The 242,500-nt window shown below is 43.5% G+C and overlaps 6 protein-coding genes across 9 annotated transcripts in view; 1 reads left to right on the top strand and 5 right to left on the bottom strand.

Annotated features, from left to right (window-relative positions):
* The window catches only part of LOC106588439 (solute carrier family 2, facilitated glucose transporter member 1), a 21,393-nt gene extending 4,910 nt beyond the window's left edge, over positions 1-16,483 (bottom strand). The window contains exons 1-7 of the mRNA XM_014177444.3: positions 16,005-16,483; positions 15,374-15,560; positions 6,379-6,480; positions 5,916-6,076; positions 4,887-5,127; positions 3,949-4,111; positions 1-116 (exon numbers count right to left, since the gene is read on the bottom strand). The exon at positions 1-116 is cut by the window's left edge and continues 72 nt beyond it. Of these exons, the coding sequence (XP_014032919.1) occupies positions 1-116; positions 3,949-4,111; positions 4,887-5,127; positions 5,916-6,076; positions 6,379-6,480; positions 15,374-15,388 (798 nt within the window). The 5' untranslated portion in view covers positions 15,389-15,560; positions 16,005-16,483. The remainder of the gene's footprint in view (positions 117-3,948; positions 4,112-4,886; positions 5,128-5,915; positions 6,077-6,378; positions 6,481-15,373; positions 15,561-16,004) is intronic.
* A 10,296-nt stretch (positions 16,484-26,779) lies between these two features.
* LOC106588286 (C-type lectin domain family 1 member A) lies at positions 26,780-30,123 on the bottom strand. Its single transcript, XM_082970286.1, has 5 exons — positions 29,983-30,123; positions 29,714-29,806; positions 29,320-29,484; positions 28,083-28,804; positions 26,780-27,629 (listed from the first exon to the last, which is right to left on the bottom strand). The coding sequence occupies exons 1-4, from the start codon at positions 30,065-30,067 to the stop codon at positions 28,647-28,649; spliced, it is 501 nt and encodes a 166-aa protein (XP_082826412.1). The 5' UTR covers positions 30,068-30,123; the 3' UTR covers positions 26,780-27,629; positions 28,083-28,646.
* Positions 30,124-67,471: 37,348 nt separating this feature from the next.
* On the top strand, positions 67,472-78,839 carry LOC106588442 (voltage-dependent calcium channel gamma-6 subunit-like). 2 transcript variants are annotated; one of them, XM_014177447.3, is made up of 5 exons: positions 67,472-67,559; positions 69,596-70,068; positions 70,717-70,791; positions 71,459-71,596; positions 72,400-78,839. In XM_014177447.3, exons 2-5 carry the CDS (start codon positions 69,645-69,647, stop codon positions 72,621-72,623), a joined length of 861 nt encoding a protein of 286 aa, XP_014032922.1. In that variant the 5' UTR covers positions 67,472-67,559; positions 69,596-69,644; the 3' UTR covers positions 72,624-78,839. The 2 variants fall into 2 exon arrangements, with proteins under 2 accessions (XP_014032922.1, XP_014032924.1); XM_014177449.3 differs by having other exon boundaries at positions 67,478-67,559; positions 69,640-70,068.
* Positions 78,840-80,962: 2,123 nt separating this feature from the next.
* Positions 80,963-95,209, bottom strand: LOC106588443 (voltage-dependent calcium channel gamma-4 subunit). Of its 3 annotated transcripts, none has more exons than XM_014177451.3 (6): positions 95,123-95,209; positions 90,020-90,308; positions 89,298-89,525; positions 86,628-86,711; positions 84,704-84,844; positions 80,963-83,149 (listed from the first exon to the last, which is right to left on the bottom strand). In XM_014177451.3, the coding sequence occupies exons 2-6, from the start codon at positions 90,048-90,050 to the stop codon at positions 82,332-82,334; spliced, it is 1,302 nt and encodes a 433-aa protein (XP_014032926.1). In that variant the 5' UTR covers positions 90,051-90,308; positions 95,123-95,209; the 3' UTR covers positions 80,963-82,331. The 3 variants fall into 3 exon arrangements, with proteins under 3 accessions (XP_014032926.1, XP_014032925.1, XP_014032927.1); XM_014177450.3 differs by lacking the exon at positions 95,123-95,209 and adding an exon at positions 90,457-90,565; XM_014177452.3 differs by lacking the exon at positions 95,123-95,209 and adding an exon at positions 90,440-90,525.
* Positions 95,210-104,888: 9,679 nt separating this feature from the next.
* On the bottom strand, positions 104,889-149,884 carry LOC106588444 (voltage-dependent calcium channel gamma-7 subunit). The gene is made up of 6 exons (XM_014177453.3): positions 149,382-149,884; positions 144,486-144,681; positions 116,561-116,650; positions 112,985-113,125; positions 110,367-110,512; positions 104,889-109,042 (listed from the first exon to the last, which is right to left on the bottom strand). Exons 2-6 carry the CDS (start codon positions 144,679-144,681, stop codon positions 108,551-108,553), a joined length of 1,065 nt encoding a protein of 354 aa, XP_014032928.3. The 5' UTR covers positions 149,382-149,884; the 3' UTR covers positions 104,889-108,550.
* A 17,153-nt stretch (positions 149,885-167,037) lies between these two features.
* grin2da (glutamate receptor, ionotropic, N-methyl D-aspartate 2D, a) lies at positions 167,038-231,776 on the bottom strand. The gene is made up of 14 exons (XM_014177454.3): positions 231,439-231,776; positions 218,006-218,616; positions 212,950-213,216; positions 204,189-204,520; positions 195,248-195,362; positions 193,163-193,371; positions 189,606-189,774; positions 188,948-189,101; positions 184,994-185,119; positions 184,496-184,725; positions 176,983-177,143; positions 176,241-176,428; positions 173,585-173,817; positions 167,038-172,772 (listed from the first exon to the last, which is right to left on the bottom strand). The coding sequence occupies exons 2-14, from the start codon at positions 218,549-218,551 to the stop codon at positions 169,734-169,736; spliced, it is 5,769 nt and encodes a 1,922-aa protein (XP_014032929.3). The 5' UTR covers positions 218,552-218,616; positions 231,439-231,776; the 3' UTR covers positions 167,038-169,733.
* Positions 231,777-242,500: the final 10,724 nt, after the last annotated feature.

Raw genomic sequence — 242,500 nt, 5'->3', positions numbered from 1 at the left:
GGTGCGGAACAGCTCAGGGATGGTCACTTTCTTCTCCATGGCCATCTTGGAACTCTCCTCCTTCATCTCCTGCATGTCTTTACTCACGTCCTCTGTGCCACGCAGACGCACCAGAGCTGGGGGGAGAAAATGGCAGAGTGAGAGAGCCCGATAGGTTACACTTTAATGTGAAGGACATACAAGTTGTAAAAGGAGAGGATGTATTTGTAAAATCGTTAGGTGTTAAAGAAAATGTTAAAGAAAATATTGAAATACTTTAGGTGCATAAAACCTTCTTTGTTTTGTACAAGATATCCTACAGATATCCTTTTCTTTGAGGACTGAAGTAAGAAATGTAGCGCAAAGCATCTTTAAAGGGCCAGCGTGATCAAAAATGTGATTTCCTGTGTTTTATTTATATTTCCACACTATGAGGTTGGATTAATACTGTGAAATTATGAAAATTATTCATATTTATGTTTATAACCCCCTTGTTCCTCCCAACTGGTAGTCACGGTCTTGTCTCATCACTGCAACTCGCCAACGGGCTTGGGAGAGGTGAAGGTCGAGTCGAGCTTAACCCGGAAACAAGTCGCACCAATGTGTCGGAGGAAACAACGTTCAACTGACAACTGAGGTCAGCTTGCAGGCACTCGGCCCACCACAAGGAGTCACTAGAGCGCAATGGTTCAAGGAAATCCCCCCGCCAAACCGTCTAATTGTGGCCCGCTCGATGGGGCTCCCGGTCACGGAAGGCTGTGACACAGCCTGGGATCGCACCCGAGGCTGTAGTGTCGCCTCAGGACTGCAAAGCAGTGCCTTAGTCAGCAGCACCACTCAGGAGGCCCCTAAATTGTGAAAATTATGATAATGCCCTTTTAGCATAAGAGCTGTTTGAAAAGACCGCCTGAAATTTCAGCCTGTTTTGGTGGGATGGAGTTTTGGCCTGTCTGGTGACATCACCAGGAGGTAAATGAGTTAATAGACCAATAAGAGAGTTTCAAACCTCTATGCCAATAACAGCTCGTTTTAAATTTTTCCTTCTCCACTCAGACCACTCCAAGACAGTCCTTGCAAAATTATTGCTTGAAAAATTGCTCTTTGCCAAGAGGCTATTTTGTTTCTTTTTGACCATTTTAATTTAAAACAATCACAGTAAGATACTTAATTGTCAGACAAAAATGATTTGATAATGAGATAAAAACTGCATTGGACCTTTAAAAACACTAGTTGAGTACATTTTCTAGCAGAACAGACAGCAGCACCAACACTAAAACCGGCCAGCGTTGTAGTTGTTTGTTCAGTAGCTGTCCATGGTCCTGCCAGTTCTTTCATTACGGTACCCATCACATAAAAGACTGACCAAAACAAATGTTCCCTTTTTTATTATCTTATTCACCAAAGCAGTGTGTTTGAAACAAAACAGTGTAAAGGAGATTAGGACATGCACTCAGGTGACCCCCACAGTGTGAAATACTGCAGGGACCGATTTCAAAACCTGCTGTTGGCCTATGCCGTGCGTCAGTCAAGGACTCTTTTCTTGGCTCAACAAGCTTCTGTCTCGCCTGGCCTGTCTAAGCCTGTCACTGTATGCGTTAAATTCATGCCCAGTCAGAGGAAGGGCAATAATGCCACAGGCCTATGTTTGGCATGCACAATTCACATTCAAGGGTATTTAACAGACACTATATGACTAAAAGTATGTGGACACCTGCTCGTCAAACATCTTATTCCAAAATGATGGGCATTAATATGGAGTTGGTCCCCCCTTTACTGTTATAACAGCCTCCACTCTTCTGGGAAGGCTTTCCACTAGATATTGGAACATTGCTGCGGGGACTTGCTTCCATTCAGCCTCAAGAGCATTGGTGAGGTCGGGCACTGATGTTGGGCGATTAGGCCTGGCTCGCAGGTGGCGTTCTAATTCACCCCAAAGGTGTTCGATGGGGTTGACGTCATGTCTCTGTGCAGGCCAGTCATGTTCTTCCACACCGATCTCAACAAACCATTTCGTTATGGACCTCGCTTTGTGCATGGGGGCATTGTCATGCTGAAACAGGAAAGGGCCTTCCCCAAACTGTTGCCACAAAGTTGGGAGCGCAGAAAGGTCTAGAATGTCATTATATGCTGTAGCGTTAAGATTTCCCTTCACTGGAACTAAGGGGCCTAGCCCGAACAATGAAAAAGAACCACTTACCATTATTCCTCCACCAAACTTTACAGTTGGCACTATGCATTCGGGCAGGTAGCGTTCTCCTGGCATCCGCCAAACCCAGATTTGTCCGTCGGACTGCCAGATGATGAAGTGTGATTCATCACTCCAGAGAACGCATTTCCACTGCTCCAGAGTCCAATGGTGGCGAGTTTTACACCACTCCAGCCAACGCTTGGCATTGTGCATGGTGATCTTAGGCTTGTGTGCGGATTCTCGGCCATGAAAACCCATTTCATGAAGCTCCCGACGAAGCTCTGTTGATTTTGCTTCCAGAGTAAGTTTGGAACTCGGTCGTGAGTGTTGCAACGGAGTACAGACGATTTTTATGCACTACGAGCTTCAGCCCTCGGCGGTCCCGTTCTGTGAGCTTGTGTGGCCTACCACTTCACGTCTGAGCCGTTGTTGCTCCTAGACGTTTCTACTTCGCAATAACAACACTTACAGCTGACCAGGGCAGCTCTAGCAGAGAAGAAATTTGACAAACTAACTTGTTGGAAAGGTGGCATCGTATGATGGTGCGACGTTGAAAGTCGCTGAGCTCTTCAGTAAGGCCATTCTACTGCCAAATATGTGTCTATGGAGATGGCTGTCTGCTCGATTTTATACACCTGTCAGCAACGGCTGTGGCTGAAATAGCCGAATCCACTCATTTGAAGGGGTGTCCACATACTTTTGTATATATAGTGTCCAATGAAGGCTTATTAGGTACACCCATATAGTACTTTGCTTCCAAAACAGCCTGAATTCTTCAGGACATGGAAACATTGCTCAATTGTTATCAAGGGACGTAAAGTGTGCCAGGAAAACATTCCCCAAATCAGTATACCACCTCCACTAGCCTGTACCGTTCACACCAGGCAGGATGGGGCCATGGACTCATGCTGCTTACTCCAAATCCTGACTCAACAGGAACCGGGATTCGTCGGACCAGGCAATGGTTTTCCATTCCTCAATTGTCCAGTATTGGTGATCGCAGGCCAACTGTTTTTAGCTGATGAGTGGAACCCGGTGTGGATGTCTGCTGCAATACCCCATCCGTGACAAGGACCAGCGAGTTGTGCATTCCGAGATGAAGCTCTGAACACCGCTGTTGTACTGTGCCGTTATTTGCCTGTCTGTTAGCTTGCACGTTTCTTGCCATTCTCCTCCGACCTTTCATCAACAAGCTGTTATCGCCCACAAGCCGGATGTTTTTTGTTTGTCGCACCAATTCTTGGTAAACCCTGGACACTGTCGTGTCCAAAAAGCATAAAGACCGTTTCTGAGTTACTGAAACCGGCCTGCATGGCACCGACAATCATACCACACTCAAAGCTCCTTAGGTCATTTGTTTTTCCCATTCTAACGTTCAGTGGAATAGTAACTGAATGCTTCCATGCCTGTCTGCCTGCTTTATATAGCAAGCCACTGTCACGTGACTCACTGTCTGTAGGAGCAAACCATTTTCATGAACAGGGTGGTGTACCTAATAGACTGACCACTGAGTGTATGTTTTATTGTGACATACGTATGTTGGTATTGGCGTCTATGTACCACTTGCCAAATTACTACATTTTACTACATTATTTCTCCTCAAATAGATACAATACCAGGTATCAAGCTAAAATAGGAGTATTAAATGAAGCATTTCCATTTATCTTCCTGACCATCCAGAGTAAATGATTGCGTTTGGAGTGTAGCTATAGAATTACTGGAATGTGCAAAGCCCCTCAAACCTCAACAATTTGATGGTTTCTATGGTGTGGAGCACCCACCTTTGCGGGCCTGCTCCTCCTTGTTCTGGTTGATGAGGAGGAAGCGAGGGCTCTCGGGACAAAAGGGCAGCAGGATACACTGCAGCGCGGCCGGGACGACCGTCAGAGCCAGCAGCAGAGGCCACAACTTGTCCGACCCCAGCAGAGACTCCAAGCCAAAGATCTACAACACAGAGAGGTTTAGATAGGATTAACTTTACTACCAGGAATGTTTCATTCCCAGCACCACAGCTTACATGCAAACATCAATGGGATATACTGTACGTTGATGGGATGGGAAGCACTGATGGGATATACACTATGGTTGATAGTATAAACAATACACTAATCCATTGGTGGTATGGAATGGATGAGGCAGTTCTATAAAGGGATTCAAATGGAGAAGGTTTCATGACAGTGTGTGGGAGAAAATGAAGGGGAGGAATATTACTAATTGTATTCTTAGAGCAAGATGTATTCGCCTATTAAAATATAATTTAATCCTCATTAAATAATTACAGTAATTAGCATATAATTAGACAAAGACATTACTCCAATGTTAAGAGGCAAGGGTGCGTGATCAGACGTCAGAATGTCTGCCGGTTACAACTTAATCATATAAGCAGTGGTGTAGTGGAGAGTAAACGCAAGTAAACGTCGTTTACGCACCTTTTTTTATTCAGCATGAGCATTTACCCACCTTTCGCGGGAAAATGCATTGAAAGTATAGGGGCCATAACTTTATTATCGCTAATGGCGATCAGCGTTTACCCAGCAAATTTTTTACCACTACATCACTGCATATAAGAATACTCCCAATACGCACATAAAACATAGTATTCTTATATGGGGACTTTTTTCCCAGCATCACAAGTAGACATATTGTATGGTAATGTAGATGTTAAGACTATTCCTAAGTTAATGGGCAGAAATCAAGATGGCAGCCATCGAGGACTGACCTGAGCCACGAGGATGCCAATCACCACGCCCAGCTGGTGCAAGGTGCCGAAAGCGCCCCGTAGAGGGGTGGGGGACAGCTCCCCCACGTACATGGGTGTAAGGCCGGTGAAGAGGCCGCAGAAGAGGCCGATGACGAGGCGTCCGGCGATGACCATCTCGTAGGAGGAGCAGAGGGTGGAGAAACCCATGAGGAGGCCTCCAATCACAGCCAGGATGTTGACCAGGAACATGGACAATTTCCTTTATCCCAATACCCCGAGACACACACACACACACACACACACACACACACACACACACACACACACACACACACACACACACACACACACACACACACACACACACACACACTCACACACTCACACACACACTCACACACACACACACACACACACACACACACACACACACACACACACACACACACACACACACACAGAGATTGGAGGGTTAAGAGACAACATGTAGAGTAAGAGATAGACAGAGAGAGAGGTTAAGAGGGAGGGAGAGTGAGATGTAGAGGGAAGTAGTGGGAGAAGGAAACAGAGGAATAGTTTAATAGTTTGCAGCGATTCCAATCACACTCCGCTGACTCCTTGGAGACTCATTGGTTCTGACAGCTTAGCAGAGGTAGAAACAGAAATAGACGAAGGAAAGGACCAGAACTGGAGAGTGACTAAATTCACTCCTGAGGAAAACATTCCCAATACTTTTAATAAACCTTATTCACAGCTGATTGTTGTACCATCGACAACGTGTGGATAGCTGATAAATGGTTGTGTCTTTTAAAATCAGTGCAGATGACTGACAATTCACTAGCAATGTTATTCTAAGTATCCTGACTCAAATAATATTATATTGTGTGAAGGTGCACTGGTTTTTAATCTACATGTCAACGTTTTTGGTTTTTGCATTGAGAACTGCACTTGCTACCCTGTTCGGAAATGTTAACGTTAGAAAACAAACAATAGTCAGTGAAAAATGGCACCGGGGTGAAATGGGTGAATACTGGGTGACCCCCTCACCTCCCAAATCTGTCTGCCATCACTCCGACGCTGAAGGAGCCCACCATGCCGCCCACACTAAAGACGGCCACCGAAAAGCTCCACACAATGGTGCACGTTCCTGGTTTGATGGGCTCGCCATACCTCTCCACCCACGTGTTGTTGAAGAACGCCCGCAGTTTCTAAACAGGCGAGGGGGAGAAAGAGAGAGAGGGAGAGAGAGGGAGAGAAAAGAAGAGGGAGAGAGAGAGAGCGAGCGAGTGAGAGAGAGAGAGAATGATTAGAGAGATAAAGCGTTATCAAGATACTATCTCTTGATTTAACGCTTGATGAAGCGCAGTGTAATAGTACAATATCCACAGGCAACGATGGAAAGTGATTAAACATAACGTAAACATAACGTAAACATAACGTACAGTTGAACAAAACCAAAGCCCACACATGCTTTCACTGCTATAAGAAAACACAAGATAAACCTACAAACCTGCTCCGGTGCATTAATGACCCCTGTGTTGTAGCCAAACTGCAGCGAGCCAATGACTGCAGTGGCCAGGGAGAAAAGGAGGTACCCTGTCACCTGCTTTTTCTGTTAGAGACAGAGTGGGGAGAGTGTATGTTATCAGGGGATTATGCACAGTACATTCGGATCAAGGAGCCCCTACAGTGTAAAACTAAAACTCTGTCAGAGGCATTAATGCTGTTGTACATGCACTGTCTGGGAATGACATCATACAGTTAAAGGTTAAGCTATTCTAAATGTCTCTGGCCCGGGGTGTCAAACCCAAGTCATCTGCAGCCTACGTGACTTCATACAGCATTAGCTCGCTGAGGTAAAGCCTAAACTTCCTGAAGTCTCAGACAAGTTTACACATGTTTACTGAACCACCTTTATTCTTCTCTTGACCTGTACCACCACTGAATATTTCATTATTTATTCAATATTTTGCAGGATGAAATCTCTTGTGTCCAAATGAAAAAAATATTTAAAACAAATTATACTTAGTAGCAAGAGTAATATGTCAACTATTGTCTAATAATAATAACCATGAGATAACAACAATAAAAACATATATTGACAACATCAACAAGTTGTTGTACAACTACTAATAGGCTTACAACTAATACAAACTACTGCTAAAACTACTAATACAACTAAGTACCTATAATATATACATACAGACAGGTATATATTTACAAATATATTCACATGGTGATGTTTTTATTAGTTAAAAACACAAACAGTTTGTTCTTAACATTTGAAAAATAACTTTCTTAAATTCACTGTGGGATTTTAATGCCCTGATTTCTATAGGTAAAGTATTTCAGTCAGTTGGGCCTTTGTATCTGAAAGATCTTACTCCAATCTCAGGATGTACCCTTGGCCCTGGCCATAGAGAGGGGTTTTTGTTCTTTATTTTGGTTAGGCCAGGGTGTTACATTGGGTGGGCGTTCTATGTTCATTTTTCTGTTTTTGTATTTCTTTGTTTTGGGCCCTGTGTGGCTCCCAATCAGGCACAGCTGTAGTTCGTTGTTGCTGATTGGGAGTCACACATAAGTAGCCTGTTTTTCCTTTGGATTTTGTGGGTGATTGTTTTCTGTTTCTGTCTAGTGCTTTCTGTTGAGAGTTTTTCCTGACAGGACTGTTTTGCTGTCTTTGGTTTATTTTTGTAAAGTGTTCTCCTTTTTTCATTAAATATCAAGATGAACACACATCCTCCGCTGCACCTTGGTTTTATTACGACAACAGCCCTTACAGAATCACCCACCAAGAAACGGACCAAGCAGCGGAGGAAGGAGAGGCACCAGGAGAGGAGCTATTGGGAGTTGTGGAATTGGGAGAAATTGCTGGACGGTAAAGGACCATGGGCTCAAGCTGGGGAGTATCGCCGCCCGCAGTGGGAGATCGAGGCGGCGATAGCTGAGAGGCGCTGGTATGAAGCGAGGGAGCGCAGCAGACACGAGAGGCAGCCCCCCCAAAACATTTTTTGGGGGGCACACGGGGAGATTGGCGGAGTCAGGCAGCAGACCTGAGCCAACTCCCCGTGCTTACCGGAAGCAGCGTGGTACTGGTAAGGCACCGTGTTATGCTGTGAAGCACACGGTGTCTCCAGTGCGCGTTCATAGCCTGGTGCGCTATAGGCCAGCCCCCCGCAAGTGCCATGGCATCGAGGCATCGAGCCAGGACGGATTGTGCCAGCTCAGCACGTCTGGTCTCCAGTGCGCCTTTTCGGTCCAGGTTATCCTGCACCGGCTCTGCGCACTGTGTCTCCAGGGCGCTGGGAGGGCCCAGTTCGCCCAATGCCTGCGCTCTGCCCGTGCCGGGCCAAAGTGGGCATTCAGCCTGGAGTGTGGGTAAAGAGCCTACATACCAGAACTCCAGTGCTCCCCCACAGCCCGGTTTATCCTGTGCCTCCTCCTCGGACCAGGCCTCCAGGGGGTCTCCCCATCCTGGTCAGTCCTGTTCCTCCTCCACGGACCAGGCCTCCAGGGGGTCTCCCCATCCTGGTCAGTCCTGTACCTACTCCACGGACAAGGCCTCCAGTGGGTCTCCCCATCCTGGTCAGTCCTGTGCCTCCTCCACGGACCAGGCCTCCAGTGGGTCTCCCCAGCCTGGTGAGTCCAGTGCCTGCGCCCAGAGCCAGGCCTCCTTCATGTCTCCCGCCAGAGCCACCCGCCAGTCCGGAGCCACCAGAGCCGCCCGCCAGTCCGGAGCCGCCAGAGCCGCCCGCCAGTCCGGATCTGCCAGAGCCGCCCGCCAGTCCGGAGCCACCAGAGCCGCCAGAGCCGCCCGCCAGTCCGGAGCCGCCAGAGCCGCCCGCCAGTCCGGAGCCGCCAGAGCCCCCCGCCAGTCCAGAGCCGCCAGAGCCGCCCGCCAGTCTCGGGCCGCCAGAGCCGCCAGAGCCGCCAGAGCCGCCAGAGCCGCCAGAGCCGCCCGCCTGTCCTGGGCCGCCAGAGCCGCCCGCCTGTCCGGAGCCGCCAGAGCAACCCGCCTGTCCGGAGCCGCCAGAGCCGCCCGCCTGTCCGGAGCCGCCAGAGCCGCCCGCCTGTCCTGGGCCGCCAGAGCCGCCCGCCAGTCCGGAGCCACCAGAGCCGCCAGAGCCGCCCGCCAGTCCGGAGCCGCCAGAGCCGCCCGCCTGTCCGGAGCCGCCAGAGCAGCCCCCCAGCCTGGTGAGTCCTGTGCCTGTGCCCAGGGCCAGGCCTCCTTCATGTCTCCCCAGCCTGGTGAATCCTGGGTCAGTGCCGCCGGGCACAGCCAGGGTCGCCCGTCAGCCGGGCGCAACCAGAATCGCCCGCCAGCCGGGCGCAGCCAGGGTCGCCCGCCAACCGGGCGCAGCCACGGTCGAGCGCCAGCCGGGCACAGCCAGGGTCGCCCGCCTGCCGGGCGCAACCAGAATCGCCAGCCGGGCGCAGTCAGGGTCGCCCACCAGTCCTCCGGCGCGGCCAGGGGCGCCACCTAAGTGGGCGACGCCGAGGGTGGAGCGGAGGCCACGTCCCGCACCTGAGCCGCCGCGTAAGAAGGTCCACCCGGACCCTCCCCTTCAGAGTCAGGTTTTGCGGCCGGAGTCCGCACCTTTGGGGGGGGGGTACTGTAACGCCCTGGCCATAGAGAGGGGTTTTTGTTCTTTATTTTGGTTAGGCCAGGGTGTTACATTGGGTGGGCGTTCTATATTCATTTTTCTATGTTTTTGTATTTCTTCGTTTTGGGCCGTGTGTGGCTCCTTTGGGTTTTTGTGGGGGATTGTTTTCTGTTTCTGTCTAGTGCTTTCTGTTGAGAGTTTTTCCTGACAGGACTGTTTTGCTGTCTTTGGTTAATTTTTGTATAGTGTTCTCCTTTTTTCATTAAATATCAAGATGAACACACATCCTCCGCTGCACCTTGGTTTTATTACGACGACAGCCCTTACAATTGCTGCTGTTGTCGAAAGGAGCAGTGCGAGTCTTGTGAAGTTAGGTGTTCCTATACAGGGACATTTAAGTTGATACATCTAAAAATAAAGTGGTACCAATGCAGTTGTCTTCTGTTTGTGAGTGGCAGACCATTTATTGTAATGATGTCTTAAAATGGCATCCAAGAATGAATCTGCAAAGATGGTTATAAATGACATCTAATTCACAAAGTAAGGTCTTGGGGGTGTTTTGATAGATAATGTCACCAGAGTCTAGGATAGGAAGCAGCAGTTGGGCTAACTAAAGTCTTTCTAATGGATACAGTAAATCACGCTTATTGTTAACTGTTTTTCCAATATAATCAATATGCTTTCAAAATGATAATTCAGATATTTCAACACTTTCAAGCATTGTTCCATGAATTTTGAAATTGTCAGCTGTGGAGTTTATTCTTTGCTGTGTACCAAACAGCATGATATAGGACTTTGTTTGATTTAAAACCAAATTATTTGCAAGAAACCATTTTTGTAAAGTGGTAAAATCATTTTGGAGAGTCGCTTTTATCTGCAAAATTTTTGAACCTGATGTATAGAGCACTGTATCATCAGCGAATCAGTGAACATGTGTATTCTGAAAAATTTGAATGAATATAGAGAAAATAAGGGGGGGGGGGGTCAATACTGAGCCTTGAGGTACACCTATACTGAGTACAAGAAGTTGTGATTTGTGTCCTATGAAAACACATTATTTTACACTGCTCAAAAAAATAAAGGGAACACTAAAATAACACATCCTAGATCTGAATGAATGAAATAATCTTCTTAAATACTTTTTTCTTTACATAGTTGAATGTGCTGATAACAAAAACACACAAAAATAATCAATGGAAATCCAATTTATCAACCCATGGAGGTTTGGATTTGGAGTCACACTCAAATTAAAGTGGAAAACCACACTACAGGCTGATCCAACTTTGATGTAATGTCCTTAAAACAAGTCAAAATGAGGCTCAGTAGTGTGTGTGGCCTCCACGTGCCTGTATGACCTCCCTACAACGCCTGGGCATGCTCCTGATGAGGTGGCGGATGGTCTCCTGAGGGATCTCCTTCCAGACCTGGACTAAAGCATCCGCCAACTCCTGGACAGTCTGTGGTGCAACGTGGCGTTGCTGGATGGAGCGAGACATGATGTCCCAGATGTGCTCAATTGGATTCAGGTCTGGGGAACGGGCGGGCCAGTCCATAGCATCAATGCCTTCCTCTTGCAGGAAGTGCTGATACACTCCAGCCACATGAGGTCTAGCATTGTCTTGCATTAGGAGGAACCCAGGGCCAACCGCACCAGCATATGGTCTCACAAGGGGTCTGAGGATCTCATCTCGGTATTTAATGGCAGTCAGGCTACCTCTGGCGAGCACATGGAGGGCTGTGCGGCCCCCCAAGGAAATGCCACCCCACACCATAACTGACCCACCGCCAAACCGGTCATGCTGGAGGATGTTGCAGGCAGCAGAACGTTCTCCACGGCGTCTCCAGACTCTGTCACGTCTGTCACATGTGCTCAGTGTGAACCTGCTTCCATCTGTGAAGAGCACAGGGCGCCAGTGGCGAATTTTCCAATCTTGGTGTTCTCTGGCAAATGCCAAACGTCCTGCACGGTGTTGGGCTGTAAGCACAACCCCCACCTGTGGACGTCGGGCCCTCATACCACCCTCATGGAGTCTGTTTCTGACCGTTTGAGCAGACACATGCACATTTGTGGCCTGCTGGAGGTCATTTTCAGGGCTCTGGCAGTGCTCCTCCTGCTCCTCCTTGCACAAAGGCGGAGGTAGCGGTCCTGCTGCTGGGTTGTTGCCCTCCTACGGCCTCCTCCACGTCTCCTGATGTACTGGCCTGTCTCCTGGTAGCGCCTCCATGCTCTGGACACTACGCTGACAGACACAACAAACCTTCTTGCCACAGCTCGCATTGATGTGCCATCCTGGATGAGCTGCACTACCTGAGCCACTTGTGTGGGTTGTAGACTCCGTCTCATGCTACCACTAGAGTGAAAGCACCGCCAGCATTCAAAAGTGACCAAAACATCAGCCAGGAAGCATAGGAACTGAGAAGTGGTCTGTGGTCCCCACCTGCTGAACCACTCCTTTATTGGGGGTGTCTTGCTAATTGCCTATAATTTCCACCTGTTGTCTATTCCATTTGCACAACAGCATGTGAAATGTATTGTCAATCAGTGTTGCTTCCTAAGTGGACAGTTTGATTTCACAGAAGTGTGATTGACTTGGAGTTACATTGTGTTGTTTAAGTGTTCCCTTTATTTTTTTGAGCAGTATATATTGCTAAGATACAGTTTAGTGATCTGTTAGTGAAACCGATGTTTAAAGTTTTCCTGGTGAAATAGAATGATTGACTGAATCAAATGCTTTTGTAAAATCAGCAAAGATGGCAACAGTTCGTTTGCCTTGGTCAGATGAAGAATTGATATCATTAGTAAGTTTCACTAATTCTGTAGTAGCAGAATGGTTGGGTCTAAAGCCAGATTGGAAGGGTGAAATTGGGAATATATTAATTTCTCAAAGATTTTTGCTATTGAACAGATATTACTGATATAGGTCTATAGTTATTTGGGTCTAAGGAGTTTCCACCTTTATGAAGAGGGCTCACTCGGGGACATTTCTATACAAAAGGTATTTCACCAGTCTTTCACCACACTTTTTCTCCATCCCTAGCAAACACAGCTGATTAATCAAATTGCATTCTAAACTGAAGATCTTGATTAGGTGATTATTGGAGTCAGGTATGTTCACTGGGGCTGGGTCAAAACTGTGACACCAATCAGGCCCTCGAGGACTGGAGTTGCCCACCCCTGTTAGAGTATACATTATAACATCAGCAGACCACTTTATAGCCTTATGCAGATACATAAGGGTACATGCAGGATACCAAAATGTTCTGGAAGGCGTTCTGCACCCTCATTGGGTCGTCGGCCAGGCTGTCCTTTGCGTTCAATGGGCAGTTGGAGCGAGCCAACCAGGCCCTTGAGACAACTCTACGCTGCCTGATCTCCGCCAACCCCACCACCTGGAGCCAGCAGCTTGTGTGGGTGGAATACGCATGCAACACCCTTCCCTGTTCTGCCACGGGCCATTCGCCCTGGTGTTCCCTGGTGTATCAGCCCCCGCTCTTCTCCGAGCAGGAGGAAGAGGTCGGCGTACCTTCTGCCCAGATGTTTGTACGCCGCTGTCGTCGTACCTGGAGGACAAGCGGATCGCCATCGGACCCTGGCTCCTTGGTATCGTCTCTGACAGAAGGTATGGCTATCCACCCGGGATCTGCACCTCCGGGTGGAATCCCGCAAACTCTATCCCCCGTTAATTGGCCCGTTTTCCATCTCTAAACTGATTAGTCCCTCTGCTGTTCATCTTCTGCTGCCTGGTACCCTTCGTATACACCCCAGCTTTCATGTGTCCCGAGTTAAACCTATTTCTCACAGCCCTTTGTCTTCCCTTCATACCTGATAAAAATGTTCTTGGCATCAGTATAATTTATTTGATCTTTACATCACCTTACATCTAACTATAGTTGAATGATGCAATTCTGGTCCATTATAAACACTGCCTTTCCATCTCTTCTCCTACTCATTACCATTTGTCATATTTCCAAAATGGTGGTATATATTTGCTGTGTTTGTACCTCTCTGTTTTGACGGGAAGGTCTCCCAAAGTGATGGTGGCTCCATTAAATAGTGGAACTGTTTTCACAAAAGCCATACAAATCACTAACAGACATCCCAAGGAAAAACAGGAACTGAAGTAGGCAGGGATGCATCACAAGGCAAAGTGTGTGTCCGCAAAACGTACACTGTGACAGTCTGTGGTATTTTAACACACTCTAAACAAAGAGGAGCAATACACCATAGCTCCCACCATACCCGCTCCCCCCTCTCTCTCTCTCTCTCTCTTCCCTCCCCCTATCACTCTGTTTATATACTGAAGTGCACCTTCTACCACTCCCCATCTCCCTTCTTCTCTTACCCTAACCCCCCTCGCTGCCTGTCAAGTCCCAATTACTCAGTAGAAACAAGCAGCCATGAAATGCATTCAAAACAGTGAACTAATCTGTAAAATTCTCTTGATTAGTACAATAATTTGATCAATATTGAATGTGTCATTTTAAAAGAACACCCAAGTCATGAAATAAGATTAGAGTTGAGAGAGTTTTAAAATAAGACTGTGGTAAAAGAGCTCTTCAAATGCTGGGTGTTCATTCCACGATTACGCACCGTCATACTGTAACGCCCTGGCCATAGAGAGGGGTTTTTGTTCTTTATTTTGGTTAGGCCAGGGTGTTACATTGGGTGGGCGTTCTATGTTCGTTTTCTAGGTTTTTTGTATTTCTTTGTTTTGGGCCGTGTGTGGCTCCCAATCAGGCACAGCTGAAGTTCGTTGTTGCTGATTGGGAGTCACACATAAGGAGCATGTTTTTCCTTTGGGTTTTGTGGGTAATTGTTTCTGTTAGTGTTTTGCACCTGACAGGACTGTTTGGCTGTCAGTTTTCTCGTTTTGTTTTGTATAGTGTTCTTTCTGCTATTAAATATTCAATGATGAACACTAACTCCGCTGCACCTTGGTCAACTCTCTCTCCCGACAGCCATTACACATACCTCAGTTATGTTTACAATGCAACTCCGTGCTATTAGCCTAGAAATAGGGTTGTTTGCAAAGTGAGCAAACGCTCAGTTAAAAAATAAGCATGCTACAGGGCTGTAGTCCTTTTCAGAGTCACAGAAGTGGAACTTATCCATCTGATCTGAGTGAGCTGTACACTCTGATTCTGTCTCAGGGCTTCATCTCTCTGTCCCTCTTTTTGTTCCCCTCCCTTTCTTTCTAATGATATAATACACTACTTCTTCCACAGCCCCCTCCCAGACTGCATCTCTTTCACCCTCCCTGTTTCTAAGGATGCACACATGGCTTCTTCCATAGCCCCCTTCATCCAAGAGAATCTGTCTCTTCCTCGTTGTCATAACAACTGCCTGGAGGTGATGGTTAAATTGGCACTTGCTAAAATAGACCAAAAACACACAGCGATAAAACATGGCATTGCTGGTCCTTGCACCAATGCATTGTTGAAGGGGAAATACCTCTCTCTCTCTCTCTCTCTCTCTCTCTCTCAACTAAATTAAATGACATCCATTTTGCATTATAGAAAAGGCATAACAAAACAACAACAAAAAGCTATTTCTGGACCCTATAATTCATAGAACAGTAAACTGTCCAATTCTATCACTGGTTCGCTCATGGAAACTCAGCATAGAACATGAGGATGACTCACTGATATACAGCATCAGACAGTACAACACCCACCACTATGAAGTGGGTTTTGAACAGTCACATGACATTCTGACTGCATGCAACAGAATTGGAAATAATTTGGTGGATTGTACTCATAAAAAGGTTAAGGGACCTTTTGAGGGGCCACACATTGTATGGTCAAAGTATAGTATAGCTGACTAGTGCTTGGTCGGCATATAGTAACAGCAGCAAAGGCTACTATTATGTCCACCTTATTATATTAGGGAGCAGCACCTACCTCCTCCTCCACCATGTTCAGTGCGATATTCAATAACAAAAAGCAGCTCTTGATGAGAAGTTGACAAACAGGACAGGAGGACAAGAGAAAAGATCTTCAGGTGGAAAAGGCTTGCGGAACCGCCCAGTCTTCCAAGCTGCAGCTTCAGAAATAAGGAACTGATACGTCGCTGTCCTTGGTGCTGAAACTGATCACAAGTAGAACAACAACGTTGCCCTGCTGCTTGTACGAATTCATCTCAAGTAGCCCTAAAATAACATTGTTTTATCATTTCATGTCTGACTAGCTTACTTCATAACATCTTCATAGATAGCAATGTTTTCAATCGTTTACGATTCCATTCAATTTGTTTATTTTATGTCCAGTTGTTAGGCTACATTGTTACAATGCATAAAAGACAATAATGAATCCGATAGCAGCAAACAATATACCTCGCTTAAAAATCACTATAAAATGCAAAAAAGACACTTGGCGGTCAAACGGAGCCATTACCACACGATGCCGGGTGCCTTCTTAACGGGCAAACAAGCACTACACTTGACCTACTATCAATCCTTCATACGGACGATTTGTCAACAATGCCCTACATATGTTATACAATAGTATAAATCAAGCAATTTGCGCAATTCACCTGTCGTGACCAGACGTGCTATTCCTCTCTCACCCTTAACGATTCCACTGGCACCAATGCGGCACTTTAAAAACAGCCTCTTGAAAATGTCTACGTTATTCGTTTCCTATAGCTCAGGTTCGTGGAGTGGATGCGCGACAATCCGCACGTTCCCCTTTGACAATAGCCCAGCTTCCATCAACCTAGGAAAAACGAGGTGCTCTCTGCGTAACCAACCTCCTTTCTGATTTATCGGTGACTCGCTATTTTGCATCACATCTCGTGACAGCTATGCCTTCACGGGCAAAGGCGTGATTCTCCAATTATGGTGGTGATGGTGAACCAGCGTTGTTTTAGTTGTTGGGGATGTAGCGGTCCCCGGGTAGAACCAGTGGATTCAGTGTCCTCCCCATGATGCTCTGCGAAGTCGACCTTGAGAGTGATCAGCTGATGTATGCTGCTGCAGCTACCCGTGTACCAAAGCAACGCATCACGCGCCTGTCACCGAACGCTATACGGATAGTAAATCCATCCATTTGGATGCGCTTTCGTGCGACCTATTCCTCCTTCTAATATTTGTTTAAATGGATTAAGTTGTAACATAGGCCAGTTCGACAATAAGGTTTATAGACATATGCTGAATAAATTGACTCCCGTATCTTGTTCTCAAGCATAATTTGTAAGAGCTAGTGGGTCTGAAACGAAATAACTGTATTGGGTTTTACATCACATGGCTGTCAGTAATCTGTGACCCAGTGTGAGGAAAATAACAGAGTAGCCCATGCCTCAGGGTTATTCAGTCAACATGTACAAGCAGAATGAAACAAATATTGTTCATAAGTGTTTACATTGTTAACTTGTAGGCTTTGTTCCCAAATAAAGAGCAAACCTCTTAGTAATTATGCAGACCATAGGCCAAAATAAATGCGCCCTTACACAGTGCCCCATTATTCTCAATATAAAAGAAGGCCTACAATATTATGGCCAATACAGGCCAAAAAGACTTTTGACATGTGTGTTGGAGTAACATGGCACAAACAGTTGATGTTGCAGCATCAATGTCAATTGAATTTGATGGTACTGGCCCAGGTTGTGTCCTTTCATCATCCTGGTCATTTAATAAAGGTTGAGCCCAGTGGCGGTTCAAGATTGTGTGGCTCCCTGGTCGAACCCCTCCCCCTTCAGCGACCCCAACAAACAAAAGAAAAGCCCCATTCTGCACTGTCATTTATATTCAGACATTTGGAACAACACAAATAAATAATCTTAACATTTAAAACGATATAAATATACAAATATATACAAAAATAAGACTCATAAATATCAAAAAGAAGTAACAAAGACAAATAGAAACGAATTTGTGCTGATTTGGCACTCCAGCATCAATACATTACCCATCACCCCACACTGTCAACCACGAGTCAAGACTAAACCAATTCACCTTGGTGGTGTGCAGACTGGTTTTATATTATTCTTAACGATTTCGCACAAACCAGAAGAAAATGCAACAATATGTCTGTGAAACTATATATTCACAGTATTATGAATGAATTGTGGTTTATTTGGTAGCATTTGATCGTGTGACTGATTTTACTAATTGCATTAGTATTGTACAAAGTTAGATGTGCGCTATTTGATAGATTCCCCCGCTCCCCCTACCTCAGGCTTCCAGTGGGGAGACCTGAAGTCAACCTACCCCCGCTCCCCTCCCCATCTCGTACTTCTGAGTGGAAGACCTTCCCAGGCAGTAGCCTGCCTAGCTCACAAACTAGAATCAGGGCGCCCACTCCGACAAGGTTAATTGACCCACAGTCCCACATGGTGACATGATATCATTGACGTGACGTGCAAATGAGCAATAGAAAACCGATCGCGCAAATGTCACGGTTCCACATTTTTTTGGTGTGGGCGCCCCGTGCCGCCCCCGGCAAGATGCCGCCCCTGGCGGCTGCCCATGTCGCCTATACCTAAAACCACCGCTGGTTGTGCTTGTATTTAGTCTCTGACCACTTTTCTTTTGTAATTGACCCTTTCCTCATTGCAATTCCTTTCCTACAACCCTCATGGTCAGTTGCATCATTTAGGGATTTTATTTAATTTTATTGTTCTAACAACTTCATTTTGTAGTTTCTGTTGAACACATATTTTTTAGCAATGCACATGCCAATCAATGTTCAACCATAGGCCCACATAGGCCTGAATACACTGTTTTCAACCCATGCTATGATGGGTTAGTGGAAGAAAATAGTGGTATCCTTTAGAATGTCTTTAACAGGTTGGGACAGATGCTGGTGGGAGGAGCTATAGGATTATGGGCTGATTATACTGTCTAGAATGGAATAAATGGAAAATAGTCAAACGTGTGGTTTCCATATGTTTGATGTGTTCACCGGGTTGTGGATAGCAGTGGAGGCTCCTCAGAGGAGGAAGGGGAGGACCATCCTCCTCAGTGATTTTCAGAATATAAAAATTGGTAAACATTAAAAAAGTTATCCATTTTAGATAAAACTATACTAAATATTATCACGTCACCAAATAACTGATTAAAACACACTATTTTGCATTGAAGGTCTACAGTAGCCTCAACAGCACTCTGTGGGTAGCACCTCAAATTTTTCGCTCAACCTTTGTGCCCCTATGTTGTGAACTTTTGTGAAGGAAATTTTACTGTGTGAAGAAACAGTCTTGAAAATGTTCATCTTGTCTTTGATTTCATAAACAATCCTTGGTTCCTGCCTTTGCCAGGTGAAGGTATGGGGGGGGGGGCGTCATGACCTCCTCCCAAGGACCATCTGGCAGAACGCCCAGAATATGTTCTTTAAGTTAAGATAGGAGATGGTGCCAGACATATGTAGGAAGCAACTCTATGAACTATGCCTATGTAACGTGTCTGTAACCAAGGGAACTAACAGGACTGCCCCGGTGGAGCTCCTGATCGACATGTGTACTTGGTGCAATGAGTTGGTTGGAACCTCTCCAGAGCGTTGACAAATATTCATTTAAGATTGACTTCGAGTGTCCCTGTATAAGAATTTCAACGACAATTTAATTCGTAGGCTAGGTTGTAGCAACCTCATGATGGGTATAGGGAAAATTAGAGTATCATGTAGTAGCCTAAACCTATCCATGTTACATTAAACTGGGTGTTACATTACATTAATGTTACATTAAACAGGACTACTCAGGGATGAAGTGGCTGAGGCTTATTCATTCTTCTTACGTAGTATAGTACATCCAGGACTACTCAGGGATGAAGAGAGAATGTGAACAACCCACATAGTACAATGACACCTGGTGACCAACCATGTGAGAGTACGTAGACTAGAAATCAATTGGCAAAAATGATGCTATAGATGTTGGTCCCAGAAGTAGAGTATGTATATCTATATTCATGACATTCTTCAATGAGAACTATCTTCTGTTACCAGTCTTAGCTCTTTTGTGAATGTCAGCAATTCTTTTATTCTCTTGTACCTTTTTAATACACAGACCTATCCTGTCTAGTGGATTGATTTAATGGAACTGTCCAACACTAAACCACCAAAGTCAACATGACCAAATATCATCATAACATTAAATATTTATTCGTCATTTTTACAGAAACATCCAAATGCTTGACAGAGACATTAAGATGTGCATAAGGGAAGTCGGGGGAATGGGCGCGAGATCAGTGGAAGAGGTCATGGAATGTGTCCATTTAGATTTTTCCGGGGAAACTTCCAGCTTCAATCTGATCATCCCATTTTGCCAAATGGAGAGAGAGAAACTCAGTAAATGTCCCGTGGTAGACAACACAATGACAGATAAAATATGACAATTGAGAAGGGAAGAGGGGGAGTTCATCTTGAAATTTGTGACCAGCCACAGCACCTTTAACTTTCCATTAACAAGCAAGTTTTTTTAGAACTGATGACTGGCACCACTGATTTGAATAGAAGTCTCTTCAGCGGGTACATGATTGAAAGCGAATATACACTAGAGTGTTCAAAGCTAACTGTAAGGCAGTATGGTGCAGAGAGAACATGTGAACGAGGGAGACGGACTCAGCTCAACGGGCACAGGCTCTTGTAGACTCTCTGGTACCACTCACAGGGTGCAACATCCTGGCCTTGGTCTGACAGAGCCTTGTTAGATCTGTGGAAGTCTGGACGGAGGAAGGGACATATTGCGGAATAACAAAATGTATATGAACAGATGTAGGGGATATTTTCATTAATTTAGCCTTTACAGTGCCAGTATTTTGCAGATTATATGCAAGGATACTTCAAGTATTCAAGTTAGTAGGGAACAACAGTAGTCAATAGCATTTTGAGTAGATGAGTGCTCTTTATGGTCAGTGACAGTTGAAAATGTCTGTTGACAATTAAAGTGTTCACATTGTACTAGGCTACATAATACAGAGGGAAGGTGAGGCCTTATACTGTGCACACTGCAAATTATGTTGTGAATGGCCCAAATAAATCCAAAATGCGAATCACAAAGGATAAAAAAATACTCAAAAGCAGGAGCCCATTAAGCATTTGGGTTAGGCCTAGAGTTAGGCTAATCCTAACAAAGCATTCCCACAGTTACCCGTATCAACATTTACATTTACATTTTAGTCATTTAGCAGACGCTCTTATCCAGAGCGACTTACAATGCATACATTTCATACATTTTTTTTTTTTCGTGAAATAACAGGGGAAGTGGGGTTACACGTGTGAATGTGTGAAAACGCTTGACTGACTATGCTATTCTTCACTGAATGACTGATAACATGAAAGTCTCTAAAACATTCATGTCATTTGTTTGAAGTCAACGACCACAGTGTTGGTTCTGTCAATTGCTGCTACCTTAGGACAAAAAATAACTGAGGTCTGATATGATGGTGTTAAAGAACTTGAGTGCTGAAGTCTCACAAATCATAGAACCCATTTAACAACCTGTGTTCATACCGCAGCAATATCCCCCACCACCAAGCAGAGAACAGGATAACACGACAACGCATTATAAAGCACAAGGCCCCACGCAGCAGCACTGGCCAGCTCGTGGTCTAGGACGGATGAGAGAAACCGTCCAGTTACATCAACAGCGATATGAACCACAGGTAAAGTATCCCAGCCGAGATACAAACCAAGGGTGAGAGAAACAGCACAGTTCCAGCAGAGATATGCACCACAGCGATACTATGCAACCCCAAACCGTGTCCGTATGAGAAGGTGCTTCCACTGTCATCAGAGCAGATCAGAGGAGTACTGCCAGCACTGCTACAGATGTGGGAGCAGCGACCACTTCCTGGCAGGTTGTCGGTTTAGAAAAACAAGGCCAACCAAAGAGGTTCCTATCAACTCGTATGAACTGTATGAACTGTCACCTATTGACATGAACCTACCTCTAGCTTTACCTGCTTTGGTTAAAGCTCAAGTTGAATTCAGCAAGTGCAATGGCAACCACCCAGAGTGGGCCTGACACAAGAAAACATGGAGACTATTATCATTGTAACTATTGACTGAATTTAATGATAGCTATGTCATGGTGTTTTGATGATAATCGACGCTACAGACCTTCCTCGCAGCGTGTCCATGATGATTGGAAATCTAGGATAGTGGGATGGGAAGCGCGAGTGTCTATAGAAGTCTATGGAAAACAAAACTTGGCTGAACTTTCCTCACGTTCAACCGAACAGATCATTAACAAATCGACCAACCCTAGCCGAAGTTGATTCATTCTTCAAAAACCCTTATTTAAGCATACATTGGTTTAGCATAGAAAATAACTTTGCCTGTGAACGTATGAGATGCCCGTGAGATGTATACAAGTCTTTGAATATCCAGTTTGAATAAGGTCTATCGTTTGAAAGGAGAACAGCACCGGAGCCATATAGGCCTAGCCTAAGCAACTCTGTGTACAGCGCTGAATGGCAAACAAAGGTAGAAAGTGTGGTGGTTATTACCCAGGTAGTTCTGGAAGCAGTTTTGGGTCTGGTTAGTGATGGGGAATCGGGCATCAAAAGGAGCTGTTCTGTAGTTCTTGATTTACTCTTTGATTACGTCAGACATTTTGACTGATTTCAATCTGCAAAACATTCATACTAATCAAAACAATGATTTACACAAATCTCAACGAATTTCCATAATCACTCCATCGTATCAACCCTTACCCTAACCTTAAACCTTTAAGCTAACCTTAACCTTAACCCTTTTAGTTAACCCTTGTAATTCATAACATATCATATGAAATGGGTGATGGACATCCACAAATTAATACATACCATATGAAACCTAACATGCCATACTAAATAGAATGTCTCAGATTTACATACATAATCATACGAAATCCTCTGAGACCAGGTTGCAATCACTTCGCTCGAGCTACGGCTAGAAGTGACTTTTCTTTCCGTTGCAGGATAGGAGAGCAGTTTTCCTAACCCTTTTCCTAACCTTAACCTAATTCTCCTAACCTGCTTCGTTAATTCTCCTAACCTGCTGCCTAAGTTCTCCTAACCTGCTATGAGAAAGTCCCTTCAGGTCGTAGCTGTATCGAAGGGGCATGTTTTTATGGAATCTCAAACCAAGCTAATGCCAGAAACTTTTATTGTTTCCTCAGTCAGAGAAATAATAGAAGTATATTTTGTATCTGAAAAGCTGATGATAATAGCTGCTTTGTTTTAGGATTGTTTGAGCAGATTTGGGCTTTCTGGTTTAAGAAGTTAAAGGGGCAATCTGCATTTTAAACAATAACAAAGGCTTGACCCCTCCACTGTTTTTGTAAATGGATAAAGGACGGGGCTGGAGAAATGTTAGCCCTTTCAAATTGATAGACAGAGCTATGGATGCAAGGACTGACCATCCATTATTCAAGGACTGACCATCCATTATGCATGTACAATTAAGTATATGTCGTTTTCTAGAGCTTGTAAAAATGAGGTTATTGATTTAAGCTTATGTACTTTGGAGGATGCCCACATTGATTGTGTTGTTGCTTACAAATATCTGGGCATGTGGATAGACCATGAGTAGTCTTTTAAAAAGCATATTGATAAGTTAGCTAAAATAACTGTCTAGTGAAAATTGCACTTTTAACCCAGACCCAAATAAAATTGATGGCCCCACCTCAAACTTTTATCTCAAATAGACGCTTTAAAAATGCTTGCTATCTCCTTATAGAGGATGATGTCAATGGCTAATCAGCAGTCAACTCGCATGAATATTTTTAATAAATGTTATATGTCCACACCATTCTGTTGTTGGTGTATGCCCACACAAATTCCGACATAGAAAAGCTGATTTTTAACACATTTAATGACCATTTTTTTTGTAATAAACTATTTCACTCGTATTGTAATTAATAATAAGTCATATTTCATAGAAATCTCGAAACACTGGACAGTTACTTTAAGAAACTGAGGATAAAAATGCCCTTCTATAGAAATAGGTAATGACTATCACTAAATAGTAGAATGCAATAAACATTTCTTCCTGTTGTAGACTATGGTGACATCATTTACATGAAGGCAGTGTTTCCATAGTGCACTTTGATTTATCACGGGTGACAGGTTTTGCACTCACCACTACTTGCTCTATCGGTAAGTCGTTAGAGTCTCTTTGACATTGCGTCGGAAACTCCCACAATACCTGACATCTTTACGCACCCATAGAGGTACAGTTGAAGTCGGAAGTTTACATACACCTCAGCCAAATACATTTAAACTCCGTTTTTCACAATTCCTGACATTTAATCCATATACAAATTCCCTGTCTTAGGTCAGTTAGGATCACCACTTTATTTGAAGAATGTGAAATGTCAGAATAATAGTAGAGAGAATGATTTATTTCAGCTTTTATTTCTTTCATCACATTCCCAGTGGGTCAGAAGTTTACATACACTCAATTAGTATTTGGTAGCATTGCCTTTAAATTGTTTAACTTTGGTCAAACATTTCGGGTAGCCTTCCAAAAGCTTCCCACAGTAAGTTAGGTGAATTTTGGCCCATTCCTCCTGACAGAGGTGGTGTAACTGAGTCAGGTTTCTAGGCCTCCTTGCTCACACATGCTTTTTCAGTTCTGCCCACAAATTTTCTATAGGATTGAGGTCAGGGCTTTGTGATGGCCACTCCAAAACCTTGACTTTGTTGTCCTTAAGCCATTTTGCCACAACTTTGGAAGTATGCTTAGGGTCATTGTCCATTTGGAAGACCCATTTGCGACCAAGCTTTAACTTCCTGACTGATGTCTTGAGATGTTGCTTCAATATATCCACGTAATTTTCCCGCCCCATGATGCCATCTATTTTGTGAAGTGCACCAGTCCCTCCTGCAGCAATGCACCCCACAACATGATGCTGCCATCCCCGTGCTTCACGGTTGGGATGGTGTTCTTCGGCATGCAAGCCTCCCCCTTTTTCCTCCAAACAAAACGATGGTCATTATGGCCAAACAGTTCTATTTTTGTTTCATCAGACCAGAGGACATTTCTCCAAAAAGTACGATCTTTGTCCCCATGTGCAGATGCAAACCATAGTCTGGCTTTTTTTATGGCTGTTTTGGAGCAGTGGCTTCTTCCTTGCCAAGCGACCTTTCAGGTTATGTCGATATAAGACTCGTTTTACTGTGGATATAGATACTTTTGTACCTGTTTCCTCCAGCATCTTCACAAGGTCCTTTGCTGTTGTTCTGGGATTGATTTGCACTTTTCGCACCAAAGTACGTTCATCTCTAGGAGACAGAACGCGTCTCCTTCCTGAGCGGTATGACGGCTGTGTGGTCCCATGGTGTTTATACTTGTATACTATTGTTTGTACAGATGAACGCGGTACCTTCAGACGTTTGGAAATTGCTCCCAAGGATGAACCAGACTTGTGGAGTTCTACAATTTCTTTCTGAGGTCTTGGCTGATTTCTTTTGATTTTCCCATTGATGTCAAGCAAAGAGGCACTACGTTTGAAGGTAGGCCTTGAAATACATGCACAGGTACACCTCCAATTGACTCAAATGATGTCAATTAGCCTATCAGAAGCTTCTAAAGCCATGACATCATTTTCTGGAATTTTCCAAGCTGTTTAAAGGCACAGTCAACTTAGTGTATGTAAACTTCTGACCCACTGGAATTGTGATACAGTGAATTATAAGTGAAATAATCTGTCTGTAAACAATTGTTGGAAAAATGACTTGTGTCATGCACAGAGTAGATGTTCTAACCGACTTGCCAAAACTTTAGTTTGTTCACAAGAAATTTGTGGAGTGGTTGAAAAATGAGTTTTAATGACTCCAAGCTAAGTGTGTGTAAACTTCCAACTTCAACTGTACATGTTACCATTCCCGATCACAGGGATGCTGCCTCTGGAAATTCAGTGTGTTGCTAGAGCCTTTAGTTTCTATGCACCCCATTTATGGAACGATCTTCAGAGTTCCCTTAAGCTAGACACGTTGGTGCCTCTCAGGCAGTTCAAAATGTTGATCGAAGACTTTGTTGAAGAAGGTGATTGTTTTTCTTGAGTGTGTCTGTAGTTTAGTATTTCTGTAGTCTCAGGTATTTTATATTGATATCTTGTCAAATGTGTGAAATTGTAAAATACAGAGCTCCGTTGTGAAAGATACCTTGGTCTCAATGGGACTCCCTGTTGAAAGGTTAAATAAAATAAAAGGTTAAAGGTTAAATAAAATAATATCAAAATTGTAGTTTTCAACTTTTAGCTATGTTTTGAGGCTATAGGCCTACAGTGTTTGTTTGTAATTTGTTTCTAAGTAAAAAACAAACTTATATTTTGGCTTCTGATGGGGTAGTTGAGCTCATGAGGCATTCATAAGTTACAATGGCTCCAGAAAGTATTCATAGCCCTTGTCTTATTCAAAACGATGTTGTGTTACAGCATGAATTCAAAATGGATTCAATAGATTTGTTTTCTCACCCAATACCCCATAATGACAAAGTGATTATATTTTTTGGAAATGTTTGCAAATGTATTGAAAATGAAATACAGAAATAAACATTCACATGAGTAGTGACACCCCTGAGTCAATACATGTTAGAATCACATTTGGCAGCAATTACAGCTTTGAGTCTTTCTGGGCAAGTCTCTACCTGGATTGTACAATATGTGCACATTATTCTTAAAAAAAATATTCAAGCTCTGTCAAATTGGTTTCTGATCATTACTAGACAACAGATTTAAGTCAAATCTGTAACAACTCTTTTCTTGGTAAGCAACTCCAGTGTAGATTTGGCCTTGTGTTTTAGGTTATTGTCCTGCTGAAAGGTGAATTAATCTCCCAGTGTCTGGTGGAAAGCAGACTGAACCAGGTTTTCCTCTAGGATGCTTAGCTCCATTACGTTTATTTATCCTGAAAAACACCCTAGTCCTTAACAATTACACGCATACCCATAACATGATGCAGCCACCACTATCCTTGAAAATAAAGATTTGCCCCAAACATAACACTTTGTATTCAGGACAAAAAGTTAATTGCTTTGCCACATTTCTTGCAGTATTACTTTAGTGCCTTGCTGCAAACAGGATGCATGTTTAGTTATATTTTTTATTCTGCACAGGCTTCATTCTTTTCACTCTTGTCAATAAGGTTAGTATTGTGGAGTAACTACAATGTTGTTGAGCCATCCTCAGTTTTCTCCCATCACAGCCATTACACTCTGTAACTGTTTTAAAGTCACCATTGGCCTCATAGTGAAATCCCTGAGCGGTTTCCTTCCTCTCTGGCAACTGAGTTAGGAAGGACGCCTGTATCTCTGTAGTGACTGGGTGTATTGATACAAAGTGTAATTAATAACTTCACCATGCTCAAAGGGATATTCAGTCTGCTTTTATTATTTTTTTGCAAGGCTTTCGAAAACCTCCCTGGTCTTTGTGGTTGACTCTGTGTTTGAAATTCACTGCTCGATTGAGGGACAGAGTGCGGGGTACAGAGATGAGATACTTTAGTCCTTCAAAAGAAATCATGTTAAACAGTATTATTGCACACAGAGTGAGTTCATGCAACTTATTATGTGACTTGTTAAGCACTTTTATATCCCTGAAGTTATTTAGGCATGTCATAACAAAAGGGTTGAATATTTATTGACTGAAGACATTTCCGCTTTCCATTTTTAAATAATTTGTAAAATTATTGTGTATATTCCAGTGCCAAAAACAGCTACGCTTCAATCCATTTGAATTTTGGGCTGTAAACACAACAAAATTTGGAAAAAGTCAAGGGGTGCGAATACTTAGAGAATCAATGGGTTTATATTCTTAAATTAAAAGTCCAAAAATGGATGTAGGTTAGCAATTTTACAGCGACTTGATTTTCAATGTGCAAACCCCCACATCCACCAGCAAGAGAAAATGACAAATCATAGGTATTTCGTTATGTATTTCAGTTGTACATACATTGCATAATTACCAATACCATACATCAAAAGACAGTTAAAAGATATTTAATGCAACCAAACTGCACTGACTCTGACTACCCTCTCCCTTCCCCTTTTTCTCCTCTTCTGAGATAGTGTCTGTCACTGCAGGGTGCCGTGGGTCCTCTCACAGATGCTCTTCAGGCTGTTCTTGCACATGGTGGCGTACCAACCGGCCCTGTGGCTGTCTCCTGGCGACAGCCGGGCACACAGTTCCCTGGTGTCTCCCTTCTCTGGCTCGTGATCCCAAAATATGTCCCAAAACCTGTAGAGGTAACACAGACACCATCAGTTTGTGCTTTAAAAAAAAAGACCATGTACTGTAGATACATTTGGTTACTTTGTCAAATAACCATCAATGCAGAGTAATACATCAGTAATACATCAGTAATACATCAGTAATACATCAGTAATGCATCATACATGGAATTTCATCAAATGAAATGGACATATGGCAATAAATATGCTGTCTTCATGAGCTTAACTAGGCCAATATCTCTTCAACGAGACCTCATACAGTAAGTATCCTCATATGGTATTTTACATGACCTCATTTGAGGTAATCTCGATTCAGGACTCCGCGCCAAACTATAGAATTGAGATCCAAACTCAGGTCATTTCTGGACAATATCCATTTACGGGACCTTTTTTTTTTTTTAGCTCAAGACTATCCTCAGAGGCAAGTCTTCTGTAACTTTAAGTTAAGATTCTAAGTTACCCCTTCTCCACCGGGGATCCGTCCACCCAGTGCCAGGCCCCGCCCGGGTTACCGTTCCTCAGGCCGATCCAGTAGGAGTCTCCCTGGCTCAGCTCCTTGGCTCTCTTCCACAGAAAAATCTGAGAGAAATGCAACACTCAGATGGAGGCCTCAAATAGACACGCTTTCGTATAACTCCTAAATCTATTCTTAACTTTAACCGAGGGGGTCAAATGTACTGAATTGCACAGTGAATGTCTAAACATGAACGACTGACCTTAGATTATGTTTGTGTCTGTATTAGGCCTACTGAATAAAGGAATACCCCCAGCTTTGAGTGACGGAGCAGCCTATTTATTGGCAATAGTTCCAGGTAATTCACAGTCAATCTCAGTTCTCCATTTACTGCCAAAGCACAGGATTTCTGTGAGGATTTTGATTTATCATGATGTAGGTCCTAAATAATCTCTTGATTCAAATGAGATCCACATTTGATATTACAGAATTGAGAAATAGGCTACAATACATTCCTCCAAAGAAACCTTAATATGTATCGATATCACTGGGTGATGGGGTTCATGGCTGTCATACTTGCTCCTCCTCACTCTTCACCATGGCAAGGTTGCCCCCTACAGATAGGCAGTGGTACTGACTGGAAATCCAGTCCAGTCTGTCATGGGTGTAGAGGTAGCATCTCTCCCCAAAAGACTCCCATCCCTGTGGGCACGGCCTGCACTCACGTTCTGCGAAACAGGTGGAAGGTTACGCCAGAGGTTAGTCAATGCTATAGGGGTAAAAGTGAACAGGGGTGAAACAGGTCCCCTATGTAACAGGTTTTTACATGTCTATAGCGTCACCTGTATAAATCAAATATTTCCCAAATACGTCAATAGAAATACTCTTAAAACAATCAACTGGTGATTATATACTGTGTTACAATATGATCTGATAATAGCTAAAGCAATGCTGTTATTAGGATGCCAGGCCAAGAGCCTAGGCCTAGTGTGATAGTGTCCAATTTGCACTTCTCTTGTCATTATTGGCCATTTTGGAATTTTAGGTCGATCCTGGTGATCCTTCATCATCTCTTTTGTCTGCCTGTCCATATATTAAACAGGCCGTTGGATGAGAGTATTTCCAGGAGGCCATCCTCCATGTCCCAGCTGAAAGCTCAGAACTATCCAAACTCATGCAAAACTCTTCGTAATTAATGGCTTCACGGCAAGAGTTTGATCAACCATGAACATGTGTTGCTCACCATTGGTGCTGCCGTTGGTGATGGGACAGTACTGGTTGAGTGCTGGGTACTTGTGGAAGAGGAGGAGGTAGGAGTGGTTCAGGGTGTTCAGCTTCTGAGTCAGATCTTTGAGTCTGACCTCCTGCAAGGTGGACTGGGATTGGAAGACCAAGGTGATCTGCACCACTGCATCATTCCCTCCCCCCCCCACCCCCCCGCGACCCCATTGCGATGGATACAAAACAGTGAAAGGGCAATGTGAGGATGAGGTAGCATCGAGAGACAATTATAATTAAATGGTCAAGTTAGGGTTAAAACCTGAAGTCTTGACCTTCAATAACAATGTAAACCAGTGGACTCCTATTTCTGATCCTTGAACCTGTTCAATTCAAAATGATGACCAAATAAAACTCACAGTAAAAGGTCTGTAGGAGTGTGGCCATGGTCAGTAGAAAACAGAGCAGGGCCAGGTAATGTGATAACTGTCTGTACTGTGTGTACCACCAATCTGAGAGGGGGAATAGTTCAGCCACAGACATTAATGTCACTATAGACATATTTCACACAAAAAAGTACAGCATTATGTCTTTTAGACATCAAACAGGCAATAATACAGACTTGAATTTGAGCTGAGCTTTTGTCTATGGATAAAAATGTGCTATCACTTAATGATAATGGCATCACCTCTCTCTGTTGACCCCTCCGTCTTTTTAGGATGTAGCAAGCCTGGTCCAGATGTCCCATTCTCCCCTGGTCTTGTGACTCCCATTCCCCCAAAGCAGTAGGACACTGCTGGAGACTGAAAATAGATCCAGCTCTGCTGAGTTCCACCTCCCAAATGAGCATTGAGACGGTATGTCACCCTTAGCGTCATGCAAAGTACATTTGATAGCAAACCTGTTAGGCAGGTAAAGTTTTGACTATGGTCAAACACCGTTATTCTATTGTGATGTTTGTGGACAACTTGTAAAAACGTTATATTGTGACGTTTCTGTTAACAATATCTGTGGTTCTCCAGGGCCCGTTTCTCCAAAACACCTTAAGGATCCTATGGATATAAGCTGAATTTAGCCTTAAGATGCTTTTGGGAAACCTGGCCCTGGTCTCTAGGTGTTGTCTTGGTCAATTCAACATGGTGCCCAAAATAAAGACGTCAGCAATCAGTATGTAGGCCATAACAGAATGCAATGTCCAGCCCCAAGACTTCTATTCCAATGCCCTCCGTGCTTAGATAACAACTGCTATTGTTTTAAAATACAGAGCTTATCTATACTTTGACACCTACAGTGTTGCATTTAAAAAATAATAATCTTATCCCCTTATCCTCAATAATCCATAATCATATCTGCTTCAACCGATGCAAATTAGGTGCTATGTTATGCTTTTAAGCGGACCAATTTGTAGGCTGTTTTGCCAACTGATAATCACCAGCCAGTTAAAACCGGCAGCCACAGGATTTGAATTCTTCCAACAGCACGCACCCTCTGCACGCTTATCAGCTCTGATCTCAACACAGGCAAATATCAAGGCATACGACATCCCTGGGGGTTTGAAAGTGCTATACGAAGAAAGAAAAACATACTGTACAGACCTGAGGCTACAGTTAACACTGTGAGTTAAAATAGGCTACAGTTAGTTCCTTAAAAAGATGAGGACCTGTAGCATTGTTATTGCTGGCGGATATTCCAAACCTAGCCTATACTGTGCCCAAGCCTTGCCAAAAGTAAATGCATTTCGTATGCTTTGTTCTTCTAATCTTGTTGATTATATATGATATAGGATCTTTGTTGTTGTGCTGATTGCCTCTTTAAAGCATACAAAACAAAGCTGCAGCATTCTAACTTTGACTTTTATTGGTCTTTAAGCCTTCATGATGATATAGGCCACTGAACATACAGAACACCTTCCAAAGGCAACTCACACCCTCTTGTGGCCAACAAGGTGGACTCCGATTGATCATGAGTCATGCCTCTGCTTCCTTTGTATGTAGGCCTCCCATCCTTTACCCTGTTTGGTGTTCACAGATCTGTATAGGGACTGGATATGTGTAAGCGATAAAGCAGTAGCTGCCCTTCCCAGAATGCTCTGTGTTTGGAAATCTTACCTTGACAGGGCTGGTGTGGGTGCCAGCTTTTGCTCCCTCAAAGCAGTAACACATCTGATTCTACTAATCACAGTTAACAAATATTAACAGTCTTTATTCAATGCTTTAATTAGAAGTGTTACTGCTTGACTGGAGCAAAAGCTTGGACCAGCACCAGCCTTTGCAGGGTAAGACTGGCCAGCAATGAAAGAAATTACATGAAATATCCATTCATGAGATATGCAATAATTTTATTCAAAATCTTGATTGTATTTAAACATATTTAACAGAGTTAATGCATGTATTCCTCATTTAAGTTTTACAATTCATTTGACATTTTTGGCTTACACACAAAGGAAAGGGACTTTTGACCAAACACACAAGAATGAATAAATAAAAGGTTGTTCAATATTTACAGACAAGAAGGAAAAAAAATCTATTGAGTGTGTCTTTATGTACAGATTAAAATGTATACCAAAGGCGAGATTAAGCAAACTTTATGGAAGCAACATAGATCCTGGTTATACAACTGCGTTCAATGCTATGTTTAACCTGAATTATATCTAGTTGTATTAGCATTCATTAATCAATAGTATTTATTATTTGTAACAAATGAGAAACATAATTTATTTTTATTTTTTTACCTCACATACATTTGGCCCACTAAAAGGAAAATGGGAGCATGGGTTTTTAATGCTCAACTTGGCATTATAAACTCATATAAAACAATCCAGACCACTATGTCCTCTCACAAAGGTGCATTAACAAATATCTACAAATGTAACCCACTGTAATTGTTGTAATGACTATTAGTGGTCAGGGGGCATGTCCAGCCAAGTTCTATACTATCACCATGGCAACCGCAGATGACCCTTTTACGATCAGTGTTCATGTAATTCAATGAGACATAGCCAATCTGAGCTTAATAGCCTACAGTGAAATGGGGGTGAGTAAGCAAATACAATTGAATAAATTCCTAATTTGAATGCTTTACAGACAGAAAAGGGATGACCATAGTGAAAGGATAGACAAAGGAAAGGATGTTTTGTTGTGTAAAATGCCTTATATTTACAAAAAAAGAAATGGTTGGTATTTGTTTAAGTAATTTGACAGTTGATATTCAAGACAGGCTATATTTTTATCTATTTTTATAAGCATTTTACATGCATAAAAAAAACATAGGACCCAATGAATAAAAACCAACATTCGATGAGGTTGACTTTGATATAAGTATTTTAGAGCATTACAGAATTTTCTTTCTTCCCCAAGCTGTTTTGAGTGCATGTGCATTCGTGTGTGAATGTATTTAAGAGGATGTGTACGCTATGACAACGCGGAAATAGTCTGGAGCTCGATCAGAGCTCTACCTGTCAGGTAAATCTTACTGTAAACCACAAGATACAATGGAGATGTCAGCATTACCGTAGACCTCTTGACAGGCAGTTAACCTGTATTTATGCGGGCTCATGTCCACAACTTCAACTCAGGTGTTTCATAAAAACCTGGCAGCCATTTCAGACACACTGATAAGAAATACAATCCAGTTGAATGTTGATCAGTTGATATTTGTAGAGCTAAATTCATCAGAAAAATAAAATGGAATGTTTACCAGTTGCACGTGTGTACAACACAGTAGTAAAAAAATAGTCCTCTAACATTTGTGTGTGAAAGGTGGAGTTGGGACAGGCTAAAATCCCCCCCCCCCCCCCCCCCCCCCACCCCCCCAACAAAACTAAAACCATAGATAAGATCCTCCATCATCATGTACAAAAAATACAATGTAGTACCTCACATTCATCACATTCAATCATCAAACCATTATCAATGTCTTTTATCTCATACACTTGCCATCTGTGTGGCTGTTTAGAGCGCCTTTAGTTTGTTCATTCCATATGGTCCACAGTTGGTTTATGAGCATTCTGCCTCAGTGCGTTCCTTTTAGTCACTGGCATCGTCCTGCTCGCCAGCCAAAAACAGAAAGACGAACCGGCATAATATGTCCCAGTAAAATGCTATGATTCTTTGAACACCTGACTGATGAAGGGCTTTACTAAGGCCGAGGCATACATGGGTGGACTCATTTAAAGACAGGGAATCCCATTACCGGTATTGGATCCAGGGAGCAGCAGCGGTCATGGCCATTCAGTTAAATCCAGCCTTTGCTCTTTTAAAGTCTTCCCAGTTCCTCGGCCCAGCGAGGGGGAAGGCAGAACAGAGAGGAAAGGGATGGCAAAATTGCAGAATGGCTAAGGACCAGCCTGGTTTGTTGCTAAGGGTCTGTCATGTGTCTGCAGCGTAGTGCACAGAGCCCTGCTGCCACACCAGACAGCTCGTTAAATAACATCAGGGGCCATTTTTATGAGGCAGAGTGTGGTAGTCCTTAGTGGCAGGGGTCGAAGGGGTATTTGGTGACCCCACCGTGAAGCTCGACCACTGCCTCTGTCCAGGAGATGAGGTCACCCGCCAGGTGACCTCCGCAGGAAGCCTGGCTATAGATTTCGTTGGGTGTGAGAACGCGGGACCACAACTGGAGGTCTGACATCTCGCCCACGAAGGACTGGGTGGCGTCAAATCGGCCACCTAGGGTATCCTGTTAGGAAAGCACAGGGTAATTGTTAAGGCTAAAGGCCCACAAAATATGTAAAAGTACTAGATGTACCACAATGAAAGATCAATACACAAGTATTTAAACAGAATTGTCTCGTCTGAGTTTTCCACCTTTATCCCCTTCAAAGCAAGGTTGGTTAACCGCCAACAACGTTCTAAAACTAGGCTGTTCAGATCAATCAACCTCCGTACTTCAACCATTTCATGGCCTAGTCTTATGGTAACTTTTTATTTGTGGCCTAAATCATCAGTCACTTCCTGGAACTCGCTAGACATGACATTTGAGCCCTGGTCAGAGTGGATCTCCCAAGGAAGACCAAACTGAGTGATGAATTTGAAGCATTAGCAACAGTTTAAGCTGTAATATGATTCAGAGGGATCAGTCATTTTACATTTAACAGATGCTCCAACCTGGACTCAGGGGTAGACGTAACATAGTAAATGTAAATCTGGGACACTCCAATTAGTTTGACATGTTACATTTCGTATAGTATGAATTCATTTGTAGATGTCCATCATCCATTTCATATGATATGTTATGAATTTCAATTCATATGATATGTTGTGGCTAAAGTTAGCTAGGTGGCTAAAGCTAACATCAGCTAGGTGGCTATCATTAGCTAGGCTATGGGTTAGGGTTAGGGGAAGGGTTAGCTAACATGCTAGTAGTTGCAAAGTAGCGAAAAACTAGTAAGTTGTTGCTTATTAGCTAAAACGCTAAAGTTGATTTCCAAGCTTAGTTTTTGGCAATAGCCTGTGTCTTCTCAGGACACAACTAAATGATAATCATCTTTAACATGATTGTATTAACAGCTTTTTGTCTTCTGCAAAGCCTAAAAATCACCTAACAGGCAATTGTGACAGGCAATTCCCTGCTGGTAACATTTGGAGGCACCAGTGGGATCCAATACTGCTGTTTGAAATTTCAGTTCCTATCCCAGTGTTTATGTGTTCTTCAGAACCTTGAGAATGCAAATTCATAGAGAGAAAATGTATAGTTGTACCTGTTCTTGGCCCAGAATAAAGACTCCACCAGGCTTGATGGGATGCCATGCAGATAGGTTCTCTCCAGACCCCCTTTTAACACCATCCTGGAAGGCCTCCCAATGCCCATCGTGTGTTGACCATGTCATGCACAGGTGGTGCCACTTCCCATCCGTCATTGCCATGGGCAATGTCACTGCCTGTGCAGAGAAATAGAGTCACTGGCTTGATTAACTAATTGCATGATTGGCTGATTGATTGATTGATTGGCTCAATCCAAAGTGTCTAAACAAAATATTTCCATGAGAGAAAAGGGCAAAGTTCTGTTCGGAGAAAGAGATTATTACTAGGTTAATTGATTGGTTTATTGGCTGACTGTAGTCTCATTGTCTTGGACATTTTGAAAAAATTCAACACAAATATTGTTTTTTAGGGAGATATTTTATGAAAGATTTGTCCGGTTTTGTGAATAGGTACTTATAGCCATCACATTTCAAGTAATGTAATTTCTTTCCTTTTGTGTCAGCTCATAACAACATAGCATTCAGGTGCCATAGCTAGGCATCTCTCAGGTTGAACCACCAAATCTCCTCTTGTCTAGGAGAAACCCTGACTCATGCACAGGTATAGTATGGGCCCGGACCATGTGTCTATCCCCGCATCCACCCTGTCATGGGATGCCTCTCCACATGACTGTGCTAGGTAAGCTGCTTGCCCTTTGCCCTGAGGTCTTATTCCATTAGGGAGGATGATAGATGAGGACAGGGCCACTGTCTCTAAGGGGGAAAGACAGGGTGAGCGCAGGATCCAGGTGAACTGTAACTGTCACAATTGCCTCCTGCCTCGTTCCTTGAGGACAGGAGATAAATCTGGTGCCTGATTGGGTGAGAATGGAGTCACCTGCCACTGAAGTGTAAGCTTGCTTGCCTTGAGGTGATTGATTTTCCACTTGTGCTGCCAATGGGACAACTGACTGATAACATCAGCTTACTTAAAATGTTGATAAAAATGTTCAAACACTCCTTGCCAGAACCTGTTTTTGCTTTGTTATTATGGGGTATTGTGTGTAGATTGATGAGGGGGGGAAAAAATGATTTAATCAATTTTAGAATAAGGCTGTAACATAACAAAATGTGGAAAAAAATCAAGGGGTCTAAACACTTTCCGAATGCACTCTATGTGTGTAAGAAGTGAGAATATACAGTATATTTTCACAAATTGGTCACTAGGGGAACAATGTGAAAATATGCAAAATATGCAATCCTGCTCTTACATTGTCGTTGACCAGTAGTTCCATGGGGTTGTTGCCCCATTCGATCAGAACCAGTTCGTTGGCCTGTCCCGGGACAGAGTAGGAGAAGGGCGTGCCGAGGCCAGGCCCTGATCCCCCTTTTATCCAGAGGCAGACAGTGAGGGCGAAGATTTCAATGAGTAGGGTCTTCTTTATCCTTCCATACATGTAGTTAGTGCGCATAGGGAAGCCAATCTGGAAAGCATCCGGACTCTTTGGCTTTTTCCGGGTACCTGTTGGAATACAAAACAGGAAAATATGAGCAACGAACAGCTGAGGTGTGAAATGAAAGTAATTTGCCAGTGTCTGTATTCTTCGAAGGCCAGCATCCCGGAGTCGCCTCTTCACTGTTGACGTTGAGACTGGTGTTTTGCGGGTACTATTTAATGAAGCTGCCAGATGAGGACTTGTGAGGGGTCTGTTTCTTAAACTAGACACTCTAATGTACTTGTCCTCTGGCTCAGTTGTGCACCGGGGCCTCCCACTCCTCTTTCTATTCTGGTTAGAGCCAGTTTGCGCTGTTCTGTGAAGGGAGTAGTACACAGCATTGTACGAGATCTTCAGTTTCTTGGCAATTTCTCGCATGGAATAGCCTTCATTTCTCAGAACAAGAATAGACTGAGTTTCAGAAGAAAGTTCTTTGTTTCTGGACATTTTGAGCCTGTAATCGAACCCACAAATGCTGATGCTCCAGATAATCAACTAGTCTAAATAATGCCAGTTTTATCGCTTCTTTAATCAGCACAACAATTTTCGGCTGTACTAACATAATTGCAAAAGGGTTTTCCAATGATCAATTAGCCTTTTAAAATGATAAACTTGGATTAGCTAACACAAGGTGTCATTGGAACACAGGAGTGATGGTTGCTGATAATAGGCCTCTGTACGCCTACGTAGATATTCCATAAAAAATCTGCCGTTTCCAGCTACAATAGTCATTTACAACATGAACAATGTCTACACTGTATTTCTGATCAATTTTATGTTATTTTAATGGACAAAAAATGTACTTTTCTTTAAAAAACAAGGACATTTCTAAGTGACCCCAAACTTTTGAATGGTAGTGTATATGTTTTTTTAAAACCTTTATTTAACTAGGCAAGTCAGTTAAGAACAAATTCTTATTTACAATGACGGCCTACCCCGGCCAAACCCAGACGATGCTTGGCCGGTTGTGCACCGCCCTATGGGACTCCCAATCATGGCCGAATGTGATACAGACTGGATTCAAACCAGGGACTGTAGTGGCGCCTCTTGCACTGACTATATCTGTACCTGCAGCTACAACTTAGAATACATGATATCAATCGGAAAAGAGTATAGAATGGCAAAGTGGGTTATTATCAGAGAGTTTCAATACCAGGGTTAGAGTTCCTGTGGTTAAGGTGGCTCAGCACAGTTTCCAGCTTGTTGTGTCCACGGCCAAGAGGTAATGGAGCTGGTGGCTTGCTGTTATAGGCTGGACGAGGACGATGGGCATGGTCGTCATTGCCATGGTGATCATCACCGTTTTCACGGTGGTCATCGTGAAGATCATCGTGGTGTTCGTCGTGATGATCATCGGGATGGTCGTCATGGTGATCGCCATGGTGGTCATTATGGTGGGTGTCATGGCGGCCGTGGCTACGATCATAATGGCGGTCATAGTGTCGGTCATAGTGATGGTCATCATGGTGACTGTTTTGACGGTTGTTGTGGCGGTTGTTGTAGCGGGTTGGGGTGGGGGTGGGGGTGTGGGCGTCGTGATAGTCATCGTGGTGATCGTCGTGGTGACCGGGCCCATGGTGGTCATCGTGATGATCGTCATGGTGGTCATCGTGGTGACCAGGTTCATGGTGGTCGTCGTGGTGGTCATCGTGGTGGTCGTCATGGCGACCATAATCATGATGCCCACCGTAGTGATTGTTGAGCTGCTTCTCAAGTGCATTGATTTTACGTTGCAGGAGGTCTCTCAGTGAGCTTGAATAGGAGCTGGAGGAATTCCTGGCCTGGAGAAAGAGAGAGAATTAATAATAGTTATAATAGGAAATGTTTGCATACCTTATTATTAGTCCATGTGCTTGGTTATTAACACTTTCTGGGGCATATCCATGGTAATTTATTTCCATAATAGGACTTTTAAAGAGCTGTTTTTTTTGTTTGATTTTTAGACACCTCTTCTACTTCAGCCCATTCTGGGTTGCTTACTTCGGCCATATTGTGCTGCCCCTAATCTCTCCAAGTGGGCAGATAAATGAAAAAATAATAAAGCCAGCTCCTCCCTCCCTGGAAAACCTCCTTCCTTCCCTCCCTCCCTCTACTTCTGTCAGTGTCTCTGATCAAATCCGGCTTTACTCAGTGCCAGAGCACACCAAGATTATTAGCTCATCACCATGGATGATGCTAATTGGCATTGAAGGTGTCTAGAACCCTGCAACACTTGGAAACCGGTTCGTGGCATAGATATCCTGTTATGTGACGGAACTCCAATCTCAGCTGTACTGTCGTTGTCTAACACCCTCAAGGCGAAGGTTTCTGTGTCACCCTTTCTATGAACCACCAGTGTTATGTGTTATTAATGAGTGCATAGGCTATAAGTCTATCTGATGTCTTATAGCAAGAATATTTGATAACAGTTTATTTTTAGAGCCTGACAAATATATCGTTTCATCTATATTATTGGCCAATGTTGGCCTTTTACCGACATATCAGTATAGGCCATAAACAACATTCAATAAATGGGGTGAAGAAAGTGAATCTCAATGTTATCTGAACACTTACGGCCATTCTCATGGTCATTATTGTCACAATGTAAGCAATCAACATTTGAAGCAAATTTTTTGGACAACTGCTCTTTTGGTTGGCAATTTAAGAGAACTCAGTGTGAAAAATGTTAACTTTTAATTCTCCCTGCTGTAAAACACTATATCGGTCAGCATCTACTTTCTATGAACCCCCTGTATGAATAAGTGTTATTAATGCCTACACTCTTAGAAAAAAATGGTTCCAAAAGGGCTCTTCGTCTGTCCCCATAGGAGACCCCTTTTTGGTTATGTAGAACCCTCTGTGTAAAGGGTTCTACATGGAACTCAAAAGGGTTCTACCTGGAACCAAAAATAGTTCTTCAAAGGGTTCTCTTATGGGGACAGCGGAAGAACCCTTTGAAGTTCTAGATAGCACCTTTTTGTCTAAGACTGTATATCAAGTCTTATAGCAAGTCTTACAATTCATTATGGAGTGCTAGAATCACTTTAAGCGAATTGATACCACAGCTGGTTCATAATGAGAAACAGAATTCATTAGAATAAAAAAATAATCTTTCATAATCCCCAAAAAATAGTGGTCAATTAAGTTGGATTTTTGTATCTACAAAGGAACTTCATTAATGCATGGGAAAATTAAGAGTAAAAACAAAAACTGTATTTAGTTGGTTGTTAGTGTCAATGGTCATATGTCATACAATCACTCAACAGGACCCTCTCCCAGGCTTCATGAATTCCCATTGCATTAGTGCAAGACTGCTCTATGGTGAGAGTCAGGATAATTAACTGATCAATTTAGGTCTTCATACGCACACACATGGATGGAACTTGGGCTGTAGGCCACTTATATCCTCACGGCGTGGGAGAAAGCCGGAACGCCCTTTGTCGTGCTTAATTTCAGGTCAGTGGCAAGACAAACAGTGGCCCCGTAGTGATGCATAAAATGACCTCTATTCACACAAAGGGCAAATAAGCTTCCTATCCCTTTTCCTACCCATCCTTTGATCCTGTTCCCACTCACCTGCAAGTTCTCCAGCCTCTCCTTGAGTGTCTGTAGCGTTTTCCTAGTCTGCTCAGGGGAGAAGGCCCCATGCTTGCTCCCAGAGTTATCCTTCCCTCGGTGGTGTGGGTCTGATCGGTGCCCATTGTTCAGTGGGTAGTGTGGGTCCCCGTGGTGGTCAGTGTCATGGTAGGAGTGATGCGAGCTCGGGTGATGGGAGTTGTGACGCGCGGGTCCATGGTGGTCGTCGTGATGGTCATCGTGATGACCCACCCCCCGGCCAAAGCCCTCACAGAGGGTCAGCTTGGCAGTCAGTTCCCTGATCGTCTCCCGCTGGTCTAAGATGGTCTCCTTTTGCCGCACCAGGCTCTCACGAAGGTGCAAGATGGTGGATTTGGCCTCGTCTGATATTCCTATCCCCATTCCCATTCCCATCGGCCTCCTGCCGTTACCATTGGGCGCCCCTGCAGCAGGTCCATGATGCCCATTACTGCTGGGTCTGTCGTGGACAGGTCCATGTGCTGCCCCACCTGATGTGAAGCAGTTGGGGTCTGTGTCCGCTGGAATTGGGGTGCAAACAAACTTGGGCTGGGCTCCATAGTCATAGTCTAATCCCGGCAAACTAACAACAGCCATTGAGGAAGATATGAGAGTATAGAGGAGTAGGGAAAAAAGAGGGAAAGAGGGTAGGATGAAACCTGGAAGTACTCCACCCCAACGCATTTGCCCTGTAGACAAAAGCATCAGGGGTGGGATGGCGTGGTCGGCCATCTTTCGTCGACGTCTCGCTTCTCTCCTGTCAAGGGAGACTGTCATTTGGGGCGGCTGGCAAGTTGATTTGACACATGGCAAAAACAATCCCCAAATCCCCTGTCCAACAGGGTCAATTCCTTCGAGAAGTATTCCAGCACGCAGGGCCTTGTCTCTCTGCTAAAGCTGTTAGTGCTTCATCACCGTGTCGATGTATCAAACAATGCACGTTGGCTCCATAACGGGATTAATGGCTGTTGAAGTGTCCGCCTCCAGGTGATCCCTCTTGGCACAGTGTGCCTCTTGTGTTCGGCAGCCAAACGAATCCGTTTAAAGCCGTCTTCTATCCATCCATCTCATCTGGAAGGAAAAGACAAGGGCGTTAAAAGTCATTCATTGGAAATACTAAGGCTTGGGAAATATGAATTATTTCAAACCTTATGCTATCACTTCAGTGAATAGACAACAACAGCAACATACGAGGGCATGATCAGAAGTACATTGATTTACTGAACAGTACAGAGCAATGGGATGGCGATGACAGGACGCGAGCAGAGCAGCGGTGGGGAGTAATGGAGCTAGGATCATAAGCAATTCAACTCCAATTATTTAGCCAATCAGTCACCGCTATTGGTTTTCAACGAGCCAGCAATGGCTTGGAGTGAATGACGCCAACAGCTGAGAACCCCCCTGGGCAGTGTAATTCCATTACAAGGCAGCCAGCAGGATGCAGTTAATGAATGATGGTTTTCATTTTCATGTGGACAGACAGGCAGTTTACTATGCAGAGTTTGGAGGTTATTCATACTGGAACAACGGGAACAGTTGTCTGAGACACGGGGATACCACTAAATAAAACATATTGAAAGAGACACAAATAGTCCTCGTGTTATTGAGGAGGTGTGTACAGACTAGGATAGCACAGTAGCCCTGAGTTACAATGTACAGTAATGGGAAAGAACTGCTCTTGATCAGGGATATAGTAGAATGCTGCTGATGCCCCTTTTTATCTGGGGAACAGCATTTAACAATTAGCATTGTTAGCGTTAATATTTATGTCTTTTGTAACGTGTAGTCAGAGATTGACGTCCATCAAACCACCCGACTGCAAACAATTCTAAGAGTAGGTATAAAGCCTCAACTAATCCAACAGTTCCTGAATAGAGGGTCAGTGAGGAAAAACCAGGAGAAGGTAACAGATTTCTCAAGGACACTGCCTAATAAGCCTCTTACCCATCCCCATGGCGATCATCAATTCACCACACCTACCGATAGGCCTAGGCCTGCATCTTAAAATATAATCCCCAGTCCTATATTTTCATCAGATTATTGAGAGTCGATTGATTTGTCACATTAGTCATTCTTAATCCGATGTATTTAAAGGTAGTCTCAGCGAAATGACGTTGCCACAAGCAGCACCACAGCTATTGAGATGGGCGAGAGGCGGCACTTCGCTCTCACACAGTAGCCACGGGACCAAAAGAGCAGAGAAGTTGAGCCTCGCGCTTCAACGCTCTTTGTTGTTGCGGAAATTGACCCACTATGCTGTTTACTTTCTGCATCTACATCACATCACGGAGTATACCTTTAATCGGATACAGTATATTCTGAATAATACATAAAACACACTTTTATCAAGTTGGCAATTCTTGATATGTCTGCATGCTGTATTTCAACTTCTACAGTGGATTAAAAAAATAAAAAATGTGGTAGAATAAACGGAGTAGTTTTCCCCAGCCATGTTTTAATGAGGAATTCGACACTACTGGATGTGTGCAACAGATGTAGCGCATGGATGACACATTCATCTGCAAATGAACTCTCCACCATCTGTTTTCACTCCCTTTAACACACTAGCGTAATCAGACATGGCCTTTGAAGCGTTCGTGCGTCACACATGATTCGTGCGTCATCATATTAACAACCACAGGGTTTTTTTTGGTTTCTGAGGTAATATCACTGTTTGGATTACGATGCAGGGTAACACTTTACGTTAACTTGCTCTAAACTTGTATAGTAAGTAATGCTGCAGTTACCCTAGTAACAATATTGTATTAACATGTTCTGATAGTCATTTGGTAATTGCTTTGTAATTACACATTCTGACACCTGTTGTTAAAGCAGTTTTTATTGTCAGACAGGTGGAAATAGGAAGATGTGAAATATCCAAAAACTCCCTTACTAGGTAATTACTAAGCACTTATTAAAGGGATAGACAGTAAAACTTTTCCCTGTAAATGTATCGCATTATACTGGCACAAGAGTTGCCAGATGAATACTGTAATTTTGCTTTACAGCCGTGATGCTGTGATATTTGACGGTACTATTTTCCTTACCGTAAAACATATTACAGCATCCCTTCTGTAAGGGGATGATGTAATGTTTTACAGTTAGGAAAATAGTACTGTCAAATATATGACATCAAAATTACAGTATTAAGCTGGCAACTCTGGTGCCAGTATAATGCTGTAAATGTACAGTGAAATTCTCCCTGAAAGCTACAAAAAAATGTAAGAAAAACAATACATTTGTGCATAAAATATATTTATTCAAATTGGTAATAACATTAGCAGAATATACAACAGAAGTAAGAACAGTTAACACATATTTAAACAAGTAAGAGCATAATTAAAACACTAATTTAAAAACTATATTTTGTGTGGGGTGTGGGGGAAAGAGAGACAAAGAGAGAGAGGGAGGTGGAGTTAAAACTGGGATTGGGTACAATCCTAGATCTATGGTAATCAGCAGTGAAACACAACAGGACAGTTTGGGCAGGAGAGCATCCAGGAGAGAGAAGTCAGCGCAGCATCGTGTGTTCCTCATGGGGCGCCGTAACAATCCTCAGTTTTGATTTGTCAGCTCTTCTCACCCCTAAGACAAGCATAGAAAAAGAAAGAATAGAATGAGAGACAGGGCTGGTAGTCTGTGGGTAAAAAGATAGGTGAACAAGGGACATATCAAGCAGGTGTTCTGTGTGTGTGTGTGTGTGTGTGTGTGTGTGTGTGTGTGTGTGTGTGTGTGTGTGTGTGTGTGTGTGTACTTACCTTGAGAACAGCTGTCTTCCTCTGGGCCACCTTGTCATGTCATTTGTCCCATCTTCAGGGTTCATCATCTTGGGTGGATCCGAACCAAAACAGCCATATATCCAATATAGCTTATGAAATCAATTGAGGCATTGAACAAATACAAATAAGACAGCTACATATACAGTTGAAGTCGGAAGTTCACATACACTTAGGTTGGAGTCATTAAAACTCATTTTTCAACCACTCCACAAATTTCTTGTGAACAAACTGTAGTTTTGGCAAGTCGGTTAGGACATCTAGTTTGTGCATGACACAAGTAATTGTTCCAACAATTGTTTACAGACAGATTATTTCCCTTATAATTCACTGTATCACAATTCCAATGGATCAGAAGTTTACATACATTAAGTTGACTGTGCCTTTAAACAGCTTGGAAAATTCCAGAAAATAATGTCATGGCTTTAGGAGCTTCTGATAGGCTAATTGACATCATTTAAGTCAATTGGAGGTGTACCTGTGGATGTATTTCAAGGCCTATCTTCAAACTTAGTGCCTCTTTGCTTGACATCATGGGAAAATCAAAAGAAATCAGTCAAGACCTCAGAAAAAAAATTGTAGACCTCCACAAGTCTGGTTCATCCTTGGGAGCAATTTCAAATGCCTGAAGGTACCACGTTCATCTGTACAAACAATAGTATACAAGTATAAACACCATGGGACCACACAGCCATCATACCGCTCAGGAAGGAGACGCGTTCTGTCTCCTAGAGATGAACGTACTTTGGTGCGAAAAGTGCAAATCAATCCCAGAACAACAGCAAAGGACCTTGTGAAGATGCTGGAGGAAACAGGTACAAAAGTATCTATATCCACAGTAAAACGAGTCCTATATAAACATAACCTGAAAGGCCGCTCTGCAAGGAAGAAGCCACTGCTCCAAAACCGCCATAAAAAAGACAGACTATGGTTTACAACTGCACATGGGGACAAAGATTGTACTTTTTGGAGAAATGTCCTCTGGTCTGATGAAACAAAAATAGAACTGTTTGGCCATAATGACCATCGTTATATTTGGAGGAAAAAGGGGGAAGCTTGCAAGCCGAAGAACACCACCCGAACCGTGAAGCACAGGGGTGGCAGCATCATGTTGTGGGGGTGCTTTGCTGCAGGAGGGACTGGTGCACTTCACAAAATAGATGGCATCATGAGGAAGTAAAATTATGTGGATATATTGAAGCAACATCTCAAGACATCAGTCAGGAAGTTAAAGCTTGGTCGCAAATGGGTCTTCCAAATGGACAATGACCCTAAGCATACTTACAAAGTTGTGCATACTTACAAAATGGCTTAAGGACAACAAAGTCAAGGTATTGGAGCAGCCATCACAAAGCCCTGACCTCAATCCCGTAGAAAATTTGTGGGCAGAACTGAAAAAGCATGTGCGAGCAAGGAGGCCTACAAACCTGACTCAGTTACACCAGCTATGTCAGGAGGAATGGGCCAAAATTCACTCAATTTATTGTGGGAAGCTTGCGGAAGGCTACCAAAAATGTTTGACCCAAGTTAAACAATTTAAAGGCAATACTACCAAATACTAATTGAGTGTATGTAAACTTCTGACCCACTGGGAATGTGATGAAAGAAATAAAAGCTGAAATAAATCATTCTCTCTACTATTATTCTGACATATCACATTCTTAATAAAGTGGTGATCCTAACTGGCCTAAAACAGGACATTTGTATTAGGATTAAATGTCAGGAATTGTAAAAAACTGAGTTTAAATTATTTGGCTAAGGTGTATGTAAACTTCTGACTTCAACTGTATGTCACACAGGGTTGTGACAGCTAAGGAGAACACTGTCCCGGTGTTGTTACCATTCATGCTCTCCTCATTGAGTAGACTGTATCACAGTGACATCAAGATGGCTACCAATATTAGTTCTTTTTTGTGTAGGCTGCTATCCTACTTGAAATATAATCCTGGGAGGAAAATAAATTGTCTATGCAACTAGCTACCTCCGGTGACACTGTGATAGAGCTGCCCAGTGGTTGGCAGGCATCTTGACACAACACTATGGGTCTCATCCAATGGTCATGTCTTTTGAATTGCTAACAACAAGCAATTTCTCTGTAGTAATAGTGAAAACATAATGGGTCCCGCATCTGTGCTCAGTTTATTCTCTATTGCACTGAGGCTGCAGTACAGCAAAGCCTATCATCACAACAATAATTATCTGGCAGATTTTTTCTAGGTCGCACACAGCAAGATATTTACGAGCAATTTAGAGCAGATCGAAAGGGCTTGTGTCAACATTAGCCAGCTAACTAGCTAGCTAGCTAGGTTAGCTAAGAAAACATGCAGCGATTCAATGTTGGTTAGCAATAAAGATACTTACAGTGTATTCAGACCTCTTGACTTCCTCCACATTTTGTTACGTTACAGCCTTGTTCTAAAATGGATTAAATAAAATATTCAGCAATCTACACACAATACCACATAACGACAAAGCGAAAAAAAAGGTTTTACATGTTTTTTAAAACAGAAATACCTTATTTACAAAGGTATTCAGAACCTTTGATATGAGACTCGAAATTGAGCTCAGGTGCATCCTGTTTCCATTGATCATCCTTAAGATGTTTCTACAACTTGATTGGAGTCCACCTGTGGTAAATTCAATTGATTGGACATGATTTGAAAAGGCAGACACCTGTCTATATAAGGTCCCGGAGTTGACAGTGCATGTCAATTCAAAAACCAATCCATGAGGTTGAAGGATTTGTCCATAGGGCTCTGAGACAGGATTGTATTGAGGCACAGATCTGGGGAAGGGTACCATTTTTTTTCTCCCAACAACACAGTGGCCTCCATCATCCTATGAAGAGTCCAACACAGTGGACTCTTCATAGAGCTGGCCGTCTGGCCAAACAGAGCAATCGGAAGAGAAGGGTCTTGGTCAGGGAGGTGACCAAGAACCCGATGGTCACTCTGACAGAGCTCTAGAGTTCCTCTGTGGAGATGGGAGAACCTTGCTGCACTCCACCAATCAGGCCTTTATGGTAGAGTGGCCAGACAGAACCCACTCCTCAGTAAAACACACATGACAGCCCGCTTGGAGTTTGCCAAAAGTCACCTAAAGACTCTCAGACCATGAGAAACAAGATTATCTGGTCTGATGAATGCCAAGTGTCACTTCTGGAGGGAACCTGGCACCATCCCTACAGTGAAGCTTGGTGGTGGCAGCATCATGCTGTGAGATAATCTTTCAGCGGCAGGGACTGGGAGACTAGTCAGGATCAAGGGAAAGATGAACAGAGCAAAAACAGAGAGATCCTTGATGAAAACTTGCTCCAGAGCGCTCAGGACCTCAGACTGGGGCAAAGGTTCACCTTCCAACAGGACAACAACCCTAAGCACACAGCCAAGACAACACAGGAGTGGCTTGGGGACAAATCTCTGATTGTCCTTTGGTGGCCCAGCCAGAGCCTGGACTTGAACCCGATCGCACATCTGGAGAGACCTGAAAATAGCTATACAGCGACGCTACCAATCCAACCTGACAGAGCTTGAAAGGATCTGCAGAGAAGAATGGGAGAAACTCCCCAAACACAGGTGTGCCAAGCTTGTAGCGTAATACCCAAGGAGACTCGAGGCTGTAATCGCTGCCAAAGGTGCCTCAACAAAGTACTGAGTAAAGGATCTGAATTCTTATGTAAATATGAAATTTTCGTTTTTATTTTTTTCTACATTTGCAAAAATTTCTAAAAACTGTTTTTGCTTTGTCATTATGGGGTATTGTGTGTAGATCGATGAGGGGAAAAAATGTAATCAATTTTATAATAAGGCTGTAACGTAACAAAATGTGGAAAAAGTCAAGGGGTCTGAATACTTTCCGAAGGCAGTGTATAAACAAGTCAAGGTACCTACCCAGCAGCTGCTGAAAATGTTCTTCCACTTCACAGCAGCTTCAAGAAGATATTTAATAAAATAGTCTGATATTCATGTCTCACCAGACAGCATGAGGTTGGTGCCTGAAACTGATCATTTGAATCTACAGTAGGCCTAAGCTATTACCATAAAGAAGAACAGTAATTTTCTATAACAGTACTTTTTAAGCATTTTACTCATAATTCAGTGCAAGCTACAGCATTGATTCTGTGTAACAGATTTACAGTGTTTTACTGTTGAAATTACAGAAAACTCTGACAGTGCAATGAGAGATTCTGGCAATTAAGCAGTTTTTCTACTTACCCAGAGTTAGATGAACTTGTGGATACCATTTTTATGTCTCTGCCTGCAGTATGAAGGAAGGCAGCATTGGCTCGGGAAACTACCACTAACTTCCTATATTACTGCACTCAGGTGCGAAGCCGTATCTTAGCGTACCTGTAGACTTCCAGTCATTGCGCTAATGCTAGTTAGCGTTGGTTCGCGAAAGTACCTCTTACTTCCTACATACTGCACGCAGAGACATAAAACTTGTATCAACGAGATCATCTAACTCTGGGTAATCCAACGCACTCTGGATCATCTAACGCACTACCCCTTTACATTATTGTGTAACAACATGCTATTACAATGTTGTTGCTAGAACAAAAAGGGTACATGCCTTAGTAATTTACTTAACCAAGGAATTATATCATTGGTCATTTTACTATAAGTAAGATTTTGGTTGTCACCAGATAATACAATTTACTTAATACAATTGAATATGCCATTATTTGTTACAAAACAGCCATAATCTATAATGTTAGTAATTAAGACTGATGTTTATAGTTTATGAGCAATATTATACTTTGAATTCATGTTGGACATAACTTCTCACTCTAGATCAAATGCACTATCGACATTAACATCAAGTACTTCTAAAATATATATTCAGAGCCATCATAAAGCAGGTCGTTTTTTGATGACCCTTATCAAGTCTTGCTCAAATCCTCATTATGGCATGTTTTTCTGCTTCTTTATTCCTTTCTGCTCCACTGCTCCTTCACAGAGCAATTACAGTAACACTGACACTTCCTATAAGTAATCTATTCGCTGCCTTTAATTAATAAGTCAATGGAATGACTAAATGTGGGGTAAGTCATTGTTTTGGACGACCAGCTATGCACAAAGAATCCTCCCGAGCCTTGGCAAGTCCAAGTCTTCTGACCAGGAGGGACGTTCCTCCTCCCAAGGTTGACACACTAATAGGATTCCCAGGATTAATACCTGAGGGTGGAGCGGAGGATTGGACCTGGCCTGCTCACCTCAGAAAGTCAAGGCATTGTTTCCATATGTGTAGAATATATAGGATATTTACAGTATTTCACGTTGACTTTCCACAAGGTATGGCTTCCACAACACATTCTCATAAAATAAAATTGTTCAGTATAGGTGCTAAGAATGGTACACAATTTCCTTTAACCTGATTCTAAATTAAAGTTTTAAAACAGTATCACATATCACATCATGGGTATGTATCATATATAATATCAAGGGTATATATTTTGCACGCAAGCTGTGTAGAAAAATAAATACTACTATGAAAATCTGACACTGTATCAAGGCAATGACATGTTCCAATTTAGTTGTACCTTTTTTTCGTCTTTCGCTCTCAACACTTAAAGGACAATTCCGCCATTTTTCAACCTCATATTCTTCATCTCCAGCCCCAAACCAGTGTCTACATATGTGAAAACAGCGCGTTTCTATGATCTGTGGTTAAAAAGATGAGAAGAAAGGTCTTTTAAAAAATGCTTCTCTGTGGCATCACATGTTAGGATTAAAAGTAAAAAAACTGTTCTTTTCAAAACCTGCAATGAGTTTTTAGTCCAAGGGAGGGTATTTTGTTGCTTCCAGTGTCACTGCGAATCTCATAGTGTTTGAAAATCACTGTTTTCAAACTATGTAGGACATTTACAGTGTACCACCGCAGACCTGTCCATCCAAGCAATTAGTAAGATACAGTCTACTATAAGTGGGACCCATGCTGTTTCCAACAAGTGTTTTGTTAACTCGAGTTAAAAAAATTATGTAACAGCAACATGTGTTCAACAGACCGTTCATTTTTGGCGTCAATAAGCACGCTTGCCGATAACGCTTCATAACAATAGGCTGAGCTATGTTAACTTCACTGCAGGGGTTGACGTAAAAGTCTAAAGGTCGTGCCACTGACTCAACCTCAACTGTGACACGATGTGACCGTTTACCTCTGAGCAGCTATCGGGATCCTGTGGGACAGGTCTCTCCGGACTGTACAGTTGTTTACCATGCCTTCAAAAGCTCATTATTAAGTGTGTTAACAATAAAACACAGACACTTAATCTGACCATAGATTAGTTGAAGCTGCAGAAAAGCCCATGTTTCCTTGTAATCCATAGTGGAAAGGAAATGATCTAAAAACAATAACTGCGTTGTTGTCACGTCCTGACCAGTATAAGGGGTTATTGGTTATTGTAGTTTGGTCAGGACGTGGCAGGGGGTATTTGTTTTATGTGGTTCGGGGTGTGTGTTTATGTAGAGGGGTGTTTGGTTAGTGTTTTCCGGGGGTTTTGGGCTATGTTCTATGTTAGTATATTTCTATGTTCTAGTCTAGTCTTTTTAGTTCTATGTTTAGTTTATTGATTTGGCCTTCAATTGGAGGCAGCTGTTCCTCGTTGCCTCTGATTGAAGTTCCTATATAGAGGGGTGTGTTTTGTTTGGGTTTTGTGGGAAGTTGTGATTGCATAGCTGTGTTTAGCCTGTAATCCTGTTCGTTCGTACGTTTTCTTTTCTTAAGTGTTCAAAATAAATATATAATGAGCACTCAACCCGCTGCGCTTTGGTCCACTTACTACAACGGCCGTTACAGTTGCATTACATACTTTCATTCTAAAACACCTTGTGAAATGCAGTACTCTTATGACCAATAGGAAATATCAGCAACAAAGCAATAATTGGTTATGTATCGCCTCGACTATGTAGAGATGTCAAATATTTGAAGGTGCCAAACATATGAGCCTGGGTCAAAGGTCATGTCATGACCTTGACACGAGCATGTGGCCACAAGCCCATCCATAGAAGGCCTTGGACTGGGAAATATGCTTATGTGTCACAGCTGTCGTGGAAGATAGAATGGGACCAAGGCGCAGCGGGTTGCGTGCTCAACATATTTATTATAAAAATGAGAACACCACGAAAAAACAATCAACAAACTAACGACAGGAACAGAGTAGCAGGCTCAACAAAAAGCAGTGCTAACAAATAACTACCCACAAGTGACAAACAAAACACACACCTACTTATAGGACTCCCAATCAGAGGCAACTAGAAACACCTGCCTCCAATTGAGAGTCCAGCACCCAACCTACACATAGAAAAACTAACCTAGAACATACCCATAGAAATACAAACATAAACCAGTGACCAACAAACCCCGTAATACATAAATCAACTACCTTCTGCCACGTCCTGACCAAACTACAATAACAAAATATCCTCTATACTGGTCAGGACGTGACATTATGCTGGTGAATTATCCAGTTAACACAACCAAGGTGATGGTCTGACTTCACACTAAGTTCCCATGGACTCCGTGTACAGTAAAACACTGGTAACTGTCCATGACCACTACAATTGCATTTTATACAGTTGGAGCAGTGGTGGAAAAAGTACTTAATTGCCATACTTGACATACTTTAAAGATACCTTAACAGAAAATGACTCAAGTTAAAGTGAAAGTCACCCAGCAAAATACAATGTGAGTAAAAGTCTAAAAGCACTTAATTTTAAATATACTTCAGTATCAAAAGAAAATGTCATAAAAAAATATATACTTATGTATCAAAAGTAAAAGTACAAATAATTTCAAATTCATTTTACATTTACATTTTAGTCATTTAGCAGACGCTCTTATCCAGAGCGACTTACAAATTGGTGCATTCACCTATAATATCCAGTGGAACAACCACTTTACAATAGTGCATCTAAATCTTTTAAGGGGGGGGTTAGAAGGATTACTTTATCCTATCCCAGGTATTCCTTGAAGAGGTGGGGTTTCAGGTGTCTCCGGAAGGTGGTGATTGACTCCGCTGTCCTGGCGTCGTGAGGGAGCTTGTTCCACCATTGGGGTGCCAGAGCAGCGAACAGTTTTGACTGGGCTGAGCGGGAACTGTGCTTCCTCAGAGGTAGGGAGGCGAGCAGGCCAGAGGTGGATGAACGGAGTGCCCTTGTTTGGGTGTAGGGCCTGATCAGAGCCTGAAGGTATGGAGGTGCCGTTCCCCTCACAGCTCCGTAGGCAAGCACCATGGTCTTGTAGCGGATGCGAGCTTCGACTGGAAGCCAGTGGAGAGAGCGGAGGAGCGGGGTGACGTGAGAGAACTTGGGAAGGTTGAACACCAGACGGGCTGCGGCGTTCTGGATGAGTTGTAGGGGTTTAATGGCACAGGCAGGGAGCCCAGCCAACAGCGAGTTGCAATAATCCAGACGGGATGGCAAACCAGACGGCACGGTTTTCCTGTTTTTAATTTACGGATAGTTGGGGACACTCATAATTTACTAATTAAGCATTTGTGTTTAGTGTGTCCGCCAAATCAGAGGCAGTAGGGAGGAGCAGGGATGTTCTCTTGATAAGTGGGTGAATTGGACCATATTCCTGTCCTTGTCACACCCTGATCTGTTTCACCTGTCTTGTGATTGTCTCCACCCCCTCCATGTGTCGCTTATTATCCCTGGTGTATACAGTTGAAGTCGGAAGTTTACATACACCTTAGCCAAATACATTTAAACTCCGTTTTTTACAATTCCTGACATATAATCATAGTAAAACTTCCCTGAATGATATATTTCAGCTTTTATTTCTTTCATCACATTCCCAGTGGGTCAGAAATGTACATACACTCAATTAGTATTTGGTAGCATTGCCTTTAAATTCGTTTAACTTGGGTCAAACGTTTCGGGTAGCCTTCCACAAGCTGCCTACAGTCCAGCACCGAGTGAGTCTGCCTACAGTCCGGAACCGAGTGAGTCTGCCTACAGTCCGGAACCGAGTGAGTCTGCCTACAGTCCGGAACCGAGTGAGTCTGCCTACAGTCCGGAACCGAGTGAGTCTGCCTACAGTCCGGAACCGAGTGAGTCTGCCTACAGTCCAGCACCGAGTGAGTCTGCCTACAGTCCGGAACCGAGTGAGTCTGCCTACAGTCCGGAACCGAGTGAGTCTGCCTACAGTCCGGAACCGAGTGAGTCTGCCTACAGTCCGGAACCGAGTGAGTCTGCCTACAGTCCAGCACCGAGTGAGTCTGCCTACAGTCCGGAACCGAGTGAGTCTGCCTACAGTCCGGAACCGAGTGAGTCTGCCTACAGTCCAGCACCGAGTGAGTCTGCCTACAGTCCGGAACTGAGTGAGTCTGCCTACAGTCCGGAACCGAGTGAGTCTGCCTACAGTCCGGAACTGAGTGAGTCTGCCTACAGTCCGGAACCGAGTGAGTCTGCCTACAGTCCAGCACCGAGTGAGTCTGCCTACAGTCCGGAACCGAGTGAGTCTGCCTACAGTCCAGAGCTCCTAGAGTCGCCCTACACTCCAGAGTTCCCAGAGCCCAGTCCAGGGTCTTCAGTGACTGGCCTCAGGCAGAGGTATGCAGTGGGGGTGGTTTGGTCCGGTAGGGGATTAAGGCCTGAGCCTAAGCCACCTCCATTGTAGGAGGTTTGGGGAGGGGGGTGTTAGCACAGGAGCCGGCCTATTTGTTATTGTAGTTTGGTCAGGACGTGGCCGAGGGTATTTGTTGTACATGTTTTTGGTTATATGTTTATATAGAGGGTTATTTTGTGTAGAGTGTTTCTGGGTTTAGTGGTGTATCTATGTAGAAAGGGTATTTGATTTAAGTGGTTCGGGGTTTATTAGATATGTATTTATGTAAGATGGGGTGTTTGATTTAGGTGTTCCAGGTTGTTGGGTATGTTGTATTGTATTTCTAGGGGGCTGGTCTAGTGTTGGATTTCTGTGTTGGCCTGGTGTGGCTCTCAATCAGGAACAGCTGTACATCGTTGTTGCTGATTGAGAGTCATACTTAGGTCGCCTGTTTTCACCTGTTAGTTTGTGGGAGATTGTTCTTGTTTAGCTGTTTACCTGACAAGACTGTCAAGTTCGTTTGTGTTTTTTGGATACGTGTTGTGTTTTTCCTTCTTCACCAATAAAAAGAAGATGCGTGTACATTTCCCCACTGCGTCTTGGTCTTCTACACCCTACGACACCCGTGACACCGTGTTTCACGGTTGGAATGGTGTTTTTCGGCTTGCAAGCCTCCCCCTTTTTCCTCCAAACATAACGATTGTCATTATGGCCAAACAGTTCTATTTTTGTTTCATAAGACCAGAGGAAATTTCTCCAAAAAGTATGATCTTTGTCCCCATGTGCAGTTGCAAACCGTAGTTTGGCTTTTTATGGCGGTTTTGGAGCAGTGGCTTCTTCCTTGCTGAGCGGCCTTTCAAGTTATGTTGACATAGGACTCGTTTTACTGTGGAAATAGATACTTTTTTACCTGTTTCCTCCAGCATCTTCAAAGGGGCCTTTGCTGTTGTTCTGGGATTGATTTGCACTTTTCGCACCAAAGTACGTTCATCTCTAGGAGACAGAATGCGTCTCCTTCCTGAGCGGTATGACGGCTGTGTGGTCCCATGGTGTTTATACTTGCGTACTATTGTTTGTACAGATGAACGTGGTACCTTCAGGCGTTTGGAAATTGCTCCCAACGATGAACCAGACTTGTGGAGTTCTACAATTTCTTTCTTTTTTTCGGAGGTCTTGGCTGATTTATTTTGATTTTCCCATGATGTCAAGCAAAGAGGCTGAGTTTGAAGGTAGGGCTTGAAATACATCCACAGGTACACCTCCAATTGACTCAAACTGTCAATTAGCCTATCAGAAGCTTCTAAAGCCATGACATCATTTTCTGGAATTTTCCAAGCTGTTTAAAGGCACAGTCAACTTAGTCAACTTAGTGTATGTAAACCTCTGAACCTCTAAACAATTGTTGGAAAAATAACATGCATCATTCACAAACTAGATGTCCAAACCGACTTGCCAAAACTATAGTTTGTTAACAAGAAATTTGTGAGTGGTTGATAAATGAGTTTTAATGACTCCAACCTAAGTGTATGTAAACTTCTGATTTCAACTGAATATCCCTGTGTTTCCCATCTCTCTGTGCCAGTTCGTCTTGTATGTTTTTCAAGTCAACCAGCGGTTTTCCCGTACTCCTGCCTTTTCTATTCTCTTTTGCTAATCCTCCCGGTTTTGACCCTTGCCTATTTTTTGGACTCCGTACCCGTCTGCCTTACCATTCTGCCTGCCCTGACCTCGAGCCTGCCTGCCGCTCTGTACCTCTTGCACTCTGAACTGGTTTTGACCTTTTGCCTGTCCACGACCATTGTCTTGCCTACCCCTTTTGGAATGTTTAATAAATATCAAGACTCAAACCATCTGCCTCCTGTGTCTGCATCTGGGCCTCGCCTTGTGCCCTTATAGTCCTGTTAAGCATTCAAAATGTAACGAGTACTTTTGGGTGTCAGGGAAAATGAATGGAGTAAAAAGTACATGATTTTCTTTAGGAATGGAGTGGAGTAAAAGTAAAGGGTGTCAAAAATATAAATAGTGAAGTACAGATACCCCCAAAAAACTATTTAAGTAGTAGTTTAAAGTATTTTTTATTTAAGTCCTTTACACAACTGAGTAGGAGCTTTGTAAACTAGCACTATGCAAACCTGACTTGGCACAGTGGAAGATCCCTTTCAAGTGTTTATGTACTGGGGAAATACCTTGTTGTCCAATATATATTTGCTCAGTATTTCAGACAAATCCCCTATTCAGTATCCTAGTCAAGCAATCATCATGATATGATTTTGCATTACAGTCTTAGAAAAAAGGGTTCCAAAAGGGTTCTTCGGCTAGGTTCCAAAAGGGTTCTTCGGCTGTCCCATAAGAGAACCCTTTTGGGATCTATGTACAACCCTTGAGGGAACCCTATTTGAGTCAACGAATATTCATATATGTAAAATATACAAACCGTGCAGAGAGCCTATCCAACTGATAATCTCTTAATAAATGTATATAAACTACTGGAACCAAGACAAAAAAAATAACTGATATTGGCTCAAGGTGAAGGGAATGTTAGAACATAACGAACAAAATTATTGTTAACAAAAATATACGCTTAATCCAGTTTATACAACAGGTGGGTCTAATCCTGGATGCTGATTGGTTATAACCACATTCCAGACGGTGTCTATTCCACAAGTTACCACCGGATAAATCTATGACATTGAAATGATTAATTACTCTGTTCCATCTGACTGTGCAATCCACTGTCTCATCAGCCCAGCCAGGCAATTTATATACTAGATCTACATTGTAAAAAACATCTAGACGTTATCTCCCATTTCTTTAAGAGTAGCATTTGTTTTTCAACAGCAGAGATTTTCTATAACCTTGCTGTCCGTCTCTCTGACATTTGCAACATTGTTTCAATATTGAAATTTGATCTCCTATGGTAATGAACAAGTCGGGAGTCGGAACGAGACAGATAGGCTGGCAGATTTTCTCAGCCAGTCAAAATCATGAATCAGCATAATTTTAATGGATGTATACAAAAGAATGTCAATAGGAAAACACAAAATGTGGCTAGTTTTCTGTCATTCCATATTCAGTTTGAAGTGACTGTGTTAGCTGTGCAGTTGGCTACTGTATCTCTTCTGAACAGTGGCCTGAGAGAGCAAATGTTCTATGCCAGGTGAAATCGCACATTAGCTCAATGTTATGTCTTTTAAAAAAAATAAAAACAATGAAAATTGCTTAAAACAAACGCAAATGCAGCTACTTTTATGTTATTCTGACTGCACTGTTTGACGTGACTGTGTTAGCCAAAGTTGGCTAGCTAGCAAGCAAAGGATAACAATGTTGCCAGCCATCATGGCAACGGAAACATTTAGAACGAACAACTGGGTTGCGTCCATAGATTTAGAACAAAAGACTTAACAACTGGGTTGCGTCTCTGGCAACCAAACCGATAGAACGAACAACCAGTTAGCTTGGGTAGCAACCCTAGATTTGTGTTGGGACTATGTCTTGTGGAAAGATGAAATAGTATGAATAAATTCATCAAAATAATGTTTTTAATAAAAACATGTCAATCATTATTTGAATATGTTGGTAACCCGTTGTATAAAAGTGATAATTCCCTCGAAGCCGGTGTTTGGAGGATATATTGACACAAAGCAAAACCCGTGCCAATAACATCCTCAAAACACCGGCTTCTCGGGCATTATCACTTAAATAAACTAATGTATAGAATTTATTACACAAGACAAAATTCACATTCTATAGCACAACAGCAAAGTCATGTCTTAAGTTAAAAACTAACAATGACTCAATAATCTATGCCTTCTGGGAATGTTATAAAGTCCAGGAGTTGTGGACGGAGCTGGAAAGTTGGCTGTCAGAATTACAATGTAAATGTACTTTTAATTTGTGTCTGCATATTTCGAGACATGGCATATGAGGGTGCAGTGAGATACCAAATGGGTTGGACGATACTTTTCTTGTCAATCATTTTTTTTTTTTTACGAATACTTAAAAAGTGGAAATCAATCAACCCTCCATCGTTAATACAATGGTAAGGCTTTATTATTTAAATGTTGAAAGTGCATGGGCGATGAAGAGAAACAAAATGGTGCAGTTTAGGGGAGAGTGATCAAGCAGCTGACGATAGGGGTGTGAGCAGGTGGGTCTAGTCAGGGGTGATGTTATGGATGTTGGTGTGCGTCTGTATGTTGTTAATGTTGGGTCTGTTTTGTATTGTAAAAAAAAATGAATCATACCATTTTTTTAAAATGAGGGTTCTTACCTGTAACCAAAAGAGTTCTACCTGGAACCAACAATGGTTCTCTCAAAGGGTTCTCCTATGGGGACAGCCGAATAACCCTTTTAGGTTCTAGATAGTATCAGATGAAGTATGTACAGATGAATGACATTTCAATCTACTTCTCTATTCTATAGCTAGTGAAGCATAATCACAATACCAAAGTACAAACTTGAGAAAAAAATGCAGACAAACAATATTCCAGAAATAACCATACAAATTACCAATAGTAAAGACATAATACAGAATTAAAATCCCAATGCAGCTTGCAAACAAACGTGCACAATTGCAGAAATACAATTGGCTACTCCAAAATAATGAAATAATTCCTAAAGAAGCAGTCACAATTAGTCTATTTGTAATACTTTGTCACGTCAAACTGTTTCAGATCATGCTTCTATATACTGTAGTTAAAATATCACGTATGATCCTATGGAAAATCTCACTATTGTATAATTAATTTACATGGAAAAACCTTTATCCTGTACTTTTCACAAGTTACATATTATAGACATTTGTAGAATTCCAGGTAAGGTGTCTTGACAATTACGTAAAAATTACTAACACTCTAACACACTAATAATACATTGAGTGAGATCAATAAAAGCTATGCCTACAAATTTGAGCATATTGTTTTATACTACCTTTTTCTGACTTCACCAGAAAATAAGAACAGCACCCTACAATTTTGGAGTCATTTACTTTCAATCTGAATGGTTTCTAAAATAGAGTTTTAGCCAGGCTCGATCAACCATTTGGACAGAGCAAAGCAGATTATCCTGAAGGTTAGATTTGTATATTTTAAAACATTTGCAACCATCCCAAGGAGTAATAAATATTTTGGGGGGAGAATAAGTTTCCTTACCTGGTCACAAGCTACAGAGTCCCAAGCTGGTTAGTCCATCCCAAACACTGATCAGATTGAAAAGGATTTGTTCGAGGAGGATAATTTTAACTCTCTCTTCCTCTCTCTCCCTCCCTCTCTCACTCCTTTGTCTTTGTTTTGTATATCCCTCCAGTCATCCTGGTTCTCACGGTCAACAATTTTATTGATTCTTCTTGACTTTCAAGACATCAACAAGTACCCTTTCTCAGGTTCAGATTATTTCCCTACAGAGCTTTGGACACTCTTTTGCCCATGAACACCCAAGCATTAAAATTGAACTGGTAAAAAAAATCTGAGTGTAATAAAGGTGTTTATGAGCCTATATTGACAATATATAATACATATAAGTTGATTAATTAAGTCCTATCAACTGATACACTTTGACGACACTATATTCTACTTCTATGTACCAGAACAAACTAGGGAACCATTTATATACAGTGAAGACCATTGGGGAAATGAAACAAACAAAATGCTAGATGGTTAAATGATACAGAACATACACTTCACATAATATTGATATGACAAATACACTGCAGAAGCATAAGTTATCACATTAGTTAAAGGAAAAGGTAAAAGGTAAATTGACCTCTTGACAAATGTATTATATAATATTGTTAAAGATGTAGAATAGTTTGTAAATACCTTAATAAAGAAGATGAAACTGCCTTTTCACTTTTCACATACCCATAATAATTTCCAAATCAGAAATATATTTTCTAATGCTAATTGCGGAGAGTTCAGACAGTTTGGAGAGAAAATGGCGGATGAGAGAGAAACAGATTCCTAGAGGAAGAGCAGAGGATGGACAAGAGACGAATGGACAGGAGGAGGGAGGACAGGAGGAAGAACAATGATAGCGAGGAGGGAATGTGAGAGAGAGGTGAGATGGACATTAGAACGCCAAGTAGTCCTACCCAGTGAGAAGTCCTGGCCAGTGATTCTTCAGTCCAAACAGTGTGCCCTCTTATCTGCTGGGATCAACAAGAGTGGCATGGTCAGTGCACAACACCTATCGGCATGATAGTAGCACACGGCTATTGTTGTTCTACAGTATATTGCTGAATTTGAGAGCCACGGTCACTCTCAGGTGATCTACTGTACATTTGGAGTCGAGAGTGAGCAAAATCGCAAGTGTTACATCAACTCTAATAGTGTTAAATGTAACACTCAAAACTGTTCACTTTTTTTTTTAACACTCACAGAGTTTCTGTAACTCTGCAAATAGTTGCAATTGGCCAACACTGGTTATTGTTCCATTAACTTTATAATGGTGCCATTCCCCAGAAATCGTGAAATCCTATTTTTCTTTTGTCATGTACACATTTTGCACTGTGCGTGCTTGCAACAGCTCGTAAACAAACACAGGAAGGACAAAAGCCCCATTGATGGAGGAGGGTAAAATGATTGGCATTGGCAACAGTCACGCAGTCCCATCCAACCTATAAGATCAAGGCCTGGCTTTTCCACAACTACTGTAATCGCATTTCATAACCCCAATCTGGGCTCTCCACAATTCGTAGCTCGATGGTGCTTGACATAGGCCTTTCCTTCTAGCCCGACCCTAATCATCCTTGTTATGGCACCCCAATAATAGACCTACCAGCTTTGGGGTCTTTTTGGGACAACGCCCCTATGTCTTCTATGTTCTGATTGGAATTATAAAATGACTGTGGGTCCAAGGTACCCTAATGACGACTGACTTCTCAACTTCCTCCAAACACGTTTATTTACCATAGGCATTTATACCATATAGATAGGTTAGAGGATAGTTCAATTTACCATTTTAATGGAGTCAAGGACTGCATCATTTAAATTAAATTGTAACATCTTTATTCATTAAGATGGAAAAAGGCTCAAGTTAAATATTTTTTTTAGGTCATTTTAAGTTTCAAATGGAATTGCCTGCGTGCATGCTGGTAACAAAAAAAAAGATGTTCTGTTGCCAGATTGCTGTTGTGTAACGCTGCCGCTTTAAGATTGTGGGGAGCGCGGAACATCACTTTGTCTAAACATGAGTGGCAACCTCTGATCATGTACTGTAAGTGTTATGCTGCCAACTGATCATTTCTCTGGGGGCACCAGTTGAGAGGGAGCTAGGTTCTGCCTCTGTCTGTCTATATGACTCATCCTCTATCTACCGTCGCCAGCTACGAAGCTGTCTCTTATAACCAGGAGTGGAGCGAAGAGCAGTTATGAGAACAGGAACATGATCTAGGGATTAAGGAGAAGGGCAATGAATGTTCTGCCTGCCTCCGTTCTGATCTAGGTCGTTTCCCTTTACCACACCTTCTAATGGTTTCATTTCAATTGTTTTCATGTTACACCCAAAGAATGATTAAATTGTTCATGAACTGTATAACACATCATTTTACATACTATTTTTTTATGATTTGGAGTTGCACTATACTGTGGCTCAGTTTGCATTTTTCTGTATTTCAATCAAGTTAAAAAGATGTCACTGAAAACAAGTAGCAGAGCCTACCAGCAGGGTCAAGCAGTGGCACTATGAATACATTTGTATACATTTGGCCGCAGGACGAATTAGGGACCTGGGTCTCAGCCGGTTGCATCATATCCTCTTTCATCAATCTGTTGAGTGACAGGTTCCCACCTGTGATGGGGCAATCCAGGGTCATCCTAATTTAGCCTCAGTGTACAACGGCTGGAGCCATTCAATCCGGTGAGGTGTCCTGTCATGTCTTGAGGCTGTCAGGCATTCAGTTGGTGTCCATTCCTGTTGCACAATCCCATTATGGTGGTGTTCTTGAACTGGTCAGTCCAACACCTGGCCAGCTAACTGATCCTTTGGGGAAATAAAAGGCTTTATTGGGTAGCTGGGCGGCCATTTTGTGTCTCCTGCAATGGTTGGTTACTCATTGATATGCTGCTTAAACTGAGTGCACCTCAGTACTAGGTATAACTCCAGTAATGGTCATTTCTCTTTTACACAGTCAGTCTCTTCATAATGATAATTTTGTCTAGAGATATGGGAGAGGAAATTTGTTTATAGAAAATTGAGAAGGGGAAATATTATGAGAGAGAGAGGAGAGAGTGTGTCAAATGTAATTGTTGATAGAGAAAGGGTCTGAGACTATAGGGTGTGTGTGCGTGTGCGTAGGTATACCGTTCAATTTAATTTGTATGTCACCAAGCGAGTGATAGAAGGATTGAGAGAGAGACAAGGAGGTTGATGAGTAATCGTTTTTCTTCGCAGTGCACATAACTGGCAGGTGCTCCTCCTGTGGCAATCCCCTTATCTCTCTCTGCATCAGCCAGGACCTTAATGTAATCAGAGAGAGAAGGAATCACAGCATTACCACTGGCTATAATGCAGCTCACAGTCAGGGAGGAGTGGAGATGCACTGCCATACAGACAACACACAACACAGAGTGCCACAATGGAATATACACTGCTAAACCTTTATACCACGCCATATTCTATCATTCGAGCTATAGCTGTAGATATACGCTGAGCGTACAAAACAGTAGGAACACCTGCACTTTCCATGATATAGACTGACCAGGTGAATCCAGCTGAAAGCTATGATCCTTTATTGATTTTAACTGTTAAATCCACTTCGATCAGTTTAGATGAAGGGGAGGAGACAGGTTAAAGAAGGATTTTTAAGCCTTGAGACAATTGAGACATGGATTGTGTATGTGTGCCATTCAGAGGGTGAGTGAGCAAGACAAATGATTTAAGTGCCTTTGAATGGGTGTCGTAGTAGGTGCCAGACGCACCGATTTGTGTCAAGAACTGCAACGCTGCTGGGTTTTACACGCTCAACAGTTTAGTGTGTGTATCAAGAATGGTCCACCACCCATAGGACATCCAGCCAACTTCACACAACTATGGTAAGTGTTGGAGTCAACAAGGTCCAGCATCCCTGTGGAACACTTTCGACACCTTGTAGAATCCATTCCCGCGACAAATTGAGGCTGTTCTAAGGGCAAAAGGGTGTGCAACTCAATATTACGAAGGTGTTCCTAATGTTTTGTACACTCAGTGTAACAAACTCTTGAGTCTTTCCTGGTTAGGTCCCCATGTCAGAAAGAATTCCTGGCCCAACACTGTGCCATGCCTACATGCCAAATAAGACATTAAAGGAAAGGTTCACCCATTTTGAATGTAATATTGTTTTTGTGCGTCTCCGAGGGATGTTCTATCGATTCCCTGGATCATTTCATGTTTTCATGTGCATCTGAGTTATTGGCGTTCAAGCAGACAGAAATCCGTCCGGTATGACGTAACACTGTGATAAAGTCGTTCTCGCTACACTGGATGTTCATTTGAATATGACTTCTAGATCGCGAAAACGTAGATCCAGATGTCAGATTTCAATACTACACTCGAATATTTTTGCGATATTCCTACCTCAAGAAATGTGTAATTTAACCTGTAGGGGGCAGTATTTGCACGGCCGGAACGTACCCGATTTAATCTGGTTATTACTACTGCCCAGAAACTTGAATATGCATATAATTATTGGCTTTGGATAGAAAACACCCTAAAGTTTCTAAAACTGTTTGAATGGTGTTTGTGAGTATAACAGAACTCATATGGCAGGCAAAAACCTGAGAAGATTCCTTACAGGAAGTGACCTGTCTGACAAGTTCTTGTTCTTCTTGGCTCTGTTTATTGAAAACTGAGGATCTTTGCTGTAACGTGACACTTCCTCCCATAGGCTCTCAGAAGGCGGGAAAAAGCTGAATGATGTAATTCCAGCCACTGGCTAAAAAACATTAGCGCTTTTGGTAAGTGCTCTATCAGAGGACAATGGGACGAAGGCGCTTGCACGAGTCGACCCCATGTTTTTATTTTCTCTCTCTTTGAACCTAAACACGCTTTCCCGGTCGGAATATTATCGCTTTTTTACGAGAAAAATGGCATAAAAAAATGATTTTAAACAGCGGTTGACATGCTTCGAAGTACGGTAATGGAATATTTAGAGTTTTTTTGTCACGAAATGCGTCGTGCGCGTCACCCTTCTTTACCATTCGGATAGTGTCTTGAACGCACGAACAAAACAGAGGATATTTGAACATAACTATGGATTATTTTGAACCAAACCAACATTTGTTATTGAAGTAGAAGTCCTGGGAGTGCATTCTGACGAAGAACAGCAAAGGTAATAACATTTTTCTTATAGTAAATCTGACTTTGGTCAGGGCTAAACTTGGTGGGTGTCTAAATAGCTAGCCCTGTGATGCCGGGCTATCTACTTAGAATATTGCAAAATGTGCTTTCACCAAAAAGCTATTTTAAAATCGGACATAGCGAGTGCATAGAGGAGTTCTGTATCTATAATTCTTAAAATAATTGTTATGTTTTTTGTGAACGTTTATCGTGAGTAATTTAGTAAATTCACCGGAAGTATGCTAGTTCTGAACGTCACATGCTAATGTAAAAAGCGGGTTTTTGATATAAATATGAACTTGATTGAACAAAACATGCATGTATTGTATAGCATAATGTCCTAGGGTTGTCATCTGATGAAGATCATCAAAGGTTAGTGCTGCATTTAGCTGTGGTTTGGGTTTATGTGACATATGCTAGCTTGAAAAATGGGTGTCTGATTATTTCTGGCTGGGTACTCTGCTGACATAATCTAATGTTTTGCTTTCGTTGTAAAGCCTTTTTGAAATCGGACAGTGTGGTTAGATTAACGAGAGTCTTGTCTTTAAAATGGTGTAAAATAGTCATATGTTTGAGAAATTGAAGTAATAGCATTTCTAAGGTATTTGAATAACGCACCACAGGATTCCACTGGCTGTTACGTTGGTGGGACGATTTCGTCCCGCCGACCCTAGAGAGGTTAACGGCGGGCCTAGCACATTTTACCTATTTGTCTGCCTCTATGGTCCAGGGTGCATTGCATGGTGCCGTTGCCAGAGAGACTATAGAAAGGAGATAGGAATCCAATGAACAAAGGCACGTATAACGCCCTACCCATGCAGACTGTCCACCAATCACGATCACATGCGGCGTCACGCGGTTGCTAAGCTAATCGTTACGCAATCCCTTCTCAAAGTCAGTGTATATGTCGAGAAATGTGCCTATTTTCCTGAAAGGAAGGAATATCAGGATTCCAAAGCTATATGATACTACAGATAGCAAGTTCATTATCTCACATCTCATAAAAGATTTGTAATGTTGTACTTATTGTTGACGAAATTTGTGCTAATGTTGGGTTTTTGAGCTAGCGCCCAATAGACTCCCATTCACTCCTTGAAGCAGAGCGCTCCTTGTCCCAGAATCGCCCAGAATGGACTGCGTGGCCCATTGACGTAGCATGGGCAACGTGTCCCATCTCCTCAAAAGTATATCTGCTGTTGCGAATGTTAGACTCCACTCTGTGAGGCACATAAATCTGCAGGACTGAACATGGTGAGATAGACTCCTAAATTGATAGTGCAGTTTGTTTAGGAAATTTTTCAGCTAACTAGCTGCGTTACATGCTGATATTGTCTTTGGTATTATTGTGTGAGCTAGGTTTGCTAGCAAGCTAGCCAGCAAGCCCATAGAGAGAGCATTGCATTGTGGATTTTGTAGTCGACTTGAGCTGCAACAGATTTCCACAACGATTTTCCATATTGCTACCAACCTTATTATAACGGCAAAATGAAACATTTCTTCACAACAAATATTGTTCTCACGTATTAGTGTCATTTAACACTAAATTAAAGGAATGAGTGGTTTTGGGTGGATATTAGTACCACTCCAATGCAACACAACCCCAACTTTGTCCCTGACGGATCACCTCGCACTGGTCTAATCCTATCACACATTAGAGTCAAACCTCGCCATGCATGCCTTTTAAATCCGAGTGGCTCATTTTGTCAGCACCGCCACCCCACAAAGCTCTGACTGGTAGTGCCATCTTATGGAGATCATTCACAACTACATTATCTTAGTAACTCGCAGTCCAGGGCCCTTTTCTAGTACTTCAGAAATGCATCCTTCCTTCCTTTCTTGAAATAATCAGAGATCTGAATTAGTTGGACTGGTGATAACATTGCTTACACCTATCCGATCACTTCTAAATCTGTGCTTACCTAAAGGACACAAGAAAGGATGGAAGCATTTCAAAGATATTCGAGGAAACAAGGAAGGAAGTATGCATTTCTGAAATATTCAAACAGGGTCCCCAGTCTCTCTCATTACTTATCACAATGCTGAGCACATCTGACTGCAGCATTCTGTCACTGCCAGGAGAATAATTCCCTGTGCGAATGAATGTTTCCAGTCGCATAATTACCAACCCTGTTGAAGCACTGTTTAGACCAGAGAGGTCACACCTACCCCTGCGTTGCATTCTCCTAGTCTAATATGTTATTATGTGGGCCCAAATGTACATACCAGCCGTGTATTATATACATGTATTTTTGTTACAAAAAATTATTTGTGCATACAGTATGTATATATTTTTTAAATGCAAAACTAGTGCAATCAATACATCAAACAAGTCAAGAAATAAATTCAGGATCACTATTTATATTGTCTAGAGCTGATTACCCTCCTCCTGTCTGTTAGTGTAGCAAGGTTTGGAGACAGTCATCCCTGGAGTCCCTCTATGACCTCACTACATACATCTTTCCCCGATAGGGAGTTGTGGTGTGGTGTTGAGGTCCTTATGCCTATGTTGTGTACTGTATGTGCTTCTGGACATAGGATCTGTATGGTATGTGCTCGACATACAGTAGTGGCAAATAACAGCCATCCCCATGCACTCACTGTATAAGGTTGTGCTTTGGGCAGCAGAGGTATAAAATATTTACAGGTATGCTCAAATCTTTTATTGAACTTTCCAACACAAGAGAAAGGGGCGTTTACGTTTGACTCAGCTTGAATTAGAGTTTTTATCAATCATTTATTAAGTCTCCCCAGAAACAATTGTAATAATGTTGCCTTTAGAATGGAAGACATCAAGTACATTTATAAATGTCTCCATTTCATATTTTTTCCTGCCAAGAGGACGCCTTTATCTAGGGCAATGTACATAGCTCACACTCACTTTTGCATCGCGTCTTTATATAGCAGCTTTAAAATAGGCTTCCAGTTCACTCAAGCAATACAGGTTTAAAGACCTTGGATCTTGCTCAAGGGTACGTTACTATTAACTGTTATAGACCCTGTGAATAGATCCTAAAATTCCAGTTGCTTAGCTGTAATCAGATAATACTGTCTCCTACACAAACCCAGATTGACCATAGATAAAACTCTGGGTTTGAAGGTGTCAGCAAAAGGCAGAGTATCCGGTTTGCCCCTTGCCATTACTCGATCTCCCTCAGCCTACATCACACCAAGGCTATATGCAAAGTTCCTGATTTGAAGTGTTGCAGCCACAATTCTTTAATCTACAAAATGCTAGCAGAAGCCCCAGGAATCTACCTTCACCCCGTTTCCTGACATAAACTCATCAGCAGGCCTGTGTCTCTAGTAAAAAAATAAATAATGTCATTAACAGGTGGTTGTCAAAAATAGAATGAAGAAACACACACACTAAATTATTTTGGGTGCGCGCTCTGTCTCTCTCTCACACACCCAAAAACACACAACACAACACACACACACACAAACATGCACACACACGCACACACTATCAGGTGCACGCTCACACACACATACATTCACACACACACACACATACATACGCACGCACACACAGACACTGATATAGTGATATAGAGTGATACACACAGTGATATAGAGTGATATAGAGACCACACACTCTTGACGCATATTCTCGCACATACATATTACAGGGGCCAGCAAAGACAGATAGATCCAGCACAACCGTACGTGCATGTCTAAATAAACATATACACAGGCTTAGGCGTGTGGCCACATAGCTACTAAACACACCCACTCACACCAGACTACTTTGGCCTCCACCCTCTTTCCCCTCCCCATACCTCCTTTCCTCTCTTCCTCCGCGACCCCTCTCTCGCGCACTCCCTCTCTTCGCCTCGCCCTATTTCATTCCGAACTGAACCACACGCACACCAAACAGGTCAGCAATTTCTTCATATCATTGTTATGATTCATAATGTGTCCATGACTGAGTGTATAGTCAAGCAAAATGAGTAGAAATAAATGAATTTTGGTCCGTTGTAGAGGGATATTGAATTATACAATTGAAAAATAAATGGAATTGCTTATGCTTATGATGGCCTTTAAAGTTGCTCTGGGGTGTCGGCATTTGTTGCTGGTCGAGTTTGTGTTTTTTGCGTATTTAATGGTGTTACTGATCACAATGTTATATATTTCAATGGGTATTGTAATGGAATAAGTTGAATTTAATGGAATATTGCGAGGCACTTTAATAACTTCTTCAGGATTGGTGGATCCCCTGCGGGAAGGTTGAGCTAACGTAGGCTAATGCAATTAGCATGAGGTTGTAAGTAACAAGAACATTTCCCAGGACATAGACATATCTGATATTGGCAGAAAGCTTAAATTCTTGTTAATCTAACTGCACTGTCCAATTTACAGTAGCTATTACAGTGAAACAATACCATGCTATTGTTTGAGGAGAGTGCACAGTTCTGAACATGAAAAGTTATTAATAAACAAATTAGGCACATTTGGGCAGTCTTGATATAACATTTTGAACAGAAATGCAATGGCTCATTGGATCAGTCTGAAACTTTGCACGTACACTGCTGCCATCTAAATCTATATTGCACCTTGGCTGGAATAATACATTATGGCCTTTCACTTGCTTTTCAAAGATGATGATATAAAAAAAATTGAAACAAATAGTTATTTTTCTTGTATTATCTTTTACCAGATCTAATGTGTTATATTCTCCTACATTCCTTTCACATTTCTACAAACTTCAAAGTGTTTCCTTTCCAATGGTACAAAGAATATGCATATCCTTGCTTCAGGGCCTGAGCTACAGGCAGTTAGATTTGGGTATGTCATTTTAGGCGAAAATTTAGGCGAAAGGGGCCAATCCAAAAGAGGTATTCAAGACTGAATCATAGAAGACTATTTTGCATCTGTAATTTGAATCTTATTTTTCAGAACTTCCTCTTCCGGTCAATTTTTATATCCCGTTAGGGTAACGGTAATGAGGTGCAAATATTATTGCTGAAGCCTTTTCATTGCCTTATTTTGAGTTAGCATACTAGTTGCTCAGACTTCTTTGTAAGATAGAGTAGCAATGTGTTGTCCATCTTTCAGTCGACATCTAAATATAGATATAGTTATTTAAGATGTATAAAACCATGTAAAAAAGTGACTTTAACACAACTCTGACTTGATGATAGTAACTGATGTAATATGTGCACACAATATTTGCTTTGAAAGGTGAGAAAGTGTCAAAGTAGCAACCACGCAGTTGGAAAATATTATGTGCAGCATTAAATTGTCCATCATATAGCCGTCAAGATGAAAATGATATTCGCCACGTTGGATTTTATCAGCCACTATAAGGGGGATACGGCAGCTTTAACATTTAGTTTATACTAACATTGTGATTGTTTAAAGTCAGTAGATTGTTTTCTACTGATGTTAAAACTCTTTTTTTTTTCTTAATTTAGAATAAGCTGCTTTCGCCTTCTTGGCTTCTCCTCCATAACTCTGTTTCCCAACTTCTACCCAGAAGCTACCTCTCTTTTTGATCTTTTTTTCAAATCTATTCTAATTTATGACCCATTTTCATTATGACCTGCTCATCATTGCATCCTTCTTCCAAACCACCTTTTACATCAAGCTTTCAATGTCTGGTGTTACTAACTTACAATTAATGATTTGTGCCGACACCCAAAAAAACTAAAAAATGTATATTTTCTGCACTGATAATCCTAAACATGATTTATCCTTTTTTATCATGGGTTTAGCATGTTTGCTTCATAAACTGAGTCAGTAGTGCTGCTAATTCCCATTTACCTTATTTTCCTGTCCTCCCACATCTTCCTGTTTCCCTCCCTCCATCCCGCTTGCCAAAACAACCCCTGTCTATCATCATTTCTATTGCTCCACTGCCACTTCACCATAAAAACCCATTCCCTGTCTCCTGCACTCTCTACCTGTCTTTAGCCATTATTCATATTCATTTCTTTCAATCGTGAACATCTGCAAAGCTGCTATGTGGTCCACCTTCTTTCTGCACGAAGAGGATGGCAGGCCGATTCCACCAGGGGTGGGCGTAGGACCAGGAGCAGGTCCACTGGGACTGACCGGTGTCATGGGTGGCAGAGGGGCTTGGGCTGGTGCTATGGGAGTTAAGCGCCGGGCAAAAGCGTTGACATCGAGACACCCAGGGGGCATGAGCGAGGTCCAGAAGGGCAAGATCAAGCTGGCGTTCTTCGTGGCCATCATGGGCGTGGTATTGACAGTCTTGGGCTTGGGCACAGAGTATTGGGTGGAGCTGTCCCCGCCCAAGAACTTCTACAACAACCAGACATGTCTGGCGGCTCACTACGGGCTGTGGAAAGGATGCTCCCGGACTCTGTGGGTGGCGGACATAGACCCTGAGCGAGAGAGCTGTGGGCCGGCTGAACTGCCAGGAGGTGACTGCTCTGGGGCTGCATGAATAGGCCTACATGATTTTTTGTAAACCAAACAGCATTCACTCAAACTCATTCATTCCAAACTATACAAAACGCTCTCTTGAGAAAACCTATGGACCCTTCCATGACAGATTTGAAAGGGGTAGTTCAGCCAAATCTCATGATTTCAAGGCCAGAAGTGACAATTATGATTTCATTACATAGCTATGGCCCCCACCATTAGATAAGGCTAGATATCAGGTGTTAGCATTGTGTCCACAATCCAATCACTGGATGCAGGTGTAGACTGGGTCACAGATGGACTGCAACATACATTTACATTCTGTAGAGATAGATGCTTACCTTGAACTAACACACATATTACTCTCAAATACTGTACTAAAATAGAATACCAGTGAAGGCAGTGCTTTAGTATATTTGTATGGTAGTCTATATGTAGGATCAACTGCATGTATTAGATTACAAGATGCCATGACACTATTTGTATAGAAGAGATAACAGCCTTGGTATTGTCATCGATGTGCATGAATGTACGATAACTAGTGTGCTGCAAGCCGTACGAATCTCAATAAGATTATGGTGATGGGCAAGTGGATAAGGTCTCCATCTGTTTCAAATAAGTTCCTCGTCTCTCCTCATCTCCTTCAGAATCTCACTGCAACTACTTCAAGTTCTACACCACTGGAGAGAATGCCGTCATCTTCCAGAAGACAACAGAAAAGAGTGAGTCAGCTTGTCCCCTGCCCTCTTTCAACCTATGTCCCACCTTGCCCGCCCACTCTCTTTCTTTCTTCCTAGAGTCTGTCGTCTATGCTTCACTGGGTCAGCCATTGACTGCAGAGCGAGTGTCTATAATGTATTCCTCCTACTCCTTTTCTGTTATGGCATTGAAGTCAGCAAGGCAGCGTTTCTTCGTGGGTCTATGGGGACCAATTGTGAAATCCTGTTTTTTTTTCTCGAGCTCTAAACCAGAAGTGTTGTGCACCATATTGGCACAGATGGCCAAATTCAATATCTTTGGATTTATTATGCGCAAAAGGAACAATATCTTCTGTGTTTTGTATTCGTTTCAATGGGAATGATGCCCGATATGTCAGGACTGTGACATTTAACGCTTCCATTATCCTCTAGGCAAGTCAGAGGTGAAGTACCAATATCTGTTAGAATTTTAAGTGGATGCCATGACCTTTACCTTTTTGCAGATTGCCATTTTTGAACAATGTTTCCCTTATGTGGTTGTTTTACTTACCTTAGTTCAATGCCCTCATTGCAAGTCGCTCTGGATAAGAGAGTCTGCTAAATGACTAAAATGTAATTGTACCTGGTGCCAATGTACTATGAATAAGGGAATGCACCTGTATCAAGACAATAACCGTTTCTCTCTTCCCAGGTCTGAATGTGGCGGCAGCCATGATGGCCCTCTTCGGTCTCTTCCTGATGGTCATGGGGGCCATATGCATCACCACAGCCCTCAGCAAAGGAGAATTGTTCTTCCTCAAGCCTGCTTCGGTTTGCTTCATTCTGTCAGGTGAGCGAGTAGACATATGACAGCCAAGGTATTATACACTGTGTTGACATAACATTAAGAATACCCGCTCCTTCCATGTCATAGACTGATCAGGTGAATCCAGGTGAAAAGCGATGATCCTTATTTATCCCTTGTGGGACGCATTGGAGTCAACATGGGCAAGCATCCCGACGAGTTCTGAGGGCAACAGGGGTGGGGGGGTTCAACTGTTAAAAATGTTTTGTACACTCTGTATAACTACAATGGTTAAATGTCACATATCTAATGAGACCATGGGAAGATCTCATTCTCAATTGCATACTCCTCGTGTCCTCTCTCCTCGTCTCCTTCTCAAAACCCATTGGAGGAGAAGGTCAGAGGGGAGGGACCTCTGGCTTTGCCATCCAATGGGTTTTGTGAAGGAGATAGGACATAGGATGCGAGGAGAACACAATTCAGACCTTCCCCGTGTTGCAGAGAGTTAGGAGTCAGTTAGGACTAAACCTGTGCATGCAGCAGAAACAAAACAAATGCTACTGGTACTCAACACAAAATTGTAAAAACGAAAAACATAGAGCCATTATTCAAGTGTATCAAGGGAGCTCACTAATTAGATACACAGGGCATTAGTCATGGCACCTGTCCAGTCCTGATATACTCTTGAGGCTCTGAGAAGTGGATGTGGAAAAGGTCACAGATATCAATACCACCTCCACCATCCCATCAGTAAGATGTATTTACCATCTCCACACACACCAAGCCCCTAATATCTCTCTCTTTTGTTCTTTCATCCCTCTCTATCTCTCCATCCTTCTCTCTCTTAGGCCTCCTGATGCTCCTATCTCTTACTGTTTTCAACCAATCGGTCCTCTCCTTCCTAGCCAGTGACCACTCGGTGCCTTTGCATCACGAGCTGTCTTGGTCAGTGTCCTGTATTGGGTGTGCAGGGGCCATGCTTATTTTGGGCGGAATCTTCTTTCTCTTGCTTGCACTACCATTCAGTCCCTGGCAAAGGTGTTTTCCCCCAAAAAATGAAAGTGACAGCTAGTGGCGAGAAGGAAGTATTGCACTTTATCTGTATGTCTTATAACTGTTGTTGAGAAATGGTGTCTCTTGCAGTCTTACATTTTACGAAGATGTTCCTCGTCTTAAATGTTTTTTCTCTCCTTATTTTGCATAAATCAGTAGAGCTCATTAAAGGGACGTTATACTGCTCTTGACCTATGAAAGCTGAATAATTAACACTTACGATAACCAGGTTTCCATCCAACATTTTTATGCGAGTAAAATGCGTGTTGAATAACAAAATGTATTGACAGGCGTGATGGAAACATATTTTGGGCGGGGTAAACTTTCCAAATGTCAACAAAACAAAATACGCTAGACAAGGTGGGATCTTTCTTTGTCGGTAAAATGAATTATGCGAGAAATGTCGGTGGAAACGATTTTAACCATCATATGGAGTAAACTTTGAGTCACGTAATGACATGTTGTGTGGTCCTCCCCACTACGAAAGCATGGGAAAGCATGCAGTCTATTAGGCTACAGATTAAATCATTTATGACGAACTTCACAGGCTGGTGAAAGTGCAAGGTGATGAGCTTGATGCTCCTTTCCAATAAATATTGAGGGTCTTATTCTGGTGAACTGATAATCGATGCTTGGCTGCCGTTTGACAAATAAAAAGAATGTTGCTCTTTTGTCCATAGTAATGGTAGGCTATAGGTGTGCTCTAGCCAACAGCGAAATGCGCGTTATTGGCTTCAAGCTCAAGTGACAATACCAGTGTAGGCGCACACGTTATATAACACAACCTTTTTTTGTGTGTGAGAAAACCATCAGTAGAGTTGAAAATGCGATGAAAACCCATTTAATTTGTATTTTTTATTGGGTACGTGGGAATGTAAAAGCAAAAGGTATTTTATGTGCACGACTTCATCACGCACAGCCTTTTATCTTCAATAAGTACATTTGATGGAAACATGTCTGGAGGGAAAATGCACATATTTGTTTTTATGCGGATTTTAGAATACTCACGTGAACATCTGTCACCAATTGGATGGAAACCTAGCTACTGACACGTTTCTTGGCAGAATCAAAGGTGTTAGTTGCATGTGCAAAATGTCATGTGCTGGTATGTTCAAACATCACCCCAAGTTTTTCAAAGTAATATTAAATTCATGTAACAACAACAACTGTTAACAGTTGTTTTTTGAATTTGTAAACATCACTTCTTAAGTATTTTTGCCAAAACTTTGATGATATTGTGATCGACAGTCTTATTAGAGAGTATTAAGGCTAGGCGTCCCGCTAGCGGGACAACTTCCTGTGAAACTGGAGGGCGCGCAATTCAAATAAATAATCATAAAAAGATTAATATTAAACATGTAGGTACATACAAGTGTCTTATATCGGTTGAAAGCTTACATTCTTGTTAATCTAACTGCACTGTCCGATTTACAGTATCCATTACAGCGAAAGCATGCCATGCGATTGTTTGAGGACGGCGCCCCACATCAAAATATTTTTCCACCACCACAGGTTTCATAAATTCACAAATAGCAATTAAATATTCACTTACTTTTGAAAATCTTCCTCTGATTTGTCATCCAAAGGGTCCCAGCTATAACATGTAGTGTCGTTTTGTTAGATAAAATCCTTCGTTATATCCCAAAAAGTCTGTTTAGTTGGCGCCATCGATTTGAGTAATCCACTCGTTCAACATGCAGAGAAAGGAATCCAAAAATCTACCACATAACTTTGTTAAAACAAGTCAAAATATGTTTCTATTGACTCCTCAGAAACCCTAAAATGTAATCAAACTATAATATTTCATACGGAAAGAAGTAAGTTCAATAGGAAAACGATATTAGCAGGTGCGTTTCGTCTTCATCGCACATACACGCATACACGAATTTCCAAGATTGTGTCCCTGTAGAAAAACTCATTATTCTTACTCGTTTTGGAAGAAACAAGCCTGAAACCTTAAACATTGAGTGCTGACACCCAGTGGAAGCCATAGGAGTTGCATACTGGGAGGTAGATTTAATTATTTCCCTATACCTTCCATTGTAAGAGCATGAACTCTCAAAAAAAAAAAGAATCCGGTTGGTTTTTCTCCTACCATATCTATTGTGTTATAGTCTCCTACATTATTTTAACATTTCTACAAACTTCAGAGTGTTTTATTTCCAATGGTACCAATTATATGCATATCCTGACTTCAGGGCCTGAGCAACAGGCAGTTTACTTTGGGCACGTCAGTCAGGCGGAAATTGAGAAAAAAGGACCCTAGCCTGAAGAAGTTTTAAAGATAGTAATTGGAATTCAGAAGTATTACACAGAAAGAAAGTACAGTACAAAAATTCTAGAGTTTCTATTAAATAAACACACACAATCCCATGAAATTGTCATGTTTTTACAACTGCCTTTAATATACAGATACAGTGCATTCGGAAAGTATTCAGACTATGACTTTTTACACATTTTGTTACGTTACAGCCTTATTCTGAAATGTATTACATCGTTTTTTCCCCCCCTCATCAATCTATAAACAATACCCCATAATGACGAAGCGAAAACAGTTTTTTTCTACATTTATTAAAACAAAAAAAACCGGAAATATCACATTTACGAAGTATTCAGACTCTTTACATTTACATCATTTAGCAGACGCTCTTATCCAGAGCGACTAACAGTAGTTAATGCATACATTTCATACAATTTCATACATTTCATACATTTTTCTTTTTTTTTCTGTGCTGGCCCCCCGTGGGAATCGAACCCACAACCCTGGTGTTGCAAACACCATGCTCTACCAACTGAGCTACAGGGAAGGCTATTTACTCAGTATTTTGTTGAAGCACCTTTGTAGCGATTACAGCTTTGAATTTTTTGGGGTATGACGCTAGCTTGGCACACTTGTATTTGGGGAGTTTCTCCCATTCTTTTCTGCAGATCCTCTCAAGCTCTGTCAGGTAGGATGGGGAGCGTCGCTGCACAGCTATTTTCTTAAGAGATGTTCGATCAGGTTCAAGTCTGGGCTCTGTCTGGGCCTCTCAAGGACTTTCAGAGACTTGTCCCGAAGCCACTCCTGCATTGTCTTGGCTGTGTGCTTAGGTTCATTGTCTTGTTGGAAGGTGAACCTTCGCCCCAGTCAGAGGTTCGGAGCGCTCTGGAGCAGGTTTTCATCAAGGATCTCTCTGTACTTTGCTCCGTTCATCTTTCCCTTGATCCTGACTAGTCCCCCAGTCCCTGCAGCTGAAAAACATTCTCACAGCATGATGCTGCCACCACCATGCTTCACCGTAGGGATGGTGCCAGGTTTCCTCCAGACGTGAAGCTTGGCATTGAGGCCAAAGAGTTCAATCTTGGTTTCATCAGACCAGAGAATCTTGTTGCTCATGGTGTGAGAGTCCTTTAGGTACCCTTTGGCAAACTCCAAGCGGGCTGTCATGTGCCTTTTATTGAGGAGTGGCTTCCGTCAGGCCACTATACCATAAAGGCCTGATTGGTGGAGTGCTGCAGAGATGGTTGTCCTTCTGGAAGGTTCTCTCATCTCCACAGAGCAACTCTGGAGCTCTGTCAGAGTGACCATTGGGTTCTTGGTCACCTCCCTGACCAAGCCCCTTCTCCCCCGATAGCTCTGTTTGGCTGGGCGGCCAGCTCTAGGACGAGTCTTGGTGGTTCCAAACTTCTTCCATTTAAGAATGATAGAGGCCACTGCAGACCTTTTTTGGTACCCTTCCCCAGATCTGTGCCTCAACACAATCCTGTCTCGGAGCTCTATGGACAATTCCTTCGACCTCAGGGTTTGGTTTTTGCTCTGACATGCACTGTCAACTCTGGGACCTTATATAGACAGGTGTCTGCCTTTCCAAATCATGTCTAATCAAATGAATTTAAGACAAGTGTACTCCAATCAAGTTGTAGAAACATCTCAGGGATGATCAATGGAAACAAGATGTGCCTTAGTTCAAGTTTGTGTCTCATAGTAAAGCATCTGAATACTTATGTAAATAAGATATTTACATTTTTTATTTTAATACATTTGCTAAAATGTATAAAAAACCTGTTTCCGCCTTGTCATTATGGGGTATTGTGTGTAGATTGATGAGTAAAATTTTTTATTTAATACATTTTAGAATAAGGCTGTAACGTAACAAAATGTGGAAAAAGACAAGGGGTCTGAATACTTTCCGAATGCACTGTATATATAAATAAATATATCAAAGAGACGTTACCCTCTAAAATCTCAATATTTTCAGACCTCAAAGGTAATGTCACAATTAGTCTACGTCCCAGGCCATCATGTTTTGTAGATTCAGTTATATTCCACAATTTAAAAGTAATGTCAAAGATAAGCACCATGTAAATTCCAGATCTGCGGTGCTTATCTTTTCATTTGTGTAGCTTGATCTACATAACCAATGGCGTGGGATGTGTGGACTCATACTGACGTTAGACTACTTTTGAGGTCTTAAAAACATCTAACAAATGTTGATTTTGGAGTCTAATGTCCCTTTAAATGTTAGACGCACCATCTGCTCTTGGTACGTGGGTGACCATATAATATAAATGGCCATAAATGACTAAAGCGGCACTGTCTAAAAACATCTCTGGCTGAAAGAACAGGCAATTTCATCGTAAACCTTATTGAAGAGGTAAAGCGCCACAATTTATTGCAGCATTTAGGCTACTAACCAGGTACGGTGCCTTCAGAAAGTATTCACACCCCTTTACTTTTTCCAGATTTTATTGTGTTACAGTCTGAATTTACAATTAATTAGATTGCAATTTTTTGGCACTGGCCTAAACCGAACACCCCATAATGTCAAAGTGTAATTATGTTTTTCGAAATGTTTACAGATTAATTAAAAATGAAAAGCTGAAATGTCTTCAGTCAATAAACTCCTTCTTATGGCAAGCCTAAATGAGTTCAGGAGTAAAAATGGCCTTAACAAGTCACACAATAAGTTGCATGGATTTACTCTGTTTGCAATAATAGTGTTTAACATGATTTTTGAGTGACTGCCTCATCTCTGTACCCCACACATACAATTATCTGTAAGGTCCCTCAGTTAAGCAGTGAATTCAAACACAGATTCAATCACAAAGACCAGCGATGTCTTCCAATGCCTCGACAAGAGGGCCACCTATTGTTAGATGGATAAAAATTTCAATAAAAAGCAGACATTGAATATCCCTTTGAGCATCGTGAAGTTATTAATTACACTTTAGATGGTGTATCAATACACCCAGGCACCATAAAGATACAGGCGTCCTTCCTAACTCAGTTGCCGGAGAGAAAGGAAACCATTCAAGGATTTCACCATGAGGCCAATGGTGACTTAAAAACAGTTACGGAACTGAGAATGGATCAACAACATTGTAGTTAATCCACAATACTAACCTAATTATCGGAGTGAAAAGAAGGAAGTCTATACAAAATAAAAACATTCCGAAACATGCATCCTGTTTGCAACAAGGCACTAAAGTAATACTTCAAAAAATGTGGCAAAATGTTTATTTTTGTCCTGAATACAAACTATCATGTTTGGGGCAAATCAAATACAACATGTTATTGAGTACCACTCTCCATGTTTTCAAGCATAGTGGTGGCTGCATCATCTTATGGGTATGCTTGTCGTCATTAAGGACTGAGTAGTTTTTCAGGATAAAGCAAACCAGAATGGAGCTAAGCACAAGCAAAATCCAAGAGGAAAGCCTGGTTCAGTCTGCTTTCCACCAGACACTGGGATATGAATACACCTTCCAAAGTACTGACTCAGGGGTGTGAATACTATGTAAATTAGATATTTCTGTTTGAAAGTTTCAATACATTTGAAAACGTTTCTAAAAACATGTTTTCACTTTGTCATTATGGGGTATTGTGTGTAGATGGGTGAGAAAAAACAATCAATTTAATCCATTTTGAATTCAGGCTGTAACACAACTAAATGTGGAATATGTCAAGAGATATGAATACTTTCTGAAGTCAACGTATATAAGGTTGCATTGTAAAAAAAAAACTATTCAGAATCATATGAGCCTTCAGTGTTGTAAATAATTAACCTAAGAACATTTCATGTGTTCTGTGTAACCCAAATGTCACACGTTTATAAATACTGTAAGATGTTTTATCTATTTGATCTTTTTATAATGAGAGTTCAATGGGTATTGGAAGGTGAATTGTTTCTGTGGTTTTTAATGAATATAATTGCGTATGTAAGACTTGATTTAACTATTAAATGTGAAGACAAGACATATCCCTCTCTTGTGCCTTTTTTCTGTCTTCATCATTCATCTCTCCATCATCTTAAACACACATCTGTCACCATCTTGACCTCTTTCCAGCTCTGTCTCCACTGTCTGCCACATGTTATCACCTTCCGCCACAAAATGTAGAGCTTGGCGAATACTGCTGAAGTGGATAAGAAACACAAACCTTGGATTCAAACTGTGATCCCCATCTCCAACATCGTCCAATTTAAACACCCCCCCAACTTCCCCACCACCAACTCAGCCCGCCCTTCCCACAAGTTTTTTTTTTTAAAGTCATTCCGGTCTGGTGCTCGTGTAGGCCTATCATGTGTCTCTATAAATGCCACACACACTGTTACTCATGTCTCACCCCGCCTCTGGTGGCTGCTCCTTTGGGACGGAGTCCAGACGATTGGTGGTGGGGTCTATGCTGTGTTAACCTCTACCCTCGTTCTCCACCCTCCTGACCTGGCATTTAGACCTGAAACACGAACCAACCGTCTCTAGACACCTGACACTCGGCCCAAGACGTATATATAAAACGTTAATCATTTTCAGTGTGGTGAAGTGAGTGTGTCTAATCGTTTCCAATGCATTTGCTTGTAAGTGTGTGTAGCCTGTATATGCATGAGTGAGTGTGTGTGTGTGCGTGCGTGCGTGTGTGAGTGATAGTGATCATGGGTGTTATGACCTTTTGTGTGTGTGTGTGAGTGATGGTGATCATGGGTGTTATGACCTTTTGTGTGTGTGTGCGTGTCAGCAAGAATCAAGACGTATTAAGAAGAACTGGCCTCTCTTGATATGACCAAAATAAAGGAAGCCCCACCACCTCGTAACTTAACTTGTTATGAATGTCGCACTGACCCAGCAGGGATCACAGGTCTCCTGTCCATGTCACTGGTCCCTATTCCTGTCAGGGTGATTTCTAGGGACCAGGGGCACATTACAAATGTTCACACTATCGTGCCAACCTGACCCAAGGTATTTTCTCTTCACATTTACCTTTATAGCACTATTCCAGGAACTATGGTTCAGTACGGGAAAACGTTTTGAAACAGGGAGACATTACCTGACTTTTTCCAATAAGAAACACTCAAATGTTTTCAAATGTTTTGCTACAGTGTACCCTACTGAACACAACCCAGGGCTCCCCAGAGAGAAAGGACTAATTAAACTCCCCAACTAAATCACACATTAACTGTGCACTCCATGCTGTTGAACAAATAGAGCATCCCTCTCCCTCCCTAGCTCCCTTCATCCTCCAAAGTCATTGCTTTAATGAGATTAAAACAGTCACTTTCATTTCCATCCCAAGAGTGAAGAGATTCAGTGTTATTCAATTATTATTCAATTCATCAACTGTACTTGTAGTCATGTTAAGGAATTCTGCTGCTTTTCTGGGCCTGTGTCTTTCTTAGCTTCAGCGTTCATTTCTGTGACCTCTGACCCAATATCAACTGGACAATCAAGGTCACCTGTTAAGGTATTGAACAAACATTACACATGTTTTTTGTCACCTCAAAAGTGGTCATCTCTTGAGATGAGTCAATGTCCCAGTCTGTTTTGTAGATGTCACACCCTGATCTGTTTCACCTGTCTTCGTGCTTGTCTCCACCCCCCTCCAGGTGTCGCCCATCTTCCCCATTACCCCCAGTGCATTTATACCTGTGTTCTCTGTTTGTCTGTTGCCAGTTCGTCTCGTCAAGCCTACCAGCGTGTTTTTTCCGTGTTCCTGTTTTTCCTAGTCTCTGTTTTCTAGCCCTCCCGGTTCCGACCTTTTCTGCTTGCCCTAACACTGAGCCCACCTGCCTGACCATTCAGCCTGCCCTGACCCCGAGCCTGCCTGCCGCCCTGTACCTTTCAGACTCTGACCTGGTTAATGAACTTCTCTGCCTGTCCTCAACCTGCCTATTGCCAACCCTTGGTATTTTAATAAATGTCAGAGACTCGAACCATCTGCCTCCTGTGTCTGCATCTGGGTCTCGCCCTGTGTCGTTATAGTAGATCCAGCTATATGAATGGAAAAAATGAGCACCATTTAATTTCCAAACATTTTTACATTCATTTGTACAATTACCATCTTGTTTAGATGTCAAATAACACACTCCACACAATACATTTTCATATATAACTTTATTGAATATATTTGTTTTATTTTGTATTTATTTTTCAGGCTTAGAATGTTGTATTGCTTACCCATCACAAATGTCCTTAGTTTGATGAATGTGTATTAGAGTAGAAATATCATTTATTAAGAAGAGATTGTTGTCTTCTTCAATCACAGGATCACAGGATCTCAGCCCCCTAACCCGAAGGTAGGATCTTGAAAGCAGTGGTTCTCAACTGGTTTTTCCTCGGGACCCAAATTAAACCAGGTTGTCTCAGTCGTGACCCAGTATTTGCATTGCAAAATAAAATATGTGAAAATGCAATCTGGAAAACTATTTTTGAATTCCATATTGATTGTAATTGTAGCAATTATACATCAAAGGAAATTTGTCAAATTTGCCCATATTCTTGATGAAGAATGTTAATAAACTCGCTGGTTTGAGTCCAAAAAATCAACCAAATTCGCTGATTAGCACTGCTAGCTCTATATTGAAAATACTATGATTGAAGAAAAATTGTTCAGAGATTAAATTAGTTCATCACTTTCTACCTGGTTTTTAGTCGTTTAAGTAAATGTTTTAATTATTTTATTTTATACTCAGACACGAGAATAAAAACAACAGCAATGTGATAATATTCAAGAAGTTACAATGGGTATACCCATTCAAAACCTCCCGTGACCCAAATTTGGGTCGCGATCCACGAGTTGAGAATCACTGCTTTAAAGAAAAACATTAAGAATACAGTATATACCATCACTAAAATAAAGCCTATAATCTAATACACTTGTCATGAAGAATAAAAAACACAGACTAGGCTATGTTGGTTATACCTGTATTAACAAACAAAAATAATAGCCTTAAAAATGTGATGATAACAATAATTATAACAATAATAATAGTAACAATATTATTATTAATAATAATCCAATAAAATATATTTAAAATAAAATACAAATACAATATTACACTCATAATTTGCGCACATGCTTCCCGCATGACGACATCAGATTTAATGTGATGGAGCTAGAAATCAATGAAAACTTTAAAGAAATACAAAAATACAAAAATCATAGTTCAAAATGTACAAATTTACCCTTCATTTACGATTACGAGAATAAAACAACAGCAATGTGATAATATTCAAGAAGTTACCATCTTTACAGTCTTGTAAATTGGCTATGATAATCAAGCACTCAGAATGATAAGACAAACCAAAGTTTACAACTATAGACATATTGTGCATTTCAAAATGAATATATACTCAATAATGTTGTTAATAATACATTTGATATTCTCGTCAGTGGAATAGATATATTCATAGTAGTCAAAAACAGACTGAGATGGCCCTGCACCTCCATGGCTCTTGCTCCTATCTCCAAGGCTCACACTGGCGTGGTTCTCCTGTTCAGCGTGTCCGAGTCAGTGTCCCTGTTCCGTTTTCCCCCCAGGCGGTCCAGGGTGCCCATGCCCCTCTCTCTCTCCATGGTGCCAGTGGACAGAGGTGGCTGCTGGGGGGTAGGACCGGAGGACGACAAGGTATTCAGGGGCGCAATGGCAGTGCCGCCGACTGCGGCATTCTGACCCGCCGCAGAGAGGTTGGACTTGGAGAGAGAAGGCAGTGTACCGCTCATCATCCCTCCCACTTCCTCATTGGGGAAGTAGCTGTGCAGCTGGTAGAGGGAGGCCCGGTCCACCGTGCCATAGAGGGGGGGCCCGCCGCCACCAAGACTCCCCATCTTGGAGTCCCGGGTCAGGGTATACATGGAGATATCGCCCCCTACTCCTCCACCAGCATGGTGCGGGTTGGGCAGGGTGGCCACAGAGAAAGGCGGGGCAGACGGCGGTAATGCAAAACTCTTGGAGTCTGTGGGTGAGGTGTCACGGGGGGAGCGTGGCGGGTCGGTAGAGTGCGAGCTGGAGCGAGAGCGCCGGCGGAAGCGGTAGCTGGGCAAGCGGAGCATGGCGTGCGTGGTGCTCTTGAAGAGTTCGGTGCGTGAGCGGCAGCGCAGCTCCTTGTTCTTCTCAATGTAAATGTTGACGGCCAGGACGCCCACCATCTCAGCCAGGATGAAGGAGAGGCCTCCAAAGTAGAAGGACCAGCCGTACGAGTAATGCCACTTCTTGTCCTCGTCCTTTTTGGGCGAGATGTCGCTTAGCGCCGCAGAGATGTACACGATCACACCGATGATGTTGCTCAGGCCTGGGGGACAGACAGAGGTGAGACGTGTAAAAAAAGTGAGATATAGACTGGAATATGTACTGAACAAAATATACGCACATGTAAATTCTTGGTTCCATGTTTCATGAGATGAAATAAAAGATCCCAGAAATGTTTCGTACGTACAAAAAGCTTATTTCTCTCAAATTTTGACCACAAATTTGTTCACATCCTTTTTATTGAGCATTTCTCCTTTGCCAAGATAATCCATTCACCTGACAGGTGTGGCATATCAAGAAGCTGATTAAACAGAATGATCATTGCACAGGTGCACCACTCTAAAATGTGCAGTTTTGCCACACAACATAATGCCACAGAGTTTTGAGGGAGAGTGCAATTGGCATGCTGACTGCAGGAATGTCCACCAGAGCTGTTGCCAGAGAATTGAATGTTCATTTCTCTACCATAAGCCGCCTCCAACGTCGTTTTAGAGAATTTGTCAGTACGTCCAACCGCCCTCACAACCACAGACCACATGTAACCACACCAGCCCAGCCAGGACCACCACATCCGGCTTCTTCACCTGTGGGATCGTCTGAGAGTATTTATGTTTCTAATAAAACCCTTCTGTGGGGAAAAACTCATTCTGATTGGCTGGGCCTGGCTCCCCAGTGGGTGGGCTTGACTCCCAAGTGGGTGGCCCTATGCCCTCCCAGGCCCACCCAAATCTGCATGCCTGCCCAGTCATGTGAAATCCATAGATTAGGACCTAATAAATGTAGTTCAATTGACTGATTTCCTTATATGAACTGGAACCTCAGTAAAATCTTTTAAATTGTTCCATGCTGTGTTTACATTTTTGTTCAGTATAATATGCCATTGATTTTTCTCTGAGCTTTTCCATAGGGGGGTGGGGGAATGGCTCTAAACGAACCATCTCAACTTGATTACTTCTCTTGTGTTATGTCTCATTGACCCATATCTCCACTTAGGAGGTAATATATGGCATATTACTAAATAAACAATCTTTATTAGTTCTGTTGTGTCGTGCGTCATTGACCTGTCTCCACTCAAGGGATGATATACTGTATGTGGCGGCAGGTAGCCTAGTGGTTAGAGCGTTGGGAATAACCGAAAGGTTGCTGGATCGAATCCTCGAGCTGACAAGGTAAAAATCTGTCGTTCTGTCCCTAAACAAGACAGTTAACCCACTGTTCCCCGGTAAGCCGTCATTGTAAATAAGAATTTGTTCTTAACTGACTTGCGTAGTTAAATAAAAAATTACATGTGGGAAATCTAAGCCGCAACCAACATCATTAACATGAAACGAGTTATGGGGAGGGAAAAACAACACAAAGGTGAATATCATGGATGGATGAAATGATCTGGATAATTATATTAGCCTTAACAATAACCCTCTTTTTCGAGTTCAGTGACCATTGAGAACATTCCATCTTACCAAGAGGAAAAAGGAGTATGAGACACCATTGAGCATGATTTGAACTCCAGGACTAGGCTTCATCTGTGTCCAGGAAACCAGCCCCATGTGTACTGAATAATAGAGAAACTGTCAAGAACAAGACTCCAGCGCCTTACCAGCAGCCACAAACAGGATGCCTCCTCCTAGGATGATGTTCCTCTTGCTCTTGTAGAAGCTGCTGGATGCAACACACATCGCTCCCATCAGAAGCAGTATAGCACTCAGGATGGGGAAGATACTGGAGGCTCGGACAACACCTGCAGACGGAGGGTGGTGAAATGTTCCTTAGTTGCTGATCTAAGGTCAGTTTACTGTTGACAGTGGTTAATGGTTATAGTTGTGATTTGGGGAGGGTAATTTGAGCCTAGATCTATGCCTATGGGTATCTTCTACCTGGAACTTTGCTAAGATAGGACTTCCTATCCTCTGATAATATTGGAAGCCACTCCAACCTTATTGTGTCATAACCTGCTGAGCTTAGCAAATGCATATATTAAAGATGAACGATTAAAGATAAAGTTGTGAAGATGACTTGCAGGGGTAGGAACCGAAATGATTTCCCACTCGTTCCGTTCTGAACAGAACCATTAATTGTTTAGTTCCGTTCCACTGTTCCGACCAGCAAAATAAAGTTCTGGACCGGTTTGAGCCTCCTAAAAAGTACCGGTTTATATTATTCCTTTCTGTTCCATTTTAAACCTCTAAAATAGTCCCCCAAAAAAACCCATTTAGCTGTAGATTAAATTACTTCACCAACCAGTGCAGATAGAGCAGCTAAACGAGCAGGTAAACGATTTAATCTGTATATGAAAGTCACAAAGGGCTAATTATATTTTGCCGTAACAGCATGGTTTAATCATAATGAAAGACAAACACAGACACACTGTGCTGCCAGTCACAGTGTAAGGCGCCAGACGCAACTGAAATGTTGCAGGTGAGGACAACGCAAGAGAGGATGGAGGGAGCTTGCCTTGAAGCGCTGAGCATCTTGTTATGATGCTTTATCTGAATTACGCCCACAGAGCTATACCTACGGAGGAGCAGCTCTACGGAGGAACTTGAATGTTTTTGAACTTCTGAGTTGGTTTAATGTTGGACCGGAGCAAACGTACCTAGCTAACAAGCTTGTGTGTGCAGAGCAGCACTAGAATTAAAAACACGTCTTACCTTTCTGTACTTAATAAATCCAATGTGACAACTATAGTATGTCTCCCCAATTTCTGAATCATGCTTGTAACGTCATCAGGTGGCTACAGTAACCTATGCAGGTAGCCTACACACACACACACACACACGCACACCCACTGGTAAAGATTTCCAGCTGCCAGGCAGACGCTGGAATACGTTTCTGAGTGACATAGGGGCTTTGTTGTGGACTGGGGAAAAACAATGTCCGGAATGTAAAAGAATGTTATTAACCGGTTCCCATGCTTCTGGAACAGTACAGATCACGGCTTCCGTTACTCAAATAATTGTGTTATTTTCCAGTTTTTGATTCTGTTCCCTGAACTGGTTCCAACCCTTGCTTTCAGGCTGCGTATGTGACATTGTCACCATCTGGGGTAGAGTAACATGCCAAACTAAGCATTTATTTTGTAACACCTTTCATAAATGACTAAATGTATCCTACATTCTTATTCCAACCGATGTTCTGGTTTGATTGGAATATCCTATTCCTTTGTCATAATTCCCTCTGGCAAATGAGAGATACTGAATGAGTTAGCTAACTCATAACCTTGTACGTTGGCATTCACTAATTCTGTTTCCCGAGGATTTCTTTACAATTCGACATCACATCTTTCTAGTGACATCCTCCCACTGCCCACGTCCCCTCACTCACGCAGGAGATACTCTGCTGTATTCCACGTCCCCTCACTCACGCAGGAGATACTCTGCTGTATTCCACGTCCCCTCACTCACGCAGGAGATACTCTGCTGTATCCCATGTCCCCTCACTCACGCAGGAGATACTCTGCTGCATCCCACGTCCCCTCACTCACGCAGGAGATACTCTGCTGCATCCCACGTCCCCTTACTCACGCAGGAGATACTCTGCTGCATCCTGATCATAGTCTGCATCGTCCGGGAAATGATTGATCTGAGAACACACTCCTCTCTTCAGCCCTGAGAGAGAGAGAGAGAGAGAGAGAGAGAGAGAGAGAGAGAGAGAGAGAGAGAGAGAGAGAGAGAGAGAGAGAGAGAGAGAGAGATGGACAGAGAGTGAGAGAGATGGACAGAGAGGGAGATGGACAGAGAGAGAAAACAGAGATGGACAGAGAGAAATACAGAAATATGGGAGAGAGATGGGTATTAGAGCATATTAGAGATAGAAACAGGACAGGACAGATATCTGGGGCTTGGTGTATGGACATATTAAGTATTCATTTGAATCCCTTTTCAAGTCGATTATGACAGTCAAATGAACCACAAACAACTCTTTGTACTCTGAAGAAAGCAACAGACTTCATCAATAATTAAGGAGCTGTAATCAGTATGTTGAGCATCTGCCACAAATATTATATAAAATGGCTGTTGTTGTCCTCTTTTGCTGTCTATCACTTACTGTAGGTAGCAAATGGAGAACCACTCCATCAGACTATCACTAATGACTCATCACTCATAGTTCTGACTCGTTTCAGGAAACTAGGCGTATGTCGCGCGTCACTATTTCACAGGAGAGAAACATTTTTTTTGATCAAAATGCATTTTTGGCCAGAAATTCCTTCTGGAACATGTGAAGTTTCATGTGCCTTAATATCAAATGTGTATACCATCTGTAAATATGAATAAAATTGTTAATTTACGAGCCTAGTTGGTTTAGCCACAGAAAAAGTGAGCAACCTTCCCGCTAGCCATGATTGGCTGAGATAATGAATGGCTTGACACGCCGAGAGATGAGTTTGGGTTGGTCTGCCATGTAGCACGCTTCTATCTATTTAAGCTGGTCAGTATGTGTAGGTAATTCTGTTTAACGTGGTTTTAAAAAAATATATATATTGCGTAGTAGAACTGCGTAAGTGTTGCTCTCCACTTTCTCAAGGACCGAGTTTTGAAATCAGTGGAATGCATGGTGGAATTAGAGTATGATACAGTAGCAAAGGAGATGCAGAAAACACCTGTCTCCGGATTACATCTTCAAACTAGGGCAACCATGGCATCCGTGACAGAGAGGGAGAAGCGTCCATCCATGTATACGGGTAAGAGAGTCTTTTTCTGATATTACACGTTTCAAATTGAGTCAGAAAGTCATTTTCATTTCAAGTTAAGGTGTACTGTTAGCTAGCTAGATAACATTAGCTGTCTGGCTCACTAGCTAACGTTACATGTATGATCTGTGTAGTAATATTATTTGTATCTCAGAGCCATTTGCATTGCTAGTTATAGCCTAATGTTAGCTAGCTAACATTGAACTGGTTGGTTAGCTACCTACAGATTCATGCAGGGTAGTAAAGTCATGAGTTGGGATTATGGTTCATTGTTTAGCTAGCTAGCTATATGTCTAAACAAAAGACTCCACTATGCAAGTAACTATTTCAACAGAATGTTCATGATGTCACTGCGACAACTGTTGATAGACGTAGCTGATAAATTCACTCTGGCTATCTACTCCGATTTCAGAGCACTCTCGTCTGAGCTACCAATGCTCTGGATAACATGAAAACAGCCTAACCAGCTCTGCTAGGGTGAGTAAAATGGTCAGAGTGAGGTGTTCTCTCATTTGTGTCTGGAAGTAGCTAGCAAGCTAGCCAACGTTAGCCATTTAGCTTGGGTGCCCGGCGGCTGTTGTTGGACAGAACGCTCGGATCAACCCTTAAAGAGATGGGTGGGGCTGAAGCTTAAGAGGGTGTGAACCATGCTGAATCGGTGTAGACAAAGAAGAGCTCTTCAATAAGTGTACCAAAACATTCAAAGGCCATTTTCTCAAAAGTGAGGTTACAAGTTTATCAACTTTCAAAGCAGAATTACATTCCCATTGTTCCTCAACTGTAGTGTATGATAAACTATTTCCTAGCTCTGAGTCTCTACTTGTATCCAAGGTAAAAGAAAAAAACACACCATTTCAAATTTGCTACATAAGACTGAATCGAACCGGTCGGTCACAATTGTCCTCTTTGGCATTCGCTGGTCTCGCGTAGCCAAACCTTCAAAATCAAGTCATTGTCACGCATGGTTCTCAACAAGACTAGTTTCTCGCAGATGACAATAGGGGAAAAATGCTAATGTTTGATCATGTTAGATAAGCAGCTCTTGAAATGTGCCTTTTTTTCTCCTGACTGTCTGCCACTGCCCATTGAATGTCCTCTAAATGTACTCCAGGTCGCACTGTGTCGAACCGTGTCTTTCATGGTTGAGCTGCTCACCGGCTGCACAACACACACACTCTTGTACACACACCTGCACACGCACGTATGTGCACATAAATGCGCGTGCACACACAAATGGGGAAATATGTAAACACACTGAGCCAAACACAGTGATCCACCCACACACCCACCCACCCACCCACCCACACACACACACACACACACACACACACACACACACACACACACACACACACACACACACACACACACACACACACACACACACACACACACACACACACACACACACTGAGGCATTCATCTGACCCCACCAAAACCCTGGAAATACACTGATCCCCCATCACCCCTCCCCCTCCCCACACACATCTAGACCTCCCCTTACCCTCCAGACAGCAGATCCTCCAGAGGCCAGAGTGGGTGAGGGCACCAGGGTCTTTCTTGTCCTTGCTGTTGGGGTCGTCCTGGGAGGAGTTGGCCGTGCTGTTGCAGATGAAGGCCCGTGCGTACAGCCAGTAGTCCGTCCCGATGGCCACCGCCATCAGGGAAAAGGCTGCAAACGCCCCCAAAGTGGTGAGGACAACCTGGATCCCCTTCTCCCACCACACCATGACTGGGCCGGAGAGAGGGAGGAGAGAGAGGGATTGAGAAAGAGAAGAGCTGGTGAAATGGATAAGACGCCTGAAAAGCTACAAATCAAGAATATCCTCTTGAACGGTGTGGGTTTGTCTGTGTTTCAAAGGAAATAACCGATATACCGCAATTGACCTGTTATTGACCTGGATGTCCAAAACCTGGTGTGTCGATTTCAATTCAATAAGACTTAATTAATCCCAGAGGGACAATTAGAAAGGCATTGTCAGTGCTTTGTCTCTCTGATGACTTGTAATTGTTTTAATACAAAAGCCCTTTGAGAAGGGCAAAAAACAAAAACTTATGTATAACTGTCTAGTCTAGTTACAGAATAATTACTTGGGTAAATCATATTATTTCCTTTTGAATCCAGGCATCTGTTAAGCGCGTCTTTGGTTAAGTGTCAACATTAAGTGTGTGTGCGCGTGTGTGTGTGTGTTTGGTGAAGTGTGTTTCTAGTGAAATGTGTGTTACCTTGGGGCATGCCAATGCCTTTTGCCTCCATGTCTGCAGCTTGCTGTTCCTCGTCAGTGAAGAGTGCGCATTCAGAGTCCCCTCTGTCCAAGCCGCATCCATAGACAGCTCTTCCTCTCTCGTTTCCTCTCTTCCCTCCTCGTTCCCCTGTCTCTCTCTCTCTCTCTCTCTCTGCTCCCGTGTTCCTCCCCTTCTCACTACCTCCGTCTCTATGTGAACGTGGATCCACAACTCGAGGTTCCGTCCCTCTTCTCAGTAAGTGGCCATGGCATGCGTCTCAGCGTTGCTCCTGTGGGGTGAAGAATAAGAAGAAAAAAAGAAAGGATTTTAGAAATTAATGTGATGTGAGAGGGAAGCCAAGTAAAATGGTCTTTCTTAACCTTACAAAAAGATGAATCATTAATACAACTGGGTTTGTACATTATGCGATGACCAACCCGAAAGGAAAGAAGCTGATCTGTTTCCACATTCCACCTAGAGAGAGATAGAGAGGGATATATAAAGCAAGAGGGAACAGGAAAGAAGCGAGAGAGCGTGCTCTATTCCATTGCCATGGCAACAGCACATTCCAAAGTCTAGGACGGAACAGAACACGGCGAGTGAGAAGCGAGTGGGGGGGTGAGGGGCAGCTGAAACAGCTGAGGGGATTTTGCCGCGATTAAACCGAATATAAATACTGATGCTGAAGACCTCAATATAATATATATTTTTTAAAAGAGTGAGTCATTTCAAAGCCATGATAAAACATGTAGAACCCTAGTGTACTGTTCAATTAAGGAAGTAATCAAGCGCATTCAGGTGATGACAAGCACTTCAGGATCCTTATGTAGTTGAGCTAACATATGCTGTATGTGAGCATCTTTGGTACACATCATGGGCATTAATATGGAGTTGTTCCCCCATTTGCTGCTATAACAGCCTCCACTCTTCTGGGAAAGCTTTCCACTAGATGTTTGAGCATTACTGCGGGGACTTGATCCCATTCAGCAACAAGAGCATTAGTGAGGTCGGGCACTGATGTTGGGCGATTAGGCCTGGCTTGACGTTCCAATTCATCCCAAATATGTGTTCAATGGGGTTGAGGTCAAGGCTCTGTGCAGGCTAGTTAAGTTCTTCCACACCGATCTCTAAAAGACATTTCTGTATGGACCTCACTTTGTGCACGGGAGCATTGTCATGCTGAAACAGGAAGGGGTCTTCGCCAAACTGTTACCACAAAGTTGGAAGCACAGCATCGTCTAGAATGTTATTGTAAGCTGTAGCATTAAGATTTCCCTTCACTGGAACTAAGGGGCCTAGACCAAACCAGGAAAAACAGCCCAGACCATTATTCCTCCTCCACCAAACTTTACAGTGGCACTATGCATTCGGGCAGGTAGCGTTTTTTTGGCGTCCATCGAACTACCAGATGGTGAAGTGTGGTTCTTTACTCCAGAAAACGAGTTTCCACTGCGCTTTACACCACTCCAGCCGAAGCTTGGCATTGCGTATGGTAGTTTTAGGCTTGTGTGTGGTTGCTGGGCCATGGAAATTAATTTCATGAAGCTACCGGTGAATAGTTCTTGTGCTGACTTAGCTTCCAGAGGAAGTTTGGAACTCGGTAGTGAGTGTTGCAACTGAGGACAGACGATTTCTTCACGCTACCCTCTTCAGCACTCAGCGGCCCCATTCTGTGAGTTTGTGTGTTCTACCACTTCCCTTGTTGCCCCTAGATGTTTCCAATTCACAATAAGAACACTTACAATTGGCTGGGGACAGCTCTAGCATGGCAGAAACTTGACAAACGTACTTGTTGGAAAGTCACTGAGCTTTTCAGAACGGGCCATTCTACTGCCAATGTTTGTCTATGGAGATTGCATGGCTGTGTGTTCAATTTTATACACCTGTCAGCAATGGTGTGGCTGAAATAGCCGTATCCATTCATTACAAGAGGTGTCCACATACTTTTTGTTTATCATAAGATGCGAACGTACATACAGAATGATTCATGAGCAGCAAATACAGTTCTGTTTACAGTAATTACCTAAAATGCTACTTTTTTCTATATTAAATGATGTAATGGAGGCATCATTCATCAAATGATGCAGTGTACTGCAGTAGGAACCTTGTAATGATAATACACTGCTCAAAAAAATAAAGGGAACACTTAAACAACACAATGTAACTCCAAGTCAATCACACTTCTGTGAAATCAAACTGTCCACTTAGGAAGCAACACTGATTGACAATACATTTCACATGCTGTTGTGCAAATGGAATAGACAACAGGTGGAAATTATAGGCAATTAGCAAGACAGCCCCAATAAAGGAGTGGTTCTGCAGGTGGGGACCACAGACCACTTCTCAGTTCCTATGCTTCCTGGCTGATGTTTTGGTCACTTTTGAATGCTGGCGGTGCTTTCACTCTAGTGGTAGCATGAGACGGAGTCTACAACCCACACAAGTGGCTCAGGTAGTGCAGCTCATCCAGGATGGCACATCAATGCGAGCTGTGGCAAGAAGGTTTGCTGTGTCTGTCAGCGTAGTGTCCAGAGCATGGAGGCGCTACCAGGAGACAGGCCAGTACATCAGGAGACGTGGAGGAGGCCGTAGGAGGGCAACAACCCAGCAGCAGGACCGCTACCTCCGCCTTTGTGCTAGGAGGAGCAGGAGGAGCACTGCCAGAGCCCTGCAAAATGACCTCCAGCAGGCCACAAATGTGCATGTGTCTGCTCAAACGGTCAGAAACAGACTCCATGAGGGTGGTATGAGGGCCCGACGTCCACATGTGGGGGTTGTGCTTACAGCCCAACACCGTGCAGGACGTTTGGCATTTGCCAGAGAACACCAAGATTGGCAAATTCGCCACTGGCGCCCTGTGCTCTTCACAGATGAAAGCAGGTTCACACTGAGCACATGTGACAGAGTCTGGAGACGCCGTGGAGAACGTTCTGCTGCCTGCAACATCCTCCAGCATGACTGGTTTGGCGGTGGGTCAGTCATGGTGTGGGGTGGCATTTCTTTGGGGGGCCGCACAGCCCTCCATGTGCTCGCCAGAGGTAGCCTGACTGCCATTAGGTACCGAGATGAGATCCTCAGACCCCTTGTGAGACCATATGCTGGTGCGGTTGGCCCTGGGTTCCTCCTAATGCAAGACAATGCTAGACCTCATGTGGCTGGAGTGTGTCAGCAGTTCCTGCAAACATCATGTCTCGTTCCATCCACCAACGACACGTTGCACCACAGACTGTCCAGGAGTTGGCGGATGCTTTAGTCCAGGTCTGGGAGGAGATCCCTCAGGAGACCATCCGCCACCTCATCAGGAGCATGCCCAGGCGTTGTAGGGAGGTCATACAGGCACGTGGAGGCCACACACACTACTGAGCCTCATTTTGACTTGTTTTAAGGACATTACATCAAAGTTGGATCAGCCTGTAGTGTGGTTTTCCACTTTAATTTTGAGTGTGACTCCAAATCCAGACCTCCATGGGTTGATAAATTGGATTTCCATTGATTATTTTTGTGTGATTTTGTTGTCAGCACATTCAACTATGTAAAGAAAAAAGTATTTAATAAGATTATTTCATTCAGATCTAGGATGTGTTATTTTAGTGTTCCCTTTATTTTTTTGAGCAGTGTATAACAGCCCAAAAGTTAGGTGATAGTCATCAGACAGTGGTTTATGACTCACAATTTCTACCCCAGTTTCAAGAAGCAAAGTTAGTTCAATCCATACCTGAATCTACTGCAACAGGTTTAAATTCTACACAAAAATGACTTTCCTCCATATCAAAACCATTAGAAGGTTTTTGTTTCTATAGTTGTTTCTGTACGTACTGTTTAGAAAGCAAGTAACCTAGATGGACAGATATGGAGTTTTGCCATTGGCAACACATCAACACAGAATGATGATAAAGGAAAATATCGAGTTCACCGACAAACCAGAACCACATACTGAAATGCATGAATGTACAGCTTTGGGGTACATGTGGCATTAAATGATGGGTGATTGGGGAGATTCTGTAAGACTACAACAATGCAGAGTGAACAAAAAGTATGGGCTAAACAACAAGAGGATAACCTCGATATTACTTGCACTTCTCCACATTGTGCACACAGAGACACACGTACATTCAGAAGCACACACAGAGATACACACTTTCCTTATCTTCGGTCTGAATCCTGACATGTCCCCTGATTTGCACACTGTATGTAAAGTGTATTGTCAGTAAAGAAGAACTGTGCGGCAAAAGTTGAGGAGAGGCAAGTAGCTCGGGAATACTTACTGTGTATGCGCGTGTGTGCATGAGTGCGTATTTGCGTGTGTGCATGAAATCATAAAGCAGAACCATTGCATTGATAAGGCTATCGCTATCTGCAAAAGTAAATGCACCACATCCTGTCTAAGCAAACTGCCTTCATGGTCATTAACCAATTGCTGCTGAAGGGGTAAGAAAATGTGTTGTATACTGAAGCATCATAGAAAGCGGAAGCAAAACCATTGCATTTATTAGCTGATGAATGTACATGGACATAGATAACCTACAAGTGGAGGTCTGTCTAAACGTAGCGCTTCCTCTGTCTTCTAGGCTAAGATCAATTCCATCTGTTTATTAACATCTACCACTTGTGAGACCAGCAGCGCGAGAGAGAGAGAGGCATGCCAGGTTAAGAAACCTGACCAAATCTGATTTTAAAAAATCTGATTTAAAATTAGATGTTGAATTATTAACAGCTTTTTAGTAGTCTCTTTTCAGCCTGAACACAGTTGATGTACGCTAGGAATATTTGCATACTTTGCTGAGGTAAATAGTCTCAAGGCTATTGATTTGGGCATAGCTGGAATTGTACCGAGTAGCCTACATTTCTGTGTAAACATGAAATAAATAACTCTTATTTCAATGCAATATTGTTTAAAAAAAAACATGTAGGATAATTACAGTATGTGCATTTCGATATGTAGGCTAATATTGTGAAAACGAATACTAGGCTAATTATGTACCTGGACTTGCTCTGCAGATTTAACACGCACATCCCTCTTTTTATCATGCAAATATAAAATAACTTTCGGGAAGCATATCATATATATATTGTATACAATCTTTATTCTGCTTAATGTCTTACCTGTAATTGTTGAACTTCTGCAGTGGTGACGGTGGACGGACTCTATATGCGAGGCATGGACAAGAGACGTGACAATGAATGGTAAATATTGCGAGGATGAACGTCGGGGGATGTGGTGGGAGTTTGGGGGGGGCTGGGGGGGTGCAGTGAGTGAAAAATGTGTTTTTGAATAAAGGTCAAATCAGATGTTTAATTCCTTAACCTAATGTTAGCCATTATAATAAACATTATTGCATAAATGAATAGGCTATGATTTAAAAAAAAATTCTTATTGGCTAATTTATCAAGGTTTATTAGAGAGGGGGGTTATAAGCCTATGAACGTAATGCCAGTCTCAAATGGATTTATTAGGCCTACATGAAGCATCTTATGATGGTATAAATGTCAGCCATTTTGGTCCTGGAGTTGTTACACCATGCCTTGCAGTGCTGTGATAAAATACTGTGTCAAATAATGAATTTGAAGAATTTATCTGCACTGTATGCCGATGTTTGTTAGCTAGCCTGACAGTTTGAAAGACATAACTTTTTCTAATTAACTGCCAATATGCCAACATTCCATTAAAACAATACAGTCAATCCACAGCCATACACTGGATGAAATCAGTTGATGGTAGGACTTAGACAAGTTTTAACTGCAACAAGTATTATATTGTATTATATAATAGCACTCACAGTTTTACAAGATAATCGAAATTGAGACATTTATGGTCTGTTTGCATATATGTTACAGGCTATTTATATAGAAAATTGGTTTTAAAAAACCTGTATAAACTGTATCTATAATTATATGAGAATATTGTAGGTTGACAATCATTCTATTACACAATATCTGATCTATCACATGCCTTACTTTGATGTTCCTGCATAAGTAAATTTCGGATTATGCCTCTACTGCCATTCATTCCAATTAGAACAATGGCTGCCATTTTCACCCCATTCTGGCCCCTCTAGTAATTTAATAGGATCTCTATGTATCCACCTCATTTTCGAACATTGCTATGGGCAAAGCCAAACAACGGAAGTGATGGATTCGACTTCTGCTTTACTTCCCTACTGCAGCGCTGGTGGCAAACTTGCCAGAGTAAATCATTTGAAAGAGTCAATTTATAGAGTATACAAGTCAAATAAACAATTATAAATGTGACTGTACAAGCGTAATTTTCTATGTATTTCATTCAAGTTCGCTAACGCTAACGTTAGCTAGACTTACTAGTAGGCTAGTTCTGTTGTGATAATAACGTTAGTTGTGTTGTGTCAGAGTTAAGGCCTGAGCCATCCACCAAGTCAATAACTATAACGATAACTCTAATGATAAACTATAGGCTACATAACTATAAAACGTTGGTGAGCATCCACACGTGGAGGAAAGTTTCTGATGTATCGTTCTACAGTCCTACACCCAGTGGTGGTTCTAGACCATTTCAACTGGGGGGGGGGGGGGGGCCAAGCTGGGGCCAGTTGTACTGTTAGAGGGGCCAGTTACATTAGACGTTATTGTTGTCATATCGTTTTCTTCACTGCATTGCAGGCATTAGCAGGCAAAAGACCATGTTCCGCGTTGCCACTGTCTAATAACGGATGTAAAAAAAGAACGATAGCAAAAATACGTTATGTAAAAATTATTTCATACTCCACATTTAGGGGGGCCACAAGGCACATTCAGTGCTTTCAGGGTGTATTCATTGTCATAGTGACAACTGCAAATAATACTTAAATGTACATGTAGGCCTAATGACAATATAGTAACTCGTATTTAAATGTAGCAATTCAACAACAAATGCCCATTAGCCAGCGCATCTTTTACAGCATGTATTTGCCTCGTTGCTCAAGTGGTTTGCAAGTGATTTCTAACATGCAGGCCTAATGTAGGCCTGTTATACATTCAGCAAATAGCAAGAGCAAGCCTTCTTCGTTCCCCGAATAGGCTATTAGGCCCAATATTAAAACATATTTTAATAAATGTCCTATATCTTTTGTAGCCTATAGCTTTTCCTGGGATTTCACGAGAAGAGGAATTGCCTATTGTGGAGAGGCTTGCGTAGTCTATAGCCTGTTGCGCACGGTAGCAGCTGGAAGAGAGAGGCTAATGATGTGACCCCGAAGTAAAAAGCGAAATATTAGCTATATATTAGGCTATTTATTAGTTAAATATTAGGACTATAGGCTAAATATTTACCTGGCAAAGTGCAAGAAAAATAAATGAACAGATTATGAAATGAAGTTCCTCCAGGCTGCACTCTGTGGTCCCTGGGCACGCAAAGCTCCACTATTGATTAGGCCTAAGTTTTTAGACAATTATTATCAAGTGAATACACAATTATTGTTCATAGGCTGTAAACTGCAGTGATATATTGGGTAATTTTAATAACCACGCACACATCCTGTTTTGTTTCATGATGAAAAACTGCATAGGCCAACAGTCTAGGCCTCATTATGCAGCTGTTTGGATCGGTTTGGGTCTATTCTCTTTAGTTTAGAAGGTCCAGAAAGGTACATTAGCAGGCCACTCATGGTGAAGGTGTAAGGGGTGCGTACTGGCGGCAGAGAAGTCAGATGCAGGAGAGCAAAAAACTGTTTTTACAACGGCGCAGTTTAATAATAAAACCACTGGAAACAGAACAATCAATCAATGGGTACAAAAACAGTCGCACACCAGACATAACGTGCACAAGCACATACAAAAAACTATTCCGGACAAGGACATGTGGGGAACAGAGGGTTAAATACACAACATGTAATGATGGAATTGAAACCAGGTGTGTGGGAAGACAAGACAAAACAAATGGAAAATGAAAAGTAGATCGATGATGGGTAGAAGACCGGCGACGCCGACCGCCGAACCCCGCCCGAACATGGAGAGGTACCGACCTCGGCGGAAGTCGTGACAGAGGTTCTATTTTGTCAGGATGTAACCCGGTGTTAAGATAGGCCTACTATCGGAACATATGGGTTTCTTCTTTTCAACTCTCAGCCCGTTAATGCTGTAGCCTATTTTACATTCAGCAAGCAAGAACATCTCTCCTATAGGCTAATAGGCTAAAGAAATCAAAATAAGTGTCCAACAAGCTTTTTGTAGTGTGTCTTTTCCTGGAACTCCACACGATTTAAAAGGAATAACCATGGCAGCGCGGAGGCCAGGAGCATAATTGCACTACAGAACAATGAAGACAGACAGGCTGGAGATGTAACATATAGCCTATGTTAGAAGCGTATGCATATTAGCCCATTATTCATGAACTCAATGTTAGGCTTCATACCGCAGTGAATATATCCAGTCAATTTACAAAGAGAAAGAAATTAAGTTGATCATAGTTAGCCTAGCCAAAACTATGTGCGCTCCCGAGGCTGCGCTGAGTGCGCAGTCTCCTATTCCCCGAGAATGCAGTTCAAAAAGCTACCCTATTGTTTACGTTTTTGAGGGACAATAAATGTATCCTAGCTAGGCTACAACAACACAACATAATGAAGAATCTTATTGTTTTCATGTGAGTACAAAACTCTAGGCTGTAAACTGCAGTGCCTATGTTGTTTGAATAACCGCTCAAAAGCCTGGCGTTTTGAATGCATGTTCATTTCGAAATAACTGCATCTAGCCTGCCTGATTGGGCAACCATTTGCATCAGCAGTGGAGTACAGTACTCAAGTAAAAATAAGTACTAATTTAAGTCATTTTTGGGGGTTATCTGTACTTTACTTTACTATTTATATTTTTGACAACTTTTACTTTAATTTCACTACATTCCTAAAGAAAATAATGTACATTTTACTCTATACATTTCCCTTGACACCCAAAAGTACTCATTACATTTTGAATTCTTAGCAGGACAGGAAATTGGTCTAATTCACACACTTATCAACAGAACAAATGGTCATCCCTACTGCCTCTGATCTGGCAACTAACTAAACACAAATGCATAGTTTTGGGTGTGCCCCTGGCTATCCATACATTTTCAAAACAAGAAAATGGTGCCTTCTGCTTTGCTTTATTTAAGGAATTCGAAATGATTTATACTTTTACATTGACTTTTAATACTTAGGTATATTTAGAACCAAATACTTTTAGACTTTACTCAAGTAGTATTTTACTGGGTGACTTTCACTTTTACTTGAGTAATTTTTTATTAAGGCATCTATACTTTTACTCAAGTATGACAAAAACAGCTAATAGGCTACACATGCACCACCAAGTCAGAACAGTAGGCTAAGTGTTTAAAAAAAAAATATATATATTATTTTTTATGTCACCTTTGATTGCTGTCGCCTTATTCTTTGCAGAAGAACAGTGGGGAGGGGGAGTTCCTTATTTTAATTGCAGAAAAACGAGTATTGATACAAGAAGTATACAAACAGACAATGATAACATATTCTAGGGGGTATAACAAATTACAGATCATACAAAGACCTTAAAAGATGCAGACATATTGATTGTTTTAACAGCTTTCTTATTAGAAGAATGTAGAATGGTCTTAATGTACTGCTCAAATTCCTTATAGAAAACACAGAAGAGTGTTTTTTTATTAGTGAATTTACATTTATGAATATGACATTTTGCCATTTGTACAATTTTATGGATGAGGTAAAATGTTTTTTTTTTAATCCTTTTTATAGTTAAGGAAACTAAGCAGCACATTCTCCCATAAAAAAACTAAAGTCATCAAAAATATGAACAATTATAAAACTATGAATATCTTTCCATAATTTCTTTACATCTAGACAATGCCAAAATAAATGAAAAATTGTTTCTGGACACTCAACACAAAAAGTACAGTTAATGTCTTTTTTGAGTTTCTTCAGGTAATGATTCGCAGGGTAATACTTATGGATCATTCTGTAAGAAACCTCTTTGACCTTGTTAACAAGCAGGTCACTTGGTCACTTTTTTCCAACAAATATCATTGATGAATGTATTCCAGTAAGTTGTGAAATAAGGAATGGAAACAATGTCCCTTTGAAATAAAGCACGTATAGATCTGTTGTTCTGAGGGAGCAAGAAGAAACATATTTTCCCTATTGGAGAGTCAACTGGATTAAGCGAGGGTAGGTCAAGAAGGTGAGGTCTGGTTACACCTGTAAACAACATGAGAGTTCCAGATGGACTATGGCAAACTCTCTAGGCGTAACAGGGATATTGTAAAGAGATAAAAAATCCTCATAATTGAGTAACAATCCTTCTGCATTAAAAAGTTAACTCACAAGCAGGCTATAATTGTCACAAAAAGAGCCGTGTTGAATAGACCAAACTGCAGCGGGAATATGGATGCTCATGTTTTAATTCAAAAAAGGAGTAACGCATCCACTGGAAAACAATATACACGACAGGAACAGTTTTGCAGGCACACAACACGCAGTGCAAAAACAACTACCCACGAAAACCAAACAAACACACACCTACTTATGGGACTCCCAATCAGAGGCAACTAGAAACACCTGCCTCCAATTGAGAGTCCAGCACCCAAAACTACACATAGAAAAACAAACCTTGAACCTATACCAAACTAATACACCCCACTACACCACACACAAAACCCCATAATACAAAACAAATATACCTCTGCCACGTCCTGACCAAATATAATAGAAATAATACCTAAATATTGGTCAGGACGTGACAATAATTATTAAACCAGTTCTTAAAAAATAAATACTATTTTCTATTCAAAATATCCTTATTGTTCCAAATGAAATACCTATGCAGGGGAATAATTATATTTATATATTAACGACCACGCTAAGAATACTTCTCTATGAAAAGCAGATCATTTTGTAGGAATCTTATCAATGTTATAGTTACAAAGTAACAGAAAATTGATGCCACCAAAACGGGAGAAGATATAATGAGGGATGAAATTCCAAATTGATGTTGGATTCTTTAAGAAGTGTTTAGCCCAATTCATCTTAAAACTATTATTCAAAGTTGGAAAATCAAAAGAATTGTGACCACCCTATTCATATGTGTTCATAACGACAGATTTCCTAATAGGATGTGTATGACTTTTCCAGATGAAGTTGAAAAGCATCTGGTCAACCGCTTGTCAAGATGTAGGGACTGGGCTAAATAAGTAAGTCTGGAGCTACCTTCAGCTTGAGAAAGCAATAATACTCTACCTTTCAAGGATAAATCCCTCTGCAACCAATGATTCAACTTTTTCTGAATTGAATGAGCATCTTTCCTGTTGATCCTTAGATATGATAAACCCAAGGTATGTTACTTTTTCCTTGACTGGAATATTGCATATAGAAGGTATCACACAGTCTTTAACCGCAAACAATTCACACTTTAATAAGTTTAGTTTAGTTTAATACATTTTATAAGTTTAGGCAAAGACCAGAAAATATTTATCACATCGACTGCTCTAGGAGTCTGGTCAGCATCTTTCAAAAAGAGAGTGGTGTCATCTGCAAGCTGACTTATGATAATATCTGTCAGCAATAGAGATCCCTTTTATATCGCTGGATTTAACAAAACTTGTAAGAAGTTGGGTTGCAAGCAGGAAGCGGTAAGGCGAACTTGGGCAACCTTGCCTAATTCCTCTTTTCAAATCAAATCTAGGAGAAGTGCCATGCTTTAATTTAATGGAACTGTTCCCATTCATATAAAGAGTTTTAATAGTACTACAAAATAATTCCCCAACAGTAGGCGAAGTTATGAGGGTGAAAGGGACCAAATTATTACAGTGAGGCACATGGGCTACTAACAGCTTACTACACAAAATACACTGTGTATTACGTTCTTAGTTACAGTATACATATCTCCCTGGCATGTTACATAATTTATGCAGCAGCATACAAGACATTTTTGGACACACCTTGTTGTGCTGTGCTCACTTGAACTGGAAGGTGGCTCGGCTGTTCTTGTGGGCCATGTTTGTCATCAAACTTTGTTATCTAAGTCTGGCATTCTCTGGATTTATGATGCTTTCAGAACAACTGGGAACTCGGAAAAAAACAAGGTCAAATCACGACATCAGTGATCTTCAGGTCGGAGCTCTAGAAAGAGGCCCGATATCCCAAGTTGTAATTCCGAATTGGATGACCGTTCAAAGCAAATTTTCCCAGTCAAAGCTAATTTTTTTCAGAGTACATTTTTTTCAGAACTCACTGAAGTCGGAGATTTCCTAGTTCCAAGTCTCCAGTTGTTTTGAACGAGGAATAAATCATGCTGGATTGACAGCATGGCCAATGTATTCAACTTTTTCTGGCCCATGGTGTTGAATGTTTATCTTTTTAAGCTTGGAAAAGAAACCTTTAAACCCAGACCTGGACCACACACCCATTCCCTTGAATAGCAGGCTAGTGATTGCTTTGCAACGCTTGCTGTTAGCCACTGATTCCTTCCAAACCACTCATTGTTGAATATGTGATTTCCAACTTCCTGTGTAATGTTTATGTCCAATGGCTGATGAGCACCAATACGTTTTCTTTATCATTTCTGTTCATATGGATTGAAAAGGATTTGCCAGTAGATTGTTGACGTGATGCATGATGACAACTGCTTGTCTAGTTTGCAAGCTTAGATTTTGAAAGTATGATGTTGACATGATCAGTCCAATTAAAGCAACAGTAGATATAACATGATTTGACTTCATTTTATCTGGGCACTTCTAATGTAACTCTATGGCAGCACCCACGGGACTTGAATTTTCCCTGTAGATTTTGCGGTCATGTAGTGTCCCATGAGTGACAGAACACTAAGCCAATCATGGCGCAACTAGAGAGCATTACCAACCCATACACTCTGTATTTTTTGCTGGCTGCCCCACCGCCACAGAAAAAACTGAGCTAGGCTGAAACACCTGCATTTTGGAGCTGCCTTACTCAAGAAAACAAAAAAGAGACCATGTTTGTATGCAGCTTTATTAACTCAATGATGATTTTTTTTGCCTTGTTTGGAAACTGATATGTGACACGTATTAATGCCAAAATAACATGCAAAACAGGCAACAACAAAAACATATATACAGTACCAATCAAAAGTTTGGACACACCTACTCATTCAACTCATGTAGTAACCAAAATAGTGCTAAACAAATCAAAATACATTTTATATTTGAGATTCTTCAAAGTAGCCACCCTTTGCCTTGATGACAGCTTTGCACACTCTTTTTTTGCTAAACAGGTCACCACTGTTAATATCACAGATAGAACAATCCTTGGTAATATGGTGTATTTTGTCACGATGTATCAGCTAACAGAAACATGCTAAGGCAGGGATTTCTAGTTGCGCGGGTATGAACACTTAATTGTGACAATGCATTGAATTCACCCTACGGTCTTAGTAAGCCTACTCATAGAATTTGAATTAGATTTGTATGGGCATAAAACATATTACGAGCCTGAAATAGCTGTTCACTGCAAACTTTAATGGCTTTCCTTTGTATTTCCAGTATATCCAAAGGTGATTCTATATAGGTAATGTGTAATCTGTACTCTCCCATCACACACACACACAAGTGGACTTGTGAGCTGGTCATAATAAAAAAAAAAAATTATGCCAGCATCCGAAAAGTGCACTGTGCACCCACCAACTTTCCTTCAATTCGCATGGCTGAAACAATCTCACGGAGAAAGCGTCCGAGCGAGTGAAATAGCGCCCCTGTGTCTTACTATATGTAGCCAATGTATCTGACGCTGTCTGGCCAAAAAGAGTATGGCCTTCACTCGCTCGGATGCTTTCTCCGTGAGATCGTTTCAGCCATGTGAATTAAAGGAAAGTTGGCGGGTGCAAAGTGCACTGTTCGGATGCTGGAATTATTTTGGATGACCGTGCGAAGGTAACCTACTCTTTGTAGTGATTTGACAATCAGATGAAAACGTCACGACTGGTTGTGTTCATGGAACATTAAAAGGTAATACATTCTTAAATTACATCTTTACTATAAAACCCATGGGGGCCTCAGACTGGCCTCGGCCTGGGGCCTCCAAATCACGAACTCCACCGCTGTACACACACACACACAGTCTTGTACAGCTAACCTTGTGGGGACCCACAATTCAGTCCCATTCAAAATTCTATTTTTCCTAACCCTAAACTGTACTCTTACCCTAATCCTAACCCTAACCTTAACCCAAAAACGTAACCTTAACCCTAAACCTAACACTAGCTCCTAACCCTAAACATAATTCTAACCCTAACACTAATTCTAACCTTAACCCTAAACCCCCTAGAAATAGCATTTGATCTCGTGGGGACAAACAAAACATTTGATCTCGTTGTCCCCAGTTGGTCAAATTTTTGTTTGTTACTATTCTTGTGGAGACTTCTGGTCCACACAGTACACACAGTACACACAGTACACACACACACACGCACACGCAAAACATCGTAACACCCATTAACACCATTACACACACACACACACACACACACACACACACACACACACACACACACACACACACACACACACACACACACACACACACACACACTTGGAACTGCTACATTTCTTATGGCTTTAAATAAGCAGAGCTTTGGATTAAACCACAATAGCAGGGGGCATTACCAAGATACTGAGTATGTCAGTTTCCAGTCCTGCTATTCATTCTCTACACCAGTGTGCAAACAGGATTTCATCTCCATATAGTTCAGCCATGTTGATCTTTTCAGCTCTAAAAGGTCCTGACATCAGCGGTAGGTGTGTTTGTGTGTGTTTGTGTGCGTGTGTGCGTGTGTGTGTGTGTGTGCGTGCGTGCGTGCGTGTGTGATTGTGGGTGTGCGATTGTGTGCGACAGACATCTGACCACAAACATTAAGCACACACAGATTTACCTCTAGGATTTATTCATTAGTTGTAGAACAATGACGTTAGTCAGCAACCCCCAGGCATCGATCCAAAAACAAATAGTATCTCAGGTATGAACAATCTCTTCAGATTCATTAGTGCATTGCTTAGCAAAAAGAAAATGTCATTATTGTCATTATTACCATTAAATCGTTGATTTTGTGGTAAATATGGGTAATATATTTACACTAATAATAACAGTAACAACAATAAGAATTATATAATAATCTTAATAATAATTAATAGCTTTGATCTCTGCTACTGTTGTTAGGCACAGTTCATTTTAATAAGCTCAAAGACAGGTTCTAAGAAAGCGCCTTCACAAAAGAGGAAAGAAATCGAGAATGAGTGAAAAACGAGGCCTGCAAAGAGAAGAGACAGGTAGAACAAGTCTGCCCCACATTACATTAATGGGGATTTGAGAGACAAACCAAGACAAATGATCAATAAAGTTCAAAAGGTAGGATACCGGGGTTGGGAAGCAAGAGGAGAAACAAGTGAAAGCAATAAAAGGAGCTTGAGGAAATCAATTAATCTCACTTTAGCTACAGAAAACCACAATCGTCCTCAACTTCAATAACATTCACGGTCTAGTCAAGACATGGCTCTCTGAAAGGAAACCTCAATTTAGCAGAGTAGTATAATGAGGAAAAACAACAGAGGATAATACTTCATTGACAACATAAAATGTTATACAATTCTTATAGCTACCCCTTTCACCTCTCTCTCTCGCTCTCTCGCTCTCTCTCTCTCTCTTAATCAACCTCTCACACCAAATCATAATAGGCCTACTATATTTCACACTATAGAGTTAATAAAACTACACCACTATACTATTCTACCTAATATGATTATAGAAGAAGCTACAAATATTATTTTGTTATAATTTTCCCTCCAGCAGGAGCCAGTCCTGTTTGATAATGCATTCATATATTTTACTCTATACTATATTATAGGCTGTACATCGCTGTCCTGGGTCCCAAACAAACAAATGCTACCACTCATCACATGTGTATGTGCATCTGCTACATAAAAAACAATATAGATATTAAAAAACATTTGATCAAGTTTTCTGATGAAAAGATCTGGAATTCGGAAAAACAACCACATCATATTAGGAAAACAATTGGAATGCAATTCAATGTCTCAAATTGAAATGAATGTACATTGATCTGGAATTAGTTCACTATTTGTAGGTAGATATTGCAAGACTTTGTTATAAGTCGTTCTTCTATCCCCCAAGTCAGGAATTGCTATCGGTTCGCTAGAAAAATGAGCATGTCATGACACAAAAGGCAAAGTTCAACCTCGATGTAGAGCAATCAGACTCACAACAAAAGCACTAGGTGGTGCTACAGAGACCCATTGGTCATGTTTTGCTCTCGTTTAGACCTTAATTCACTAATGGACGCTATTGTGAAATTCACTGAGTATACAAAACATTAAGAATACCTGCTCTTTCCATGACATAGACTGACCAGGTGAATCCAGGTGAAAGCGATAATCCTTTATTGATTATCACTTGTTAAATCAACTTCAATCAGTGTAGATAAAGGGAGGAGACAGATTAAAGGAGGATTTTTAAGCCTTGAGATAATTGAGGCACAGATTGTGTATGTGTGCCATTCAGAGGTTGAACGGGCAAGACAAAATATGTACTGTATGTGCCTTTGAACGGGGTATGGTAGTAGGGTTATCCCACGTTCGACAATTTCCTGTGTGTATCAAGAATGGTCCACCACCCAAAGGACATCTAGACAACTAGACCCAACTGTGGGAAGCAATGGAGTCAAGATGGGTCAGCATCCCTGGGGAACGCTTTCGACGCCTTGTAGAGTCCATGCCCCGACGAATTGAGGAGGGAGGAGGCCTTTCTAATGTTTGGTACACTCAGTGTTTATTTCTGTGCTTTATATTAGACATTGTTAAACTCTTATCAACCTCTCACTTTCTTTCTCTCACATCCTCTATGGTTTTATTATAGGTTCATATATAGTTGCATTTACTTACATTATTATAATACAGATGTTTATAAACATAGATAATGATAATGGTCACAATCTTTCTTTTGATATTAGTAGTAGAAATAGTAGTAGTAGTAGTAATTGTAGTTATAGCAGGACTGTGGCAGCTGGTTTGTGTGTGTGTGTGTGTGTGTGTTGCATTTAGTATAAGGATACCAATAAACATCAGAATAGAATGTAAACATGTAGTGCAGTAGGTAGGCTACATAGGCAGCATGTATTATATACACCCAGTCACAGTCAGAAGGAGAAAAGTAAACATTTCAAAACAAACACAGTCTTTACTTCATCAATCTACTCCATCGCTGTATGGAAAGCTCTTTTGGTAACTATGAATAGAAGGAAGATACTCTACCGGTAAGCAGCCATGTGCTACAGAATATGAACACTCGAGCTAATTAGCAATCAAAGGAGGATCATAGGTCTCATGGAATCTGCAAATAGGCTCTCATTCTTCGTAGTAAAATGGGTGATTTTTTTTATATTCTCAGTCGTAAATATTTCTAAATGATGGAAAGTTATGGATTTTCTTTGTTACCATGACATTTTAGTCAAAAACATAAAACAACAATTCAAGTGTTTTTTTTATGGATGCTGAAGCCTATGACCTGGACATTTATACACACAACAACAAAAAATATGCTATCTAGCACCTACAGGGGTTTTTCGGCTGTCCCCATTGGAGAAGAACCCTTTTTCGTTCCAGGTAGAACCCTTTTGGTTCCAGGTAGAACCTTCTAGAATCCATGTAGAACCCTTTTCACAGAGGATTCTACATGGAACCCAAAATAGTTATACCTGGAACCAAAAAGGGTTCTACCTGGAACCAAAATGGGTTGTCCTATGGGGACAGCCGAAGAAACATTTGGCAACCCTTTTTTCCAAGAGTGTAAGGGTAGTACAAGAATGCTACTGCAGAGGGGAATCTGAGATGTTACAGTATGTACAGTTAAGTCACAGAACCTTCTTGAATGATCTTCAGATGTCTCAGATTTCCGTCCTCGTACCCACAATTCTTGCCTCTCAAATACAAACGATGAATAAAATGATAGAACTAATCATACAGGAATACACATCTCATGAAAGACAAACATGGTTAAGATTTCAACATTTGTTTTTCCAGGACTTAGAGAAAGAAAAATGTCTATACAGTTTAAGTATAAATCTCTATGCATATACAATTTGTTCTTGATTCTTGTGTGTGTTAGTGCTTGAAATGCATCGTATTCTTTTTCTTCTGAAACAGCAGCACCCTTTCTTATAGACCCCCTCACCTCTCCTCCTCCCTCTTTTTCTTAGTGTGTAAATAATGATCATATCCCTCCCTCTCTCTCTCCCTCGTTTAAAATATCTGTCTTCATCTTAAGCACAGCATCAATTGTGAATCATCCTCCACCCATCTCGTTTTCTTTCCTTCGTTCATTCCCTTCTTTTTCTTGATCTCCTAAATATCCTTCCTTCCTCCCCTCGTCCATCTCTCCTCCCACACTTCTGTGTGTGCACGTGTGTGTGTGTGTGTTTGCATCTGTCTCTGTGTGTTGGACCTACGACAGAGCCAACCCCTGCTCTGTCTATCCCCCCCTCCCCTCCCCTCCCTCCCTCATCCCTTACTCCCCCCTTCTAGCATGGCGAGGCACTCATGTGCATGTGTTGGTGGTATCGGGGAGGGGGCTGGGCAGAGGGGGGCATGGCCATGGGCATGGACTGGGGAGGGGGCCCGCTGGGGTGAGAGGACATGGTGTGGTGGCTGGAGTGGAGGGGGTGGGAGGACATGGAGTGGTGGGGGTAGGAGGAGGAGGAGGAGGACTGCTGGTAGCTGGCGCCCGATGAGGGGCCAGAGGACGGGGCCTGCTGCTGCTGCTGCTGCTGCATGGAGCTGCCCTTGGGCGGCGGGGGCGGGGGCGTCTGGTTCAGCTGTATGGAGATGTCGCTGGAGACTTCAGACGCGCTGCGGCCCCTCTTTGGAGGAGGCCACGACTCGGGGTGAAGGTATTGGCCGCTGTAGTCGCTGCACTCGGACAGGCGGGGGCGGTAGAGGGATGGGTGGGGCCGGTACATCTCCTCCTCGGCGTAGCGCTTCATGAAGAGGTACACTGACATCACCCCAGCCCCCTGGGAGAGAGCAGCGCATGCACACTATGAGATACCATGACTCATATTAATGCATGACTTGAAACTGAGACACCATCATAAAGAAGTCATAAGTGACACATTGGGCCATCATACATACATCAGGCACACTGAACCACAGCAAAAAGAAGTCTAACTAAAAATAAATCATATTATATAAAAATGACATACAGTACTAGGCCATGAAATACAATAAATACTGGAACATTTAAAGGTCCAATGCAGCCATTTTTATCTCAATATCAAATAATTTGTGGGTAACAATTAAGTAACTTACTGTGATTGTTTTCAATTAAAATGTTACAAAAAGAAAGAACAATTGCTTCTAAGCAAAGAGCCATTTCTCAAGCAACAATTTTGCTAGGACTGTCTGGGAGTGGTCTGAGTGGGGAGGGGAAAACTGAGAACAACTTTCTTTCTGATTGGTCTATTAACTCATTTATCACCTAGTGATGTCACCAGGCAGGCCAAAACTCCATCCCACCCAAACAGGCTGAAATTGCATGCGGTCTTTTCATACAGCCCTTACAGTAAAAGGGCATTGTAATAATTTTCACAATTTAACAGTATTATTCCAACCTCACAATGTGGAAATATATATATATAACACATGAACATCTCATTTTTGACTGCACTGGGCCTTTAATAAAGCACAATACCCCTCAATACAACAGGATGTAATATAGCATCCTGAAAGATCTCTATATATTTTTTTGAATCAATATAAAAATATGAAACATTTTAATAATATTACATGCATGCGTTATTTTCAACTGTGGAATATATTATATGATGCACAAACCTCTTAGTGTCTTAGCAACCTACCCTGCAATGCACTGAAGAGACAATAATTCTCAGACTCAACCAAACCGCTCCTCTGTGTAATAACTCATTATCAAAAATGCATTCATGTTGCGCCAAACATTTACACCTCATCCACTATTCATGGCCGACATCTTGGTACAACATCCTTGAAACTTGAACACATCGGCGCTGGCGCCAAGCGCTATTCCCTCTCCTCTTCCTCCTGCCGCCGCAGAGGGGCTGGAGAAAAAGAAAAGCCCTCTAGCGAACTGTATATTCATGTGACGACAGTGGCGTTTTAAGCTGCCGCTGCGACAGAGCTGTCACCCTAAAGTGTGCGCTATTAACATTTATGAATATTGACGCGAGATGGGGGGGGGGGGGGGGGGGGTAGGGGGGGGATCCTAACAGTGAAGTACTGCGCTAGACGTTGGTTAGCAGTTAGCAGAGGTTAGTAGTTAGGGGTCGGGCGCTACGCTAGCAGGCGAACGGGTGTGCTGACCTCTTTGAGGAGGAAGGAGCTGGCAGCGAAGGCGAAGGACCAGCCGTAGTGGTAGTGGAAGAAGTGCTCGGGCTCACGCGGCCGGTTCATCACCTCGTCGTTGATGCTGCTGATGTAGAGGACCAGGCCCACCACCAGGCTCAGCCCTGAGAAGTGGGAGAGGAGGGTGATGGAGAGAAAAAGAGAGGGAGGGAAACGGGGGAGAGAGGGGCAGTGGAGAGGCATAGAAGCAGAGAAAGACATGGGTAGGAGTAGATGGAAGAGAGAAAGGTGGAATGGAGAGTGGGAGAGAGGAGGGGAGAGAAAGGAGGAGGGAAGAAGAGGCGAGCCAGTGGAGGGTGAGAGGGGAAGAGGAGAAAGAGAATGGAGAGAAGGAGTGTACAGGGTTGGGAAGATTATATGAAACAGTGAGCGAGAGAGAAAGGGTATCGTAAATTAGAATGAGAGAGGGAGAAAAGGGTAGAGGAAAGAGAGAGGAAGGGACAAACGCCAGGGGCAAGAGTGGATGGGGGAATGGGTCAGAGAGTGTGAACATGAAGGGGAGGGTGGGTGGTAGGGAGAGCGAGAGAGAGATTTGGAGACAGGAGGATACACAGTGGGCAAGATGGAGGGAGACAGTTGGAGATGAAAAGAGAGGTGGAATGTTTATATGAGTACATCTCTGACTGCTTGTTGCCTTGGCATCCAAATAGATCCTCTTGACATAAAGGGTGAGACAGCTGGAAAGTGGGACAGTATGTGGCCTATAGTCACACCGCTGGAATGGGATCAAAAACACCATATTTTGAGCCAATTTCAGTAGTCTACTCAAAGGGCATATGATACAGACAGGAGCTTTGAGGAAAACCCATTGTTCTTGTTCTTTTATGAGAACATTATTTTATGAAAACAAGAATCATAAATTATAAATGGTAAAATGTGATTACATACACTGCAAATGACCATCCATTGCTACTACTACTACTACCATGGCTGTATTACACTAGACTAGCTAAATTACTGTCACCCACTGCAAAAAAAATCATAGTTTCTCAAATGTTTTCTGTTAGCCTTCCAAAAGCCACCATTTTTGCTACATGTTTCTGCATTCACACGGAAAAGAGCTCGTTTGGCCAAACATTTGAGCACATTTCCCCTGACGCATTAAAAAAACAACAAGAAAACAACCGAATAAGGTCCTCAAAACTTCCTCTTGAACCACAAATTAGCCTCATTATACTAAATGGAAACCAAATCCCAACCACTGCCTGTGAATCTGCGATAAACAAGGACAACAGACAAGAGCAGTGGTGGAAGAGAAAGAAAACCTAATTAAAGGATGTGTCTGTGCTTTTCCCCAGCCAGCCAGCCTCGGCTGCTGCTGTCTCTGACCCTAAAATCCTCCTCCACCATTAACCAGCACAACAGCCCCACTGCATAATCAACCCTGACCAGCACCACAACAACAACAACAGCAGGCTTGAGCAGGCAGCAGTAACAGCAGCAGCAGAGGCCAAAGCTCTTGAGAACCAGTGACCTGGCTTCCCCTTACTGGGTCAGCAGGGGGAGCTGTGTGGCTAGCTGCTGCTAGCTCCTCGCCTCGCCTGCTTCCCTCTCAGCAGCAGTCAGCCGTTCTGCGTGGGCGTGCTAGAAAACACTGTCCCTCTCTGAAGAAAGGCAGGCTGCACCGGAGCCAGTTTGAAGCGTCGTCCATTCTGTTTCTTCAGAATGGTTTGGGTTAGGAGAAGGTGTATGGAGAGCTGATCCTGAATCGGGATGTGAAAACGTTTTGTTTGCAAGGACATTTTTAGTCATTTGTGTTATGAAATTATGATGGAATTGAATTCCTTGGCAACCACATTTTTATAGAACAGACATTGAGAACAGTGTCATGCAGAGAAACTAGAGAGCTGTCAGTTTGTTGAAATGGCTTCAAAATAACAGAATATTTTCTCAAGTCCAGTTGATTTCTCAAGTCATTTTTGAGATCCATTACCTGAAGCTGTCGTGATTTTACAATATTTGAAGTTTTATTTATATATTTTTTTTCTAAACTCACAGCCCAGAAAGTTTCCAGTTTCAAGTTGTATAAGTCGTATGTACAGGATACGCATGGTCTACACCGTCCAACGACAGGCTTACTTGCAGGTTCCGTCTCGACAATACAACAACAACAAGAAATAATAAAAGATAAGAATACGAACATAAAGTAAATGGCTCAGTAGAAAATAATAAACAGAAAATACCTTTCATCGAGTTAACTACTAGAAAAGCTTAACGTACTCAATTTGCGCCTGAAACGGTGCAATCGTTCACTGCTGCAGGTCAGTGACAAGTAATAAGAACAAGATGGGCACATAACTGCTCTGTCAGCAGAATCTCATGCTAGGCTAGCATCTGTGAGCAAGACATGCAATACCCCCCCAAAAAGAAACTGATGTAATCTTATAGACAACTGAGGATCAGGATAAACTGTTAGCCAAGCCACTAAATCAAAAAACAATCAGGAGGGTTCCAGACCCAGATCACACAGAACCTATTTTACATACCATTGGCAGCTTTCATCAACCAATAAGTATCTTGAATATTGAATATCAATAAAACAACAGCCAATGGGAAACTTTTATGTGGCACCTTACCAGAGAGGATGAAGAAGATTCCAGAGATGAAGGCCAGGATGGTGCGCTGGGGCCGGATGTGTCCGATGTTACTGATGACGAAGGCGGTGAAGACGAAAAGCAGCGAAACCATGGGGAACGGTGTGGCCGTCCGTACCATCTCTGATGTAGGAAACAGGTCAAGAGAAAAACGGAAGAGGGAAAGATATATTGAGATAAGGAGGGAGAGTTAAGTTCAACACAAAAAATACATCGTTTTAACCCAAGTTTCAGTGTCCCACTGGGATAATTAAGCCGCGTTTAGTGAAAAAAACGTTGTGACTGTCACGCCCTGACCATAGAGAGCCTTTCTATTTCTCTATTTGGTCAGGTCAGGGTGTGATTTGGGTGGGCAATCTAGTTTTCTTGTTTCTTTGTTTGGCCGGGTATGGTCCCCAATCAGAGGCAGCTGTCTATCGTTGTCTCTGATTGGGGATCATACTTGGCAGCCCTTTTCCAACCTGTGATTGTGGGATCTTGTCTATGTGTAGTTGCCTGCGAGCACTACGTAGCTTCACATTTCATTTTTTTGGTGCTTTATTGTTTTCTGTGTGTTTCACTTCTCAAATAAAAGATGATGGAACCATACCACGCTGCGCTTTGGTCCGACAATTCTTATATCGAGCGTGACAGAAGATCCCAGCAAAAACGGACCAAGCAACGTGGCCAGGAGGAGTGGACATGGGAGGACATCCTGGACGGCAAAGGACCCTGGACGCGGATTGGGGAGTATCGCCGTTCAAGGGAGCAGATGGAGGCAGCAAGAGAGGAACGGCGACGATACGAGGAATTAGAGCAACTACGGAAGCCCGAGAGGCAGCCCCAAAAATACATTTGGGGAGGGGCACACGGGGAGATTGGCGGAGTCAGGGTTTAGACCTGAGCCAACTCCCCATGCTTACCGTGGGGAGCGTGTGACCGTTCAGGCACCGTGTTATGCGGCAATACGCACTGTATATCCAGTGCGCATTCACAGCCCGGTGCGCTCGTTGCCGGCTTCCCGCATTTGCCGGGCTAGAGTAGGCATTCAGCCAGGACGGGTTGTGCCGGCTCAGTGATCCTTGTCTCCGGTGCGTCTCTTCGGCCAGGATATCCTGCGCTGGCTCTGCACACGGTGTCTCCGGTGCGCCTTCACAGCCCAGTAAGCATCCAGCCAGGACGGGTTGTGCAAGCTCTACGCTCGAGACCTCCAGTTCGCCTCCACGGCCCGGTCCGGAGCCTGCAGCGACGGTCCCCGGTCCGGAGCCTGCAGTGACAGTCCCCGGTCCGGAGGCTCCAGCGATGGTCCCCAGTCCGGAGCCTCCAGCGACGGTCCCCAGTCTGGAGTCTCCAGCGACGGTCCCCAGTCCTGAGCCTCCAGAGAAGGTCTGCAGTCCGGAGCCTCCAGCGACGGTCTGCAGTCCGGAGCCTCCTGCGACGGTCTGCAGTCCAGAGCCTCCAGCGACAGTCGGCAGTCCAGTCTCCAGCGACGGTCTGCAGTCCAGAGTCTCCAGCGACGGTCTGCAGTCCAGAGCCTCCAGCGACAGTCGGCAGTCCAGAGCCTCCGGCGACGATCCACGGTCCGAAGTCCCTGGTGACGATCCACGGCCCGGTTCCATGGAAGCAGAGGGATCAGCGAGCAGAGTGGGGTCTACGTCCCGAACCAGAGCCGCCACCGAGGCTAGATGCCCACCCGGCCTGTCCCCCATAGAGTCAGGTTTTGCAGCCGGAGTCCGCACCTTTGGGGGGGGGGGGGGGGGGGGGGGGCTTTTCTGTTGACACTGTCAATGATTTATTTAGAATTCAAGGAACACTTAACCAGCATGGCTACCACAGCATTCTGCAGCGATACACCATCCTATCTGGTTTGCGCTTAGTGGGACTATCATTTGTTTTTCAACAGACCCAACACACTATTTGGGCTATAAGGGCTATTTTACCAAGAAAGAGAGTGATGGAGTGCTGCATCAGATGACCTGGCCTCCACAATCACCTGACCTCAACCCAATTGAGATGGTTTGGGATGAGTTGGACCGCAGAGTGAAGGAAAATCAGTCAAGAAGTGCTCAGCATATGTGGGAACTCCTTCAAGACTGTTGGAAAAGCATTCCAGGTGAAGCTGGTTGAGAGAATGCCAAGAGTGTGCAAAACTGTCATCAAGGCAAAGGGTGGCTACTTTGAAGAATCTCAAATATAAAATATACTTTTCTTGTTTACTACATGATTCCATACGTGTTATTTCATAGTTTTGATTTCTTCACTATTATTCTACAATGTAGAAAGTAGTAAAAATAAAGAAAGACCCTTGAATGAGTAGGTGTGTCTAAACTTTTGACCGGTACTGTAAATGAATGCACAGTACATAACACTTGGAGAAAAAAACATGAATGGTCTAAATTGTTATATAAGTGTACGAACGATTTGTAACTGTTATGTTTTAGCTGCTACGCAAACCAATAACTAAAGCTACGTGTCTTTTTTTTATGTCTGTCTGCTTGCGCTGCAGTTATTTGTTACCTCGTCTATTTGTCTATTCAGTACTGCTATGTTACTTGTATTATAGTCTGACACTTTTTCTTCTAACTGGGTTTTCCTGTTATACTTTGCTACCCGTGCTGCCTACTTTGTTTCTCGTGCTATTGCCTGTCCTACAATGTTTTGCACTGTTGCCGTAGATCTCCTATCATGCAGTGTTGCGATGTCTCTATTGTCGTGATGTGCTTTGTCTCTGCCTATTTTGTGCCTCGTGCTGTTGTTGTCTGCGCTTAACAGTGTTTGTGCCATGTCGAGTTGTTGCCATAGGTCTCTCAACGTGTAGTATGGTGGTATCTCTCCTGCTTTATTTCCACTGTCTGTCTGCTGATGTATCTGTGCGGTTGCCAAGTGTCTGCCAGGCCGTCTTTGTAAATAATCATTTGCTTTTAATTGACCTGCCTTGGAACAGAAAAGAAAAATGAAAAATATCATGAGTGAACACTTGAATTATACAGAAAAAAATCTTCTTCTCTTCCTTTCTTACATGACTATAAAGTCTTTATGAAGTTGTTACAGAGGTTGACTTGAATTGAGGTTGGGAGCAATTTTGTACAAAAATAAATGCTTTATGTAATACTAGCCCCCACCATTCTAATTCAATTGTTTTACTTGTCAATCACGAAGAAAGGAAATCATATAAAATAAGGATGAAGTAACATTCATTCCCAAGAACACATTTCCTGCATCAGTTTATCATTCCCTACAGGTTGTTATGCCTGCAGCCAGCTGTACAAAGCAATATACTGTAGTAAAGGTAATGTCCTTTGTCGTGATGTGTCAGGTCCCATTGTGGTCTATATAGTCCAATTTTGAGCCAGAATATTCTACGGTTTACAAGGTTTCCCAAGTTTCCATATCTTGAATAATTTAAATAGTTGTTAAATAAAGAAAAGGGAACCTCAGCAGTGTTCAACACAGGTTTTAAATAAAAGAGGTTGGGAACTATTTTGCCTCACCATGTTTCCTGGATAGAGCCATAAGGTGCATAAAGCAATGACACAATGACATGCAGGGGTTATTTTCCTGCACGCTGTTGTCACTTACTTAGTATATTCGCAGTGTTTTCGGTCACGATGTCGATCTCAGCTTCAGTGGTGAAGTATTCCGATGCTACACATCTCCCCTTTTCAGGTCCTGAGAGAGAGACAGAGACAGATGAGCAGAAGAGACACTTGGGGTGGAATAGAGAGTAAGTCATTAAACTGGAATTTGGACAGAGAGCGGGACACCTAATCAGAGTGGCGCAGAGGTGAACAGTCGGCGAGGAAAGCCACATTCCACACGACAGCAGCATCTTCCACCTTCCACCTAATGTACCAGGCACCAGCGCAAACAACGCCATTCTGCTGGAGGGCCACCAGTATAACTCTGGCTAAAGGAGCGTGTGTGTGCGTGTGTGTGTGTGTGTGTGTGTGTGTGTGTGTGTGTGTGTGTGTGTGTGTGTGTGTGTGTGTGTGTGTGTGTGTGTGTGTGTGTGTGTGTGTGTGTGTGTGTGTGCACATTCTTCCTTAAGCGTACCTTTCAACCTTAAGCGTTCCTTTCAATGCCTCTGAGTCATGGGTAACAATCATTGTCTTACGTCAGATAGTGCGTCGATTCCGCCTGCACTGATCTGTCAAATAAAATGTATCGTCGGACTACAGTAACTACACTCTGCGACCACTACACGCTGCACCCAATACACCCCACGCCCATTGCCATTGAGCGTACTTGTAACAGTACGACGTCCATTAGCATTATGTCACTACATGCACAATGTCACTACATGCATTATGTCACTACATGCATTATGTCACTACATGCATTATGTCCAGTGGTGGTCGGTGCCGTTTAAGATGTGGGAGGAAAATTTTAGTTTTTCATGAGCATGGCCTTATTTATATTACAGCATATTGGATGACTGTCATTCATATTCCACTCACGCAGTTCAGTGTAACAGCGATAGGTTAAGGCTACTACATGATACTCAGATTTTCCCTCTACCCATCATGAGGTTTCTACAACCTAACCTATGAATGAAAGTTTACAATGTAGGTGCACACAAGTCGAGAGAAAAATGTGAGGTGACAGGCATTGACACATGGACAGGTCTACAGTGACACATTCAATACCGCCACTCTAGCCTGCATATAGCTTATTTAGGGTGTAATTATTAGTTTAACAGTTGCAAACAAGAGTTTGCGTTTAAGAAACATTTTTCAACAGAATCGCCCATGATCACACGTAACACAGTTCACTTTCATAGCAGTCACGTTGTATTACTTCTCGCATCTATGCGCTCTACACCTTTCACCTTTTCTCTTTGCTTGTGGGATTCAATGCACAACACATCAGCTGTATGTGACCAGGCAAAAAAACATTTCCAAGCCAAACCATATCATAACCGCTACTCACAGCCTACATCGTTTTTACCATATTAGCTAAAGTGACATCATTGTCAACATAGCTAATAGAACTAACGCGTTACAATGATGCACTAACATTACAGTTACAGTGTACAGTCACTAAGCAGTTTAGCACTTACACTGGCAGGCCAAGGTGGCATTAAATTAGTAAAACCAAAAGCTTACCTTGATTTTGAAAAGTTCCAGTGTTGTGTTGGATAGTCATAGCCAGCTAGCTAACATAGCATCCCTCTGTTTGAGCAGGGTGTTTGAGTAGGCTAAACTAGCTAGCTGTATTTGCTAACTAAGCAAGTGAAACTGAAAGCGATTTTTTATAAATTAAATCTCTCTCTCTCTCTCTCTCTCTCTCTCTCTCTCTCTCTTGCTTCTTCTTCATTTTGGAAGATGGTCCTCCCCTTCCTCCTCTGAGGATCCTCCACTGATTACGTCACTACATGCACACTAGCTAGCTAGCTAGTACACACTAGCTAGCTTGTACACATATCTGTTGGAGCCAGACCCTATTGAACCCAACTCTCGTATGGCACTACTTGGTAGGTGTCGTGTGTAATCAATGTCACTACACGCCATGCCCCACATGCCCCCCCCCCCCCCCAGTCTGCAGTCCGCAGATAGACCCTCCTCGATCTGTCTCGTATCTCGCAAAGGGTAATCCGGCTACAATGGGCTGCCATAAAATTATAAAGTATAAGCAGTGATATAGACATAATGACGAGATGATTTTATCTCCTCTCTAAAAATTTGTTGTCCACAAAGCAGAACGGCAGGCTGTCAAGCTCTCGCCTATTAAATTTGGATTGGAGGATACACCTCGTTACTTTCATTATTTTGCGAATAGTCGATGAGGAGTGTTGACGTCAACTGCCTGTATTCAATGGAGAGTGAGATGCTAATCTCATGAATATGCATAGACCTTCTTGAATTTCAAGACGGACAACTCTGATATTAAGGGTTTGCCGGGATGTCACGTGCATCACACTTATATCATTACACTCGTAACAACCTAAGCATTACAAAATGTATACTGCTCAAAAAAATAAAGGGAACACTTAAACAACACATCCTAGATCTGAATGAACGAAATAATCGTATTAAATACTTTTTTCTTTACATAGTTGAATGTGCTGACAACAAAATCACACAAAAATAATCAATGGAAATCCAATTTATCAACCCATGGAGGTCTGGATTTGGAGTCACACTCAAAATTAAAGTGGAAAACCACACTACAGGCTGATCCAACTTTGATGTAATGTCCTTAAAACAAGTCAAAATGAGGCTCAGTAGTGTGTGTGGCCTCCACGTGCCTGTATGACCTCCCTACAACGCCTGGGCATGCTCCTGATGAGGTGGCGGATGGTCTCCTGAGGGATCTCCTCCCAGACCTGGACTAAAGCATCCGCCAACTCCTGGACAGTCTGTGGTGCAATGTGGCGTTGGTGGATGGAGCGAGACATGATGTCCCAGATGTGCTCAATTGGTTTCAGGTCTGGGGAACGGGCGGGCCAGTCCATAGCATCAATGCCTTCCTCTTGCAGGAACTGCTGACACTCCAGCCACAAGAGGTCTAGCATTGTCTTGCATTAGGAGGAACCCAGGGCCAACCGCACCAGCATATGGTCTCACAAGGGGTCTGAGGATCTCATCTCGGTACCTTATGGCAGTCAGGCTACCTCTGGCGAGCACATGGAGGGCTGTGCGGCCCCCCAAAGAAATGCCACCCCACACCATGACTGACCCACCGCCAAACCGGTCATGCTGGAGGATGTTTCAGGCAGCGGAACGTTCTCCACGGCGTCTCCAGACTCTGTCACGTCTGTCACATGTGCTCAGTGTGAACCTGCTTTCATCTGTGAAGAGCACAGGGCGCCAGTGGCGAATTTGCCAATCTTGGTGTTCTCTGGCAAATGCCAAACGTCCTGCAGGGTGTTGGGCTGTAAGCACAACCCCACATGTGGACGTCGGGCCCTCATACCACCCTCATGGAGTCTGTTTCTGACCATTTGAGCAGACACATGCACATTTGTGGCCTGCTGGAGGTCATTTTGCAGGGCTCTGGCAGTGCTCCTCCTGCTCCTCCTTGCACATAGGCGGAGGTAGCGGTCCTGCTGCTGGGTTGTTGCCCTCCTACGGCCTCCTCCACGTCTCCTGATGTACTGGCCTGTCTCCTGGTAGGGCCTCCATGCTCTGGACACTACGTTGACAGACACAGCAAACCTTCTTGCCACAGCTCGCATTGATGTGCCATCCTGGATGAGCTGCACTACCTGAGCCACTTGTGTGGGTTGTAGACTCCGTCTCATGTTACCACTAGAGTGAAAGCACCGCCAGCATTCAAAAGTGACCAAAACATCAGCCAGGAAGCTTAGGAACTGAGAAGTGGTCTGTGGTCCCCACCTGCAGAACCACTCCTTTATTGGGGGTGTCTTGCTAATTGCCTATAATTTCCACCTGTTGTCTATTCCATTTGCACAACAGCATGTGAAATGTATTGTCAATCAGTGTTGCTTCCTAAGTGGACAGTTTGATTTCACAGAAGTGTGATTGACTTGGAGTTACATTGTGTTGTTTAAGTGTTCCCTTTATTTTTTGAGCAGTGTATATTAGTTCAAACAAGCCTCACATGTCAAAATAGCAATTCATGTCCATCTTGACTAAATTCGACACTCTCTCATTGCCCCCCATACAAAAAAAATCCCCACCTTCTTAATAATTAAGGATCTGCTTAACATGGACGTATTTTGGCCAGATAGAGGGCTCTCGCTTCGCTTCCCTGTCTGATATTACCTAGGTGACATTGCCTAATGAATCCTATTTCACCCTAAAATAGCCCAAATTATTCTAAGCTAAAAAGAAACTGTTCCGTAATTGAGTTTTTTTTTCTGAGGAAGTCTTAATAGCTAATTTGTACATCTAGCTAAGATGTTTGGTGCTTGACAGAACAGTATTTCTGGAGTTTGACAAGGTGTGTACAACAACTAACTTAAATTTGTCCATGGCATTAGCTTGCTAACGTTGCTCGAAGCCAGTCACTTCGTATGAAAATAATAGGAAGCTAACCTAGTCCACACATTCAATGCTGAACATCAAATGCTTTCTCCAATAGCCAGCTAGCAAGCTACTTTAGCAACATTATTATATCCCAATGAATTAATTTTGAAGAAGCAGCTAGCACTGCCTGATTTGTCGTGAGTCAGTAGCCTCCCCGTCAGCTCTTCTGCTGCTGCACTCGCTGACCCCAACTTAATGATCACCAAGAAACATGCTGATCTACAGACTGATTTCTGATAACACACCCTCTTAATTTTGGGGCAGCATGTCTACAACTTCAGGGCAAACTAGGCAAGCTGTTTAAAAGTCAGTAAAGGTAGAGAGAGCTAGCTAGCTTACCATTATCTTAGTAAGCTAGCTACAATTGCAACAAGTTGGGTAAACAGCTCATCAAGTCATGGCCACCAATGTGGTTGCCACCACTTTGTTTTAATTTCCTCGCAAATTGAATTGCAAAGTATTAAATCACGTCACAACGTGTGATATAATTTAGCTAGCTATTCTGCCTATTTCATAGAGCGCAGTGACATAAATAAAAGCGGATGCTCAGGAATACTACAATTTTAAGATGAGTTCCACGTCCTACAAGACAGATCGGTTGATGGAGGTCTTCGCTATTTGCCACAGCCATCAAGTCATAATTATGGCTAAACCCCGCCTATTTCTATAATTGATCTTATTTAAGTCCAGGTAGCCCTATCAGATACAGTTGAAGTCGGAAGTTTACATACGCTTTGGTTGGGGTCATTAAAACTTTTTTTTCAACCATTCCACAAATTTCTTGTTAACAAACTATAGTTTTGGCAAGTCGGTTAGGACATCTACTTTGTGCATGACACAAGTAATTTTTCCAACAATTGTTTACAGACAGATTATTTCACTTATAATTCACTGTATCACAATTCTAGTGTGTCAGAAGTTTACATACACTACGTTGCCTGTGTCTTTAAACAGCTTGGAAAATTCCAGAAAATTATGTCATGGCTTTAGAAGCTTCTGATAGGCTAATTGACATATGTATTTCAAGGCCTACCTTCAAACTCAGTGCCTCTTTGCTTGACATCATGGGAAAATCAAAAGAAATCAGCCTAGCCTTCAGAATAAAATGGTAGGTCTCCACAGGTCTGGTTCATCCTTGGGAGCAATTTCCAAATGCCTGAAGGTACCACGTTCATCTGTACAAACAATAGTACGCAAGTATAAACACCATGGGACCACGCAGCCGTCATACCGCTCAGGAAGGAGACGCGTTCTGTTTCCTAGAGATGAACGTACTTTGGTGCGAAAAGTACAAATCAATCCCAGAACAACAGCAAAGGACCTTGTGAAGATGCTGGAGGAAACGGGTACAAAAGTATCTATATCCACAGTAAAATAAGTTCTATATCGACATAACCTGAAAGGCCGCTTTGCAAGGAAGAAGCCACTGCTCCAAAACCGCCATAAAAAAGCCAGACTACGGTCTGCAATTTCACATGGGGACAAAGATCATACTTTTTGGAGAAATGTCCTCTGGTCTGATGAAACAAAAATAGAACTGTTTCACCATAATGACCATTGTTATGTTTGGAAGAAAAGGGGGCTTGCAAGCCGAAGAACACCATCCCAACCGTGAAGCACGGAGGTGGCAACATCATGTTGTGGGGGTGCATTGCTGCAGGAGGGACTGGTGCACTTCACAAAATATATGGCATCATGAGGAAGTAAAATTATGTGGATATATTGAAACTAGAGGTCGACCGATTAATCGGAATGGCCTATTAATTAGGGCCGATTTCAAGTTTTCATATCAATTGGTAATCGGTATTTTTGGACACCGATTTGCCGATTTAAATTATTATTACTTTTTTTTATTTAACTAGGCAAGTCAGATTAAGAACACATTCTTATTTTCAATGACGGCCTAGGAACGGGTGTTAACTGCCTTGTATAGGGGGATTCGGGGATTCGTTTTTGCAACCTTCCGGTTACTAGTCCAACGCTCTAACCACCTGCCTTACATTGCACTCCACAAGGAGCCTGCATGGCAGACTGACTACCCGTTACGCGAGGGCAGCAAGAAGCCAAGGTAAGTTGCTAGCTAGAATTAAACTTATCTTGTAAAAAACGATCAATCTTAACATAATCACTAGTTAACTACACATGGTTGATGATATTACTAGTTTATCTAACGTGTCCTGCGTTGCATATAATCGATGCGGTGCCTATTAATTTCTCATCGAATCACAGCCTACTTCGACAAACGGGTGATGATTTAACAAGCGCATTTGCGAAAAAAGCACTGTCGTTGCACCAATGTATCTAACCATAAACATCAATGCCTTTCTTTAAAATCAATACACAAGTATATATTTTTAAACCTGCATATTTAGTTAATATTGCCTGCTAACATGAATTTGTGTCACTTCTCTAGCATTCCGTGCAAGCAGTCAGGGTATATACAGCAGTTTGGGCCGCCTGGCTCATTGCGGACTGTGTGAAGTCCATTTATTCCTAATAAAGGCCGTAATTAATTTGCCAGAATTGTACATAATTATGACATAACATTGAAGGTTGTGCAATGTAACAGGAATATTTAGACTTTGGGATGCCACCCATTAGATAAAATACGGAACGGTTCTGTATTTCACTGAAATAATAAACGTTTCGTTTTCGAAATGATAGTTTCCGGATTCGACCATATTAATGACCAAAGGCTCGTATTTCTGTGTGTTATTATGTTATAATTAAGTCTATGATTTGATATTTGATAGAGCAGTCTGACTGAGCGATGGTAGGCAGCAGCAGGCTCGTAAGCATTCATTCAAACAGAACCTTCGTGCGTTTTGCCAGCAGCTCTTCGCAATTCTTCAAGCATTGCGCTGTTTATGACTTCAAGCCTATCAACTCCCAAGATTAGGCTGGTGTAACCGATGTGAAATGGCTAGCTAGTTAGCGGGTGTGCGCTAATAGCGTTTCAAACGTCACTCGCTCTGAGACTTGGAGTAGTTGTTCCCCTTGCTCTTCATGGGTAACGCTGCTTCGAGGGTGGCAGTTGTCGATGTGTTCCGGGTTCGAGCCCAGACAGGAGCGAGGAAAGGGACAGAAGCTATACTGTTACACTGGCAATACTAAAGTGCCTATAAGAACATCCAATAGTCAAAGGCATATGAAATACAAATCGTATAGAGAGAAATAGTCCTATAATTCCTATAATAACTACAACCTAAAACTTCTTACTTGGAAATATTGAAGTGTTAAAAGGAACCACCAGCTTTCATATGTTCTCATGTTCTGAGCAAGGAACTTAAACATTAGCTTTTTTACATGGCACATATTGCACTTTTACATTCTTCTTTGTTTTTGCATTATTTAAACCAAATTGAACATGTTTCATTATTTATTTGAGGCTAAATTGATAGTATTTATGTATTATATTAAGTTAAAATAAGTGTTCATTCAGTATTGTTGTAATTGTCATTATTACAAATAAATAAATAAATAAATAATTGGCAGATTAATTGGTATCGGCTTTTTTGGTCCTCCAATAAATCGGTATCGGTATCGGCGTTGAAAAATCATAATCGGTCAACCTCTAATTGAAACGCCCCATCTCGACAGCATCCGGTGAAATTGTAGAACGCGAAATTCAAAATACAAAAATCGTAATATTAAACATTCATGAAAATACAAGTGTCATACATAATTTAAAAGCTTAACTTCTTGTTAATCCAGCCACTTTGTCAGATTTCAAAAAGGCTTTACGGCGAAAGCATACCAATGTGATTATCTGAGGACAGCGCCCCGCATACAAAAGCATTAAAAACATTTTCCAAACCAGCAGAGGCGTCACAAAAGTCAGAAATAGAGATAAAATAAATCACTTACCTTTGAAGATCTTCCTCTGTTTGCAATCTCAAGGGTCCCAGCTACACAACAAATGGTCGTTTTGTTCGATAAAGTCCTTCTTTATATCCCAAAAAAGTCAGTTTATTTGCCGCGTTTGATTCAGTTATACACCCGTTCCACTAGTTCAACTTGCATAAAAAGGAATCCCAAAAGTTGCCTATAAACTTCATCCAAACAAGTCAAACAACGTTTCTAATCAATCCTCAGGTACCCTAGTATGTAAATAAATGATAACATTTAAGACAGAATGTAGTACGTTCAATACCGGAGATAAATAAAGAAGTGCGCGCCCTCATCCACGCGCGCCACAAGACTACAGTCAAAATGAGAGCCACCTTGAAAAACTACAACTACTAATTCATTTTTCAAAAAACAAGCCTGAAACCCTTTCTAAAGACTGTTGACATCTAGTGGAAGCCATAGGAACTGCAATCTGGGAGGATTTCCTTTGAATTTCCCATAGACAAGCATTTCAATGGGTGGTGACCTCAAAAAAAACAAATCTGGATGGATTCTCCTAGGGTTTTCGCCTGCCATATCAGTTCTGTTATACTCACAGACATTATTTTAACTTTTTTAGAAACTTCAGAGTGTTTTCTATCTAATACTACCAATTATATGCATATCTTAGCTTCTGGGCCTGAGTAACAGGCAGTTTACTTTGGGCACGTTAGTCATCCGAACTTCCGAATACTGCCCCCTAACCTTAAGAAGTTTTAAACTGAAATTGCAACCAACTTTCTATGGTTTGTTTAAAAATAGCGATATTTTGTAGATTTTTTTCAAATAACCAAATGTGAGAGGTTGTAATCTGAATAAATGGAAAAAGGCCATTCTTGAACATGGGGTGAGACATTCTTACTAATCTGCTATAGAACCTGTTCGGATTTAAGTATAACTTTTGAATGATGGAAGCCTTTAGTGAGAGGTCTAATGCTTCAATAGTTAATCTATTTTTGCTAACTTTCTATTAAAACGTATTGTAATGAGATCATTTCTGTCTTTCAGGATATGAAAACCGAGTATGTCCACTTTACCGTCAGACCGTTTTATTGGTAAAGTACACGGTAATGTAAAAGTTGTATTTTTTTTGTGAACCAATAAATAATATAGTACACTTATCATCATTTGGTTGTAATCCAGAGAGGTTAGAAAAAGTATCTAGATCATCTATAAGGCTGTGGAAGGATGCAAATTGTGAATCTAAAAGAAAACATAAATCATCATCGTAAAATGACACCTTTGTTTCTAATTCCTGGATTTCTAGGCCCTTGATATTATTGTTGGATCTGATTTTAATAGGTAACACTTCGATGGCCATAGTAGATAGATATGCTGATAGTGGACAACATTGTTTCACTCCTCTTGACAGTTTAAAAATGACTGAGAAGTAGCCATTATTTACTATTTTACACTTAAGGTTACTATATATAATGTTAACCCATTGTATAAGTGTCACGCTCTGACCTAGGAGAGCTGTGTTTTCTCTGTTTAGCTAGGCCAGGGTGTGATAGGTGGGCGGGCATTCTATGTTTTGTGTTCTATGTTTGGCCGGGTATGGTTTCCAATTAGAGGCAGGTGTATATCGCTGTCTCTGATTGGAAGCCATACTTAGGCAGCCTGTTTTTCCTTTGTTTTTTGTGGGTAGTTATTTTCCGTTTAGTTGTAAGTACCTGACCGAACTGTCTGCTGTCATTTTTGTTTATTTGTAAAGTGTTAATTCTTTCTTCATTAAACTCAAGATGAACATATTCCATGCTGCACCTTGGTCTACTCACTTTGACGCCTGGGACAGGACTACCCACCACAAGAAGACCAAGCAGCGTGCACTCTCCAGGAGGAGGAGCGGGACCAAGCAGTATGGCTCAGAGGAGTGGACCTGGGAGGAGATCCTAGATGGGGCAGGACCCTGGACAAGGCCTGGGGAGTATCGACGTCCACAATGGGATATAGAGGCAGCGATGGCGGAACGACGATACTGGGAGGAACGGCTAGGCAAGCAACAGGAGGCCGAGAGGCAGCGGCAAAAAATATTTTGGGGGCGGGCACACGGGTAAATTGGTTAAGGCGGGTTTAAGACCTGAGCCAACTCCCCGTGCTTACCGTGCGGAACGAGTGACCGAGCAAGCACCGTGTTATGCAGTGATACGCACTGTGTCGCCAGTGCGTACTCACAGCCGGTGCGCTCGGTGAAAGCTCCTCACCGTTGCCGTGCTAGAGTTGGCCGGCAGCCAGGGAGAAGTGCACCGGCTCAACGTATCTGGTCTCCAGTGCGTCTCTTCGGCCCAGGATATCCTGCACCTGCTCTACGCACGGTACCCCTCATTCACCAGCACAGCCCAGTTTGTCCTGTACCAGCGCGCCGCCCTTGCCGGGCTATAGTCAACATCGAGCCAGGACGGGTTGTGCCAGCCCTAAGTACCAGCCCTCCAGTGCGCCTCCAAGGCCCAGTGTACCCTGTGCCTGCTCCGCGCACTCTCCCTCCAGTGCGCCACCATAGCCCAGTACGTCCTGTGCCTGCTCCTCACACTCTTCCTCCAGTACGCCTCCATAGCCCAGTATGTCCGGTGCCTGCTTTGAGCACGCGGTCCTCAGTGCGTCTCCCCAGTCTGGTGAGACCAGTTCCAGCTCCCCGTAGGAAGCCTCCAGTGATGATCAATGGTCCGAAGCCTCCAGTGATAATCCATGGCACGAAGCCTCCAGTGATGATCCATGGGCCGGAGCCTCCAGTGATAATCCATGGCACGAAGCCTCCAGTGATGATCCATGGCCCGGAGCCTGTAGGGATGATCCATGGCACGGAGCCTCCAGTGATGATCCATGGCACGGAACCAGTAGTGATGATCCATGGCACGGAGCCTGCAGCGAAACGCTCTCCAGTTTGGAGCCTCCAGCGACGCTCCTCAGCCCGGAGCCTCCAGCGACGCTCCTCAGCCCGGAGCCTCCAGCGAAGCTCCTCAGCCCGGAGCCTCCAGCGAAGCTCCTCAGCCCGGAGCCTCCAGCGACGCTCCTCAGCCCGGAGCCTCCAGCGACGCTCCTCAGCCCGGAGCCTCCAGCCCAGCGACGCTCTTCAGCCCAGAGTCTTCAGCGACGGTCCGCAGCCCGGAGTCTTCAGCGACGGTCCGCAGCACGAAGTCTTCAGCGGTGGTCTGCAGCCCGGACTCTTCAGAAGCGGGGGGATCAGCAGGCGGTGTGGGGGCTACGCCCCGAACCAGAGCCGCCGCCAATTATAGATGCCCACCCGGACCCTCCCCAATAGGTTCAGGTTTGCGGCCGGGAGTCCGCACCTTTGGGGGGGGTACTGTCACGCTCTGAGCTAGGAGAGCTGTGTTTTCTCTGTTTAGCTAGGCCAGGGTGTGATAGGTGGGTGGGTATTCTATGTTTTGTGTTCTATGTTTGGCCGGGTATGGTTTCCAATCAGAGGCAGGTGTCTATCGTTGTCTCTGATTAGAAGCCATACTTAGGCAGCCTGTTTTTCCTTTGTTTTTTGTGGGTAGTTATTTTCCGTTTAGTTGTAAGTACCTGACGGAATTGTCTGCTGTCATTTTTGTTTATTTGTAAAGTGTTCATTCTTTCTTCATTAAACTCAAGATGAACATATTCCACGCTGCACCTTGGTCTACTCACTTTGACACCTGAGACAATATGAGATTCTCCAAACTTGAAATATTCCATGCATTTAATATAAATTCCAGTCATACTTTATCAAAAGCCATTTCAAAGTCAGCTACGAATACCATACCTTGTTTGACAGATTTTTTTCATAGCGTTCTATTGTTTCCAGTACTTGTCTGATATTATCTCCAATGTATCATCCATATAAAAAACCTGACTGATTAGGATGAATAATATCCTACAATACCCTTTTAATTTTAAGCGCTATGAACTTTGCTAGAATTTTTGCATCACAACACGGAAGTGTAAGGGTCCTCCAATTGTTTAAATGGACTGGATCTTTATATTTACCACTTAAGTCCTGTTTCAGTAATAATGAAATCAGACTTTCTTGTTGAGGATCTGATAATCTACAATTTTTATCCGTACGACAGAGCATAATTTGCTAATCGAGAGGTGCCGGAACCAAAAGTGAGCTCGAGAGGAGGTTGGAGTGTCACGAATCCCACCGAAGGTGGCTCCCCTGCCTGCTCGAGCGGTGCTCGGCGGTCGTCGTCGCCGGCCTACTAGCCACCGCTGATCCCTTTTTCCTTTTCTGTTTGTTTAGTCTTATTGGTTGCACCTGTTCCCTATTATGTTCTTGATTTGTGTTTTATTTAAGCCTGCTTAGCCCGCCCAGGTTTGTGCGGGATTACGTTTACTGTTGTGTTTATTTTTGGATGTGCTGGCTTACGAATTGTTATTCTCTCTCCGGACTGTTTTGCCCGTTGTATTGGGTTGGTCATTTGTTTTACGCGCCCATTGGTTTAGGCGTTGACCGTTTTGTGCCGGGAAGAATAAAGGTTGTTTATCTTCACCACTGCTCTCTGCGCTTGACTCTACCACCACTCCTAGTAACTCGTGACAGAATCCTGCACCAACTATGGAGTCAGCAGGAGCAGCCACGCCCCCTCTCCCATCGATGGAGGAACGGGTCCTCCATCATACCAGCATTCTCCACCGGATTGGTTCGGCCATGGACCAAATGATGGAGAGGATGGACCGATGGGAGAGGAGTGGCCTCCCTACCTCATCCCCAGCTCCTATTCCCCCTCCACCTACTACCCCTCCTCCGGCGTCCGGATCCGGGGCCCTACGCCTGGCTCTCCGGGCGGCGGGTGAACGGCTGTTCCACCTGCGGCAGGAGACGAGGAGCGCACAGGACTTTGCTCTGGAGTTCCGGACCTTGGCTGCTGGGGCGGGGTGGAACGACAGGGCCCTGATGGACCACTATCGTTGTAGCCTCCGGGAGGCTGTCCGCCGGGAGCTAGCCTGTCGGGACACGACCCTCTCCCTAGACAAGCTCATTGACATGTCCATTCGTCTCGACAACCTGCTGGCTGCCCTCGGGCGTCCAGAACGGGCCCTGTTGGTTCCACCTCCAGGCCCTCCGGCTCCCATCCCCATGGAGCTAGGGGGGGCCGCATCGAGGGGGACCGGAGGAGGAGGCTCCTCCTGTACCCGGTGTGGTCGGAGAGGACACACTGCCGACCGGTGCTGGAGGAGCTCCTCTGGGAATCGGGATGGCAGGCAGAGCACTCCTCGTTCACCCCAGGTGAGTAAGCACAAGCCTCACCCAGAGCTCCCTGTTGGCCATATGTTTGTGCTTATAACTTTTCCTGAGTTTTCTCCTTCTTTTCAGCATAAGGCGCTAGTCGATTCAGGCGCAGCTGGAAACTTTATGGATCGTGGGCTCGCATTAAGGCTAGGGATTCCCCTGGTGTTGTTGGACCAACCTTTCCCCGTGCACTCCTTAGATAGCCGACCATTAGGGTCAGGGCTGGTCAGGGAGGCCACGGTTCCACTGGACATGGTAACGCAGGGGGATCATGGGGAACGGATTAGTCTCTTCCTGATTGATTTGCCTGCATTTCCGGTGGTGCTGGGGATTCCCTGGCTGGCCAATCACAATCCTGATATTTCATGGAGACAGGGGGCTCTCAGAGGGTGGTCAGAGGAGTGTTCAGGCAGGTGTAAGGGAGTTTCCATCGGTGCGACGACGGTGGAGAGTCCAGACCAGGTTTCCACTGTGCGCATTACCTCTGAATATGCCGATTTGGCTATCGCCTTCTGTAAGAAGAGGGCGACCCGATTACCACCTCATCGACGAGGGGATTGCGCGATAAACCTCCAGGTAAAGGCTACACTTCCCAGGAGTCACGTGTACCCATTGTCACAAGAGGAAACGCTGGCTATGGAGACATATGTCACGGAATCTCTGAGACAGGGGTACATTCGGCCCTCCATGTCACCCGTCTCCTCGAGTTTCTTTTTCGTGAAGAAAAAGGAGGGAGGTCTACGTCCGTGCATTGATTATCGAGGTCTAAATTCCATCACAGTGGGGTTTAGTTACCTGCTACCTCTCATCGCTACGGCGGTGGAATCATTTCACGGAGCGCATTTTTTCACGAAACTGGACCTGAGGAGCGCATACAATCTGGTGCGTATTCAGGGAGGAGACGAGTGGAAAACCGCGTTTAGTACCACATCGGGCCACTATGAGTACCTCGTCATGCCGTATGGGTTAAAGAATGCTCCAGCCGTTTTTCAATCCTTTGTCGACGAGATTCTCAGGGACCTGCACGGGCAGGGTGTGGTGGTGTATATTGATGACATCTATTCCGCCACACGCGCCGCGCATGTATCCCTGGTGCACAAGGTGCTTGGGCGACTGCTGGAGCATGACCTGTACGTTAAGGCTGAGAAATGTGTGTTTTCCAAAGGAGCCGTTTCCTTCCTGGGGTATCGCATTTCCACCTCGGGGGTGGTGATGGAGTGTGACCGCGTTAAGGCCGTGCGTAATTGGCCGACTCCGACCATGGTAAAGGAGGTGCAGCGGTTCTTAGGGTTTGCCAATTACTACCGGAGGTTTATCCGGGGCTTTGGTCAGGTGGCTGCTCTCATTACCTCACTGCTGAAGGGGGGCCCGGCGCGCTTGCGCTGGTCAGCAGAGGCGAACAGAGCTTTCAGTCGTCTGAAGGAGCTGTTTACCGACGCTCCCGTGCTGGCTCATCCGGACCCCTCTTTGACATTCATAGTGGAGGTGGACGCGTCCGAGACTGGGGCGGGGGCCGTGCTATCACAGCGCTCGGGCACGCCACCAAAACTCTGCCCTTGCGCTTTCTTTTCTAGGAAGCTCGGTCCGGCGGAGCAGAACTATGACGTGGGGGATCGGGAGTTGTTAGCTGTAGTCAAAGCTCTGAAAGTGTGGAGACACTGACTTGAGGGGGCTAAGCACCCTTTCCTCATCTGGACTGACCACCGTAATCTCGAGTACATCCGGGCAGCTAGGAGACTGAATCCGCGTCAGGCCAGATGGGCCATGTTCTTTACCCGCTTTCGTTTCACAATCTCCTATCGGCCAGGCTCGTTAAACACAAAGGCCGACAAGCTGTCCCGCCTATATGACACCGAGGAGAGGGCCATCGATCCAACTCCCATCCTCCCAGCGTCATGCTTGGTAGCACCGGTGGTATGGGAGGTGGACGCGGAGATCGAGCGGGCGTTATGGTTGGAACCTGCACCATCTCAGTGTCCAACAGGTGCTCAGTACGTGCCGCTTGGTGTCCGTGATCGATTGATTCGATGGGCCCATAATCTCCCCTCTTCGGGTCACCCTGGGATCGAGAGGACAGTGCGGAGTCTTAGGGGAAAGTACTGGTGGCCCACATTGGCTCTGGACGTGAGGTTTTATGTCTCCTCCTGCTCGGTATGCGCTCAGAGCAAGGCTCCTCGACATCTGCCTAGAGGGAAATTACAGCCCCTCCCCGTTCCACAGCGGCCGTGGTCGCACTTGTCTGTGGATTTTCTCACTGACCTTCCCACATCTCAGGGGAACACCACGATCCAAAGTCCTGCCATCTCATCCCATTGCCCGGTCTCCCTACGGCTCTGCAGACTGCGGAGGCCCTGTTTACCCATGTCTTCCAGCACTATGGGGTGTAGGAGGACATTGTTTCTGATCTCGGTCAGCCTGACCTCGGGTTTTCACCCCGAGAGTAATGGGCAGGTGGAGAGAGTGAACCAAGAGGTGGGTAGGTTTCTACGGACGTATTGCCGGGACCGGCCCAGGGAATGGGCGAGGTACGTCCCATGGGCAGAGTTAGCCCAAAACTCCCTCCGTCACTCATCAACTAACATGTCACCATTCCAGTGCGTGTTGGGCTACCAGCCGGTCCTGGCTCCATGGCACCAGAGCCAGACCGAGGCTCCTGCGGTGGAGGAGTGGGTACAGCGCTCAAAGGACACTTGGAGTGCCGTCCAGGACGCATTAACTAAAGCGAGTGGACGGCAGAAGAAGAGCGCTGACCAGCACCGCAGTGAGACCCCTGTGTTTGCACCAGGGGATCGAGTCTGGCTCTCGGCCCAAAACCTGCCCCTCCGCCTGCCCTGCCGGAAGCTGGGGCCGCAGTGTGTAGGGCTGTTTAAAGTCCTGAGGAGGATAAACAAGGTGTGTTACCGGTTACAAATTCCATCTTACTACCGTATTAACCCCTCGTTTCATGTGTCTCTCCTCAGGCCGGTGGTGGCTGGTCCCCTGCAGGAAGGTGAGGTGCCGGAGGTCCCTCCACCCCCTCTGGACATTGGGGGGTCCCCGGCATATACTATACGCGCCATTCTGGACTCCAGATGCCGGGTGGGGGGCCTACAGTACCTCGTTGACTGGGAGGGGTACGGCCCGGAGGAGAGGTGCTGGATACCGAGGAAGGACATTTTGGACCCCTCACTTCTGAGGGACTTCCTTCATGGGGATCGCCCTGCGCCTCGTCCTCTGGGTCGCCCTCGAGGCCGGTGGCGGTGCGCTGCGGAAGCCGTTGGTTTTGGCGTTGACCGTTTTGTGCCTGGAAGAATAACGGTAGTTTATTTTCACCACTGCTCTCTGCGCTTGACTCTACCACCACTCCTAGTAACTCGTGACATGGAGGAGTTCTGAGGAACCAGAAGCATTACATACATATGATAGCATTTGCATAGTGCCATAGAGCAGCAGAGTAGAGGCATTTACAGAAGTTGACCACATGGGGTCTGGGAAAAACGTAGCTTTTTATAAATGCATTTCATGCTATTCTACATCATTTGGCAGAATCTTTGGCGGAATCTTTTTTAATACCGCACAAATGATCGAAATGGAAGGATACTTTGACACTGACAAACTGAGATCAATAAAAACGACCTTGTCTTTAATCCATCAATAGCCTAGGCCTAGGTGTGTGGAGACATATTGTAGGCTATAATATGAGGAGGACATTTTAGTCCTAATAATGCCAGTTTCACTGATTTACCCAATGATGCGCAGCTCACTTGCTGTTGATGGCCGATGAGCCCATGCCAAAAGCCTCACTCCTTGTTTTACTTTGTATAACAATATTTGGAAGTTGATCAAATATTTTGGTAGCCCACAGCATAGAGTCTTCTCTTTTCAGCAGTAGCCTTTTGCTTTCCAACCTGTGTTTTCCCTTGATTGTATTTGAAATATTGCGAAAAGCCTGTTTTGTCTGCATGCTGTTTGTGTCACTGACAGATTTGCTGCACGTTCCCGACTGTAGGCTATTCCTTGTTATTGGGCTACAATCCACAGCTAGGTTATTTTTAAAAGAAGCTATTTATCCTCTGTGGCTAAATTATAGTCCTTCTCGTGGTGTAGTAGGCTATTCTGAATGATTCCATTACTTTCTGAACAGACAGCAGTTATTCTATAACTTTGGCAAATGTATTTCAATTTATTAGGGGTGCTGCAGTTCCTTGATTCTATGATTCTATAAGGAAATAAATGATGATGTCAACGCTAAGAGAGTTACAGGTTCATGTCTATCAGGGCAGAGAGGGAGAGATCATAGAAAGTGAATCTCATTTTAGTTATGTAAGAGATACAGGCACGCTTCTCACACAATCACAGCCACGCGCTGGTCTCACACATAGGCCTACAGAAGGTTACAATGCCTGTGCAGAAAATCTACTTTTTAACATTCCATTTTTTTTTTGTGGGGGCGGGAGAATTAATGAAGAGGCAACTTGAAAGAACAATTATTTTTCATGCCACAAGAGTTGCCGGATCCGACCAAATAGCTTCTTGAACAAAACAGTCCAAAACGGAGAGGTGCCAGGATCCGGCTCAATTAAGCACTAATTGAATTATTTTATAAGCCATAAAACGCCCTCTCCCTATCCACTCGCGACACAACGTGTATCGATTGACTCGCGTTGTTATTGTTAGCGGCTTGTGTCTATTTAGTATCGAGGAATATTTCACGTTCTCCTGTCAGACGAGTAACAACATGAATTGGTGCATGAGTCAGAAATAATGAAGTGCGACTCGAGTTTTGCCATCAGCTCGAAGACGGTGTCCCATTTTTGGTCAATCAGCAGCACTCAGTTCTGGAGTTCTCTGCTGCTGTTTCTCTCTCTCTCTCTCTCTCTCACTCTCTCTCTCTCTCTCTCTCTCTCTCTCTGAGACTAACCAACAGATGCAGACACCATCAGTCCAGTAAAGAAACAATTGAGATTTTACCAGTGTGATCACACACACACACACACATATATATATATATATATATATAATATATATATATATATATATATATATATATATATATAGATAGATAGATAGATAGATAGATAGATAGATAGATATATATATATAGATATATATATATATATATCCGCACGTTTTGAAATATAAATTTAAAATGGTCTGAGAAGAACATTGGCAGGGCAATTCCTATTGGACAAACCGCATTGTTACATAACTGTTTTTAATAGGTTAATGTTGCAAATGCTTACGTCAGAAAAGGTTGGTGACCACAGGGCTAGGGCATCACGAAGATATTCCCTACACTGGATTGATGGCAGATTTCAGGAACGGAAAATTGAATATGTTGGGGCTGCCCGTTGTGGGGGCTGCACGCTACGGTAATTCGGCCATTCTGTGGCTCTGGGGGGGATTTGCCGAGTGCGGGCTGAAATGAAATTTGACGCTTCGCATTGGATTCGATCGTGTATCTGGTGGCATTTCTAAGAAGCCCCGGAGACAGGATTTCTTTGGAGGGGTGGATTGTGGATTTTGCTCAATGGGAAAGTTCATTTCTTGATCTTAGAATCAATGTTGTCACAGTTGCTTCTTGTTGAAGAGTATGGGTATTGGCTAGTAAATATCCTAAACCTAGCTAGCTAGACAGATAGCCGCAAGCTAAAACCAGAGAGAGAGAGGGAGGAGAGAATTCACTTTCTGTTTCATCTGCTGCTGGCTTGCTAATGTTCACTCAGATACGTTTTTCCACATGTAACTGATTAAATTAAATGTTTATTCTATAAAGGTAGTAATAAATATGTTGTGAATATTGTAGAACAATCCTCTCGGCTGTTTTCCATTAAAAAAAAGTGCACACCAATTTACCATGTACAGTAAGTAGGCTACAAGCAATATGTTCCTCCACCACGTGATTCAGAAATTATGATCTTGCGTTCAGAGCTTTCCAGCGGTCTTCGTGGTTTTTATATGCAGGGAGCATAAATTGTACAATTCTATACTAACAAATACTTTTTCAAGCTAGAACCCATGTATATTAGTTAATATACAGCACCAACTAAATACATACAGTTGAAGTCGGAAGTTTACATACACCTTAGCCAAATACATTTAAACTCAGTTTTTCACAATTCCTGACATTTAATCCTTGCAAAGATTCCCTGTTTTAGGTCAGTTAGGATCACCACTTTATTTTAATCCACCAGAAACGACATAACAAATATTCCAACAAAATATTATGGTTAAACTCAAATATACTAATTGATAAAATTGGTCTAATCTTTGTAAATTATATCATAAATAGGACTGGTGGAGTTATGTCACACGCAGCTAACAAAAATATATGGAAATGTCTGCTCGTCTCAAAATTACAACCAATTGCAACATTACTGCAAAAATGGAAGAGGCAAGTGGAATGGGGAGAAAGTAAGGAATTTGTCTGTCGGCCATGCATTAAAGACCAAAATTGGCTAAAGACATTTTTGATAAATAAAAAAGTATTGCAGTTTCATTTAAGGACCAAAAAATGGACAGCTTTGCCATATAGATTGCTAAATAGTTCGGGAATGATTATGAACTGATACGCAAAACAACGCTGGATTCAAAACGTTGAGATTTTCAATTTAAAATATAATACAACATTTTTGCAACCAATAGAATGATACAATCATCCCAGCTCTGCAGATTTTGCTGCGAAGAGACAGAATCATTAGATAATTTGTTTTAGTACTGTCCATACATAGCTTGTTTTCATCGCAGATTCAGGAATGGCTGAAGAATTGCAACATTTACCTGGAGTTAACTCTGCAAATAGTACTGCTAGGTGATTTAAAAAGTAATAGTCAATCGGTCAATAATATAATAATACTCTTAGCAAAAATGGTTATCTTTAATGTACAATATGTAGAATCTATGAGAATAGAAAGGTTCAAAAATGTTGTGAAACATCACAGCACATTTGAAAAATATATGGCAAATAGGACCAAAAACAACGGCGTCGCAGAACGGGCAGGCCGAGCGGTCTTCTGGTCAGGCTCCGTAGACGGGCACATCGCTCACCGCTCCCGAGTATACTACTCGCCAATGTCCAGTCTCTTCACAACAAGGTAGACGAACTTAGAGCAAGGGTTGCCTTCAAGAGAGACATCAGAGATTGTAACATTCTCTGTTTCACGGAAACATGGCTCACTCGGGATACGTTATCAGAGTCGGTACAGCCACCCGGTTTCTTCACGCATCGCGCCGACAGAAACAGACATCTCTCTGGTAAGAAAAAGGGCGGGGGTGTATGCTTTATGATTAACGAGTCGTGGTGTGATCATAACAACATACAGGAACTCAAGTCCTTTTGTTCACCTGACCTAGAATTCCTTACAATCAAATGCCAACCGCATTATCTACCAAGAGAATTGTCTTCGATTATAATCACAACTCTATATCCCCCCCAAGCAGACACCTCGACGGCCCTGAAAGAACTTCATTGGACTCTATGTAAACTGGAAATCACATATCCGGAGGCTGCATTTATTGTAGCTGGGGATTTTAACAAAGCTAATCTGAAAACAAGGCTCCCTAAATTTTAGCAGCATATCGAATGAGCGACCCGGGCTGGCAGCATTCTGGATCATTGCTACTCTAACTTCCGCACGCATACAAAGCCCTCCCTCGCCCTCCTTTCGGCAAATCTGACCACGACTCCATTTTGTTGCTCCCAGCCTATAGACAGAAACTAAAACAGGAAACGCCCGTGCTCAGGTCTGTTCAACGCTGGTCCGACCAATCTGATTCCACGCTTCAAGATTGCTACAATCACGTGGACTGGGATATGTTCCGGATAGCCTCAGACAACAACATCAATGTATACACTGATTCGGTGAGCGAGTTTATTAGCAAGTGCATCGGTGATGTTGTACCCATGGTGACTATTAAAACCTTCCCATACCAGAAACCGTGGATTGATGGCAGCATTCGCGCAAAACTGAAAGCGCAAACCACTGTTTTAATCATGGCAAGGCAACCGGAAACATGACCGAATACAAACAGTGTAGCTATTCCCTCCGCAAGGCAATCAAACAAGTTAAACGTCAGTATAGAGACAAAGTAGAGTCGCAATTCAATGGCTCAGACACGAGACATATGTGGCAGGGTCTACAGTCAATCACGGATTACAAAAACAAAACCAGCCCCGTCGCGAACACCGACATCTTGCTCCTAGACAAACTAAACAACTTCTTTGCTCACTTTGAGGACAATACAGTGCCACTGACACGGCCCGCTACCAAAACCTGTGGGCTCTCCTTCGCCGCAGCCAACGTGAGTAAAACATTTAAACGTGTTAACCCTTGCAGGCTGCGGGCCCAGACGGCATCCCTAGCCGCGTCCTCAGAGCTTGCGCAGACCAGCTGGCTGGTGTGTTTACGGACATATTCAGTCAATCCCTATCCCAGTCTGCTGTTCCCACATGCTTCAAGAGGGCCACCATTGTTCCTCTTCCCAAGAAAGCTAAGGTAACTGAGCTAAACGACTATCGCCCTGTAGCACTCACTTCCGTCATCATGAAGTGCTTTGAGAGACTAGTCAAGGATCATATCACCTCCACCCTACCTGACACCCTAGACCCACTCCAATTTGCTTACCGCCCCAATAGGTCCACAGTCGATGCAATCGCAATCACACTGCACACTGCCCTAACCCATCTGGACAAGAGGAATACCTATGTAAGAATGCTGTTCATCGATTACAGCTCAGCATTTAAACTCGTCATTAAGCTCGAGACCCTGGGTCTCGACCCCGCCCTGTGCAACTGGGTCCTGGACTTTCTGACGGGCCGCCCCCAGGTGGTGAGGGTAGGAAACAACATCTCCACCCCGCTGATCCTCAACACCATCTCCACCCCGCTGATCCTCAACACCGGGGCCTCACAAGGGTGCGTTCTCAGCCCTCTCCTGTACTCCCTGTTCACCCACGACTGCGTGGCCATGCACGCCTCCAACTCAGTCATCAAGTTTTCAGACGGCACTACAGTGGTAGGCTTGATTACCAACAACGACGAGACGACCTACAGGGAGGAGGTGAGGGCCCTCGGAGTGTGGTGTCAGGAAAATAACCTCACACTCAACGTCAACAAAACAAAGGAGATGATCGTGGACTTCAGGAAACAGCAGAGGGAGCACCCCCTATCCACATTGACAGGACAGTAGTGGAGAAGGTGGAAAGTTTTAAGTGCCTCGGTGTACACATCACAGACAAACTGAAATGGTCCACCCACACAGACAGCGTGGTGAAGAAGGCGCAACAGCGCCTCTTCAACCTCAGGAGGCTGAATAAATTTGGCTTGTCAACGAAAACACTCACAAACTTTTACAGATGCACAATCGAGAGCATCCTGTCGGGCTGTATCACCGCCTGGTACGGCAACTGCTCCGCCCACAACTGTAAGGCGCTCCAGAGGGTAGTGAGGTCTGCACAACGCATCACCGGGGGTAAACTACCTGTCCTCCAGGACACCTACACCACCTGATGTCACAGGAAGGCCAAAAAGATCATCAAGGACAACAACCACCCGAGCCCGCTATCATCCAGAAGGCGAGGTCAGTACAGGTGCATCAAAGCTGGGACAGAGAGACTGAAAAACAGCTTCTATCTCAAGGCCATCAGAGTGTTAAACAGCCATCACCAACATTGAGTGGCTGCTGCCAACATACTGACTCAAATCTCTAGCCACTTTTCTAATACAAAATTGGATGTAATAAATGTATCACTAGTCACCATACCCAACATTACTCATCTCATATGTATATAATGTATATAATGTACCATATACCATCTACTGCATCTTGCCTATGCTGCACGGCCATCGCTCATCCATATATTTATATGTACATATTCTTATTCATTCCTTTACACTTGTAATCTATAAGGTAGTTGTGAAATTGTTAGATTACTTGTTAGATATTACTGTACGGTCGGAACTAGAAGCACAAGCATTTTGCTACACTCGCATTAACATCTTGCAACCATGTGTATGTGACCAATAAAATTTGATTTGATTTGATTTGACTCTAGGGTTAGGGGAAAATAATAAAGGAAAATATATTACAAAAAAGGTATATATATATTTACAAACAATTATATGGGGGATTGGAAATGATGCAGACAATTAAGCTGATGGAAGCCCCAATCCATCTGCAATATTAAAGTTGATCTACCCCCCCCCCCCAAAAAAAATATATAATAAGTAAGCAATGTGTTGAATAAAGTGTTGACAGTGCTGAATAAAATCTTAAACATGAACTCACTCATAAAAACAGCAGCTCTTTGCTGTATTTGTCAGTCTTTCTGTCTAGTGATGTTTTTTTAAAGATTTGAGATCTCACACAGTAGAGTTGACTATCGACTTTGCTGTGGGCTCGTGAACGCTGCAGACCAATGACATTCCGTATTTTCTGTAGACACTGGGATCTGAGCTATCTGATTGGCCAGCGGTAGGCCAATCTGTGCACTTCATTTGGTAGCAGTGTCAGCCGGGTTGGTGCAGTTTGTACTTTCAGACGCAATTACATGGTTAAAAATCCACGGCACCTGAATCACGTGCTGCTACCGCAAACAACACAAAACTAATGAAAAATAGGAAAGCAAGGGTATCGTTGGGCTTTTTACAGAAGTGTTTGGCGATTGACTAAGAAAGCCTTGGAGACCACTGCCCTAGTCCATGTAGAATATAATTCTACTGGAGGTGTCGCATCAACACGCGCAGATCCATCCGACAAGTCATCCACGCACATAGTTTTGGCCCCAGTCATAGGGCTCTATACAGTAACAGTGACCTCTGGCGTAGCCAAAACTACTCTTTCCCATTGGCTTGTACTAAACTCAGCAAAAAAAGAAACGTCCTCTCACTGTCAACTGTGTTTACTTTCAGCAAACTTAACATGTGTAAATATTTGTATGAACATAACAAGATTCATCAACCGAGACATAAACTGAACACGTTCCACAGACATGTGACTAACAGAAATGAAATAATGTGTCCGTGAACAAAGGAGGGGGTCAAAAATCAAAAGTAACAGTTAGTATCTGGTGTGGCCACCAGCTGCATTAAGTACTGCAGTGCATCTCCTCCTCATGGACTGCACCAGATTTACCAGTTCTTGCTGTGAGATGTTACCCTACTCTTCCATCAAGGCACCTGCAAGTTCCCAGACATTTCTGGGGGGAATGGCCCTAGCCCTCACCCTCCGATCCAACAGGTCCCAGACGTGCTCAATGGGATTGAGATCCGGGCTCTTCGCTGGCCATGGCAGAACACTGACATTCCTGTCTTGCAGGAAATCACAGAACGAGCAGTATGGCTGGTGGCATTGTCATGCTGGAGGGTCATGTCAGGATGAGCCTGCAGGAAGGGTACTACATGAGGGAGGAGGATGTCTTCCCTGTAACGCACAGTGTTGAGATTGCCTGCAATGACAACTAAGCTCAGTCCGATGATGCTGTGACACACCGCCCCAGACCATGACGGACCCTCCACCTCCAAATCGGTCCCGCTCCAGAGTACTCATTCCTTCGACGATAAACGCAAGTCCGACCATCACCCCTGGTGAGACAAAACCGCGACTAGTCAGCGAAGAGCCCTTTTTGCCAGTCCTGTCTGGTCCAGCGATGGTGGGTTTGTGCCCATAGGCGACGTTGTTGCCGGTGATGTCTGGTGAGGACCTGCCTTACAACAGGCCTACAAGCCCTCAGTCCAGCCTCTCTCAGCCTATTGCAGACAGTCTGAGCACTGATGGAGGGATTGTGCGTTCCTGGTGTAACTCGGGCAGTTGTTGCCATCCTGTACCTGTACCAGGTATGATGTTCGGATGTACTGATCCTGTGCAGGTGTTGCTACACGTGGTCTGTCACTGCGAGGATGATCAGCTGTCCGTCCTGTCTCCCTATAGCTCTGTCTTAGGCATCTCACAGTATGGACATTGCAATTTATTACCCTGGCCACATCTACAGTCCTCATGCCTCCTTGCAACATGCCTAAGGCACATTCACACAGATGAGCAGGGACCCTGGGCATCTTTCTTTGGTGTTTTTCAAAGTCAGTAGAAAGGCCTCTTTAGTGTCCTAAGTTTTCATAACTGTGACCTTAATTGCCTACCGTCTGTAAGCTGTTAGTGTCTTAATGACCGTTCCACAGGTGCATGTTCATTAATTGTTTATGGTTCATTGAACAAGCATGGTAAACAGTGTTTAAACCCTTTACAAGGAAGATCTGTGAAGTTATTTGGATTTTTACTAATTATCTTTCAAAGACAGGGTCCTGAAAAAGGGCCATTTCTTTTTTTGCTGAGTTTATGCATAGTATGATAGCACCAGCAGTTAGCTACCAACAGCTGGCAGACATGTTAACATTTGGTTAGTTTTATCAGTGTTATTTAGATGGAAGTTGTGAGCTAAATGCGGTAGCTCTATAGCTAGATAACGTTAGCATAGAGGTACAGTAACTCTTTCACTTACCCAGTTCACTTCCATGCTCACTGAAGCCCGTGATAATGTTCAGGTGATAATGCACGCTCAAATCCACCCGCCTCATTCTTACAAATTTTGCCCACTTTTTACAACGTTTTTCAATCCCTGTGTGACCATGATCTGCTTTAGAGAAAACCTCATTATAATACTATAGCAATTGAATTAAGAGTTTTTAATTTGAGTTTTGTTTGGGTGCTCTAAGTTACTATTCTTCGTCTCGGGTCTAACAGCACCTGTGCAAATATATCCTCCAAAACACTGGCTTCTTGGGCCTTATCACTTAATTATACACTGAGTGTACAAAACATTAGGAATGCCTTCCTAATATTGAGTTACACACCCTTTTGCCCTCAGAACAGTCTCAATTGGTTGGGACATTGACTCAATGTGTTGAAAGCGTTCCAAAGAGCAGGTTTCTTAATGCTTTGTATACTCAGCGTATTACTCTTTAAATACACAATATAAGTATACAGTGCATTCGGAAAGGATTCAGACCCCTTGACTTTTTCCACATTTTGTTACGTTACAGCCTTATTCTAAAATGGATTAAATAAATGTTTTTCCTCATCAATCTACACACAATACCCCATAATGACAAAGCAAAAACAGGCTAAGAAATTTTAGCAAATGTATTAAATAAACAACTGAAATACATTATTTGCCCAAGTATTCAGACCGTTTGCTATGAGACTCGAAATTGAGCTCAGGTGCATCCTGTTTCCATTGATCATCCTTGAGATGTCTACAATTTGATTGGAGTCCACCTGCGATAATTTCAATTGATTGGACATGATTTGGAAAGGCACACACCTGTCTAATTAAGGTCCCACAGTTGACAGTGCATGTCAGAGAAAAAAACAAGTCATGAGGTCAAAGGAATTGTCTGTAGAGCTCTGAGACAGGATTGTGTCGAGGCACTGATCTGGGGAAGGGTATCAAAAAAAATTCTGCAGCATTGAAGGTCCCCAAGGACACAGTGGCCTCCATCATTCTTAAATGGAAGAAGTTTTGAACCACCAAGACTCTTCTAAACTGAGAAATCGGTGGGAGAAGGGCCTTGGTCAGGGAGGTGACCAAGAACCCGATGGTCACTCTAATAGAGCTCCAGAGTTCCTCTGAGGAGATGGGAGAACCTTCCAGAAGGACAATCATCTCTGCAGCACTCCACCAATCAGGCCTTTATGCTAGTGGCCAGAGGGAAGCCACTCCTCATTAAAAGGCACATGACAGCCTGCTTGTGATGAGTGATGAAGCTAAAAAATCATTATTTAACCCGTCTCCTCCCCTTCATCTACACTGATTGGAGTGGATTTAACAAGTGACATCAATAAGGGATCATAGCTTTCACCTGGATTCACCTGGTCAGTCTATGTCACGGAAAGAGGAGGTGTTCCTAATGTTTTGTACACTCAGCCTATATCTATAGCTATAGCTAGAACGATTGTATATGGTGTGGTATAAAGGTTTAGCAGTGTATATTAACCACACTGCTAACATTATGCTTAACCCTAACCTTAAATTAAGACCAAAAAGCACATTTGAGTTTTTTAAGATTTTTTACGATATAGCCAATTTTGACCTTGTAGCTTTGGTAACTAGTGACAACCATTGAGGGATGAGCGCCGTGTATGAGTGATGCGATCTGATGCAAGACAATGGGGTAACAATAAAACACGTGCATATGTTTGTTTGTGTGTGTGTGTGTGTGTGTGTGTGTGTGTGGACAGAACGAAATGTGAAATATACCCTACGTTTATTCCAGTACCTGCCACAAAGCATTACAGTAAGGTACGTGTAGATGTGTCTGCTTCTGTACATGTGAACTACTGTTTATACGTATTGCTTTCCTCACGTGAAACCTGCCACAAACCATTATGTGTACTATACGTGCTTCTGTACATATAAACTAAATGTGTCTAGTCCAGTATACCTGCCACGAAGCAGACCCTCCACATGCCGGAGTGCAGTGCCATCCTGACCTCCATGCTCTGGTTCTGCTGCAGAATGACGCCCTCCTCCATCAGCAGCCAGTAGTCTGTGGACACAGCCACGCCCACCAGGAGCAGGCCGCACGCCCCAAACACCGAGGAGAGGAGTGTGAGTGCCCGCGTGCTGAACATGCTCATCTGAGGAAGAGAGGAGAGAGGATAAGGAAGAGGAGAGAGGAGGTGAGAGGACAGGTGAGGTTCAGGGTCGAGTCTATTTCAGTTCAGCTAACTCGGCAGATGAATGGAACGCCTGGTTGACATGGAGTTGGGCCTCTCCCCTGGTGGGTTTTCTCATCAGAATAACTCAACAGAGACGAATTTACAGTAGAGGAACCACTTGGTTAGTTTTATCACTTGGTTAGTTTTAGAGGAAGAGAAAGCTTCTCCACATAACGGAATGTTCCCTTTTATCACAATGCTTCACGTTTCAGTGAAGATAATTAACCAAAGAACAGTTTTCTGTCTTCAACTCATCTTAAAAGAGCAAAGACAGAGGAAAGTGGAGGCTTATCTGCCAGTGTCTTTGAATACATAACGGTGACTACTGGTACAGATCCTGCACATACTAACCAGGTTAAACCAGGCTGAATGTTGCAGTCAGTCTGGTTTAACTACCCCCTGGGCACACACTGGTTGAATCCACGTTGTTTCCACGTCATTTGGACGAAATTACGTTGAACCAACAATGGAATAGACGTCGAATTGACGTCTGCGTGCAGCGGGTAGGCTATAGGTAGCATAAGCAGGGAATACATAAGCGGTGATAAAAATGCAACACATGACTGCAGAGCCCGCTGTGCCAGTGAACGGAACGACCTCACCACCACAGAGCAGCGTGCTGCAAATTACAGGTGAGGCTCCTCCACTGATGACAGTGTGGCTTTACCCACTCAACCGTTTCACCGGTGAGAAGAAAGAAAAAAGGAAAAACCCGCACGAGGAAAAGAGGAGGAGAGCGACTGTGGTGCCGAAACCAATGACCTCATCACTGATTTGAGATGCAGCACTGCACATTCACGAATGTCACAATGGATTTTTCTCACTCATGATGACTCACCAGTTACAAATATTTGATATGGTAAAAAGCAGCCCTCATCCTATCTCCCTCGCGTGAATATAGTCTACCCAGACCTTCAGAAATCCGTTGAATAAACATTGTCAACTCAAGAAGACAGTGACCAAGGGTAAAGGGAGGACTGTGTACGTGTCAAGATTCCCTCACAAGATTCCCTCAAGGCAACCACCGATGATAGGATAGAGGAGGAGGTGGTAAGGAGGTGAAACAGTTAGCATCTGTTGTGCACGGTAGTTGTGTACTTGTGTCTGCAAGGTCAAACAGAATGTGAAGATGAGGCACGCCATCGAATTTGAATGGGAGCTGAGAAGAGGCTTCTTTATAAACAGTGTTGACTGTGAGTGCTAGACATGGCAGCCAGAGAGAGGAAAAACACCAGTGTCAAACAGATACTATGACCATTTGTAGTAAAATGTCCTTCACAGTACTGAGCAACCAAACCAAGCCAAACCAATCTACAGTGCATTCGGAAAGTATTCAGACGCCTTGACCTTTTCCAAATGTTGTTACATTATAGCCTTATTCTAACGGATAAAAAATACCCCATAATGACAGAAAAAAAACAGGTTTTTATACATTTTAAGGACATTAATGACAAATTCAAAACTGAAATATCACATTTACATAAGTATTCAGACCTTTTACTCAGTACTTTGTTGAAGCACCTTTGGCAGCGAATACAGCCTCGAGTCTTCCTGGGTATGACGCTACAAGCTTGACACGCCTGTATTTGGGGAGTTTCTTCCATTCTTCCCTGCAGATCCTCTCAAGCTCTGTCAGGTTGGATGGGGAGCGTCGCTGCACAGCTATTTTCAGGTCTCTCCAGAGATGTTCGATCAGGTTCAAGTCTGGGCTCTGGCTGGGCCACTCAAGGACATTCAGAGACTTGTTTTCCGAAGACACTCCTGCGTTGTCTTGGCTGTGTGCTTAGGATTGTTGTTACTGTTGGAAGGTGAACCTTCACCCCAATCTGAGGTCCTGAGTGCTCTGGAGCAGGTTTTCATCAGGGATCTCTCTGTACTTTGCTCTGTTCATCTTTCCCTTGATCCTGACTAGTCTCCCAGTCCCTGCCGCTAAAAGAAATCCCCACAGCATGATGCTGCCACCAGCATGCTTCACCTTAGGGATGGTGCCAGGTTTCCTCCAGATGTGACGCTTGGCATTCAGGCCAAAGAGTTCAATCTTGGTTTCATCATAGCAGAGAATCTTGTCTCTCATGGTCTGAGAGTCCTTTAGGTGGCTTTTGGCAAACTCCTAGCTAGCCTTCAGGGGCCTTTTCTGAGGAGTGGCTTCCGCCACACTACCATAAAGGCCTGATTGGTGGAGTGCCGCAAGGTTCTCCCATCTCCACCGAGGAACTCTAGAGCTCTGTCAGAGGTTCTTTGGTTCTTGGTCACCTTCTTGGTGACCAAGGCCCTTCTCCACGAATTGCTCAGTTTGGCCGGGCGGCCAGCTTTAGAAAGAGTCTTGGGGATTCTAAACTTCTTCCATTTAAGAACGATGGAGGCCACTGTGTTCTTGGGATCTTCAATGCTGCAGAAATGTTTTGGTACCCTTCCCCAGATCAGTGCCTTGACACAATCCTGTCTCGGAGCTCTACGGACAATTCCTCCGACCTCAAGGCTTGATTTTTTCTCTGACATGCATTGTCAACTGTGGGACTTATGTAGACAGGTGCGTGACTTTCCAAATCATGTCCAATCAATTGAATTTACCACAGGTGGACTCCAATCAAGTTGTAGAAACATCTCAAGGATGATCAATGGAAACAGGATGCACCTGAGCTCAATTTCGAGTCTCATAGCAAAGAGTCTGAAAACGTATGTAAATAAGGTTTTTCTGTTTTTTATTTTCAATACATTTGCAAAAAAATCTAAGAACTGGTTTTCACTTTGTCATTATGGGGTATTGTGTGTAGATTTATGAGGAAAAACATTCCTTTAAGATATTTTAGAATAAGGCTATAACGTAACAAAATGTAGAAAAAGACAAGGGGTCTGAATACTTATGGAATGCACTGTATACATAGTTGTTGGAACCGTTCTGAAAAGGGCAACATAAAAAAAAAAAATATCCAAGCCTGCACAGTTTGGTTGGGGTCGGCACGACGTGTGGAGAGGGTAATAGATACCATCTGGCCTTACGGATGGACAAAAGTAAGAGTAAGAGGCATGGATCGTGGACCGGGTCAATCCCTCATGGATCATTCATTATGGGCTCTCACATTTTGAAGCGAGGAAAGAGATGAGAAAGAACAATTCCCTTGATTCTTCATTCCCTTGAAACACTCTGGGCTTCAGTAACATGAAGAGACCTATGTTTCTCTAAGATGGGGCATTGGGGTGGATGAGATTCCCTTTGTAGTTAAAGCCTACAGAATAAACCACAATTCCCATGCTGCACCCTCAGCTAGGCTCCATTACAGCTTGGTAATTTGGACATTCACCTATATTGCAATGAATTGCCTGAATTGATGTGATAATGACAAATAGAATGATAAGTTTCTAACATGAATTTGCACCACAGTTTTTTTTTATTATCCTTTAAACTACTACTACTCGTCTGATCGTTGGTCAAATCAATTGTCCCATTAAAAATGACCAATATTAGCAAACTTATTTCATGTTAAAACTTCACATTTCTCTAGTATAGGCTACTTATCGTATTGATCAGCAAAAAGCCTGCGATAAGTGATCGGTATGGTCGGTGTTGATTCTTTTTAGTCTATCGTCCCAGCTCTAGGCTCCACCGCTTTGTGTTGGGACTGGGAGAGCTTAGGTCTCTGGGAGCAAATGTACGGAATGCCACTTGAATGTGGGGGGGGGGGGGGTGAATAGTGAATGGTGGTTTATGTTATAGCATGAAGGGGGGAGGGAATCCATGAAGGGATAAATAAAAGAAGGGATCAGTAGAGGGAGAGTTTGGAGAGAGAGAGAGAGAGAGAGAAGCTTCAAGGGAAGAATGTTTGAGGTCAGTGAGAGTGTGGATCTGTCCACTGGTATGGTGCTGAAATAACAGAATAATAGAAAGCTTAAAACTAAGAGAGAGAGAGACAGAGAAAGCAAGAGAGAGAGAGAGAGAGAGAGAGAGAGAGAGAGAGAGAGGCTGGCTAAGGGGGAATATGTTTGAGGTCATGGTCAGAGTGTGGAGCTGTCCATGAGTGAGGTGCTGAAATACCAGAAAACTAGATAGAGTAAAACCAAGGACACTATTAGCCTATAGTCTATAGCACACAACTGTACTGGGTCAGCTCCTTTTTGCAGCTTAAAAAACAAACGTCACACTTAATTAACTAGATGTTGCGCTGCAATGAACAACGCTCACCAGTGGCAAAAGCGACGCGAAAATTATTCGAATCGTCAAGACATGTCATGGGAAGGAAATATTCATGAAGGTAACATTCTCAGAGCCTGCCACACGCACATCTTGCGGGGAGCGAGAGAGAGAGAGAGAGAGAGAGACCCAAGGCAGTATATTATAGAATGACAGACTGCTTTTTCATAATTTCAAACGCAAATGTCAGTCGCATGCATTTCTTGTGTGTATTCGGCTAGACTAAATAGATGCAGCAAATGTTACAGACAGACTGACTGTAGCCCACAACACACTGACAGACGGACATCATCATGGAACGTGTGAACTGCTATAACCCAAAATGAAAAACTATGATGATGTATGATGAGACATTTCTCAAGACGGTTTATGAAACTAATGATCATTTGTATCGCGTAATGGTGACATATAAGCAACAGGCACTACTCACGTCCAAATTAATGGTGCAGCCGTCGAAAGATCCGCGCGCTAGGGAGCCTTGACGGATTGTGCAATTTTCCTTTTGCACCCCCCCTCTCTCTCCCTCTCTCTCTCCCTCTCTCTCTTGTGTTTCCCCGTATCGCCCCCTTGCTCCTCTCTCTCTCTCTCTCTCTCTCTCCCTCTCTCTGACTCTCTCTCGTGTGTTTCCCCGTATCGCCCCCTTGCTCCTCTCTCTCTCTTTTGCCACCCTCCTTTCACTCACTCTCTATTTCAGCACTGCGGAGAAGAGGTTGAATGGGCTATACCGAGGAACGCGCAGAAGATGCTTTGACGCGCGGGGGGAAAGCGCCACACAGATCGAGGGACAGAAAGACCGTGGAGAGTTGCGAGCGAAGACGTGCTACTTTTGCAAGGAGACAGTCAAAATCCTACGACACAGAAGCAGGCAGGGACACGCAGTTGGGTTGGCTATCGCACTCACGCAAGCACGAGCCCGCACGCAACAAGCAACACGTACACACACACACATTGCATTCAACGTGGTATGGAGAGGGTAATGAGGACAATGATTATTCTACCAGTCTCGCGCAACAACACAGTGCTACTTGGAAACATTGCATTGGTTCATCCAATTAATGTAACATTTGAATTGAAACAGAGAAAGAACAGGGAAGCATATAGAAACAGCTTCTGAGTTAGAGTCAAATTAGGATTTTCAATACAAAATGTTTTTTTACGGAGAGGAGTGATCATAGACAATATATGTATGGTCTTGAATCATATATCAATACTATTTTATGCTCACAAATTACTGAAAAAAATATATAGAAACGAAGCATGTAACAATTTAAATGATTTTACTGAGTTATAGTTTATATAAGGAAATCAGTCAATTGAAATAAATTAATTAGGCCCTAATCTATGGATTTCACATGGCTGGGCAGGGGTGCAGCCATGGGTGGGCCTGTGAGGGTAAAGGCCCAGCCACTTGGGAGCCAGGCCCAGCCAATCAGAATTCGTTTTTCCCCACAAATGGGCTTTATTACAGACAGAAATACTCCTCAGGACCGCCCCTCCCGCTTTTCAGATGACCCCGCAGGTGAAGAAGCCACACGTGGAGGTCCTGGGCAGGCGTGGTTACACGTGGTCTGTGGTTGTGAGGCCGATTGGAAGTACTGCAAAATTCTCTAAAACGACGTTGGAGGCGGCTTATGGTAGAGAAATAAACATTGCATTCTCAGGCAACAGCTCTGGTGGACATTCCTACAGTCAGCATGCCAATTGCACGCTCCCGCAAAACTTGAGTCATCTGTGGCATTGTGTGACAAAACTGCACATTTTAGAGTGGCCTTTTATTGTCCCCAGCACAAGGTGCACCTGTGTAATGAGCATGCCATTTAATCATCTTCTTGATATGCCACACCTGTCAGGTGGATGGATTATCTTGGCGAAGGAGAAATGCAAACATAACAGGGATGTAAAGAAATTTGTGCACAGAATTTGAGCGAAATCAGCTTTTTGTGCGTATGGAACGTTTCTGGGATCTTTTATTTCAGCTCATGAAACATGGAACCAACACTTTACATGTTGCCTTTATGATTTTCTTCAGTGCATATTTGATGCATACTTAAAATGGCAAGTGAGTGAGCTGCGCTAGCTTGCAGTGTGAGCTGAAGTTGTATAAGGGAAGGGGAGGAGGGATTGGCAGTCGTAGCTCAGTTCAGGCTGCTGCTCTACCGCATGACGTACACCGCTCTGCTTCTACGTCTACAGCCACCTGCACAGCCACCTGCATAGCCGCACACACACACTGGGTATACCTGGCTTCGTTGGTCATCCAGATGTATAAATCGCCATGGTGTGTGTGTGTGTGTGTGTGTGTGTGTGTGTGTGTGTGTGTGTGTGTGTGTGTGTGTGTGTGTTCATGCTTGCATGCGCCCATTCATGCCCGAGTAGCCACAATAACCTTAACAGACTGATAGGAATGGCTGTGAGTCACAGAGGTGTGTGGAAGCGGTGTGGTCAGCATTGGATTCTATCCCTTTCCAAACCACACACAGCCACACACAGGAGCGACTGTACCGCCTGTCCTGCATAATAGACTGAAAGGTCACAAAGTAGAACAGAGATTGTTTTATTGATGGGGGAAATTAGACCTTTCAACCCTATGGATGCTATCACCATAGCTGTCAATCATGGTACGATCTGATGCTCTTTGACATTTAGTTAAGTTTCCATTGAGTTGCATGAGTAGTTAGCCGTTAGCTATTTCCAGGTTCTCTGTGGCTTATATTTAAGCAATAAGGCCAGGGGAGGTGTGGTATATGGCCAATGTACCACGGTTAAGGGCTGTTCTTATTGGCCATATACCACAAACCCCAGAGGTGCCTTATTGCTATTATAAACTGGTTACAAACGTAATTAGAACAGTAAAAATACATGTTTTGTCATACCTGTGGTATATGGTCTCATATACCACAGCTTTCAGCCAATCAGCATTCAGGGCTCGAACCACCCAGTTTATAATAATGGGTAACTCCCTGTTTGCTGTACTTGAGTTTAACTGTTTACTGCTATGGCACCAATGCATTAGAACAAGGGGATTGGGAACTGTAGAACTTGCTCGGTCCCAGAAGTGTTTGTGCTCTCATCCCAACTGCTAAGGTGACAATGACCAAAGGAGTTGGCAAGACAGCACAAACAGATCTTGGACCAGGCTAGTAGAATCATCAAGCACTGGGGTAAAAAAAACGGAAAAATCTGAGATGACAAAATAGGATTCAAAAACCAGAGAAAACTCTATTTGTTTCTGAAATAGATATGTTAAAAGGAAGCCTTCATTTGAATACACTCCCCTTAAGAGAGGGGCATGTGGGCTATATTGACCCAAACACCCCAAGCCAGCTCATGAAACACCGACAACACTAAGAGGACAGGCATATTCTTTTAATCGTTCATCATCCCTCCCTCTTTCTTCCCCTTTGTATTTATTTTTGGTCTCCCCCCTCCTCCTTTCTCTATTTTTTTTTCAGTCTATTTTTAGATGCATGCTAGGGAAATCCAACACATGAATAGTGATATAAATAGCATGCTGTACATTGACCGCCACACATGTAATAAAAGGTAACACGGTCATAACCATGTTATCATATGTCATAGCAACTGATATAACTTGTCATAACCTGTCATAATATGGTCATAACACTGTCATGACCCATATGTTTACACCTGTTGTGACATATGTTGTGTTATTTTATGGCTGGTTATGACACCTACATAAGACTGTCAAAACCCACATTCATTAAATGTGTTTTTTTCCCTGCCAAGAAGTTTCCATTAGTTTGAAAGTTTGTTTCTTAAGCCCTTTGCTGTTGTTGTAATGAATTCTTTACAGCATGTTTTTAAAAAACGATTTTAAATAACTTGTAGAAAATACACTTTATGACACTGTCATAAAACATTATGACCATCCTGTGTCACTTTACTTGGACTAAGAAAATGCACTTTATGACACTGTATAGAAGCATTATGACCCTCATAATCATTTAAGCCAGATAGGCCGATCACGTACATGCCCTTATGTCAGTCATCAGTCACAAAGAGGGTGTCTTCTTCTGCTCCTAAAATATGCTCCTGCATTCATCCCAGTCATTGGGGTATGTGCACGTCTGACATCAATGTTTGTGCAATTACAATGATCATTTAATATGGTCATTTTCAGAAAATTTTACAATAACATATAACATAAAAATACTGGTGACAAGTAGGCTATAGTGTAATGGAACGTTTTGCCTTGTGCGGTAGGTTTTGACACTCTTATGTAGGTGTCATAACCAGCCATAGGATAACTACCATGGTAGGTTTTGACACTCTTATGTAGGTGTCATAACCAGCCATAGGATAACTACCATGGTAGGTTTTGACACTCTTATGTAGGTGTCATAACCAGCCATAGGATAACTACCATGGCAGGTTTTGACACTCTTATGTAGGAGTCATAACCAGCCATAGGATAACTACCATGGTAGGTTTTGACACTCTTATGTAGGAGTCATAACCAGCCATAGGATAACTACCATGGTAGGTTTAGACACTCTTATGTAGGTGTCATAACCAGCCATAGAATAACTACCATGGTAGGTTTTGACACTCTTATGTAGGTGTCATAACCAGCCATAGGATAACTACCATGGTAGGTTTTGTGGGTTTTGACACCCTTATGTAGGTGTCATAACTATCCATAAATAACACAATATATGTCACAACAGGTCTAAAAATGTGTGTCATGACAGTGTTATGACCATATTATGACAAGTTATGTCAAGTTATGTCAGCATGACAGTATGGCATGATAAACAGAACAAAGCTATAACAGGAATGTTACAATATAATTCTGCCTACGTTGATGTATATGAAGACGTGTTTCCGTGTGTTTGTTTTGGGGGGAGTGCGTCCTGTTGGAAATTCCCACTCTCCTTATAAAGATTGTCTTGAATATTTCCATTATCTTGTTGCTGTGACAACCATGACTTCAAAGAAATTCTGTCAGAAGAAAAAGGTGGGGTGGGAGAGAGGGAGAGAGGGAGGGAGAGAGAGAAAAAAAATGTGTTCAGCAAAAAATAGCAGAGGGGGTTTGACAGTGAGCTGTGAGTTCGTGATGGGGAGGGAGGTGGAGAGGAGAGGGAAGCAGTTGAGGTGCGGTCTACAGAGAGAAAGGGGGAGGGGGATGAGCGTGTCCAAACAAAGTGGTGGGAAATGTGGATGGGATACAAACACTGACATGAACAAGCAGAGAGAGATATACATCACAGTAATGTCTACACCGCAGCTACCTGTATGTACACACAGAGAGGGAGAGAGAGAGGGAGAGGGAGGGGGTGGGAGGGGGGGTGGGTGGGAGGGAGGGAGGGAGGGAGGGAGGGAGGGAGAGGGAGGGAGGGAGGGAGGGAGGGAGGGAGGGAGGGAGGGAGCGAGAGAGGTGAGGGAGAGAAGTAGAGCAATTTCATTCGGACTTTTAGATCGAAATTTAGAATGACAGGGAGGAAGGGAGGGAGGCTTGGGTTACTGAAAAAAGAGAGGTTTTGCTGTTTCAACCATTACTAAACGGAGTGGTCAGCATCTTATGACTGCAGACTGAGGAAGTGGGGAGGACAGAGGAGTTGCGATAGAGAAAGAGTGGGAGCGGAAGAGAGAAAATAGGGAGGAGGCCGGGTCAAATTGGAGGACTGAGAGATGGAGGAATGCAGTAAAGGAATGAAGCTTGGAATAAGAGATGGGAAGAGGTAAGGGAGGATGAGGGGTTGAATGAGAGGAAGACCAGAATGAAGAGGAGAATGAAAAGGTTACAGTGGCTGGTAAGGAAGAGTGAAGAAACGAAAGATTGGGAAAATGGAGGAGGGAATTAGGGAATCATGGGGGGGGGTTGAGAAATTTGTCAAGGATTCAAAAGACGCATTAAGACTTGGCGCCATTTCTGTTGAATTGCGCCTGAATCATTTCTTCAGGCTTTTAAAGTATAATATGAGGCAAATTCCACCAAATATCGCGGCATGAAAGCAACAACAGTGTTCATCCTCTTAATTTGGTCCCACTGTATAAGATACTGAACAAGTGTTAGTCCCATGTTTCACGAGCTGAAATAAAAGATCCCAGAAATGTTCCATAAGCACAAAAAGCTTATTTTTCTCAAATTTTGTGAAGTTTTGAGGGAGCATGCAATTGACATGCTGACTGCAGGAATGTTCACCAGAGCTGTTGCCAGAGAATTGAATGTTAATTTCTCTACCATAAGCCACCTTCAACGTCGTTTTAGAGAGTTTGGCATTGTGTCCAACCGGCCTCATGACCTCAGACCACGAGTATGGCGTTGTGTGGGCGAGAGGTTTGCTGATGTCAACGTTGTAAACAGAGTGCCCCATGGTGGCGGTGGGGTTATGGTATGGGTATTCATAAGTTCCGGACAATGAACACAATTGCCTTTTATCGATGGCAATTTCAATGCACAGAGATACCGTGACGAGATCCTGAGGCCCATTGTCGTGCCATTCATCTGCCGCCATCACCTCATGTTTCAGCATGATAATGCACGTCCCCATGTCCTGGAAGTTGAAAATGTCCCAGTTCTTCCATCGACCCATTGAGCATGTTTGGGTGCTCTGGATTGACTTGTGCGACAGTGTGTTCCAATTCCCACCAATATCCAGGAACTTTGCACAGCCATTGAAGAGTAGAGGGACAACATTCCACAGGCGACGATCAACAGCCTGATCAACTCTATGTGAAGGAGACGCTGCATGAGGCAAATGGTGGTCATACCAGATACTGATCCACGCCCCTACCTTTTTTTTTAAAGAGATCTGTGACCAACAGATGCATATCTGTATTCCCAGTCATGTGAAATCCATAGATTAGGGCCAAATACATGTATTTCAATGGACTGATTTCCTCACATGAACTGGAACTCAGTCAAATCTTTGAAATTGTTGCGTGTTGCGTTTCTATTTTCATTCAGTGTATAATCGCTACTTTTTCGCACAGACAAACTTTGCCAGGCCTTTGGATGGCATAAGTGAATAAATGATGATGTGACCTTCACAGGAGAGAAAAACACATGGAGCACGTATACAATCTGGAGAAATGTGAGTTAGCTGTTATACATCTCATAATACTTACAGTACTGGAGATGCTGCACTAATGAATATGGTGAAGCATAGTGAACATACACAATCTGTCATACATACATAGTCATGCACGTACACTACCGGTCAAAAGTTTTAGAACACCTACTCATTGAAGGGTTTTTCTTTATTTTTACTATTTTCTACATTGTAGACGTCAAGACGTCAATGCAGCGCCATCTTGGTAAAATAGCCCTTACACCGCCTGGAGGTGAGTTGGGTCATTGTCCTGTTGAAAAACAAATGATAGTCCCACTAAGCCCAACCCAGATGGGATGGCGTATCGCTGCAGAATGCTGTGGTAGCCATGCTGGTTAAGTATGCCTTGAGTTGTAAATAAATCACAGACAGTGTCGCCAACAAAGCACTCCCCCACCATAACACCTCCTCCTCCATGCTTTACGGTGGGAAATACACATGCGGAGATCATCCGTACACCCACAAAGACACGGCGGTTGGAACCAAAAATCACCAATTTGGACTCATCAGACCAAAGGACAAATTTCCACCGGCCTAATGTCCATTACTCGTGTTTCTTGGACCGAGCAAGTCTCTTCTTCTTATTGGTGTCCTTTAGTAGTGGCTTCTTTGCAGCAATTCGGCCATAAAGGCCTGATTCACACAGTCTCCTCTGAACAGTTGATGTTGAGATGAGTCTGTTACTTGAACTCTGTGAAGCATTTTTCTGGGATGCAATTTCTGATGCTGGTAACTCTAATGAACATATCCTATGCAGCAGAGGTAACTCTGGGTCTTCCTTTCCTGTGGCGGTCCTCATGAGAGCCAGTTTCATCTTAGCACTTGATGGTTTTTGCGACTGCACTTGAAGAAACTCTCATTTTCCGGATAGACTGACCTTCATGTCTTAAAGTAATGATGGACTGTCGTTTCTCTTTGCTTATTTGAGGTGTTGTTGCCATAATATGGACTTGGTATTTTACCAAATAGGGCTATCTTCTGTATACCCTACCTTGTCGCAACACAACTGATTGGCTCAAATGCATTAAGAAGGAAAAAAATTCCACAAATTAACTTTTAAGAAGGCACACCTGTTAATTGAAATGTATTCCATGTGACTACCTAATGAAGCTGGTTGTGTCACGCCCTGATCTGTTTCCCCTGTCCTTGTGCTTGTCTCCACCCCCTCCAGGTGTCATCCATCTTCCCCATTATCCCCTGGGTATTTATACCTGTGTTTTCTGTCTGTCTGTGCCAGTTCGTCTTGTATGTTCCAAGTCAACCAACGTGTTTTTCCCGTGCTCCTGCCTTTTCTATTCTCTTTTGCTAATCCTCCCGGTTTTGACCCTTGCCTGTTTTTTGGACTCCGTACCCGCTTGCCTGACCATTCTGCCTGCCCTGACCTCGAGCCTGCTTGCCGCTCTGTACCTCCTGGATTCTGAACTGGTTTTGACCTTTTGCCTGTCCACGACCATTCTCTTGCCTACCCCTTTTGGATTATTAATAAATATCAAAGACTCAAACCATCTGCCTCTCGTGTCTGCATCTGGGTCTCTCCTTGTGCCCTTATAGGTTGAGAGAATGCCAAGAGTGTGCATAGCTGTCATCAAGGCAAAGGGTGGCTATTTGAACAATCTCAAATATAAAATATATTTTGATTTGTTCAACACTTTTTTGCTTACTACATGATTCCATTCATGTTATTTCTTGGTTGTGATGTCTTCACTAACACAGTAACTCCACGATGTAGAAAATAGTCCAAATCAAGAAAAACCCTTGAAAGAGTAGGTGTGTCCAAACTTTTGACAGATAGTGTACGTACTGCCTAGCAGAAATGAACAGACAACACATACATATTTATAAGCATATACATGCATCCGAATGGGGACACACATGAACAAACACACAGATCACACGCCACACATTTCCATAAAAACAGCCTTCAACACACAGCAACTTCCTTCCTCCCGCATTGGGCAGAAGCCCCAGAAGTCATGTTCTATTGGCAGAAGGTGCAGGAGCCTACAGGGCATTGGCAGTGAATGTGACTGACTCCTCTCCATCTCTCTCTCTCTATATAATATCCAGACACATCCATATGTATCTGATTCTGATGTATTGCCTTAACGCACTTCCATGCACCTGGATTCATATGGATTCAATGACTACATACATTAGGGCTATTGAGGAATATTAAGTGGCTGTTAGAATGGTTTTGGCCTATGACCCAGTTAGGTGTCTGTGCAAATGAGAGGTACTCTGGGAAGCTGTGTTTTCTTTAGCTGCTAGCTACTCAGCTCAGGCACATCTGTGACAGAAGCCTTTTGGACCTCCGAATGTGTTTATGAGGACTTAGAGGCTTGAGTCCTCACTTTGTCATGTGTGGGATTGTGAGGACATAGGGATTCCATGTCCTCATTTTTGGCATCCTTACAGCGTGTCTTTGAGGACCAAATGACCTGTGTCCTCACTTTGCCGTCTGTGGCTGTTTAGATCTGACAGTTTTATGAAAGTCTTCATGTAGATCTTTCTGAAAATGACCTAATAATTATTCCAACTTTGCAGTTTATTCAAATATTTGGTACGAGACAGTTTCCAATTGTGTTGAATTCTTTAAGGTTACGCCCCCAAAAAAAAGCAGTGCTTGCTACCACACCAGTCAAATACCAACTGAAAAGGAACTATAAAATAAAAAACATTTCTTTACTAAATGAGTTGAAATCGATATGGAATTGACGCCAACCTTTGTGGGAAAAAAGTGAATGGTCCCTCCAAAGTAGCTACGGACCTTCTCTGCCTCCTGAGACCACCGGAGTGATCCCACCACTGCCAAGAATTTAGTGAGAGAGAGAGAGAGAGAGAGAGAGAGAGAGAGAGAGAGAGAGAGAGAGAGAGAGAGAGAGAGAGAGAGAGAGAGAGCTGCAACAGAGAGAGCTGCAAACATTGCTCCTAAGGTACAGAGGTATCTTATGGACTGTGCCCCCGGGCCGCGGTAGTAAAATACTCATATATGCCATGTTACAAAAGTATTTACCATTTAGATTTCAGGTCTGATTAATAGATTGATATGTCATTGTCATCAAATCAGTGAGCATGAAGATATATTATGAATGTCATTTAGAGTATGTAATGACGGCGGTGGCTCTAAGAAATGTGAGATGTAATCAATCGTTAGATAACTATCTCGCCATCACACACACGCACGCACACACACACACACGCACACTCACACGCGCATGCACACACACACACACACACACACACACACACACACACACACACACACACACACACACACACACACACACACACACACACACACACACACACACACACAAACTTTCTTTTACACTCACATATTCGACACATACATTATGTAACTCGCTTTAGGTCAAAATGCAAAAGCAATCTGTTCTTGTTAAACACCCCGGCGCTTGACTGTTAATGGCCTTGTTAGGAGACGCAGGCTCCTTTTTTAAATAAATGTGGTTAATTAAAGCACTGAAGTGTGCCAGCATTGAACATTAAAGGGGGGAACACCTATGAGACCAACGATTAAAAGTACCCCTCATTATCTGCCTGTTCCCATATATTACCCATACCACTGTCCCCATATTACCGGACAGCAAGGGATGATCAGTCTTCCGTTCTCTGCTTTCGTACATACATTTTCTCTCATTTCATGTAGTGTAGTTGGCAAGCATTTTATAATGAGCCATGTGTGTCCACTCCTCGCTATGACACTGATGATGATTTGTCAATTGCACCTTTTCCACTTTTTAAGGCATGATGTCCTAAATAAATAAGATTGATTTTTGCATCTGAGCCTCCATTTTGGTTTTCTCCTTGTTTTTGGACAGTGTGTGGTTATCTATCCTTCCTGCACTCTCAATTTCTCTGTCGTATACAGGACAGTGCATACAGTATGTGTATAATGCTTGAGTTCCTTCCCAGGACTGCTGACCTGGGACATTAACTTTAAAGGTCTAATGTAGCCGTTTTGATCTCAATATCAAATCATTTCTGGGTAACAATTAAATACTTTCCTGTGATTGTTTTAAATTAAAATGGTAAAAAAAAAAAGGTGCAATTTCTCAATCCAGAATGTTGCTAGGACTGTCTGGGTGTGGTCTTAGTGGGGAAGGGGAAATCTGAAAACGACCTGTTATTGGCAGAGGGGTTTGGAACTCTCTTTCTTATTGGTCTAATAACTAATTTACCACCCCTGGTTATGTCACCAGGCAGGTCGAAATTCCATCTCACCGAATCAGCTGAAATTTCAGGCAGCTCTTTTCAAACAGCTCTTACGCTAAAACAGCATTATCCTAATTTTCACAATTTCAGAGTATTATTCCAACCCCAAATGTATATAAAACACCAGAAAATCAAGTTTTTGACTGCAAAGGGCCTTTATTTTTATTCTGCTTGGAGACATCTGCTACATAAGTATGTATGCTGAGTATTTTGCATACAGAACATATATACTCGGTTTCCGTTGTCTGTTATGTAAATATATCTTCACACACACACAAACACACTTTCTTCACACACACTGCAGAGTACACACTCTACCACTGCCTGTTAACACACACACATATTTACTTTTCATCATCAATCAACCTCACTCTCTCTCTCCAGCAGCCTCATGCTCATAGCCAGACACACACTCTCTCCAGCTTGAACACAAGCCTACAATGACTCTCCTCGCCTCTCTGTCACATTCACACTCTCCTCTGCATAAACACACTCTTTTCCCCCCTTGCCATGTGCACGCACACACACACACACACACACACACACACACACACACACACACACACACACACACACACACACACACACACACACACACACACACACACACACACACCAGTGGAGGCTGCTGAGGGGAGGATGGCTCATAATAATGGCCGGAATGGAGCAAATGGAATGGAATCAAACATATGGAAACCACTTGTTCGATAGATACAATTCCACCACTCCGCTCCAGCCATTACCACAAGCCCGTCCTCCCTAATTAAGGTGCCACCAACCTCCTGTGACACACACATACTGTATGCACGTGCATGCACACAATATCCTTCTTTATCGCTCTGCCACATGCACACACACATGTTCTGCATAAACACACTCTTCCTTGCCAGAATGTGCACTCATGTACGCACTCTCCATATCTCTCATTGTCACATTTTCACACCCCACCATCGTCCTCATTGGTCCTCCGCATCTCATATTCTCAGTGTGGTGCAGTGAGACCCTATCCGGGGGCACAGCACTGGATCGTTCTGTGACTGTTACCATCTGACGCTGTAGCCTACTATACCTCCCCTTTCCCCCATCCCTCCTGCATAGGAGAAAATGTACCTAACTCCAAATGTGTGATCACTTCTGTATCTGAATCGATAAAGACCTGGGCCAGAGTCCGCAGCATTTCAGTGGTGGCGTTGGCCAGATCCTTCGAAGGCGTCCAGGCGGCATGGGAACGGGGCTGAAATTAGCCTCATCGTCGTCGTGCGCCTGGCAGTTCTCCAGGAATATGCGTATGGTGAGTGATTCATTCCACTGGCAACAGCCACGCTCTGCTGCAAAAGAGGACCCCCTTGCTCCATGGTGGCGGAAACGGAGTACTGCACCCTCCGCCTCGTTTTTCATACATACAAACTCCCAACACCGAATTAGATGTAATGTGTTCGGACAGCACAAGAACATCGACGTATCCGAGGTCGCTGGTGCTTGTGGGTCGTGACGGCAGCCGAAGCCGCTCTTAGTAAAAACAGAGTCCAAAAGGAGAGAAGGCTAGGATAGTAATGACCAATTAGTGATCTAAACACTCATTTGATTTATTAGCATTAGGTCAGTACAGTAAGTGGGGGATTCCCTGGGTCCCATTCTGGTGGTTCTGCTGCCCTCTGGTGGAGTGAGGAGGACTGTGCTGCAGAACAGCAGACCTCTATTACAACTCATACATAGTCAATGACCACCGGTTCGTCTGGCCATCACATGTTCATTTCATGTCGTTTCTTTAATTACACTATAAATGAAACATTTTACAGTTCAGAGGCCTTGTTAGGGGACTGGATGTTATTCAACTGGTTCCAATTTTATCTCCTCGAATATATATTAAAAGAAAGAGGTTAAAGGAGTATATTCAACTGAATATAACATTTTCATGTGTGAAGTCTAGGTGGACGAGGAGTAAAAATCTCCAACAGTGCAGTAATGCCCAGCAAGACAAAACAATACACACACAATCCAAAAAGTTGAATGAAGAAATTAAGCAATATCAGAATGAGTATTGTCAGTCCGGAATATACGCGATATATGGTGTGTATAGACAGCATGGACAATATATGAACAGCAAAAGGTGTGTACATTAGTACTTATGTAGGATGAACCATGACTAGAGTACACTGTATACATATAAAGTGGGTTAAACAGTATGCAAACCTTATTCAAGTGACCAGTGTTCAATGACTCTCTGTACATAGGGCAGCAGTCTCAAAGGTGCAGGGTAGAGTACCGGGTGTTAGCCGGCTAGCAACAGTGGCTAAGCTTCAGGTCAGGGTACTGGGTGGAGGCCGGCTAGTGGTGACCAACAGTCTGATGACCTGGTGTTATAAGCCGTCTCTCGGTCCCAGCTTTGATGCACCTGTATGCTCTCTGCATTCTAGATGGTAGCGGGGTGAACAGGCTTTGGCTCGGGTGGCTGAGGTCCTTGATGATCTTCTTGACCTACCTATGAAACCGGGTGCTGTAGATGTCCTGGAGGGCAGGCACTGTGCCCCCGATGATGCGTTGGGCTAACCACACCACCCTCTGGAGAGCCCAGCGGTTGCGGACGGTGCAATTGCTGTGCCAGGTGATACAGCAGTGATACAGCCTGACAGGATGCTCTTTACACCTCTCCACCTCTGTGTTCACCTCTCCACCCCCCTTCTCTCCCCCATGTCTCTAAGCCCTTCTCTCCCCCATGTCTCTAAACCCTTCTCTCTATCTGTCAAAGTCCCCCTCTCCATGTCTTTCTTGGGTTCTAGCCTTCTCCCCCCCTCTTCGTGTGTGTGACTCTCTCTCTGTCCTTTCCCCTCTCCTCTTTGTGTCTCTCTCTCTCCTTTCCCCTCTCCTCTTCGTGTCTCTCTCTCTCTCTCTCCTTTCCCCTCTCCTCTTTGTGTCTCTCTCTCTCCTTTCCCCTCTCCTCTTCGTGTCTCTCTCTCTCTCTCTCCTTTCCCCTCTCCTCTTCATGTCTCTCTCTCTATTTTCCCCTCTTCGTGTCTCCTCTCTCTCTCTCTCTCTCTCTCTCTCTCTCTCTCTCTCTCTCTCTCTCTCTCCTTTCCCCTCTCCTCTTCGTGTCTCTCTCGCTCTCTCCTTTCCCCTCTCCTCTTCATGTCTCTCTCTCTATTTTCCCCTCTTCGTGTGTCTCTCTCTCTCTCTCTCTCTCTCCCCTCTCCTCTTAATGTGTGTGTCTCTCTCTGTCTTCCTGTCTCTTAACCCCTGTGCACTGTCAGGGTTTACTTTGGCTTGGTTTCTGTTCTAGTTTGTGTAGTAGGAACAGGAGAGTGAACAGGCTGTTCAGAGAATATGACAGGTGTTCTGTCATCTATACATAGAATAGAATACATTAACATTCATTACATACATATGTTACACAATAAACATGCTGTGAATTAATTAAGTGTAGACTCTCAATATTAGCGAAATTAGTGATATCATTTTTGTATTGCAATAAAGGACAATTGTATTGTATAGTGTAATTGCAGTGTAACAACAATTCTGAGAATTTTAAGGGGCGATTATGGTGAAAGGCACAACACAAGCACTTACTGAGACATGCGCTCGCCTTGAGTTGCCATCGTTGCCTATCTTCTTGGCAGATCATCACGTCTGCCTCGCCTTGGATTGTGGCTCTCACACAAAGAGTGTCTGCCTGAATACCAAGTCTGTCAGATGATTGCATCAGAAAGTGAGGACCTTAGTAATGGAATAGAAATAGGCTACATGCACATCCATCTCACAGGAGAAGACATTACTTCACTTACAGTGCATTCGGAAAGTATTCAGACCCCTTGACATTTTGCACATTTTGTTACGTTACAGCCTTATTCTAAAATGGATTAAATAAAAACAAGTCCTCATCAATCTACACACAATACCCCATAATGACATCACAATACCCCATAATGACATCACAATACCCCATAATGACATCACAATACCCCATAATGACAAAGCGAAAACAGGTTTGAAGACATTTTTGCAAATCTCAAAAGAATGTAAGTAAAAAATACCTTATTTACATAAGTATTCAGACCCTTTGCTATGAGACTTGATATTGAGCTCAGGTGCATCCTGTTTCCATTGATCATCCTTGAGATGTTTCTACAACTTGATTGGAGTCCACCTGTGGTAAATTCAATTGATTGGACATGATTTGGAAAGGCACACACCTGTCTATTTAAAGGTCCCACAGTTGTCGTTGTATATCAGAGCAAAAACCATGCCATGAGGTCGAAGGAATTGTCCGTAGAACTCCGAGACAGGATTGTGTCGAGGCACAGATCTGGGGAACGGTACCAAAACATTTCTGCAGCGTTGAAGGTCCCCAAGAACACAGTGGCCTCCATCATTCTTAAATGGAAGAAGTTGGAACCATCAAGACTCTTCCAAGAGCTGGCCGCCCGGCCAAACTGAGCAATCGGGGGAGAAGGGCCTTGGTCAGGGAGGTGACCAAGAACCCGATGGTCACTCTGACAGAGCTCCAGAGTTCCTCTGTGGAGATGGGAGAACCTTCCAGAAGGACAACCATCTCTGCAGCACTCCACCAATCAGGCCTTTATGGTAGAATGGCCAGACAGAAAGCCACTCCTCAGTAAAAGGCACATGACAGCCCGCTTGGAGTTTGCCAAAAGGCATCTAAAGGACTCTCAGACCATGAGAAACAAGATTCTCTGGTTTTGATGAAACCAAGATTGAACTCTTTGGCCTGAATGCCAAGCGACATGTCTGGAGGAAACCTGTCACCATCCCTACTATGGCAAAGCATGGTGGTGGCAGCATCAAGCTGTGGGGGTGTTTTTCAGCGGCAGGGACTGGGAGACTAGGCAAGATTGAGGGAAAGATGAACAAAGTAAAGTACAGAGAGATCCTTATTGAAAACCTGCTCCAGAGCGCTCAGGACCTCAGACTGGGGCAAAGGTCACCTTCCAACAGGACAACGACCCTAAGCACACAGCCAAGACAACGCAGAAGTGGCTTTGGGACAAGTCTCTGAAAGTCCTTGAGTGACCCAGCCAGAGCCCAGAGTTGAACCCGATTGAACATCTCTGGAGAGACCTGAAAATAGCTGTGCAGCAACGCTCCCCATCCAACTTGACAGAGCTTGAGAGGATCTGCAGAGAAGAATGGGAGAAACTCCCCAAATACAGATGTGCCAAGCTTGTAGCCTCATACCCAAGAAGACTCAATGCTGTAAACGCTGCCAAAGGTGCTTCAACAAAGTACTGAGTAAAGGGTCTGAATACTTATGTCGTGATGAAGTTATGTATTTTGAAGACATTTGCAAAAATGTCTAAAAACCTGTTTTTGCTTTGTCATTAAGGGGTATTGTGTGTTGATAGACGAGGGAAAAAACGATTTAATCAATTTTAGAATAAGGCTGTAACGTAACAAAATGTGGAAAAAGTAAAGGGGTCTGAATACTTTCCGAATGCACTGTAAAAGGCAAAGTGTGAATACAGTAGATCCTAGGTACGGACTGGAGCACCAAAACAACAAATTATAAATCAATATAAACATAAATGTATTCGATATTCAGAGGAAATAATGTTATATTTTAAAATATATTTTATACCAGTACCCCTTACAAAACAAAATCCCATTCCTGCTCTTACAATATCTTATACAGAGCCATCTAACCATTTTTCACTTTAACTGGGTGGGTGATAACTGACCTTCTCGCAGTGAGGGGTGATGGGAGATAGGCACTCTGGCACAAAATGGCTGTCAACCAACATCCATTAAGGTGTTTATTATTGGCCCTAGCTAACTCGTAACAATGCACTGCACTGTAAATGCTCCAATATCTGTTGAGGGGTTCCATCTCAATGAAATGTGTTATTGTGTCACGAATCCCACCGAAGGTGGCTCCCCTGCCTGCTCGGGCGGCGCTCGGCGGTCGTCGTCGCCGGCCTACTAGCCGCCGCTGATCCCTTTTTCCTTTTCTGTTGGTATGTCTTATTGTTTGCACCTGTTCCTTATTTGTGTGTCTTGATTTGTGGTTATTTAAGCCTGTTTAGCCCGCCCAGGTTTGTCAGGGATTATTTTACGTCAGTGTGCTTTTTGGATGTGCTGGCGATCTGCCTGAATTATTTTCTTTCCGGACTGTGTGCCCGTTGTATATGGGTTGGTCACTTAGTTCACACGCCAGTTGTGTTGGCGTCGACCGTTGTCGTACCAGAGAAAAATAAATCTCATTTTTTCTTACCTCTGCTCTCTGCGCCTGACTCCTACCACCATTCCTAGCATTCGTGACATATTGGCATTAATGAGCTTACGTATAAATTGGTATGTGTGTGTGTGAGTGTTCCTAGTCCAGAGCTGGTACATGTTAAAAACACATTTGAGTCAACACTTTGGAAGTGAGCTTCGACGAACTGCCTTTCTATTCTTAATGTCGTTGCATTGTTGAGAGGTGAACCTGCAAGTAAGACTTGAATTGGAATTGAATTGGAATGTGTACACAGTGTGTTCCTGTGCAATATGACAACTGAACTTGAGCTGTAAAAGAATTGAACTGGATGTGGACCCTAACTATGGGCTGCAGCTGTGTGTGTGAATGAGAACACCTCATCTATAGTCTCTCCACTACAGTGTCACTCGCTGTGATAAAACCCTTGAACTTTTCTAAGGAAAGAGAGTCTTCTGCACAACATGTCCTCAATGAGATTTGTGAACAGATTTATCACTCGCTCCACGTTTTCCCAATCATCCCTCCCGCTTCTGTGACGCCGACACAAAGAAAAATGGAAATAGACGGAAGAGGTTTTAATCCAAAACGTATTTTTATTCTGTTCTGCTTGCAGTACAGCACAGTATTGTCTTTCCAGTGGTGCGGCAGCCCAACGTAACCACTGTGTTCTAACCCAGTATGACACATTGATTCTCACACAGTGACGCAGTGCAAGTCCGTCTGGACACAGTGTGGAGTAAAAACCGCGCAGGGTTAGCGGACGGAGACAGCGCTGGACTGGGGCGCTACAGTGGGGATTATTATGGAGGAACACAGTGTGTTTTTGTTTAGTTCAGCACGACAGACGCAGGTTCGCAGAGAGGGAACACACGACACAGTCCTGGTATGGCTCACCACGGATAGTATACTGCTGCATGACGCAACAAAAAGCCTGTTGCTGCCCGCTAGACCACATTGAGTTTCGGTGTTTAAAGAAGTCGCTGTACACTTCAACTCATTGGTCCAGTTGAAATCCAGGCTCAGTGTCTCATTGGTGTTACTGAGCAGACTATGCCCTGGTAAAAAATAACTAATATAATATAATGGTTATTAATAACGTGTTACAGCCATGGCCCAAACTTTCACTACTACAGTGACACGGTCGTCAGACACACACCTCCATCACATTGCGAATATCATTGTTAACTAATCGTGGTCGATGGTCGGTAAGAACACAGTCAGGTACTGGTCTCTGATTTCACTGGGTTTTGAGACAAGGTAAGACAGACAAAAAAAGACAGCTTCCTAGATAATACTGTAAATGTAGTAGACAAACTTAACAGATAAGATCTTATCTTTGAAATAGATTATTATATATAGATATGCTATTATTGAGATGAAAGAAATATTCACAGATACTTAATAAAAAAATAGAACGGTTTACAATTGCAGACACTCATCAACACAACAAATAGACAAGGAGAAGGGACAGAGATTTCGGTTCAATTGTGGTACAAATACCTCAGCAGGTAACATTTCGCCCACGGGTTAGCCTCGTCGTTGGATTCTTGCAAGCTGTTGATTGTAACAAGCAAAGCACTGCTTCCATTCTGTTCCTACCGCTCTTGGGTTAACTAGGTTTTAAGAATAAAAACCTATACTTTTAGCAACAAAGAGCGTTCCCAATTGTGGGTGAAAAAAGGAGATATTTCCTTCTGCATGGAATATTCATCTCTTATCTAATGGCACTGGAATGATAAAACAATATCCCCATATCAAGATGCTAAACAACAATTACTCTAATGCTACCCAACTACACAAATATATATATATATATATATATGCGATATATATCTAGATATTCAAAGAAATGCAGACAAACTTTACACAACAACTTTGTGTTAACTAAGGTTATTCTTCTTTTTTTCTTCAGCTGAAGTATGGCTCAGGTGCAGTCACTGGCAGATGAATGAGCTAAACAGACTATATGGAGAAGATGGAACTAGCCTTGTGGGTTACTGACAACACACACAAAAAGTCGTAGCAGTGTTCACTCTCCGCTACTCAACTTCCTGTTGCTAATGCTAACGCTAAAGGTCGGTGGAAAACTGGCAGGTATCAGGTATCAGCTTTACCGTCAAATTGCTCTGAGCAAGCTAGCTCTTGATTACGGATTTACAAACGCATCTCTGGTAGCATCATTTAGGCACCTATCATGTTGACATCGTTACTGGGACACAGAGAATGAATCCTGACCACCTGTGAGGCCACATGTCTGACAATTCCATCTAGTCCCCCCCCCCCCCCCCAAAAAAAAATGGTACAATCTTATAGTGTCTTCATAGTTGCAGCAGACTAGGTCAAGGCTACATTCTGTCTTATGGGGGGGAAAGGCTGCCAATGACGTTAGGTAGTTGAAAACATTTTGCTCGTACCCAGTATAGTACAGCACAGTGCTTACATTTTGTCAAAATTAATACATTTGTCTTAGTTTATAATAACACTATAGTAAAATAACCTTTTAAAATATAAAATGCATGATCTGTGGTCTGCAGGCAATGTATTGCTCAAGAGGGTCATGAATGGGGGAGTACCTGTGGTATCAATGAAACAGCATTGTATGTAAGCTCCGCTGAAGTTTGGCACAGTGTAAGATCAGTCACAGTCGACTTACCCTGTTTTCAAGAATACAAACACGGTAAAACACAGACACAGAACATCAAATATGAGTTTGAGAGGGTGAATGGGGAAAACCGAGAGAGCTAGCTACTATTCTATTCCCCCTAAACGTGAAACATAGAACGTACACAACTATGACCCTCAGATTTCACAGGCCTGTGAGGTGTAAACCGTTTGGTAAAGGAACATTGGGAGGTTAATGTTTTAGGGGTGTAAGTCAAATGTTCCTGCATTGGAGCCCTCGGTAGGGAGGCCTATGAACGAGTACCTGAGCCCTCATGAACAAATATAACTGAACAATAACAACCACTTCACTTCGAGACCCAAAGACGCGGCCTGTCAGGAGGACGGCCCCATTTCGGAGATCCCACTTCTGACACCAATTTCAGTTTACCAACAACACATGTAGTCTTACAGATACTCTGACCAGAATGAAGAGAGCCCCAGTAAACATGACATTGCTGTGCACTCCCTCAAACTGGACAATGGGGGTTGTGCAAGAGTTACAGGGGGCCGAGTTACAAAACTGCGGTTGCCAAACAGTCATGACCCAAGGTTGTCTGAATAGGTCGGTGTTTCCTACCCAGGTAGGTGTCTGTGATTCGCCTCACACCTCGCTCTCCACACTGGAGAAGTGTGCGGACCCCCTCCGTGAGCAGAGGCTCTTGGCCTTGAGGGGCAGGTGAGGTGACTGTAACCTTTGGGGCTGGGGCACTGAGCGCAGTCTCTGGTACAGGAGTTTGGCACTAGCAGAAGCCATAGAAGACGGCTGGGGGGCGCCTGGGGTGGAGGATACTACAGAGGGAGACGAGACTGAAGAGGAGGAGTTCGGAGGAGGGATGTGGATGGGATGGGATGAGGAGGGAGGGGCAGGAAGGGCCGGGAGTGTTGGTGGAGGGAGGGAGGGGATGAGGGCCTGCGATGTAGAAGGCTGCCGAATGCGGTCTGTCCGCTGGATGCTGAGGTTGGACTGGCTTCCCGATTTGGGTTGATTCTTTGTCCGGTCGGGTTTGAAGGAATGCCGTTTGGAATTGGCGTTAGTCACAAAGCTTTGACAGTGTAGAAATAGTTCCTCCTGGCTAGGAGAGCTCACCTTGGGCAATTTAGAGTGAGCGTGTTGATGTTCGAGGGCAGATTGGCAGTTGCAAGCCACATCACCCCGCCCTTTGTCCTTGTCCTTCCGTTTCTCTTTCTTCTCCTCCTTCACAGGAAGCTTGTCCACGGACCAGTATCTTCGAGGAGCTGGTGGTGTCAATGGAGGTGGAGGCCACTGTGTACCACCTATCCTCCCTGATCCCCAGCCACCTTCCCCTACTCCCCCTGCTCCCCCCCATCCCTCCCCACGGCCCAATAACGAGCCATCCCTACTGTTTATGCTGCCGGCTTTTTCTCTGGCGGGATACGTGCCAAAAAACCAACCTCCCCCTCCTATTCCCCCAACCGCTCTACCCTCATGACCCTCCCAGTACCTTTCGAACTTTCCAAATTCTCCCGAGGAGCCGTCGTTGTCTGAGTAGATGCCCACCATCTTATCGCTTTCCCTTTCGGACTCTGATGCGGTCCTTCGTCTTCTCTTGCGTCTCTTCTCTTGCTCCACTTTTCTCCTTTCCTCCTCGGAATCTTCATCCTCATCTTCGGAATCCCACTCATGAAACGACAGACCTTCTTTGGAGTGAACCTCCACTCTCTCGTTCCTGCCCAACAGGGGGCGCGTCTCCCCTTCTTTCCCTAGGGCCTCTCTATCTGAGCCTTTACTCCTGCGCCTGGACGAGAGAGGGATCAGTGGTAGAAATGCAGATGAAGGAATCTCTGACGAAGGGTTTCCCGCTCCCCAGAATTTGACAGCGGTTGAGGGTTTTCTGGGGCTCTGGTACTGCTTGCTGGAACTGGAAGGCCTACCTGCATGCCTGTGGCGAGAATAAGGACTTCTGTGCCTTTCCTTGCCTCTAGTGTCCTCTCCATCATCTCTTTCCTTGTCCTCGCTATCTCTCCTCTCTTCATCCCTTGGAATATCCCATCCGTAGCTTCTGATAGAACCTTCACTCTTCTTCCTCATAGAGTCACGCCTCAGAGCCGGGTAGGAGGAGTAGGCCTCTTGCGTTATCGCTTTGAGCTGCCCTCTCTGCTCACCACCCCCCTCCTCGTGCTCTGAGCGCTTGCCCCGATCTCTTCTCTTCACCTTCTCCTCTTTCTTCTTCTTCTTCTTCACTTTATGCCGCTTGCGCTCCCGCTCTCTCTCCTTCTCCTCTCTCTTTTTTTTCTTCCGGCCTTTCTTCCTTCTTTTTCTCTCCCTTTCTCTCTCTTTGTGATGCCGTTTCTCCTCCTTCCCCTCGGCCCTGGTTCCTGTTCCTCTACGTCTTTCTCTCTCGCCCCAGGAGGCCCACCACTCCTGCAGCTGGGCTAGCTGGCTCCCAGCCCTCTCTCTCTCATACTGTAGACGAGGCTTGCGGGGTGGTACAGGCGGAGGGGGTGGACTGCAAGGCAGTGAGCGAGAGGACATGCGTCGGGATTTGCCCTTTCTCCGTCCTAGCAGGAGGCTAGACTCCTCTGTCAGCTCATCAGAGTCATAAACGTCCTCGACATCCCTACTGCCAGCCCTGTACTTAAAACTCTGGGACGATGTGTATGTGATGGTGGAGGATGAGGGTGAGTTGGAGCGTGAGAGGGAGACGGAGGATGAGGACGAGGATGAACTTGATGAGGTGGAGGAGCAGGAGCTGGAGGTGTAGAGGGCGGAGTGAGAGGGAGTGGTAGGGGTAGTGAGGGCAGGGGACGCGACAGGGACAGGCAATGGGAGTGGGGGAGGGCGACGGCCTCGCCTGCCACCTCCATCCCTTGCTCCGTACCGCCCTCCCCCTCTTCTCCCCAAGGGGAGGATGTTCTCATACAGAGGCCCCCCGGAGCCCTTTCTTTTCGGGAGGCTGCCTCTTCTCCAAAATGGCGGTGGATGTGGGGATGAGGGGAGCGGTAGAGGGGGCTTGGACATGAAGTGCCCAGGGGGCGGTCCTTTAGAAGGTAGCCGTGGCATTCCTGAGGACTTTGTCCCCCTCTGGTTCGTTTTGGGGGTTTGAGAGCCACCTGTTTGTGGGTCAGCATTTGCCCCTAAGCCCTCTGGATCGATCGGGCCATAGTATCGCTTGTATTCATCCAGACTCCCGTCCCCTCCACTGGCTCCCCCAGCCCAATGAGGGGGCAAGCCCTTTTGAAACTGTGCCATGTCTGGGATCACACCGCTGCCACCAATCGGCTTGTCCGTGCTGGGCTTGGGACGGTTCCAGCGGTCTACCACAGCCAATCTGCGGTCATGGCGAGGCAGAAAAGTGGAGCACGGCATAGGACCCTCCAAAAGGGGACTGTTTGATGGCCCAAGGGCCATTGCAGAGTGCCCAGTAGTTGGAGGAGATCCAGCAGGAAGCATGCTGTATGCTTGCTGTTGCTGCTGCTGCTGCTCATGCTGCTGTTGCTGCTGGTGATGATGCCTCTGCTGCTGCTGCACCATGGAAAGAGTAGTGTTACAGGTTACAGCCGCTGAGATGTGGGATTGGGGTGGAGGTGGCATTGTGGGAACACTCTGATATAGGGGAAGTGTGTTTCTGAGGCCTCCAGAGACGGTTTCATCTTCAAACCTGCAGCAACTGTACATACCCTGTGTAGACATAGAAGGGGAAGCTAGTTAGGATACAGCTAGCAAACTCCACATCCCAGTATCCCTAGATGAGAATATTGATACTGAAAGTCTCGCAAGTCTAGTAAAGTCTCGTAAAACTAGGTTACATATGTACATAAGTTGTGGCAGAAATGTAGCAGAAATGTGTCCCCATAGAGGTCTGCATACACTTACCTCGGTGTCTGCAACCACAAAATACTAATGAGGGCGGAGGAGGAACTTGTGACAGTTCTAATGCAGATCATTTACAGCCTTAAAAGACTGATAGGCTACCATTATTGGTTAAGTGTGTTGAATGTCGGGGCCGTGTAAATCATAACAGCTTTATCACCTTGAAGAAGATTCATTCAATACCAATATGTCTTATTGAAAATCAAGAGTCATCCCACTAAATCTCAGTTATCAGGACAGAAATCGGATGGACAAGAATCAACATTGCCCGTTGAGCACGTGAATCAACATTCGGTGAAATTGAAAGCGGGAGTCACAGTCGGAGATATCCCGGAACGTCGACGTAGAACGCAGCAGTAAGAAAACACAATGTCATCTGAAATCTTGGAGAAAACTAGGGTCACTTTTAAAACGAGGTACAAGGACCTACCTTTTGAACAGTACTGCCTAGACATAGCCTGTGATGTGTTGATGCACCAAGCCCTTTCCCTTTCACCACCACCAGGGGGCATCACTACCACCACCACCACTACCACCACCAGGGGGCATCACTACCACCACCACCACTACCACCACCAGGGGGCATCACTACCACCACTATAACTCAGTCAGTAACTCACCCTGCTGATGGCCAATAGGAAGTCCATGCCACCGGAGCGGCCCAGGCAGTGCCTGATCTTCCAGTACACCAGGTGCTCCCAGGCGAAAACCAGCAGACTGAGCCCCATGGCCACCAGCAGCATGTAGAAGACCCCTGCCATGTTGTCGATGTCCAACTTGGAGCTCATCACCTCAATCTTGTCGTTGTGACAGATCCCCGAGAGCCACAGGCGCTCGAGCATGTCGATCTCATCTGACGGTGGAAGAAGAGGAGATGGGAGAGAAATAAAAAACTACAAGGAGGGATTATCTGCCGTTGTTATGGGACAGGCATTGTTTTATACCTTAAGGGGGAAGCTAGGAAGATAATAGTTGAGAGGTCAGGAGGAAGAGGGGTGAAAGTGTGTCTGGCTCAGAGCTGTTGTATGATGGCAAAAAGAAAGCTGAAAATTGAGAAAATAGTGTGTATGGGGGGCGAGAATGTGAGAGAGTAAGCCTGTGTGTGTGTGTGTGTAAGAGAGAGGGGGGAAGCGGAGGAAAGGGGGAGAGAGAGAAGCTGCATAGCTTTGATGGAAGTTGGAAATGGCCTGGATACAGAATCTCCCGTGTGAAGAGTGACCTGGACAGATGAAAGGTAGCAGAGACTAATAGGACTCCCAACACAGACCATTAGTTCCATATGTCAAAAACAACTGTTACACTGTAAAGGAGAAATGGAGGAAAACCCAGAGTTTGTGCTCAGCGGAGAGCAGACACCATGTATTGAAATGACAGCCACGTCTAAAGCCCCCTGCATTGTAAGAGCAGCTACTTAAGGTGTGTTTTAAAATCCCTGGTCGTTAGAGTTAAAACAGTGAAACACTCAACTATATTAACCTTAGGTTAACTGCCCTGTGTTGGAAATCCCATTGTAAAGCCCAAACTACATGGATTAGAAAAACATGAATTAACCATCCACTCCAATAAAACAAAATAAAAGGGAATCTACACCTAACAAAAATATTCTTCCAAGAATGTGTAGCTAAGAATTCACAGTCAGGAGTTAAAGTGATCTCTCTGATTCCATTTTTTACATTGACATTTTAGTCATTTAGCAGATACTCTTATCCAGAGTGATTTACAGTCATTTCATTAATCTTAAAATAGCTAGGTGGGACAACCACAGTCATAGTAAGTACATTTTTTCCTCAATTAAAGTATCTATCAGCAAAGTCAGTGGAAAAAGTCAGGTACGAGTGCTAGACCACAGAAGTCACTATACCTCACTGCCAATTGTGTTGCTTTTTTTTAAACAATGGATGCTAATTTGCATGATCATAAACTGTGACAGACTCCTAATCTTATTCATCATATTCCAATAAGCACCCCCCCCCCACCCCCCGGCTCTCTTTCACATTCAACCCTTAATCGTGACCAAACTCAGGGCTTCACATAGAGCTGAGACAGAGCTGAGACAGAGCTGAGACAGAGCTGCGACATCCTCAGCACGAGCCGAAGGAATAACACCACCTTCTAATCACAGGACCAGAACAAATGAGTGACAGTAAAAAAAAATAATAATATGAAAGTATTACAAAGAAAAAAACATTAGCAATGCAAAGTATGATACAGTACTTGAGAATACATATATGGAATCTTTAAGACCTTTTATGATGTAAGGATTTGTGAAACATTCTGGGGGGGGGGGGGGGGGGGGTGATTGCACAGGCCCAGATTAAGCCTAAAGTACTCATGGACTAAAAGGCATGTTAAATAGAGAATCATCATTGAAGTCCGTGTTAAGGGTTAATCTGGTTAATCAACCAACCCTAATAAATCCAACATTCAACATGAATTTACTGTCTTGCAGTATGGCAGGCCTCCTGTAAAGACAGAGTATGTAGGACTACTCTAAAACATACAGGTAACTGCCAAAATAATGGAAACACTTGAGTAAATGAGGGATACAAAGTCTATTGAAAGCAAATGCTTCCACACAGGTGTGGTTCCTGAGTTAATTAAGCAATTAACATCCCATCATGCTTAGGGTCATGCATACAAATGCTGGGCAGACCATTCTTTTTTGCCAATATTTTGGCAACCATGACTATGCCCCCATAGGATGACAATGCCCTCATCCACAGGGCACAAGTGGTCAATGAATGGTTTGTTGAGCATGAAAACGATGTAAACCATATGCCATACCCGTCTCAGACTACACTTATGGGAGATTCTGGAGCGGTGCCTGAGACATTTTCACCCACCATCAACAAAACACCAAATTATGGAATTTCTCGTGGAAGAATGGTGTTGCATCCCTCCAATAGAATTCCAGACACTTGTAGAATCTATACCAAGGTGCATTGAAGCTGTTCTGGCTCAAGGTGACCCAACGCCCGATTAAGACACTTTTTGTTTGTGTTTCCTCTAATTTGGCAGTTACCTGTAGTATGTAGGTCTACTGTACAATATACAGTATGCAAGACAAACTGTAAAACCATGAATGTGAAAAGCATTCAACTGAATTAAGCAGAAGGTAGCAGAAGCAGAAAGTGTTTTTTTCTCCTCACTTCAATCCACCACTAAAAGCAGAGACAGATTGATGCTGCCAGCATGCCACTAACAAGCCAGCACATTTATCAACTTCTCCTGCCTGTCCCCAACCCCTCTCTCCCCCACTCCTTTCTCTCTCCTCACCGTCTCCCACCAGCTGCAGGAGGGCCAAGTCCACGGGGCGTTTCCAGTGGGTGTTCTTATGCAGGGCGATGCCGTAGCCCGTGGTGGCGAACACCTTGCCCGAGCCAATGGTCATCACCTTACAGCCCTCGTCTTTCCTCGCCATGTAATTTAGCACAGCCGCATCATAGATGAAGGCATCTAGTTTACTGACGGGGAGGGAGGGAGGGAGGGAGGGGAGAAAGAGAAGAGGGGATGAGGGTGAGATGATAAGTGAGAATGTGAGGTTTAATAACACGGTACGTCAAGTCCGGGTGAGGAATAAGCTTCTGGTGGTCAAGTCGTCTTGGGGAAGTGTCTCTCCTCTGCATGAGGTGCACAATTTGTTACATCTACTCTAATGCTTCCAACATGATGTGTGTGTGTGTTTTATCTAATGTAAGCATAATTCATACAGTAGTTTGCACTATAAACCCCAGCAGAGACATAAACACACATACAGTTGGACAGGACTGCATGGGGAGATAACTGTTGCTAAGAGGCTGCTATGCTGGGTCATGTTCTTTAGGGCACACAACAGAAAACATATTTTAAAAAAAATGTTTTGCAACGGAAAACGAAAATATAAGTTTCTTATTGGACAAGTCTAGGTAGTCCCTCCATGTTTCAGGCTGTTTTCTTCCGTTTGGTGCCTAATGAACATGGTCCTGGTTGAATGCAATGAAATGAACGGGATGTCATCTTCAGAAACACACAAACTGACCCAGTCTTGAGGTTGTCGATGGCCTCCTCCACGCCCTTCTGGTTGTTGCGGATCATGAAGTTGTGCATGTTGGCGTAGTTGCTGCGGATGTTCTCCTCGGTGCTTCCGTTGGGGACGGTGCCAAATCGGAGTGGGGGGTACTGCTCAGTAGGCTGCTGGAACTGGGGGGGTAGAGGAGGAACTAGAGGTTGATGTGGGGATTCAGGGTAAGAGTTGAGTGACAAGAGTACATTACAACGTAAGTAATGCATGCATAGTGATCTAAGGAAGTTGGACAGGTGGAAAATACATCAAGCAACATGTCGAAAACCAAAGAACTACCAAAATGCAAGAACATTCGAAAAGATTGCTGGCCAAATCTCCAACACCAACTCAACAAGTTGAGCATTTATCTTTTGAGATGTTCTTGTGATTTTTGGCTGCATCTCATGGTGCTGCCCAGTGTCCACCAAACTTCCTTAGATCTCATTTAAAAACATTTTCTTCTTCTCCCCCAAAGAGAACAGAATTCTGCTCTCCTTGCATTTTTATTACAAAGATCTTTAGAAAGGGAGAGAAGTGAGAGGGATGAACAGTAGGGATGGACCAATGCATAAATTGTCATGACAGAAGAAATTAGATGGATATTTTTTAATAATCAAATGATCAATGACAAATGATCAAAATAAGTGGCTACTCTGACTGACAAACTGAGGACAATCTGGTCTTGAATTCAAACAATCAATAGCCCAGGCCAATGAAGCGACACACAGATTGTACAATGTTATGAGGAAATATATATACAGTTGAAGTAAGAAGTTTACATACACTTAGGTTGGAGTCATTAAAAGTTGTTTTTCAACCACTCCACAAATGTATGGTTAACAAACTATAGTTTTGGCAAGTCGGTTAGGACATCTACTTCGTGCATGACAAAAGTAATTTTTCCAACAATTGTTTACAGACAGATTACTTCACTTAGAATTCACTGTATCACAATTCCAGTGGGTCAGAAGTTTACATACACTAAAATGACTGTGCCTTTAAACAGCTTGTAAAATTCCAGAAAATGATGTTATGGCTTTGTGCCTTTAAACAGCTTGGAAAATTCCAGAAAATGATGTCATGGCTTTAGAAGCTTCTAATAGGCTAATTGACATCATTTGAGTCAATTGGAGGTGTACCTGTGGATGTATTTCAAGGCCTACCTTCAAACTCAGTGCCTCTTTGCTTGACATCATGGAAAAATCAAAAGAAATCAGCCAAGACTTCAGAAAACAAAATGTGTAGACCTCCACAAGTCTGGTTCATCCTTGGGAGCAATTTCCAAATGCCTGAAGGTACCACGTTCATCTGTACAAACAATAGTACGAAAGTATAAACACCATGGGACCACGCAGCCGTCATACCACTCAGGAAGGAGACGCGTTCTGTCTCCTGGAGATGAACGTACTTTGGTGCGAAAAGTGCAAATCAATCCTAGAACAACAGCAAAGGACTTTGTGAAGATGCTGGAGGAAACGGGTACAAATGTATCTATATCCACAGTAAAAAATAGTCCTATAACGACATAACCTGAAAGGCCGCTCAGCAAGGAAGAAGCCACTGCTCCAAAACCGCCATAAAAAAGCCAGACTACGGTTTGCATCTGCACATGGGGACAAAGATCGTACTTTTTGGAGAAATGTCCTGTGGTCTGATGAAACACAAATAGAACTGTTTGGCCATAATGACCATCGTTATGTTTGGAGGAAAAAGGGGGATGCTTGCAAGCCGAAGAACACCATCCCAACTGTGAAGCACGGGGGTGGCAGCTGTGGGGGTGCATTGCTGCAGGAGGGACTGGTGCACTTCACAAAATAGATGGCATCATGGGGAGGAAAGTTATGTGGATATATTGAAGCAACATCTCAAGACATCAGTCAGGAAGTTAAAGCTTGGTTGCAAATGTGTCTTCCAAATGGACAATGACCCCAAGCATACTTCCAAAGTTGTGGCAAAATGGCTTAAGGACAACAAAGTCAAGGTATTGGAGTGGCCATCACAAAGCCCTGACCTCAATCCTATAGAAAATTTGTGGGCAGAACTGAAAAAGCGTGTGTGAGCAAGGAGGCCTACAAACCTGACTCAGTTACACCAGCTCTGTCAGGAGGAATGGGCCAAAATTCACCCAACTTATTGTGGGAAGCTTGTGGAAGGCTATCTGAAACGTTTGACCGAAGTTAAACAATTTAAAGGCAATGCTACCAAATATTTATTGAGTGTATGTAAACTTCTGACCCACTGGGAATGTGATGAAAGAAATAAAAGCTGAAATAAATCATTATTTCTACTATTATTCAGACATTTCACAGTCTTAAAATAAAGTGGTGATCCTAACTGACCTAAGACAGGGAATTCTTACTAGAATTAAATGTCAGGAATTGTGAAAAATTGAGTTTAAATGTATTTGGCTAAGGTGTATGTAAACTTCCGACTTCAACTGTACAGTATATACACTACATGACCAAAAGTATGTGGATGCTCATCAAACATCTCATTCCAAAATCATGGGCATTAGTATGGAGTTGGTCCCCCCGTTTGCTGCTTTAACAGCCTCCACTCTTCTGGGAAGGCTTTCCAAACGATGATGGAACAATGCTGCAGGGATTTGCTTCCATTCAGCCACAACAGCATTTGTGAGGTCGGGCACTGATGTTGGGCCTGATTAAGCCTGGCTCACAGTCGGCGTTCCAATTCATCCTAAAGGTGTTCAATGGGGTTGAGGTCAGGGCTCTGCAGGCCAGTCAAGTTCTTCCACACCGACCTCGAAAAAACATTTCTGAATGGACCTCGCTTTATGCACGGGGGCATTGTCATGCTGAAACAGGAAGGGGACATCCCCAAACTGTTGCCTCAAAGTTGGAAGCACAGAATCGTTTAGAATGTCATTGTACACTGTAGCATTAAGATTTCCCTTCACTGGAACTAAGGGGTCTAGCTCGAACCATGAAAAACAGCCCCAGACCATTATTCCTCATCCACCAAACTTTACAGTTGGTACTATGCATTCGAGCAGATAGCATTCTCCTGGCATCCGGCAAATCCAGATTCGTCCTGTCGTACTGCCATATGGTGAAGCGTGATTCACGTCTCTTGAGAATGAGTTTCCACTGCTCCAGAGTCCAGTGGTGGTGAGCTTTACACCAATCCAGCCGACGCTTGGCATTGCTCATGGTGATCTTAGGCTTGACCTGCGGCTGCTCGGTCATAGAAACCCATTTCATGAAGCTCCCGACGAACAGTTATTGTGCTGATGTTGCTTCCAGAGGCAGTTTGGAACTCGATGGTGAGTGTTGCAACCGACAGACGATTTTTACATGCTACACACTTCAGCACTCGGCAGTCCCGTTCTGTGAGCTTGTGTGGCCTACCTCTTCGCGGCTGAGCCGTTGTTGCTCCTAGAAGTTTCCACTTCACAATAAAAGCACTTACAGTTGACCGGGACAGCTGTAGCAGGGCAGAAATTTGACAAACTGACTTGTTGGAAAGGCGGCATCCTGTGACGGTGCCACGTTGAAAGTCACTGAGCTCTTCAGTAAGGCCATTCTACTGCCAATGTTGCTATGGAGATTGCATGGTTGTGTGCTTGATTTTATATACCTGTCAGCAACAGGTATGGCTGATGTAGCTGAATCCACTAATTTGAAGGGGTGTCCACATACTTTTGTATATATAGTGTATATACCATTGCCTACAGTAGGCTACATAATAATATTTCGAGTGGGACAATGTCTCACCTAATGATATAGATGAAGCCATAGGCTACTCACAGTGATGGCCGATGCGCTCATCGTGGCAATAGCCTATCTCATGATGAGCAACTTTGAAAAACAGTGCTGCTGTTCGCAAAAAAAATGGGAGTTGTTGAGAAAAATGTGTTTCTATCGGTTGTACTGACAGATTAGACTTTTCAGAAGTAGGTATTTGCTTTCCAAACTGTACGTTTCTCCCACAATTGAATTTTTAAATCTTCAAAAGGCAAACTGACAACCGCAAACAACCATAGAAATATAATCCATAGATGGCAGTTCAAGTCTGGACTGGCATCCATTGCTAGAGTACCCATGAGTTTATCAGTCAAATTGCCAGGGTAAGAAGTTATAAAACCTTTCTATGTCTATGTCTATGGCCACAACGCAACAAGCTGTATATTTGGCACGCATGCTGGCCAAATTGCAGCATTCCCGACTGTAGGCATACTGGTAACTGCCAAAATAAAGGAAACACTTGAGTAAACGAGGGATACAAAGTATATGTTATGGTGTGGGGTGCATTTTCCTGGCATGGTTTAGGTCCACTTGTAGAATTTCTGCCAAGGCGCATTGAAGCTGTTCTGGCAGCTCTTGGTGGTCCAACACCATTTTCATTAAGACACTTTATGTTGGTGTTTCCTTTATTTTGGCAGATACCTGCATGTGAGTGTGATAAAAAATAAATCCACAATAATTTTTTATTAACTATTGATCCTCTGTGGCATAATATACACTACATATAATGATGCTCTTTGGTGTGGCGTGATAAAACTATTTAAATTTTATTTTATTTTTTTGCATCTTCGGCTTTGGCCCAGCCCCTGACTCACACAACTGACCAGTCACATTTATTTATTATGCCGTTTTTTTATTTTATTAATCAGTTACCCAATAAAGGCTGGGCACCCCAGTTACCCACGTGGGCCCCCTAGCTTCTCTCCTGCCCCATGTGATGATTAGCAGAGTGGCAGAAGGCTGCAGCAGGCTGTCTACACTCATTGAGAGCGGGCTCATGAGTCCTCCTGTGGTTGGCGGTTGCATAAAAAAATATATATATATATACTATACTGAACAAAAATATAAACGCAAAATGCAACAATTTCAACGACTTTACTGAGTTATAGTTTATATAAGTAAATCAGTCAATTTAAATCAATTCATTAGGCCATAATCTATAAGTATTTCACATGACTGGGCAGGGGCCAGCCTGGGTGGGCCTGGAAGGGCATAGACCCACCCACTGGGGAGCCAGGCCCAGCCAATCCAAATGAGTTTTTCCCCACAAAATGGCTTCAATACAAACAGAAATACTCCTCAGTTTCATCAGCTGTCCGCGTGGCTGGTCTCAGATGATCCCACAGGTGAAGAAGTCGGATGTGGAGGTCCTGGGCTGGCGTGGTTACACATGGTCTGCGGTTGTGAGGCCGGTTAGATGTACAGCCAATTTCTCAACAACAAAAAAACGTTGGAGGTGACTTATGATAGTGAAATGAACATTACATTCTCTGGCAACACCTCTGGTGAAGATTCCTGCAGTGAGCATGCCAATTGCACGCTCCCTCAAAACTTGAGAATTCAGTGGCATTGTGTTGTGTGACAAAACTGCACATTTTAGAGTGGCCTTTTATTGTCCCCAACACAAGGTGCACCTGAGTAATGATCATGCTGTTTAATCAGCTTCTTGATACTACACACCTGTCAGGTGGATGGATTATATTGACAAATGAGAAATGCTCAATAACAGGGATGTAAACAAATTTGTCCACAAAATTTGAGAGAAATAAGCTTTTTGTGCGTATGGAAAATTTCCAGGATCTTTTATTTCAGTTCATGAAACATGGGACCAACACTTTTTATGTTGCGTTTATATTTCTGTTCTGTATACATATATACAGTTGAAATCGAAAGTTTACATACACCTTAGCCAAATACATTTAAATTCAATTTTTCACAATTCCTGACATTTAATCCCAGTAAAAAGTCCCTGTTTTAGGTCAGTTAGGATCACCAATTTCTTTTAAGAATGTGAAATGTCAGAATAATAGTAGAGAAAATGATTTATTTCAGCTTTTATTTCTTTCATCACATTCCCAGTGGGTCAGAAGTTTACATACACTCAATTAGTATTTGGTAGCATTGCCTTTAAACTGTTTAACTTGGGTCAAACGTTTCGGGTAGCCTTCCACAAGCTTCCCACAATAAGTTGGGTGAATTTTGGCCCATTCCTCCTGACAGAGCTGGTGTAACTGAGTCAGGTTTGTAGGCCTCCTTGCTCGCACACGCTTTTTCAGTTCTGCCCACATATTTTCTATAGGATTGAGGTCAGGGCTTTGTGATGGCCACTCCAATACCTTGACTTTGTTGTCCTTAAGCCATTTTGCCACAGCTTTGGAAGTATGCTTGGAGTCATTGTCCATTTGGAAGACCCATTTGCGACCAAGCTTTAACTTCCTGACTGATATCTTGCAATGTTTCTTCAATATATCCACATAATTTTCCTCCTCATGATGCCATCTATTTTGTGAAGTTCACTAGTCCCTCGTGCAGCAATGCACCCCCACAACATGATGCTGCCACCCCCATTCTTCACGATTGGGATGGTGTTCATCGGCTTGCAAGCCTCCCCCTTTTTCCTCCAAACATAACGATGATCATTATGGCCAAACAGTTCTATTTTTGTTTCATCAGACCAGAGGACATTTCTCCAAAAAGTACGATCTTTGTCCCCATGTGCAGATGCAAACCGTAGTCTGGCTTTTTGATGGTGGTTTTGGAGCAGTGGCTTCTTCCTTGCTGAGCAGCCTTTCAGGTTATGTCGATATAGGACTCATTTTACGTTGGATATAGATACTTTTGTACCTGTTTCCTCCAGCATCTTCACAAGGTCCTTTGCTGTTGTTCTGGGATTGATTTGCACTTTTCGCACCAAAGTACAGTCGGTATGACGGCTGCGTGGTCATATGGTGTTTATACTTGCGTACTATTGTTTGTACAGATGAACGTGGTACCTTCAGGCATTTGGAAATTGCTCCCAAGGATGAACCAGACTTGTGGAGGTCTACACATTTTGTATTCTGAAGTCTTGGCTGATTTCTTTTGATTTTCCCATGGTGTCAAGCAAAGAGGCACTGAGTTTGAAGGTAGGCCTTGAAATACATCCAAAGGTACACCTCCAATTGACTCAAATGATGTCAATTAGCCTATCAGAAGCTTCTAAAGCCATGACATAATTTTCTGGAATTTTCCAAGCTGTTTAAAGGCACAGTCAACTTAGTGGATGTAAACTTCTGACCCACTGGAATTGTGATACAGTGAATTATAAGTGAAATAATCTGTCTGTGAACAATTGTTGGAAAAATTACTTGTGTCATGCACAAAGTAGATGTCCTAACCGACTTGCCAAAACTATAGTTTGTTAACAAGAAATTTGTGGAGTGGTTGAAAAATGAGTTTTAATGACTCCAACCTAAGTGTATGTAAACTTCAACTGTAATACATATATAATTGTTTGCATCCTCTTGGGCCCCCCAAGGGGCTGGGCCCAGGGGCTTCAGCCCTGGTAAACCCCCGCATAAATCCGGCCCTGCCTTCCCCAATGCAATGCTTTTAAATCCATAGACAGGTAATGTGCAAGTGCACACTTTGGGAGAAGTGTGAAGAATTGAGGCATCACTGTGCTATGGAAACAGACATTATAGCCATCTTGGCCTTGGATCAGAATGGCCTCCTCACTCACACACCTTCTTGTCGCTGAGGCCAGACACAGTGTCGATGTACTCCTCCTGGATCATGAAGGCTGCCAGGTTGGCCGTGTAGGAGGCCAGGAAGATGACAGCAAAGAAGGCCCACACCAGCACCATGATCTTACTGGTGGTTCCTCTGGGGTTCTCCACGGGCACTGAGTTATTGAAGACCAGAGCCCACAGCAGCCAGATAGACTTCCCTATGGTGAATTTAGAGCCCCCTGTCTCTGGATAGAGAGAGGTCGGGGGGAAGAGGGGGGGAGTGGGAGAGACAATGAGTGAGAGAGAGAGCGAGTGAGAGAACGAAAGAGCGAGAGAACGAAAGAGCGAGAGAGAGAGAGAGAGAGAGAGAGAGAGAAAGGAATGGACATTGAATGGAAAAGAAATATCCCCAGGGTACTACTCACACTGGTATGTAACTCATCACGACTACTTCAATTGCTTCAATGGTGATAACCTGAAATAATAATGACCATACTGTAATAAATTACTTACTCTTTGCACTTTGCAGGCTGCGGTTGTAGCCGACGGGACTGAAGAACTCGAAAATAAAGACTGTGACAGCAACCACGGAGAGGCACATGACGAACATCATCACCCACACAGCTGGGCTGTACGGCTCTGAAACATCACATCAGAAAGACAAGGGTTCTGTTCCAAGGTTCTCGCTAGCTTGCTACTTAGAATGAAGCTATTGACACGTCCCAAATGGTACCCTACAATTCCCTAAATATAGTGGGGTCCGAAATGATCGACACCCTTGATAAAGATGAGCAATAATGATTGTATAAAATAAATAATTAGAATACTGAGCTATATTGTATGCTCCCAAATATTGGGTCATTATAATATTTTATACTAATAAAACTGCTTAGAGAAAAATATTTTGTTAGTAATACCTTTTTCCTCAAAAGGTAGGGGGCAAAATGATTGACACCCCTAAATATTCTTATAAATGAAGTAGTCAAAGGTTTCCTAAAGATACTTATAAATAAAGTATTCAAAGGTTACTAAACCTTTGACTACTTTATTTAAAATAATATTTAGGGGTGTCAATAATTTTGCCCCCTACCTTTTTGAGAGAAAAAAGTATTACTTGTTAAACAAAATCTCTTTCTCTGAGCAGTATTAGTATAAAATAATATACATTCACAATTTTTCTTCGTTTGATCCTATATTCTACATTGGGTCCCATATTCCTAGCACCCAATGACTACACAAAGCTTGTGACTCTACGAACTTGTTGGAGACGTTTGCATTTTGGTTTTGTTTCAGATTGTTTTGTGGCCAATAGAAATGAATGGTAAATATTATAATGTGTCATTTTGGATTCACTTTTATTGTAAATAAGAATAGAATATGTTCCTTAACACTTCTACGTTAATGTGGATAATCCTAAATTAATTGTGAATAATGATGATTGAGAAAGTTACAGCGGGTCAAAGATCGTACCCCCAAGACATGTTAACTTCTCACCATTACCAATTACAGGGGAGGTTAGCATTTCTGGGGTGTATGATCTTTGACCCGCTGTAACTTTCTCACTCATCATTATTCACGATTCATTCAGGATTATCTCTAAGCATGGTAGCATCCACATTAATGTAGAAGTGTTTAGAAACGTTTAGAAACATATTATATTCTTATTTTTACAATAAAAGTGACTCCAAAATGACACAATAATCATCTGAAATACAACCGAAACTAACTGTAAAAGCATCCAACAAGTTTGAAGAGCTTGATGCAGTCCTTGCATGCTAGAATTATGGGAACAAATACTCAAGTTTTGACTACTTTATTTATAAGAACCTTTAGGGGTGTCAATATATTTTTTTAATACAATATAGCTCAGTATTTCAATTATTTATTTTATACAATCATTATTGCTCATATTTATCAAGGGTGTCAATAATTTGGGACCCCACTGTAGTGCACTACTTTTTTCTAGAGCCCATTGAGCCCTCGTCAAAAGTAGTACACTACACAGGTAACGGGGTGCCATTGGGACACAGACAATGTATTGGACACGCATTAGATGGTTGCTCGACCTCATCCCTTTAATAAGGCTTGTAAATGGACAAAGTTTCGATCCAAGAGTGGATGCATATTGTGCATTTACTAGCCTTATTAAATATATAAGGGTATGTGGTGGAGCATTTGTGTATGTTAGTTTTTACATGGCCCAGCAACCCTCTAACAAGTGATGTGTGTTTAACTATACAGACAGATTACAGGCATGCATTCTAAGTGATATGCTAGCTTTGACATTGGAACATAGCCAAGGAGGGAATTCTACAAAAAAGCCATTCTCAAACCACTACACTCGTGCCATCAAATCCCTGAGCCGACAAGGTAAAAATATGTCGTTCTGCCCCTGAACAAGGCAGTTAACCCACTGTTCCTAGGCCGTCATTGAAAATAAGAATTTGTTCTTAGCTGACTTGCCTAGTTAAATAAAGGGAATATATATATATATATATATATATTTAAAATAGGTAAAGATTTAAAGGGATTGTTTTGTGGTAACATGATTTTGATTGGATACCTGTGAAGTAACTAATTACATGTATTAATGTGTTATTACAAAGTAATGAAGCAATTGCTCTGTAATTGCATACAGAGGAATCAGGAATTGCCTTTAAATCATTTTCAGATTCTGTCTGACCTTAGTCATAGAGGAGTAACCTACAATATCAAAAATATTAAGGTCAAAACAAGATGGTTGAGAAAATGGTTGAAGGTCTCAAGAAAACAGCCTTAAAAGAAAGAGTCAGGCTTGAAGAGCCAAGATTTTCTTGGCAAGAGATTACTCTGGGCTCTGGCCAGCTAATACACACTAAGAGCAAACCAATGACCCTTAGGTTACCATCAAATCAGTGACCCTTGATTCAGACTAAATGGCCTTGGGGTAAAAAAAACTTCTGGGTGGCCATTGGATACAGAATATGTCCAGACTGTCTACTAAATCTTAGTTGACAGACAGATATAAGTCTGAAATGAATCATTCAGGGTGAAAAACTACATCCAGTCTGTGCTGTTTGAGTGTCTGAAACTAAGGCTACATCCAGTCTGTGCTGTTTGAGTGTCTGAAACTAAGACTACATCCAGTCTGTGCTGTTTGAGTGTCTGAAACTAAGGCTACATCCAGTCTGTGTTGTTTGAGTGTCTGAAACTAAGACTACATCCAGTCTGTGCTGTTTGAGTGTCTGAAACTAAGACTACATCCAGTCTGTGCTGTTTGAGTGTCTGAAACTAAGGCTACATCCAGTCTGTGCTGTTTGAGTGTCTGAAACTAAGACTACATCCAGTCTGTGTTGTTTGAGTGTCTGAAACTAAGACTACATCCAGTCTGTGCTGTTTGAGTGTCTGAAACTAAGACTTCATCCAGTCTGTGCTGTTTGAGTGTCTGAAACTAAGACTACATCCAGTCTGTGCTGTTTGAGTGTCTGAAACTAAGACTCCATCCAGTCTGTGTTGTTTGAGTGTCTGAAACTAAGACTACATCCAGTCTGTGTTGTTTGAGTGTCTGAAACTAAGACTACATCCAGTCTGTGCTGTTTGAGTGTCTGAAACTAAGACTACATCCAGTCTGTGTTGTTTGAGTGTCTGAAACTAAGACTCCATCCAGTCTGTGTTGTTTGAGTGTCTGAAACTAAGACTACATCCAGTCTGTGTTGTTTGAGTGTCTGAAACTAAGACTCCATCCAGTCTGTGTTGTTTGAGTGTCTGAAACTAAGACTACATCCAGTCTGTGCTGTTTGAGTGTCTGAAACTAAGACTCCATCCAGTCTGTGTTGTTTGAGTGTCTGAAACTAAGACTCCATCCAGTCTGTGCTGTTTGAGTTCATGTCTGAACTAGCTTGTCTTACGTACAGCACAGCCGTCTCCTATGGCCAGATTGCTGTGTACTACTGAGTCATATCTGATGAGCTGCCATTACCTCGGTGCATTTCACACTGTATAATCTAAGATCTGGCTGCAGATTTAAACGTACCATCACGTCTCAATCGACAGCTGTAGGATTAAAATGTCTGCCTTGTTTGCAGACTGAGTCTCTCTACATGGTTGGGCAAAGACTAGAATTACGCTCAGGCGATTTGAAATGTAGAGGCGTTACCTTAGAGACATATTTTATCTGAAATATTTTCACCATTCATTACCGAGGAGCGACATAGCCCATTTGGAATACTGAATGGGTTTATGGATTTTATTTGAGAACCCTGTGAAACATTGCTTGACAACTTTGATACTAAACCAAGAGAGAGAAATCGAGGTTTTCCTTGTTAATGTGGGATAATGTTGGCTGGGTTGTCAGGTGTGTGTTACCATAGACCCTTCATAGCCCATCATAGGCCCTTCATAGCCCCTTCATAGCACATCATAGGCCATTCATAGCCCCTTCATAGCACATCATATGCCCTTCATAAGCTCTTAGTCTGCCCTGCTCACCAAGGAAGGCCGACGGCGAGACGGTGCCGTTGCTACGGGAGACCATGACGCTGATGCCTGTCTCCACGAAGGGCACGGAGAACTCCACAGCCTCCGACCTCTCCTTGTTGACGGTCAGGGAGCCAATGGCCATGTCGGCCCGTTTATAAACCACCTGGTGGGCGGGAGGGGAACTGCAGTTAGGAACAGAAAGAAAACGGGCCCATTCACGTTCACAGGCACTCACTTCCAGCTGTCTCAGTAGTAAAATGGTTGCGTTAACGAGATTCGAGGGCGAGTTGAGCGACTGAGGTAGCCTCGCGGAGAGAGAAAAGGGACACCGGCACCGGGTAGAAGGAGCCTAGCACCCGGTGGCTGTGTAAGCACAACACACCCTTAACCGTGCTGGTATATAACATCCCCTTCTCTGTTAACCACCCGTATTAATCCCGGCCCTCAGAGGGGGATTGGCTTTCCTGGAAATAACGAGGCATCTGCCCAAGACTCCAACCCAAACACTCCAGTTACTCTTCCATGGGAATACTAATCTATTTGACTTAGTCTCATTCTGTCTCCACATTTACTTTTAGGGGATTTTGAGGTGGAATTGCTTGGCACCCCTTGAATACGTTTTTTTGAATACGAAAAGAAAAGAGAAGAAGAAATGAATGACCCTGACCTCCCCGACCATGCCATTCCACTGCCCATCACTCCCCCTCTTCCCATGTCTGCCATTGGTCACCAGGTAGAGGTCATAGGAGAAGCCCACTATTTTGGCCAATCGCTTGAGGACGTCAATGCAGAAGCCTTTGCAGCAGTGCTTCGACGATTTCTCATCCACCGGCACACTGTGGTTACAGAGAGAGAGAGGGGGAGGGAAGGAGAGAAAGACAGGGGGGGAGAGGGTTAGAGACAGGAGGCAGAGGACAGAGAGAAGCAGAAGGGAGACACAGAAGGGCAAGGAGGAATGTATGAATTATTAGCGAGAGCTGTAGTAGCTGGATCAATACTGCCTGTAGGTGGACTGCACATCAGGACAGACAGGAGAGGAGAAGGAGGACTGCATTAAAACAGGATTAAATGCTATTTTTCTGTGTGGGTTACCCTCAGCAGGGGACGAGGAGATTTAACGGGACATACGTGGACTCTTTCCAAGCATGTAGCTTTACAACAGGGAAGTGGACAGAAAAAGCCTGATGGTAGATCAAAAAGCTACATTTATCTGGGCAAATATCAATGTGTGGTCCCTCCCTGTATGCCCACTATGATAACCCACCAGTCAGTGCCGGTTTTAAGATTCTAATGGAATGTTCAAAGTAGGCTAATTAAATGGGCCAATCTCCCTGAGCAACTCAAACTGATGGAACGTTCAGCAGGCCTTGTTACCAGGCATCAGAGACAGACTGGGAACACACAACACACTCATCAGACCTTTAGAGACCAGGCCAGACTGTGAAACACTGAGTGAGAGTATATAAAAGAGGACAAGAGAGAACATACAACAGCATGTCAATAAGAAAAACGGGCAAAGCACGTGTTTACTGGTTAGACTAAGCTGCATCCAAAAAAGTTACTTTAAGGGGAAACTTCAATCAAAAGTTCACATTTGAGGTTTTGTTAATATTTCAAATGATAATTTTATGAGTGTACAAAACATTAGGAACGCCTTCCTATTATTGAGTTGCACCACCTTTTGCCCTCAGAACAGCCTCAATTCGTCGGGGCATGGACTCTACAAGCCTCGAAAGCGTTACATAGGGATGCTGGCCCATGTCGACTCCAATGTTTCCCACAGTTGTGTCATGTTGGCTGGATGTCCTTTGGGTGGTGGACAATTCTTGATACACACGGGAAACTGCTGAATGTGAGAAAAACAGCTGCGTTGCAGTTCTTGACACACTTAACCCGGTGCGCCTGGCACCTACTACCATACCCCGTTCAAAGGCAGTTAAATATTTTGTCTTGCCCAGTCACCCTCTGAATGACACACAATCCATGTCTCAATTCTCTCAAGGTTTTATAATCTTTCTTTAACTTCCCTTCATATACACTGATTGAAGTGGATTCAACAAGTGACATCAATAAGGGATCATAGCTTTCACTTGGTCAGTCTATGTCGTGGAAAGAGCAGGTGTTCCTAAGGTTTTGTACACTCAGTGTATGTTTAAGTTCAAAGGCTTTATTATTTATTTACCACAATTCAGATGCTAAATCTTTACAACTTCTCTCCAATTATTTTCCCTGAATGCCTCGAGGAGAGAGAATGTAACCCTGTGACATCATACTTTTAGGAGTTATGTCCTTTTTAGTTAGTGTGGAGTAAAGCATTGTATATGAAACACACTCTCAATAAACTATCTGAATAATGAGGATCAACATGGCCGACCACGATTTTTGAATGAAATTCCCCTTTACACTTATGATAGCTACAACATTTAAACTACGTTGGTTACATGTTGGTCATGGTTAAAACATCTGAATGGTTAGACCATGGTTGGTCATGCTTAAACATCTGCATGGTTAGACCACGGTCGGTCATGCTTAAACATCTGCATGGTTAGACCATGGTCGGTCATGGTAAAACATCTGAATGGTTAGACCATGGTCGGGCATGCTTAAACATCTGCATGGTTAGACCATGGTCGGGCATGCTTAAACATCTGCATGGTTAGACCATGGTCGGTCATGGTAAAACATCTGCATGGTTAGACCATGGTCGGTCATGGTAAAACATCTGCATGGTTAGACCATGGTCGGGCATGCTTAAACATCTGCATGGTTAGACCACGGTCGGTCATGGTAAAACATCTGCATGGTTAGACCACGATCGGGCATGCTTAAACATCTGCATGGTTAGACCACGGTCGGTCATGGTAAAACATCTGCATGGTTAGACCACGGTCGGTCATGGTAAAACATCTGAATGGTTAGACCATGGTCGGGCATGCTTAAACATCTGCATGGTTAGACCATGGTCGGGCATGCTTAAACATCTGCATGGTTAGACCATGGTCGGTCATGCTTAAACATCTGCATGGTTAGACCATGGTCGGTCATGGTAAAACATCTGCATGGTTAGACCATGGTCGGGCATGCTTAAACATCTGCATGGTTAGACCATGGTCGGGCATGCTTAAACATCTGCATGGTTAGACCACGGTCGGTCATGGTAAAACATCTGCATGGTTAGACCACGATCGGGCATGCTTAAACATCTGCATGGTTAGACCACGGTCGGTCATGGTAAAACATCTGCATGGTAAGACCATGGTCGGTCATGGTAAAACATCTGAATGGTTAGACCATGGTCGGGCATGCTTAAACATCTGCATGGTTAGACCATGGTCGGGCATGCTTAAACATCTGCATGGTTAGACCATGGTCGGCCATGCTTAAACATCTGCATGGTTAGACCATGGTCGGTCATGGTAAAACATCTGCATGGTTAGACCATGGTCGGGCATGCTTAAACATCTGCATGGTTAGACCATGGTCGGTCATGGTAAAACATCTGCATGGTTAGACCATGGTCGGTCATGGTAAAACATCTGAATGGTTAGACCATGGTCGGGCATGCTTAAACATCTGCATGGTTAGACCATGGTCGGGCATGCTTAAACATCTGCATGGTTAGACCATGGTCGGTCATGGTAAAACATCTGCATGGTTAGACCATGGTCGGGCATGCTTAAACATCTGCATGGTTAGACCATGGTCGGTCATGGTAAAACATCTGCATGGTTAGACCATGGTCGGTCATGGTAAAACATCTGAATGGTTAGACCATGGTCGGGCATGCTTAAACATCTGCATGGTTAGACCATGGTCGGGCATGCTTAAACATCTGCATGGTTAGACCATGGTCGGTCATGCTTAAACATCTGCATGGTTAGACCATGGTCGGTCATGGTAAAACATCTGCATGGTTAGACCATGGTCGGGCATGCTTAAACATCTTCATGGTTAGACCATGGTCGGTCATGGTAAAACATCTGCATGGTTAGACCATGGTCGGGCATGCTTAAACATCTGCATGGTTAGACCATGGTCGGGCATGCTTAAACATCTGCATGGTTAGACCACGGTCGGTCACGGTAAAACATCTGCATGGTTAGACCATGGACGGGCATGCTTAAACATCTGCATGGTTAGACCAGGGTAGGTCATGGTTAAATATCTCCATGGTTAGACCAGGGTAGGTCATGGTAAAACATCCGCCCCAGTAGCAGGCCTTACTTGGTGGTGTTGAGCGGTAGTCTGCAGGGCACCGAGTCCCGGATGCAGGAGTTGGTGCCTGGGTCGGCTGGCTCCACAATGACAAAGGGCCTCTCCTCCAGGGTGACCACCTTGAGGTGCTGGGTGTCATCCAGCGGCTTAAGGAAGGAGCCGTAGCGTGAAAAGGGCTGGATGATGAGATCTAGAACACCGTTCTGCCACGTGCCAACCTGCAGGAGATCATTCAGAGACAGGAAGTATACGGAGCGTGAGGTGGAAAACCTGCCAACCTGCAGGAGATCATTCAGAGACAGGAAGTATACGGAGCGTGAGGTGGAAAACCTGCCAACCTGCAGGAGATCATTCAGAGACAGGAAGTATACGGAGCGTGAGGTGGAAAACACAGTGTCTCTCTTTTGTTCACCGCGCCGCTTTGTGGTAAGTGCGGCATGTGCTAAACACTTTGAGAGTGTTCCAGTGTCTCAGCGGTCAAGCTAACATAGGAGACTGCATACTGGGGGAAATAAAAACCAGAAGTGACCGCGACCTGTGTTGAAGTGTTTCACAAATGAATTCAAGTAAGTCACCGTTTTCTGAAGCACCAATTCATCAGTTCTCCTTTGGGGTCACTTGAAGTTGTCTGGTTCGAATATGACTAGCTACAATGTATTAGTACATGTACATGTCGACCATGGAATGGCCTACATTTTTTATATTATTATCTTCATATTTTGAATGGTGGTTATGTTATACTATAGGGAACAGTAAGTTACAGTACTATGAAGACTATGAACGCACTGTAAATCATAAGTGGTCTGGTTTTTCCATCATATAATGGTCTGGGGTCAGAAACGGGTCCCAGAGCTCAATCATCCACTGCTTGTTCACTCCCCTCTCCTGATCTGAGCCCAGAGCCCTCAGTAAATATACTCAGAGGAGATGGGAAATGAACTGAAGGAGCACGACCACAGGGACCATGTTATCATTCTGCTGCAACTGGGTCAGATTAGCCCACCTTGACACTGACAGTACGGAGGCAGTGGTGTAAAGTACTTAAGTAAAAAAAAAATACTTTAAAGTACTACTTAAGATGTTTTTGGGGGTGTCTATACTTTACTTTACTATTTATATGTTTGACAACTTTTACTTTTACTTCACTACACGCCTAAAGAAGATAATGTACTTTTTACTCCTTACATTTTCCCTGACACCCAAATGTACTAGTTACATTTTGAATGCTTAGCAGGACAGGAAAATGATCCAATTCACACACTTGAACATCCCTGGTCATCCCTACTGATGATCTGGTGGAATCACTAAACACACATGCTTGGTTTGTAAAGGATGTCTGAGTGTTGGAGTGTGCCCCTGGCTATCCGTAAATAAATACAAAACAAGACCATCTTGCCATCTGGTTTGCTTAATATAAGGAATTTGAAATGATTCATATTTTAACTTTTGATACTTAAGTATACTTTAGCAATTACATTTACTTTTGATACTTAAGTATATTTAAAACCCAAATACTTTAAAACTTTTACTCAAGTAGTATTTTAATGGATGACATTCATCTTTACTTGAGTCATTTTCCATGAAGATATCTTTACTTCCACTATAGTATGACGTTTGGGTACTTTTTCTACTGCCGTATAGAGGCGTGTTGAGTGTATCACGATTCATGCTGAACGAATTCTGGGGTTTGTGAATGGATATCAATGGAATCGCTAGGCCTTGAGGCAGCGACGTGGGTAAACATACAGAGTGAATGGAGAGCTGAGGTCAGAGCATTAGACGTTGAGTTAGCCTGTTAACAAAAGCTAACAAGGTTTACAAAATGTGAAGGAGGGGTACGTTGGCACATCCGATGGACTGTGATAGTGCGGTTAGCGTGGTTAGCAAGGTGAGGGGAGTGTGTGTGTGTGTGTGTGTGTGTGTGTGTGTGTGTGTGTGTGTGTGTGTGTGTGTGTGTGTGTGTGTGTGTGTGTGTGTGTGTGTGTGTGTGTGTGTGTGTGTGTGTGGAGCAAGACTTGACGGGGTGTGGGATGGTGGTTAGCCAGGTTAGCGAGCGTGTCAGCTAATTAGAGGCTAGCGCGCTAACTCACTGACCTCCTCCCAGCCTTTCCCCTCGGTGTAGGAAATCACATCCAGCACTGGATTGGACAGGTAGCCGTCACTGTTGAACGAGTAGTCCCGGCCACTCAGCGTAATGTTACTGAAGAACCTGGAAGACAGGGAATGGAGTGAGAGAATGACAGACAGAAAGGGAGAAATAGAAACAGGGAAACAGAGAGAAATAGAGGGGCACACTAGATAACTTTCAGCACGGACAGACAGACAGACAGACAGACAGACAGACAGACAGACAGACAGACAGACAGACAGACAGACAGACAGACAGACAGACAGACAGACAGACAAAGAAACGGAGAAGCAAGCTTAATGTTTTAGCTAGAAGTGACAGTGAAGGCAATGAGAGTGGCAGAGAGAGAGAGAGAGAGCACACAGCCATGCAATCTCCATAGACAAACATTGGCATTCAAATGGCCTTACTGAAGACCTCAGTGACTTTCAATGTGGCACCGTCATAGGACGCCACCTTTCCAACAAGTCAGTTCTTCAAATTTCTGCCCTGCTAGAGCTGCCCCGGTCAACTGTAAGTGCTCTTATTGTGAAGTGGAAACGTCTAGGAGCAACAACAGCTAAGCCGCAAAGTGGTAGGCAACATAAGCTCACAGAACGGGACCACCGAGTGTGGAATCGTGTAGCGCATAAAAATCATCTGTTCTTGGTTGCAACACTCACTACCGAGTTCCAAACTGCCTCCAAAGTCAGCACAAGAGCTGTTCGTTGGGAGCTTCATGAAATGGGTTTCTATGGCTGAGCAGCCGCACACAAGCATAAGATCACCATGCGCAATGCCAAGCGTCGGCGAGGGTGATGTAAAGCTCGCCGCCATTGGACCCTGGAGCAGTGGAAACACGTTCTCTGGAGTGGTGAATCACACTTCACCATCTGCCAGTCCGACGGATGAATCTTGGTTTGGCGGACGCCAGGAGAACACTACCAGCCCAAATGCATAGTGCCAACTGTAAAGTTTGGTGGAGGAGGAATAATGGTCTGGGGCTGTTTTTCATGGTTCGGGCTAGGCCCCTTAGTTCCAGTGAAGGGAAATCTTAATGCTACAGCATACAATGACATTCTAGACGATTCTGTAGTTCCAACTTTGTGGCAAAAGTTTGGAGAAGGCCCTTTCCAGTTTCAGCATGACAATGCCCCCGTGCACAAAGCAAGGTCCATACAGAAATGTTTTTTCGAGTTCAGTGTGGAAGAACTTGACTGGCCTGCAGAGCCCTGACCTCAACCCCATTGAACACCTTTGGGATGAATTGGAACACCGACTGTGAGCCAGGCCTAATCGCTCAACATCAGTGCCCGACCTCACTAATGATCTTGTTGCTGAATGGAAGCAAGTCCCCGTAGTAATGTTCCAACATCTAGTGGAAAGCCTTCCCAGAAGAGTGGAGGCTGTAATAGAAGCAAAGGGGGGGGGACCAACTCCATACTAATGCCCATGATTTTGGAATGAAATGTTCAATGAGCAGGTGTCCACATACTTTTGGCCATGTCATTTATCTTCCATGTGTCTTCAGCTGCAAGCTTTGTACTTGAAAGATACAACAAATGGAAGGTGGCAGAGTGGCAGGGTGAGAGACAACAGGACGCAGGTGGGCTGTTAGAGGGATCTCTATTGTAGTGCCTAACGTCCCAAGCTGCTTGTTATTGTGTTCCAGCCGAGTACAGTTACAGGCAGCGACGTGACATGAAATGTAAATAAATCAATGACTTGATGAACAAAACATGTGAACTTGCCTCTCAAGAGAGGGCTTTAGAGTAACCAGAGTTCTACAAAAGGCAGGTAGTTTCTGCATATCACATGGATAATGTGCAGTGTGTGTGAGTGTTTGAGACTTGCAAAGACTGCAGTATGCAGAGATGTAGGGTAGGCAGGCTATTTTCCATAATCTTCAACGCATCTGTAACTCTTTGATATCGAGAGTGCTAATGGCTTCCTAGCCCCACTCTGATAATCAGGGGTAAAAGCTATAAAGCAAACCACACTAGCTGTTGGCTTTCATGTGGAATATTTTGCTGTTAGGGGTAGTCTGTCTGTTGCATAGTCTGAGATGCTTCTGTGTCACCATGACAACACTGCACCTAAAAGCACCATTCACAGAGGACGCCGCCAGTCAGATAGAATGTTAAAAACCCAACACCGGTTTTGTTTTTCTCTCCTGTCCTTCGAAAGGCATTTGGAATTTGTCGGCAGCGCTTTCTTGTTTTCATGATGCAGCAATTGTTGATTGAAGATGCCCTCATTTCATTTTCCACTTTGCTATTTATTTTGGCCATTATTTATACGAGGCTGTCACATAAAAAGCCTACTACACAATATGAGATTTTTTATTTACGTCTCAAACACTGCCCTCTCATTGACTTCCCAAGAGAAATGAGCTGAACTATGATTTATAATTGATGGGTTTTTCAATATCATACAGTCGGAGGAATTATACGCATTCCGGCGCATGGTCAGACTGTCTGGAGCCCTATGGCATGGCTTTGGGCTATGTTGGTTTTCATATCCATCCTGTTGCTACTGTACATACAACGGGCAATGATGGCATGCAAAGTAATGCAATGCAATGCAAATGATCTAGAGGGCCTTATACAGTATGTATGGAAGAGCTGTGTGAAGAAGTCATAAAGGGTTTCATTACTTTTTTATGACACCCACACCCGTACCCTATTACACACAATCCCGGTCGCAAGCGATTTGTCAAAGCAAGCCCGTGAAGAGAACACTGACCCAAGCATAGAGAAATGAAAGTAGGAAACGCCCTTGGTCTCTATTCTACATTCAAATGATCCTTTTATGTTTTGGAAAAAAGAGATACCCCCCCCCCAAAAAAAAATCTCCTGACCAATATGGAACTATTCATCCGTCAAAGCAAGAGGTAGTCGCTTTTCTTATTTGATGACAAAAGACAATGTTAGCATTCGCTTCAACTCTGCAATGCCGCTGATCGCTCTTGGTGAGTGCCATGTTGTCATGGCGACACACAGTCATTGACATTACATGTGTTCCCTCTGATGCCGAACATTGTGAGGTGAACAAACAACCAGAAGCTACGGACTATTTGAATGTAGATTTGTCTCCCATGCCGGAGACAAAGACAACTCATAATGGCTAATGCATTCAGACAGAGAGAGAAGGAGTCAGGGATAGAGAGAGCGAGAGAGAGAGAGAGAGAGAAGGAGTCAGGGATAGAGAGAGCAAGAGAGAGCGAGAGAGAGAGAGAGTGAGAGAGAGAAGGAGTCAGGGATAGAGAGAGAGAGAGCGAGAAAGAGAAGGAGTCAGGGATAGAGAGAGCGGAGGAGAGAGAGAGAGAGAGAGAGAGAGAGAGAAGGAGTCAGGGATAGAGAGAGCGAGAGAGAGAGAGAGAGGAGTCAGGGATAGAGAGAGCGGAGAGGAGAGAGAGAGAGAGAGAGAGAGAGGCCAGGAAAGAGAGAGCGAGAGGATAGGCAGAGAGGGAAAGAGAGTGGAGAGAGAGAGAGAGAGAGAGAGAGAGAGAAAGAAGGGATGGAGGGTTTGGGGGGGGTGACTAGCTGTTTAAACATCAGACAACATTCAGTCGGATTTTAATGTACTCTCTTTTGAGCTACATTAGTATGTGCCCTCTTTATTAGATTCTCCCATGCCTTACTGATGCCAGCTTCTTCATTAGAAGGAAACTGGACGGGCCAAGTGGTGGTGGTGGTGGTGGGGGGGGGGGCTGTTCGTGGCTGTGTGTAACTGCCTCCGATATATCTACCCTGCATTACATCACCATAACCAATTATCCAATTTACATGTAAAACGATGCCGCATCAGATCCCTTTTAGAGTCAGGCCAAGGGAGGAGAGAGAGAGGGGGGAGGGATGAGACGGAGTGATGAGAAAAAGAGAGAGAGCCAGGGAGAAAGAGAGGAGAGAGAGGGCTGCGAACTGACAATAGATGGGAGAGCGTGGGAGGGAAGGAGCGAGGATGGGATGGAGGGGAGAAAGAATGAGATTAGATTGAGGATGAAATTGAATGGCGGAATAAAAACAAACCATAAAGAGCATAGCGGTGGGAGAGACAGAGGGAGGAGGGAGAGGGAGGGGTGCAGGGATGAGAGAGGAGCAGAGAGGTACAGAAGGGGATAAAGAGGGGAGAGTGGTGGAAGGTAGATAATTGTAGTATTACCCTGACTGGTCAAAGAAATGCATTAAAGAGACCCATTATAGCTGATACATTAACAATGAATGAACAGTAAGTGGATTTTTTTTTGTATGTATTATCTAAGTCTTTGGTTACACTTTATTTTGATAGTCCATCTGTAGATGCTCTATAGACTATAGTCCCTTCAGAAAGTATTCACACCCCTTGACTTTTCCCACATTTTCTTGTGTTACAGACTGGATTTAAAATGGATTCAATGGAGATTTTTTTGTGTAATAATGTCAGATTTTTGGTAATAATGTCAAAGTGGAATTATGTTTTTAGACATTTTTGCAAATGAATTCAAAATGAAAAGCTTAAATGTCTTGTCGATAAGTATCCAACCCCTTTGTTATGGTAAGCCTACATTTTTTCAGGAGAAAAAATTGCTTAACAAGTCACATAATAAGTTGCACACTGTGTGCAATAATAGTGTTGAACACGATTTTTGAATGATTGACTACCTGATCTCTGTACCCCACACATTCAATTATCTGTAAGGTCCCTCAGTCGAGCAGTGAATTTCAAACACAGATTCAACCACAAAGACCAGCGATGTCTTCCAATGCCTCGCAAAGAAGACCACCTATTGGTAGATGGATAAAACATTTAGTAAAAAAAGCAGACATTGAATATCTGCATTGTGAAGTTATTAATTACACTTTGGATGGTGAATCAATACACCCAGTCACTACAAAGATACAGGCGTCCTTTCTAACTCAGTTGTCGGAGAGGAAGGAAACCGCTCGGGGATTTCACCATGAGGCCCACGGTGACTTTAAAACAGTTACAGAGTTTTGTTACAGAGTTTAATGGCTGTGATAGGAGAAAACTGAGGATGGATCAACAACATTGTAGTTACTCTACAATACTAACCTAATTCACTGAGTGAAAAGAAGGACACCTGTACAGAATAAAAATGTTCCTAAACATGCCTTCTATTTGCAACAAGGGACTAAAGTAATACTGCAAAAAAATGTGGCAAAGCAATTCACTTTTTGTCCTGAATACAAAAGTGTTATGTTTGGGGCAAATGAAATACAACACACACACAGTACCACTCTCCCTATTTTCAATCATAGTGGTGGCTGCATCGTGCAATGGTATGCTTGTAATCACTAAGGACTGGGCAGTTTTTCAGGATAACAAATTAACGGACTGGAGCTAAGCACAGGCAAACCTGGTTCAGTCTGCTTTCCACCAGACACTGGGAGATGAATTCACATTTCAGCAGGACAATAACCTAAAACACAAGGCCAAATCTACAATGTAGTTGCTTACCAATAAGACAGTGAATGTTCTTGAGTGGCTGAGTTACAGTTTTGTATTAAATCTGCTTGAAAATATACAGCAAGACCTAAAAATGATTGTCTAGCAATGATCAACAACCAATTTGACAGAGAATGAAGAATTTTGAAAAGAATAATGGGTAAATGTTGCACATCCAAGGTGTGGAAAGCTCTTAGAGACTTACCCAGAAAGACTCTGTAACCGCTGCCAAAGGTGCTTCTACAAAGTAGTGACTCAGGGGTTTGAATAATTATGTCAATTAGATATTTTGGGAATTTCATTTTCAATAAATTTGCCAACATTTCTAAAAACATGTTTTCCCTTTGTCATTATGGAGTAGGTTGTGTAGAAAATGTGGAATAAGGCAAGGGGTATGAATACTTTCTGAAGGAACTGTATCTACAGAGTATCAGTATCTTTTCAACTAACAACCTACTAACCCTAACCCTGACCCTTACCCTAACCCTAAACTTAATCCTAGCCCAGTGGTCACTAACCGGTCCCAATCGACTGGTCATCTCCAAGGAATTCCTAGTCGATCACCAAACATTTCTGTAAAAAACCCAATGGTAAAGCCTTGCGTTCTTCAATTTTTTATTTGTTTTGTGCTGTTGGTGGTAGGTGCACTTGATTCAGCAGCCCTAGTGCTGTTGGTGGTAGGTGCACTTGATTCAGCAGCCCTAGTGCTGCGGGTGGTAGGTGCACTTGATTCAGCAGCCCTAGTGCTGTTGGTGGTAGGTGCACTTGATTCAGCAGCCCTAGTGCTGTTGGTGGTAGGTGCACTTGATTCAGCAGCCCTAGTGCTGTTGGTGGTAGGTGCACTTGATTCAGCAGCCCTAGTGCTGTGGGTGGTAGGTGCACTTGATTCAGCAGCCCTAGTGCTGTTGGTGGTAGGTGCACTTGATTCAGCAGCCCTAGTGCTGTTGGTGGTAGGTGCACTTGATTCAGCAGCCCTAGTGCTGTTGGTGGTAGGTGCACTTGATTCAGCAGCCCTAGCGCCGGACAGGCAAAGTGTTCCCATTTTGAACCATTTCATGTGTCTGAAGGTAGAACTCCGCCTACCCGGCAGGCCCAGAGAGCAAATCAAGTGTACCTACAGTCCTACCGCTGGCCAATCAGATAGCTCAGATCACCGTGTCTGCACAGTTTCCTCGAGCCATAGACTGTAAAAAGAAGAATACAGCAAGAGCTGCTGTTTTGATGAGTAATTTCATGTTTAAGTTATTCAGCACTGTCAACACTTTTACAAGCTACAAAATGCACGTTCTCCCTACTTCCACTTACGCTACAACCAGCACTGCAGCTGCAATTAATGAGTAAATCAATGTGTTCCGACTTTCTCTGTTCATAGGAGTAACAACACGAATTGGTGCACGAGGCAGAAATAATGCAGTGCGACTTTAGTTTTGCCATCAGCTAGAAGACTGTGTCCCCTTTTCTCCGACTGGCCATCAGTCCAGTAAAAAATGAAGAAGCTAATTATTATGCTGTGCAATACAACAAATTATATGATCACATACCATTCTTTTTTTAAATATAATTTCAAAATGGTTTGAGAGGAACAACAATGGCAGGGCAATTCAAGCATAGCCAATATGCAGTGTATTGGGCCTATAGCTTACTGCACAAACCTCATTGCTACAGAACTGGGTTAAAAAAAAAGAAAATTGGGGGGGGGGGATTTTATCCCCTTTATCTCCCCAATTACAATCTTGTCTCACTGCTGAAACTCCCCAACGGGCTTGGGAGAGTCGAAGGTCGAGTCATGCCTCCTCCGAAACATAACCCACCAAACCGCACTTCTTAACACCCGCCCGCTTAACCTGGAAGCTTGCTGCACCAATGTGTCAGAGGAAAGACCGTTTAAATGACGACTGAAGTCAGCCTGCAGGTGCCCAGCTCGCCACAAGGAGATGCTAGAGCACAATGAGCCAAGTAAAGACCCCCCCGGCCAATTGTGCACCGCCCTATGGGACTCCCGGACAGTTGCGACACAGACTGGGATTGAACCCGGTTCTGTAGTGACGCCTCAAGCACTGCGGTGCGGTGCCTTAGACCGCTGCGCCACTCGGGTGGCCCCACTACAGAACTGTTATTAATAGGTTAACATTGCTTACGTTTTTTAAACTCAGGTTTAAAATAAATCTAGCTTGATTCGCATAGAAAAGTCATGTATCTTCAACTTGATTCGCATAGAAAAGTCATGTATCTTCAACTTGATTCGCATAGAAAAGTAATGTGTCTTCAACTTGATTCGCATAGAAAAGTAATGTGTCTTCAACTTGATTCGCATAGAAAAGTCATATATCTTCAACTTGATTCTCATAGAAAAGTCATGCATCTTCAACTTGATTCGCATAGAAAAGTCATGCAGCTTCAACTTCATTCGCATAGAAAAGTCATGTATCTTCAAATTGATTCGCATGGACGCAAGAAGTCATCTTTAACTTGATTAGCAGGGACTCACCCAGGCTTGTATCTTTAACTTGATTCACAAATGAACATGGTTCATGCATTGTTAATTCAACACAGGAACATGGCTCATTACTTTATTCTGACACATACTCTATATGGACGGACACGGACATACAGCATGTACACATGGCTCATGTATCTTTCAGCCAAGTGTACTGAATGAATGACATGAGAGGGACTTGGAGGAGTCAACTATGAGACACGGCTGACAGGCAGCAAAAGACAGACGGAGGGAGATACAAAGACTTCTCATACGCAACCGGGAACCAGTCATGGAGAGAGAGAGACAATAAGAGAGGGAGAGAGAGAGAGGGGTTGAGGTGTTCCAGCTGTTGATGGGGGGAGAGAGGCAGACAAGGGGGAGAAACAGAGAGAGAGAGAGAGAGCGAGAGAGGGGTTGAGGTGTTCCAGCTGTTGATGGGGAGAGAGAGGCAGACAAGGGGGAGAAACAGAGAGAGAGAGAGAGCGAGAGAGGGGTTGAGGTGTTCCAGCTGTTGATGGGGAGAGAGAGGCAGACAAGGGGGAGAAACAGAGAGAGAGAGAGAGCGAGAGAGGGGTTGAGGTGTTCCAGCTGTTGATGGGGAGAGAGAGGCAGACAAGGGGGAGAAACAGAGAGAGAGAGAGAGAGAGAGAGAGAGAGAGAGAGAGAGAGAGAGAGGGGGGGGCAGAGACCGACAGAGAGATAATCACAGACGACAGAGTAAGGCAGACAGAGAGAGAGGAAGAGATAGAAAGAGAGAGGGGGGAGAAAGAGAAGAGAGAGAAGGAAAGCCATAGACACACTGAGGATAGAGAGAAGCAGATGGACAGAAAGAGGCAGGCAGAGAAATAGAGAGAGAAGGAGATGGCGAGAAAGAAGCAGAGAGAGAGAGAGAGAGAGAAGCAGCCAGCAGTAGCAAGTGACAATCCTCCGCCACAGAGGAGAAGTTCTGAAGAAGAAGTTCTGAAGGAGAAGATCTGAATGAACACATCCGCTGTCCTCACCTGATCCTGTCTGGCACCCTCTGCGTCTGGTTGCCATCTGTCTGGCAGTTGCCTGCGAAGTAGTGTAGCCCTCGAGCCCAGCCGTACTCCTTTCTCAGAGCCATGGCTCCGTGTGTCAGCACAGACACCCCTTTGGCGATCCTCCGGCGGGGCTCGTCTCTCCAGCCCTGCGGCCGCACTGCGAACAGGGCCTTGGGGAGGCCCTCCAGGCCAAGGCCGGACAGGGCTGGCCCCACGGCGAACCACATGTGGGAGTGTCCGGCCTGACCCGAGGCCCAGGCCGCCTTGAAGATCAGCGCGGCCTCCTCCTGGGAGCAGTAGAGGAGGCGCACCTGGAAAGAGCGGGGGAGGAGAAAGAGGGGGAGAGAGCGAGTGGTTAAGTGGGAGTCTTGTTGTACCGAACTGGGTCAAATGATGTCAGTCACACTGTGGCAGATTTGGGGATGCTGACTCCATCCACTGCCTTCTTTGAAAACATCTCAACTCAGACCATTTCCCATTCAGGCTGCAGCAGTGGATAGTGTTTGGCGTGAAATGTTATATCGTTACATCATTTCTGTTTCTTTTTGTCCATTCTCCTATTTCTTCTTTACATACACTATATATACAAAAGTATGTGGACAGCCCTTCAAATGAGTGGATTCGGCTATTTCAGCCACACCCATTCCTGACAGGTGTATAAAATTGAGCACACAGACATGCTCACTACCGAGTTCCAAACTGCCTCTGGAAGCAACGTCAGCACAAGAGCTGTTCGTCGGGTGCCTCATGAAATGGGTTTCCATGGCCGAGCAGCCACACACAAGCATAAGATCACCATGCGCAATGCCAAGTGTCGGCTGGATTGGTGTAAAGCTCGCCGCCATTGGACTCTGGAGCAGTGGAAACGCATTCTCTGGAGTGATGAATCACGCTTCACCATCTGGCAGTCCGACGGACGAATCTGGGTTTGGCGGATACCAGGAGAACACTACCTGCCCCAATGCATTGTGCCAACTGTAAAGTTTGGTGGAGGAGGAATAATGGTCTGGGGCTGTTTTTCATGGTTCGGGCTAGGCCCCTTAGTTCCAGTGATGGGGAAATCGTAACACTACAGCATACAGTGACATTCCAGACGATTCTGTGCTTCCAACTTTGTGGCAACAGTTTGGGGAAGGCCATTTCCTGTTTCAGCATGACATTGCCCCCGTGCACAAAGCAAGGTCCATTCAGAAATGGTTGGTCGATATCCGTGTGGAAGAACTTGACTGGCCTGCAGAGAGCCCTGACCTCAACCCCATCGAATACCTTTGGGATGAATTGGAACAGCAACTGCAAGCCAGGCCTAATCGACCAACATCAGTGCCTTGACCTCACTAATGCTCTTGTGGCTGAATGGAAGCAAGTCCCTGCAGCAATGTTCCAACATCTAGTGGAAAGCCTTCCCAGAAGAGTGGAGGCTGTTATAGCAGCAATGGGGGAACCAACTCCATATTAATGTTCATGATTTTGGAATGACAAGCAGGTGTCCACATACTGTTGGTCATGTAGTGTATGTCAAAAACACCATCTACAGCTGGATTTCAATTACAATTACAATTTCATTTATGTTTTGAGGTTGGACTTTAGCACGTACTGCACGTTAGCACGTTGGGCGCACCGATTGGTGTCACCTCGTTAGTCAGTATGTTTTACGCCTGTGCTGGTTGCCGTCTCATTAGTGGGAAGGTGTTTCACCTGTGCTGGCCCAGTTGCTATTTAAGAGTGGTTAGCCCAGTGTTCCTGTGGTCTCGAGAGATGTGGAGGGTTAACACCTTTAGTTGGCTCGCTCTACTGCTAGAAAAACAATCCTTTATCTGATCTTCCCTGTTTTTGTTTTGCTCCACTTTTATGCTTGGCTTCCTGACTTCCTGACTTAACTCTGGTGTGAGTTTTGTTTGCCTCTAAGTGGCCAAATTTAGTGGGAGCTCATGGTGTGTGTCTTTTCGGTTGCAGTTGTTGTTGCTAGACAACTTTCAGTGGACAGACACCCTCATGAGTGTCTTTTGGAACCCCTCCTAAATCCCCACCTGGGTTGGTTGTTGTCAGTGACTCTTTGTTAGTTCCCCTTTTTGAGCAACAATTTTTGGTTATCTTGCTGGGGAATTTAACCTGTTAGGGCTAGGGGGCAGTATTTACACGGCCGGATAAAAAAACGTACCCGATTTAATCTGTTTATTACTACTGCCCAGAAACTAGAATATGCATATAATTATTGGCTTTGGATAGAAAACACCCTAAAGTTTCTAAAACTGTTTGAATGGTGTCTGTGAGTATAACAGAACTCATATGGCAGGCAAAAACCTGAGAAGATTCCAAACAGGAAGTACCCTCTCTGACCATTCCTTGGGCTTCTTGGCTCTGTTTATTGAACATTTAGGATCTTTGCTGTAACGTGACACTTCCTACGGCTCCCATAGGCTCTCAGAACCCGGGAAAAAGCTGAATGATGTAATTCCAGCCGCTGGCTGAAAAACTTTAGCGCCTTGGTTAAGTGGTCTATCAGAGGACCATCAGACTGAGGCTCGTGCACGAGGGGATCCCATGTTTTTATTTTCTCTGTCTTTGAACGTAAACACGCTTTCCCAGTCGGAATATTATCGCTTTTTTACGAGAAAAATGGCATAAAAATTTATTTTAAACAGCGGTTGACATGCTTCGAAGTACGGTAATGGAATATTTAGAGTTTTTTTGTCACGAAATGCGTCGTGCGCGTCACCCTTCTTTACCATTCGGATAGTGTCTTGAACGCACGAACAAAACGCCAATATTTGAATATAACTATGGATTATTTTGAACCAAACCAACATTTGTTATTGAAGTAGAAGTCCTGGGAGTGCATTCTGACGAAGAACAGCAAAGGTAATAACATTTTTCTTATAGTAAATCTGACTTTGGTGAGTGCTAAACTTGCTGGGTGTCTAAATAGCTAGCCCTGTGATGCCGGGCTATCTACTGAGAATATTGCAAAATGTGCTTTCACCGAAAAGCTATTTTAAAATCGGACATAGCGAGTGCATAGAGGAGTTCTGTATCTATAATTCTTAAAATAATTGTTATGTTTTTTGTGAACGTTTATCGTGAGTAATTTAGTAAATTCACCGGAAGTTTGCGGGGGGTATGCTAGTTCTGAACGTCACATGCTAATGTAAAAAGCTGGTGATTGAACAAAACATGCATGTATTGTATAACATAATGTCCTAGGGTTGTCATCTGATGAAGATCATCAAAGGTTAGTGCTGCATTTAGCTGTGGTTTGGGTTTATGTGACATTATATGCTAGCTTGAAAAATGGGTGTCTGATTATTTCTGGCTGGGTACTCTGCTGACATAATCGAATGTTTTGCTTTCGTTGTAAAGCCTTTTTGAAATCGGACGGTGTGGTTAGATTAACGAGAGTCTTGTCTTTAAAATGGTGTAAAATAGTAATATGTTTGAGAAATTGAAGTAATAGCATTTCTAAGGTATTTGAATAACGCGCCACAGGATTCAACTGGCTGTTGAGTAGGTGGGACGATTTCGTCCCGCCGACCCTAGAGAAGTTAACAAAATGGGGGCTCATCCAGGATCTTGTTTCCCATCAGTATGGTAGTCGCTCTAATCACCTACTCTGAAGCTCTGTTGTGTTCAGAATAGCCTTTTGTGGTAGAGTTTCTGTCACTGCCATCCACCTTGAGGGGTTATAAGAATGGGAGAATCAGTTTGAAAGTTGCACAAACACACTGGCTTATAAAACTAAAGCCATGGACTTTAAGTTGGAAGTATTTGTGGAAAACCCTATGAAATACTAGATAAATATACAAAGGTGGAGGTTGGAAAGGAGGAGGAAATCCTTCCGGAGAGGGAGGTTGATGAAAAGCGTCCTACGGGTGGCAGAGTACATCCCGTAGATGTGCAACTAAGAGAGATAGAACTAAAGGCAAAGTTGGAGCAACAAAAATTAGAGCGTGAACAACAGACATTAGAGCATGAACAACAGACATTAGAGCGTGAACAACAGACGTTAGAGCTTGAACAACAGACAGAGCTTGAACAACAGACGTTAGAGCTTGAACAACAGACGTTAGAGCTTGAACAACAAACATTAGAGTGTGAACAACTGACAGAGTGTGAACAACTGACAGAGTGTGAACAACTGACAGAGTGTGAACAACATACATTAGAGTATGAACAACAGACATTAGAGTGTGAACAACAGACGTTAGAGCTTGAACAACAGACACAGTATGAACAACTGACATTGGTGTGCACAACTGACCATTAGAGTGTGAACAACAGACATTAGAGCGTGAACAACAGACATTAGAGGGTGAACAACAGACATTAGAGGGTGAACAACAGACATTGGAGCGTGAACAACAGACATTGGAGCGTGAACAACAGACATTGGAGCGTGAACAACAGACATTGGAGCGTGAACAACAGACATTGGAGCGTGAACAACAGACATTAGAGCGTGAACAACAGACGTTAGAGCTTGAACAACAGACAGAGCTTGAACAACTGACAGAGTGTGAACAACTGACAGAGTGTGAACAACTGACAGAGTGTGAACAACATACATTAGGGTATGAACAACAGACATTAGAGTGTGAACAACAGACGTTAGAGCTTGAACAACAGACAGAGTATGAACAACTGACATTGGTGTGCACAACTGACTATTAGTGTGAACAACAGACATTAGAGTGTGAACAACAGACATTAGAGGGTGAACAACAGACATTGGAGCGTGAACAACAGACATTGGAGCGTGAACAACAGACATTAGAGCGTGAACAACAGACATTAGAGTGTGAACAACAGACATTAGAGGGTGAACAACAGACATTAGAGGGTGAACAACAGACATTAGAGGGTGAACAACAGACATTGGAGCGTGAACAACAGACATTGGAGCGTGAACAACAGACATTGGAGCGTGAACAACAGACATTGGAGCGTGAACAACAGACATTGGAGCGTGAACAACAGACATTGGAGCGTGAACAACAGACATTGGAGCGTGAACAACAGACATTAGAGCGTGAACAACAGACGTTAGAGCTTGAACAACAGACAGAGCTTGAACAACAGACAGAGCTTGAACAACAGACGTTAGAGCTTGAACAACAGACGTTAGAGCTTGAACAACAAACATTAGAGTGTGAACAACTGACAGAGTGTGAACAACTGACAGAGTGTGAACAACATACATTAGAGTATGAACAACAGACATTAGAGTGTGAACAACAGACGTTAGAGCTTGAACAACAGACAGAGTATGAACAACTGACATTGGTGTGCACAACTGACCATTAGAGTGTGAACAACAGACATTAGAGCGTGAACAACAGACATTAGAGGGTGAACAACAGACATTAGAGGGTGAACAACAGACATTAGAGGGTGAACAACAGACATTGGAGCTTGAACAACAGACATTGGAGCGTGAACAACAGACATTGGAGCGTGAACAACAGACATTGGAGCGTGAACAACAGACATTGGAGCGTGAACAACAGACATTAGAGCGTGAACAACAGACGTTAGAGCTTGAACAACAGACAGAGCTTGAACAACTGACAGAGTGTGAACAACATACATTAGGGTATGAACAACAGACATTAGAGTGTGAACAACAGACGTTAGAGCTTGAACAACAGACAGAGTATGAACAACTGACATTGGTGTGCACAACTGACTATTAGTGTGAACAACAGACATTAGAGTGTGAACAACAGACATTAGAGGGTGAACAACAGACATTAGAGGGTGAACAACAGACATTAGAGGGTGAACAACAGACATTGGAGCGTGAACAACAGACATTGGAGCGTGAACAACAGACATTGGAGCGTGAACAACAGACATTGGAGCGTGAACAACAGACATTAGAGCGTGAACAACAGACGTTAGAGCTTGAACAACAGACAGAGCTTGAACAACAGACAGAGCTTGAACAACAGACGTTAGAGCTTGAACAACAGACGTTAGAGCTTGAACAACAAACATTAGAGTGTGAACAACTGACAGAGTGTGAACAACTGACAGAGTGTGAACAACATACATTAGAGCGTGAACAACAGACATTAGAGGGTGAACAACAGACATTGGAGCGTGAACAACAGACATTAGAGGGTGAACAACAGACATTGGAGCTTGAACAACAGACATTAGAGCGTGAACAACAGACGTTAGAGCTTGAACAACAGACAGAGCTTGAACAACAGACAGAGCTTGAACAACAGACGTTAGAGCTTGAACAACAAACATTAGAGTGTGAACAACTGACAGAGTGTGAACAACTGACAGAGTGTGAACAACTGACAGAGTGTGAACAACATACATTAGAATATGAACAACAGACATTAGAGTGCGAACAACAGACGTTAGAGCTTGAACAACAGACAGAGTATGAACAACTGACATTGGTGTGCACAACTGACCATTAGAGTGTGAACAACAGACATTAGAGCGTGAACAACAAACATTAGAGGGTGAACAACAGACATTAGAGGGTGAACAACAGACATTAGAGCGTGAACAACAGACATTAGAGGGTGAACAACAGACATTAGAGTGTGAACAACAGACATTAGAGGGTGAACAACAGACATTAGAGGGTGAACAACAGACATTAGAGGGTGAACAACAGACATTAGAGCGTGAACAACAGACATTAGAGCGTGAACAACAGACATTAGAGGGTGAACAACAGACATTAGAGGGTGAACAACAGACATTAGAGCGTGAACAACAGACATTGGAGCGTGAACAACAGACATCGGAGCGTGAACAACAGACATTAGAGCTTGAACAACAGACATTAGAGCTTGAACAACAGACATTAGAGCTTGAACAACAGACATTAGAGCGTGAACAACAGACATTCGAGCTTGAACAACAGACATTTGAGCGTGAACAAGAGAAATTAGAGCTTGAACAACAGACAGCGCTTGAACGACAGAAAGTAGTGGTTGAGCACAAAGAAAGAGAACGTGCAGGCAGACTAGAGCAAGAACAAGAAGAACGTGTGCATGCCATTTGATTAAGAGAGATGGATCTGGAAGCCCTCCCAATCCAGTCAGGCCATCCTGCACCCTCATCAGAGTTTAATCTTGGACGGAACAGTTGGCTTGTACCGCCTTTCAACGAAAAGGAGGTGGATGTATATTTTACTCTGTTTGAGCGGATTGCCACATCCCTAAAATGGCTGCAAGATATTTGGTCACTGCTCCTTCAAAGTGTTCTTGTGGGAAAAGCTCAGAAAGTGTACGCCGCTTCATCTCTTAACCAGAGTTCAGATTATGCCACTGTTAAAGCTGCTATCCTTCAGGCTTACGAGTTGGTCCCAGAAGCATACAGACAACAGCTCCATACAGTTTATACTGCCCCGAGAAAGGACACAGTGTCTCTGTGTTCTAAGTTGAAACAGAACAATGAGAGGGAGAAAAATAAATTTCTTCTTGTGAGAGCACTGCAGCCCATTAAGTCTCTGGTTGGGACTGGTGTCTCCTAAACAAGATTTGAAACGTTCGTGTCTCTGCAGAGTGGCGATGCTGTTAAGCAGCCGGTGAAGATACTGTGAGACACTGGGGAAGGCCCAGTCCTTCATTTCTAAAGGGTGTTTTGCCTTTTTCTGACACTTCAGCAACTGGTTACAGTGTCTTAGTACAGGGTGTGGAGATGGGTTGCATGGAAGTTCCTTTGTATAATGTGGATCTCTGATCTTCATTCTGGTTCCGTCGTCACAGGAGTGAGGCCTAGCGTACCGGTGAAGGGGGGTCTCTTTCATTTTGGGAAACGATTCGGCTGGGGGGGGGGGAAGTCATGCCAAATCCTGTGGTTTGTAAGGAACCCAGAGTAGAGGAACCTGACGGGTTATCAGAAAAGTACCATAGAGTGCTCCCGTGTGCCGTTCCACATTTCGTTACACGTTTCGGTTGTTGTCAGTGACTATTTGTTAGATCCCCCTTCTGTTTGAACAAAATGTTTGGTTTTCTTGCTTGTTAACGTAACACATGGAAGACAAGACTGAATTCAATGTCCCAGATCAAACGATTTGAACTATACCAGGTAACTTATTAAGTATTCCTGAAGATGGGTGATTGGAGTGTCTTTCAGGTAATTGGCTACCAAGACAATACTGTACTAATCAGTGTCAAATTATTTCTCAGCAGGAGGGAAATCCGGCATATCCTGCACAGCAGGGTACCCGGGAACAAGGTGGAGAAACACTGTCCTGCAGTACAGGTACACTACAATGAAAGGACTGCAAAGACAGGACGACGGCATGAAACACAACAAAGGTCCCATAGACCTGTGCCTTGGGCTGGCATAGCGGGTTGAGCTACCATCTGCAGCACATCTATACAGTCTGATCCATGGAGCTTTTAGTGCAGACCGGGAATGTGCAGGACTGGGGCGTAAACACAACTGCATGTTTACCCCTTCAGTGTGGGATCAAATCCCAGTCCCACAGCTATTCTGTATTCTCTCCCTGTCTCCCTTCTACCTTAAACCCTGTCTCAAGAAATAAATGATTACGAAGAGTGAATTAAAAGATCCCCAATGTAGACTCCTTGGTCTAGTGGTAACAAGCCCGCTGCTAGTACATATACATACCTCCCCCACCAGAAACCTGGGTTCAACCCCCCAGCATCTGTCCTTCCTGCTCCCCTCTTCATCACTATCCCCCTCTACTTCTGTACCATCAGACAAAAGATCATGAAGCATAACAAGACGGTAGTAGCCGTCTCACCTGCGCCTCGTTCTCCTTGAGCAACCTGCTCGTGCGTGTCCCTCCCGGGTCGTCGGTGACGTTGAGCATGACCACGCCCTTCTTCTCCCAGCCGATGAAGGATCCGTCCGTCAGTGCCTCCACCATGGCCAGGAAGTCCTCGTAACCGTGGTGACGCGTGGCCACCACGGAGAAGGAGGTCCAGTCGAACTCTTCCAGCACCTCAAAGACCACGTCCAGCTGCATGGCTGTGGAGCAGGTGAACTGGAGGTAGATGGAGCCGCTCTCCTGGGGGAGGTGGACAACAGTGGTGTGCAGAAGTGGGAGAAAACAGTTTGTTAAAGAGTGAAATGGGTTTTCAGGACAGGGAGGGGGAAAGAGGGAGCGAGAGAGTGCGGTGAACTGAAGGATGGATGTAGTATCTGTCCATAAGAACACAGAATTTCATTTTCTGCTATAAAGGAGGAATCCAGGCCTCATATTCACAGAGTCTCAGAGTAGGAGTGCTGATCTAGGACCTGTTTTGCCTTTTAGATCATAAGGCGTAAGATACATGAACAGGAGAGATCTGATCCTAGATCAGCACTCCTATGCTGAGACACTTTATGAATACAGTGGAGTCAAAATTGTATTTAATAGGGAGAAAACATTTTGTAACAGAGTTAAACGAGAAGGTAGTACCTGAACTTGTCGAATAAGAACACAGATTTCCCCTACTGAACACGGCCAATGTTAGGAGTAACGTAAAATTCGAATGACAGTGTGAGCTTAATTCAGTCCTACACGCATTGCAGTGGCTGAGTCTGATGAAGGCCTATTTAGACCATAACGTTGGTTAAGAAAGATACATTAAACTTGTGGTGCATCAAGTTTCTTACCTATGCAGTGGCTTACATTCATGCCATAGCAATATTACACGTGGTTAAACAGGCTTATAATCACAATGTCTCAGGGTACTATAAACTCCTTGGGGTAGCAGCTTCCTTTTTCCAGAGTAAGAAAAGCTTCCTGTTTTTAGAGTAAGAACTACATGTGGGGGTAGGAGTTTTTAAACAAAGACACAGCGGAAATATCAATATGGCCATTTGTAATTGAATTCCAGTCTCAAAACCATCCCTTTCTTTTTATTTTCTCTTTGTCTGTCTTGTCTACTGTGAAGGCTTTCCAGTACGGTCCTACAGTACGGTCCCAAATGGCACCCTATACCCTTTATAGTGCACTACTTTTGACCAGAACCTTATGGGCCCTGATTAAAAGCAGTGCACTATGTAGGGAATAGGGTGGATTTATGGGGCATAGCCGATATGTCCCTGTGTTTGGCCAGAAGTACGTTCAATTATTCTTTATTCACTGTGCAATTATTTCTATTTTTATTACATTTTTTATCTTATCTTTAGCTCTGCATTGTTAGAAAAGGACTGTTGGTTTACACGTGTTGTCTGTAAAGCATGTGACAAATCATTTTGATTTGATTTGAGATTCTGTATTGCACAGTAGACCATGATTTTTTTTTTTATGAAAAAGACTAGCCTTCCTCTCCTTGTCTCCTTTCCTTCATCTTCACTGATTTGACCAGACTGGAAAGCCTATGCTTGTTCAGTTCTTTTAGATTATATTAGGATAAAAACAGATAAGGAAATGGAGAGAGGAAAGGGAGATACTCTACTGAAAGGTTTATGTACAAGTAGAGGATAAGATTTCTAGAGCCTTATGCATAAGACAGACAAGGTAACAGACACAGAGATGGGCAAAGATACTTAAAAAATGTTTCTTGTTACAAAATATCGAAGTAAAATACAAAATACTTTTGCCACGTCATGTATTTAATAACAATACTTGCAAGTAGCCCCATGACTGTAACTACAACAACATTCTCAGTAACAGTTACAGAAACGTTTCACTTGCTATGACTGTGATGTGGTTGGTTATCTACCTTAGTTGAATGCTCTGGATAAGAGTGTCTGCTAAATTAACAAAATGTAAATGTAAAAAAATGTGCACTTGCAAAGCACACAGGGTATTATTCTAATGAGCTCCACCCCCAAACAATTTGTATTTGAATAAAATGTGGCCTTGTCTGTGGGCGGAGATAATTCTAATAATACCCATTGTACTATGCAAGTGTTCATTTTCCAATTTACATTTTGGTAATTTAGCAAACGCTCTTATCCCACCATAGTGCCACCAGACTTCTGATACCAATGCAGCAAATTTGGGGTGATAGGGGGCCACAAAATTGTGAACCACTATATTTTTCTTTAATGGAAATGTATTTGAAAATACACAAATGTAGCTCTCTAAGGCAGCATTTCCCAAGCTCCGTCCTGGGGATTCCAAGGGGTGCACGTTTAGTTTTTCGCCCTAGCACTACACAGCTGATTCAAATAATTACATCTTGATGATAGGTTGATTATTTGAATCAGCTGCGTAGTGTTAGGGGGGGGGAACAAAATGTGCACCCTTGGGGTCCCCAGGACCGAGTTTGGGAAACACAGCTCTAAAGTATCTTGTTACAAAATACATTGGATTGCAGTTCAGGCCAGTGAAATACAAATGACAAAAAACTTAAAAGGTCATTTAAATACATATTTCAAATACATGTAACAGAAATACTGCCCATCTCTGAACAGAAGGATCCAATTTAGATGGAACTATATTATGCATATGTAAATGCCCACCGTTGAACTCCCTCGCTATATTAATTATTCAGTGAGCGATGCACAATTAACAAGGCCAAGTGAGACTTGAATGGGGCCCGTAATTGTAGAAACGTTCACAGTTGGATATGTGTGCAAAAATAGGTTAAGTATCAAATGATACATTTGTGTTTGAGAAGAAAGACTGATTAAAGGCGACAGAACTGAAGAGGTTGGGTGTGTTTATCCCAAATGAGACTGTGTGGAGAATACGTGTATGCAGTGCATTCGGAATGTATTCAGACCCCTTGACTTTTTCCATATTTGTTATGTTACAGCCTTATTCTAAAATGTATTAAATAAAATCTACACACAATACCCCATCATGACAAAGCAAAAAACGATTTTTAGAAATGTTTGTAAATGTATTAAAAATAAAAAACAGAAACCTTATTTATATAAGTATTCAGACTCTTTGCAATGAGACTCGAAATTTAGCTCAGGGGCATCCTGTTTCCATTGATCATCCTTGAGATGTTTCTACAACTTGATTGGTGTCCACCTGTGGTAAATTCAATTGACTGGACATGATTTGGAAAGTCACACACCTGTCTATATAAGGTCCCACAGTTGACAGTGTAATTCAGAGCAAAAACCAAGCCATGAGGTTGAAGGAATTGTCCGTAGAGTTCAAAGACAGGATTGTGTCAAGGCAAAGATCTGGGGAAGGGTACCAAAAAATGTCTGCAGCATTGAAGGTCCCCAAGAACACAGTGGTCTCCATCATTCTTAAATGGAAGAAGTTTGGAACCACCAAGACTCTTCCTAGTGCTGGCCGCCTGGCCAAACTGAACAATCGGGGGAGAAGGGCCTTGTTCAGGGAGGTGACCAAGAACCCGATGGTGACCAAGAACCCGAGAACCCGAGTTCCTCTGTGGAGATGGGAGAACCTTCCAGAAGGACAACCATCTCTGTAGCACTCCACCAATCAGGCCTTTATGGTAGAGTGGCCAGACGGAAGCCACTCCTCAGTACCTTTTACAGAGATGGTTGTCCCATCCCCACAGAGGAACTCTGGAGCTCTGTCAGAGTGACCATCGGGTTCTTGGTCACCTCCCTGACCAAGGCCCTTCTCCCCCGATTGTTCAGTTTGGCCAGGCGGCCAGCACTAGGAAGAGTCTTGGGGGTTCCAAACTTCTTCCATTTAAGAATGATGGAGGTCACTGTGTCCTTGGGGACCTTCAATACTGCAGAAATGTTTTGGTAACCTTCCCCAGATCTGTGTCTCGACACAATCCTGTCTCTGAACTCTACGGACAATTCCTTCAACATAATGGCTTAGTTTTTGCTCTTACATGCACTGTCAACTGTGGGACCTTATACAGGTGTATGCCTTTCCAAATCATGTCCAATCATTTGAATTTACCACAGGTGGACTCCAATCAAGTTGTAGAAACATCTCAAGGATGATCAATGGAAACAGAATGCACCTGAGCTCAGTTTAGAGTCTCACAGCAAAGGATCTGAATACTTATGTAAATAAGGTATTTCTGTATTTTTTTTTATTATACATTTGCAAACATTTCTAAAAACCTGTTTCTGCTTTGTCGTTATGGGGTATTGTGTGTAGATTGATGAGGATTATTATTTTTTTCAATACATTTTAGAATAAGGCTGTAACATTATAAAATGTGGAAAAAGTGAAGGGGTCTGAATACTTTACAAATGCACTGTAGGACCCTTTTCACAGAGTGTTCTACATGGAACTCAAAATAGTTCTACCTGCAACCAAAAAGGGTTCTACCTGGACCCAAAAAGGGTTTTCCTATGGGGACAGCCGAAGAACGCTTCTGGAACCCTTTTTTCTAAGAGTGTAGGGTTGCACAACTCCAGTCCTCGAGGGCCACTCTCTCTGTTTTCTGTTTTTATCAACGGATTATTTTGACCTTTGGAAACCAAGTGTTGAACCTTCTCAGCAATCAGTGACATTCATTGTTAAATTACAGTAAGTGCCAGGCAGACACATAAAGCAGCAGGACTGCAGCCACTCGAGGACTGAAGTAGTGTTCTCCTACTCAGACCACACTGTATCCAGCGGGCATTTTTCTTTTTATGGCAAAGATGACATCCTCATACTAGTTGCATAATGAAGAAGTTTTGTAAGCATCTTTTTAGCAACCAGATAACAACCAAAATACAACGTCTTTCCCATGACGTTTTGAAAAAGACATCTTGACCTGGTTGTAACAGAGACCAGTTGGTTGCAATCTGGTTTTATGGCGTCTTCTCAACCAGAAACCCAGTTTCCAACCAGAAAATGAAGACGTCATGTGCCAAATTCTGCCCACTGGGTAAGATGAGGCTTCCAACACACAGTAACTTAGGACTGATTGATTACTTGAAATCCATTAAGAAGGGAAAGTTCACAGCCAGGTAGTTACCTGTGGCTCCCTGCCCAGACCGGCCCCTCCTCCCACGGCCACAACAGGCACTCCGGTCTGGGCCGAGACAAACTCCAGCATGGGGGCCAGGGGAGCCTGGTCGGGTGGCGGGGGCCTCTCTTCCTCGAACACCAGCCCCTGGAGCGGCGTGGTGGCCAGCAGCTCACACAGCTGCAGCAGAAGGCTCGCCGGGCTGCTCTCGTTCACCATCAGGTAGATCACGTTGGCCGGGCCATACTGCGTCATCACGCTACCGCCCACCAGAGCCGCTGACGCGGACGCCAGCGGCGCAGACGCCGCTACCATAGCCAATGGCGACAAGGCCCCCCTCCCCTGAGGACCCCCCGGCCCGCTCGTGCCGCCCGTTCCCCCAGCAGCGGCCGTCTCCGGGAGCAGGGAGGAGCCCGAGTGGACCACAGCGATGTTGACTACACCCAAGTCCCTCTCTCTCTCCCGGGGGCGGAGCAAGAGGGGAGGGGAGGAGCGGGCGGGCCCCGTGCAGGCCAACACGGCCAACAGGAGGGAGAGGGCGGGCTTGGCTGCCATGGGGGGGGGGGGCGCAGTTCGGTGGGCAGTGCAGCGACAGCGGCAGTTCACAGGCGAAGAAGGACCTGGAGTGGAGAGGCGAGAAGAAAGGATTCAGGGGGGAAAGTCTGAAGAATGAAAGGCCTGTAAGTAAGTGAGGAGAGGAGCAATGATACGCATAGGAGTAAGTAGGAGCTACAGTGGCGAGGGATACTATTGAAAAACAATCCTGTGGAAGAGGGGGGGTAGGCGTAATGGGAAAAGGGGTGCTATCCACTGAGCCTCAATTAAAAAGAGCAGGTTTCAAAAGGAAAGGAGAGAGAGAGAGAGAGAGAGAGAGAGAGAGACGCGCAGTGGGGCAGAGAGATTGCGCTAGACAGGGGGGTGGATGAAATGGGTCTGCATCACCTACCATACAATCAATCAACATCTTAAGGTCAGTGTAAGCGTAAATCCAGGTACAGTGACCTAGAGAGGAACATAAGCTCACTGCTTAGGGACTAGCGTAGGAGTGCTCACCCCTTGAACTCAACCCTCCCCCTTACTGGACATCAGAATTCATTACCCCGGGAGCTGATTCACGGGTCGGTCCCACACCATTGGAGAGCTTTGAAGCTAAGCTATAAATCTTTGCAGCCATAAACCACCAATGGGTACTGTACATCTAAATGGACAGGGCTAAATTACAATACAAATAAGACTGGGGAGGGGTGACGACTTTAGTCGAGGTAGTTGTGTGTATGCACGTTTTTTTTTTTAAGCAATTGTGGTTGAGGTGGGGAAATGGTCTGGCAGTTGAGTGAGGCTGTGGGACTGTACACGAAATGTAAGGAGATGTAAAGCAAGCAACACTTAATTAATCATTTTTGAAGTCGCTTAGCGTGCCAGCCCCCCCCCCCCCCCCGCCGCCACTCCCCCCTCCCCTCCTTCTCACACCCCCCCCTCTTTCCATTCACTCTCTTTAATTAACCCTCCCTCTCCCCCTGGGGCACACACAAATAGACACAGAGTCAAAAACCCACTCTCTCCGGATCACTAACACGCAGCACAACAATCGGTATCTGTCACTCCCTCCCATATTGCCCGTTTTCTCTCATAGCGTCCGTGGCTAATGTCATTGCTTTGAACCAGAAGGCTTTGCTGATGTAATGTCCTCTTCACTCCCCCCAAACAAACAGCTTCTTTCTGCCTTGTTCTCTCTCTCTCTCTCTCTCTCTCTCTCTCTCTCTCTCTCTCCTCTCTCTCTCTAATTCCGTTTTCACATTCCTACATCGCTCCTTTTGACGCTGAGTTATCATCTGAGGAAAAAATAGGGGGATTACGATGATGAAAAGTGCTCAATTTGGGGGAAAAGGGGGGGGGGGGGGGGTGGTGTAGACAAATTTAAAGAAACTGTAGCTGTCGTGGAATACAGAGAGGAAATAGGGGATTGAGCCAGTGAGCCGGATAGCCACAGCGGCTGTAAAGTGGGAAAACAATAAAGTATTGAGAGAGGATGTAAAAAAAATATATAAAAAAATATAGATATTTTATCGTCACATACACCAGATAGGTGCAGTCAAATGTGTTGTTTTACAGTGTCAGCCATAGTAGTACGGCGCCCCTGGAGCAAATTAGGGTTAAGGGCCTTGCTCAAGTACATCTAAGGAACGGTAGTATGGGGTAGGCAAGAAAGATAAGTATTTAACACAGCCCTCAATATACCATTCAGACAAAGCCAGACCTCGGCTTGAATGCCTCATCCGAGCCCTGTTGCATAATTCAATTGGACATTACTACCTCGGTTAAGCCTATGGACAGAGCCTGCCATGAAACCTAACGGACTCACCGTTTTTCAAAGTGAGATAGACTGGAATGGCATGCGGCTTAATCCAGTTCAGACTGTATGAAACAAATACAGATCTTATGAAACCAGTACAGACCACACAGGTTCTGTACTCAGTTCGAAGGACATATGGCTGAATCCAGTACAAACCGCACTACTAACCATACATACGGGTTCCGGATCAATCATTCCAGGCTAGCATTCCATCCACTGGCCCTAAACCACTCAGCTTGTGTTGTCACTCTCCAGGACTCTTATACTCCCCAGGGCTCTCATACTCCCCAGGGCTCTCATACTCCCCAGGGCTCTCGTACTCCCCAGGGCTCTCATACTCCCCAGGCCTCTCATACTCCCCAGGCCTCTCATACTCCCCAGGGCTCTCGTACTCCCCAGGGCTCTCGTACTCCCCAGGGCTCTCGTACTCCCCAGGGCTCTCGTACTCCCCAGGGCTCTCGTACTCCCCAGGGCTCTCGTACTCCCCAGGGCTCTCATACTCCCCAGGGCTCTCATACTCCCCAGGGCTCTCGTACTCCCCAGGGCTCTCATACTCCCCAGGCCTCTCGTACTCCCCAGGGCTCTCGTACTCCCCAGGGCTCTCGTACTCCCCAGGCCTCTCATACTCCCCAGGCCTCTCATACTCCCCAGGCCTCTCATACTCCCCAGGCCTCTCATACTCCCCAGGGCTCTCATACGGCAGTTTTATGGTCTTCCCCTGACATGTAGTGCATTGCTTGTTGCCTATGTTAAATGGGCCCTGCGGTATCATGGCCGTAGAGTGGTATAGTGTTTAGGGAAATGGCGTTGGGAGAAGACTGGTTAGTGGTTCAGAGTACAGGTCAGAGGTTACTGTAAAACACAGCTGGGTGAATGGATCATGCGTATCCTGGCTGACGGAAATGGTGTCAGCTGTACAGTATGTACTGTACGGAACTCTGTCGCCATGTTATCTTATCCAGGCATTAGCATAGAGGCTATACATCCTTGAACTCCTCCCCATATCTATTGGTTGTCAACGGCTTACCGTCCTACTGGGTAATACACCACGAATAGACGTCCTACAGTATTTCCCCTCTAAAAGCCCCTGCATCTTGTGTGATGATCATATAGCACGGTCAGCGCAAAACCCTATCTGGACAACGGGATAACTGGTAGGAAGAAGTAACTGACCATGAGGGAGACAGAGGGGCAGTGCACACAGAGAGTGATTATGTCGAGTCTCTCTTTATGGCCGTCTAAGTGTTGGCAGACTCTCAGAGCAGCGCAAGCGTTATGAGGAACTGCCTGGCCCGGTCTTACTCCAAGCGGTATCCTCTGGCGCTTTGGCACACAGACACCATTAGCAGGAGTAAGATGGTCCGTCACGTATGCTCAAAATATTTCAGTCCCATGACCCAAAAGTCAGGGCCCTCCCTAGTAAGCTTTAGAGATGACTTGACTACCCCCCGTCACACACACACACACACACACACCCACTCTCATACACACGCAATCTTATACACACACTCACACAGAGTAAGATTCAATTCAATTTTGTCAAAGCAAACTGCTTTTCAAGGCAATCCGTGACTCCATGTCTGACAGAAAAGGAATTCCACGCAGTTAGAGGTCTTCTTCCTGCTACATCACCTACTGTAGGTACAGTTTGAAGCACTTATTTACACTGAGTGTACAAAACATGACATAGACTGAGCAGGTGAATCCAGGTGAAAGCTATGATCCCTTATTGATGTCAGTTGTTAAATCCACTTCAATCAGTGTAGATCAAGGGGAGGAGACAGGTTAAAGAAGGATTTTTAAGCCTTGTGACAATTGAGACATGGATTGTGTATGTGTGCCATTCAGAGGGTGAACGGGCAAGACAAAATATTTAAGTGCTTTTGAACGGGGTATGGTAGTAGGTGCCAGGCGCACCAGTTTGTGTCAAGAACACTGCTGCGTTTTTCACGCTCAACAGTTTCCCCTGTGCAACAAGAATTGTCCCCCACCCAAACGACATCCAGCAAACTTGACACAAACGTGGGAAGCATTGGCATCAACATGGGCCAGCATCCCTGTGGAACGCTTTCAACACCTTGTAGACTCCATGCCACAACGAATTGAGGCTGTTCTGAGGGCAAAAGGTGGTGCAACTCAATATTAGGAAGGTGTTTTTAAAGTTTTGTACACTGTGTACATTGTCAGACAGACGGCTACTATTTTTACAGTGCATTCGGAAAGTATTCAGACCCCTTTCCTTTTTCCACATTTTGTTATGTTACAGCCTTATAATAAAATTATTTAAAAAAATGTTTTCCCTCATCAATCTGCATCATGACAAAGTGAAAACAGGTTTTTAGCAATTTTTACAAATGTATTCAGAACCAAAAAAATTTAAAAAATGGTTTATATACATTTGCTACATTTAAAAAAATATATATGTTTTGCTTTGTCATTATGGGGTATTTTGTGTAGATTGATGAGAGAAAAAAAAAACGATTTAATTAAGGCTGTAACGTAACAAAATGTGGAAAAAGTCTGAATACTTTCTGAATGCACTGTATCTTCTTCTATTTCTAAATGTTCCAGATAGGATAAATCCCCTTGAGGTGATCTGTCTTGTTTCCAAGGAAGTGCCAGGAGAACAACAGAACCGATACAGGACTCCTTGAGCTTTAACAAGAAAGATTCCCTCACAGTCAGCACAGCAGTTAGTTATACGGAGCTCCTTTAAGTAGACTATTTAAGATAAATGGTATAAAGTATTTGCCTGGATGAAATGCAATCATTACTTTATGCACTTGTTTTTCTCTTTCAATTTTACACCAAATAAGCACAAACAAGAAGCAATATTTGCCACTTCCTACTATACCTCCAATTCACCACTGATTGTGTGGCTGAAAATAAGGAATATCGCATTCCAATTTATTGGGGGATGTGATGCTTTACCTCATGCATCGTCTTTGCATGAAAGTCATTTGGTGGCGAAAATTGTACTGGGATCAAACTTTGCCCCATAGCACTCTGCATACAGAGAAGCAATATCATTTATAGAAATAATTGCTACTCTAAAAATACATACCACAATGCATTTGCTGACGGTCATTGGTGGCATTCTTCATTTCCCATATGCTGCGGCTATGGATGGTGGGAGGGGAAGGAACGAATGAATGTGGGCCTGCTCGGCTCAGCACACAGCACTGAGGTGGAAGCACAGAGGTATTTAAGAGCGTCTGCTCTCTCTGCAAAGAAGTAATCAACAGGCTGGCCGGTGACCTCGCTAACAATGTTTTTAATAAACATGACCTTCATTAGATTGAAAGAGAAGCTGGGGAAGGGAGTTACGGATAAAGGGTCAGAGGAGACAGAGGAATACATTTCGGCAAAAAAAAAAATGCAGGAAATTACAGATTGGGAAGGAGGAAGCATAAAAAACAGGCCGTGAGAGAGAGAAAAAGGGGTGGGGGGAGGTGGATTAGCTAATGTCATGGTCCTTTGTGGTTCAGTTGGTAAATCATGGCACAGATAACACCAGGGTAGTAGGTTCAAGTCCCAGTACCATCCATAATGTAAAATGTTTGCGTGCATGACTGTAAGTTGCATTGGATAAACGTGTCTGCTAAATTACTTTTCTTCTTTTCTATGAAGGAGAGACATGAGGACAGAAAAGGAGCAGCGGACGGATCCCATTGGGCACAGACGTCAATTCGACATCTATTCCATGTTGGTTCGATGCAATTTCATTAAAATGGTGTGGAAACGACATTGATTCAACCAGTGTGTGCCCAGTGGGATATAGGATTCTGAGGGTGTCTGATGCTCCCTCGACCCCCCCCCCCCCCCCAGGTATCTTGCTCATGTTTGTTCTGACGCCTTCTATCTCTCTCTCCTCTATAGACCATTCCATCTATCTCTCCCACTCCCTCTCTGTCTATCCCTGGCCTGTCCCGCTCTCCCTCTCCCACTTCCTCTCTATCTATCCCTCTCTTGTATCTAATTCTCCCTGTTTCTATCTCTTTCTCCCTCAGCCTCTCTTCCATTATCTCTCCCTGTCCCTCTTTCCCTAACCTCTTTCCTCTGCTCGCTCTCCTTCTCAAATCAAATCAAACTTGTATTGGTCGCATACACATATTTAGGAGATGTTATTGTGGGTGTAGCGAAATGCTTGTGTTTCTAGCTCCAACAGTGCAGTAGTATCTAACAATTCACACAAATCTAAAATAAATATTAGGACGAGCAATGTCGGAGTCCGGTGTGTGTGTGTGTGGGGATAGATGGATGGATGGATGTGTGATGGGATGTATAGACATTATGTGGATAGAACATTTAGTATATCTGTAGAATATGTAGGATAAAATAGTATTATATACAGCATTAGTTGAACAGGATGGCATTTACTAGAATACAGTATAAACATATGAAATGAGTAAAACAGTATGTAAACATTATTAAAGTGACCAGTGATTCCATGTCTATGTACATAGGGCAGCAACCTCAAGGTGCAGGGTTGAGTAACTGGGTGGTAGCCGACTAGTGACAGTGTCTAAGCTCAGGCCAGGGTACTGGGTGGAGACTGGCTAGTGATGGCTATTTAACAGTCTGATAGCCTTTAGAGAGAAGCTGTTTTTCAGTCTCTCGGTCCCAGCTTTGATGCACCTGTACTGACCTCGCCTTCTGGATAATAGCTGGGTGAACAGGCCATGGCTCGGGTTGTTGATGTCCTTTTGGCCTTCCTGTGACATCGGGTGTGGTAGGTGTCCTGGAGAGCGGGTAGTTTGCCCCTGGTGAAGCATCGGGCAGACCGCACCACCCTCTGGAGAGCCTTGCGGTTGGGGGCGGTGCAGTTGCCGTACCAGGTGGTGATACAGCCCGACTTGATACTCTCAATGGTGCATCTGTAAAAGTTTGTGAGGGTCTTAGGTGCCAAGCCAAATTTCTTCAGCCTCCTGAGGTTGAAGAGGTGCTGTTGCAAAGTGATATGTTTGCCGAGAAACTTGGAATATTTTCACCTTCTCCACTGCGGCCCCGTCGATGTGGATGGGGGTGTGCTCCCTCTGCTGTCTCCTGAATTCCACGATCAGCTCCTTCCTTGGTCTAGGATGTCAGGTAAGGTGGAGGTGATATGATCCTTAACTAGCCTCTCAAAGCACTTCATGATGACAGAAGTGAGTGCTATGGGGAGATAGTAATTTAGTTCAGTTACCTTTGCTTTCTTGGGTACAGGAACAATGGTGGACATCTTGAAGCAAGTGGGGAAAGCAGACTGTGATAGGGAGAGATTGAATATGTCCATAAACACTCCAACCAGCAGGTCTGTGCATGCTCTGAGGACGCGGGTAGGGATGCCGTCTAGGCCGGCAGCCTTGCGAGGGTTAACACGCTTAAATGTTTTACTCACATCGGCTACGGAGAAGGAGAGCCGCCTGCGTCAGTGGCACTGTGTTATAACTGCACTGTCTGTATTCGATCATATTCCCAGTCACCTTGCCGTGGTTAAATGTGGTGGTTCGCACTTTCAGTTTTGCGCGAATGCTGCCAACTATCCACGGTTTTTGGTTTGGGCTGGTTTTAATAGTCACAGTGGGAACAACATCCCCTATACACTTCCTGATGAACTCAGTCACAGTGTCAGTGTATACATCAATGTTATTCTGAGAGGCAACTCGGAACATATCCCAGTCCGCGAGATCAAAACAATCTTGAAGCATGTATTCCGATTGGTCAGACCAGCGTTGAATAGACCTTAGCACAGGTGCTTCCTGTTTGAGTTCCTGCCTATAGGAAGGGAGGAGCAGAATGTAGCTGTGATTTGATTTGCCAAAGGGAGGGTGGGGGTGGGCCTTGTAGCCATCCCGGAAGGGCTAGTAACAATGGTCGAGAGTTTTTGAAGCGCGAGTACCACAGGCAATACGTAAATAGAACTTCGGTGGCGTTTTCCTCAGATTTGCTTTGTTCAAATCCCCAGCTACAATAAATGCGGCCTCAGGATATGTGGTTTCCAGTTTGCACAAAGCCCAGTGTAGTTCCTTGTTCATTGAGGGGTGTTGTGGTATCGGCTTGAGGGGGAATATACACAGCTGTGACTATAACCAAAGAAAATTCTCTTGGGAGGTAATATGGTCTGCATTCGATTGTGAGGTATTCTAGGTTGGGTGAACAAAAGGACTTGAGTTCCTGTACGTTATCACAATCACACCAAGAGCAGTTAATCATGAAACATACACCTCAGCCTTTCTTCTTTCTCGAGAGTTCTTTATTCCTGTCTGCGTGATGTACTGAGAACCCAACTGGCTGTATGGATGGGGACAGTATATACCGAGAGAGCCATGATTCCTTGAAACAGAGTATGTTACAGTCCCTGATGTCGCTCTGGAAGGAGATCCTTGCCCTGAGCTCGTCTACTTTATTGTCCAGGGACAGAACATTAGCGAGTAATAAACTCGGAAATGGTGGAAATGGTGGATGGTGTTCAATCTGGGATAAGTTAAATTGCCTTGGAGAGTACGAACAAAGGATCCAATTCTGGAAAGTCATATTTCTGGTCGAAATGCTGGTGAGTTATCGCGGTTCTGATAGCCAAAAGTTATTTCCGGCTGTATGTAAGAAATAACACCAAATTTGTTTTACAAATACTCTTGCTCCCACTCCCTCTCTATCTATCTCTCTCCCTCTTTTGTGTCTCCTTCTTTCCTCTCATCCCTCTATCTAACTCCCTCTCCCTCCCTTGTGTCTCCTTCTCCCCTCTCCTATTTCTTGCTCCCTCAGCCTCTCACATGCTTCTAAGGGTTTTATTTCTCCAGAGCCCCATTTGGCCAGTCCTAATGAGTTGGTATTTAGCTGGCTCACGATCCTCAACTTTGACCCCAGGGGAGTTGGCGGATTACAGGTCTCCGCCAGTGGGTGTCTCGGTTGTCACGCCACAGTAAAGAACTGGCAAAGGTGCCTATCTACATGCCCAATGCAGTGCCACTGTAGATTAACAACCTGTTGCATTTCCGGCCACAATGGAAACCCCCAAATGAGCGGCCATATTGTTACACAAAGCTCTATGACCAGCTTTATTAAATGTATGTGTTTGACAGTAGGCCTATTTATTTCAGATATAAGTATGTCATATTCCTTGGCTGTTGTTTTGTTGTTTGATGGTTTGGCGCTAAGGTGGAATAAAGGTTTTTCAAGGTAAACAGAGACAAAGAAATTGGCAGGGTCTGTACACAAACACAGCTATTGCAGGGAAGGTACACCTGGGATAAACGAAAGAATAGAGAAAATAAAAATAAATGTATACCAGAGGCAACACACACACACACGTCAACTCTTTATTTCAGTCTCCATACCTTGTCTTTCTCTTACGCCTCATTCAGCTCTCTCTCTCTCTCTCTCTCTCTCTCTCTCTCTCTCGATCTCTCTCGATCTCTCTCTATTCCTAGACATGTACTGCACATACTTTACAGGGCTTTGTAACAAAAACCTGCCTAGGTGAAAAAGGTCCACAGACTTATTCATCAAACGGTATTCATCGACTCTGTCAGATTCGCCCAACCAGCTACCAATCAAGCAACTGAACAATAAACCTGCCTGTCAGTAGAACTGACTCAGAGAGAAATACAAAAACACGGCTGATCCGAGATGTGTAATCATTTGTGTTGGTCAGAGTCGTAGTGTAGCTGACTGCAGCTCAATTGCCCTCCTCAGAGGAAGCGAAACGAAGACCGACGTTTCCGGTTGTACTGGTACAAGAGGCTGTGGCCTAGCAGGTAGAAGCAGTAACTTCATCAAGCCAGAGTGTGCAAATGCAATGTCAATTTACATTTGATCAAATGGGATTTACAATCGATGCCATTAGCCAAATGTTAGCTCTCTCTGCTAAGGGAGATGGAATTTATGACCCGATTAAAGCGCAATGTTCACAGAAAGCAAACCGATCCGTTCTACGGTGTCCTCCACGCATTATAGGTAGTATTATATACTTCGAAAGTATCATCCCCACCATAGTCAAGTACAGAGACCCACCATGTCCCTTCATACCAAACCGTTTGCCTGAAAAGAGAAAAATGTAATAAATAACGACCAAGGTTATATGGCCCCCTGAATATATTAGATCAAGACGACAGCCTAGGGACATTTTTTTTTAACCTGAAGACTTTTTGGAAAGAGCACTCAGCTCACAGTAAAGGCAAATTATTAATTAATGGACATTCTGTAGTTCCTCATCGTGGGACATTATCAGGTTTTGTGCTTTAGAAGTAGAGTAGAAATGGCAACACCTACACTATATCCCTGATATACCACAGGCCTATCTGCAATGTATACACACTGGCTGGCTGCACTGTGAATATGGAAACAGTGATACAAGAGGCACCATCAAAGTGAGTCACCGAGACAAGAAGCTTAAGTTGGCTATCATTGCAGTCCTAATTTATTTATGACCTGCCAAACTACACACAGCCGATAAAAACAGAAAAGGAGCATTTATTTGTTTTGAAAGTTAATTTGAACAGTAGATATATCGTCTCCCAGATATGCTTGTGATAAACGAGAGGGTGCCTTCTTTGGTCATTGTGCTCTGATACTGAGAATGATAGTCTTTAGGCCTGATATCTGAATAGGCCAGGGGTGTTCAACTCTTACCCTAAGAGGTCTGGAGCCTGCTGGTTTTCTGTTATAACTTATAATTAATTGCACACACCTGGTGTCCCAGGTCTATATCAGTCCCTGATTAGGGGAAAACCCACGAAAAAAATGCGGAACTGGCTTCGAGGTCCAGAGTTGATTTTGAAGGGACTAGGCTACGCAGCAGTCCTACCTAGACTAAATCCAAACAAGGACGATAGAACACTTGGAATGAAGATATGGTTCAGAAGTTTCAGAGTGGCTTTCAAACAGGGTCTGGGTGTGTCGAAGGTGGGGTCCTGATCACATGATTCTGTCACGTACATTCAGGCGGTCGTCTTTGGACGCAACCTCACGGCGGGCCCCCACCTCCAGCTCATTACTTCAACGTTAAGTTGGATCGAAGGTTTAATTTTTTTTTTAAACATTCGGTCGGGAAAGTTGAGCAAGTTTCATGGTGGCTCCCCTGGGTGTAGCCAAACCAACCAACACTTTGACCACCGTCACCATCGAGGAAAGCCAGGGCCACTTGGCTTGTCTCTAAAGAAGATGAAGCTAAAATGGCCTCCTTTCCCCCTCTTAGCAGAATAGGGGATTTCAGTCCAAGGCTGCAACGTAACTGATAACGTCCCGCAGCCAGCAACCATTCATTCATACACGAATGACACAATGGAACACCTCAGACTGAGTGCAATTCTCAGGGATGAAGAATAACTTTTCTAAAGGAGCTCAATTTGAAAGGATCATCAGGCATCAAATGGAAGAAAACAGAATGAAACTACCTGGACTTGTCCACAAAGAAAAAGGTTTTCTGTTGCTTGAAAACGTTTTCCGTTGTGTGCCCGAATGAACACAACCCACCCTTGCCTGGAAGTTGGAAGCACAGAGCTGAATCCTAAGGTGATGCTACAGGTGCAGCCCTTCTCCTCCACCTCCTCTGTCTCCTACTCAGTGGACCTGCACTTCTGAGTGTCACATTAGTCTGATGATTTAATGGGACAAGTCCCCACAAGTCCAGAGTTACTCAAGAGGCTGAAACAACGGTCTGAAAGAAGCTTCCCCTGAGCAACTTGGGCTTGTCATTGTCAGATTTGTTTCTCTCCATAAAGGAATCCCTCAGAGATTGCTTTGCCGAAGTCATTCGGAGGCCATGATATCAGCCGATGACAAAGTAACATGTGTTTCAACATCCTCCATTAACTGGATGAAATAGAGCATTTTGGATTAGGACGAGTTCCACAATCGGTTTCACTGAAAACGACCTAAATTAGACTGTATGGCCTGTTACACATTGTGTGTGTGTGTGTGAAACTGTACAACACATGAAACTAGTTCCATTATAATCCAATTGCAAATCCCACCCTCTTTCATGCTCATAGGTCCAGTCCAGAACAACTAACAAAAGAAAACATGTATGGTACAGTGTCATCAACTGAACAATGGGGTTTCAGGCAGACAGTCTCAAGATCCCATGCTGTGAAGCACTTGAGAACCCCAAACATGGAGGGTGTCCCTTCAAGGCTATATATCCCATAGTGATCAATGAAAAAACGTGTTTCAACTTGCTCTAGGATAGAAATAAAAGGCCTACAATATTGGTTTTCAAAAGAATCCGAATATATGCATGGACTGTTAAAGAATGCAAATATGATTTAAACATGCCACCTGCCTATAGGTAAGGTATTTACTCAATATACACCCAACAGTGCGAGTGGGATAGTTTTCCTAAGGAATTCTGATAAGATCAGAGCAAATTACCTTCTGCACAGTTCAGAACTGCAATTCAAAGAGCTGTCTTCCAATAAATTCACACATAGTCGGGAGCACAGCTGACAGATGGGTACGTACAGAAAGCTCAAGGATTGATTCAACATCTGAAAGCTGCCTTGGGCAAATACCAAGAGATGTGTCATGAAAAAAAGGCTACAACGTGTTCTCCGTGGACAAGAAAACAATAAAAATGGACACATGCGCATAAACCGGTTTCAAACGAAGGCAATGTGTATACTAATGGACGAATGGTAATGTACCCAGATTTAAAACGCCGATTTGGGGGAGATAAGAAAGGTACACATTTCTTTCATCACTAATGTAAGTTATGTGTGGTGACTCAGAACGTGTGTGTGTGTGTGTGTGTGTGTGTGTGTGTGTGTGTGTGTGTGTGTGTGTGTGTGTTGAGTGTGAACAAATGCCCGTGCCAGTGTGTGTATGTACAGTAGGTTATGCCTGTGCAGTGTTCGTCTGGAAATAGTCAGAGCACTTGGAGTATGCAAGCGCATCAATGACAGAGGGGTCAAAGCCTCGCTCACCGTCCGGTTGTTGCCTATCCATCAAACTAGCTGCCAATATGAACACATTTAGCCTCGAGAAACACTACGCCACTAATTCCGGTCCCCGTGCATAACATTCAGCACATTTTTGAAGGGCAAATCTTGGAACACTTCTTGAAGGAAACCTAAACATATCACCCTCACAGCAAGGAGCAAATACTCACTGTTTTTCAGGAGCCCGAAACTCTGTTCTCCCCTCGTCTCTCCATCCACAATACATCCATTCCTCTCCTGGCCATATCCTGCGGGTTATTTCCCCGTTGTGTTGCCTGTATATTTAAATGTTGCACCTATACACAGTATCGACCTTTTCTTTACTCAGCGAGACTACATGTTGCTGACTACATCTCTCTCCCTCCCTCTTTCCCCTCTCGCCAGTTATTTTGTTAAAATTCCGTATATACGCCTCGTCACCTAGCAACCTCCCTCTTCATCACTCCCGCGACACGTGTTGAATGCTAAACTTGTCTTCGTGGATTTTTTTTTTTTTTTTTTTTACGATGGAGTGGATGGATACACACACACACACACTCTCAGTGGTGTATCAGTATGCTATCAAGATATTTATTACAACTCTCCCTCCCTGTCTCCCTCCCTCCCTTCCTTCTCTCTTTTCCCCTCCCCTTAAACCCATCTGTAAACCTATATTCCTCCTCCTTGCTCCCTCACCCACATCTCTTCTCTCTCTCCACGTAAAAAAAAGAAGCCAGTTTATAGATACATTTAAAAAAAATACAAAAAATAACAACACCAAAGGGAATGTAAGCCTTGCACTTCGCGGTTATGTGTGTCTTAGGGGAATACATGATCATTGCAATTGTTTATAATAATTCAACTCTGGGCTGAACTTTTTCACTGTAAGGGAATTTTGGGACTTGAAACTATTACACACAGATAAATAACTTATTCATGCATATGCATGCTTGTTCATGCATATGTTACCTATAAAGAATAATGTGTTATTTAATTACTGTAATCCTGTCTGCGTTGATCTGGTAATTATTTGATGTCACAATGTTAGGCTTTTGCAATTGTTCTACTTCTGTGAATAGGTGCTATAATTAGCCCTTATGGGGAATAACAGAGAAAAATCCTTTTTGATATTTTCTGCTGAGCACCAGCCATTTTGTCCTCTATGCTGGACATAAAATGTTTGACTGTAGCAGAGAAGAAGAGAAGACATGCGCCTCTGTACCATGCACACCCCTTTTATCTTGATGTAATCATTAAGGGAAATTGTGTGTGTGTGTGTGTGTGTGTGTGTGTGTGTGTGTGTGTGTGTGTGTGTGTGTGTGTGTGTGTGTGTGTGTGTGTGTGTGTGTGTGTGTGTGTGTGTGGCGTGTGCGTGTGCGCGAGCCTCTGCCTTCTGTGTCTATGTCTCTGTTATGTTTCAAGTGAATCCACATTCACTGTGAAACCACTGGTATTTTTCTAGGGGCTTGTTTTCATGGGTAAATATAGAGCTGCCACGCTGCCGATCGGTTCTGTGAAATATTAAAAATAGTGCCTAATTAACAGGAAAAGTGGACACCCATCCTGGTCGGTGACCCTGTTGTTTTGTAATTGGAGGACAGGGCATTGACCTCTCACCATGAGGTCTGGTAGGACGGAGAGTGAGTAATAGGAGGAATATTGTGGTGAGGGATAGGAAGCTGAAGCAGCCTTTCATGAATATATTACAAATCGTGGAACAGCTGAAACAAGCTGCCAAAGGTAAAACAGTACTAAGTGGCTATAAAACCACATGGCTATGTTACCCTACAAGCTCTATCATCTCTGTACAGTCACTGCTTCTGAGTGTGTTATTAAATACCTAAAGGAGATAAAAAGCTAACCAAATCCTCCTTAGCTAACCAATCTATTCATCTTCGAGAATAATTACAGAGAAATTGTATTGGAAAGCTGCCATGAAGAAATGACTGTGTTTCTGCACACGTTTGAAGGCTGTGCCTCAGTATTGGAATGGTACAATTAAAACAGCATATTCATTCTTTGTTAATAATTGAGTTTAAAGCAACTGATATTCTCAGAGAAATATGGCAGCGCACTTTTAACTTAGTCTATGATAAAAATGTAATGTCAGAATTCTCCCTTTCTCCGTTCTGACTGGGAATTCAATGGAGTTAATTGCCTTGAGTTTTTCTATTAAAAAAAATACAAGCAATTGACACATTCATTTTTTTCCTCACAGCAGAAAAGGAAAGTTGAGGCAAAAGGCATGAATGAAGTGGTAGCTTGACTGAATACAGTGAAGTGACAATACAATTTACTATTTAACAAGGTTATAAATCAAAGTTTGTCAGATGCTTTCAGATCTCAAAAGTGGTCTGATGTCAAGACGAGTCGTCAATCCCAGGTACATAGCGATTATGAAAATAGAGATTGAGGCGCATATAGCTGAATATGGATATAAAGCTGGAAAAGATGGCACTGGGCGTTAACCCACTGCGGAGCTCTGAAAACATCTGACAAACCTTGATTTTGGAGTGAACTATCACTTTAAGTCTTGTGACACTCCTTGTTCCCAAAATATCCCAATTTAAGCAACAACAACAACAACAACAATCACCTGAAAAACAAATCAAATCTAATCAAAATGTATTTATAGTGCATTTTCACAAAACATATCTCTCTCACCACCAAATATCATGTAGACCCAGATCTGAAACTTGACCTAAGTGAAGGAAGCCTCAAAGCTATTTTGACAGGAGACATTGCCAGATCATTGGGAGGATGATTTGTAAACTCCCAGCCTTGGTGAGAGGGAACCTAATAGAGGCGCCCAGACAGAGACATCCACGGCATGTCAGTATCTCTGCAGACTTAACGATGGAGACGTACCGAACACGTATAGACTTGATTGGAGCGTTCACTGATAACATGCATGTTACTAATGACACAATTAAGCAAAAAAAAAAGAGCAAGATCCCTACTTCACTCACTCATTCCCTGGCTCATTAACTCGCTCACTGTTCCTATAACAAGCTTACATTCCGTCCACGGTGAGCTCTGTTGTAAGTGTGCATCTCTTCAGTATAATAAGGCCAATGAAGATGTGTGTTTACGTTGCACAACCTCAACCCTACCCACCCATTACTCGTTAATTGTTTGATTTCGTTTACTTCTAGCGTTTGGGGTTCCTGCCAGGTGTGTCAGGTGGGTGGGGGTTGCCCCTTTGGGACAATTCCGTTGAATCCATTGCACCGGGCAAGCTCAAACAAGCGCAGCTAAAGTATTTGAAAGAAAACGTACACTATTTGAACCCAGGTCTGCCATGTTGACAACTGTAGCGAGATTGCAAGAAGTCAGGGGGCAGTATGTCCAATGACATTCAATTTATTACCTGGAGTTGAACACTTCTAAGTTTAGGGGGAATGGGGAAAATAACAAATCAATTGACAGTCTATCTATCAGCAGGCATTCCAGCCTATAACCACAGCCCAGCAGAGCTGTGAGAAAGAGTCTCTCATTAAGAGCTCTATGCGGAGCTGTCCAAGCTAAAATGACTTTAAAGCTTTAGTGTTTTTTTTCTCTGTCCATGGTGCTGAAACATTTCTAATGTGGCATCACATTTTATGAGTCATTATTGCTAAAGTGTGTTGCTGCAAAGTGCAACGTTAATATACGTATGAGGACCTGTCCAAGGTGCTGAAACTGTGTTTTAGCACTGGTTTAGCATTGGCTATGCACCGTTTTCTACGCACATTTACAATGCATCATTACTAAAGTTCAATGTAAGCCAGTGAGTGTTTCATATAACACAACAGTCTTACAAGCTTGTTAAAATATACTGAATGTCTCATATTGGAATAACACATCAGCATTCACCTTGAGACGGTCACTATATATATTATTTATCAGCTTTAGTGCAACATTGGTTTTTGGCCAACAAAACGGATATTAACGATTAGCTTAACTTTGCAAAAGCTATAGGAATCTCAGCCTGTCTGCTTTTTGCAGATCACTTTTATACATTCCCTCTCCGTGATTAGGTCACATTATTTTCATTCATCCGGAATTGCTTCTTACCACAACCAATCATTGAAATGCCATTTTTCAGACCTCCCAATCGCAGAATCTCAACATCTCCCTGATAAGGAAGCCTGCAATTTCTTCGGTTCCCGATCTGAAATAGAAATTTCACCAAAAGTCAAATCAGTGTCTTCATCCCTTGAATGTATGTTGAAATAAAAATAATTCAATATGCATTTACCTTATCAATTCTGTAGCCCTGTTTTTTTTTTCAAGTGCAGGCAGACAGACGGACAAGCGGACAGAGAGGTAAAAAGAGGTAGACAGGTCAAAAGAAAGTCAGCCAGTCAGAAAGACAAACAGATTGAGAGCTAGACAGACAGACAACCAGCAACTCTGTAAATACAGCCGATAACCTTTGACCCCCCCACTCAGCTGGCGAGGGGTCCTAATGTGGCGTGAAACTGTAATCCTCTCCAGTTTTATAGTCTTGGTGAGTCTAATCTTTGTGCCGCAAACCCACGACAACCTCCTTTTTTTATTTGCATGGTTGACTCTATTGTTGGACATCGTTCCACCTGGCGGTTTTCTGCTCATTAATCATAATGAACATCATGTTCGAATGGATCCAATAGAGGTTTCCTCTGTGCACCTGTGAACCCGGAGTACATCTCCATCTATTCCCCAGACCCATATAAGTGGCTGTAAATGTGGAGAAGTCAAAGAAAAGAAAAGTCTAATCAGACATCTGGTCAAAACTATCCCAGAGTTCTTTGTCATGAGTCAGAGGACTTTTACGTTCGCCACCAGAGATATTGGACTGTGGCCCGAAATGACCTACAGTCAATGTACTGAACTATGTACGTGGTGTGTTCAGCCTATGGGTGCGTTAGTAGTTTGGGTTAGATTAGCTACTCCCAAACCTGGTCCTGATGTGCCCTTGAACATTGCTGTTTTTTATTCACACTAGGCTGGAGGACTCGCATAGGATGACTGTGAGATCATTATCAAGATCCAATGTGAAAATCAGTATCACATCTTGGATGTACACTGAGTGTACGAAACATAACATAGACTGCCTAGGTGAATCCAAGAAAACATATGATCCCTTATTGATGTCACTTGTTAAATCCACTTCAATCAGTGTAGATGAAGGGGAGGAGACTGGTTGAAGAAGGATTTTTAAGCCTCGAGACATGGATTGTGTATGTGTGCCATTCAGAGGGTGAATGGGCAAGACAAAACATGTACAGTTAAGTCAGAAGTTTACATACACCTTAGCCAAATACATTTAAACTCCGTTTTTCACAATTCCTGACATTTAATCATAGTAAACATTCCCTGTCTTAGGTCAGTTAGGATCATCACATTATTTTAAGAATGTGAAATGTCAGAATAACAGTAGAGAGAATGATTTATTTCAGCTTTTATTTCTTTCATCACATTCCCAGTGGGTCAGAAGTTTACATACACTCAATTAGTATTTGGTAGCATTGCCTTTAAATTGTTTAACTTCGGTCAAACATTTCGGGTAGCCTTCCACAAGCTTCCCACAATAAGTTGGGTGAATTTTGGCCCATTCCTCCTGACAGAGCTGGTGTAACTGAGTCAGGTTTGTAGGCCTCCTTGCTCGCACACACTTTTTCAGCTCTGCCTACAAATTTTCTATAGGATTGAGCACAGGGCTTTGTGATGGTCACTTCAATACCTTGACTTTGTTGTCCTTAAGCCATTTTGCCACAACTTTGGAAGTATGCTTGGGGTCATTGTCCATTTGGAAAACCCATTTGCAACCAAACTTTAACTTCCTGACTGATGTCTTGAGATGTTGCTTCAATATATCCACATCATTTTCCTCCTCATGATGCCATCTATTTTGTGAAGTGCACCAGTCCCTCCTGCAGAAAAGCACCCCCATAAAATGATGCTGCCACCCCCATGCTTCACGGTTGGGATGGTGTTCTTCAGCTTGCAAGCGTCCCCCTTTTTCCTCCAAACATAATGATGGTCATTATGGCCAAACAGTTCTATTTGTGTTTCATCAGACCAGAGGACATTTCTCCAGAAAGTATGATCTTTGTCCCCATGTGCAGTTGCAAACCGTAGTCTGTTTTTTTATTATGGTTTTGGAGCAGTGGCTTCTTCCTTGCTGAGCGGCCTTTCAGGTTATGTCAATAATATAGGACTCGTTTTACTGTAGATATAGATACTTTTGCACCTGTTTCCTCCAGCATCTTCACAAGGTCCTTTGCTGTTGTTCTGGGATTGATTTGCACTTTTCGCACCAAAGTATGTTAATCTCTAGGAGACAGAACGCATCTCCTTCCTGAGCGGTATGACGGCTGTGTGATCCCATGGTGTTTATACTTGCATGCTATTGTTTGTACAGATGAACGTGGTATCTTCAGGTGTTTGGAAATTGCTCCCAAGGATGAACCAGAATTGTGGAGGTCTACAATTCTTTTTCTGAGGTCTTGGCTGATTTCTTTTGATTTTCCCATGATGTCAAGCAAAGAGGCACTGAGTTTGAAGGTATGCCTTGAAACACATCCACAGGTAGACCTCCAATTGACTCAAATGATGTCAATTAGCCTATCAGAAGCTTCTAAAGCCATAACATAATTTTCTGGAATTTTACATGCTGTTTAAAGGCACAGTCAGCTTAGTGTATGTAAACTTCTGACCCACTGGAATTGTGATACAGTGAGTTATAAGTGAAATAATCTGTCTGTAAACAATTGCTGGAGAAATTACTTGTGTCATGCACAAAGTAGATATCCTAACCGACTTGCCAAAACTATAGTCTGTTAACAAGAAATTTGTGGAGTGGTTGAAAAACTAGTATTAATGACTCCAACCTAAGTGTATGTAAACTTCCAACTTCAACTTCATGTGCCTTTGAACGGGGTGTGGTCGTAGGTGACAGGTGCACCGGTTTCTGTCAAGAACTGCAACGCTGCTGGGTTTCTCATGCTCAACAGTTTCCCGTGTGTATCACGACACCACCCAAACGACATCCAGCCGACTTGAAACAACCGTGGGAAGCATTGGAGTCAACATGAGCCACCTTGCAGAGTCCATGTCCCAACAAATGAAGGCTGTTCTGAGGGCAAAAGGCAGTTCAACTCAATATGAGGAAGGTGTTCCTAATGTTTTGTACACTCAGTGTATGCTTGATTCATTGACAGATCAAAGTTAGGATGAATACTAGTGTGCACGGGGGCTCCCAGAACATAACTCAGGAGAGACTGCTTTAGATCACGTAGAACCTCAATTGTACCTGGTTGTATCTGTTCACTGTCTCCTGAATACCATGGGTTTATGGACTTTAGGGAAATGCGCTCAATGTTTTGTGGCTAGTCTCATGGTTCCATGAGACAACATTTCTAGGACTATGATGATTTCTGTTTGCTATCGGGAATTTCTCTGCATGTTTGTCGACTTTGCGTATAAAATGATGGGATTTTGTGTTCAAGGACACTCTTTGGTAGGGTCTCAACTCCGGTATAGGTGACCTACAGTAGCTGTTGTGTTGAATTATACACTGCTCAAAAAAATAAAGGGAACACTAAAATAACACATCCTAGATCTGAATGAATGAAATAATCTTATTAAATACTTTTTTTCTTTACATAGTTGAATGTGCTGACAACAAAATCACACTAAAATAATCAATGGAAATCCAATTTATCAACCCATGGAGGTCTGGATTTGGAGTCACACTCAAAATTAAAGTGGAAAACCACACTACAGGCTGATCCAACTTTGATGTAATGTCCTTAAAACAAGTCAAAATGAGGCTCAGTAGTGGGTGTGGCCTCCACGTGGCTGTATGACCTCCCTACAACGCCTGGGCATGCTCCTGATGAGGTGGCGGATGGTCTCCTGAGGGATCTCCTCCCAGACCTGGACTAAAGCATCCGCCAACTCCTGGACAGTTTGTGGTGCAACGTGGCCTTGGTGGATGGAGCGAGACATGATGTCCCAGATGTGCTCAATTGGATTCAGGGCTGGGGAACGGGCGGGCCAGTCCATAGCATCAATGCCTTCCTCTTGCAGGAACTGCTGACACACTCCAGCCACATGAGGTCTAGCATTGTCTTGCATTAGGAGGAACCCAGGGCCAACCGCACCAGCATATGGTCTCACAAGGGGTCTGAGGATCTCATCTCGGTACCTAATGGCAGTCAGGCTACCTCTGGCGAGCACATGGAGGGCTGTGCGGCACCCCAAAGAAATGCTACCCCACACCATGACTGACCCACCGCCAAACCGGTCATGCTGGAGGATGTTGCAGGCAGCAGAACGTTCTCCACGGCGTCTCCAGACTGTCACGTCTGTCACATGTGCTCAGTGTGAACCTGCTTTCATCTGTGAAGAGCACAGGGCGCCAGTGGCGAATATGCCAATCTTGGTGTTCTCTGGCAAATGCCAAACGTCCTGCACGGTGTTGGGCTGTAAGCACAACCCCCACCTGTGGACGTCGGGCCCTCATACCACCCTCATGGAGTCTGTTTCTGACCGTTTGAGCAGACACATGCACATTTGTGGCCTGCTGGAGGTCATTTTGCAGGGCTCTGGCAGTGCTTCTCCTGCTCCTCCTTGCACAAAGGCAGAGGTAGCGGTCCTGCTGCTGGGTTGTTGCCCTCCTACGGCCTCCTCCACGTCTTCTGATGTACTGGCCTGTCTCCTGGTAGCGCCTCCATGCTCTGGACACTATGCTGACAGACACAGCAAACCTTCTTGCCACAGCTCGCATTGATGTGCCATCCTGGATGAGCTGCACTACCTGAGCCACTTGTGTGGGTTGTAGACTCCGTCTCATGCTACCACTAGAGTGAAAGCACCGCCAGCATTCAAAAGTGACCAAAACATCAGCCAGGAAGCATAGGAACTGAGAAGTGGTCTGTGGTTACCACCTGCAGAACCACTCTTTTATTGGGGGTGTCTTGCTAATTGCCTATAATTTCCACCTGTTGTCTATTCCATTTGCACAACAGCATGTGATATTTATTGTCAATCAGTGTTGCTTCCTAAGTGGACAGTTTGATTTCACAGAAGTGTGATTGACTTGGAGTTACATTGTGTTGTTTCAGTGTTCCCTTTATTTTTTTGAGCAGTATATTTAAATCAGACCACTTGTTTTCTCACTGGATGGACGGGGATGGAGGATTTGGCTTCTATAGAACTATTAGAGCTAATATGTCGTAACAGAGTTTTGTGAACCTCAAACTTGATATTTTACAGAGGTCAAAATATTGGAGTCACTGGTCAGCGTAATACTTCTGTATGGAGAGGAAAATCAAAATGGTTCCACATAAACAATACAATAATGATCCTCGAGAATGATTCATTCAACTAATGAACAGTCTTGTCACAGCCACAAACCCCAATGAGCAAATTCACAATGTAACTGAAAAATGTGGTATTGGAAAAAAAGTACCAAGTTCAAAGAACTATTTGTAATCCAAAGGTAAAACCCTTCAAAAAACGTACAAAAAAAGTCATCCCAGAAAATGTAAGGTCCAAGGGATGCGGATGGCTCTGAACCAATCGATGTCTATTTTCCACTAATGAAGTGTGGAATCTAGAGAAAAGACCACGGAGGTTAATTCATTATTCGGATTCCGTTGCAAAATGTTTGGTCTGCTGTAAAAGGTTTTGCAATGGAAACAAGAGTTTCTATTGGACAAATGCAGGTAGGCCCCTCCCCGTTTGGTTATGTTTGCTGTACATGCTTCCATTTGGTTCCTAGAGTATATGGTAAACAGTTTCCGTTGCAAAACGTTTTGCAACTGACCAAACGTTTTGCAACAGAATCCGACTAATGAATACACCCCTGAAATCCCTCTTCAGCCTGATTCAATATGGCACCTGCAGCCTTAAAGACTACTGCATAATAGGCGATTATTAGCACAATACAGTGTGCTAACATAGTACAGTACATACTTTAACACATTATTTTCGTGGTTTAATCATTTATTTTAGGGGCACTGTTTCATTTCATTTTCACTTCATGCTTTCATGTGACAATGTTCTTGTTAAATGAGCGCTTATAAAACAATTAAGAAGGTTGACACTTTATATACTCAACTATTTCGGGAAATAACTTTATGGAGCTACGTTCCTCCCTTAGGATTCACAGAACCCAGAAATGTGCTGATCTTCATGGTATGTGAATATGGAGAAAAATCAGGAGTCAATTCATTTGCAATGGACATTATCTAAGGACGATGATCTCATTTCTGGACGAAGATCATCTTCGGCTCTCCTTTCTATCTCCTACCTCCCATCTCAGTCAAACCCATTTGCTGTTTGAGCTAAATTGGAATTAAACATGGCTGCTATCGCACTGATTTGCATTCCACTGGCTCTATTGGTATCTTGGATTAATTAGGCACTGATTATGTGATCATATGGAGTGAATTCCAGCTTACAGAGTATGTATATTAACTCTTCTGAGATACAACAGCCTGAATACCTTGCCCTTTTTTTCACCTGTTTTTCCCTCACTGGAATATGGACCAAATATGGACCTTGTATTTTTACTTCCTCTTTCTCGCTGATACACACTGGCCCCGTTCACCTGTCACGCCATTTCTAATCAGGGATTACCTCAGGGACAGGACAAAGGAAGGATGCATGTTTAAAGAATTTGAACAGGGCCAGTGGTTGCAGTTCTGTGAGCAGAGCAGAGCAGTGCAGTCCATATCCCGAGGACAGGGTGTACCCTGTCTGCCTCTGGCAGTCTTTTGGCACCAGTGCAGTTGCACTTACTGTATCAGGCCACAGTTATAGCTGGTGAACAGCAGGTGGCAGCACTTTGTTGCAACATATTTTTGGGGCCCTGCAGGCTGTCCTCTCAGTGTTTGATTAGTGAGACTGGAGCTTTGTGGCTCCTCATGGCCTCTCATGGAGTCACACAGACACAGTTCCCCTCTTTATCTCCCGGCGTATACTCACCGCATAGACACTCATACACTTATAAATGTCCATGCGCACACGCGATCTCACATATTGTACAGGCAACCATAAATGCACATACATGCGCATTCACACAAACCATATACACGCTCACACATAAATTCCCATGGGCATACACACCCTAACACAAAGTCCCGAACACAAATACACGGGTATTTCCATTTACCCTAAAGATCACATGGGTGCACGTGCATTGGCACAGACATGATCAAACATAAATTCTCATGCACACAGACACATTTACAAATTCCTATACAAACACACGCGCAC

The sequence above is a fragment of the Salmo salar genome, chromosome 27, assembly GCF_965601325.2.
Source record: "Salmo salar chromosome 27, fSalSal1, whole genome shotgun sequence".
NCBI classification, from domain to species: domain Eukaryota; kingdom Metazoa; phylum Chordata; class Actinopteri; order Salmoniformes; family Salmonidae; genus Salmo; species Salmo salar.
This window is presented reverse-complemented; position numbering and strand designations above follow the sequence as displayed.

Excerpts from the sequence above, each read along its gene's own strand:
- LOC106588444 (XM_014177453.3), bottom strand. The coding sequence starts at position 144,681 with ATGAGCATGTTCAGCACGCGGGCACTCACACTCCTCTCCTCGGTGTTT. Across the intron at positions 116,651-144,485 it reads GAGGGTCTGCTTCGTGGCAG|GACCTGAAAAGGGGAGATGT; the intron begins GTATACTGGACT and ends TCTCTCTCTCAG. Across the intron at positions 110,513-112,984 it reads AATCTTCTTCATCCTCTCTG|GGCTGAGCCTGGTGGTGGGC; the intron begins GTAAGGTGCCAC and ends CCCACTTCTCAG.
- LOC106588286 (XM_082970286.1), bottom strand. The coding sequence starts at position 30,067 with ATGGGAGTCACAAGACCAGGGGAGAATGGGACATCTGGACCAGGCTTG. Across the intron at positions 29,485-29,713 it reads ACTCCTACAGACCTTTTACT|TGGTGCAGATCACCTTGGTC; the intron begins GTGAGTTTTATT and ends GGAATGATGCAG. Across the intron at positions 28,805-29,319 it reads CACCAACGGCAGCACCAATG|AACGTGAGTGCAGGCCGTGC; the intron begins GTGAGCAACACA and ends CCTGTTTCGCAG.
- grin2da (XM_014177454.3), bottom strand. The coding sequence starts at position 218,551 with ATGGCAGCCAAGCCCGCCCTCTCCCTCCTGTTGGCCGTGTTGGCCTGC. Across the intron at positions 195,363-204,188 it reads AGGGTGCCAGACAGGATCAG|GTTCTTCAGTAACATTACGC; the intron begins GTGAGGACAGCG and ends CCTGTCTTCCAG. Across the intron at positions 176,429-176,982 it reads ATCGACAACCTCAAGACTGG|TAAACTAGATGCCTTCATCT; the intron begins GTCAGTTTGTGT and ends CCTCCCCGTCAG.
- LOC106588442 (XM_014177447.3), top strand. The coding sequence starts at position 69,645 with ATGTGGTCCACCTTCTTTCTGCACGAAGAGGATGGCAGGCCGATTCCA. Across the intron at positions 70,792-71,458 it reads CCAGAAGACAACAGAAAAGA|GTCTGAATGTGGCGGCAGCC; the intron begins GTGAGTCAGCTT and ends CTCTCTTCCCAG. Across the intron at positions 71,597-72,399 it reads GGTTTGCTTCATTCTGTCAG|GCCTCCTGATGCTCCTATCT; the intron begins GTGAGCGAGTAG and ends TCTCTCTCTTAG.
- LOC106588443 (XM_014177451.3), bottom strand. The coding sequence starts at position 90,050 with ATGGAGGCAAAAGGCATTGGCATGCCCCAAG. Across the intron at positions 89,526-90,019 it reads AGGCATTGGCATGCCCCAAG|TCATGGTGTGGTGGGAGAAG; the intron begins GTAACACACATT and ends TCTCCGGCCCAG. Across the intron at positions 86,712-89,297 it reads GAGGATCTGCTGTCTGGAGG|GGCTGAAGAGAGGAGTGTGT; the intron begins GTAAGGGGAGGT and ends TCTCTCTCTCAG.